General features: G+C 36.6%; 8 protein-coding genes and 2 long non-coding RNA genes across 20 annotated transcripts; 3 read left to right on the top strand and 7 right to left on the bottom strand.

Moving 5' to 3' along the window:
• Positions 1-30,602: 30,602 nt before the first annotated feature.
• On the bottom strand, positions 30,603-31,436 carry LOC123714414. The gene has a single exon (XM_045668654.1). It carries the CDS (start codon positions 31,434-31,436, stop codon positions 30,603-30,605), a length of 834 nt encoding a protein of 277 aa, XP_045524610.1.
• A 5,137-nt stretch (positions 31,437-36,573) lies between these two features.
• LOC123714692 lies at positions 36,574-37,985 on the bottom strand. 2 transcript variants are annotated; one of them, XR_006754346.1, is made up of 5 exons: positions 37,872-37,985; positions 37,531-37,696; positions 37,278-37,432; positions 37,081-37,194; positions 36,574-36,990 (listed from the first exon to the last, which is right to left on the bottom strand). It is a non-coding gene; the product is annotated as an uncharacterized LOC123714692 (long non-coding RNA). The 2 variants fall into 2 exon arrangements; XR_006754347.1 differs by having other exon boundaries at positions 36,574-36,850.
• Positions 37,986-42,335: 4,350 nt separating this feature from the next.
• Positions 42,336-44,679, top strand: LOC123714587 (DNA repair protein complementing XP-A cells homolog). Of its 6 annotated transcripts, none has more exons than XM_045668911.1 (5): positions 42,336-42,526; positions 42,899-42,961; positions 43,401-43,678; positions 43,756-43,941; positions 44,181-44,679. In XM_045668911.1, exons 3-5 carry the CDS (start codon positions 43,485-43,487, stop codon positions 44,611-44,613), a joined length of 813 nt encoding a protein of 270 aa, XP_045524867.1. In that variant the 5' UTR covers positions 42,336-42,526; positions 42,899-42,961; positions 43,401-43,484; the 3' UTR covers positions 44,614-44,679. The 6 variants fall into 6 exon arrangements, with proteins under 6 accessions (XP_045524867.1, XP_045524864.1, XP_045524865.1 ...); XM_045668908.1 differs by having other exon boundaries at positions 42,787-42,961; XM_045668909.1 differs by having other exon boundaries at positions 42,708-42,961; positions 43,474-43,678.
• On the bottom strand, positions 44,627-46,032 carry LOC123714588 (zinc finger protein 706-like). Its single transcript, XM_045668914.1, has 3 exons — positions 45,703-46,032; positions 45,153-45,297; positions 44,627-44,896 (listed from the first exon to the last, which is right to left on the bottom strand). Exons 2-3 carry the CDS (start codon positions 45,294-45,296, stop codon positions 44,807-44,809), a joined length of 234 nt encoding a protein of 77 aa, XP_045524870.1. The 5' UTR covers position 45,297; positions 45,703-46,032; the 3' UTR covers positions 44,627-44,806.
• Positions 46,033-46,218: 186 nt separating this feature from the next.
• LOC123714585 (probable malonyl-CoA-acyl carrier protein transacylase, mitochondrial) lies at positions 46,219-48,814 on the top strand. Of its 2 annotated transcripts, none has more exons than XM_045668905.1 (4): positions 46,219-46,459; positions 46,706-47,073; positions 47,708-48,134; positions 48,363-48,814. In XM_045668905.1, exons 2-4 carry the CDS (start codon positions 46,730-46,732, stop codon positions 48,756-48,758), a joined length of 1,167 nt encoding a protein of 388 aa, XP_045524861.1. In that variant the 5' UTR covers positions 46,219-46,459; positions 46,706-46,729; the 3' UTR covers positions 48,759-48,814. The 2 variants fall into 2 exon arrangements, with proteins under 2 accessions (XP_045524861.1, XP_045524862.1); XM_045668906.1 differs by having other exon boundaries at positions 46,219-46,502.
• On the bottom strand, positions 48,311-51,801 carry LOC123714584 (very long-chain specific acyl-CoA dehydrogenase, mitochondrial). 2 transcript variants are annotated; one of them, XM_045668903.1, is made up of 5 exons: positions 51,364-51,801; positions 50,703-50,904; positions 50,245-50,582; positions 49,630-50,179; positions 48,311-49,556 (listed from the first exon to the last, which is right to left on the bottom strand). In XM_045668903.1, exons 1-5 carry the CDS (start codon positions 51,429-51,431, stop codon positions 48,837-48,839), a joined length of 1,878 nt encoding a protein of 625 aa, XP_045524859.1. In that variant the 5' UTR covers positions 51,432-51,801; the 3' UTR covers positions 48,311-48,836. The 2 variants fall into 2 exon arrangements, with proteins under 2 accessions (XP_045524859.1, XP_045524860.1); XM_045668904.1 differs by having other exon boundaries at positions 50,703-50,901; positions 51,364-51,787.
• A 5,312-nt stretch (positions 51,802-57,113) lies between these two features.
• On the bottom strand, positions 57,114-60,836 carry LOC123714135. The gene is made up of 3 exons (XR_006754277.1): positions 60,274-60,836; positions 59,609-59,784; positions 57,114-59,531 (listed from the first exon to the last, which is right to left on the bottom strand). It is a non-coding gene; the product is annotated as an uncharacterized LOC123714135 (long non-coding RNA).
• A 4,576-nt stretch (positions 60,837-65,412) lies between these two features.
• On the top strand, positions 65,413-67,856 carry LOC123714149 (leucine carboxyl methyltransferase 1). Its single transcript, XM_045668314.1, has 3 exons — positions 65,413-66,105; positions 66,625-66,808; positions 66,883-67,856. The coding sequence occupies exons 1-3, from the start codon at positions 65,890-65,892 to the stop codon at positions 67,434-67,436; spliced, it is 954 nt and encodes a 317-aa protein (XP_045524270.1). The 5' UTR covers positions 65,413-65,889; the 3' UTR covers positions 67,437-67,856.
• A 499-nt stretch (positions 67,857-68,355) lies between these two features.
• Positions 68,356-71,155, bottom strand: LOC123714148 (integrator complex subunit 9). The gene is made up of 5 exons (XM_045668312.1): positions 70,884-71,155; positions 70,622-70,813; positions 70,054-70,256; positions 69,116-69,984; positions 68,356-69,044 (listed from the first exon to the last, which is right to left on the bottom strand). Exons 1-5 carry the CDS (start codon positions 70,890-70,892, stop codon positions 68,389-68,391), a joined length of 1,929 nt encoding a protein of 642 aa, XP_045524268.1. The 5' UTR covers positions 70,893-71,155; the 3' UTR covers positions 68,356-68,388.
• Positions 71,156-75,844: 4,689 nt separating this feature from the next.
• On the bottom strand, positions 75,845-233,608 carry LOC123714657 (zwei Ig domain protein zig-8-like). 3 transcript variants are annotated; one of them, XM_045669017.1, is made up of 8 exons: positions 233,466-233,608; positions 208,118-208,228; positions 178,725-178,891; positions 106,953-107,163; positions 105,679-105,714; positions 79,073-79,215; positions 78,395-78,566; positions 75,845-77,714 (listed from the first exon to the last, which is right to left on the bottom strand). In XM_045669017.1, the coding sequence occupies exons 2-8, from the start codon at positions 208,179-208,181 to the stop codon at positions 77,590-77,592; spliced, it is 918 nt and encodes a 305-aa protein (XP_045524973.1). In that variant the 5' UTR covers positions 208,182-208,228; positions 233,466-233,608; the 3' UTR covers positions 75,845-77,589. The 3 variants fall into 3 exon arrangements, with proteins under 3 accessions (XP_045524973.1, XP_045524974.1, XP_045524975.1); XM_045669018.1 differs by lacking the exon at positions 105,679-105,714; XM_045669019.1 differs by lacking the exon at positions 105,679-105,714 and having other exon boundaries at positions 78,395-78,563; positions 79,088-79,215.
• Between the last annotated feature and the right edge of the window lie 221 nt (positions 233,609-233,829).

The raw sequence follows: 233,829 nt of genomic DNA, 5'->3' as shown, positions 1-233,829 counted from the left end.
GCTCCTTACAGCCCTGGAGATGTGGTGCTTCATGGTAAGACTCCGGTCTATGGTGACCCCTAGATAGGTGACCGGCGATTTCCACGGCACGTCTCGATCCAGGAAGCGTAAGGGTGGTGGCAACCTACCCCGGCCGAAGGCACTCTCCACTTGTCCAGCCACTCTGGCAGGAGGTCCAGAGCCCGTTGGAGTTTTCGGGCAGCGTGCGAGGCCCCCAGCGATGTCGCCACATACGCCGTGTCATCGGCGTAGAGGGCGAGTGTGCACCCCTCGGGGCACGGAACGTCGTCGGTGTATGTGGTGTACAGCAGGGGCGATAACACGCTGCCTTGCGGGACTCCCGCCGTGATGGGTCGCGGTCTCGACGCTGCCTCTCCCGTCGCAACGAAAAACGTGCGCTCGGTGAGAAAGGCGCGGAGCACGGCGACCATTCGGCGGGGTAGTGGAGACTCGATGAGCTTCAGCACGAGGCCGTCGTGCCAGACACGGTCAAAGGCCTTCGCCATGTCCAGCATAACGGCGGCGGCCCCCTCCTTTTTGTTGAGGGCCGAGGCTGCAGTGTAGAGCACCTTCGTCAGCTGCAGCGTCGTGCTGTGCTCGCCGCGGAAGCCGAACTGTTCGGGCCTCGGCTGCAGGTACTGTTCGATCCTCTGCAGCAACAGCCACTCGAACAGTTTCGACTGCGTCGAGAGCAAGGTGATGGGTCGATAGCTCTCGGGTCCTCGGGAGTCCTTCCCGGGCTTCGATATTAAGATCACCTTGCCCTCTTTCCATGATCTGGGGAAGTGCGTATACCGGAGGATACCCGTGAAGAGGCGCGACAGCGCGACTATCCACCTCATGGGCAGATGGCGCAGCGCCTCGTGGGTGATGCCGTCCGGTCCCGGCGCCTTCCTGGGTCGCAGTCGTGAGATCCTCTTCCGCACTTGTGACGGCGAGAAGAAGATCTGGGCTTCATCGGTAGAGATCGGGCACGTCAGCCACTCCTCGACAGCGTTCACCACCTCTGCCACGCGCGTAGGGGACGTCGCGGGGTTCGGCGAGAACTGACGCTGGAGGTGTTCGGCGAATATTTCGGCCCGATCTGTGTCATCGTAAGTGATGGCGCCGTTGCTGTCGCGAAGGGGACGCTTCGGCTCTGGAGTCCTGTAGAGACGGCGGCAAAGTTGGTAGAGGCGGGTAGGCTCTGTGGTGGCCTCTCCCAGTGTGCACTCCCATGTGCGCCGTTCGTGTGAGGCCAGCTCGGCCTTGACACGTTCGGCGAGGCGATTCAGCTGCGTTTTGAGCGCGGGGCAGCGGTTGCGCTGCCATTGCCTCCTGAGCGCGCGCTTGCGCTGAATCAGCCTTTGCACATAGGGTGCAAGGTCCTGGCAGGTGATCTCCGGCGTGCGCATTGAGGTCGCTGCCGCCAGAGCTGCCTGGAGTTGCCGCGTCATGGACTCCGCCATGTCGTCAACGGCGCCTGTCGAATCCGGTGGGCCGGGCGCAGGGGTGTCTTCCATGATGGACTCAAAGGTGTTCCAGTCGGTGACCTTCCGGGTGCGTGCGGGCGGGATGGAGCCCCCGCGATGAGGCACAGCACCGGCTGGTGGTCCGACTGGTATTCGTCCATCAGGACCTCCTGCGCTAGGTGGAGGTCAGGCCGGTTGTGCACCACCAGATCGATGGTGTCCGGCCTGTGGGCGGCTATCCTAGGAAAGTGGGTGGCGGAGTCAGGTCCGCACACCAGGTAGCCGCGCTCTTCGGCGTGATGCAGAAGCGCCTCGCGCGTTCGTGACTTGGGAATGCCAGTTGACGTGTTTGGCATTCCAGTCACCCGCGATGATCGTCGGCTTCGCGCTGAGAGCTGCCTCCAGCTCGGCTTCAATGAAATTTGCGCCGGGGGGAGCGTAGGCGGCCAACACGTCTGTGGGCTGACCGCCCAGTTCCAGCTCTACCCCCAGCGTCAGGATGCCAGTCAGGTTGACGGCCTGGATAGCGCGGTGAGGAATACTCCTTCTAACCAGCACTGCCAGGCCGCGCATGGGCGCCCCGTTGATCGCCTGATGCTCTTCGCGATAGACGAAGTAGCCCGCAGCACTCAGGCGGTCGGTGGGGCGCAGGTGTGTCTCTGAAATGAGCGCAACATCTACTTTGTGTGTACGCAGAATGTTGCGCAGGTAGGGGCCTTTCCCCTTAAGGCCCTCGGCGTTCCAGTGTAGGAGGCGTAAGATCATTGTTGTTGGTATGTGTGTCTTACGCCTCGACTGCGCGGCCGGCGTCCTCCATGGGTCGGGGCAGGCGGAGTCGGGTAGAGGGCGCTCAACAATGAGTTGACCGCCCTGTCGACCGCCTCAGCAATCGCCGCCTCGCTGAGGAACATCTGGCCCCTCAGAGGGCCCCCGCTGCGGGGGCGTGCGGCGCGCTGTCCGGCGGTCCTGGAGGCTCCAGCGGCTGGAGCGGAGTCAGGAGCGGCCCTACTGGGGCCCTCCGCGAAGCAGTTGCAGTTGGCGCATTTCGGCGTGGCCCCCTTTGGTAGGGGGCAGTCGGCGGAGTGGTGTTCCTCCCCGCACCGCACACAGGCTAAGGCCCGGTGGCATTGGTGCGAGGAGTGCCTAAATCCTTGGCAGCGGTGGCACTGAGCGGGGCCCCTTTTGCCCCGCCAAGATTCAATGGTGACCCCCGGTATACACAACACCTCCTTTATGTTGTATATAGCGGGGGTGAGGTCGGGGGTGCGGCGCAGGATGGCACGTATGGGCTGAGCGTGCTCCGGCTCGAACCCTAAGTCGCGCAGCTCCGACAAGATGGCCTCGGGCTCCGTGTCCGCCGGAATGCCTCGTAGCGCCACCTTCAGCTGCCGCTCCGCTGGTAGGGAGTATGAGAAGTAGACGACTTTTACGCCGCTACTCTCTAACTCCCCTAGGTACCGCTGCACCAAACGGTACTCCTCCTCGTCTTGGGGTAAGATTTTTAACCCCTGCCCGAATGCGCGCGCATTAATTGTGCGCCCAAGCCGCCGCTTCATCTCCCTGACGTGCGTTGTCCAGTCAGGGAGAGACTCGATGACAAACGGCGGATACTTGGGCTTTGGAGGCGCGGGGGGCAGGGGTGCAAGGGGGGGCCGGCGGGCTACTGCCGGCGAGGCGGTCGTTGCGGCGTAAGAGGCCGCTGCGTTATCGTTGTTATTGTTCGCCGCATCTTGCGGCGTCGGAAGAGCCGTCGCAAGGGCCGCGCGGGGCGCGGGGGGTGCGGGGGGCGCCGCGGTAGGCGCCGTGTCCGTGGGCATGTCCGTTAGGCGCCGGCGGCGCGGGCCTGTGTTATAGGTGTCATAAATTTGACACCAGGTGGCGTCGTCTGCGCACAGACACGCTTGGGTGCCGACCCGGCGGCGTCCTCATCGGAGTCGCGCGGCGGCGGGCGGCGTAATTGTACGCGTCTTGCCTCGGCAAGCGCGTCATGTTCGTCACTCGACAGTGGCGAAGTCATTAGGCCTTCACTTAGAAGGCGCCTGCGGGTCTGCGCTAGGTACTCGCACATAGCGCGTGCGAGCCCGTCTGTAGCGAACCGGCCTATGATTGTTTGCGCAACAAAAAGCGCATCCAACTCATAGCCGGCGCGAGGTGAGACGGGCTGCGATGGCCGCAGGTCGCCTTCCAAATAGGCCAACAGCTCTTCAGGGTCATGCCCATGAGCGTGGCAATCGCCTTTGGCACGATGAAAATCAACACCGGTACTCACATTTGTTGTTAGGTGCATTCCTAAGTCCGGTGGCGCCATCGATGTCGAGGGGTGAGGTCGGTGCGGGGTAGCCGTATAGGTACTCTCATCGTCTGTATACCGCGACGAGAGCTGCGACTGTTCAACGGCACTTTTAGCTTGAACACAAACACTTTCACTGTAACTTTCACTGTGTACCGCGAGGGGGGCTCGAGCGCCAGCCGGGCGCGAGTCACCAGAGACCTCGGGGTCTGCGTGAGTTAGTGATGAATTGTCTGAAAGGTCCGCTGTAGTAAACACTGCGGGGGAGGGGTTGTGGGGGGCCGGTTCGACAGGGTGTCGAACGGCAGTATACCGCGACGAGAGCTGTTCACTAAAAACGACTTTTTCGCCCGGTTTTTCGTCTCCGGGTCCCGGGGCTCGATCGCTACGCGAGCGAGAGCCACTCAAGGACCGGTTGCGCGACGAACTTGATTTCGGCGGCGACGACGACGGCGGCGGCGGTAACGCGGCTCGACCGCGAGAGCGGGAGCGTACGTTGGCACGCGGGCCGGACGCATCGCGACGCGGTTTTCGCTCCATAGCTGGAGCCGGAGTCTGCCAGGCACAGCCTGAACACCTCAGCTCGGTCCGCACATGCGCATCCTCCGGTGAGACCCGCTGGTGGGAGGCCGGACTAGGCGCAGCGCTTTCTCTGCTTCGGCGTCGGCGTAAGTGGGTGCAAGGCGGATCCTCAACGGCGATTGCTTAAGTTTTTACTAATAAAAACTACGGCAATACAGTACTTAGAGAGGCTCGAGTGCACTGTAAAGGCAGAAGACCGTACTAAAGTGACTAGTCGCGTTTTTACTCGCTTATATATCCCTCGGAATAATCTTGTACACTATTCGAGAACTCTCTAGGCGGGATAGCTACTGAGTAGCGGTTGCACAATTCTAGAAAATCCGCACTCTTTGTCTCTTTCGCACATTGCTCCGTCCTTGTCGTACGGCGTTCTAGAGTGCTCGGTCTAGCTTCGAGAAGGTTCCAATCTTCTCTCTCTCTCTCGTATCATTTCGTCCTTGTCCTACACCTAGAAAGTTCGGTCTAGAATATTCCGTCATCAAAGGGGTATAACTAGGCCTGAAAACGGCACCACTCGACTAGGGTTGTTCTGAAACTGTCTAAAAAACTGTTTCAGCTTCCTAAAACCTAGTTATGGAAATTACAATTTTCTAATATGTGATTGACCCTCTCCTGAAACGATCAGAAATCATATTTCAGCCTGCTGAAAAGTTATCTAAGTAGTGGAAAAATCTAGAAACATTGACGAATTTAGGGGGCCTACCGTGAGCTTGTATCGTATCGCAGATACGCACTAAAATGTACATAATTGAAATAAGAGAAAACCTTTCATGAATATAAGGTTTTAATAAGCTAAAATTAACAGTAAAATATGTTTTGGGTAAATTTGATACATTGACACAGACACTAACAAAACAGATTGACAATGTCATCAACTTATGGCTGATAGTTTCAAGCAAGAAGTTTACATCATTCTCCCGCACTATTTTAAAACATAATCTTTTAAAAATTCTGGTGTTTTACGAACGCGGTCTGATCTGAATGAACTAAGAAGGCATGCTGAATATCATAAACAAGTTGTTATTTGATTGCTTGAAATCTTGTTTTAAGCTGGCGCCACGCAGCATGCGCGAGCTGGGAAATGGGTTTAGGCCTACTGGCTATTACCACGACCCGGCTCTATTCGCGCTACGGATTAGGCCCTGGTGGTTTTAGTGGGTATGGTCACCGCATTTTACGACCTTGACCCCCACACTCTCCGCGCCATTCACAATTTCTCAGACACGGGGTCCCGTGAGCGGGTTTCCCAGGTAAAAAGGATAGGTTGAGTCGCGTCGAGCCTTTGTAGCGATAGCAGCGTTTTCTTTCGCTCCGCGCCTGAAAACTCCCATGGTGGGTTTTTAGTGTCGGACAACTTTGTGAGTGGTATCAAAAGACTCAGAAAGGACAGGGGAAATTATTTAAAAAAAAATAATAGACCACTAAATAGAGTGATAAATGACAAATATATCATCATCATCATCAATCATGAAGATTGTTCAATAATTGACTGAAATATGAGCGGTTGAAAAGCAAGAAACCGTCTAACGCGTCTATATCTATATCAATTTCTCAAAAACTAGCAAATAGATTTTGAAAAAAATAGACCACATGATAGACTAATAAATGACGAATTCAAAAATATATAATATTTGAAGAGTGTTCAATTATTGACTGAAATATGAGCTGTTGAAAAGCAAGAAATCGTCTGCCGCGTCTATATCTACACCAATTTCTCTTCTTCTCATGCTAGTTTGATGCCGCCCGCGCCGGCAAACTGAATTTTTATCATTTTGTATGTATCTATGTATGTATGTATAATTTATTAATAACATTATATAATAATATATCGTGTTGTGTATGTGTTTTAAGATTATTCCGATACAATCTCAGAGGAAAATATTTCTCCTACAGGAGCGACCGACCGCTCGGCAGTTTCGCGCCGAATGTTTCTCGTACAAGATCGCCACAATAAGATACCGTTCAACGGCACGATATCTACAACTGTCGATAGATTTGTTAAGTATGTTAATTAAAAATTAAACTCTTCTAGTAACCAAAACTATATACGGTTTAATAGAGTTAGTATATGTCGTCGTAACGACTGCCAACAAACAAACCCAACTTGAACAATATTAATAATAATATTATTATTAATATTAATAATAATAATATTATTAATATTAATATTAATAATAATAATAATAAAATTATAATATTATTATTATTAATAATAATATTATTATTAATAATGATATTAATAATATTATTTTTATTATTATTGATGGTTATCTTTGTCTTGTGCTATTTAGTTGTTTTATGTGCGGCGGCCGCCGGGTGTCTCTGGTGACACAATGGATGATATATTTTATATTATAGAATATTATAGCGCCGTCAACCGCAACGAGAGGGGCCCTTGGTTTCGGAACCTGGACCCGCAAATTATTCGGTATCGCGCGCCTAATCTTACCTAAACCTACTTGCCGCCTGGACAATCACGCCCGCATTTCCTATCTTACGCACTTGCGCAATTCCGACGCCTAAGGTCTGGGGGTCCAACGCCTGTTTTAGCGCCGCCTTTGTATGCTCCGCGGTTTTGAACTCCACAGCTTTCTCCGCCGCTGGGTAGAATGTCAGCACCGTTCCCGCTGATGCCGGCTTCGGTGCCGGACCTCGCCCCGTATTCAGGGCGTTTGCGTAATTGCGGGCTGACTCTTTTGGAGTCGCGCCCTCCTCCTATATGCCGCTGCGCGCACTGTGCTCCGGCGCGCATATATTTAGGCGCTCTTCGCCCAGGTGCGCCGACAAGAGGGCAATGATGCCGGTTAATTTCTGCACCTGCTTGGGCCTATTTGGGCTATCTCATTTTTGTTCAGCTTCGACGTTGATGCCGATGTCGCCGCCTGACCGGCCGAGTTAGCCTCCGCGACATAACAAAAATAGAGTTAACGTATGCAGGACACACGTACGTATGCAGAACGCAACACGGCCAAGGGATGTGTACAGGGGTCGATCGGTGGACCCACATTGTGGAACCTCCAACTAGACCCACTCCTTAGAGAGATACAGGTGGCGGGAGTGCACGTCCAGGCGTTTGCGGACGATGTTCTCCTAATAGCTGAAGGGGAAACAGGGCAGGAAATCCAAACTAAACTAAATAGGGTGCTAGCTCGTGTATATGAGTGGGGAGCCCAGAACAAGCTCCGCTTTGCGCCCCACAAAACAAAAGCAATGGTGGTGACGCGGAAATTGAGGTATGATGATCCGATCCTAAGTATGAATGGTGAAGCGATTAAGATGGAAAAAATTATCAGAACACTGGGAGTGGAGGTGGACTCGGCTCTCACTTTCAACGCGCACGTCAACCAAGTATGCAAAAAAGCGATAGGGATATATAAGCAAGTTTGTAGGGCGGCGAAAGTAGAATGGGGCCTAAACCAGGAAATAAGAGCGACCATTTATACAGCAGAGGTGGAACCAATAATTATGTACGCTTCCGCGGTTTGGGCCAGGGAGGCAAGTAAGGTTTGTCTCCGCAAAAAACTAGAAAATGTTCAGAGAAGTTTTGCTCAAAAACTAGCAAGATGCTACAAAACTGTCTCATGCGGAGCTGCAACCGTCTTAGCTGGAATTCTGCCCATCGATCTGAGAATTAAAGAAGCGGCACCGCTGTACGAGACACGCACACACCGGAGTGTGGACTCAGATGAACAAACCGCGCTATTCACCAACGGAAGCAAAACTCCGAACGGAGTGGGTGCGGCCTGGGTATACATACGGGATGGGGTAGACGTGTAAAGACAAAGAAATGAAACTAGCACCATACTGCACGGTGTACCTGGCGGAACTGGCAGTCCTACGAAGCGCCACAAAGCATGCTGGTACTCTAAAAATAGAAAATATAGACATATACGGCGATTCCAAGGCTTTCCTAGAAGCTATCACCCACAGCCGCTCTTGCAACCCCCGGGTCGTCAAGATGCACCAAGACATTGGAGAAGCGGAAAAAAGAGGCCAAAAAATAAACCTTCATTTGCTGAAGGCGCACATTGGCACGTCAGTGAACGAAAGAGCGGATGAGCTGGCTAAAGAAGCGGCTAAAAACTCAAAATAAAACCCGAATATAAGAAACGGCCGCTCTCTGATGTGAAAAGACACATAAGGAAAAACACCTTGGAAGCCTGGCAGAGATACGCAGAAACTCAGACGGGAGCAGTAACTAAAAAATTCCTACCAGAAATAAAGGCAGCCTACAGAATCATTAAAGATAAGATGTTTAAAGAAAACACGGAACAGGTTCTCACTGACCATGGGGCATTCGCAGAATACCTACATATATTTAAATTAAAGGACGACGCGACATGCCCCTGCGACGATACAACGCCGCAAAGTGCCACTCATATGCTTACAGAGTGCCCAATATTGGGAATATCAAGATACTACCTTGAGTCTTAGATAGGCAAAGCGATATTCATTGCAGAGATGCCATCCAACCTAAAAGACTCGAGACTGCAATTTGAGAGATTCTGCCAAGAAATAATAACAAAGAACCAGACAAATGAACGGAGGTGTAGGCGGGGGTCGAGGTGTCGTGCGACCAACCGTAGCTCGCCCATGAATATTGTTAGAATATTAAAGGAGAAGCTCGGCCGCGGGCCGACAACGACAGACACCCTCAACTCCAACTCCCAATCAAAGCATCCTGTACGAGCCAAAGCTGTACATTTTGCTCACTCAGGCTATCTTAAAATTATAAGCGTAGTGATCCCTTTGTACGTGCCAAGGTTCGTACATTTTTGCTCTTTTACAATCATGACATATTCCTATGTTTGTACGTGCCATAGATGTACATTTCGATCACTTATAAGCGTGACGATTTCCCAAATTGTCGGAGTTACGTCCCGAGAGTATAGCCCGACGCAGGCACTCTCTTCTACATACAGTTATTCATTTCATAGAGATTAACTAAATCATGGAAGTTACACCCCGAGAGCATAGCCAGACGTAGGACTCTCTTTGACTGTTAAAATTGTATTCATTCGGTACATAGCAATTAGCACGTCATTATTTCGCTCATATTCTATTGTAACATGCCAGTGGTAATATAGAGTATATAGAGTAATATAGAGTACACGAAACAGAGTCGCTCCGCAATAAAAAAAATCGCAATAAATAGTTTTTTGTCGCGAATTACAAAGTGTTATATATCATTTGGTGCGTCTTGCGACGACAAATCTAAATATATAAAGTGTGTTTAACAAATTAACGAAAGTGTAAAAAACCTAAAAACAGTGAAAAATTAGTGATAAAACTGACTGCGACGCGCGATCTAGATCGGTGACCCTACCTTATCTGCGCACCGCTAGATGCGCCTTTGGAACCTGCGGAAAAAATTGTAAACGATAAAAACAAAAATAACCTTACAAAAAACTCTTTAATATATATGAAAACTTAGAAATTAAAGCCGTGACCCCCATATTAATCTACAAAATCATAATAAGAGAGAGCTTAAAAAGCCGCGTCTTTCAAGGGGTCGCAAGAACTTTTGGGACCAAAAACGAAAGAGTTATCAAGAAAAAACCTTAAAACCACGTGGCACGTGGTCGGAGTTCCCGTGGGATACCAACAACGTACGACACATCAAAAGGAAGCCCTCGTCGAGTTCTGTAAGGAGCCGCAAATAAAAAAGCGGTTCCGAAGAAAAGTCGACGGGAAGATTCTACACACAAAACCTGGAATAACTCGGGAACGGTAGAACGGTTTTTTTTTTAAATTTCAAAATTCGAAAATTATCATAAATCCTGAAAATTTACAAAAAAAATCAGAAACAAGTTTTGCTTCATTAAATTAGTTTTATATAAAAACAAAAAACTCCCGCCCTCGGGGATTTAATTTTGACCCTGACAAGGCCAGACGACGCGCCGTAGGATTAAGAGCATGGAAAACATAATGGCTGCCGTCCTGAGAACGGACCAGTGGGAAATAGGGGTAATTTCTGTGTACTTCGAAGGCGATGAGCCCATTGAACCATGCCTCGAACAGTTAAGAAGCGTCACGAGAAAGCTAAAAACCAAGATGGTACTGATTGGACGGGACGTGAACGCATGGAGTGAGTGGTGGGGGAGCCGAAACAAAGACACACGAGGAAAGGAATTACGAGGGTTCCTTGATGAGGAAGTGCTGAGCATCCTAAATTGTGGCAACACTCCCACCTTCGACACCGTACGAGGGGGCCGTAGATACACGAGTGCAGTAGATATCACAATATGCACAACGGCTCTCCTCAGCAAGGTAACGAAATGGTGGGTTGATATTTCTATAACAAGCTCATACCACAACACAATTTTTATGACCACAGCCCTTCAAAAACCCCAAACGCAAACTCTACCGGACTAAAATCAGGACGGACATGACAAACAAGGGAATATACATAGAAAAGATACAAGAACTGGATACCAAACCAGGGTCAAAAACATAGTAACAAAATATACAGATACAATAATAAAAGCCGCCGAGAAGCATATGCCCAAAATAAAACAGAAAAAGAAATGCTTCAATCCACCCTTGTGGAAGGAAGAAATAGAGGCCCTAAAGAAAGACATGACAAGTAAAAAGAAGTGGATCTCGTACGCAGCTCCAAGGAGGAGAGAGTCCGTAGTTACTGCCTACCTGGAGGCAAAAATGATATACGAAGAAGAGATCGAAAGTGCTCAAAAAGACGGGTGGAAAAATTATACACAAAAGAAGGGGAAAGCTTATGGGACATGATATATAAAATAATAAGGAAGGCGGAAGGGATCAGGGAGGACACCACGCTACTAGAGAAGGGCATTCCGTTGAACTCCGAACAATCGGTGCAGCTGCTGGCACAGAAATTCTTCCCGCCTGACAATTGCGAGATGGATGATGACATCCATCAAAGAATAAGGAAACGGTAGAGGAAATGACTAGCAGCTTGCGGGGAAAAAGCGCTGATGAAGTGCCAATCACAATGGCGGAGCTTGCTAGAAGCTTCAACCCGAGAAAGGCCCCGGGAGCCGACGGACTCACCGCAGATATCTGCTGTGCAGCTATCGCGGCGAACCCGGAGGTTCCATAAATGCCTCGAAGTGGGATGCTTCCCTGATCCATGGAAGGAATGCACGAAGGAGTACTGAGGAAGCCAGGAAAGGAGGTTTACGCGGCGGCCAAATCCTATCGGCCAATAGGGCTGCTGCCAGTCATGGGGAAGATACTGCAAAAGGATATTATAAATAGAATAAGACACAGCCCACTCCCCAGGATGAGCATGAGGCAATATAGATTCATGCCGTGCAAAAGGACGAAGAATGCCCTCTACGATATCCTGACAAAAGCGTGAAGCCACAGAGAAAACAAAGAAATCGTGCTGATGGTGTCGCTAGATATCGAGGGGGCTTTCGATAACGCATGGTGGCCGGTGAATATTACCAACTAGCAGAGAAAGACTGTCCCAAGCAACTAAGGCTGGTAGTGGAAGACTACTTTAAAGGCAGGAGGGTGGTCCGCTACGCAGAGAGCATGTGAGGCAATGCAATGGAGACAAGTAAAACTCATAGCCATTCCTAAAAGAAACTCTGATTCTATAAAATATCGGCCTATAACCCTAATCAACTGTATATGTAAAATTTATAATTTAATGGTTTGTAAACGTCTAGAATTTCATTTTGAAAGTAATAACTATTTTAACAAATGCACAATACGATTTCGTAGGGGCTTTTCATGCCAAGATAATCTATCGCGTTTTCTAATAGATTCAGAGATGGCTCTTTCAAATAATCAATATGTTCTTTGCGCCTTTCTAGATGTCAATAATGCTTATAATAACGTTGATATTTATTCTTTGTCTCAATGCCTTGTAGAATTCGATGTTGACCCTTTTCTTATTAGATATATTACAAAGTTTCTGAAGGAGAGAGTCTTGGTTTACAAGCTACAGAATGGGAAGGTACTTACTAGAATATGCAGACGTGGTGTTGCCCAAGGAGATCCGATGTCTCCGATTCTTTTTAACATTGTTACTACTAATATTTGCAGAAACCTGCCTAACACTGTGAAAATATCTCAATATGCGGATGATTTTGCATTTTACTGTATCAATATTGATTTATATTTTTGTATTCATCAAATTCAGTCTTGTCTTAATATGGTTAATGAATTACTTGAAAATATTGGGTTGGAAATTTCAATAACAAAGACTAAACTCTGTGTATTTACTAGAAGATATCGTATACCTACTGTTAATATAAAAATTAATAATATTGTTTTAGAGTGTGTTAGTACCATTAAATTTTTAGGTATGTGGGTTGATCGCCGCCTTAGCTGGGCAATACATATATCCGAAAGTGTAAAAAAATGTAATTCTTTATATATAAGTATTCTCAGTTCAATCAGTAGCTCTAAATGGGGTGTACATCCCATTCACTTAAGACGACTGTATATAGCTATGATTAGGTCGAGATTAGAATACGGAAGTATGCTGTATAACACTGCAAGTTCTCAAACACTCAAAAAGCTAGAAATTATACAGAATAAATCTCTTCGAATTTGTGGTGGATTTATACGCTCAACACCTGTGTTTGCCATGGAAAGTGAATTCTGTGTCATTCCATTACACTTGAGAAGATCCTTTTTGAGTGATAAGTATTTTTTAAAACTTTCTTCTAGGTTAAATGATCCTCTAATTTAACAATTAATTTACTTTCAAAATTCTCTAAATGATGGTTTACATTATTGGCGTAAAAATAGAACTCCCTTACTTATAGAAAGTTTTAGGAAGTACTCCCATTTGAATATGGTTAAATCAGAAATTTGGCCCGAATTCGAACAACCTTTCCAAATTTCATCTTTTTCATGGAACTTAATTTTTATCACAGATATTAAAACTATTACTAAATCTAAAGCTAACTTAACTAATCAAAAATTAAAGTCTTTAACTGAAATTTGGGTAAGTGAACAATATTCCGACTACTGTCACATATATACTGATGGTTCCAAAACAGCCGAGAAATATAGTTGTGAATTTTATGATGATAGTTTGAAATTTGAAGCCAAGTTTTCAATTGATAACCGATGTGTCCCAATTATGGGTCTGGAACTCATAGCGTTATGTGAAGCATTTCACTATTTGGAATCAACTTCGTATCGTAGGGTGGATATTTTTACTGATTCCAAGTAGCTTGTTTCATTTGTTAGGTTGTGCTAGAGGTAAATTAGGGAGAAAGGAGGCTTATCTTATTATTAAATGTATCTATAACCTGATACGTAGTGGGGTTGAATTCAGTGTGTTCAGTGGGTGCCATCTCATGTTAGTCTTATTGGCAATGAGATGGCTGACAGATTGGCGCTAGAAGCTCAAAACAACGGAGTTCCGATTTCAGTACAGACACATTTCGCTGATCACATACCTTATGTTAAACATAATAGTTATCTCCAATGGAAAAAATATTTTGATGATGATTCGATTATAGATAAAGGCATATGGTATAGGTCATTAGTTAGTGAGCCTCCTCGTGTGCCCTGGTTTACCTCCTTAAAATTAAATAGAAGAGAAATGGTTATTTGTTTTAGACTGAGATCATATCATGTCCCTTTAAATAAATTTAATTTCCTAATGAAAAAAGCCACTAATGATAAATGCCCGGTTTGTGAGAAGGAGGAGGATCTTCTTCATTTGGTACTTGAGTGTAAAATTAACGAACAAGAAAGGATTTTATTTTTGAAAGACACTCAGTGCCAATTGGGGAATTTAATGTTCCTTTTCCACCGCATTCTCAGTTCTGGCTTTAAAGATGAATATAGTGGCAGATTTCTAAGGTATATTATACAATCGTTAACCCTAAGATACGAAGTCAACCAAACTGTCAATGTTATATCTTAGTATTTAATAAGGTTTTTGTTAAAAAGTATGTTTATGTAAAACAAATTATAGTTTGTTTAGATTTAAGCCGGCTTAATCGTAAGATGAATGGCTTTATATTTATTTACTTTTAAATAAATAAGATTTAAAAAAAAACATACGCACAATGTTAATACTCGGAACAAAAGCAGGCTGCAATTTCCCCGAACTAGACTATCTAATGTTAGTAATTCTTTTTCGGAAAAGGGATGCTCTTCTTAAATAAAATGTCAGAGGCTCTTTAATCTCTGCCTTTTAATAAATTTAAGAAATGTATTAAAGAAACGCAGTTTAAAAAGGCTTACTACAAAGTGAACGTTTATCTAGTTGATAAAAGGGCTTGGTACTAGTGCTAAAGAGGCTTCTTCTGATTAATTTACGATATTTGTTTTTAAATAAGTGTTGTTTGATGATTTGACATTTGAAGGCCTTGTTCAGTCACGGTTGGAAACACGCGGTTTGAAAATCACACCGGAACCGCGCGGATCTTATATAATCGTCCACACAAAATCGCGCGGTTAGTCCAACTGCGCGGTTACCGCCAGTCAACCGTGAATCGTGAATCGTGCGGCACCCGCGCGGTTCTATAACTATGAAGATCTTACTCAGCGTTCATTTGCGTTGCAGGCACCGCGCCATTAATATGTCACAACATGAGCTCACGGCTCGCTATGGATCGCTTTGACACTGAGTTATTTGAGTTACTACAATATGGAATCTTCAGTGTGCTGATTACAAATTGGCTATGTGTCAGTCGATCCCTTAATATTGGATGAACCCAGTACTGCCTTTTCTTTAGTTTCTGTATCAAACACAGACACGCTAGGTCTTCGACTTCCATCTTGAAACTGATCGCTAACTAACCGCCAATGTTTGAATATCGACATTTTTGCGGTTGAAACCGCACGATCTGACAATCGCGCGGTTTTCACCATGTCTGAACGAGCACTAAAAGAGTACAATAGGTATTTTTCCTAAACAGTTCCAGATTGATTTTTGGCACAGTCAATTTATTCCCCATGTCTATTTCTTATTTCAACTTAAAAATATGTATGTTTCTGTGCACGAACATTTTAAAAATATAAATACAGGGAACAGATAAAATTTTGAGCTTCTTAAATAAAGGTGCGCAACTATCAAGACAGCTTGCTCCACAAAAGCCTAACAAGTCCGAGCAGCAGCTATCAAGCGATCCTCCAAGCAACGGGTAAGGTGGATTACCAGCCCCAATTTTTAGATAAACAAATTTCCGAAACCACTCGAGCTTGGCTCATTCAAACCGGCTTGGCGAGGCCAATCTGATAGAGCATATATTTTATTTATTTCCACATAATTATTCTACCTTAACAGTTACAACTAATTCGATAGAACGTCAAAACAATACGTACACCGATTATCCGACAAAAAAAGGTTTAAAAAATTATATTTATATGCCTAAATCTTATAACTAACAATATAGCAAGCAACTCTTGTGAACTCAGCCAGTGTACAAACAAATAGGTCTACCTCAGTAGAAATTTTGTTGATTACTCGTATTGCTCGCGTGAGTGGCGCTTTTCTAACCAAGTTGTAATGTGCTCGCGGTACATCCAAAGTTTTGCCGGAAGCCTCAGGGTTCTACTTGGTACCCGTAGACCCAGTTTCTCCATAATATCCAGATTATGAACCCGACCCGTAATTATAGAGGCCATTGTAGAGGCAGCGAGAGAATTTATTTTGTACTCGTTCTAAGATGAGACTGTATCATATCATATCATATGCCTCATATGGGGCCATTGCGTTGTACTCCAAGTGATTTCACACTAGTACATTGTATAAAATTTTAATTGCACTGATATTCGTGAAGCCACAGGCTATTCGTAATATGAACCCCAGATTTCTGTAAGCCTTTTTGCATATCTTATCTACATGGTGCGCAAAACCAAGATTCGAATTAAAATATACTTCCAGATCTTTGACCTCTGAGACTCTAGCCAACGTTAGCCCAGTAATGGTATAATTTATCGAGTGAGCAACGTGCCCTCGAGAAAGATATGACTTGCCATTTGGCAAATTAAACTCTATTTTTCCTGCTCCACTCGATCCACCACCACCACTCGATCAATGTCTTCCTGCAGCCGTATACAGTCATCTATACTCTCTATGAGCATGTACAGTTTGGGATCATCAGCGAAGAGCAAGCACTTGACAACTTTCGGAAGGTCATTCAGCAGCGTATTCCACGTATTGCGGTAGATCTTCCATAAAACTGGCCATAAAGCTTGACAATAGCTATCGGCCTATGCTGTTCTACTTTATCATGGCATCCTACTTTTGAACTGGAATTACTCGAATATAGATCCCCCTAGACTATTTCACTCCACCGCTATAAAATCTACCCCTCTTAACCCGAACCCCTCGCGATTCGTATCATTCAACACGCCGCCCCCGGCAAACTCACCGATCGACACAGACACATATTCTAGCTACCCCCTCCCCCCACCATCAGAATCTTACCCAGAACCCCACCCAAAACATCCAATCTCGAATAGCCAACTCGTCCCCCACAGCTGCTGCTCCTCTCTTATTACCTATATCAATATGATTTTAAAATTAAAATATTCACTTGGTAAACAAACACAGAAGCGGACTGTCTAAGTAGAAATTTAATTGTTTTCTTTAATATTTGTTATGTTTCATGTTTGTATGATCTTTTCGTATATGTCATGTTTGCCTATAAGTGCTTGTCACATAAAAATTTTTATATTATGGGTCTTTTACCAATGTATCAGTGCCAAGCTTTGGCAAGCTTAGGCTTTATCAACAAAAAAATCAAAAGGACCGCTTTGCCGCCGCTCGTCATGCCGAGCATTGGGCCGAAGAGGTTCGGTGGTTCTCCGACCATTTCCCGGCTTTTCGCACACCTACGGAATGTGCTCTTACACGGTTTATGAGTGTGGCACCACAGGTCTTACACACGTCAGGTGCCCTGCAGAGACGCACCGCGTGCCTGTAACAATTCCCGCAGTAGGTGGCGTCCGCATTGACACACACAATTTCACGCACCCATTCCACGTACACGCGCTCTTTAGCTTCCAGCTTGTCGCTGTCCACTACTACAACCGTCACTAGAAAGAACCTAGGTTTCGGCACTTAGACCCAAAAAAATCGCGTCATTATCGACCTGCAGATATCGAAAACTGGGTGACAGAAGATCAACTTGGCAATGCCCTAAATGTCAATCTGGTCAGGACAATGAGGCTTTTGAATGTGGGAAACTCCAAAGAACTAATTATTAATTTGTAAGGCCGGGTTGATATTTTAGAAAGTGAAAGGGATACAGCAGAGCAATGGAGTTGGGTAAACAATGTTGAGCTGAAGGGAATACTGCAGACGAGAAATGAAAATCTGCTTGTCCACTAGATCAAGCAGATTTACTACTAATTCAGCATAGGATCTAAAGTAAATTTTGCTGTGACGAAACAGCAGATAATCTTTTGTAACCCACAAACCAATCGTAAGACTCTAATCATACGAAACCGATTATTGCGTGTTTCAACAACAGGGAGAGTGCCCTAACTGCCAACCTGTTAGGATTAAGAGGCTTCACTAAAATATTATTTTTAAAAAGTCAAACCAATTAGCCAAAGAAATTTGGATCAAGCACTGCAAGATTCAAGCGCAAAGAAGTTTTGCCACCAATCAATATCAAGGAAAATAACACAAGGTGGAATTATAGCAATCGTATCGAACTCATACAAAATAATACCTTCCTACCTGACTCCTGAAAGCATAAAGCAAGCATTTCCACATTCTTCCTCTCTCAGTTAGGCGTGAGATGGTAGATGTTACATATTTCATGAATTAAGCTACAGGTAAATGATACTTATCTATCTCTCATATCGACACATAATAACTCTAGATGGTAGCATAGCGTTTATTAAAAAAAGCGAAATACAAAATGTCGATCGCAAGAATAGACCCTCTATACAAGAAGAAGATTTGTATGCATTGTGTAAAGTTTGTAAACGAAGAGGTAATAATATCTTTAAACACATCACCATACAATTTGTACAAACTGCCGGAAGAAAAACAAATAAATCATAGAAATAATTGCATAATGCAGTGCCTTACAAATAATAAGAAACTTAAAAACAACATATAGGCTTTATATAGTGGTTGCACGTCTCATGTGACTTAAAAGTTAAAGGAATAGTTTATTTTGTTTTTTTCGTATGTTCATCATTCAATAATCTTCTATAATAAAATAAATAAAAATACAGGAAACATGGTACGCGGTAAAATAGTTTAGAAAAAATAATTAGCCTTTAAATATGTTTTTTGTAAACGTAGTATCCCCAGTAACCCAGTATCAATAACAGTGAAATAAAAAATATACAATATATCTACCAATATATATGACCAATGTACGAGGTGCAAACAATATGGTTACACTAAAAATAACTGTATGCGTAACCTATATGCGCGCACAAGGTCATAAAGATTGTCCAAAAAATAATAAAAATACAACATCCAGCTAATTATAAAAGTTACCAAGTTTAGTCGTGTTCGAAACATGGCTAACAAATAAGGACTCACTATCGACAGTAATAGCCCAACAGCGTAAATGTAATTTCTATGTATCGCAACAAGGAACATAAATGGCAAACTCAGAGATAAGCAGGAAGACCGTTTTTATATAATAACTGACACTGAAACGCATATGATCGACCAAAGAATAATAAAAATGAAAGGATACAATGTATACTATGCTAATCATCCAGATGGAAGATCTCATGCTAGGGCAGCTGTTATAATAAAGGAAAACATTAGACATCATATCATATCCAGCTGTTATAATAAAGGAAAACATTAGACATCATAGCCATCATCCATTCAAACATGCACACAAACAAGCCGCTATAGCTGTAGATGACTGGCACGGATCTCTCAATGTGGCTGCAGTGTACCATCCACCTAGACACCGGATGATCATATGTATGTAATAAAATGACATTTCATCAATTAGAATTTGACGCGCTTTGCGCTTTTATAAGTTGTCTGTAGATGTTGGTAGGCGAAATGGAGAATGACGTTCTGTTGGAGTTTGAATATGTAAGTAATGGCAAGCTACACTTGTCACATGTGAAGAAAAAGTTTTTGATTTGATGAAGAATTGATTTGAGGAAAGCCCGCAAAAAGAGAATAATTACGAATGTACAACGATTTGCAAGACGAATCCGTTCAAAACTAGTTGTCAACAGCATACGCAGCTGACTCCGCTTCACTCGCTTGCTCCGCTATGCTTTACTCTTTTGCAGTGGAAGTAATTGGATGAAATATAATAAATCTAGTTCAGCTAGTTTCGTACAGAGTCCGTGGGAAACTCGCTCAACCTGCTAATCTCGTATGTGACTCATTCAATAAATCCTCGGTTCGTCTCTAAAGTTACGCGTGTGAAAAGTTTAAAAAGTGGAAAAGTGCAAGTGTCCATTTATCTAAAGCAATACCACTTAATACACGTGAGAGCAATACATATTCAGGAGTTAATCGGAAAAATCCATTCTTAAGAAAAGGAATATATAAATAACTGCAAACAACTCGACCTTATTCAAGTGCCCGTAAATCTACAACAACCATAAATCGATATCAACTCATCTTATCAGCATCGAGAGTGACAATCAACTACAGCAACAACGACAATAAGCTACAGCAATAACCTCGACGGTATGTTTATACTATCCATTCTCAAGACATTAAATATTCTGTAAGTCTTTGGTCATATTATTTTAAATTGTTTTGTTTTCTAGTTACTTTTGTAAGTTCTGTGTATATTTTATTTTGTGTGTAATTTGTAATATATAACATTAAAATGGAAAGCCGAACTCTAAGCCAGGGTGGTACCAAACCCGAAGTCTGCATCACTGATACAGAAGATGAAAATGCTCTTCTTCCCCCTTCTGGACCTATCACCAGATCAAAAAAGAAACCTTCACCTACAATTTTGGAAACTAGAACCGAGTTAGAGTTATCAATTCTACTTAAATTCATTAAACCATTCGACGGTTCTAGAAACAAATTAAATTCATTCCTATCAAACTGTAATAATGCTTACGAATTAGCTTCAGAATATCAAAAAGAATTCTTATTTAAATTCATTCTTTGCCAATTAGAGGGGAAAGCAGAAACAGCTTGTTCAATAAAAGAATTTTCAAATTGGCACAGCAGGTGGAAGTGGAAATTACGCAAAGTTGGATCAAGTGAATGATGAATGATGAATATTCTGTTGGCTATTTTACATGTATAAAGCATATAGAAGGTGCCATAAGTCGTGGATGCGACAGGAGGTGATAAGAAGTGCCCTACGCAGATCCTTTTCCCGGAGGGCTCCAGCTGGGATGGTCTTCAACGTGCCTACGGAAAAAGATTGATATGGTGTGAGTGCGAAAAGTGCTATAAAAGCGTAAGTGGAAATGAAATAGTGAAAAGATGAAGTGAGTATCCTGTATTTCTACGAACTTTATTTCCTATGATCATTTTTATTGTTTCGTAATTATTTTCTTTAGAAGTGTACTCTGTTGCATAATCAATATTATATTAATGCATAATAATATATAGGTAATAAGAAATATTTACTGCAATATTTTAAAATAGCAACATAATGTTTGTTTATTAAAAATATTTACTCAAATAATTTTAGTAATGTAGTTGTTTAATGTTATGGCAGAAATATTAACCACTATATTCGATGATTTAAAAAGTATAAGAACTTATTTGATTAAATTAGGAGCTAAGCGAAGACAAAAAGGATATATGTGCGAAAAAATTAAGTGAAGCTTCTATCATTTATAATGAGTATTTGAACACTTTTCAATACTTAAATAAAGAGATGTCGAGTAGTAAAGTAAAAGAGGAGGATGTGAAATTATATAAAAAGACGTTTAGTGATATAGAATCTATTTTTTGAACAAATTAAGCAGTTATGTACTATTGAATGTTCAGAAAAAAGTGAAAAGCCGGAAAATTTTAAAATGAGTACTTTTGATTTAAAGGAGGCATTAAGCCTTATCCCAATTATGACAAATGATGAAATGAATATTAAACAAATTATAGACAATATTGAATATTATGACAGTTTACTATAAAATAAAGAATGTAAAGCGAATTTGATTAATTTTGTTTTGAAGAGTCGGTTGTCTCAGTCAGCAAAATTAAAATTAAATACGACATATACTTTGGTATCAGAATTGTTAAAGGATATGCGTAAGCACCTATTACCTCAAAAGGGATCGACAGCCCTTCAAATTAAGTTACAAAATTTAAAACAAAACAATTTGACTATAAAAGAATTTGTTGCGGAATTGATGACTGAACTTACAATTTCTCAAGCGAATAACGATACAAAAAATTAAATCCTTAAACGAAAAGATGGCAATAAAGAGATTTTCAGATGGCTTGAGAAATCACAGGCTCAGCACTATCGTTGCGGCTAGAAATTTCGAATATTTAAAAGACGCGGTACAAGCGGCAATTGATGAAGAAGTGTCATCATCAACTTTGACAGGAGAAGTGCTGAATATGAGTTCTAATTGTTCTACAAAAAACAACTCCAGGGTTTGGCGAGGCAACTACTGCAGGCAAAGAGGTAACAATAGAGCGTTTCTGCACCGAGGTCCGAGCACCAGCTATAGCTACGCGAGAGCCGTCATCGTCAACTCGAGGCAGAGGTTCGTCACGAGCCGGCTATCGAGGAGGTACAAGCAGGTACAATAATTATAGACTTAATGGAAATCAAAGGATGGGCAAACATCAAATCCGCGTAGTTACTGAACCAGAAAATATACCTAAAAATTGCGATATAAATTTTTTTTTCGTGACTATTTTAGCCAGCGACAGTAACTGTAACATTTATTTATCATTACATGCGCAAATTTGTCCGTGGCTAATTGACACGGGAGCGTCAATTTCAGCCGTTAAGTATAAACAGTTATTACATTTAAACATTCCTATCCATAAAGATAATGTAATAATAAATGGAATCGGGGGCAAAGTCAAAGTTATAGGATATGTTTATTTAAAAATATACACACGTGGCGTACACTTTGTACACAAGTTTTATGTTTTTGAAAAGTTGCCATGTCACGCTTCAGGTATAATTGGTAAAGACTTTTTAAAGAAATATGAAGCTATAATTGACTTCAAAGATCAAAATTTAAGTTTGAAATCACAAAACAATAAAACTATTATTTTAGATTTACATACAAAAGAAAATAAAATAATTTTACCGCCTAGATGTGAATCTATACATTTTATAGAGACAGATAAAGAACATGAGTCAGTTATATGTGCTTCATAGATAGCGTCTGGTGTTTTTATAGCTAGTTGTATAGTCAAACCTATCAACGGGCTTATACCAATTAAATTATTAAATACTAGAGATCAACCTTTAACATCAAATTTTAGTATTGACGTACATGAATTATCTGAATATAATATTTGTAATTTTATTATAATTATATTATATTATTTATTATAATTATATTTTATTTTTATTATAATTATATAATTATAATTTTAAAGTTGAAAGAAATGTAGACAGAATTAAAACTTTGTTATCTCAATTACAAATCAGTCATTTGAATAACGAATGACCATAGAAAATTTGTGTGCTAAATATAACGATGTATTTTACGTTGAAGGGGACAAATTAACAACTACTGATATTTATTGATATACACATTCAATTAAATTAAAGCCAAACGTAAGTCCAATTTTTGTTAAACCATATAGATTGCCACATTCTCATAAAAAAGATTTAGAAAATGAAATTAATAAATTACTTGCTGAAGGTGTCATTGAACCTTGCAACAGTGAGTGGTCGAGTCCACTACTGTTGATTCCTAAAAAGGCTGATTCCAGTGGTAAGAAAAAGTGGCGAGTTGTTGTAGATTACAGAAAATTGAATAATTTCATCGAAAATGATAAATTTCCCCTTCCGAATATAACGGAAATACTAGATTCACTTGGAGGTTGCATTTATTTTAGTCATCTAGATCTTTATCAAGGATATTATAATGTATCTCTTGATAAAGAATCGAGAAAATACACTGCATTTTTCTCAGGGCAATACCAGATGACCAGGATACCTATGGGCTTAAAAACAAGTCCAGGGTCATTCTCTCGTATGATGACAATAGCTATGGCAGGGTTGAATTACGAAAAATTCTTGATTTATTTAGACGATTTAGTTGTTTTTGGAAGAACATTGGCTTCACACAATAAAAACTTACAACATGTAATCGGCTTAGAAAAGTAAATTTAAAATTAAATCCCTCAAAATGCATTTTTCTAAAAAAAGATGTTTGATGTATTTGGGCCATGTTGTATCAGAAAAAGGAGTACATCCGGATCCAGAAGTAAAAATTGTCAAAGATTACCCTCGTCCACAAAATGTTGACGAGCTAAAACGATTCATTGCATTTGTTAATTATTGTTACACAGAAAATTTGTGCCAAATTTTGCAGAGAAAGCGTATGAACTAAATTATTTATGTCGAAAAATATACCGTTTCTCTGAGGAAAATCAGTTTATACTTTATACAGATGCTTTAAACTTTGCTTTAGGAGCAGTTTTATGTAATAAAGACGGAAGACCAGTGTCATATACAAATAGATCTTTAAATAATGCCGAAAAGAATTACTCAACAATTGAAAAAGAAATGCTGGCAATTGTATGGGCAATAAAGTATTATAGACCTTATTTATATGGCAGATATTTTATAATTAGGACAGACCACCAGACATTATAAAGGTACACCAAAGGTGTACCTTTACGAGCATTTGTAAGTAATTTTATATTAAGGTATGGAATTCCAAGGGAGATCGCCACAGACCAAGGTAAAGAATTTATTTCTTTGTTATTTAAGGAAATGTGCACGCTTCTTCATATAAAACAGATAAATTCGACCGCATACCATCATGAAAGTATTGGTTCTCTTGAAAATTCCCATAAACATCTAAACAGTTTTCTAAGAATTCAAACCGATAACCATCCAGAGGTATGGAGTTCTTGGTTACCATTTTGGTGTTTTTCATATAACACTTCAGTACATTCAGAACATAAATTTACACCATTCGAATTAGTTTTTGGAAGAGTAATTCTTAATGATTTTCATCTTTTACCTACGAGTGGCCACGCGGGTATGAGAAGAATGTACAATAACATTAAGAAATACTATTATTGGCCTAGCATGGAAAATGATATAAAATCGTTTGTACAACGTTGTCATAAATGTCAAACTCAAAAACACTCTTCCAGTAAAGGAACCAATGTCTATTACTACTACAGCCAGTTGGGCATTTGAAAAAATATACCTAGACTTAGTAGGACCTTTAGACCAAGATCAAAATAATTATAGTTATATACTAACACTTCAATGTGAACTGAGAAAGTACGTCGAAACCTATCCTTTAGTTTCTAAAAAATCTGAAGAAGTCGCTCGAGCATTGGTAAGTAATTTTATATTAAGGTATGGAATTCCAAGGGAGATCGCCACAGATTAAGGTAAAGAATTTATTTCTTCGTTATTTAAGGAAATGTGCACGCTTCTTCATATAAAACAGATAAATTCGACCGCATACCATCATGAAAGTATTGGTTCTCTTGAAAATTCCCATAAACATCTAAACAGTTTTCTAAGAATTCAACCCGATAACCATCCAGAGGTATGGAGTTCTTGGTTACCTTTATGGATTTTTTCATATAACACTTCAGTACATTCAGAACATAAATTTACACCATTCGAATTAGTTTTTGGAAGGAAATGCGTTCTTCCGAGCAATTTATCTGGTACTTGCGTAGAACCTTTATACAATCATGACAATTACCCATGCGAACTGAAATACCGTATACAAACTTCTCAAAAAGAGGCTCGAGACAACTTAATCAAAAGCAAATGTAAACGAAAATTAAATTATGACAAAAATGTTAAGACAGTTTCTTATAAACCTAACGATTTGATTGTGTTAAAAAATGAAAATAATAACAAAATCAGTGATGTGTATTCAGGTCCCTTCACTGTAATCAGAGATGTTTCTCCGAATGTTGAAATCTTAAAGGACGGAAAGCCTTATTTAGTTCATAAAAATAGAACTAAAATATATCATAAATGAAAGTGAATTTTATTATTAATTTTTTTGCAATGTAATCAATACAATATTTACTACGTATTTTAGGATTATAATGATTATATTCATTCACCTATAAAAGTGAAGTTACATAAAAAAATAAAAAAATGTAATCTTTGTAGCCATACATTTATTTTCTTTCTAAGGGGGAGATGTAAGAGGTAACATATTATACCTATTGTACTATTCATATTTAATCAATATTATTGCTAATAAACGCGCAGTTCTAATCAAGACTTCGTTCGTTTCATTCGGCTCCACTTCCCAACCTTACATCATAAATCCGATCCTCCCCTCCTACTTCTTCAAACCCGAAATCAATTCATTTCTGCAGATATTGTAAAATTCAGGGCACACTTTAGAAAATTGCAGAAAAAGGGAATATAATAATAAATTCAAATCTCAAAATCCAAGTACACCTCAGCGTGTCCATAACCTTATTCAACAGGACAACTCAAATTCCGACTCAAACGAGGGTTACGACACTGTCGAATACGATTGCGATTCAAAAAACGAGTAAACGTCTCGTCCCGGAGTCGTGCGGGACCTTCAATTCGAAAATCGACACCCTCAATGCCAATCATTAGATGCTCTGTATCCGTGCAGCAGAGTAAAACCTCTGACCTGCCAATTAATAAATCCTCTGTATCTGCACAGGAGTGTATCACTAATCTGCCAAAGCCTACCAGATCCTATGAAATACTCAGCGACCCTTCGAAAACGCTCTTACATCATATCTTTGTTGATTCGTCAATATCTGATATTCCATTATCCCTTTTAGTAAACTCTGGATCATCAATAAGCCTTTTGAAAAACATATCAATTCAGAAACAACCCCGAATCATTAAGGAATCTATTCAAATAAAAGGAATCGATTCTTCAGACGAAGCTATTAATACAACTGGTCATTTTTAGTTAAAATTAAAAATTTCAAATTCCACATTGACTCATAAATTTCACATTGCAAATAATATTAATTTACCATACGATGGTATCATAGGTTCCGTCATGCTTAAGGCCCTCAGCTGTAAAATAGATTACACAAAGGACTTACTCTATACAGGTAAAATTACGACCAAACTATTTTTAATGAGCCTATCTATTTCATTTCGCCAAGAACCAAAGCTATAATCGAATGCTCTATTTCCAATCCTGAATTAAAAGGTTTATTCTTAGATCAAAAGATTTATCCTAACCTATTGGTAGCTAACTGCTTAGTAACTGTAAAAGAAAATAAAAGAATTAATGTATCAGTCCTAAATATTTTAGAAGAACCTATAAACCTGAAATCAAATTTAAACCTTAATTTAACTTCTATAGACACTTACAAACCCGATAATTCAACAATATTTATTAATCATATTAGTACAACCAAATGTACTGTTCAAAGGACCAAGGACGTCTTAAATCAACTACGCATTTCTCACTTAAATAATGAAGAAAGATAAGCTCTTCTCCAACTATGCTCTGATTATTCGGATATATTTCATCTTCCAAACGAAAACCTCACATATACTAACGCCATGAGATTAGAACAACCACCGACGTTCCAATTCATACCAAAACATATCGTTTTCCAGAAATACACAAAGTCGAAGTTCGTAACCAAATCGACAAGATGTTAAAACAACACATAATTGAACCTTCTAATTCCCCATGGTCCTCACCAATTTGGGTGGTACCCAAGAAACTAGATGCTTCTAACGTACAAAAATGGCGTGTTGTTATAGATTATCGTAAGTTAAATGATATTTCAATAGGCGACACGTATCCTATTCCTCAGATTGCAGAAATCCTTGACCAACTTGGGTGTAGCAAATATTTCTCCACGTTAGATCTAGCATCAGGCTTTCACCAAATCCAACTTAAGGATGATGATAAACCCAAAACCGCCTTCACAGTACCTGAAGGTCACTTCCAATTCTGTCGAATGCCATTCGGACTATGGACAAAAATTCCAAATCATTACAGATCATAAACCACTTAAATGGCTATTCAATCATAAAGATCCTTCCAGTAAGCTGCAACGGTGGCGCCTCAAGCTTGAGGAATACGATTATGAAATCATTTATAAAAAAGGAAAAATAAATTCCACCGCCGACGCCTTATCCCGTTATCCCGTAAATGCTATATTACCCACAGAAAATCCTAATAACATTCCAAATCCTCAAGACATCACACTAGATTCGGGCCTAATGGATCTTCTCGTCACTCCACCATCATTTAATCCAGATGACGCTTTCACGTCACCCATTCCAATGGAAACCACGTCACACCCTGAAATCCAAATCGATAACATATCCGATTCTCCCATCGACCCTCAAAAGGTTTTAGATGAATTCCTAAACCTGGAATCACAACCAGATACAGGTATCCCAACTAACTCCGAAACCGAACAATTAACCATTCCTGAATTCCCTGAAATTTCTAACATTGACTCTCCTATTACACAGGATTCAGACCAATCTGAACCTTTAATTCAAGAACTATTCAATGGAAATTATTCACAGTTTTCTAAGTTAACAAAATCCAAAACCTTTGAGTCTAACGCTAAAATTCTAGAATCAAACTCGTCTATCATTAAAAGTTCCGAAAAAGTCATTATCATACCAACTTCAATCGACTTAGATGATAGCAATCCCTATGTCGAAGAAATACTTTCGGAACTAACAAATAAAGAAGAATTCCTAAATAAAGAAAGAACTCTATATTCTTATATCTTGTTAAATATTCGCGATAAAATCATATACTTATTATTTACAAAAGTTCACCATTTTGACAATTCATCTTATGAAGATATTTACATTAGTTTAAAAACTCTACGTGATGAAATAATCTCTAAATCTTATCAACAAATAAGTATTAATAATTTTAAAGATCCTTTCGAATCCCATATATACACAAAACTGTATAATATAATTTTAATTCTATTTCATAATTCCAATATCTTCATTACTATTCATAAAAATTGTCTTATTTTCCGTTCACTTTCCGAAATAAAGAAAAGTCTAAAAGAAAATCACGACATACCTATCGCAGGTCATTTAGGCACTATTTGCATGGTCAAACGCATCCAGGAAAAATATCACTGGAAAGGCATGCGCAGTGATATAGAAAACTATGTAAGATCCTGTAAATCACGTCAAGAAAATAAATCCTTGAGAAAATTAAACAGAGCATCGATGCAAATTACTACTACTTCTTCCTTTCCAACGCATCGCAATGGACATAGTAGGTCCCTTACCTGAATCAGCAACCGCAAAGGTAAAATTCATACTAACTCTACAAGATGATCTCACAAAGTTTTCCGTTGCATATCCAATCCGTTCCACGACCGCCAAAGAAACGAGCGACTGTTTAATACATTTTATCACACTCTTCGGTATACCTAAAAGTATTCTTACGGATCAATGTACAAATTTTACGTCAAACCTCTTCAAGAAAACTTGTGATTTCATGAAAATAAAACAACTTTGGTCAAGCCCTTACCACCCACAGACACAAGGCGCCCTAGAACGTAGTCATTCCACGTTAAAGGAATACCTCAAATCATTTGTTAACCAAGAACAAGATAATTGTCCTCGATATGTATACACGGCTATTATGACCTATAATACATCCGTTCATTGTACTACTAACTACACCCCTTACGAACATTTGTTTGGACAAAAACCCTCTATTCCTGATTCAATATATAATACAAATCCTGATACCACATACCCTGAGTATCTCAAAATGCTAACTCATAGATTAAAATACTCAAAAGAAAAAGCCCTCGAAAATATTACAAAAGCTAAAGAGAGATCAAAACAATATTACGACTCTCATACCAGACCCATAACATATAAAATAGGCGATTATGTCTATGTAAAAAATCATTTAAGACTCCGAGCACTTTCCCCTTTATGGAAAGGCCCTTATAAAATAATAAGGATAAACGATAAAAGTAACCTTACCTTACTTATTAACAGACGTCATGTCACACATTTTGATGAAGGGAAACCCGCTAATGTTTCACATGACTATAACATATTATAATGTTAATAACGTAAGAATCTATTATTAATTTTACTATATTATCTTATTTTATTAACCATATAAATTACATTTATTAAGATAATATTTTCGTTACAGCGTATTGGCCTACGGAGAATTCATATATAGCGAGTGTTTTACGATGCAAATTGGATGTCTCGTGAGTCTTCTGGTCTTTCGAGAAAACCAGAAAATCATCCAAATACGAATAGGTGAAATCCAGACCTCTGAGCATCTCATCCACGAAGCGCTGGAACGTCTGACCGGCATTCCGAAGTCCGAACATCACGTCATGTACGGGAATTCGAAAAGACCGAACGGCGTTGTGATGGCGGTCTTCGGGATATCATCCGGATGCACAGGAATCTGGTTATACGCCTTGACCAGGTCGATCTGGGAGAAGACGGTACAGCCAGACAGGCTGTTCGCGAAGTCCTGGATGTGCCGGATGGGGTAAGAGTCCGGAATAGTACGGGCGATCAGCATTCTGTAGTCTCCACAAGGGCGCCAACCGGCGTCCTTCTTCGGTGCGAGGTGGAGAGGTGAGGACCAGGGTGACTCTGATGGGCTACAGGTGCCAGCTTGCAACATGGCCTCGAATTCAGCCTTGGCAATTTTTAATTTGTCGGGGGCCAACCTACGGGGTGAACCTGATACTGGTGGCCCAGGTGTGGTGCGGATGTGGTGGACAGTATTGTGTTTGGGAGTGCGGTGTGTACCATGAGGACGAGTGATGTCGGGAAATTCGCGTAGTATGTGTGTGTATGCGGAACTACCGAGACTTACTTTTACAGATGAAATGTCATCAGAACGACGGGCAGGCAAAGCCGGGGTGGTGAGGCTAGTGTTATTATCGATGAGGCGTTTGTTCCTGCAATCAACAATTAAATTAAAATAGCACAGAAAATCCACGCCTATTATCGCCTTAGTAACGTCGGCTACAATAAATTGCCAACTGAAGTCGCGGCGTAAGCCTAGGTTTAGCGAGACATTTATTGAACCATATGTTTTTATTGTAGTTCCGTTAGCCGCATACAACTCGTAATCAGTTTTATTTAACCGTCGCGCTATTGCTGATCTGGGATAGACACAGAGGTCGCTACCAGTGTCGACCAGAAACTGCACCTTCGACCGTTGATCGGTGATGAACAGGCGACCCGCACTCGGACAATCATCAGTCGCCATTACTGATTGCCCCGAGCATTTCCCACCTGTGGGTAATCGCACGGCTTCACGCACCGTTTCGCCCGCTCGCCGAAGTTCTGGTGGTACCAGCACTGTGGGTACCGTCGGTGTGCAGATGATGAGCGGGTGGAGCTGGATCGACGGCCGTGACGCGTGCGGCTACGGGAGCGTTCCCGTAGGCGAGACATTCGGTCCACCTTGTCCGCCAGCTTCTCCAACTGCCTGGTGAGGGCGGCGATCTCCGTGCTCGCGGCGCCACCCGACGTACCTGGTGCCGCTGCTGTATATGTAACAGCCGCTGTAGATCCGACCTGGGTACCGACGACGTCGTGGATCCTATCAGCTAACTCGGCCAGCTCAGTCAGATCCGTCTTGGACTGGGATGCGATGATGGCCTGAGTGGAGCTGGGCAGGCGGCTCGTCCAGATGGTCCGCAGGAACTCCTCAGGTACTCCGGGGCCGGCCAGGTTGAGCAGGTGCCGGTAGAATTGTGAAGGCTTTCGGTCTCCGAGCTCTTCGTGCATGAGAAGCTGCTTCACCTTCTTCTCACGTGACGCCGACAGCCTCTTGATGAGCTCAGCTTTAAGCTTGTCGTATTTATCGGCGGGCGGAGGGTAGGAAATTACGTCCTCTACCTCCGCGGCATATTGGGCGTCCAGGTTGCCGACGACGTAAAAGAATTTCGTCTCGTCGGTTCTGATATTGGCCAGGGTGAACTGCGCCTCCATCTGGCTGAACCACAGACCTGGCATCTCTGGGTAGAAGGGTGGAATTCTTACGCCGACTCGGAAGGTCTCCGTTAACGGTGATGTTTCTGTTGTTTCTTGAGCCATCTTCTTGTGTCCTTTTTTTGCGGGGTCACCAATATAGCGAGTGTTTTAAACGATGCAAATTGGATGTAATAAGAAAATCCGAGTGCACAAAAATAGAAAGTTTATTGAACACGTCACAGAAGTATAAACAAGAAGGAGTAAAATAATTTGTAGAAGAATGGCACAGTAAAAGAAATAAAATTAAGCGGAGTGATAAGTCCTCAACGCAAATAATAAAATTACCAAAAATTATATCAACTATCAAATACGGAATGCGAAAGCGGTCTGCTGGTCGCCGCGGGCCGGCTCAGGTAGTCGCGTGCGAATATATAGGCAATAACATGCGATCTCGCTTGCGCGCTACCTGAGCCGGCGCACGACTCAACAGAATTAACTATATACAACAAGTTTCGCCACGTCCGTCCGCTCACTGAAATTAAAAATTTAGTTTTACATTTATCATAGGGCACTACACATACATCCGATCACTCATAGTCCCGCATTGTATTTTGACCCGATTGGGAAACTAAACATAAACACTGGGTATTTAGATATTGTATCACCTCTCGATATATCCCATATAGAACCACACTTAGGAAATATAAATTCAATTTTAGTTACCATTAAATACATATATCGACAACTACAATTGGAAACAATAGACAACCTAGAATGTCAAAACATACAAAGATACCATGACTTAGTTAATGAGTTTTCCTGTATTTCCCATTTAAACGGACTGTCATACACTTATATATTCATTACATCATCAAATAATATTCACAATAGTTTTTGTTTATTATGCTGGCAAAATATTTGACTTTAGACAAGTGCTAAATATATGGTAATCATCTAAGTGAACACGGGCGTTGCTCGTCCCATATGCTGCTCTGCATTCACATCGAGTTGTGGCTTCTCAGTATTCTTTAGCACTCTCCTCCTCTGTTAAATTTATTCCCTCTTTAATGATCGTGTGTGATCGTTAATGGAACGAAACAACGTTCAATTAACGGAGTTAGATTTAAAACTCGCTAAATTTGAAGCTTTGTCTATGAAGGTTGAAGGCGGATTGAATGCGGATCGAATTGAGGAACGCGATAAAATTGAGCAAGATATAATTATGAGAATATAGCAAAGGCCAAAAATTTTGTCGAAAAATTCTCCAAAAAATTTGAATGCAATTCGATTTTGATAAAATGTACACCGATAGACAGATTGATTAATGCCAAAGGTAAAACTATATAATTATTGAAGATTGTACATGTTGAAGAGGAAGAAAAAGTCTGCCACGTCCATATAAACATAATTTACTCAAAAACTAGTTAATTGATATAAACATAATTTACTCAACATATATACATACATACAATATTTAGCGTTTTTGCCGAATATTCCAGGCTAATATATTTTATCGTCGCCGTGCGCCGTTTGCAAGTACATACTTATCCCGTTGGATTACATTGGCCGGCCGCGGCTCCTGCGCCGGCCGGGAGCGAACTGTTGAGCGTGCTGTTATAACTGTTTGTGAATATAGCTTTTTAAAAAAACAAAATTTGAATTTGGAGCAACCGTCTTGAGTAAGGAGTAGGATACAACTAACTGGGGTTAGAGCGGATGTTGGTTTTATAGAAAGCAAAAATGTTTGTGTTGAAAAGAAATAATGAAGTCAGCTCTAAGGCTAACAGAATAAGTGTGTAACATCTCATGGGGTAAGACTAAACTTCGGGGCTGTAATTCGAAGTTTAGGAAAAGATATCCTCTATCGGTGCCTTCTAATGCTAGGTGCTGGGATATTTTTGTTTGATTAATTTCAGGATTAGAGTGATGGCTTTGTATGGATTCCTGAGATATAGAAGAGGTAATAGGGATAGCTTGAGTTACTAGATAAGTCACCAAGTTGTGATTGAGAGGATTTTGCCAGCATAATAAACATAAACTATTGTGAATATTATTGTAATGAATATGTAAGTGTAGTGTTGTGCTTAGGAAATATATTGTTTGAAATACATAATTTCAATTTAATAATTTTTGAAGAGGGTGATCTCAAATATTTTTTATTCTGATATATACTTTTTGTTATTTAGAATTTTATAGTGAGTGTTTAGTGCGTTTTTGAGAACTATCTTAAGGCAAAGTTTTAGCTAATATCAGTCTAATCTCTCTTTGTTCCCAAACTAATAGAATTTCTCCAAATCCTTACGGCTGATAATATAAACGTAGAACGTAGTACGACTACGAATCTGTTACACTTGATGATGTATTTGATGCCTATAGTGGGTGCTGGGGGTCAAGTTGGTTTAGTTTACCTGGATATAAAAAAGACATGGTGGACAATGATATTCTTCTTAGAAAGCTAGCGGAGATCAACTGTACACCAAAACTGCTACATTTCTGGGTATCATATTTGACAGAAAGTAAACAGTATGTAGACTACAAAAACCATGAGTTTGCGCCGTATTTTACTCAATCTGGAGTAAGTGAGGGTTCCCTCATGAGTTTAACCCGCTCTAACGGGCGTATAGTATACAATTACACAATAGGATCGGACTCAATCAAACGAGCGACGCAAGTAAAAGATCTCGGCGTTGCGTTTACGCCGGACTTATTTTATTCATGGTTCTGTGAGCTACAACGAGCTCAGAATATGCCGATAATTCGCGCTTCTGTACTTCATAAAATTGTTGCATGGCAAGGGCAGTAATTTGGCAGCACTTTAGTACCTTAGCTTCAATGTGCCCGATGGGTACGACAGAAGGAGACAGCGTTTGCCGTCACTTCATGAACCCACTAGACTAGACACGTGGCTAGACTAATCTTCTGAAAAGGGCACATATGATTCGCTGTATTACTTTTGTTAAGGAATTTCATTCTTCATTGTCCGTTGAGTCAACTGTCAAAAGTTCCCTAATACCAGGCGGTCTCTGAATACGACCCCGCATGAGTAGTTTCAAAAACAGCTGCGCACCGATCGACATCGATCAGCCACACCGGGTTCACAAAATGTATCATCGGCGAGCTGTACGTTAAACAAATATCCAACTTCAATCTATCAACCATATAGTCAGTAATATGTTTTACGGATAAAGAATTAATGGAATTAAGAAAAAGTACCTCGAGCAGTAACACATTGTGCAATTTGCATTTGGCGGTTTAGCCTACATCAGCGCATTGCAGAACTGGTCGTTAGCGGTTTAGTTCAACTGGGACATATGTGAAAAATGGGAAATGTTATATTTCAACTGATTTAATTTTAGGTAAAACTTCCTTTTTTTATAATTTTGGCCCAATTTGCTGTGATCCATTTTTGTACACTTTGCAAAAGCACAATAATGTCACATTTTATGAGGTGTTCATGTTTCTGAAGAATTCTAATAATCATTTTTAATACCAAATATATCAGGCTGATTAATCTTTATAATTCTGAGTTTTGTTTAACAAAATCCTTAACGTGGTTCATAATTGGCGCACTTACTCTACTCATACTTTTATATTTTAGGATTTCATCTCAGAACAACTAATCGGTAAAATGAAGAAGCAACATATTTAGTTACCGCTTCGTAGAAACAATAGAAAAAGTACAGCGGATTGATAAATAAAGACAAAAGAGAAGATCGATAAATTTGATAAAGTCTAAGGAATTGAAATACAATGAAAATAGAAACAGACCAGTGTGAAAACTCAAATTAATATTTGATTAAAGCTTTGGGTTTGGTTTTGGGCTTGAACATTAACGATGTGAATTGCAGATTTTGACTTCATGTCACCAAATAAGTCTCGTTTTCATTAGTAATTTGCTACTAAACAGTTTGAATTGTCTGTGTTTATATATAAATCCAATTTCAGTTTAAATTAAGTAGTCATTTATAAAAGTTGATTATTTAAAAACCTACTTATTTCTACTTTTAAAAAAGTGACAATTGTTAAACAGCAAGTAGGTACTCAATTAAATGGATAAAAGGTAATAATTAAGAAATTATAAATGGGCCGCGATAAAACTTAGCATTTTGTAAGCTTGCTGTTCTATAAAATAAGATAGTTCAATTCATCAAACCTTTTGTTCGTTAATACATACATGCATTTAAAACATAACGTAGAAACAGCCATCCATTTACTAATATAAAATTACATCATCAATTATACTTCAACTATGTCAAGATGTGAGAATCAAATGAAGAGATTCGATACATTTTAAAATTTTACTACAAAAAAAAATTGCGATGTTTATGGATCTAGTGTAGTGTCTGTGAGAGTAGCACAAATTTGGTTTAAGCTTATTCAATCCGGAAATATTGATGTCAAAGATGCACGTCGCTCTGGTCGCCCTATTACGGATAGCATGGATGCCATTTTTGAAAAATCCGATACTGTTATGATGAACTGGGAATTGACCACAAAACAGTTTTGGCGCAATTGAAAAAAACTGGGTACACAACAAAGCTCGATATTTGGGTACCTCACGAGCTCACTGAAAGAAACCAAATAACCGTTTGTGGTTCTTTATTATAACGTAAAAAATCTAAACCATTTCGTACTGATACGGATCACGTACGACAGGAACGTGCGAAAAAGGTGGCGTGGTCAAAGGACGGTCCGGCTTCAGACTGTGGCGAAACTCGGATTAACTCGCAACAAGAGTGTGCTGTGTGTGTGTGGTGGGATTGGAATGGCATTATTCATTATGACTTGTTACCACCAGGCAGGATCATCGTCATCATCGATTCTGAACTCTACTGCGAACAACTGATGAGATTAAAGCAAGAAGTCGAGGGAAAGCGGTCGGAATTAATCAACAGAAGGGGTTTTTCATCATGATAACACTAGACCTCGCACATCTTTAGCCACTCAGCAAAAATTAAGAGAGATTTGCTGTGAGGCGTTAATGCATCCGCCGTATAGTCTTGACCTTGCATCTTTAGATTTCCACTTGTTTCGGTCTCTTTAATTTAATTCTAAGTCAATTTAATTCTTTAGGCAGTGTCAGGTTAACATCACGAGAGAACTGCCAAAACCAATAGTCGCGGTATTTTGATCAAAGCCCCAAAATGTCTATAGCAATGGGATTATGTCCCTACCTACAAAATGGCGAATGTTATCGAACAAAATGGTACCTAATGGTAGATACTTTTAACAAATGTAAATAAACTATATTAAAAAATGTTGTGAATTTTCTTAGAAACTTTTTCCCCAACCCAATATGATGGCTCAAAAACAGGGTGTGACTCCGACGCTGGCATATTCTCTCTCGATCTCAACAATCCAATATCCCTATCTAGGCACAACTCGATTGTTCAATGTCAATGTGTCACTCTAAGCAACAGAGTAGAAAGAGACACAGTGGATCTCGGCAAAGATGCTGCCGACGAACTTGCGACGAGAGGCTTCGGAATGATGCCTGCTGTCCCTCACGAAAGTGCGTACCTGGATTCGCCTAGGATCTGCGGAACGCCAACATCAATACTTGCTAGTCTTTTCTTTACTTAAGGTTAAGAAAAACTTAACCAAAACAGACTCAACTTGTTACTTTGTATCTTATTGTCAATTAAAGTTTTTAATATCCAAACAATGTCAGTACTTCCTAAAAATTACTTGCATTTAAACTTCTCAGTTATTAACAGTATTATGATATTAACTTAGTAATAAATATTTAAAGAAAATTTTGGCTTACTTCATTCAATACATTTCATATTTCCAAGGTTCATAAAGCATACATAAATCCATTTTATTTAATAAATTTATATTCAGAACTTCTAATTAAGTCCATCTGTGACTGCTTTTGCACCTGAAATATACATGATGGTACATTTTACCTTTTCATTACAAACTTAAATGGTATAAAACTTTTTTAGTTATACACTAAATTACCAAATTAACTTGTGTCTTTAAGCACGATTTCAAAGACTTATATACCATATAAATATCAATAAAAGGGTGCTTCCAATACAATGGCGATAGGTGTAGCCCATTCACCCAAGGACTAGTTGTTCTGGTTGATCTGGTTTTCCATTTTATCCTGAAAACTAAACATTAATAATTTATGTTAGTTGTTATACAGGTGATCCTAGTATCGATAACAAAAGCTTCGGCCTCTATATGGGGTCTATTAAGTTATCCTCACCTTAGCTAATTCTTTAAGCACCCCGTTAAAAATAAACAAAATGAATGCCTTCGACCTCATGTATAAGAACAGGGGACCTACCATGAGCTTGCTTTTAAAGATGCTCTAATGACTTTAGGTAAAGTCAATAGCATTTCTTCCTACCATGACCTCTTAATCCAATAAACTGAAACATATTGGCATTGCAAGACCAAATAATTAACCAATTTCACTCTCAAACTTGCTTCGACAGATATTTGTAATAAAAAATAAAATCTTAAAATTATTAACTAAATATAAATACTGCTATTAGAATATTTTCAAATGGCTTATTATTTATATATTATAAATTTAAAAAATACCTATGTTTATTTAAGGAAACAACAGCAGAGGAGAATAATACAATTCATGAACATAATAGGGAAACATTAAATTATAATAAATACTAGTGATATGGAACTCTTATTTATTGCAAAATTAAGAACCAGGCGGGGTGACTACTTTTTAGTTTTTTTTTTCTTCTTGTTTATGGCTTTTATTTATGCCAACTGGGCACAAGGTACTTCGCCAGTGTCGTGTAGATGGAGAAGACACGAAGGAGATTGATCGGTAAAAATAATAATTAAGCTAATTTTGAATATACACAAAAAAAATAGTTGAAATTGGATTGTTAGTTTTGAGACAGCACAGACAACACAAATATGAGTAAAAGCATTATTAAATACTGTTTACTATTTATGAATAATTTATATATATTACACTTTAATTCTATTACTTTCTATATATTTACATAAAAATCTACAATATGGACTAAACACAAACATTTAACACTTAAAGGACGTGGGACTTTAGGGGGAAGAATGTCATAAAGAGGATAAGTAAGTTTGGGACAATTAAATAGTATGTGAGATACAGTGCCTTCATCCAAGCCACACTCACAGATAGAGTGATCCCTTATCCGGAACTTGGCTAGATGAACAGGGGTGCAAGCATGTCCAAGACGCAGACGCGAGATTGTGGATGTAATCCAGCGATTTGCATTTCGATAATAACAAAACCAGGGTTGTCTTGGTATGTTTGGTTGGATGGAAGCATAAAACTTACCCTTAACCGATTTGGAGTCATTCCAAAATGTCTTCCAGGTTCTGTCCAGATATATCTTTGCAAGAGAACAAAGATCCTGAGCTGAATTTTTAAAATGATCTAGAGAACCTGACTCAACAGCTGCTTTGGCACATGAATCAGCAGTCTCGTTTCCTGGGATACCTGAGTGGCTAGGAATCCAAACTAGTATGATAGACAATCCTTTTTTAATACAAGAGAGCAGAGCCTCCCTGATTTTAGTATAATAGGAAAACGTGATTTGCTACGAAATGGGTTCTCTTTAATGGACATTAAACAACTTAAAGAGTCTGTCAAAATAGCTGTCTGTTGTATGTTATGGGAGTGTGCAAATAGGATTGCTTTCAATAGAGCTGTGGCCTCTCCTGTGAACACTGAAGACTCGGGAGGACATTTAAATTTCAGGATAATTCTATACCGAGGAACCCAACAGGCAGCACAACACAGCCATCTGGAGACAGCTTTGATGCGTCAGTGTAAATAAGAAGATGATTTGACCAATTTTGATTAATATAGCTTTGTAATTTGATGTTGGTATCTGGGGCTCCTTTGATCAGACCAAGGTCTGTGATGATGGGAGGGTTGTATATCAGGATCTTTATAAGGAGTAGAATATAGCGGATTTGTTGGAAAAGATATCATGGGGTTAGGGAGGCTGGTGTACTTTAGATAACTATCGAGCAGATAGGAAGAGGAGTTACGGGTGCAAGGAGCATGTGATAGTCGGGTTAATCGATGCCAAAGAGGGTGGGATGATATCTGTAACATCTTGGTAACAAAGCGGTCAAATACTGCCGGCGAATGTGTAGAGGAGGATTAACACACTCAACCTGCAAAGCATTAGTAGGGGAGGATTTCATTGCACCTAGAATGATTCTTAGGCACCTATACTGAATTTTGTTTAATTTTCCAGCAGCTGATTTGTTAAAGGGATCCAGAACAAACATACAGTAATCCATATGACTACGTACTAAGGCATTATACAATAACTTTAAAGAATAGGGGTGAGCACCCCACCAAAACCCCGCTACTGCTCTTAATACGTTAATACCTTTTTCACATTTTTTATTATGTGTTCAGAGTGGGCAATTCCGTTCAGCCGATTGTCTAAATAAACTAAAATTTCTTACTAAAGCTCTAAGAAAGTTTCCCAATTAGTCGAAAGAGTGCAACGTGGGCACTATCCGAGTTCAGTGGTGGTTTTGTGGGGTTGTTAGGTGAAGGAGTGACTGAGCCATACTTTTTTGAAAAAGGTATCAAAACATCGGCACAAGTGTATCATGATACCATTCTTGAGAAGTTAGTGAAGCCTCATAACACCACCATGTTCAATAACCAAGAATGATCCTTCCAGCAAGACTCGGGGCCGGGTCAAAGCTCGGTCTACGCAGTCTTGGTTGGAAACGAACATTTTGGCCTTCATTAGAGCTAAAGAATGCTGTCGTCTAGTCCCGATCTTAATCAGCTAAAGTAGACCAAGATAGAGATGCTAAATTGGGAGTACAGATACTACAGGTACAATGCGGAGTAAAATGGCACTAATTGCTTCACCGGGCTCTGTGAGACGAGTAGGAGAACCCGAGTTTAAAATGCACAGGTTATACATGTCTAAGAACAGTATTGGCTTAGTGGCTTCAGCGTGCGTCTCTGATCCCTGAGGTTGATCGTCGTAGGTTCGATCCCCGACTGTGCATCAATGGACTTTGTTTCTATGTGCGCTTTGAATATTTTCTCGAACGCTGAAGGAAAACATGACATCGCCTTAGACCCAAAGAGTAGACGGCGTGCATCAGACACAGAAGGCTGATCACCTTCTTACCTATTCGATTAACAAATGATCATGAAACAGATACCTAAAAAAGGTTGTAGTGCCATTGATTTTTTTTATACATGTCTGAGTTTTATCCAATAATTCATACCCATAACTATTAGGAACTGTTCTACCCCAAAATGTGTTATGAGAAATGAAGTCACCCAGAATCATGAAATGCTGAGGAAGAACTGAAATAAGGTTTTTAATTTCATTGAAGATTTGCAAGGAGGAATGAGGGACATAGACAAAACAGAAGAAAAGGTGCTTGAGTTTCTGATGAGTAGGCATACACCACCAAACCTATCAGCCCTGTCTTCACTTCACATCAATAACCAGGGATTTTGAAAACATGATCTGGCTTTAGCCAGGTTTTAGATAGAGAAAAATAAAAAGGTTAAAATATTTATATAGTAATTTCATGCTTTTTGTTTATAATACTGCAGCAGTTCCATTAAACTAACCTGTAAGTAAGAATTAAATTAGCAGCACAGGATGGTATAGATTAATTATTTTGAGAAAGTCTATTATTAATCTGTTGTGAATTAGCATTAGAGGATGATGGTAATGCATGTGCATTAAAAGGCCATGGCATTTTGTAGTCTCTTACACGAGACTGTATTTCCACCAGGAAGAGATTTGGAGAGAGGATACAATATCATCAAATGATGTAGAAATGGGGGTGGAGTAATTATGACGCTTCAACATACGCAACAACAAACAAAGTGGAGCCCAGAATATAAGCAGCAAGAAGCATGGTCTTCCTCCACATCAAAAGTATCTCCTGTGTGGCCCCACACTTGTGCATCTGCATATGGGCTTTGGTGTGCCCAAAGCGGCAACAGTTAAAGCACTAAATAGTCAGGTATATATAAATATAATTTAACAGGCATAAAGTTATAGCACATATGTTAAAGGTTGGGATAAGTCTTCATGTTTGAAGTGACAAAGATGTTAGCGTCTATATAATTATTAAAAGAAACTCTCATTTTATTTCAGCCAATAATAAAAAGGCCGGCAACGCACCATCGCGAGCCCTCTGGCATTGTCAGGCGGCAGTATCACATAACATCAGGTAAGCCTCATGCCCGTTCGACCCCCTGTAAAAAATACATTTCAATCTTCCATTAACTATATTTTTGAATAGATTTTCCTTCGAAAATCTGTGTACTATAATCATCAGCAGACTGTATTTCCTGCACATGTACCACAAACGCGCCGTGGTCATTGGCGTCATAACTACCGACTTGTGTGGGGGATTTAAGAGAACTACAGGAGGAACAGGTATTAAATAATTATCAGTGCAAGGACCAGGTGCAGGCAAATTCGTCTCTAACAGTCTGATTGTATACAAGTTTCAGATTTTTTTTTACGTTTTCTTTTGTTACAATATTTACAAAGTTGGTGGCTGTTCCTTATAGAAGCTAAAAAGCAGTCAGAATCCATTCCGGATTCATTAGAGATCGTGACAAAAGCAACCTCGTGGGGCGCCGTGGCCCCCAGTCTGGTTCATAAAAATACGAAAACCTTACCTCAACTCGAACAATAATAATACAAATTGTAACTATTCTGATCACAAGCGACAATTTGAGAACCTTTAACTTTAGAAGACCATGGTTTACTGGAGATCCTGGGTTGAATTTCAGCATAAAATCTGCATTTGAACTGGCTGTTTCTCACCCAAACATTCCATGTTTACAGTTTGAAGTCGCAACGGTCATTTTTTGGTTCAGCCGAGTGGTCACGGTACGAATTTTCATACAAATTGAATGAACGAAATCTCTAGTAACAACCAGTTAAAACGATCATCATATGCTATGATGATCGTTTTAACTGGTTGTTGTACGTTATTTAGGTATTACCGTAAGTGGCAACACAGAACACTGTTCATAAGTCACAACTCACCATTTCATTCATATTTCATTCTTCGATTTATGTTTGCCACTCTTGTTTACATTTTTTCTCTGAAATCTGAATATTGTAAGTGCATTGTAGCTAAAAGTGGTAATGGTAAAGTGAAGAACTTCGTATTACAAAGAAAAGCGATAAAACTTGGAAATTACAAGAAATAGAAGTAATAAACAGGTTCGTAATTGGTTAAAACTTATTCCCACATAATAAACACCCGAGTTTATTTGAAACTATATACAAATAAAACAAGTAGATACAATATATTTTATTAATAAAAAAGTGAAAAAGGTGCAAATAATGTAAAAAAAATCAAATTAAATTTGTGAAGAGTTAAGCCTGATCTAACTTCTTTCAGATGCTTAAATTTAATAAGGTTTAGGCATTAATGCTATGTAAAAAAGAAACTTTGGCATACTGAAGAATGACTCTTTCAGTCTCAATGGGAAACACTTATTTGAATGTTCTGGTGTTCATTTGGAAACAGTGTGAACATCCTGGTTCTTAATGTTTTAAACCAAAACATTATTTCCAAAAACACATTTTCAGTTGTACTGAAAACTGAAGACCTTACACTGTCAGATCTATCACTTTGCCTGGGTGCACCTTAAGGTAATATGTGATGAAATTATATCTACAAAGAACAATATTTCATAATTGTCTGTCCAATAACTTAGTGCAGACATATAATACCCATTTGGGTAGCTTATCTTTGGCCTATCTCTAAATACAATAGAATTTTAAATATAAATAATACATATTTTTCTTAAAATTTATGTATGAAACTAATAATCTGGAAATGATTATGTACAAAAACAAATATTTTATCATTAGGAATAAAAAATCTGTTTGAAAATATGTATAGCAACAATATATAAAAGGATAATCCTACTACTATATCTTTTTTTATGTTTCCCAATTGGTCAAATAGATTTTGTGATTGTCTAAGCGTCAGATAATTAATAGATAGACAGAATATTAATTATCTAAAATTTGTCTATATTAATAGACTATATGATATTTACGTTTTATTTATTGAACAAATTTTCAGTTTGATCATTATATCTGATAGAGATAGATCTGACATCTTAAAAGCAAATCATACAAGTAAAAATTTTGCACAGAAAGAATAGCTATGTATGAAGGAAGTTCAGAAGAATTAATGAATGAGAAAAAAGAAGAAAAACAAGAGGAATATGAAAGTGTAGGAGGGGGTCTAAGCGATGCCCAAAGAGCGCGCGCCGAACGCAATCGACAGCGAGCGCGCGTCTTGCGCGAAGCACGTCTGGCACCGCCGCCGTCGAAGTCGCGAGCCGTCGTCACCGTCCAGTGAGTGTACACCATGTGATACAGCGTTCACACTCGTGGCGTAGTCCAACAGTGAAGTAATCGGAGTCATTGCCCAGACCGAGCGTGGACTCTGGCGGAGGTTTTCTGCTCGAGGAAAAGGAGACGGAGCCGAAAGCTGTTCAGCCGCCTGCTGCGCCCCTCGTGCATCGGTCGCAGCAACCACACTGCCTCGAATGCCAACGGCCGTTCCCACAGTCCTATCTCTTTGATACCTTTCACTACTGCGTCTGCGACGACTGTAGGTGAGAAGTCCTATGTAACTGGAGCTTTAACTTGAGTAGTTTTTCACAATTTTCTAAAAATAATCATTGAAGATATGTAATTTACTTTAGATGTTTAAAGAAAATAATTTCATGTTTTAAAAACCCTCAGGTTTACAATAAGTAACAACTGTCTATATAATGGTCAGCTAAAATTATATAATGGCATTTGTAGGATAATTATATGAATATATATTTTAAGCAATAAGAGTCGTCAACAGAGACGACGACGAGAAACATGCGTTGATAACGCGGACAGAGGCGAAGGGCGAGTATTCACTGAAGGACTGCGATCTCGACTCCCGGCCGCCGCCGCTGCTATGCGTGCGTCGCCGCAACCCACATCGCGCTCGCTTCGCCGAGATGCGCCTTTACTTGCGCGTGCAGGTGGAGCAGCGAGCTCTCGAGGTGTGGGGATCCCAAGAGGCGTTGCGAGAGGAGCAGGAGTACCGCGCTCGGCGGCGTGAACGGGCCGCCGCGACGCACGAGCGGCGACGCCTTCGAGCCTTACGCATGGACGTGCGCTCCAGTCTGTTCGACCGCACGCGAGACACGCACGAGCACGAGTATGGGCCCGAACGTCACAACCCTGATGACGATGTCTATGAGCGCGCCTGTGAGTGCGGCCATCTGCTCGTCTACGAGAAGATGTAGTCAAACCACCATATACTGTATATCAATGTTTGTAATAAAAAAATAAAGCTTATATTATGGATCTTATATCACTATACTTATAGCACTAGACGTGCAACAATACTAAAATACACTTTATTATTGTAAAAAAACTCTGTTTATTCCGTTCACATTTAAATGCAAAAACAAAAAGAAAGCAGGTGGTAATCTACTTTCAAATTGCCTTTAAATCTTCTGGTAAATCATTTTTGGGATGCTTGTTTTCAAAGTGCTGCTTATAAGTCTTCGGATCCGGCATTTGAGCCTGTCAAATAAAATAATACAAATAAGATAAACTAATCTCTGCTCTTTCTCTCTTGGGTGTGATAATAAGCACTAAGTATAATTTCTATATGACAAAAATTTATAAGATTTTGACTTATTTTAATCAGTTCTTGCTTGTTTGACTGGAATCTCATCCTAAATATCAAATAGTTAATTTAAGCACCTAAACAAATCTTTAACTTTAACTATACTTTAAAAAATTACAACAGTATAATAATCTTAAATTGCCTAATTACCTTGCATACAACACACACATGAACTAAAGCTTTCTGGGCTGCTTTCTTTTGATCAGTAGCACTGTGACCTTGTTGCTTTTTCAATTTTGACAACTTCTCTGCTGCTTTTGCTTGAGATTGAATTTTCTGATGTCCTCGAGCCATCCTAAAAAGATATTGGTCCAAAATTAACATTTACTATTATAACTAGCCTTTATTCCACTAGTAGACAGTAGCAGTTCTTGACCATTTGCTTATGGTAATCAGTATTTTTTTGATGTCCTGCTTATGCTCCAGGTAGTTACACTGACATTGTATATCAGTTGACTATGAATTTACTAATAACTATTATCTTAGTCTCAACTACCTCAGCCTGCCCATTTTCCATGTCACACTGCTTACATATCTATATATTATGTTACATCGCAAATTTCCGCACACATGCTTTGTAACATATTAATTCCTAAAGCACTACTACCTTCTCTTGTGCCATACCCAAATTTTAATTTTTCAAATTTAAACCGATAACTAATAAGCTAGAATATTTAAAAAAAGTAAATTGGTTTCTTACCTTTTTCGGATTTATTATCAAAAATATAAATTCCCAATATTGCTACTAAGAAAATATAAAAACTGACAATGAGTGCTGCCTATCCCATACGAGAGGAGTTTAAAATATTAACTATTCTTGGTCACAACTATTAATGCTGTCAGATTAAAAAAAACAATAATTAACTCAATTATTGCCTTTTATTGGAAAAAAAATCTAGCTACACTGTTTTGCGAAGAAATTAATTTATGGATATGCGGCGAAGTGTGTTTTCAGTTGTGCTAGCACAGATTTAGTAAAGCTACAATTGCTAGTGGCCACAAATATAGACTCTTATTTTCTTCACATACAACTTACTATATTTTCTACTCAGGAGTTCAGTCTAAGTACCTAAGCTACTCATTTAAGATTTACCGCTACGTAATCTGTGGCTCAAAATAAGTGGAAACGTGTCAATTTCGGTGGAATATTTTTAGTCTATGGTTTAAGTATGACAACATGTAAATAAGCAGCGCCCTTAGAACAAAAACTAAAGCATACTAAAATAACAAATAATTCTACTTATAGTTTAAATCATTATAATTTTATATTTTCATTTAAATGTACTTTAAATGTACATACAATATTCGTTAAGGAGCCTTGACTCTGACCCCAATTACGTGACAAACCGTTAACTAATAACAAATTCCTTAGCGGGAGTGGGTCATGCAGCGTTCGTGTCGTAGTCTGTTTAGTATATTTATGTTAAATATTGACTATATATAACAGCCAGTCAAAGGTAAAATTTAGATATCTGTGGGCCTACACGAAAACTTGCTGCTGTTAATATTTGATACAATTTATAAGAAATGTTCTAATCTTTATCTAATACATATATAATATAAAATAATTAAATTATATAACATTTATTAATGAGACAGATTATTATTTGTTATTATTTTATTTCATAACTAAAAATATTCGTATGTAATAATGTTCTTCAATAGTCTCATCAGTAGGTAATAGGTACTAATCACATTTACAGATTCATAGTAGGGTGATAGGTATTATGATGCCGTTTCACTGTGCATTGCGAGCAGTTCGGAGCGGTGCACGAAGGTATGTAAGCGCCGGGCGGGGTACCAACCAGCCTGAAAGCCCACTCCGCCGTCTTGTGCGCGATGCCAGCGCTTTCGGTGAAACAAATGCTCGTGATGGTGACTTGGCCTGGGCTACACAACCTTATGCAGTCAGTGACCCATTACGACCGCCAGCGCCTGAGGCCGCCGACCCTCGTGACTCCACTATTTTGTTGTTTCCTGGCCAAGGCTCTCAGTATGTTGGTATGGGAAAATGTCTGGATACAATTCCCACTGCAATGGAATTGTATGAGCTTGCATCTTCTATAGTGGGGTAATTAACTGATTTGCTTTTAAATACTAAATGTTTTATTGTTAAGGATAATATTGCCCAAAAGTGTTTACTTATTTCATTTATCAAAATCTATATCACATCTGTCCACATTTTTTTTACCTAGAATTCTCTGAAATTGACATATGTAACCAACAAAAACCTTACAATTTCAAAATGCATAGTACTTATTTATTAAAGCAATGTTTAGAAATCAGTCAGACATGGCTATCAAATTTTGAAAACTAGATACAACATAAAACAAGCATTACAATTGAGGCTTAATAAAATCAATAGTTTAACTCAGTCATAAACATAGAAACTCACCTAAGATTAAGTTCAATAAATGCAGTCTAAGAAGAACTGACAAGTATAATGGGTTTTCGTACAGTCATGTATTATACACAATCATCAATTTAGCTTGATGTAGCTATTGTAAAAGATCTTTAAATATATTACTGCCACTAATTAAAGATAAATATTACTCTGGAAGTTTAATAGTAGGCAATAGAATGACAGTTAAATACTATACATCAGTCTTAAATGGTAATGATAAATGTAAGGCACTGTAAATTTGAATAGATTCTGAATTGTGACAAATCCAGAGGCTCGATTTTAATCATGCTCTTGCCAGTAGATGGGACGTTCTGCGAGTCTGCCGAGAGGGGCCCGAAGAGGAGCTGGCGCGACGTTGCCAGACTGCAGTCCTAGTGACGTCGTTGGCCGCCATTGAACTGGCTCGCGAAACACGCCGAGGCGCCCTCGAACGCGTGCGGGCGGTCGCCGGTTTCTCGCTCGGCGAAGTAGCCGCGTTCGTGTTTGCGGGCGTGCTGCCTCTGGAACAGGCACTGAGGCTGACGGAGCTCCGCGCCGAGGCTATGGCTGCGGCGGCGAGGGAGCGTGCCGGCGGAATGCTCACCCTGTGGCTGGCGCCCGACGCGCGACTGCCCGCCCTTCTTCGCTCCGCCCGCGATCGGGCGGTGTCGCCGGCGTTGCCGGATCCCGTGTGTCAAGTCGCCAATTTTCTCTATCCCGGTTGTAAAGTGATAGCTGGAGATGAGCAGGTTCTTTATTTTTCAGATATTAATTTTTTAGCAAATCAAAGTCATTGAATGCTCATACTCCATAAAGTCCCAGGGAGTCGGTGGTGGATTTATTTTGTTCATGTCTCCAATAACGATTTAAATCTTTTCAATCGACTATTTGCAGTTAGAAGAAGAATCAGAAATGAAACGAAAGATACAGAATAATAAATATATTAGCGGTATAATAGATGAAAGACGTGTGCGCAGGCTTTGCGGTGGGTGGAACGCGAGGGCCGAGCCTGGGGCGTGCGCCGAAGCGCCAGAGTGGGCGTGGCCGGCGCTTTCCACACGCCGCTCATGGCGCGCGCCGAGGCCGTCGTGCGCAGCGCACTGGAGCACTGCACAGTAGGCGCGCCTCGCGTAACCGTGGTGTCGGGCGTGGACGGAAAGGCAGTCTCCGGCGGAGCCGCCGCTCGCCGCCGGCTCGAGCGCTTCACGGCCGCGCCCGTGCGCTGGGAGCAGACCCTGCACGCGCTGTACGCGAGGCCGCCCGACACGCCGCAGCCGCTCACTCTGGCATTGGGCCCGGGCCGCGCGCTTCGCGCCACTCTCAAGCAGGTCAACGCGCGCGCCTGGGACGCCTCCGTCCACGTCGACGTGTAGCTACGGTCTACTTCGGATCGCTAATCTCTTAGAATAATAAATCTATGTTATGTACACGACGCTAGTTTGATTTCCACGTCACAGATCCACGGGATTGCGCGTCGGCTGACCCCCGGCGGAGCTGACGGCGCGGCCGATGGCCGTCAGACGCGCGTTGCGCACCAGCGTTCGCGGCGCCAACGCGTCGGGCAGGCGCGCCATGCGCTCGGTGGCCTCTTCGGTCCACGCCTCGGCCAGGCGCAGCTCGTGGTCGGCCGAGGGGAGACCGAGGCGGACGGCGCGAGAGGCGCGCGACAAAACGGCGGCCGATGTGGTGGCGTCGATGGCGGCGGCGGCGAGGCGGTTGAGCACGAGCTGTTCGTCGACCACGTCGCGGCCGTACTTGAGCAGTACGTTCTCGACGCAAGCGCCGAAGTCGAGCGCGCCACGCGCCAGATGCTTGGCCACCGGGCGCAGAGTGGGCGCCACGAGCGCGTCGAGGCCGACGGGCTTCTGCAAACCAACGGCGCGCGTTGCGCGACGACCGGCCTCGCTGAAGATGAGGCCCAGGTTGGCAGCGGGATTCTTGAAAGCGCGCTGCAATTCGCGCAGGTGCGATCCGGCGTACTGGATGCCGGTGAGCGCCACGAACAGGCGCAAGATGTCGTTGGTGCCCTCGAAGATGCGGAAGATGCGCAGATCTCGTAGAACCCGCTCGAGCCCCGCCGAGGTCATGTAGCCCATGCCGCCGAGGATTTGGATGGCCTCGTCCACGGCGGTCCAGGCCGAGTCCGACGCGAACACCTTAGACACCGCGGCCTGTGGACGATAGTAACCGTAAAGCGTGCGGTCGTAAGGGGAAAGGCCGGTCGGGGCGGGTCGCGCGGTTCACCTCGAGCTGGTACTCCTGTTTACCGGCGTCCATGGTGCCGCTGACCAGGTACGCCAGCGACTCGGTGACGTACTGCAGCTGCGCCATGCGCGCCAGCTTCTCCTGTACGCCCGCAAAGTCCGCCAGCCGACGTCCAAACTGCTGGCGCGTGGCGGCGTGCTCGGCGGCCAGGCGCAGTGCCGCTCGCTGAGTGCCGGCAAGAGCCGCCGCCATACCGAAGCGGCCGTTGTTGAGCACCTGCATGGCCACCTTGAAGCCGTCGCCGACGCCGCCGAGCACGTTTCCGACGGGCACGTGCACATCTTCGAAGTACACCTCGGCCGTGTTAGAGCAGCGGATGCCCATCTTGTGCTCGGGTGGGCCGGACGACACTCCACCGAAGCTGCGCTCCACGATGAATCCGGTTACCTTGTCCACCATCTTGCCGTTCTTCTCTACTGGCGTCTGGGCGAACACGGTCATGATGTCCGCGATACCCCCGTTACTGATCCATATCTTGGACCCGTTGAGAATGTAATGCCCGCCGTCGGAAGAGAGCACGGCGCGAGTCCTACGAACGAAAAATCGTGAGAGGACGAGTGGGTGAGACGAGGGGAGAGAGAGAGATGGTGCTACCTTATGGATCCGGCGTCGGAACCAGACGAGGGCTCGGTAAGGCAGAAGGCAGCCAACTCTCCAGCGGTGACGCGAGGCAGATAGCGCGCTTTTTGCTCAGGCGTGCCCACAAGCAGAATGCCTTTGAAGCCGATGGACTGGTGTGCGCCGAGCGTGATGCCGACGCCGAGGTCGTGCGCACCAACCACTTCCACCAAGCGCGCGTACTGAGTGTTGCTAAGACCCAGGCCGCCTAGATCAGTCGGCACCTGTAGACCAAATGCTCCCAGCTCCCACAGCCCGGCCATTGTAGCTGGCTCGACTTGGCTATCAGCATCATTTTTGGCAGGATTATTCACCTAACGCAGAATATAATCACATTTATCAATGCAATAATTAATTATTTTGTAATTAAGTTTATAATATAATTCAAGAATATGTTGATAGGCACTGAAATAAAGTTAACCACAAATACATACTTCCTCAAAAAACTTCTCAACGGGTGGGATGAGCTCGACTAGTGTCTGCCGCTGCTCATCGGTTAAAGGTTCCGGAAAGGGAAATATCTGGCCAGTTTCAAAATGTCCCCGGAACAAGTTCATAGTGAATGAATCACTCTGTCGTGCACCACGCTGAGCTGCGGCGGCTGCAGCTTCCGTTGACATACCGCTGACATTGCTGCTAGTCCATCAAAAGAACCACAAAAGTATTGAGTCCCATTATAACAATAAATAATTAGTGAATTAACAGAAGTTCAATTGTGAGTAATGTAAAGTAGGATATTTGTCTACCTTACTTATTAAATTGATTACAAAGTTGAATGTAAATGAGAATGAATTGAAAATATAACAGATTTTGTGATTAGAGTGCATCTGTTGAAAATATGTTTATTCATTTTTCTACTCATATTTTAAATTAACTTAACTGAATTTTTAATTAACTATAGAAATTTGATGAACATATGGTTATTTTAAACATTCGGTTTCAATTTTAAACTTTAACCTTTGTACTACATGCCATCATGTACATTGAGAGTTGACAGTCTTAAATTAGGTAGATACCAACGTCATTAAGAACCTTCACTGTGGGAACAAAGTCTAAAGTACATTATTAAATTGTCGAACAAGAGTTATAAATTACCTTAAGGTGTTTAAATTTGGCTTACACAAGCACCTCCTTGCACAACTCACGAACTTGGTGGTTTTCATTGCTTTTTCAGGTGCTTTTATACACGTAAATATATTTTAAAAAAAAAATTATACTTTCAAATATTACACATCTCACCGTTGATAACTAATACAATATTTTTGTTGTCTTTAGAGAAATAGTAAACTGAAGCAATCAAGAAACAACGGTATAACAAAAATTATTTCAACAATAATTGTTATATAGTTTTACCATATCACACCCATATGCTAATAAACTGCACTAATAGTTAAAATCCATTAACCATTTACTCTACTTAATCTGTAGCTTTCACCCACTATTTAAACGCTGCGCGACAGAATTACGTTGACGACCCTGCGCGAGCGGCGCACAGATATCTAACTAATACACTAGTCTTTGGGCCGACTGCGGACAATAAACACGAACCTCGTGAAAATTTTAATTTTAAAAATTTACCATGAATGATTTTAAAGAATGTGAATAGTATTGTAAAGATTTCTAAATTATTTACGAAACATTGTTATTTCAATTTTTATTGGATTCAATATTTAACAAATGTTTGAATAAACCTTTAAAAAAATCCTGTTTGATGTCGTTCACGTGGTCTGACGTCGAACAAGTTTATAATTTTATTTATACATATTACATTAACGCCTTTTTCCCGAAGGGGTAACATTGCATGCTCTTCCCATATCATGTTTGACTTGTCACTGTCGCCATCTATATTATTTATTCTGTGAAAGGCACAGAGTAAGTAACGTCACAAATATAATAAAAACTAAATGAAATCGTGTTGTATGTTGTCCACACACACAATTTTTCTGGATTTTTATAGGCAGCGGCACGTAAGTGTAGCGCTGGCCGATACGTGGAGGGGATTGCTGCGCATGTGTACTGTCGCGCACGCAATACATTATATGCCACTTTGAGTAATGATTACCTAAATAACGATATTAAGCTGAACGAAATGTGAAGGATAGCTGCTGCGCATGATTACTGTCGCGCATGTAAGTAATATTACCTATATATAAGATATAATAAGACAGTAAAAAAGTGTCTGTACATAGAACGTATTTCCAAAAAAGACAAGTATATTTTAACAAGTTTATGGGATGTAGAAAAATAAAAACATTATCTTTTAATTTGTAATCTTTTATTAATCTGAATCAAAGAACGGTATCACGCCTTCAATGGTCTCGCGACAAGGCCTTTTGCTTACTGAGGGCCCGGGCTCAGGACTGCTTCGTTCGTCGGCACATCTTTATTGCTATCCTCGGAACTATCTCCATCGACATGAATAATGAATTGTTCTGTTACCAAATCCACGACATGATCACTCTTTGCATATTGCTCTTCTATATCCTTCACCTTTTTACACAACTTTTGCCAATCCCATGTACCCATTAGTACCTTTTCTTGTATTTGGTCTATACATTTACTGACACTCCATTTTATATTTTTCCTGCCTACATATTGCTTAATATCCGACCATGCCATTTCAATCGGATTTAGGTCACGGTGGTATGGTGGTAGTCTCAGTACCTGATGACCTCGTTCCGCTAGGATTCGATCAATCGAAAATGTTTTAAATTTATCTTTGTTGATCTTTATTAAATTACTGAGGTTTCAAATGTGTTTTCTCGTACTGTATACCTTTTTCAGTGAGCCAGGCCTGCATGTCGGCTTTTTTAGAATTAGAGCTTGGTGCGCGATCCCACTTCTTATTATGATAGGACGCGTTGTCGACTACCACGACAGAACTGGGTTGTAGGTTGGGCATTAATTGGGTTCGGAGGCATTTTTCGTAGTTTTCAAAATTCATATTGTCGTGGTAGTCGCCTGATTTGGTACCAGCTTTAAAAGTCAGCAACGCATTAGGTATAAACCCAGTATCAGACCCTGCGTGAACAATGACAACTCGCTGTCCTTTCGAAATAGGTTTCTTAAGTCCCTTAGTAGTACCATCGGTCCAGGCTTTTGAAGAAGAGTGCGATGAATCTACGTAAGATTCGTCTGTATAAACAATAGGCTGTCCCTCTTGGCGATATTGCTTTATTTTCCTTAAATATTCGATACGTTGCAAACGTATATTAGAAGTCTCAATCAGCACTTTCCGGTTGTTTTCGGTGTTTTTCCACCGAAATCCCAAACTCTTAACTATTCGCCGAAGACTTCGTTCTGAACCTTTGAAATTTATGTCATCTTCTAGCTGCTTTTAAGCTTTCCGATGGTAGGAAGTTCATTATTTGTCTTGTGAAAGTTATGAATGGTTCTCTTTATTACTTCTTGGTCAAAGTTATCGATATTTGTGACCGGTTTTGTTCTGGAACGTTTTTTGCCAGGTGTTCTGAACACTGTGATCAAATCAGAACTTTTGGCTTGATTGGAACTGTTTCTTACCGTTGCAATTGACGTTTTTGTTAACTCTGCTGTCCTTTTTTGGATTTTACCTAATTCGCTGAATATACTATTTAATTTTATGTTTAAAAAACAATTCACGTCATAAACCATTTTCCTGGCGTGTCTTTTCAAAACAGTATTTGTTCTAGGCATATTCACTTTAAAGTCACAAACAAACTTAAAAACAAATAACAAACAACAAAACACTAACAAATTCAAACGTAACAAAAAACAACAAAACATAACAACAGTAACAATAATATTAATGACGCGACTGTACACGGGATGTGCGCGGGGCGTCGTATCGGTGCGGGGGACGGAATGCGACTGGAGAGCCAATCGACGCAACGCGCGCCGGCTCTTCATTCCGCTAGCCCCCCTCAGGTACCTTATTTTTTACTTCTGCGGTCAGACTGTCAGCGCTAGAGTTACGTACCGCTACTGCTACTGGATAATGTGTACTCAAGAAACGTTTAGCATTAATAAGTTTACGAGCTTTGGAATGCTCTCGTAAATACTGTATCAAGATTCTTACAGATACGAGTTTTTGCTTTAATACATGTATCGAGTTAGTAAATAGTGCTTTTAAAAAAATATTTATTTTAGAGTTTTATGTTTAGAATGTATGGAGGCGTACAGTGTGGGGAAGTATGGTGAACAGTTCCTCCAACTCTGACGATTAACCCTAAGACCGTAGTTGCTATTTTTTACATTGTTGTTGACATTATTTTATTCTATTATTTATTTATTTCCTTTTTGGTATAAGATACATATAGTTAGCAGGAAATACTTCGTAAGCGCGTTTTAGGGTAAGACGTGATCGCAGGGATATCAGTCATGTCTCTACAAAATTATAAGTATAATGTGCATAATTCCAGCAATATAAAGGATATGTTCACAAAACAGTTAAAGTTCCTAAACATTTTAGAAGACCCAAATGATCCATTAACCGTTTTATTACTTTATATATTATCATACTTCTGGCAACGTTTTATCATCAAGGCTATACTTTCAATATATAAAATTTCTCAATGAAGAGCTAAAAACAGTGCCGAGTCGTAAATCTTTTATAGTCCCATGATTTGTAAACTAATCAATTGATACAATTGATGAAATACGTAATCATGTATTTCATCTTTTTCATTAAATGGATTAAATATTTTTTTTAGCAAATAGAACTGGTTACTTCTACTTTAACATTATACTTTTAATCGCAATCATTTTAGCGAAGCTTTCATTTCATAGTTACTGTTTTTATAAACAAAACACTTAAATTCAAATTAGGATATCATAAAATCTGCTATCATCCTTTCAATCTCTATTGTATAAGCATTACTTGTCCTCAACGTATCCCTTACTTTCGTACTAACTGATCTGAAATAATTATCGTGAATGAAAAGGACACGTGAGTACTTTTCATTGTCTACATATTATATTTTAATTGTTTCGTTTCGTTCCATTAGTTTTGTCTAATCTTATGTAGCTTTGCATATTTAATTTCTTGTCACAACTGCAACGAAGTTTAAATAAATAAATACCACCGCGCGAATATAACCGGCAAATTCTCGTGCACGCTTATATGAATGCAAATATATCCGCGGATATATTTGCATTCATCCAAAACTTATTCTTGGATAAATATTTTACAAAAATCATTCAGAATAAATGAGTGGAGATAATTTATTTTACATTTTATAAATTTGCTTTGAAATGATAAGAAATAAGATTCCGTCAATCTCATTTCGTATAGGTTGCTTCTGACAACATCGATCGTGAAAATAGTACTGATTTAACTTTACTACACTAATATTATAAAAAGGAAAGATTTCTATTGAATATTATTGAAATAGTCCCCGAAAATATTCGATTACAATTAGACAATGTGTAAAAAAGTAAATAATTACTGTTAACGTCATCACAAAATAAGAATAAAAAGACCCCCCTTCACCCTAATAGTGCTTACGTAAAACTTCAACGTTGAAATTAAAATTAAATATCGAAACAGTATTGACAGATTATGGCTCGTACATAGAATTAATAACATTTTACAAATCAACATAATTCGTTTAAACGAATCTTATATATTTGAATACATAATTTGTATTTAAATTTCAGATTACGATAAAAAAAGTAGCGGAGAGTTTATTGCCAGTTCTTTTCTTCCGTTCTACGCCCTTGTTTTGAGAACTAGCAGTAAATGTAAAATTTGAAGCTGTTCATTCATATTATGTTTGTAATTTTAATATGTAGTAATAAAGTAGATTCAACGCGAAGCAGACGTTTCATTGCACAAAATAGTTATACTAATCAAAAAGCAACCTTAGTTATCGCCCCAACAGAAGCATTTAAATTTAATGAATATTATTTCTTATATTGACGTTCATAAGTGTACATTTCGTTACTTATATGAATAAATAATTTTTGACTTTGACTTATGACTGAAACTTAATATCATATCACACCCTCTTGAGTTTAGCCCCTGAACTAAAGTCACTATTTACAAATTTGTAAATTATAAATGATAATATTTTAAAAACAAGTAACATAACCTTAACTGAACTAGCACAGCAAGAATATAGTTGTAACGTTGAAATACTGCGTATTAGTCTGTATCTGTGGCCTAGTCCAAACCAAAGAAATGTTATCGCCGTTTTTGTGATTTTTTTCCCTTATATTTTAACCATGTTCAGAGAATTGTTTAACTTAATTGATCTTAGAAATGAGGTATTGGTTTGCATATCATTAACTGTCTTTTATATTTCATATTACCTGCTGGAAGTCGTCAAGGTAAAATCTATTATTATTTAAGGAATAAGTACGCCACGTAACTGTTTTAATGGAGAGTCATATAGAGTATGCCATCATGCCTATTGCGCTAGAGATTTGTACCAAGATTGAAGCTAGGTGTGAATCGAAACTATTTCTCATAACATCAGTATTATGAACTACATCGAGAAAACGGTTTTACACTGAATATATTATGCTCCACCACTTCATTTGAAATGGGTTACTTTTACACACTTACTGTACACTTCCTCGATACCCCTCTTATTATTCAATGTTCTAAGTAACCTACTATTTTTTCTCAATCACCCAATATGTAGCTTGTTCTAATATTTCAATTACGGTTTAGAAATTATGTTAAAATATATTTTCAAAAATCATATGGAGAATTATATACAGAAATTATTAGTTTAAAAAAAGGTTATGAATAAACAAACAACTAAATAATATCAATTAGACCAAGTTTTGCACTCTGAATTGAAATCAAACATGGCTAATTAAATGAGTAGAAAGTTAAGAGAGATGAATGAGTGAGAGACTAAGAGTTTAAGATTTTTATTTCTCATACAGTACATGACATTTACTTACACAACAAAATACTATAATATATTTAGCTATCTTATAAATTAGGTGAATTACAATTGTTTTATAATATAATAATTTATGTAAATGTTCCAGAAACCATTGCTGATATGTGGTGATGGTGAATTTCGGGACTTGCTGCAGTCGCAAGTTGAAACGCTACGTGAGCCTTTCTGGCCGACACCTTGGTGCGTTGAGGCGCGACTGCAGACAGTGCTGGCATCGCTTCTGCGCACGCGGCTCCTACCGCCGCTCACCACCACCAGGTCGGTGACCTCCAGACCGAGCAAGAACGCCCGGCTGTCGTGTTGTTCGTGACGAACGGAGTTGTTTGCAGACAGATCGTGCGGCTGCCAGACGGCGGACAGGTCGCGCTCGACTGGGTCGAGGAGGAAGGGGCCGGGCTTACGGACGGAGAAGCTCCCGTCGTGGTCGTCGTGCCGGGGTTGACCGGAGGGGCCCACGCCGACTACGTGCGCTGCGTGGCCGCCGCCGCGAGGGGCCTCGGCGCGCGCTGTGCTGTCTTTAACAACCGCGGACTTGGCGGATTGCAGCTCACGGTGAGTGACCGCGGCCGCGTCCAAGCATCTCCGACGTCACACTCAACCTCAACCTCCTTCGCGTTCGCAGACCCCGAAGCTCTACTGCGCGCTGTCGCACGAGGACTTGGCAGCGGCGCTCGTGGCGGCAGAGGAGCGCGCGGGAGGCGGGCCGCTGCTGGCCGTCGGCGTGTCGCTCGGCGGTCTCATACTGGCGCACCATCTCGCCTCGCGCGGAGAGACAACTCGGGTGCGCGCCGCGCTCGTTCTATCTTCGCCGCTGGACGTGGAGCGTGCGGCCGAGTGCCTCGCGCGGCCGGTCAACGCGCCGCTGTCTTGGCACATGACGCGCTGCCTGCGTCGCACGCTGCGGGCGCACGGTGCGCTGGCCGGGCGCTGGTCGGCGGCCGAGACGAGCCGCTCGGTGCGCGAGTTCGATGCGGCGTTCACGGCGCCACACTTCGGGTTCGCGTCGGTTGAGCAATACTACCGCGAGGCCAACCTGCGCGACAAACTGGGGCAGGTGCGGGCGCCGCTGCTGTGCGTGTGCGCGGCCGATGACCCGTTCCAGCCGCTGGCGGCGCTGCCGGCGCGAGAAGCGGGCGCGAGCGCTCGCGTGGCTCTGGCCGTCCCGTGGCGCGGGGGCCACATCGGCTTCCTCGAGCGCTGGTGGCCTTCGAGCGTCGCGCGCGATCACTTCCTGGCTCGGCTGACGCGCCAATACTTTGCCGCGCTGTTGGCCTCGCCGCATCTGCTGCATCGGCCCCCTCCGGGACCCGCTTAGCGTTTGATTTTCGACGCACATTCCGTTTTAAACTATCGATATCGCCGCGTGCCTTTGAGAAACGTTGTGTCGTGACGAGGTTGTGATTCGTACGTAATATTTATTTGTTGCCTGTTGTTGCATCGTGGAGCAAAGCTTAATTATACTTCTGGCCGAAACCTGAATAAGTATGAACGGAACTTTATAATTAAGTTAACGACCACTTCACTGTTTGTTGTGATGGATATATTTATTAATAGATAAGTAAGAAAAATATTTACAATTAAAACTTATTTGCTGTTGGAAGATTAGAATATTTGGTGAGCTGCAGACAGCCCTCGGTTGTCTTGGACACCTGCCATGTAGTTGTAAGCAAAGGTTCAATACCAAATTACGTCCAAAGAGATAATAAACAGTATCTGTGATTTGAGTGACCGCCCAAAGCGCACATTTCAATGTATTTTTTTATATAAAATGTTGAGACAAACTATTGTGATTTACTTTTGTTGGGCACCCAAAGCCATCTTGGCTCAACTAATTGTCCCCCCTATCCTCTCCCGCCTCCTTGCAGAGAAGAGTGGGCTCACAAGACGAGACATAATAAATATTTCCCATCAAGGAGCGCGGGGTCGGAACGTGGACAGAAAGGCCTGCAGCAGCGTCTCCGCTCTCAGCCGCCGCTCGGCGTCGGGCTCGGCACCAAGAGCCCCGCGGGCCTCCCGCGCCGCCCGGACCAGTCCCCACGCCTCCCACTCGCCCCACGCCTCTTCGCCTTCGTCCGCTTCGTCGCCGCTCCCCGAGAGCGAGTCCGGAGGGCGGAAGGTTGCGCCGCGCGAGTCGACTCGCTCGAGGCCGGGCCACAAGTGCGCGTGCAGCGCGGCTCGCGCCCTGTCCGCTCCGCACTCGTCGTCTGACGCGGCGTTGGGCGTCAGGGGCACGAGTTCGAAGCGGCGGCGCAGCCCCCAGGCGACCAGACCGTCGGTCTCAGGCCCCTCGAAGACTGCCAGGCGGATGTGCGGTCGGCCCCCTCCGGTATCCGTAGCCGTCGCACGACTCTCGGCCTCCTCCTCGCCCTGCGCGATAGAGACGGGTTGTATGCGGTCGCTCTTCGTCGATTCAGGAGAAAGTACGCGATCGCGTTTTGTCTTACCTCATCTACAAGCAAGTGGATGACGTGCGCTTCTAAACGGCCACCGAGGTGAGTCGGTGGTGGCTCTCCATCTGGCCAGACAAGCAGACGCACTTCGGCGCGGTAGTACTTATTTTGTATGCGCCACACGCGGCTTTCGTTTGTCTCGATTCCCTCAGTCTGGTCTTCAACTAAATCTGTTGTAGTAAAATAAAAATTCTGAATTTTACTTTTTTAATATCAGTAACTGAAACTGAGACGAATAGTGTTTAAAGTAATTGTCTACAATTATTCTCAATTTATCAATGCAGAGATTGCACATCCCCGGGACTAAAAATCATATATTGTTTGATCCTGTTTCATGTGACTCAGCATAACATAAAATTAATTAAGTGCTTAGATATTTCTTTGATTCTTTTAAAAACAAACATGTGTTCGAGAAGTAAATCTATTATGATTTATGTATGCAGATGCAGTAGGATAGAGCAATATTTTACTTTGAATATATCAACTCTAAAAGACAATCACAACAAAAACTAATATTATTTTAGTCTCATATCTAATTTGTTGAAAGTACATCTCTTCTAAATTGTTAGAAATATATTTCTTAATAATGAAACAAATCTGCAACATGTATTTCTCTATAAATTAAATATATAAGTTTATATATAAAAGGGACAACTTACCAGCTAAAAAATTTTTGACACAGGTTAAATTTCTAGTGCTTATCAACACTAATGGCAAGCACTTATTTTCAGTCATGTTAAAAAGTGGGATAAGATTTGTATGCACTACTGCTAATTTTTCTGCTAGTTGCAACTAAATCTAGATATACTAGATTTAAGATACTACTGAATGCATTATAATTTTAAAGATAAAGTAAGAAATAGGTTTAATGTCCTAACACAAACTATAAAGAATTATTATGATCCTACGAATTTGAATTAATTTAAAATTTTACAAATAAAATGATTGTATGTAAACATTAGTAATATGAAAATTTGCACAGAATACAGATGTCGAGATCGACATGTACATGAACGCTTTTAATTTTTACGTGACTAACTGCTCTTGTCAAAAACGCGTTTTTGCCAGCAAAATAACGGTCTGAGGCAAACGCCTGAACGTTTGTAGATTGTTGAAAAACGAAAGTAAATTTGTGAAAAAATAACAGTTCGTTCCGACTTAATTACGATAGCTTATTTTTTTTAAATCGGCTTCACGCAGTGCGTATTGCCAATGCCACAGACTAAGGTAAGGAATCGGAATAGTAAAGAAAAGGAATTTTACTTCGGATGAAATTGACATCGGATAAGCAGGTTAAAAAACTATATCTAATACAAAAATACTATATATATTATGGAAAGGAACAGTAATTAATAATATATATATACTATTTGTATACATATGTACTTATAATTGTATACTATTAACAGTAAGAAATAAACATAACTTTTTGTATACATTATAAGAGCAAAGATAAAATTCAAATTCAAAAATAATTCGCTTAGATTTCTTTTAAACATTGACCAACTGCTGACACTACTTACGTGTGTTCCAAATTTTAATAGCTGGAGGTGCGCAATACATCAACAGCTCACTTAAATAATATTGTTACGAGCTAGGGGATCGGATAGAAAATGCCATCGAAATGATCGGATGAAAATAGATTTATTCAAGGGTTTATTTCTTGAAAAATCAATGAGGAATTTATGGGCACAAATTAATCGCAGAGATGCACTAATTACACACACAAAAACAATCACTTATGCACACTTCACACAGTACTTTATCACTTGTATTCACTTTATCGCTTCGGTGTTTCTCTCTTGTTATCGCATTCAAAACTAAAGATGACTAGTCGCGTTTCGGCTCGCTTATATATCCCTGGGAATAATTTCCTAACAATACTCGAGAACTCTCTAGGTGGGCTTGCTACTGAGTAGCGATTGCACAATTCTAGAACGTCCGCACTTTGTCTCTTTCGCACGTTACTCCGTCCTTGTCGTACGGCGTTCTAGAGTGCTCAGTCTAGTTTCGAGAAAGTTCTGATCTTCCCTCTCTCTCTCTCGTATCATTTCGTCCTTGTCTCACACCTAGAAAGTTTGGTCTAGAATATTCCTGCATCAAAGGGGTATACCTAGGTCTGAAAACGCCTGAAAACGGGTCTCCTGAAAACTGCACCACTCTACTACACATGTTCTGAAACCGACTGAAAAAAGGTTTCAGCTTCCTGAAAACAAGGGTAACATTATGGAAATTACAAATTTCTAAAATGTGATTGACCCTCTCCTGAAACAGTCAGAAATCATATTACAGCCTGCTGAAAAGTTCTCTAACTAGTGGAAAAATCTAGAAACATTGCAGTCGACCCGTCTTCGTAACAATATTATGTATGTGTGAATAGGTGTAAGTGGTATTTAAGATATTGTCTTTGAACAATAAATCAGATTTGAATATTGCTCTGTCGTATTCATTTCTCGCTTCCTTTCAAAGTGGCGAAGACTACTTCAAGCCCTTAATTATCGTGGTGAGCCTGCCCGATAGCTTTGAGATAATCCCACCACCTCGAACCATTGATCCTACCCGTAGGGCTCCGTCCGTCTGTTACCTTTGGTGTCTTGGTGCAGACATCCCGTACTTATTTATGTATTTATACACTATTTATGTGTTAGGGTACATCTGTAGGTATTAGGGATCCGTAGGGTTGTAGGTTCTTACATTTCACCCTCTCATATATTTAGTTATATTGTGCGGCTTGCTCATACATACATACTCACAGTTATCAACATCAACGTCGACGAAAAGGTTTATTATTATTTTTTTAGGCCTTAAATTATTTCCCGATCCACTAATATCTGGTTATCCTTTGTGTTAGTAAATATTTGTAGAGTTGGTATGTATCAGGAACCCTCTCCGGTAAAGGCCTCTTCCAAGGCTTGCCATCTTTCTCTATCTCGAGCTATTTGCATCCATTGCGGACCCGCGATTTTTTGATGTCATCATCCCATCGAGCCTATGGTCTGCCTCTGTACCGTTTGTCTGGTGAGCCTCTCCATATAGTGACTACTTTCGTCCACCTGTGATCTGTAAGGCGTGCTACATGACCCGCCCACTTCCACTTCAGCTTTAAAAAACTGAAGTGACCAAAGTCTCTGATCACTTCATTTTGTGCCTTATCTTGTCTACCTTTCTAATACTTAGCATGCTCCTTTCCATGCCTCGTTGACATGTATTTATATTGTTTTTTGTTTTATTTGTAAATTTCCATGTTTGACCTGCATATGTCAGACAATATTTGTTTGTTCCCAGTAAATATTTGATATTTGTGACGTCTTCTCTAGTGGGGTTTTCGACCTTCCTGCTAACTAGATTGACCGCTTGTGCGATATCCGGTCTGGGTCAGGTTGATACATACACTAAAATTCCCACTGCTTCCCTATAGGGATATTCCTTCTCCAGGGCAGTTTCCTGTATCGACTTTGAATCGCTACTTGCTAGCGTGTCACAAGGTTTGGCATTTTTCATGTTGTATTTTTTTAGTACGTCATTTATGTAGTATCTTTGAGTAAGAATTATTCATTCTTTTGAATTCTGAAATTTTGATTTCTTTTTTTATTTCCATACCCAGATAAGTACTTGGGTTTTCATTCTTTTTCATTTCAAATTTGGTTTCCAGTTTCTTCAAAATAACTTCGATCTTTTTCTTGTCTTATGATCTCATCTGATTTAGATGCGACAATTGCTTATTAAAGTTTTTATTTCACATTGACTTACTACTGGGCTATAAATTTCTTCAAAATCCAGGTCTCAAGTGATGGATTTCGTAGTTTCACTTTAAATAAAAGGCGATGTGTCATCAACAAACAGTCCTATCTCGTGAAGCTCCTTTATAAGAAATGGTAGGTCATTTATATAGACGAGAAATAAGAAGAGACCGAGTATGGAGCATTGCGGTACATCCATAGTAACAGTCGATCCCCGTGATATCGTTCCATTTATATTGAGCTTTTAAATTCTAACGCTCAAGTATGATTCCACAAGCTTTAGCGCTTTTTTGCCAATGCTATAGTATTGAAGTTTTTTGATTAGGATTTCGTGATGGACACAGTCAAAAACCTTTGATAAATCGCAAAAAACTCCAATGGCATCATGAGAATTTTCCTAAGCATTCAAAATCTCGGAAATTAGTTTAATGCCAGCATCGGCCGTGGAGCTCTTGTAAAACTATATCGCTGACTATGCATAAGTTTATTATTATTGAAGTGTATCAATAATTGATCAAGAATAAGTAAAATTCAAAAATTTTACTCAATGCAGGCATCTGAATGACAATGAGCATCTGTTCTTTTCTGTTCTTCATATCTATGGATCTAATATTTGTGGGATCAGAACGGGCAGCAGCCCGTTTTGAATAACGGTGTGATTTTACTTAGCTTCATCTGGTCTGGAAAGACTCCACAATCTATACATCCATTAAATATTATAGGAAACTGAATTGATAGCATTGATTACTGGTTATAAAATGAATACAGACACACCCCAAAGATCTTTAGTTTTTTTTTAAAATTTTAGTTGTTTAAATGTTTTTATAACATCATGGCTGGTAATGCGGCTAAATATAAACTCGTCATTGCATAAAGGAACATTCTTTTGCAATAATAAAGAAACGTCTGATGGTGATAAATTCAGAACGTTAGTACTTAATGGAATGTAAGTATAAATCTCTTCAAATTCTACTTCGAGGTCGGAACTAATTATTTTGCCGTTATAATTAATTTGCAAAATGGGAACCTTGGCAACCACAGAATGCATCTTCTTCTAGGATAGAGGACTGATGTGTATGTGGAGGTACCACATACATAATGCTTTTACATGACCAAATCTGCAACAATTGTAATACTGTATAGTGGGGTAAATGTAAAGATGGGAGCTACCTTAATTAGCGAAATTTTACTTGCTAAACGCAATTAATTGTCTATCAAATGTAAGATCCACAGTTTCAGTAGGTCTAAATTCACTGCCATCACTAGTAATGATACACCGTCAAATTCTTCTTCCTTTTCAAATTGGCCGGCATCCAACAGCTTCATTAATATTTTCTGTAACTTCTTCATCTGACAACTCAGCAGGTGTGCCTCTTACAACACCCGTACACGGGTAATAGTAAATATTGGGATAAAAACCTTATATTCGACTGATTGCAAAGCAGGGTTGTTTAGGAAAGATTTGGAGATTCTGGTTTTTTATATTGATTGCACGAATAAATTTGCGAATCAATGAACAGGGAAGAAGTAATTTGAGTATTGGTATTATTATTAGAAAGGAAAGCAATCACATTCATTTTGTTTTATTTCCTTGCGCTCATGACGTTTCCAACTTCCTCTCTTTTTGTTACAATGAGAGCAATGTTTATTCACAGTAGCTCTACGTTTTCGAGCTCCACTGCTAGACTTCACAGATCCGTCGGTTTCCATGCCAAACTCCTCAATAGAAATTGTTACAATATAACCAACCCCAGGGTCATCAGGTCAACCTCTTTTAAATAACATTTAAACAAATAAAACTAAGAAATCACAAATATATTTATACAAACTACACTTAACTACTTGTCCAAATCCAATAAACAAAATAAAATTTAGGCGCCATCTAGTGTGCATTAGAAGTACTAGGTTTAGTTGAACCTAATGCTTAACTAACCTAACTTTCTATATTTAAATATCGCATTTTTGCAGTATATATATATATATATATATATATATATATATATATATAGAGAGAGATATATTATATTATGCCCCATGGGGCCTAACCACCACCCTCGCGAGGGAGGGTGTAGCAAAAGCTACAAGAGTAGAACAGTCTAGACCACAGAGTACGTCTAGACTCTTAATTTTAGACTGTATTAAAAAGACGTTAACCAAAATCATAGAATAAATAGTGACAAACCAAAACTATTTTCAATGATCATTGACTTTTGTTATTTGTATTTATATTTATTTTTTGTCACAGATGACTGATATGTAATTGCTTTATAAAATCCTGTTTATCTAACTAGCTAGATCACTGTTTCTAGGGGTCTAAAATATAAATATTTTTGTTCAGTGCTATTGGATGCTTTTTTTAATGTGGTAATCGTAAGAAGCCTGTCATGATCTAATTGAAAAATATATTTTGTTTCTACGTTAATCTTTAATAAGTATATAATAACTCGGCACTTATATTTTTTGGTAGCTTGCTGAATTATTTTTGACAAAACAGTGATGGTTGATTAAGGTTTTCTGTGCTCAATCAAAATAATTATGAATGCCATGTCGTGGAGTGTAGAAGACGAGGCTGTTATAGCGACTAATACCGATGCTACCGAATGTAAAAGATGCGCGGTTGAATTAGGCTACTGGAAAGATGAATACATCACATATTTTGCTAAACACGTCGACAGAAAGGCACCAGAGATTAACCGTGGTTACTATGCTAGAGTGAAAGCAATAGAGATGTTTATACACCAGTTTCTGGAGGTAAGGATCTCTATCATTATTTACTTTATTATTGTTAGAAAAAGTAAAATGTAAGTGATGCTGTTTTTGTGGTAACTTATTCAGAAATGGTGTTTTTGTAAAATTGGAGGGCAATGAGTCTGCATGTCAACCAAAAAAGGTAAAATTGCAGGCCATGATCTTGAATTTTATTGATGATGTTGACTTCTACAGGCCTACAATTGTTTTTTTTTTTAAATAATACACAAAGTACTACAGTTACTATCCTTGTATTAAAGATACTATATAATTTTAACAAGACACATGAGCTAAACATGCTATAATTTGGTTACAGAAAGCATTTTTGGATAAATTCAATATAGAAAAGAATAGAATTTCGAATTTTTTACATCACAAGAGGGTGTGATGTATTTGCTGAGAATTTTACTTATAATATAACATAATAATCCTGTCGGCTGTTATCATATCCTCTAATTTAACTTCTAACACATCTTCCTTACAATATTGCATCAAAGTTAATTAGCCTAACTTTGGTTCTAGCGATGTGGCACAAAGTGCCAGATAATTAATCTGGGCTGTGGATTTGACACCCTGTATTGGCGTCTCAAAGATACCACGCAGGCCGTCAGCAATTTTGTGGAGTTGGACTACCCTTCTGTGATTGGCAAGAAGTGTCAAATCATCAAGCGGAACAAAGCTCTGCTGGAGAAAATCTGTACTGAAGGTTAGAGTATACACATTAGTCCGGTGAGTATCCCTACCGCGGTCCAAAAGTGACATTGTGATATCGTGGCACAGACGGCGAGGTGGTGGTGCGCAGCGGCGACCTGCACGCCGAGGGTTACCATCTAGCGGGCTGCGATCTGGCCAATGTGGCCGAGGTCGCCCGCAAGTTGGCCGGCGCCGGCGTGCGAGGCGATACGCCCGCCTTGCTGCTGGCCGAGTGCGTGCTGGTGTACCTGCGGCCGGTCGCCGCCGACGCTCTGCTGGCGCACCTGGCTGCCGCCTTCCCGCGATGTGTACTGCTGCTGTACGAGCAGTGCAACCTCGCCGATCGCTTTGGCGAGGTGATGCTGCGCAACCTGAGCGCGCGCGGTTGTGCTCTCGCCGGTGAGCGATTCTGCCGCGACCCCGCTGCGCAGGAGCAACGCCTCCTGGCCGCCGGCTTCGAGGCCGCGCGATGTTGGGACATGGAGGCCGTGTGGCGTGCATTTCCCGAGGAGGAGCGTACGCGTGTCGAGGCGCTAGAGATGCTGGACGAGCGCGAGCTGCTGCAGCAGCTGCACTCGCACTACGCGCTGTCGGTGGCCACGCGCGGCGCACTCTTTGCCGACCTCGACCTCAACTGCTAGAAGCTGCTTCGCCGCTGTCCACGCACCTGGCAGGGTCGAGTTACGGCTGCTCTATCTGCTCGTAGATGATTTTCCTTTTTGATCTAGAGATCATTGTCATTGGTAATATTACGAGTTGTTATGGTAAAATATATTCTGTACGCAGAATAAATTAATAAAAAAACCGTTTCGTTGTAATAGCAATGTGTCCAACAATACCTGCAGACTGGCTCATCATTTGTTTATGCATATTCGTACTGTTAATGAGTAAGTCATATCGTTTCAGGAAACTTCTTTTATTTATGAAAAGGTCAATAAATGTTTAATGTTACAAATATATTTTTGTTTAAATAAATGCGCTATTTTAATGTCTAATTATTTATATAATGTGTCCACATTCATTTAGACCACAGAAATAGTTAAAATTAACGCGTGAGAGGGAGACTCGTGTCGGATTTTGGATCAGCTGTTGTGCATAAAGTTGTCGATAGCTTAATCACCTCTAAAATATGTCGAGACACAACAGACTTTTCGAGGTCTCCCGGGCTGACTTTATCGTAAAGCTAGGCTTTCGAAGAGTCGGCGACCCGCTCATTCACGGTTCGCTTAATTTAAATCCCATCGTATTTCTAGGACTTCCTCGAGAGATTTGTCGGATGCCGAGTATACATTTCCAACATCCTATTAAACGACCTAAATAAAGCTGCTTGTCTGCAAAGCACTTCGGTTTTTTGTAGCAAGTACAGTTGAGTTCAAAGTAACAGCGTAACTACGACGATTTCGGAAACCTAAGGTACAAGCTGTTTCAGCCCGTAATTGGGTTACTATTGTGCAAGTAAGTATGTGTAAGTAAACAACTCTGTAATACATTAAGGGCGAGATTGAATATCTTCCATCGAACTTTATCTTCTGAGCGAAAGGCGCTATTGAAACAAACTCGGATTTTGTAAGGTTTTATTTAGAAAAATGGAGTCTACACGTGCGGCAGGCAGGCGGCGAGCGCGCGCCGTAGCGCTTGGCGCACGTCCGGACGTCCCTCGCAGAAGACATGCGTGGCGTGAGGCTCGACGTGCACGAGTGTGTCGTGACGCGGCAGATGCACGATGCTGCCGCCCTCGCCCTCCGCGCCCGCCTCCACCCGCGCCGACCCCACACCCTCGCGAGCCAGCGCACGCACCAGCGCTTCCACGTCCGGGCTGCTCCAGTGCAGAGGTGCCGCACGAGCCGGGGCCGGAGGGGCCACCAGCTCGACTCGCGCGTCGCGCACCCTGAGCTCGGCCGCCAGCGGGGCCGCCCGCAGCCCACCCGAGCCGCCGGCCACCTCGCGCGGCACGGCGCGTGCCGCCAGCGCGCCGCAGAGCGTACCGCGCGCGGCCCGCCTCCGGACCGCAGCTGCCTTGGCCGCGCCGCGCTTCACGACGACCGTCGGCACGTCGGCGCCGACGTGTGGCCGCCCCGCCCCACCGCCCGCCGCGTACTGCTCGGGCAGCGCGAGCTCGCGCGGCCGCAGCTCGCGGACCAACTTGTTCGCCTGCGAGTAGTTGAGCGACGTGTCGATCGGGCAGTGGAAAGCCTTCATGGCGAGCGGCTGGAACGGCGCCAGCGCCTCGACGTACGGAAAGTCCGGCTCTGTGGACAGGGAAGGACGCGGTACAGTCGGTCGGCGGACCGGTCCGGGGCGTGCGACGAGCGGGGCCTACCGGTGAAGATAACGGCGTGCGCCGGGTTCGACGCCCACAGCTCGAGCAGGTGCACGGCGGCGCCGAAGCGCAGGCTGGGGTGTCCGGCGAAGACGACGCAGGGCTGGCGGAAGTCGGGGAGGTGATGGAGCGCCTTGGCGTGGCGCAGGCGGCCGGCGCGAGCGAGCGCCGCATGAGGGAAGGGCTCTTCGGGCAGAGCCACACGTGCCTGCTTGCCGCCCGACACCCACTCGGCCAGGATGTTGCTGTAGGCCAGCGACGCGTCGGCTACCGGCGAGATCACGTAGAGCGGCACGCCTCCGAGCCCGGCGCCCTCGAGGTGCGCCGACAGGCACTCCAGCAGATCGTAGAGCACCCCACTCGGGTACACTGGCAGCAGCACGGAGCCGCCTGCGCGGAGAGTGAGCGCGGCGTGCACGCACAGGTCGCCGAGCATGTGGTCCGGGTTGTGTGCGGGCGTCTGCGTGAGCGCCGCCAGCACGAGCAGGTCTGCGCCGCGCAGCGCCGCCTGGTTGATTGGGCGCGGATGCGTCGTGAGCGTACTCGAACCGCTCACGTAGGCGACCTTCTCGTGCGCCGAGCGCAGCACCCAGTTGGCCGAGCCAAGGCAGAAACCGGAGGAGACGGCGGTCGCGTCGAGCGCCCCGTAAAGGTCGACGCGCTCGTCGTAACCGACCACACGTACGCGAGCCAATGAGCGCGCCAGCGCCGCCGCCGAAAACAGTCGGCGCCAGGCGCGAGGTCGGACCGCCTGCGCCAGTGGCGGAGGAAGGAGGTGCACCAACTCCTTCCAGCGCCGAGCACCAGGTCCGCCTTCGCCCGTAGCGCCGCCCTCGCTAAGCCATTCTGACAGCTCTTCCAAGTAGAACCTGCACAACATTATCTGTAGGAATTCTGTCTTGAACGGAGCTTAAGCCATGCATTAGTTTGAATGTCACCTTCCAATCTGCAAGGTGGGCTCAGTGGCATACACTTGTCCTTTGAATCCCGTCTCCTCAGTGATGAATGGCAGAGCCATCATGCATGTGTAGTTAGAGATTAAGATGACATCTAATTGAGAGAAATCCACCACCTTGTCCAAGGGGGGGCAGAATTCTGGCACGCTGTCCACAAATACGCGTCCACAGCACTCCTTTAATTCCTATATTTTTTAAAATTTGTTTTTAGATTATATTTTAATAAGACCTTATAGTGTTTTTAATTATATACTATTTATTAGTTACTTTGTACAAATCTTAGCAGTGTAATAGGTTGAAATTTTGCCATAATGTAATATATATCTTTATTCATTTTGCCTATATTTATAGCATGGAACACGGCTGTGAGACTATTATCTCAATAGAGATTTGCAAATGAATGAAATAATTTTAATGTATACACGGCTGAAATTGTAAAATGTTATTAGCTATTTTAAAATCTCCTCTTAGCACTGATTGATTGACTAATGAGTTATTATACATGTTTTTAAACTATACTTATAGTAAAATTTTAACAGTAAAGAATTACCCCTTCAAGTAAAGGATCATTTATATGAGGTGGAGTGTAAGTTGGAAGAGATGCCAGACGCGTGCTTGGTACCGGCGGCAGAGGCAGGAAGTTAAGTACTGAGTGCGCCGACAGCCCACAGTCCAACATTATTAGCAGCTCCTTGAAAGACAACACGAAACATGGTTTCGCTGCGTCGCTGCTCAAACAGTACTACGGAGATAATTTTATTATTGTTTCTTATTGAATTCTGTTACATGTCATAAAATTTGAATAATCTTACCAATTTCATCTTTCAATTTATTATATAGCCTATAAATATGATACTTTGCCTATAGATTTTTATATCCTTAGGTTATAGACATTAAACATAAATGTATTTATTGATATTCGTATAAACTCTTTCACCACTTAAACGTTTGATGACATTCATGATATTTATTTTAGTATTTATTAAAAAAAAGGTACACTACTCAAAACTATGTTTATTTTGTTTCTAAATATTGTAACTTGTAAACAGAAACAGACTATCAGACGGCGCAAAATCGACCTTGAGGTTTGACGTATGTGCCACAGAGTACATTATATATAGGATATAGTCAACACTCAACATTGTAGCGCACTAGCGCTACCTAGAGATCATTGTCCTAACTAATATACTACCGAAACGTGCGTAGGCATAGAATTTCAAATTACCATCGATCGTTCTGATAAACTTCGTCAGAGGGAAATTATGAAAGAACATCGTTTCCGTTTTCACTCAATTCGCTAGATTCAGTGATTCTTTTACGTAACCGCCAACAGCGTTCAAACTAGAACTAACTTTTTACCGCGTTAAAGCAAGCTGTCAGAATTCTTGTTTATTATTGCGTCGGTTTTCTACTGGCACAGTCGCAAGTGCAGAATTATCAATGAGAAGTAAATTTAAACTTATGTCGAACTATTATTTTCGTGAAATAAAATTTTACATTTAAAAGTGCTTTAAACGTGTATATATTAAATGTAAATAAACTTTCATATGCGAACTGCACAATGAATTGAATTCAGAAAAAGTAGTCAATACTCTCCTGTTGGTTGTAACAAGGGCCTCACTCACTCACTGATTCACTGTTAAAAAAGAAACCTAAGTAAATGAGGCAATTGAAGAGGCATAATTCTGCTTTCAGTTCCTCACAAGATTTTTGTAAAATCCTTCTCAATAAAATTACGAGAATAGTTGAACCGATCGCTCGTAGAGAACAGACTGGCTTTTGTCAAAACGACTCCTCCATAGAACAGATCAACACACTCCTAATAAATATTGAAGAATGAAAAATAAATATTCGTCATAATGGCAATGATAGATTTATTTGTTTGCATTTTTTGACATTTTTTAAAATGCTTTTGGCAGAGTCAAGTGGATTCAGGAACCCCAACTAGTAAAAAAACTATGTTTTGTGTGTGTTTCTTTTTACTTTACTAACATGTATGTCAAAATGATCACTCCAGATTTTTTATTTTTGTTTGTTTGCTCCTAACAAGTCTTGTACAACGCGTTGTTTTGCCTTTGTATTCGCCTTAGAGAAAACAAACTTTCCTTAAAATTTATATCGCGATGATAAGCGTAGCGAACGTAACCGTTAAATACTCGTAGTAGCGTGGTAGGAGGCTTAAAAATAAATAAATATGAAGGTTAAAATATTTTTATAAGGTTTGTTTCAAAGAATAAATTAGAATTAAGTTGGGAAAGAAAGTCGTCGAAGTCTGGAAATTTACGCATATTATATAAGTTGATGTTATTATTATAATAATATACTTCTTATGGTTAATTACACATTAGATACATTTAAAAGTCAGTTATTAATAAACAAAACGTCGAGGTGTGTCAATAATTACTACATTCACGTTACAACATTATGCTGTACCGAGTATAAATACTTATAAAAGTTTAAAAAATTTCCATGATTAAAGTAGAATTATTATTGGTACTCGAGTCGCGCCATATTTGTTAAACTTCTTTGTCAGTAGGCATTTGGTCAATTAATTTGAATTTTATCAGAAACCTAACAAACAATTATGTTTAGGAACGTTGAATATTTAATTTAATATTCATGAGGGTCAGAACATGACGCAGAAGTTCGATTAGGTAACGTCCACCATTCGAAGGTGAAGTACGAGCGAGTTCACACGTGCAGCCATGGCGAAAATATTCACGCGGAAGCAGGTAAGCGAGCTCGAGAGCAAAGAAAACGCGGCAATCATCATTGATAACGTAGTGTATGACGTGAGCGGTTTTCTGGAAGACCACCCTGGTGGGCCCGAAGTTTTACTGAACAATGCCGGCCAAGACGCATCTCGCTGCTTTCACGAGGTTGGCCATAGTGAAGACGCACGTGCCTGGCGAGAGCGCTTTCGCATCGGGGAGATAGCAGCCGAAGATTGTTGGGAGGTACTCAAGCCACCTCCGGCGTTTGATGTCGCCACAACGAAGTTAACTTGGAGCGGAGCGTTGGACGTACTAGCTCCGCCGCTGCTCTTCGCAGCCGTTGCTGTTCTCGGTTACATTTATTTCTTTTAACTCGTTCTGTGCAAATGTTTTCTGAGATAATGTGGAAATGGGACATTGGTGGAAAATTAAGTTTCGTTTCTAAAAACTTGACAACTGTGTGAACTAATATAATAAAAATATACGTGCTTCCAATATAACTGATTTCACGAGCAAACAAGGATACTAATGAGGTTATGGAAATGAAATGTGATCCGAAGTCCATTTAAACAAAATATGTATTCTAAGATTTTATTATAAGATATTAAATATTTTGTCAATATCTTGTTTAGATTTGAGTGGGTTTTGATGGAACTGTGAATTATGGTCTAATTGTGATATAGTATTTATTAATTTGTAAATAAACTTTAATAAAATTGTTGAGTTATATTTGTTAATTGGATGTTCGGCACTGAAGGCTAACTAGTCCAATAGGACATTCACGTCACGAGGCAAGTTGCGTTCTCTGATTGCTCAAGATTTACAAATACAATACCTATAATAAATATGAAACTAATATACGCAATATTTTTTAATGTCCATTAAAATAAAAATTTCAAGGTGTGAAGAGGCAGTCCTAAATGCATTACGTAGCAAATTTTATATCAGTTATGTTATTATTTACGCTGTCGAGTCGTTCAAGGTCATTTAATTTAAATAAAAAACAGCTACGCTTTATTCTCTATGAGGGCATTCAAGGTGGGTTCAAAACAATAATGTAAGTTTGTGCTGGTATTTTTAGTAAAATATAGTAATATGATATAGTACTACTGCTGATAGACGTTTGCACTTTTATTCATAATTTTTCATTATTATGATGAATATTCATTATTATGGTTGGTCACGAGGTTAAATGAATAAATATTTCTCCTGAAGAATTGACACCAGGAACCTACATAAATAAAATAACGTTGACGTAATACGTGGCACTGTGTAAATACATATGATCTTCTCAATTGGTATAGAGACTAAAATATTAAAATTGGTAGGTAATATGCACGATAAACAATCAAAACATTAATATTTTATGAAACACCTTTAATACAAAATTTCCATTGAAATATTTAGCCACCATAGATCGACATTATTAAATACTAACTTAATTTAAATTTATATTATTTTTCAGTTAATGTTTTCTCTAAATTGAAGTTCAGGAGTGATGACTGGGTTTTAAATTAACGAGCTATAATGTGCGAAGACTATTACGAATTGACTTCGTCAATTATTTGACTGTCTCTTTCTCACACATCCTCAAAGAATGAATGTTCTTTGCTGCATCTGCATCGAATTGTCTTGATATGCGTTACTTACTTTTCAATATATTCAATATATTCGGCATATCGCTCGCTATAAATTATCATAAGAACATAGACACAAATCACTATACTTCGCACAATATTAACTAGGCGTATCACGTTCTGTAACTCGTGCCATAGAAGTCCTTTCTAGAACAGGAGGTAGTAAAGCAGCGTGGCCAGAACGCCTAGAGCTACGGGCAGACGCCAGGCAGCGGATCCAGAGTCAGACGAGAGCGTAGTGGGCGAGTCGGTTTCGTTCCAGGAGCGCTGTGGAGTCTCCGACTCGATGCGATCAGCAGCTACAACCTCGCCCAAACAGTATTTCACCATTAGCTCTTTGGCGTCGAGACTGTGACCAACGTCATGGAACATCTCGCTGGCTTCCTGTCCTGCTACCTGCAAAAACACTTCGTGGCCACCCGGATGATCATCCTGGAACTTAGTCAGGTCGTAGACGCGGTTGTCGATGATTACCAGCAGGTCACTTTTGTTATTCCTCCGAGACACTTCATTTCGCGTAAACTGTTTTTCTGAGCTCATATCTGCTCACATGCAGTTCTTGTGCTGATTATCACAGACGTGCGTTTGTGCCGGGCGTGTAAGCCTTACTGAGTGAGACGCGCGGACTGGTTATGTACTGAGGTCGAGGCTCGCGTCCTCGACTCACAATTTAACACATCATACTCAGATAACAAGCTGATACGAATATCACATATGTACTTTGTATTGTAAAAATTGCCGTCTGATACCTGACGTTAGATAGTATAAAGGTAAGTTTGTATTAGGTGGGTTGGATAGTTTGTAGTCTAACATAGGAAATAATCTTATTTTACAGAATTTAATTTAAATTGTAATTAATCATCTTCAGTTTTCGGTTGTCCAAAATTATTTTGTGGACTTTTTTGATGTTTTCGTTGGTAACAGCCTTTTTGGGGCGTCACCTCCGTGCAACGTCCTCCGTTTAAACTTAGCAAACCACTTCACAGCGGTTTATTTTTCTGGTGCAGAGTCTGAATAATATTTATCAAGCCAAGCCTTGATTTTAATAGTATAACGCCAAAATGCGATGCTATATTAACACACGAAATTTATTTTATCCATTTTTTAAACAAACAAAAATTCCTTCACTCAAAATACTACGTATATGTCACAAACTAATTGTACAGCTGTTAAATTTATACACGTGTCTTAGGTACTAGTATAGTAAACGTGTCAGTCTACAACTTTAATCGTGACAAAGACCGACTATGAGAGTGAAAAGAAATATCTTTATATTAAATATGAGCAACAAATCAAAATTCGGCAAATCCTAAATGAAAATAAATGTGTTTTAGTTAAAACCAAAATAATTAGTTTAAAGTTGAAATGAAATAATTTCAATATTAAATATTTTATTTGAAAACAAACTTATATGATTTATGTATACATATAGTTTTGTTTACATAGTCTTCTTATAGTACATAATATTTAAAAGTGTCTACTTAAATCGAATTTATTGTAAAACCTTGACTATTTTTTTGTTATATTTACACGTACTCTAAACAGACGTCAACGCAACCAACATTTACAATGTATCGTCTGTTATCTAGTACCGTACTGTTTTGTGCGGTGGGCGCTTCGCCAGTTACCACGGCCTCTTCCAGACAGACCTTTCAAACATTCCTTTAGGGCGTGGGGTGTAGGAAGAGAAATTTTACTATTTGTCTCTGTCACCACTCTATTTATTATTGATTAAATAGTATCTAAGTGTAATATTGTGACAGAAGTTTGATTTACAATCAATATATTCCTAGTTCATCAAACTTCGTTATAAATAAATAGGTTGACGTCAGGAGAAGTTGAGAAATAACCAGTATTTCCTCAATCTTCTGTTAGATATTAAAATAAATTCGCTATATTTATAAATATAGTTGTTTTACTGTATTCAGAAATTTATCTCAAAAATCTTTATTTTTGAAATAAATTTCTTCAATCTAGCGGATTCTTTAAACAATTTAGATTGAAGTAATTACCAAATTAATTATCATCTCACTAAGATTTCAATTCCTTGAACACGAAATCATTCAACATAGATAATTAAATTACACTACAATAATTTACAGACTTTATTAATTACATCTGAAAAGAATAACAATGAAACAAGTGTGACTGCCAGAACTATTAAGTATTATGTTGTTACTGTTCCAAAGTCCAAACAAGTACCTATACTCAAGCCTCTCTCGTAGATTACAATAACAATTAGTGGTACTTTTCAAATAATTATTTACACGAACAGCAAAAGATAACGATTTACTCACAATCTGTCCCTCTATAATCTTTGATATAACAATTATTTTTTAAGGTGATTTCTAGTGTGGCACGGCATAAAAATATTACACACACTTTTTTTAAATTTACGAATACTTATGAGTAAACCATTTTTATTAATTAATTTGGAATACTACAGAGTATACAATACATATTTTACAATAGTCTTTCAACAAGATAATTCAATAATAAAGGCATAATCAATCTTAAAAATTACAATGTTACACTGACAAATGTATATTTAATTTGGTCCTACGACTGGTCATCGTATCCTGGACTCTAAAGTAGTTATGACATTCCCGGATAAAAATGATATTTAAAATAAGATTATATACAGTGAATAGTTTAACTCGGAAAACGACGATCGAGTTGTGTGTCTTTAAGACAAAATTCGATACTTTTCGTTCGACTCACGGGATACCAGAACCAGAGGAGTTGTAAGAGTAGGACTGATACTAGAACTGACGGGCACTTACTCGTTTGTGGCACACCTTCTGCCGCGACACTCGCTGTTAAACCGCCCTTACCGCACCGTACGTAGGTGCTCTATTTACAACTGCTAATTCGAGCGAAAATTTACAAAAATCTAATTGTGAGACGTTCCATTTCACTTACTTTATAACAATTATACGTAACGATTCTTTGAGTTTTAATTACACATTTATCCTTTATTCGTAAGTTATTTAATTAAGAAATAAGATTTTCTGTACAAGAGTAGCCGGCACCGGTTCGTCAATCGGTTTCACGAGCACGGCGACGTTGTCTAGGAACGCCTGCGCGGTGAATATGAATCCAGAGGACTCGCAGTTATATTCCGTTCATAAAAAACCTTAGTTTAGACGCGTGTGGTTGGGCGGCGATCAGCTCGCGAGTAGTGCGGAGCGCAGACGAGCGTGCAGTAGCGAGGCAGCCAGCAACAGCGCGATAGCCCGCGAGCTGTCCGACAGACCCGCCGACCCCGTCTGCATCGCCGCCGGTCGTTCCCCTGTCCACACACAGCGCGTGTTAAACACGACAACTAGACTGCAACATTTATCCTTTAAGATGCTAGTGTTCTGGTCCAGAACAACTCACATAAGCGTTAAAACACTTAGTACAGGAGTGTTAGTCAAATTAGAACGAAGAACGAGAGATATCTATTGCAAATAAGATTAGAATGAAAAAATAATTCAAGGATTTCCCCAAATAACCTTTAAAATTACACTAGTTGGAAAATATGCAAATTATATAACAATTTTATTATATCAATAATTTATAAAATTTATACGGCGTGTTTTTATCTGGACTACAAGTTGACCTCTAATGATACTATTAAATCTAAAGTTAAACACTGCGCGCGTTCTGCCCTCTATCTCGAAAATGTTTCAAGATATCAAAAAATGTTTGAAACAAATTTAATATGTTATATTTGCAATATATTTTTTACCTTTGACGTTGTAAAATCTGTAGTCAGCGTTATCTGCGGTTAAGTAGGTTTTGAGACAAGTTTATGGTACCAAAATAATGGCTAATACTAATACTAATTATAGCTGATTATCTCGCTCCGAGGTGAAACCCCTAAATTCCTGGACTAACTGTTGACACGCTTTGGACGTTGAAGAAATTGAATTAGTGTAAAAATAATCTAGAATGTGCAGCCCAGACATAAATCTAAATCCCTCTCACCGTTGAGCACGTGCACTCGCACGGAGGCTAGGTCGGCGTTAGAGGGTGCGCAGGAGTAGCGGCCGGAGTCGGCAGGCGCAGCGTCCTGCACGAGCAGATACGACGTCGTGGCCGCGCCCTTCTCCGTCACCACCGACACGCCGCCGCGCGCCGAATCGTACGAGATCACCTGCTTCACACCCACGCCACCTTCACTACTCTGCTTTACACTTGCGCTTTGGACTCACAACAATTCACTTTTAAATATGAGAATACTGTAATCTCGTGAGAGAATTATTATTTTAAGCAGACTTGAAAACACCGTTGACACGATTTTAATTAAACATGTAACAGTTTACCTACGCGTGCCATCGTCACTTACCGTACCGTACGAAGAAGCAACTCATGAAAGAAGGCTGTCGCTAATGGCCCCGTGTTGATTTCATTTTGTTGTCTAGTTGGATAATTAGATTTAAAGGGTTTCAGATGTGATTTATTAAGAAATCGGTTTTGAGTTAACCGATTTTCAGACGATACGTGCATACGCATCATAAGTGCATATTAAAGATACATTATATAATGGAGCAATGACATTAATCGAGAACTTCTTATAAAAACATTATGTAAATGCGGTGCAAGGCGGGTGTGACAGGCTCTAAGCTTCTAAGATATAACAAAGTAGTAGAAGTGAATAATTACTTTTCGGCCGCTCACCTCGTCCTCGTGGTACCAGAACACATAGGCAGGGGGCTCGGGGCTGAACTGGATGAGGCAGGTCAGATTGATGGTGGATCCCATATCCACATGAAGGTCGGGGCCACCCAGGATACGCGCCGATGGCACTGAAATACCCATCACGCGTAACTTTAATATGTTTTTTATATTCTAATTTTATTAAATATTGTAAAAAATATTTTTTCTTCTGTTTCACCGTCATTGTAACTTATTACTTAAAAAAAATCAAAATAAAACAATTCAATTACACAAATCACGTATAAACGCGGTATTGTAATCTATGATATCTGTAAAGTCACGATGATAATTGTGAAAAGATGGCGAATATATGCTGAGTCACTGCGACTAACATTTTAACATAACGATGCAAATATATATTATTATTGTTATGCCATTTTGATAACAGTCTTCATAAAAGCGACAGAATTACCACCGGAAATAATAAATAAATCACTAGTGTAGGTCACACTCCAAATAGGAATCTATAAATATTTCATTATAACACCGAATAATCTAAGTAAATAATATTTTAATAGTCGTTACGACTCTGGTTAAAGGTCAATTCAAACAAGTTGTGTGAGTAGTGTACCAGTAGAGGATTTATTGATATTTCGAAAATAATGATAAGTCGAGATTAGATATGCATATTACGTATATTTATAATAAGTAAAAATCACCATTACAAACAACAAATGGCTGATTCATTATGATTAGTTAAAATGTTGGTCGGGTAAAACTTATGAAAAAAACATTTAAAAAAAACAAGGAACCGAGCATCTTTTCTCGCATCTTCGCTTAAAGGATCTTTCCTTGGAAGTCACTAAAATGAAGCCCGATGATTATTATACCATTGAGGAACCGCAAGAGGGCCGTTATGATATAATCGTAGAACTAGAGTAAGTCAAAGTCCTTGTACCGGTTATTTGGTAATGCATTTTTAACCTATATCAACAAACACCCTACTAAAAACTGACGAATGCGTGAAAGACTCACTGTTGGTGCAGTCATCGATTCTACTACGAGCAAACTTGTACCTCTTTTGCTGAAATCCATTAATTGGATTAATAACTTGAATAAATCTTGGAGTGTAAAACCGTCTACCCGAGGCTAGCCCAAAGAAACAGATTTTGCTACCGAGCAGCTGCAACAAAGACGCCAGCGATTAAACCAATTGGCCAACGCTGCAGCTGAGTGCTCCACTCGCGATTATTTGAGACCGCACGAGTCGCCATTGAGCTTGGTTTCTTGTTACTCTGACTGCCACGACTGCTATTAGTTCCTCACAGCGCCAAGCTTTTGTCTCTGATTTCAAATATCAACGGTAATAGAGATTACCATTAATAACAAGCGTAAAGATACTTGATTATTATGACCTACTACTTGTCTTTATAATCAAATCAAATTAGTTCAATTTTGTAATATATAAACATTTACATACATGTACAATTAAGGCAATATGAAACTTGAAATCAATAACTAAAACTGCTTACGTTCGCTACGAACAGAATCAATTCATATGTATCAAAGATTCCCGTATTTTTTGCAAATAAAAGTAACTTATTACATATAATTTTAATGGTTGCGTCTAAAAAATTTAATTAGTAAATTAGTCCTTTCTCAATCTAGGTTGGATGAATAATGAGGGCAGGAAAACAGATGAATGAAATAGAGCTACCAGAGAGAACATCTAAAGGTGGAGCCAATACTGTTTTACTGAATGAGAAGCTAGAGCTTAACTATCGTCTAATTAAGGTGTAGACGTTTTTAAGGTGTAACGGATTTTCTAAAAGAAATTGCGTATTCTAAAAGTACTTAAATTAATAATTTAACGTTAGATCGATATGTGCTTAATTCTAGTACTTTGTATTTTGTATCAGTTCGTTGGAGCGTGTTATCGCAAAAAAATCACAGAAGAGTGGCGCTTCGCCTAACATAAAATTCCATCAGGCGAAATGGAATACTTAAGTTTGAACCGCAGCCGAGACCCATAATTTCTTTCGTTTTCAATAACACCCAAACTTTGTCCTTTCATTTTTTACTATCCTGCGTCGACAAAGCCCAACAAAAACACTGCAACTTTCAATTGTTTCCTACGATGTTCTCTTCCGCATTAAAACTGCTTCTTGGACTTATAGCACCTAAAAATAGAGGTTAGGCTTTTATGAAGTCGTCATTTAATTTTGTATTTTTCTATATTGCTGATGCTAATACTACCGATATAGATACGTCCGTAAGTAGGTACTTGTGGTAGATAAGTCCCTGTAATATAATTACTACAGTAAATGAAAATATATTCTTTTATCAATAACACACAAATCAATCATATGTTTATCAGATTAAGGGAAAATTACTGATTAAAATGGCATTTATTTGTGTCTTCTAGACTATACAATATCTCATCTTGAATATACAAATAAATGTAATTTTAAATAACCTAAATGTGATGTTTTGCCTAGTGTTAAACCTAACACTCCTTGTCAATCGAATTCGAAAGAAAAGAAGAAGTAAGAAATTTAGCAAAATATTATATATTTCGTGCTGTTTTTATAAAATAATTATTTTCGCGGCTACTCACTGACAACTAACTAATTGTGATGAATGTCTGTTCATTTATCAATCACAACTTTCTTTATTGTTCAATAGATAGAATACAAACATAAACACACTTTGTTGTTAATTACGAATTCGACAGCCCGGACTCCCAAAAAAAACCAATAATTATATAACTACTTTATTAATTAACTTATAATTAGGTTACAAAAACTACATCCGTTATCGATGCTAGATACGAATATAATGCTAACATATTTTATTGAATTATAATTTATAAAATGCGGTGAATGTTGAAACAGCAGAATGATTCCTCGAAGCCGGCACATTGATCATACACGTGCCGCGACGTCAGCGATCTTCTTTAGGGTACCGTATGTAATTCCTCCATCCTCAGAACAGCAACTATTTGAGCACTTTGAGGGAAAAAGTTGCTGGTACTCCAGGGTTTTCAGAACAATCAGGAACAGCATATATAGGGTTGCTTCTTGGTTCTCCATCTGGTGTAGTAAGGTTCTTTCGTAGGTATCGTCGGAGAATATAGACAAGGAAAATTATAACTATACCAGATACAAGTGCATAGAGAGGCAACGTTGTATGGTATAGTGAAGAATCAAAGCGGGCAAGACGTATGGGATTCTGTAGCATAATTCTATTTTCCAGGTGATGTAATTTATCGAGATTTAAAGAATTTAGAGTAATATGTGGAATCTCATCATTTTGAATTTCAGTGAAATTACTTTGTATCTCGGTAATCTTCAGCGGCTGTCCCTTGACTTCATCTTCACTATTGGTTATCTTAAAGATATCTGTTCGTAGTGAACATTCATGGGGAATGGTTGCTAGGTAGCTGCCAGATAAAGATACATATTCGCGCCGTTCACATCGAAGTTCGACTTTCGTAGGCTTTGGGAAGACAATAGTATAGTGTCTATCATCTAGTTGTTCCATAGCTTGTCTTGTGATGGAGACTTCAGTGGGGCTACATGATTTATCTAAAGATTGATGAATGATGATACTCTGGATACAATCTGCGTGCTCTCGTGGCTGATAATAATTTGAACTTTCCTCACAGAGAAGGTATTCGCCAATCTTCGGGCATTCGGTTTGCAAGTACATGAAAAATTTCCCGTTGGTTGCTATGAAAGGATGTATAGGTATAAAGGTCTGGTGGAATTTATTAGGAACAATGGAAAGCCTAAATAAGTCGTAACTATCTTTAGATATTATAGGAATTCTAAAAATTATAACAATTCTCTTACCTATAAAATAACTACCTGGTTTTATAAGATTATAATATTCTCTCAAATCAATATCTAAAATTTCATTGTTACTATATATTTCTCTTAATCTACTAATCATATATTCTAAGTTATCTATTCTTATCATACTATGATGCGTGCTCGCTGCACGTATAAATCCTAAGATATTCTCTATTCTGATTAACTCTAAATATAAATCATCTGTATTTTCAGTAATAATATCTAATAATTGAGCGAATTTAGCAAACTTAGCTTCCAAAAAATAATGCTTATCCACAACTAATCGCAATGTTTCATTAATTTTAATTTGGTTTTCAGCTAAATTGCTAATAAGTTGCGAATATTGGCTCGTCCAATTTTTTATTAATACTGATATGGTTATTTAACTCCGAAACTAATTTATTTTCATTTGCTTCTAACTATTTGTATTCTTTCTCTCACATTCTCAGTATTCTCACATTCTTGTCTTCTAATTGTATAGCTTTATTAAATCTTTCAGCATCTGCATGATCCAAGTTTCCTGTAAGACCTTTAATTAGTGATCCTAAACCATTAATAAGTCCTCTTTTTACCCTAGAAGGTTCCAAAGTATTTAATTGAGAATCTATTTTTGACAATTTTTTTTTTTTAGTATAAAGATAATCAATCTGAATTTCATATATAGGCAAAGTAGTATTGTCTAGTTGAATTTTAAAATAGTCTAACTGCTTATTTATAGAATTAATACGATTTTCTAGTTCCGAAAGTTCTAAATATTGTATAAAGGTATGATAATGGGATATTAACTTAGCTTGACCAAGTTTAAAAGGTAAAAGTCCAGGTCCATTGTCAAGAGTCTCAAGTTTTATGTCTGCTGCCTTCGTCATTGTCAGTATCAGTATTAGTCGGTACCTGTAACAATTTCGATGACTTTGGTACTCGTTTCAAACGACATTTAGCAACAGGTCCCTTTTTCTTTGAAGTGTAAATGTGTATGGGAAGGTCTGCAAGGACTGTGTCGTGAGTGTATCGCGGTGCTAATTTCTGTCTACTAGCTAGGGGGTTCTTAATAAAAACTTGCTGATCGGGTACATATTCAGTTTCTGGCTCGCGATTTTTATTTCTATTAGTCATTAAATTCGTACGGTCAATATTTGTAGCTTCACTAATTATTTCATATACTGTCTTCATTTGGTCTCTATGCGTTATAATGTACTGTTGCATAAGGTGTTCGGCTAAATTAAGATCTAAAGGGTCTCTAGGATCAAAATGACCTCTAATGATATCGTGTGGTCTACATTTGGTGAAACTATGTACTGAACTGTTATAAGCTAGGATTGCATAAGGTATTTGATTTATTGCAGGCTCGTCTTTATTTTTCAGGTGAAGGATACGAAGGTGTACATTCATTTATGTATTTAGTAATTTCTTCCCTCATTTTAGGCCAGTAATAACGACGTGACAAGGCTAAATAACATTCATTGATGCCTCTATGGTTAGTTTTTCCTTCATGATAGTGTTTAATTATTTCTTGCTGCCGTAAGTACTCCTTAACATCTTCTAGCTCGGTTTTTACTAAAACCAGATGCATAGAATTACATTTAAAGTTATTTTGTAAAATTGGAATTATCGAATACATACCTAATGGTGGAGTTATTTTAATGGCAGTCTTTATTTTAGGATTGATGAATTCTTTTACTGCATTTATAACGTCTTGTTCTAATGAAGATTCTGAAACTTGTATATGTGTACGTGTGTGAGTATCAAAAGGTTTAGTTACATGCGGTCTTCTTTTAATGTCACCTACTATAGTCAAGCAAACCTGTCTATGGAATTTGTTCAGAGGTTCATCTGTGATGGGTATTTCAAGAATAGGATTTTCAGCGGATGTATGTGCTGTTGCAGTAGTAGATCCTGGTGGTTCAGGTCTTACAGACACATCTATACCACATTCTTTGAGAAGTGATTCTATTTCCTCATTATTAATTTGTACACGGGATAAAGCGTCAGCGTTAGTATTAAACTTTCCTTTTTTATAAATCACAGTATAGTCAAATTCACTCAATTTTAGTCGCCATCGTGTCAGTCTCGAGTTCGTTTCCTTCAAATTCATAATCCACTGGAGTGGTTTATGGTCAGTTATAATTTTGAATTTCCTACCAAACAAATAGGGTCTAAAATACTTAGTTGCCCATACTATTGCCAAAAGTTCTTTCTCAATTGTACTGTAATTTGATTCACTATCACTTAATGTTCTAGAAGCATAGCAGATCGGTTTGTCATAGCCTACTGTGCCTTGTGAGAGTACTGCTCCTAAAGCTACGTTGGAGGCGTCTGTTGTCACAATGAACTCTTTATTGAAGTCAGGATATTGTAGTATAGGATCGTTAGTTAATAAGGATTTGCATTTCTCAAAACATTTTATATATTCAGAATCTAAAGTTATTTTGTTAGTCTTTTTAAGACATTTTGTCATTGGTTTCGTCAGTCGTGCAAAATCAGGTATGAATTTCCTATAATAACCTAATAGTCCTAAAAATTGTTTAATTTCTTTTGTTGTTTTAGGTAAAGGATACTTTTCTATGGCTCTAATTTTATCAGGATTCGGTTTAATACTTTCATTACTGATAATATGACCAAGGTAAGCTGTTTCAAGTTTCAAAAATTCAGATTTGTCCATCTGGATCTTGAAATTGGAGTCTCTCAATCTATCAAATACTATTTCTAAATTAATTATGTGTTCTTGCAAAGATGTACTAAAGACTATGATGTCATCAAGATACACTAGACATATCTCATTTTGTAAACCCTTAAGGATGTTATCCATTACACGCTGAAATGTCGAAGGTGAATTCTTAAGTCCCATTGGCATACGTAGAAATTCAAAATGACCGTGTTCTACGTTAAATGCGGTCTTCGATATGTCTTCGGGATTTATTTCGACTTGGTAAAAGCCAGATGCAAGGTCAAGAGTCGTGAAATACTGACATCTACCTAATTTATCTAAAACGTCCGTGATATTTGGTATTGGGTATTTATCGTCAATAGTCTTGTCATTTAACTTTCTAAAGTCCACTACAAGTCGCCATTTCTGTCTACCAGAAGCATCAGCTTTCTTTGGGACTACCCAAATGGGTGAGCTCCAAGCAGAGTCAGAGGGTCGTATGATACCTTGTTCAAGCATTTTACCTATCTGTTCCCTAACTTCTTGACGGTGTACAAAAGGATATCGATAACTTTTGGTGTATACTGGGATTTCGTCATAAGTCCTAATGCTATGTTTGATTTTATTAGTGAAAGTTAGTGGTTCACCTTCAATGTAAAATATGTCAGCGTAGCGCTTGCAAAGAGTTTCTAAATTTACTCGTTCTTCGCTATTCAAATAGTCAGTTCTAAGTCTGTCTAAAACTTGGTTTACTCTGTCTGAGTCTGGTTCACTGTAAGAACTTTCAAAGTTAAATAAGTCAAGTTGTAATGGTCTGTCAATTGGAATAACTGTGTCTCCGTCCGTCATGTTTTCGACTTCTACTATACCAGTCTGATCAGTCACATTAGTAATACATTCATGGATTTACATGGACAATTACTTATTAATTGTTCTGGTATAAATACGTCACCATCGTCATTATGTATCGGAATACCAACTAAACGAGATGATTTTGCTGGTATTATTTGATCTTTGTATTTCTTACATTGATAACGTAATAAAGGAATTTTTGTATTCTCAGTAATTAATACATCATCTCTGAAATCAATTCTACAATTTTCTAACAAATTTAACCCTATTAAACCATCAAAATAATTATGAAATTTATAGATAAATAGTTTAATATTTTTACAATCATTAAATTCAGAAAAACTAGGAATAGATATTGAATGTTCATGAATGCTTGTTACTCTAGAATTAGTTACTTCAAAAGGATTATAAGTTTTCGGAATATTATGAAAATACTTATCCACTGCTTCAGGGCTTATAAATGATTGATTTGCTCCTGTATCAATAAGAAATTTTAATGGTGGATTATTAATTTTAATGTAAGGTAATTCTTTTTTTGACTGTATATTTAACTCTATTCTGGTGCGGATTTTTGTTGGCTCTGTTGAAAATCCTGACCTTTTTTACCATTGGAATGTTTCGGTTGAATATCTCTACTGGTTTTACTAGTACTAGGTATATCATAGCGAACATCCTCTACTGGTGGTAAGTCTCGAAGTTCATAGTACTCATTATAGTCATAGTCACAATTAACGTATTGGTCATTATAGTCATTATAGTCATAATCAGTGTTACAATAATTATAGTCAACATAATTATTATCGTATTCATAGTCATCATAATCATAAAATTCATTAAAATTAATTTCTCTGGACTTAAAGTAATTCGATGGAGGAGGATTGCCAAATTTCTGCCAATCATGACCAGGAATTTTAGGTGGTAATGGTTTTGTCACAAAATGACTCACCCCACTCATAGGCTTAGGGCCAGAATTATTTTGTGAAGGATATCTGTAAGGTATCCTAAAACCACTGTTATGGTTAGGCAACGGTGCTCGGAAAATTTGCTGAGTACGTGTTGGATGCATAGGCATGCGCTGATGATTATTAAATTGAGGATTAAAATTAGGTTTTTGCCAACCTGGTCCTGGTAAAAATTTAGAAGGATTAAAATTATTATTTATAGGAGGAAATCTAGGCTGTGTAAGTTGTTGGTGTGAGTTGTGTGGTGTCAATGATGATGATGGTTTTCTTAGATCTGTTGCTAAATTATTTCGCTGTTGCAAATACATGACATTAAGTTCATCTTGAACAAATTCCAAAGCCTTCTCAACTGTTTCAGGTCTCATACATCTTATACGGGACCCGAGAGGATCTTTTAAACCTCTTACAAATGCTTGTAAAGTTAACTTACGATATAAAACTCTTTTAGCTTCTATAGTTGTCTCTAATGTCTCGTGTAACGATACATAAGACATTATAGTGCTAAAAAGATTTTGGCATTTGTCATAAAATTCCTGCGGAGTCTCGCTAGATTGTGTCGCTAATGCTGAGTCATTGTAAAGAGCGGTCTCATCCCTTTGGTCAGAAAAATTATTAATTAATGTATTCCTAATTCCTAACCAATTTTTAGGAATTCCGTTTGAGTTTATTGTACGAGCTGCTGGACCAGTAATTTTGTTTAAGATGCCATTGATAACACATAAATTCGATAATTCATATCCTAACTCATCTTTCACGCATTGAATTACGATCTGATCACAAATTCTAATAAATCTAGGAAGAATATGTGGGTTCCCATCAAATTCAGGAACTGGGCGAAGGGCCTTATACACTGTATCAGGATCCATTTTATATTTTAAATTACTTAAATTTAACTTTAAACTTTGAGGGCAATTCAAGCTCTCAGGAAAACTATTTAAACCTACTGAAGGGCGATTCGAGCCTTCACTTAATTGACGATTCAAGTCTTCACTTAATTGACGATTCAAGTCTACTAAACTACCCCTACGAATTTTATGCCTGGAGGACACAAGACTATTTTTCATAGGATGGAAAATTGTGACGAGGAGAAAGCAACACTGATGGAAAAATAATTCAATGTACTCACATAACTCGTCGACTTCCCTGGTTTTCTTTGAGTTGCACTGAAGTTTGAGTACGCCCCGGCTGCTTCTTAGAGATCTTTGATGCTTCGGTGAACGCTTGAGAGCGACAGCTAGAACGACCGCGCGCGGTGTCGAATCTAGACCCCGGATCTTCTTTATAACGATCGTAGTAGCCCCGAAACTATCCTACCGACTGCGCCAATTACGAATTCGACAGCCCGGACTCCCAAAAAAAACCAATAATTATATAACTACTTTATTAATTAACTTATAATTAGGTTACAAAAACTACATCCGTTATCGATGCTAGATACGAATATAATGCTAACATATTTTATTGAATTATAATTTATAAAATGCGGTGAATGTTAAAACAGCAGAATGATTCCTCGAAGCCGGCACATTGATCATACACGTGCCGCGACGTCAGCGATCTTCTTTAGGGTACCGTATATAATTATATAATAATAATATACACACACATATATATAATAATAATATAGCCTTTTATACAGATCGACATAAACATAGATCATTATATTAATCTTGATATTAGAAGGTTAAAAAAGACTCTTCTAATATTTGAAGCTTGCTTTATTTCTGCAGATCTATTTGCTAGTCTGAAAAAGCCTCCTCCAACATTTGTTGCCTTGAGTTTTGTCTTTCATCACCAGCTTATCGTATCGGATGTACGCAATATTTTTTTTTATTTCTTCCTGCTGTTTGACTTTTAGCTCTTTCCTGATATTGATAACATCTTTAGGGTAGTCTTCTATGATATAGATGTTATCAGAAAGGTTCTTGTTACGAGAGTAGCGCTTGCCTGCGCCAGGCAAGGGTGAGTGTGAGTACTATAGGTCGTGTTTTATTGATGACCTTTTTTCCGACACAACTTATTTTCCAATTTTCAGTTCCAATTCTAATGTCATTAATTCCGTTATTAAAGAAAGAAATAAGTAATTTCTTTAAAAGAAACTGACGGAGCGTGAGTATGTTCAAATTCCGTGGATTTACGATATGAGTTTCAGCTTTAACACTTCTACTGCTTTATTACGTACCTCTTCGCCTCACTTTTCTACTTTTAAATTAGATTGAATCCATATTTATATTTTTAAAACGCCCACAAACAAGGCCTAACTTGAGTTCTGACCGTGCCAACCCTCAAATCCAAAGATATACATAGTACAATTGTGTACCAAGTTTTACTGCAAGTGGTCTTGTTAATTTAATTAAAAGAATGTATGTAAATTGAATTCTGGACCAAAGGTCTGACGAATGTATAATATGAGATTTCTCTTTAAATTAAAGAATTCACAACTTAGATCGACTTAAATACTTAAATTGCGTGTCCGTGTAACAGATGGCGACCAGGACACACATATTCTGATTGTGCTTTAGAATAAAGTTTGGATGTAGTTGTTCTAGTTCCGTTTAGTTTTGCGAGAATAGGTGCGTACCTCGTAGATAGTAGATGTTATTTAAATTATGTAACTTAACAAATATCTCAAAATCAAAATACGTTTATTCAGTTTAGATTATTACGCATCTAAATGTGCATGCTTATGAATGTTAAAAACGTTTACAAAATTTCCGAAAACGCAAGACTACGTCTCAAAGGGCACATGTTAAGATATATCTAACATTTTTCTCTTTTGATGACATGTAGGTGATAAACAAACCTAGATCTAATATAAATGATACCAATGAAATTATGATTGGAGTTCTATTCGAGTAGGTGAATTTTTTTACCGAGCGGTGACCGAGTGAGTTCCCCGTTAAAACGTCGCATGGGGTGAGATGATACTCTTTGACAATATGCTGCAAATTTTGACTATTATCTTACTCAAGTTGCGGATTAATCATGAAATATAACAATACGTTTTTCTATTTCTATTAAGTAAATAAATATATTGAGATGTGCCTCGCTCAGAATACGACGCGAAGCGCGAGTGAATCGAAAAACAAGACAAACAGATTGCGGCATTGTTTCGCCATAAACCCTTCAGGAGCAAAGAAACTAAAAGTTGTCATCTGTCAGGACATAATTGATTCACTCGCTTGATATCGAAATGCTAATTAAAGTTTGCGGACTTTTATTAAACTTTATTGTAAATTATTTAGGTGAAAAAAGTAGTTTATAGGATAGTGCGAGTTTAATAACTATTGTTATGGGTGTTTTTTATAAGAAAGGTAAGTTTTTGATTTATTAGATGCTTAATGTAATTTGCTAATTAAATTAAATAAAATGCACGAATAAGTGTGATTGAAGATGAGACATCGAGACCGAGAACTTAAAATAAGCCGAGTGATTATTATATTAGTAATCTTTAAAACAACTCATTAATACTATAATATTATTATAGACTTGTTTTGTTGATTATTTTGCCACTAATCCCATGACAACTCTAAGATAGACGAAAGGTAAAGGGTTTAATTCAATATAAAGTCACAATGTTTCCTTTTACACATTTTCCAAGTGCAAAAGCACAAAGGAATTCACGGCTTTCTGTCAGACAAGACGCATTTACTGCGTCGATTGGCATAATTAATATTTATCTTAAGTGACCTTCGCTATATTTTAATGTATAAGTTTAATATACAATGGTAGTTAGCTGTACTATAGATGCGAAGGGTAAACCTCTTAAAGGATTACATTACCATAATTTCTTCCCCAGTAATTTTGCGCACACGCCCCTATTTACATAAAAAATATTTTAATGCGCAAAAAAGATCTATTACTTCTTCTACATTGTTATTATAACTATGTATGCTGTATGTAAACATCAAATATTTCATATGTTAAATTTCATTTTTGTTTTATAACTAATTTACTATAGATAAAAACTTCGTTATTTACTTAGAATCTAAAAGTTATTATATTAGGCCTTAAATCCGGTCGTAAACTCCTTATAATCCATGTTTACTCGAGTAAAAGAACAAAATGACACTTTACTACCTTGACAGGGTTATAATTTGGTTCCAGGTTGAGAATCAGGGTGGAAGGGGCGTGGTGCGGCCGACGTTAACGTTCGCGCGAGATTTACTCCAGCGACACGCTGCCATCGCATTATACTAACTGGCATCTACTGTTTGTTGCTTGCGGATAAAGCGTTTGAATATCTGTACATTTTGGAGTGCGTGAGGCAACCTTATGCAAATCAATTAAAGAAGTATTTGCTAGATTATGTATTTAAGACAACTGTTTTCGTTAAGTCTCCACAATACACTACACATATGTCGCAAACTTAATAAGAATGTGTATTTCATAAAATTTCAAACAAAGGAAAGACGGCGTAAGGCTTAACTTCAACTTCGCAATTCAGCCACTTGCCGGTCCCAATGGACAGTAATGAAACATTCGGAACTTCCCGAAGGTAGCAATGATGTATATACAATTACCTAGGGACCTGGATGGGGAACTATGGTCTCCTTTGCGATTTATGGACTTATGGCCGGGTTCGTAAGAAAAAATATACACGAGTGTTTAAATATTCGGTATATCCATGGTTGTTATTTAAATGTATTATTCGGTATCATTATAAACTAACAGCTATGGCGCTCATTCGGATCCCACTCTGAGATGCTAAATTTGTATGTAAACTAGAAGGTGGGAATATCTAAGGCGAGCTACTTAACAAGTTGGAAGCAGAAAGGCTTAGAGCTTTGCAAAGTGTGGGAAACAACAAGAATGTCGATAACTTTCGTCGTGTTTCGAGGATTCTCTGCGTAAAGACACTAAGCGTTAAGTTGCGAACATATCAGTAAAAGCGAAATTAAAAGTTGCGTAGTACAAAACACAAAACGGAGTTAAACAAATTGAAAGATCCCAGAGTATTATTAATAATATACGACGAAGAATTTATGTGATGATAGCAGAACGTTGATTAAGAAGAATGCAAACTTTGCCCTTATATCAATATTTTTCTCTAAGAAAATTACACATTTTAAGATTCAGAAAACAATAATCTCTATGTAAATCACGTTTCAGGCAAACTGCCTTAAAAGGAAACTCTAAATTAAAACGCTGTGTAAGCGCTACATGAAGTTCTACGACAATTGTTCCGACGCCTCCCCTCCCCCCGCTCTGGCCATGCTAGAGAGAGATTGAAATCGAACAAGTATTTATTCAGTGTACATTCCATTTACAGACGACGACGAGAGAATTACTTTACAACCAATTTAATTAATTTAACTATTCCTCACGCTTTGATATATCAATGTAATCAATTACTGCTCAGTGCAACTGTATCAAGCTATTGAAGTGTTTTTAAAGATATGTCTAAAGTACGCCATTAATATGGTTTTAAGAAGGCGTAGATAACAAGTTCACAAGACGAAGGAAGACGAGGCAGGCTGTAAAACGTGCTCGAGGACGAGGTCGTTGTGTTGTGAGCACATTAAACACGATCCGCTCTGCATTGTTCCCGCCAGGGCTTTTAGCGTTTAAAAACTTTCGCAAATGTAATTCAAGCGAAAAATAGCGGTTTCCCGATGCAATCACCACGTTATTTTAAATTTTGCTTAAACGATGTTTCTCGACACAATGAGAGCCGAGTTAAAATACGGCTTATGATTGTTGAAGCTGGCTAAATCTCATTCGCTTGTTTGTCGAGCACTCGTCCGCTGAAGCGATCAAAAATAACGGCGAGCGAGTGCGGCGCCGAGCGCTATTGTAGCACTCAATGAGTGAAATGAAAAAGCTGCATAAACGCACCACTCGCTTTACCGCGCTTGTGTTTCATTCTGTTAATATGAGAGCGATCAACGCCACTCACGACTTACACTGCCGCACCGTGCTTTCTTTTCATACCTAGATTATCATTTGTAAATATACCTCAGCCGCTGTGCAGATCAACTAACTTATATTCAAAACGCCAGTTAACACTAATTACGCCTAAATATAAAGTACTTGTTTTATTTTTAGATGTACTTAGCGTCGTAAAAGTAGCAGCCAGCAGTATTAGCAGAGTGAGGGCCACTCGACTCGCCTGCGAGACAATGCTCATTCAGGCCACTGAGCTGAAAACTGAAGAGAATAAGTGAAACTTCGTTACTTCTTCCTTGCTCACCCCAAAAGATATTTTTCGAACAAAAGACAACTTTATGTTTAGCCTATCCACACATTAATATTATTAGTTATACACAGATAGTTTTTTTTTTTATAAATTATAATCATACCACTTACGTTTTGCATTATCCATGGATGTTTCGTGGTATCTTTACCGTTTTTTTCTTTTTGCTTTTATGAAGTGTCCACTACTTCTGCTATCTCAATGCGGTATTATTTTACAGACAAAGCAAATGATCCTACTTCCGCACAGAGTAGCGAGTGAAGCCTTTTTTAGAATCGAAGCGTCATAAACATAAAGAATTCTTTGTGTCTGTATAATGTTTGAATGAGCTGCAGACTCCTATGAATAATTCAATTACCAAGCATCTTGTCAGTTTCTTTACATGGAAACTGGCAACAGCTCACGTCAGTGCAACTGCTAAGCGAGTGATGGACACATCGCGCTTGGACGATAATATGAAAGATAAATGACAGATACTACGCTCTGAAGCTCCACAATAATGTCTAGAACTTGCTTTGCATGATCGAGGACCGTCGTCGGCTTTCATGTAATCATCATCAAATCATTGGAAATGTAATATAATATTACAAGGCAGTGCGAATAGCCTGTCACCCAATTAGCCGACAACGAGCAATTTTGTTCGCCATTGCCTATAAAAAAAGAAACCTGGGATCGTGTTAATTGACACGTAATTACATGAATTGTAATATTTACATAAAACTTTATGATTGAATGATTTCATACTGTGTTATGTGAAAAATAAAAAAGTAAAATAAGTTCTTGGAAAAAAATGCACCAGTTTTCTCTACAAAATTTATAATATTACAAGTTTTTAAAAGTATTTTTATTCATTAAACACGAAACTAAGACATTCAACGTTAAAATAAAATATCAATGCCGCCACAACTTTTTCGGTCTGGGCCACAGACTGAATATGTTTCATGATCTGGTCAATCTAATAGACAAGTTGGTCATCAGCCTACCGTGCCTGACACACGTCGACTTTTTGGATAACCGTTTTTTTTATTATTTTGTAAATTTAACTTCGAAATGTATCAAGACAAATTGATTTTTTAACGAAACGTAAAATTATTTTATTCAATTTTTATATTTTAATCAATTTTATTTAAAAAAATACGATTCCTGGGATGCTTAAAATAATGGACACTAATGTTATCACTTACGTTTCACATAATAAAAAACATATGCTGATTAACTGAGAACTATTATTGCCAAATGAAATGTCAATCTCTCTATAGAGCATTAATTATAATGAAATGCCATTATAATTAATGCTCTATAGAGGGCATGCGTTAGCTTTACTCTCGTGGCGTAGCTCTGACGATTTAGATTTTAGGTAAGCGCCACGCTTGTAAAGGTAAACCGTAAGGTATATCTAAAGTGACAAAGGTAATACCTGTCTTTATCCAAGTTTATATAATCTTTAAAAATATATAATCATAAATACAGCCCTAACTCATTCTACCGACTATATATTATAAATAAATTGGTATTTAAATTACTCAATTAATAAAAGTTAAGATTATTTTTTATTAAATTCATTACTTCGAAAGTAAGAAGTTCAAGTAGAAAGTAGAAAAACGAAAAGTACATACGATAGAAGAGACATAAATATGTATGTCTGTTTGTCTGACCCAATCCTAGATTTTCTTTGAGAAATTTCATGCAGGTAACAAAATAACACGATAATAATAACAGATAATTAAAATATCACGCTAATTAACGTTACGAGACAATTCCAACATTAATTAATTTAAGTTTGACGGATGTTCCATGAGCTCGTATAAAAATAGCTTTATATTTATATGCTTATTGTTACTAATTTTGAGTGCAGGGAGCGCGCGAATATAAACTCTTATTCAGTTAGAACTTATTTACCTTGTGTATGAAATTAAAGGGTTTATTAATATAATATCAGCTCAGTAGGTATTATAGTAGTGAATTTTTTTTCACTATACCTCTATTGGTGACAATTGCTATGCAATCATATCAGGCACATTGTAATTTATACAACGAATTTTTTCGATATCGATTCCCAATCGTTTTTTTTTCAAATACGAGTATATATAACGTAGACACAACAAGAATTTGACGTGAAAAAGTGATAAGATGTCTATCTCCCGTCCCTCGTTGTGTTTTTCTAAAGACAACGAGGGACGTGAATGAGGTCTCTGTGTGTGTGTTTGATGTTATGTAAACGTGTCTCTGAAGTATAACGTAATGTCAAATGTTAAATGGAGTCAATTATGGGTAGTCACGGCGCGAATGTTGTGTCCTCCTGAACCATGAACCAAAAATACTAAATAAATAGTTTTCCTTTAAAATATTTAGTCTAAAGTCGGAGGCCCTTTAACAAGAATATTCACCCTATAACAAGAATTATTCACCTCATCGAGTGTTTCGTGGTATGACTTCACTTTTCTTTTCTTCAATTTGAAACCAAGTTCATATCACAAGGCTAAATAAATGCTTAGAGAAACGGATTTTAATTACAGAAAATATTATATATAAAATTTAATAACCGACTTGGTGTAAAGTGTATACGTGACTTGCGACAAATCTTGCATTAGCAACTTAATTTAAAATTTGTATATTCGCCTGTTACTTTGCCGTGGTGGCGCAGCGTTCTCGTCGTGGTGCTCAAAAACCTCTACCATATTTTTAATCCTTTTTTAATTTTGTTTTGGTATTTTTTAAATTTTTAATAAAATGCCTCTGGCTCTAATTCATTAAATGCACATCTTGTCTTACGGTGTTCCATTTCTTCTACGCTGTTCTATCTAAATCTAAGTTAAAAAAAATCTTCCGATGAATAAGAATAAGAGTAGAATAATCTTAATTTAAAAAAGTACTCCATGGTAACTCATCATTCAAAAAAATCAAACACACCACTACACACACTACTTGTCGAGCGAGTTTACTTATCTCGCCGAAGTTCAGTAAAATCGCGTACAAATTATTTGAAGAAGTCTATTAAGTATGAGGGTGTGCCATTATTTAGGCAATTACCGTCTAAAATTCGTAATATTAGCGAGTTTAACTAAGTCAAAAAGGCATTAAAGATACAGTGTACCTTGTTTGTATATATTAAGTTTCTCAAATAAATAAAATACTTTTTTGTAATGAGCAATAAAGTTCTTTAAACACTATATTTCGTTTACTTATCAATAGCAAAGTAAGTATCCAAGGTTTGTGATCAAGACCAGGGGTTTCCATGCTACTGGTACACGTAAATTATGTAATAAAGTATCAATGTTGTGTATATGTTTTGTGTTTCCTATGTGGGGACTGGCAACACTGCGCGGGAGACGCTAGTTTTTACCGAGCTTCGTCGCCGGCAGGTCGTACGATCGTACCTACGCCACGTATCGCGACACAAGCTACCGGTAGACTGTTTAAACGATACATTGTATTAATTTATTTAGAGTAAATATACATGTGTGTTTAAGTATATGGGGTTTCATTTCCACCAACCCTACACCCCCATATATTGGTGACACCGACGTGATAGACAATCAAGACGCGCATGACGCTCCCGTGATCAATAGCGTCAGTGTTAAAGTGCCGCCATTTTGGCCCGACGAACCTGTGCTATGGTTCGCACAGATCGAAAGCCAGTTTACGTTGGCGAATATCACGGCGGACACTACTAAGTATAACTATGTAGTGTCAAATTTGGATTACAAGTATGTTTCGGAAATTAAAGACATAATAAAAAACCCGCCCACTACGGACAAGTATATATCTTTGAAGACCGAATTAATATCGAGATTGTCATCATCCCAAGAACAACGGGTGCGACAACTTTTAACACACGAAGACATTGGAGACCGGAAGCCATCCCAATTTTTAAGACACTTACAAAATCTCGTAGGTCCAGAAATTCCAGATGACTTCATTAGGTCCATATGGTCGAGCCGATTACCAACAAATATTCAAGTCATAATTGCGTCACAACCAAAGAGCTCGCTAGACTCCTTGGCGTCGCTAGCGGACGCAGTTACTGACGTCATGTGTCAACCACAAATTAACCACGTGGCGTCCCCGCACAACGAGATAAAAGAACTAAGGAATTGCGTTGCCGAGCTAACCAAGCAAGTCGCAGCCCTTTCTACATCTACATCTCGGCGTCCACGCTCGCGATCGGGACAGCGTGCATACGAGTCGCGACGCCGATCACACAGCCATGGACGTTCACGAGATGTTTCAACGAGTGGCGTGTGTTGGTATCACCGCACATTCAAAGAAAACGCGACAAAGTGTCGTGCGCCATGTTCATATAAGGGAAACGACAACAGCAGTCATTAATGGCGACGAACAATGGCTGCCACAACCACGTGCGTCGTATTTTTGTTGTAGATAAAAACACAAGACTGGATTTTTTAATAGACACTGGTTCGGATTTGTGTGTGTATCCTTGTAAATATGTAAATAATAAGCAGTTAAAAAACTGTGAGTACAAACTTTATGCAGCCAATGGCTCAGTGATTAATACGTATGGAACAATCAATTTAAATTTAAACCTCGGTTTACGCAGAGACTTTCATTGGCGTTTTGTAATAGCAGATGTGACGAAACCTATAATAGGGATAGACTTTTTAGCTTATTATAATCTATTAGTTGATGTGCGTAATCACAAGCTAGTGGATGTAACAACAACTCTTAAAGCAAGTGCTAAGCCAGCTTCAGCTACTGTATACCAAATCAAAACTGTTTCAGGCACCTCACGTTATCACATTCTTCTCACTGAGTTTCCGGAGGTTACGAAACCATCGGGTGAGCCAGAGGTACGTGAGATCAAACACAAGACGCTACACTACATACGGACTACGCCTGGTCCACCTGTGTTTAGCCGACCGCGCAGATTGGCACCGGATCGACTCCGCAGAGCGAAGCGTGAGTTCGAAGACATGGTAAGAACAGGTATTGCACGCCGTTCAGATAGCCCGTGGGCAGCGCCGCTACAGTTGGTGCCTAAGAAAGATGGCACAGACCGCCCATGCGGTGATTATAGAGGTATAAACAGCCGTACAATACCTGATCGATATCCGGTTCGCCACATCGCCGATTTTTCACATAATTTAAATAATTGCATAGTGTTTAGCAAAATTGATTTGGTGCGCGCATACAATTTAATACCTGTCAATCCCAGTGACATACCTAAGACTGCGATTACAACACCGTTCGGTTTATTCAAATTTCCTTACATGGGATTTGGTCTGCGGAATGGCGCCCAGTCATTTCAAAGATTCATGGACGAAATATTAAGAGATCTGGATTTTGCTTTTCCTTATATTGATGATGTTCTCATTGCCTCACGTAGCCATGATGAGCATGAGATACACCTACGTCAAGTACTTGGACGTCTACGAGATCACGGAGCTGTTTTGAACACTTCTAAGAGCATATTCGGTGTTTCAGAGATCGAGTTTCTTGGATATCTTATCACTGCAGAAGGCACACTTCCTACTCCAGAGAAAGTCATCGCAATCCAGAACTTTACGCAGCCGAAGAATTTAAGAGAACTCAGACGATTCCTTGGCATGATAAACTTTTACAGACGTTATTTACCAAATGCTGCTCAGATGCAAGCACCACTCCATGATCTTCTTTCTGGTAATGACAATAAAGCAACGACGCCCATATGTTGGACGCATGAGCTCGAGGAGGCCTTCAAGTTGTGCAAAGAGAACCTTGTGGGTGCCACTCTCCTAGCTCACCCAAATCCAACGGCGAATTTAATGTTAGTAACAGATGCATCGGATATAGCGATAGGTGCAGTACTACAACAAAAGATTAATGACGTATGTCAACCGCTTGCATTCTTTTCGAAAAAGTTAACATCAGCTCAGCGGAAATATAGCCCATTTGACAGAGAATTGCTTGCAATCTACGAGGCAGTGAAATACTTCCGGTTTATGGTCGAGTTAAGACCTTTCACGATTTGGACCGACCATAAACCTATTGTCGCAGGATTTCGCAAGGCATCGGACAAATGTTCGCCACGGCAATTCCGGTATTATGATTTTGTCTCGCAATTTACGACTGACGTGAGACATATCTCCGGTGATGATAATGTCGTAGCGGACGCACTGTCAAGAATCGAAGCTATATCGGACATAGACTTAGACCAGCTGGCTGCAGCACAAGATAGAGACGCGGAATTGAACGATATATTAAACAGTAATTCTTCGTTAAATTTAAAGAAAATTTACATCTCTAATTCCAGCAAAGTGTACTGCGACATCTCCAGCCCTTCGCCACGTCTGTACCTCACACCTGATTTTCGGAAACAAGCGTTCAACTCCATCCACGGGTTGAGTCATCCTGGTGCTAAGCCTACGATTCGACTTATGACAGAGAGGTATGTTTGGCCGAATATAAAAAAAGATTGTAGGGCATGGACGAAAGCCTGTATAGCGTGCCAACGCTCAAAAGTTGGAAGACATACTCGAGCCCCTATACACGTTTTTTCACAACCATCTTCACGTTTCGCCCATGTTCATGTAGATCTTATTGGACCGCTGACTATTTCACACGGCTACCGTTATTGCTTAACTGCTGTCGACCGATTCACGAGATGGCCTGAAGTTATTCCGTTAACAGATATAACGGCTGAAAGTGTGGCTTATGGTTTTGTTAACGAGTGGATCGCACGATTTGGTTGTCCGCTTAAAATTACAACTGATAGAGGAAGGCAGTTCGAATCGCATCTCTTTAAAGAACTTGCAAGGCTTACTGGTTCCGAGCATATCTCAACTACTGCATATCATCCTAGCTAGCTATAGCATAGCTAACGGCCTGGTGGAGAGATTCCATCGACAATTAAAAGCGGCTATAATGTGTCATGATAACGAGAATTGGCATGAGGTGCTTTCTTTAGTTCTTTTAGGCATACGTAGCGCATGGAAGGAGGATATATCGTCCAGCTCTGCTGAGCTGTTATACGGTGAAGGTCTTAGATTACCTGGAGACTTATTCATATCGTCGGGTACTGAAATCACCGACCACAGTGATTTCTTGTCGCGTCTACGGCAGCATATCAGCCAGTTAAAGCCAACGCCTGTTATGCGACATGGTAAGGCCAAAACATTCGTGCATAAGGATCTAAAACAGGCAACGTCGGTATTCTTAAGGCAGGATGCCGTACGTAAATCTTTAAAACCACCATACTCTGGTCCGTACAAAGTCCTTGACCGGACAGACAAGACCATGAGAATAGAAATGGACGGCAAGACAACAACGGTGTCTATAGATCGAGTGAAACCGGCACACATATTGACTGAGGAGGAGCCTATCAATATCACCATTGCAGTTCCCAGTATGCCCCCTGCGAAGAAGCCTGATTATGTAACTCGTTCAGGCAGAAGAGTTCGATTTCCGCGCCACTTGTACGACCTATAGGTCTCCGGGGGGGCTGATGTGGGGACTGGCAACACTGCGCGGGAGACGCTAGTTTTTACCGAGCTTCGTCGCCGGCAGGTCGTACGATCGTACCTACGCCACGTATCGCGACACAAGCTACCGGTAGACTGTTTAAACGATACATTGTATTAATTTATTTAGAGTAAATATACATGTGTGTTTAAGTATATGGGGTTTCATTTCCACCAACCCTACACCCCCATATATTGGTGACACCGACGTGATAGACAATCAAGACGCGCATGACGCTCCCGTGATCAATAGCGTCAGTGTTAAAGTGCCGCCATTTTGGCCCGACGAACCTGTGCTATGGTTCGCACAGATCGAAAGCCAGTTTACGTTGGCGAATATCACGGCGGACACTACTAAGTATAACTATGTAGTGTCAAATTTGGATTACAAGTATGTTTCGGAAATTAAAGACATAATAAAAAACCCGCCCACTACGGACAAGTATATATCTTTGAAGACCGAATTAATATCGAGATTGTCATCATCCCAAGAACAACGGGTGCGACAACTTTTAACACACGAAGACATTGGAGACCGGAAGCCATCCCAATTTTTAAGACACTTACAAAATCTCGTAGGTCCAGAAATTCCAGATGACTTCATTAGGTCCATATGGTCGAGCCGATTACCAACAAATATTCAAGTCATAATTGCGTCACAACCAAAGAGCTCGCTAGACTCCTTGGCGTCGCTAGCGGACGCAGTTACTGACGTCATGTGTCAACCACAAATTAACCACGTGGCGTCCCCGCACAACGAGATAAAAGAACTAAGGAATTGCGTTGCCGAGCTAACCAAGCAAGTCGCAGCCCTTTCTACATCTACATCTCGGCGTCCACGCTCGCGATCGGGACAGCGTGCATACGAGTCGCGACGCCGATCACACAGCCATGGACGTTCACGAGATGTTTCAACGAGTGGCGTGTGTTGGTATCACCGCACATTCAAAGAAAACGCGACAAAGTGTCGTGCGCCATGTTCATATAAGGGAAACGACAACAGCAGTCATTAATGGCGACGAACAATGGCTGCCACAACCACGTGCGTCGTATTTTTGTTGTAGATAAAAACACAAGACTGGATTTTTTAATAGACACTGGTTCGGATTTGTGTGTGTATCCTTGTAAATATGTAAATAATAAGCAGTTAAAAAACTGTGAGTACAAACTTTATGCAGCCAATGGCTCAGTGATTAATACGTATGGAACAATCAATTTAAATTTAAACCTCGGTTTACGCAGAGACTTTCATTGGCGTTTTGTAATAGCAGATGTGACGAAACCTATAATAGGGATAGACTTTTTAGCTTATTATAATCTATTAGTTGATGTGCGTAATCACAAGCTAGTGGATGTAACAACAACTCTTAAAGCAAGTGCTAAGCCAGCTTCAGCTACTGTATACCAAATCAAAACTGTTTCAGGCACCTCACGTTATCACATTCTTCTCACTGAGTTTCCGGAGGTTACGAAACCATCGGGTGAGCCAGAGGTACGTGAGATCAAACACAAGACGCTACACTACATACGGACTACGCCTGGTCCACCTGTGTTTAGCCGACCGCGCAGATTGGCACCGGATCGACTCCGCAGAGCGAAGCGTGAGTTCGAAGACATGGTAAGAACAGGTATTGCACGCCGTTCAGATAGCCCGTGGGCAGCGCCGCTACAGTTGGTGCCTAAGAAAGATGGCACAGACCGCCCATGCGGTGATTATAGAGGTATAAACAGCCGTACAATACCTGATCGATATCCGGTTCGCCACATCGCCGATTTTTCACATAATTTAAATAATTGCATAGTGTTTAGCAAAATTGATTTGGTGCGCGCATACAATTTAATACCTGTCAATCCCAGTGACATACCTAAGACTGCGATTACAACACCGTTCGGTTTATTCAAATTTCCTTACATGGGATTTGGTCTGCGGAATGGCGCCCAGTCATTTCAAAGATTCATGGACGAAATATTAAGAGATCTGGATTTTGCTTTTCCTTATATTGATGATGTTCTCATTGCCTCACGTAGCCATGATGAGCATGAGATACACCTACGTCAAGTACTTGGACGTCTACGAGATCACGGAGCTGTTTTGAACACTTCTAAGAGCATATTCGGTGTTTCAGAGATCGAGTTTCTTGGATATCTTATCACTGCAGAAGGCACACTTCCTACTCCAGAGAAAGTCATCGCAATCCAGAACTTTACGCAGCCGAAGAATTTAAGAGAACTCAGACGATTCCTTGGCATGATAAACTTTTACAGACGTTATTTACCAAATGCTGCTCAGATGCAAGCACCACTCCATGATCTTCTTTCTGGTAATGACAATAAAGCAACGACGCCCATATGTTGGACGCATGAGCTCGAGGAGGCCTTCAAGTTGTGCAAAGAGAACCTTGTGGGTGCCACTCTCCTAGCTCACCCAAATCCAACGGCGAATTTAATGTTAGTAACAGATGCATCGGATATAGCGATAGGTGCAGTACTACAACAAAAGATTAATGACGTATGTCAACCGCTTGCATTCTTTTCGAAAAAGTTAACATCAGCTCAGCGGAAATATAGCCCATTTGACAGAGAATTGCTTGCAATCTACGAGGCAGTGAAATACTTCCGGTTTATGGTCGAGTTAAGACCTTTCACGATTTGGACCGACCATAAACCTATTGTCGCAGGATTTCGCAAGGCATCGGACAAATGTTCGCCACGGCAATTCCGGTATTATGATTTTGTCTCGCAATTTACGACTGACGTGAGACATATCTCCGGTGATGATAATGTCGTAGCGGACGCACTGTCAAGAATCGAAGCTATATCGGACATAGACTTAGACCAGCTGGCTGCAGCACAAGATAGAGACGCGGAATTGAACGATATATTAAACAGTAATTCTTCGTTAAATTTAAAGAAAATTTACATCTCTAATTCCAGCAAAGTGTACTGCGACATCTCCAGCCCTTCGCCACGTCTGTACCTCACACCTGATTTTCGGAAACAAGCGTTCAACTCCATCCACGGGTTGAGTCATCCTGGTGCTAAGCCTACGATTCGACTTATGACAGAGAGGTATGTTTGGCCGAATATAAAAAAAGATTGTAGGGCATGGACGAAAGCCTGTATAGCGTGCCAACGCTCAAAAGTTGGAAGACATACTCGAGCCCCTATACACGTTTTTTCACAACCATCTTCACGTTTCGCCCATGTTCATGTAGATCTTATTGGACCGCTGACTATTTCACACGGCTACCGTTATTGCTTAACTGCTGTCGACCGATTCACGAGATGGCCTGAAGTTATTCCGTTAACAGATATAACGGCTGAAAGTGTGGCTTATGGTTTTGTTAACGAGTGGATCGCACGATTTGGTTGTCCGCTTAAAATTACAACTGATAGAGGAAGGCAGTTCGAATCGCATCTCTTTAAAGAACTTGCAAGGCTTACTGGTTCCGAGCATATCTCAACTACTGCATATCATCCTAGCTAGCTATAGCATAGCTAACGGCCTGGTGGAGAGATTCCATCGACAATTAAAAGCGGCTATAATGTGTCATGATAACGAGAATTGGCATGAGGTGCTTTCTTTAGTTCTTTTAGGCATACGTAGCGCATGGAAGGAGGATATATCGTCCAGCTCTGCTGAGCTGTTATACGGTGAAGGTCTTAGATTACCTGGAGACTTATTCATATCGTCGGGTACTGAAATCACCGACCACAGTGATTTCTTGTCGCGTCTACGGCAGCATATCAGCCAGTTAAAGCCAACGCCTGTTATGCGACATGGTAAGGCCAAAACATTCGTGCATAAGGATCTAAAACAGGCAACGTCGGTATTCTTAAGGCAGGATGCCGTACGTAAATCTTTAAAACCACCATACTCTGGTCCGTACAAAGTCCTTGACCGGACAGACAAGACCATGAGAATAGAAATGGACGGCAAGACAACAACGGTGTCTATAGATCGAGTGAAACCGGCACACATATTGACTGAGGAGGAGCCTATCAATATCACCATTGCAGTTCCCAGTATGCCCCCTGCGAAGAAGCCTGATTATGTAACTCGTTCAGGCAGAAGAGTTCGATTTCCGCGCCACTTGTACGACCTATAGGTCTCCGGGGGGGCTGATGTGGGGACTGGCAACACTGCGCGGGAGACGCTAGTTTTTACCGAGCTTCGTCGCCGGCAGGTCGTACGATCGTACCTACGCCACGTATCGCGACACAAGCTACCGGTAGACTGTTTAAACGATACATTGTATTAATTTATTTAGAGTAAATATACATGTGTGTTTAAGTATATGGGGTTTCATTTCCACCAACCCTACACCCCCATACCTATATAGTAATATTTGTTATTGCAATTTAATAATGACAAGACGTAGTATTATAATATTATCGCCTTTCTCCAATAATAAATGATAAAAGTCTAGTTCAGCTCGCAGCAACCTTAAGTACAATCTGGTTTCTGAATGTCTGAACTCCGTGCTCATGAGCTAATTTCAAAACTAGTTTCAAAAGTAAATTTTATCATTTATACACACCATGCCTTTTTAGCTTATAACTACTGCAAGTAGTTGAAACGTATCTCAAATCTGTTAGCAACTGATTGCGCACACGGTATTAGCACAATAACACACAAACACACACCTGCGTCTGAGAACATCCGTTGGTAGATTTCATTATCTGTGAAAAGTATTTTATATAAAATTTACTATTTTAATCAGTCAGTTATATGTCATCATTAAAATTATCATGATAGCCCTTTCTAATCTAAAAGGATTGACGAGATTTCGGTAATCCATAATTAAAAATAAATAGCGCGGTAATTCGCTGCAGGAATCCTTATTGTGCGACGTATCGGAATTTCAGTTAGTTACACATTCTTACCTGACACGTGTCGCGTGAAGGGGTGCGAGGCTCCTCTTCACCGATTAACGGTACTAACATAACTAGTAATACTTAATGATTAAAGAGAGACTTAGGTAAGGTTAATTAAAGATAGTAGGAACTGTGTATTCGACAAAAAGTGAGACAACAATAGGCATTATTAGAGGCCTTTATCGGATTTACAACAAATAGGTGTTTCAGGCGCGATCCGGCCGATTAATTCCGATCACGCAGCTCCCCAATAAATATGTTAAACCGTTCTGTGACAATGGCTACTTTACCCCACCCCCTTCTTCCCTCCACGCCTTAACCCATAAGCAATAACCACGCTTGAGACGGCTTTCATCACAACATATATTTCATTTAAACTGATAGACTGACATGATCTATGTTAGGATCATCGAATCTAAGGATCATCGCATGAAACCGCCGAATCCATAGACTTTCATATGGCAAATGTCATTTACAGGACGTTTTTTTATTTTTAATTGGTAGTTTTATGTTTTTAGATATTGGATTCTCGTAAGAATATCTCTTATAATAATTACAGCGTAGTGTCACTGGGCCAGGAGTGCAAGGAACGAGAAAGGGAGGATGAGGCACGCGCGCCGCACATTCATTTCCTCACGATATCCCAATAGTTTACGTGCCTATATCTCCAACCTAACCCCTCAGCTCAATGCTCACATATTTTAAGTTATCCTAGGCATTCCTTTGTTGTTCATATTGATGGAAAATATTATGATAGATAATACGACTTATAAGATACATGCGTCTATTATCTTATTGAACCTACCTATGTAGGTATATAAAGTCTAGTCTGGTAAGTCGTGAAGTGAAATAGAGTACGATGCAATTTACCTGTTATGGGAGTAAAGATATAATGAAATCTAAATAGAAGATGCAGAAACTAATACTATTTTTAGTACGATTAAAATCTAAAAAAAACTTGTATATCTTATTTAACGATTTTGTGCTTAAATTAAAGCTCAACAAGTTTGATGACTATGGTTTAAAATTAAAACGAAACTTACCAACGACATGTAATGTGACGAAGAATGAGCGTACGGGCTGCGTGGAGACCTGGCACTCGTAGACGCCGGCGTCGCGTTGCTGGGCCCACTTGATTTGCAGCGTCCAGTCGTCGGTGTGCGGCGAGTGCGACGCCTGGAATCGCTGGTCTGATGTGTACGTATAACCGCCAACCGTCAAGATGTGTAGATCGCGGTGCCGAATCCATGACACCTGGAATGCACGACCCGCATGCTGTTAATCTGTATAAATTTAAATGGAGATATTTCATTATTTAGAGTTCCTTAAACAGTTTCTGCGACCGCATTCAGGTTTAGTAAAACGTTTGTAGTTAAATAGTCTACAGAGATTTCGGTGAAAATGAGGTAGTGTTTTTAATAATGGTGACAACAATGGTCTGGCACATTAAAAAAAATATAATCTTTGATTTTGTTGAGTGTCCATAATGAATTAACTAATATCTAACTACTTTTAAGTTTAAACTTTTGCGATGAACCTACAGTGAATCTTGTGTGTTTCTCATCCATTACGGGTGATTTATGATCGAGAGGGATAAATGTTTTATGTGCATTCCTCATGTATCGGGCCCATCAATTATACGGCTTGTAATTTATAAATTGGATTACCAAAACAGGTTTAAAAATAAAATAATAATTAACTCTTTAAGGCAATTGATCCATACTCTGGATAAATTATGAAGCTAGGATTTTTTTAATTAGATGGATGGTTCATTTTGTGTTAACAATTAAACATATTCTGGTAAATAAGTGAATATTTATTTACGGAATGGCATGTATTATGCATGGTTTATGAGTTGATAATAATTAGTAGATAGATAATAATAGGTTGGGAAAAAAGGAATCCATATTTTTTTTGGTAGAAGGCTGTAGTGATCGATATCTCGTAAAGTACGAGTAGATCAATCGATAACAGATTTATGCTCGTGGTTTAGGTGACACTTGACACTAAAAAGATTTTTTTTGCAATTTTTTGTTTGATTTATTGCATTTTGATTCTGTTCTATGAAGGGTATAAACATAGAAGTCGACAAAGAGTAAATACGGTAACTTTTTACAACCTATTATTAAATGGAACCTAAAGCTTAAAATACAATTTGGTTCGGACTCATCCACGGACATCCACGGAATCCTCCTAAATGCGTTTATTTTATTATTACGTGGCAATAACTTGTAAATTTTAGTAGTAAACTTCACATGACATAAAGCTTCAACATATTTTGTTTTGTTTCCACTCGGAACATATCTCTTTTGAGTTTATTATTTTATACTCTATTTAGACATATAAATTTATCGATATATGTATTTTGAATGTTGCTACAATCCAAAACATGCAAGTCTTGGCGTAAGTTGGAAACAAACAAGACAACAGGCTGCGCAACAACCGATACACAATCGAGTGATATTGTTGCGAACTATTCCTATTGTACGACATGGCAATACATGAAACTATCCGCTCGCTATTTAAGGCAAATTTTCATTAAGGCAGCGTTGGAACGTGCCTCCCATACCTGTCATAACTTAACCTATTTACTTCACATTCTCGATATTACTGCTTCCTTAATGATATAGATATATTTGTGATATTGCTGTATCGATATTACTGCTTGTTTTTGCTAAGAATGATTATTAAGAAACGTCTTTTTGTGCCAAAAAACACTGGAGCACCACCGATTATCAATTCACTATGAAGGCTGCACTGGGCTCCTGAATCATATTTTCCAATTTACAAATAATTTCTAAACTTCTGATGATAGGTACCTCATAATATATTTTTGGAAATATAGTTTCTATATATGTAAAGGTTTTAACGTCACCATACAATATAATATAGAATTATGAAGGTATTAATCAAGAGATCACCAATACCACAGGTTCACTAAATGCTGATTAACTGGGCAAAAAGTTACACGCCCTATTTCCAATATTAAATTACACATGTGTCCAAGCTAAGCCAAATACTGCACTTTGCAAATAGTAGATTACAAGCTGTCTTTGGTAGTCCTGGCAAAATGAAACACACTGAAAGTCTTTATAATATTGAAAAAAGTAATTTAGTTTAAAGAAAATTTTTATGTAAGCCATGGCGCGTGTTACAATCGGCACGCGACTTGAGCCTGTCAACTGTGCTCTTTTCACACTTTTCGTATAGTTCAACATTAAATTGTTCACACGGCCAATAAACCTCGCCGAGTACCTGCTTTATGTTCGCTTCATGCCGTATTTGCACTTATTTACACGAGGAGCTCTAGTTAAAGGGAATTCACGGGATAAAATAGTAGTTAAGGTAGGTGCGGAATCTGCTGTACGTTGGATATATACCAACATTTAACTTGCTTTGATGTTATGCTTGCTTTTCAAGTTTGGTATAAAACTTGCAGTTAACTACAAAAGATGGAAAAATTCATAGACTACATTGGATAATTTAGATAAAGGAGTCGGTATACTATTGATTGTTTTGTACAAATTGGCAATTAGTTACTTCTCATAACACATTAGTTTTCATGGCATTAGCAGGCTGCTAAGACTAAGGCAAACTTTCTCCTGTGGCTTATTCAGTTTCCTCTGAAATTAACTTCGTATTAGCTAAGCTTATACTTCAGTTGTTATTGATTAAATGTTATTACGGTAAACTTTCTTCTTAAAGTTCCTGTAATCTGAAACTTTCGAAGTGAAGTATTTACTGAAATACTTTTCTTTAGTAAAAAGATGCTTTATGATTTAGATTTAGACAAACATGCATGGTTGCTGACATAAAATAAAACATTACGACATATTTTTGAGCTATTAGTGCAAATATACCTTTTTTAATTTTAAATATCTGTGTTGGTTAATGAAACAAACCTACATAAATAGAACTCACATACTCACGCCAGCTACTGCCAGCTGCGGATGTGGTTTCGAGCAAATTAATATCGTTAATTACGTCCCCATTTGTACCGCCACCGCTTCACCACAACTACTTCACTCTCACCCGACTCATATTACCGATTGATTATTCTTACAGGCACTATTTTTTGACAACTGAACAAATATTAGAAAAACTATCGCACAAATGAGGTACAGTAAAAAAACATTAATTATCAGCCTTGAATCGCACGCGTCGATTTGGGCCACATCGACTTCCTCACGATTCATTCACCGTAGATATTCACTAAAGTAAAAAAAAATGGGTTTTAAAGTTACAAGATCAGCCCCAAGGCACTCTTGGGTGTCAAAAAGGGTTCATACATTTTCTTATGAAATTTATATCAGCAATTCCTAAGTGTGATATTGGTTCACGATGCGCGTGTGCAACAGATGTTGTCACTCAAGCAGCTTACGTTGTGACAAGGGTACGGCGGCGAACAGACACTCACAACGCTTGCTCTATTCGTAGTTCAGCCGTAGATTATTCAAATTTTTGTTTCAGTAACTTGTCTTGAATTTAGGTTTAAAGAAGTTTATTCTCATTAAAAAAACATATATGTATGGCACTTAACTGAGTTTTTTTAAATTATAAACATGAAAAGTAAAATATAACACACCACCGTCATACGCTGCGTTGAAGTCCATCTACCAAAAACTTCGAAGGCGTATTCGAAACGGTTCTACTGCTACTATTTCCCGTCTCCAAGCTGTTGTAAAGACTCGCTCCGAAATAATTTATAACTATATTTTTGCAACCGTGCACGGTTCTGGTTTTAGGTAGATTTATGCCATGTATTGATTGAATTTAAATTCAATCAATTCATGGCATTTAAACTAAAAATGCTCGTTATGTATATTTATGCAACTATTTAATGTTTATTAATTTGACACTTTACGTTGCTAAAGGTAAATGATGTTTTTCGAATTATCTTAAAATTCACTACTAGTTCACTATTTAAAGTATGTTTCAACAAAAAAAAATTATATAGAAGTATGTCCAACGTTTCGTTCACCGTTTTATTATGGCAATGCGGGAAGAGATCGTGCAGAGACTGAGCCGTGCTGTGGTCCGTAAGGTCACGTACAGTCATGAGTATTTAATGAGTTTCATTGAATTTGTGGCATTGTAGTAAATTGCGCGAGTGTGGTCTCGCCTTTGCTCTCTCCGCGCCTGTACCTACTGGACGGCAATAAATTCACCAATTTAGTCAGTCGAGTTTACGAGCGGACGACGCAGTAAAGCCTTATCGCGAATATTGCATTATTTTATAAATTCATCAGAATGGATATCATGCTTCACTCTATCATAAGAGCAGATAATAACATATAATATATATATAAAAAAATAGACTAATTAACTACCACTGCTATACTAAATATGGGAATAAAATCCTATAGAAAAACTAGCTGCCCCCGTGAACTTTGTTTCTCCTTGTTTTAGTTAGCCTTAATACCGTGACACGAAAGAATAATTTCACTGTATTATCGTCACAATATTTTGAATTTGATTTACACTTCGGTCTAAGTAAAACGTGGTTGGCTATGCTAACACCAAAAATTAAAAAAAAGAAATAATGGAATTTCACGGTATTTCGTTTACTACAAAATAAATTTAATTTATACTTTAGCCTCAATAACACGTGGTAATCATGATATTGAATTGTAGCTTATATGACACGTTTGTCGGTTTACCAGAGCAGTGCCATCTATTGATTACTCACTCAATCCAGTCGAAAAGTATCGACATCTGTTAGAATCTTTTGGAGTTAACAGATAATTGTGACTGTCAATTAATAATAGACAAATAATTTGCAATAAAAATAAAATTGCGAATATAATTAAAGATCTAAGCTATCCTATCTCTTAAGTTGGACCAGACTGCTCACGGTGTGCCAATTTAATTTAAAATCGGTTAAGTAGTTTAGGAGTCCATCGCGGACAAACATTGTGACAGGAGATTTATATATATTAAGATATGTACTCACGATTATCAGTTTGTGCTCAAGTAAAATATTAAATATTTTTTATCTTGTAAACGCAATATGCAAATTCTTGAATTGTATTAAATATTTACAAACATCTAATGTTTTTGTTAAGTTTCCATTTTTAATGGCACGGTTAAAATTTAAGTCAACATAAAACAATTTAACATAATATAACAAAATTGACTCATATAGTCACACCGAAGCAGCCTTTAAAAGTCTATTCTGGACGCGTCTCAGCTGGGTGCATTTGGGAAGGTAGTTTTAATGGATGAATCGGTTATTTTTCGGCTGACATGTATGCATAATATGCACATGTACACTCGTGATTCCATAAGTTTCAAGTATATTATACAGACGTATAATATAAGTAAACAGACAAATGTAAGTAAAGTAATAAAAAAATACTTTACGTGACATTCAGTCGTATCTTAACGCTAATATCCGCATTATATGTGTAAGATACCCGCGTAGCCGAGTAACGAGGTCAGATATGCGCCGAGAGGCGTGTCAAGGATTGCTACAGGAGATATCGCGAGTTCGAATCGCGGTCTCGGCACGTTCATCTGCGGACGGATCATAACATTTATATTCAGATAAAACTGGTAAGGTTATCTGATTTCTATAACATCTACTTCAACAAGTATCATTAATAAGACGCTTGGAAGGTAAATAATGCTTTTCATAGTTTAATTTTTCAGTTATTTAATTTGTAGTAATTTATGCTACAAATATAATCATTTAGGCTGCAATATAGCCTTAGAAATAAATATAATAATTTTTACGTCGATTAATATTTTTAATGGAATTTTCCTGCAAGAAATAAAAAAACAGTTATTAAAAGTGACACAAGCAGAGCTGGCTGTCAGTGCGCGTTCTCGTCGGAAGTGACGTAATTGATAGATAGTGTTGACGTCACTGAGCGTATTAATTAGACGTCATACTCATAATAAATTCGACGTACGAGAACCATTGTTTTATGTGAAAAAGTTGTTTGCAGGTTGCTAGCGAGAGGACTGTGAAATCTGTGTTTAATCTTTATATGTATTGAATGTCAGGAGTATCTGTATAGTATATGTAATGTATGTATGAGCAGGCTGCACTAGATAACTAAATATATGAGATCATGAGATATAAGAACCTACTAACCCTAAGCCCTACAGATGTACCCTAACACATAAATAGTGAATATATAAATAAGTACGGGATATTTGCACCAAGAGACATAAGGTAACAGACGGAGCCCTACTGGTAGGATCAAAGGTTCGAGGTGGTGGGCAGGCTCTCCATGATAATTATGGGCTTGAAATAGTCTTCGCCACTTTGAGAGGAAGCGAATGAATACGACAGAGCAATATTCAAATCTGATTTATTGTTCAAAGACAATATCTTAAATACTACTTACACCTATTCACAGATACATAATATTATTTAAGTGAGCTGTTAGTGTATTGCGCACCTTCAGCTATTAACATTTTGGAACACACGTGAGTCGTGTCCGCAATTGATCAATATTCGAATAAAATTTAATTCAAAATTACTCTTCAGCTAATAATATTTGGAACTGGTGAGCCGTGTCAGCAGTTCGTCAATGTTCAAATGAAATCTGAACAGCAGGTAATGGCCGATTAATAAGATAAGTCAAGGATATTAGACGTACTGAACTTGATCAAGAGTTGCCTATGTCAATACAAATGCGATAGAAAATAGATAACTTTATTTTAAAATACAGAGGCGAATGTACTCGAGGAAATATTAACTGCCGTGAGGGGCAAAGGAGTGGGTCGGATACTTGATATTTTTGCTTCGTCTTCGAGTGTTCTCTGCTAATTAACCGGAAACTTTATTTATTTCCTCTCTTGTTTCAGTTTTTATAAAAGTAAATATTGAATCATAGCAAAATGATACATAAGATATACAATCTCTTGAAATTAATACTGATATTCGCACATATAATATAATGGGTAGACTTTGTTTGATTAGAGATGCGTTCCTAACTATATTTTGTAGGTCATAAGCGTCGCGTATTTCACTATTTATGATTAGAAAAAAAGTATGATGGTAAATAGTTAACTCAACTTTAGCAATAAAATAATTTAGTTTTTCGGTTTAATTTAATAGTTGTGGCTTTAGTTAATACAAAATTGTGAAATGGTTATTTAATTAAACAAACTGAAACTAACTTATTATCTCAATCGACAGCGCATATATCAACTAATACCTAGTACACTACTAGTGTATAAAACAATTAAAAATTACTTTTGTCGTAAGTGAATCACGCCTTAAATCGATGCAACACTGCCAGGCTTTGGACTTGTGCCAGCCAGACTACTGCCATATTCTACTTAAGTGACAGTGGGGAATAAAATGTAAGAAATATATGAATATGTTTTGATTTTGATATTTTGACACAACCACATACCACGTAAGTTATAATAGTCACCTTGTAGCAATAACCAGAAAATTACTTTTATAATGAAGAAGCGTAAATAAATATTAAACCATATGCTAATTGTACTGTTTCGACTAATTTCGTGAGTAAACCAAACTGTATCAATTCGAACAAATATCTAGAGGTCGGGAAGGCACTTTGCGTGCCCCCGCAGTGTCCCAGATCGACCTTTTGGGAATTATATCTGAAGGCTCGTATGGCAAATGTATGACAAATCACAACATATGAAAGGCTGACGTATCACAAAACCCCATCATGGGAACCCGTGCCACTTATTTCAATATACATTGATGATTTTCCATATACAACTCTATTCCTAAGATAGTATACTTTCCAATATAATATAAATCTCACTATTTATAAACTCATATTATCTTTAAATTTAAATTATTTAAATTCAATACTCTTTTTCAAGAATTGAAATCTCTCTTGCATGTAATTGGCATCGTAACAGCAACGTCCGCTACGTGTGCCACGACTGCCACGGAACCTAGTGTCGTTACACATATACTAGTTCTGGAGAGAGTCGTGAAACGTTATTGATATTGTTGTTGTGATGACTGCGTTATTTGGTAGCAATGGGTTGTCGAAATAGGAATGCCATTAAAAATATTACGCTGTAATAGAGGTGACGTCAATCGTAATTTACCATTTTCCGAGATATTTTATATTTAGTTCATTTTGAGAGTGGTTTATACAGACTTTTAATGGTTAATTGTATTGCGAACAACAAGTACGGGCGCAACACAAAGAACTCTCTGTCATTAGGGAAGCGGGATTATACCGGCACGCTTAAAGACCACTTACGTAATAGGCAGGTATGTACGGTGCTATGTTTAAATGACAATAGTTGACATGATCATCTGATACAACTGCTATATTTGTGTATTTTATCTATAGTTCAGAATAACTAGTGGTACGTTGGCTTACAAGCAAATCAAATACTAATGTATCTTGATGTTTTCAGCTTAGGGCTTACTCAGAGGAGGGGCATGTAATAACTGCGTCCTTTTGTCGCGATCAGTCTACGAAATTATCCGACAAGTAGTGGGTCGGCGCTAGCGGCCCGTGAAATTACTACTGACGATAAACGTTAGATAAACTTCGAGGAAATGAGATGAAAATTCACGTCAAACATCGTTATAATTTTATTTGATTGATCTATGTATTACAGTAACAGTACATTATGGATTTAAGATCCATATATACGAGGGGTGTTCAATAAATAGTGATAATGCGACACATGTTCTTTAAAAAAAAAACAATTCTTTTTTGTTTTTTAAAAATAGAAGTCGTTTGTTCGCGTCGTATCGGAACGTTTTCTTAAAAATGGATAAAAATTAAGCTCGCGCGTTAACTAAATATCTCTGTTCAAAAAGTAGAAAAGAAGCGAAGGTAAATAAAGACTTGAGTGCTACATCTGAGTTCATGTTCCTCCGTATTCTAGGTTGTACGTTGGTGTGCTAAGTTTAAGCGGGGAAGCTAACTTACTTCCATTGACAACGACCTCCACAAACGACGTCCTATACGTAGTGACTGAAAAAATGAAATTAAAAGCCAAAACATTGTCGTGGCAGAATTTTAGCTGGATTCATAGCTATGGACGTAACATGGCTTCACCATACGACCTGGAAAGTTCATGACTGGGAAGAAATCCTCATCTACAATCCCGATGAAATTTAAGGTGATTCCATCTACTGGTAACATTATGGGTCGCTTTCTGGGACAGCTAAGGGGTGGTTATAATCGAATATCTTTCATGGAGCAAACAAAGTTGCGTGAGGAAATACGCAAGTAACAGTGTGGAAAACTCGAGAATGTTGTTTAGTTTCACTATAATAACGCTACCATAAGATATAATAATAATAGATAAGAAAATGGCTTCGAATTGATAGAACATCCTCCATATTCACGGAATAGCTGGGACTAACTTGACTTATTGTCATACCCATAATTTTTTATTGACCACTGGTGGTGTTATAAAATAAAATAATATTTACTTTTTTGTCACTACTTCGCAATGCTAACACAAAAAAAATCAAAACTAACTTTCACTTAAAGCACTATTTGTTGCTATTTTATTATAATAATTACTATATTTTAATCATACGATTTTTATATATGGTTTTTCCATAAATGTCTAACATTTTATATTCCTACTTAATTGCTATTTATGTATTTACATTGTTTTTTTTGCATTTACAAGGACGCTTGGCGGACCCGTGCGTCTGCTTTAATAGCGAAGAAGTTGCACGGATTTGGTTGCGCTGCGCCTGATATCTTAGGTGCTCATGTTATTTTCAAACATGTATATCTTATTTCTTACATATTTTACAAGTGTGCGGTTGTCCTCGCATGTGTGATATTTGAGAGCTTGAATAAAATAACATACAATTAAATATAGATCTTTGTTGTTTGGAAAGTATAAAGGATTTTCCAAACAATACAATTGATACTAGTCGAATATCTGTTGGATAGCGTAGCGGCATTAAAGTCCTCGTGATATATTAGAAGGCCGCTCACGCTGGGCGCCGCATTATCCCGAAAGCATCTAGTCCCTAAATCCAAGGGTCTCTACATTAAAAATGTAGGTGAATTGTCCGCCCGGGACATCCCAGACGGTCGGGACGAAACTACTCATTCTGAGCGGACACACGCGCACCTGGTACACGTATGTATTTATGCGACGCGTAACTCGCAATCACGCACTTGTCACAAGTTTGTTTGGTTTATATCAGTTAAATTCCAATCAGTTATATTAGGGTGTTTCTATTGCGAAAAGTGCGCTGCATCGGTTAGCCGTCTTTTATACATAATATCTCGTGGACACGCCCAAAATTAGTGGAAAAAGGGTAGATAAGTGTGGCAAGTTGGTCCCGAAAATCAGCGGCAATTGAAACTATTGTACCGAGTCCTTTTGTCTCGAGAGAAATTTATCAACGCCTCCGCTATGATTGCACTTTTTAATTTTCACTTTGCTTTGTACTTTATGATTTCAAAGGAAACTTTTAAACGCTTCTAAAGTATTTGGTTATACTAGTTTGACTGTACCCCTTTTCACTGAAGAGAATGTTTACTGTTTATATCGCCTAAGCGTCGTGTTAATACGACTCAACAACATAATTGCACTTTATAAACTTTCCTCTTATTTAAAGCCAAAGCCGACACGGAACACAATAATACAGCGAAACTAATGAGCGCCACGCCTCCTGTTTACATAATAATATATTTGTATGAGCATTAAGCCGAATTACCGTCATGTGTAACTGTTTAGCTTATTTAATGAACTATGATTTTAAAACATATTAACACAGAGCATAAAGAGCAAATTATTATCGATTTAAACATCTAGAGAATTTTATTTATACCTAGGCGATAGCAATCCAGGAAGAATATGAAAATGTGTTTTGAATTTACTTAATTGATTCATAGGCCGACGATCTAATAAAGGAAAAAGGTAAGGCCGCAATGATTTAACTCTAAACTGACAGCTGTTCCTCACTTCGAACTAATTTCCTTTAACTAACCTAATTTTGCAATTTCCTAAAGGATCTAACTCACGACCTACATTATGCGAGATGAAATTAGTCTAGATTTTTTTCAATATCCACTAAATAATCAAATCTTCTATCTACGTTATGTTTCAGTTTCAGTATTAGGCTTTCAGTTTTATTCGTGAGCACAGCTGGTTGATTGATGACTCGACGAGAAATAGGCAGAACTAGGCGCGTTATGAGCCGAAAGATGACGTGGCACTTACTCTGTTTTACGAGTTACTAATTCTCATTGAAACCGAAAACTTTGCAATAATTCTATCCTAATCTATATAAACTGAACTGGGTCCATATACCGATGACGACCTACACGACATCTACTTGGCCGATTGGCAAGGGGTAGCGTATGATCAGTAAAGGTGGGGTTTTCTAGTTTCAAAGGCCAAGGCTCATTTTATATCTTTACGAACTGTCACGCATTTTTATTAATATTAATAGATATTATTTTACTTTCCTTTTAAAATAATAAAGATTGCTCCAAATATTAAATCGGCTTACTTTAATCGGAGTTCAACTGAATTCTACAGAATTCGAATCTCAGACTAGACTAGACACATCATTAAAATAATATATATGTTAAGTATAGTCAGTTTATATATGATCCCCCTAAACTATGGTTGTATAAAAATCGTTATGCATCAATAAATAAGAATGATTGTTTATTACTTCTGTCAGCAAATTAAAATTGAATACGCGTGTGCTGTGAATACCTTTCAGTGGTCACATTCAAGCCATTTCAACATTTTAATTTGTTCGTAGGGAAAGATCTCAGAGATATAGAAAAAATAAGGTAATTACATTGTGAGTTGTAAGACAATAAAAAAGTATACAAAATCAGCAATAAAATATTTAACTGGCATTGATGAAAATGAGTTTATCCAAAAGGCACTGTTATTAAGAAAATCAGAATAACTGCGCTTGACCTACAACTCGAACAAAATCGAACCAGTTTGTATATAGGCCGTGACCTGCCTCCGATTCTATTGGTTTTGCTGATTTTTCATCTTTTTATAATATTTCAATCAGAAGATATTTATTAACTTTACATAAATATATTTGTTTACCACACCTGTATCCAATATACTGGTGTATATGTACCTTAGTATAATTTATTAATATATTTTTAAGTTTAAAAAAAAATACTATGATCGGAAAGCACCAGAGCTATTTATTAAACTTCATAGAACAATTTAATTGGAAAACTTTGAGAAAAAATCGTGCTTCGCGTGTACATATTGTCAAGAGGACGATAAAATTGTTAAGTTAGTTGAATGCGAAGGCAATGGTCCGAGAGATCGCGAACTTTACATGCACGTCCCGTGGGGTCTCCTGCGATCAACAACTTACTAACAATGGCCTTCTCTGTGTACTATACAACTGTGTGTATCCGAAAGTCGTTATAATAGAATAACAATAGCCCGTGCTCACTTTTATAGTTAATATATATAAGTTGGTATCGCACTTGGCAATTTTCAATTGCTAATATTTTGCAAGGATTTGTATGCACATAGAGTGGCCGAGCAAGCAAGCAAGTTAAATCAGAAAACGTATCTCAAATATTCTTTAAGTTAAGCATTTTGTATAAGTGACTCGATGCGATGCGGAAATATTCGAGAGTCAATAAGTGCTCTTGGCGCTTAACCGTTTAATTTGTCTCGTATACATTTCTCGATTGGTTCTAGTGGGGAGATATGTTTGGGTCAGATAGCAGAAACCTATCGGGAAGCATTGCAATACACGTAAAGTGCAAAGCCATCCCTGTCTATAATTAAACGTTCTGCTCGTTGGCCTACATTGAATGGATTTAAAATTGATCGTAAGGAATTGTTGGAAATACATATTACATTACATTAGGGCATGGGACCTCATATATGTAGACTTCTATCATCATGTTGGAACCGATATTGCATATGATGGGTCACTTGCCATCGCGCTATGTGCGCATATATGTCATATACTTTAATAGCAAAAGATTAGGAAACCATTTGTCACGGGGCATCAAGATCCGCCTCGAGCCTGACTTATGTCGCGGATTATGACGATGTGAGGCAGATGTCACTAAGTGAAATTGGTCACCGGAACTAATGTCTGCTGACAGTATCTCGTATACAGGGGACTATAAATAAATAGTATTGTATCAATTATAACCTAAGTTTAAAAAAAATAAAAGCCTCGTCTCGTATAGATTGCAATAAGGAAATGTCGCCCTAACTGTTTGTGTATTGCTTTAAGATACGATGCAGAAGCACCAATGACTATGTATTTTATAGGAAGCTCTCGGTGCACTTAATATCGTTCGACGTAATCACACGAACGACACTTTCCACAGAAAATACATTGAAATACTTTATATTAAAAAGGAAAAGCTAACAACACCAACATCTTTAACATAAAAAAACACAAAATGCTACGTCAGACTTAGAAGGGAAATGAAATTCAATAGGTTACGATTTAAAATCTTCCATAAGGAGGAAGATTTGTATTGATTATCGAAGTCATAACAAAATATTGTCTTAATGATGAGGTCAACAGTTTATCTTGTGTCGTAATTTCCCTTGAGCCGTCAGTTTGCGACTCTGTGGGGAAGTTACACTAATGTTTATTTGGACACAGCTCTAAGCTCTAATGATAGCTTAAATAGAGAATCTAAGTGAACGATGTAACGTTAACTTAATGCTCCTGTAAACAAAAGTTGTAGATTTAAGGACTGTGTAACTGCTGAAACGATGTATTAATCATTGAAACGAGACGGAGATTTTAAGAAGTGATGTTTTTTAAATTTAAACTAGATAAGGATATAATATAAATCCCGATTGATATAATATTCAAAAAATAAAAAATTAACGAAAAATTCATCGACGAAATGAGTCAACGCAGAGGAATCCGTGGTTATTCACAAGTTAGATAAAAAGCCGAATGTGCATTGGCCTCCACCCAAATTGAGCGTTGGGACAAAAACATCTCGTAGGTACGTGAGAGGGTTAACACGAGCGCGCACTCAGCTCGCCGGCGCAAGTGTTCATATGCCTGTTATTAATGATACGGTCTATAGGTTCCGGCGTGACACATGGAAAAGGGAACTTATTTTTACAGCACGTGCGGGTTAAATGGGCCTTCTCATCACTGATATGTCTTTCGGTGAAGGCGAGGTCACTGTTCCCAGCACAATATGTATTAAATAATAGGTATTCAGTAAATAAGCGAAATGAAATAGACATCGAAAATGCTCTTCAAATATTGACCACAATGTGGTTTGATCCACTGCAGTCACCGCAGCGTTATTGATGCTTAACTTTTGATATTAATTTATTAGATTTGATTGTGAATAAGTCTAAGATAATGTCTACACAATAAATTCTTGTAAAGACGTAGATACTATCATTAAGATGCACAGGAACCGCAAATAGAACTTGACACGTCAAAGGAAAATAGCGGGACAGAGAATCGTTTGACACGTGGTGGCTGCCGGCTGGCGCTAGGTCCCTCAGACCTGATATAGGTTACAAGGTGCACACCGGCTCACATTCTAGCTTCTTATTGATTGTCGCCTCGCGCAGTCGCAGCGCACCTCAACCCTTAACTAGCAATTCGTGTCCATTGAGCTCTTTCTGCTCCACGTTATCTTTTTCTACTGTTTAAATAAGCAATGTATATTTAACTTTTGAATTTTTCGAAAACATTATAAATCAACTTATCAGTTTATATTTAATCTTTACATATTGTTAATACATAATTGTTGTTTACACAAAATCGCGATATATCATATCGAATCCATTATATTGTCTTCTGGCTGTCAGGCGCGCAAATAATATTGTTTCTGAGTAAAATACCGTAAGCTGATAGCTACTGAATATTAATGCCTTACAGACTTTTGTTGATGTTCAGCTTATGAGAAAGGTAATAATCAGTGTGTTTTGTATTATCCCGGCCTATCAGACCACAATTAGTATGTGATTGACCCTCTCGCATCCCACTAATAGGACCAGTTGCTGATTAGCGCTCTCAAATTAATTAGTATTTGTGATTACTGTCCAGTCGCCTGTGACGTTTGTTGTGCGACTGTTAGCCCATTATGATCTTCCATATTGGGGAATATCTATACTGAATTATGATGATAAAACATAAGATAAAATAACATGTATTAAAAGGAATCTAATTGAGAATAAGGTTTCATCGACGCTAAACATAATACAAAAATTTGACATGTCATGTCATGACATGAGATTAACGATAGATTTTGATTGGTACGTCTTTTTGTTCGGTTCATTGGTATATATGTACGTCCATGAATTGAAGTGCTTCCAGTTTACATGATTACTCTTAATAAGGAAATACAGAATTAATAGCAGTAATAGGTATTAAGATTTTTTTTTAATTTTGGAGAAAGTACTAATTACGCTTACACGTTCGCACACAAATTTAAAAATGTGAAGAGGAACCCCGTGTATAGACTTTATGAAATCCGTTGGTATTGTGTCCGCCCGCAGTGCACATGTGGCTCTTTGGGCAGTTTTAATTAAGCGTAGCCACCTCTTCCACCTCATACCACCATAGTAATTTCACTTGAATTATGATTCATAAAACTTTTACATGATAACTAATAGAAACTAACCCCAATTATAAATTTACGACATGGCAAACCGATATACATCGTCCTGAATATTTTAAATTGACAAAAATAATTTGCCATACAATTTTTTTAGGAATTTCTGATTCAAAACATTTGAAAGCGATTCCGTTCCCAATAGGGTTTCCGGTTTAAAAATTAAGTATAAACCGTATCGATCTGGGCAAGTGGCGTACGGAAGTTAATTTATAAGGCAATACAAATTGCAATTTCCGAAGCTGAGCAACTCTTTGAAACTCTCAAGTCGCGCCCAAATTATTGCTTTGGAATCTCGCAGAAATGTTCGCACAAGGTGCCTTCCTTCGGACTCGTAACTACACGCTACTTGCCACTCGACCACGATAACTGAATGTGTAAAAAATATACCTCCGATGACATGCATAACTAGGTGTAATTATGCCTTAAAACCGACGAAAACGTACCCCTTTTTAAAAAATAAAATGCCGCTGTCTTTTCAACTAATACAGAGGATTGAGGAACTAAATATTTTCACTTTCTCGAGTCACGTGGTCAAGTGAAGTTATGCCTCGGAGGCGGAGAGCGGAGCATCGAGCAAACTTGTTGTTGAAAGGATCTCTTAAAATTCCTCGCAAAGAGCAAGCAAAATTAAATTCGCAAATGGACTGGCAGCGGAGCGTGCGAGAGAAATATTTCCTTTTCAGATATTTTAAGCGCGAAATCGTCGCGCTCATTTATAGCCTTCTAATTGAGTTGCCGAAATGGGAATTCGAAACAAATTAAAGCTTTCTAATTTGAACAAATGAGAACTCCCACCACCGCTCCACTTTCACGCACTTTCCTCCTCGACGCCGAACCGTTACCGACTCATAAACAATATATTGCGCTACTTGTTACTTAAGCCACTTTTTATACACACACTCCAGGAGTTTGTCAAAGTTTATTTGTTGCACATAAAGTTACAAATTATTATAGCATTCAAATTTTTTGCTATATATGAATACCGAGGAAAAGAGTACCGAGAGTTTTCTACGCCGGCTTTTTCTCTCGGCCTACACCCTCTGTCTTATTTGCCGATGAGTAGGGATGTCTGCGATACAAATTTAATGACGTGGAATAAGTGATTCCTATATCTTATAATTATTAATTAAATAATTATAATAAACATATTTTATTTTATTAAAAATGAAGCAAAACTCAGAGATGACTTGATCAAGTAGAGTATTTAAAAAATATATATATTCCTTAAACTCTGACGAAGATTTAAATGTATAGAAAAATTGGACTTAAAAAATTCACATTAAGGCGAAACGAATTTTAGTCAATTCTGTAGTAAAACAGTGATGAGATTGCTTTAAACAAATATGCTGAAAATGTCAATAACTTCTTTTATTAAAAGTAGTGTACCCGGGTGAGTTATACTGAGATCCTCTCATTGCATGTTCGTGAGCCCAGCAATAAATTTGATGAATGCGCGCTCAAAATTGATTCGAATGTTGAATGTGTTTCTATTTTGTAATATTCAATAAAAATGTCGAGCGGGACGAACAGTCAAAATTGTTTGATGAAATACATATAATAGAAAGCGGTCGTGATACAATGCGACATGCTTGAATTGAATCGACAAATGGAATTGAAACAATTGCCGTTAACGAAGCTGTTTTGCCACAATTTATTTGCATCAGCCACCGATTGCAGCGTATTGATTGGTGTTTTGTTGTCGACCGCAAGTGCGTAGGGGCGCACTTTACTACCAATCTATGTACACATACGATTTCTCACCTAATATGATGTTATAATCATTAGGAAGTTTTTTTAAGAGAAACGCTCGTCGAAAAACAAAAAGCAATGTAAGCGAGAGTTTGATAGGCAATTTGTCGAATTGAGGTGTTTTACGGCAGCACTCAAGGCGGCGTTCCTCTTACACCTAATCTTTATGAAGCATAAAACGTAACACTAAATGTTCATGTTGAATAAACGTTGGGCGGGTCCGATGGGCGGGGGTTAAAATCGTATTGTTATGCAGGGGATGTGAATCTCGGACAGGTACAAATTTGACACTTATATGAAAGGTTATGTATCGGATTAAATGCGTTAGTTGCCTTAAGCATCGTATTATGGAAATAATTAACACGCAAAATGTTGTCGAAGTCTGAAATAACATCCATGTTTTATCATTAAAAATATTTTGTGTACAATAAAGTCCATGCGATATATTTTCACATGAACGGAGTCATGGGCAACAGATAGTTTAATAAATTGATAATAAATCAATTTCCAATGAGGTAAACATTGAAAGTAGGTAATTTGGTTCACTTCACGTATTTATTTGTCGTCCAATCGATGTATAAATAATGAACGACATTTTCTCTCTCATTTCCCAATGTGACGCATCAATTTGCATTAACATTTTGTTAATTTTATATATTCGAGTCTCATTATACCCAGAAAAGAAGCATCATTAATCTGAAGCTTTAAACGAAAATATATTAAATATTAAGTACTTAGTCATTTCTACATTTGAATTTACTAAGATAAGAATTTAAAAATACAAACATGACAGTTCCAACTTTTTTGTCACAATTAAGTTTTATAATATTGGTAAATTATTGTTTAACTTCATTTGCGAATATTGTGCTGGTATCAGTGAAATTATGACTTTGTAATGAATCAGCTGAACAAGCAACATACTTTCCTAATACTTGTTGCAGTTCGTGCGCAGGCTATAGTGAGGGCCTGAATAGGGGGAAAATTTTGTGTATCGTCAACTTTCCTACTTTCAAGCAACTAAATTTTGCATTAACTTTTATGACTACGATATTGAGACTGGCCGGGCGTGCTTGCGTCGATTGGTGCTTTATTATAATATTTTTATTTATATTACATTGACAGATAGAATACTACGGTAGGATATAGAATTGTGGCCAAAACAGAGGAAAGAAAATCTAAATTACAATAATAAAAACGTTGCGAAATGGAGTGAAAATTCGGCGAGATTAATAGCACGTACGGTGGCACAAAAACGATCCTTAGTGTAAAGGGATAAGGGCTCCGAGGGTTGCGTTTAATTTGGTTTTGTGAGGGGTGTAATGGCGAGCGCCGTCCGCAATTCTTTCCACATTAAGCGAAAGGTTTTATATGTTATATTTACCGTGCTAGGTTCAGCTGACTACCTTACAGACCTCACACACCACTGATGATTATTATTTTTTACATCAAAATAAGAACTCTGTTATTTACCCTCTACTTATAAACAATAAATTGTGTTTAAGGACTACAAATATAATTGAAGGGCTTCGCGTTACATCAAAAAAAATTAAAGCACAAACAAGAATTAATTGGCCGTAAATAGTCCAGGAACAAGCACAACTCTCACGACACAGAACAATAAGTTAGGGCGCGGAAATGTAAGTATTTTTAATAGTTCATTGTATACGTTTTGTGGAGCATGCAATTGTTCCAGTGAATTGTTGACGTAATTAAAGAAATACTTAAGCAAATTATCAGGCATCCCCATCTCTGGTTTAAACAACAGGGTCCGTACTGTTATATAGATCAAAGCCCGCTGGAATACAAATCCGGATTTATATCTTTTTACAGAATACTCGACATGACCTTTATCCAAAATAATTTTTGTGTCGGCAACAGTGACTCCGGTGCGAACCTAAACATTAGTACAACTAGTCAGTTAATAGAATAAAATCTTTGTCGTTTATGTAATCAGATTTTATATATTTGGAATAATTACTAAATGGTACTTTTATAAATTGTAATTAATCAATAATTATCAATGCAATTAATATTTACCTATCCCTTAAAATATCTGTAATATCTGAATAAAATATAAATATTTTTATTATTATTGCGTTATAATCACGTTCACGACATAATCATTTGAAATTGCCATAATAAATTATAAAATTTAAATGTGTACAAGTAAATCATACTTAATTTTTTTTATGACAAAGTCGCGTGAAGCGCGCGAGAGTACTCCCGGAGGAGTTTTCTAGCAAAAATGTTCAATTTACCGTCCTCACATCTCCACCGAACGTCCAGACCTATTATAAATCTTGCGGAAACAAAAATACAAGCAGCGCTACATTTTTATAATATTAATATTGCACCGGGTATCTCAACAATTTCTCGGCGACGGGCTTTTTATTACGCATGCTTGTCACGTTTGAAACTTTTATAATGCTGCACTACTTTAAATGACGAAAAACCTTTCAACAAACTATGATCGACCCTCACGAGATCGTTATATTTCTATCATAGACAGATAAACATCTAATACTATTGTACGAGTACTTGAGTAATAAGTGGGCGAGAAAATGGACTCGAATAACCGATGAATGGAGGCAAAAACCGGGCTCAATAGCGATTGTTATTGCCAGAAATGAGGAGCATGATATCGGAATTGGGAGATAATTTGTCAGACCGCAAATTAATACTTTCATGCCAAAAATTGGACGTCCGCCTCGGTTTGTGGAGAGCTCGCGGAATTATAAGTTTATGTATTTTTGGATACACCTGGGTAACATCATACCCTTCATAACATCAGATGAGAGAATCGATTTGCAAATACAGTCGCCGTTGCTGAAAAAGTTCATAAGATGTTACCAACATAATTACTCTATACAAACTAAGGACTGAAATAAGAAGAAAGGCAAAGTAATTAGAGTACGTTGAAGTGTGTTTAGCCAAAATCATGATTATTGTGTGAGAAGTGTGAAAGTTGTTTGCGCAGAGCGGTATGGGCTGTGACGAACTTCCAAAGTTCCTTCAATTTTAATTAATTCGTCCTATCTGAGGCTTAATTAGTGAGGTGTGCGGAGAGGAGATAAGCCGCTGCGTGTTGTTTGTTACCGACATAATACGATTACCTAAGAATTCACTCTAGAGATATTTATTTAACTTTAATCTATAAATTGAATTCAATTGAATGAATATAAAATTTAAGGATATTTTCTTTAAATGTGCATTCCCATTAACCAAAGACAAGACCAAGAAATATTGTTCCTCTTCTGTTTTAGTCTGTACGTAAACACTAACCGCGTATAGAGCAGTATCGTGTATACAGGTTGTATGCTAATGAAAGTTTAGCGGTGGCCAGGTTGGCAAAAGGCGGCATTGGCCGGTGGGCGGTCGTTTACTCAGTGCGAGCGCAGAGGCCGCTGTTTGCGCGGGAAATGAAACGCAAACAGATCGCTAGCCTTTTTAACGCAATAAACTTTTATTATTTACGTAAGGTCACCGTAGCCGACCCTTATTTCGTGACTCGACATTTTGACATTATGCTAATTCTTTTTTACCAAATGAAAATATGATCTTTTCGAAGTTACACGAACTTATTTCATTTACGTTGAAAAATGAAATATATTTTGCTGCGTTTATTTAGATTCAATAATAACATTTTGGTTAACTGTGCTATCATTTGTCGTTTTAAAGATTTCCATTTATGTATCCTATTTATTCTGAATGTCAGACCTTTTACGCCTAATTTTCGACTGGCCGCATCACAGGAGAGTTGACATATCTCCGCTTGTTTAACATTGTACAGTAACATTAACTAGCGAATGGGAAAGTAGATTTCTTTCCTTGTACTCTGGATTATTTTTCGTAAAACTTTATGAAAAATTACCTGATATGTCCCCATATCAATTCTTAAAAATGTAGTTGAATATTTTATTAGATATATCAGTAATTATTAGCTAGTTAAAAGCCAGAAACTGTATTGTAAAATCTTGTTTTTTCGATATTTTTATTCCATTTCGTCATCATTAGTCCTTGTTATTAAATTTCATGTCATTTCTCTTGTTAAACTGAAATAATTGACGATCGGACTCAAATTATTACCAATAAGCAAATATTTTTTTCTTATAGGAAATGATATTCGTTTAAGGTATTTTTTTATAAAACAAAAACGCGTAATTTCCAATTAGTAACTACTTTAATTTCTACCACTTTCATTGTTCGAACCATAATTTTGTCATAGATTAAAAAATCGAGGAAATAAATTAAGATTAACAAATGTTGAATTTTTTTTTATGTAGAATGAATAATTCAAGAAGCAACTTACAAAACCTAATAGAGTGCGATATGAAAAGGCTAAAGACTAAAATAATTGGCCTCTTTACGTGACGAAACATAATGTTTTCTCTGAAAAGAAATGGATTGTTGCTTTAATAGAGTAAGCCGGCTGATACCAACGTTGTTACAGCCAATTGTTAACTGTCACATCAATTATTCATCAAATTGATCACAATGTGGTTGGGCACCTGTGTTTTTGTTCAGTTTTATGTGGAAAAGGTCGAGCAACGTTCAAATTAAAGCCGTGTCTGAGTTGATACAATAATAACAACCTTTTAGGTATGGGCCTCCGATTTCTCTGATTTCTGTATCCGTTCCGTGATCAAGTATCAACTATCTGTGCCTGACAAACACCCACGATTTTTGCAGTTTAAGGTTTGCCGGTTTCCTCACAATGGTTTTCTTTACCATTCAAGCGCGTGTTAAATGCGCAGAGACAGAAAGTTTTTTGGTGCACAGCCGGGGATCGAACCTACGATTCCGGGGATTAGAGTCGCACGTTGAAACCCTTAGGCCAAAACTGATACAATAACACGTATTTAAAATATTGTGCATGCTATATATCACACTTCTTCTTTAAAGAAAATGGATTCGATGAGCAAACATGTTTGTCCTTTATGGCTTAAATGAAGCAAATAGTCCAATTTAAAATGGTCCATTAGCACAGGCCTCTATCTATTTAACATATAAATAGTTCACTGTTGGGACTCGCATCAAAATGTTAATATTCTAAGACAAGAGACGAAAGCACGCCTTTAGTTATTCAAATTCAACACCACAAGTAGAATTAGTCTGTCTAACTTCCAGCTTTTGAATCCTTAATGTTACTATATATTAATTATGTAAATATCCAATGGCGATAAACTATTCCTGATTTATAAAAACAAATATGTGCTGTGCCCTAATGTTATATGTAGTTAAGCTGTTCCACTAAGTTTGTTTATTAAAAAAAATATGCAATAATTTCAATTTAATTTTTTTATCACAATTATATTTAAAAGAAACCTAATCACTATGACCCGCTAAAACGTCAAACAATGTTTGAATGATCCAACGGGAAATATGAAAGCCTAAGTGATGACTAACAGTATTTAAATAAAATGTAGAACATATATGTATATTTTTTAATTACGGCTTCGATGAAATAATTTCATTTTTATGAATTGGTTTATTGGCAATATAATGATAAAGGGCGAAGATTTAAAACAAAACATCCACATCATTAAAAAGGGATAAAAGTGATATTTAAAAAAAAATATACAGTTTACAATTGCGCTGAAGTGCTTTCAACTAAATCTAAACAATTGTTTGCAGTTTGGAATCTTGTTTGGCAAACATTTGATATTAATGTGCCAATAATAATAATTCATTCAACGAGCGACCTTTAGCCACGTCGACGAAACAATTTCCAATATAAAAGATAGTTTGGGACATAGTAGGTTTTGTTAAACACGTCGGGTATACATTTACAAAGCTGTACGTCAGTGCTACGGCGTAGAGAGGTAGAGGTGTACTTACGACTTACGGAATTACGTATATAGACTTAATAGAATAATTTATTTTAAATTAGATCATATCCTTTTTTTAAACTTTGTAATAATGAGAAACAAATTATTCAGCGTTACCCCTTCTCCGAATCTGTGAGATGCTCCGGTCCCAGTCTCATATCAACTAACGTTTGCGAGATCTAACAAATAACCGTAAAAGCTGGCGATTTCTATCTGCTCTGGCTATTAGACATATACAAATATTCTTGAATCGTGCAGCTGTGAAATTGAATTGAATTTTAAAGTTTTGCTATAAAAATATGTTTTTATGTTATAGTTAAAGCACGAATAAGATTGCTCATATTTAAATCTAAATTAGACGATAGGTTACTACGTATACATATTATATTTAAAATAATAATAATATATTTGTGATTCGAGCCATAAAATACTGATATTAGTTAGATGTACCAATATTTGCAGCACAAGAAATTCCTGAAAAATGCTTTACATCAAAATTAGTTTCTTTTTAAATAGCAGAATTTAATTAAATAATATTCTTAATTTTATACAATTAATATATTTTTCAAACTTGATCATGGAAATGGAACGGACATACAAAATCTTACTCATTACTTCTCTTACAGTACTTATATCTTACTCTTTCAGACTGTTCGCACAGTTGAAATTTGTCTTTTTAATATATGTATTAATTAGTTGGAGGAATAACCATATACTGTCTTCAAACATAAATGTCTCAGTAAAAGCTCACATAAAAAAAAACCCCTCACATAATTATACAGAGTCAGATCTCCTATTAAATCAACTCCTTTGGTAGAAAATAGAACAAGTACTTAAATATAATTTTAAGCCTATTTTAATTGTTAGGTTAGGTTAATTAAGTGATTGAGGTGCATATTAAAATGTTTATAATAAACATTTCAAGCGTAAAACGAGCCAGCTCACACATAATGCAATTGATTTTATTACATTGTAAAAAGAATTATCGTGTAATAAATGGAATTAATTCCCAATTTCGTAACAGTTGAAATACGCAACTATATTGAGTAAAACATCTGTTCACGAATAAAAGCGAGCACAACAATACAATCCAATACTGAATATAAATGAAAATACCGTTTGAAGCACTCAATTATAATTCTGCAAATAATTTAATTTTTAAACAAAAGCTTTACAAATTGGAGAGTCGCTATAAAGCCGACTTATCCTTGTCTTTTGCATCTATTTTTCCACCGTAATCCCTCGTAATGAAGCGGCGTTTTCACTAAAACCTTACTTAGGGACTTGCCTTATGAGAGCTTCTTATCCAATGATATTAGAATAAAGCTGATAGATAGGCTAATATCTAAATAAATACATTACTACGACTAAGAACATCTCTTTCGGAAAATACAAAGTACCAACAACTTAACAAACTTAATGTTAGGATTTCAATACTTGATTACTTCAAGGATAACATTTATTGGATTGTTATAATAATCAAATTGTGGCTTCAAAAAGCGTAGCAATTATAAGATAAGTATATTTAAATAATACTTTGATAAATTGTCCATACACACCAAACTACAAATAGATACATCAATTTATAGAGACAGACATTGGGATAATAATTTTTCGTAAATAAGTAGCGTGTTAACCCCGCGTGATTGCGGTCGGCTTGTGTTTGGGGATCATAGGATCATATTACTGATACTCCGGGTCAAGGGGTCCCAAATAAAATGTTCCTTTGTTCATCCGAAGACCTATGACTTCAAAATATACAGGATTCATACTATACTATTTGTATAGACGAATGTGCCAGAAAGTTAAACTAGAACTGCTTTTACGCGAACCATAACAATATGTCATAGTATAATCTTTTAAGATTTAAAACTACGAAAGATATAGAGGCTGACAAAGTAATGTAGGCAATAAAACAGCGACAAAGCAAATGGAAGCACGAAGCAGAAAAGTGTTCTCGCGTCTCTCAGCCCGCACTCACTCACTCAACTTATTTAACTCAAAGAGGCCGAACCCACTGTGTTTACTCTCAACATCTTTTCGATATTCATAAAGATAACAGAGCTCGTAATTGTTTAAGCGATGATATTACATTACGGGATTTACATAGAAATTAGGAAATGTAAAGAAATACGTTTTATTCATAAAGGAAACAGTTGCTTTTCTTACTTAAGGTTTACTATTTCAATTATTATACTATTCGTGTTCTAGCTTGTTGAAAAAACCTTAAAATTAAAAAGTAAGCTAAAGAAAGGATAGAATGAGAGATATGTTTGTGTGTCATCCGTATTGTAAACGAGTAATAACATTTACTTACTACGGTAACATCCACTACTACTAGTTCAGTTCTAACCGCGGCCTTTATTGGTTCGGCGAAAATATTTAATTATCTTTTTAATTCAGAGGCAGGCCTGTACTCAGTGTCACTCACTGAATAAAACATCACAACAACGATCAAAGTATTTTAGTTGTATTTTCAAGCTTCGTGCACTGATAATCAAAATGGTTAGCTCTATTTTGGGTGAAAGAGGTCTTATACTTCAACAATATCCCAAAAGCGATGATAGTTTCTAGAAATTAAGATTAAGGTAAAGGATGTTAGCGATATGATGGCGTTATTACTGAGTAGTACACAGTACTAGCAGTAATCACAAACTATTTACGTAATGTAAGTGAAACAGAATAAAATATTGACTAAAAGCTAACTCAAACTCAAGAGAGATTATTCTAGCAGATGTCGATATAACCGCTTCGGTTGGTATTTTGGGACAGATGGTAGGCTCGGAGTTATCGTGATTCTCTTAATCTGGGGCAGCTAGCGGGGATTTGTATCGGTCCAAAATACCGACCCATATATCTGGACTTAACGCATTCGCACCCATCTCCTATTAGTAAAAAAATATACACATAAATAAAGTTACAAAAAGTATTGTTAGAGTTAATGTCTTTAAATAATATTCGAATTATAAAGGCAAAAGGTGGATAGTTCTACTGCAAATTATAACGTAAAATATATCAACGACAATTACATATATTGTAAGATGGCGCAACATTCAGTAGCCAATTACAGATAGCAATTGGAGATACAAGTTAGAAGCAGCATCACTGTGTGGACTGTCCGTTGTGTCGGGCATCGTTTTATTTGTAAAATTGAGCTCCGTCGAGTATTGGGCTATTGGCAGTATCGTGAGTATTGTGAGCCCACTCGGCGGCTCCCTTTGAAAGCCCTGTCTGCAATTTGCTCACAAATCGATCTCCTGATACAATACTCAGCTCGGAGCTACTTGTGGCATACGGGCTGAATTTCTAAATAAACCGTCTGAACTGATTACTTGACACTACTAATGTACTCATAAACGGAATCAAATATTAACGAACGTAAATGCTCTTTTGCTAATTTTTTCTTACGTATATAGTATATAACAAGACCCAAGAAATGTCGCCAATAGGTTATTTTAGATCAAAACCTGTTGTTACAAAGAGACAACCATGTGTCGAAGGTAAGTCACGTATACCCAATCAATTACGTCCAAGCCCCACTCCCCGTGAAGTATGTCCCCAATTTCCTGCTGTCAGGCGTTACCCCTTGCCCCGGCACATACATCAAACGAAATTCAATCGGAATGAATCATTTTGGCAATTTTTCGAGAAATGTAGTTTGTTTCGCTGATTTTTCACTGAGTAATGAGAAAATCGTTTATTTGTCCAATCGTCGAAATTGAAAATAACACAAACGATGTTTTGTACTTGGTAAGGCGCCGAGTATGTCTAAAACTTCAGTTACTTTATTCGATTCTAAAGGTTAAAGAGCTCAGTGGCTCCGACGAGCAGAGTCGTAGAGGTGCTACGTGACTCTCGATAACCTCATCGCGTACTTCAACCGGTTTAAGATCTTTCTTTCATTGTGAAGTAGCGTTGTAAATCGCACAATATTATTAAATTGATATTGAGATTTTGAAAGATGTAATTTTATCGACGGGCAAAATTAAAAAAAAAAACATAATCTGGTAAAGATTGAGGCAGAAATTCCCAAATATTATATGAATGCAGAATTACATTTTTTAATATTGAAAACAGAAGTAGGTTGACAGTACATCTATGACCATTAATTTGGACTCAATCATTGAATTAAAAGTAATAAAAACTAACTTAAAAGTAACTGTTATGCAGAATTGCCCCTAATTAGGTGTTGGAGTCGCAAAAAGCATCAAGAAAGGGACAAGAAGCAGCAAAACATGGCGTAAATTAACCCGACCGCCCCACTGCCCTAATTGGACTTCTGATTATATTGTCATACTACTAACGACTTTTGACGGTATTACCTCAGCTTGTAGTATCTATAACTTATGATTCTTTAAGGAGGAGGATTCGTTTACATCCCCTAAATCTATCTTACATTACTTTAGCTTAACTATAATAATATAAATTTCAAAGACTTTTAAGCGTTCTATTATGTCATAATGCCTAAATAAAGATAACATTAATTGTCATACTTCTACATATTAAGTTTATTAAACAACTTCCGCCCTTCGCTCGCATGTGGCCCAAGGCGGCGCCAACGCAAAGCGCGCTCATTATTTTGGTTAATAGCTACATTTCCGAGTGAGATGAATTTTTGGCTACATATATACACTTTTTCGTGATATTATTCATTCTAACCCTCCTTAACACTTTATATTACAGGTACATATAATGTAATAAAAAACTTTTATACAATACAATAAACTAATATAACTCAGAGAAAATATTTTTAAAAAGCAACCAAAAGTGGTTTTAAAATATTTGTAAACTTAATTTGGAATAAAAGGATTATTTTTTTAACTCACATAGTGGTAAAATACCATATTTTAAATGTGTACTACCGCTAGGCTTTACGAATAGAAGTTATGTGATATTTTTCTATGCATTTTTTAACCTACAATCGGCTTTCGCTTTGAATTATGTTTAATGTGAAAAACTTTTCATCAGATTGCAATAAAACAATTCCTAAATTGCTTTGTTCTAAATAGCGTGTACATTTAACCAAAAGATTTTTGTTAAAGATCTAGTACTTGTTTCTATTCGCCTACAATCCATTTTTGGGTATCATATGATAAAGTTTTAGATCGTATTCAAATATGTTTTCAAAAGAACCCAACGTCACAACTAAAATAACTCCAAGGAGGTTTATGTGCCAAAAAATAATTTGACAATAGAAGGCACGCGACTCTATAAAGATAAGTACGAAAATGAAAAGCTAACACGAACATCGTCTAGATAGAGGCGATACTGACCACGGCACGCGCTCGACAATAATGCAAGCCCGCAATTAAGATGTAGATAGTCCACAGAGCTTGTTAAATTTTAAAAGAAACTCTTGGCATTAATCACTCGTAACCCAAATGTTACATGTGAAGTATTCATTATTGTAATAAAAATGAAATGAGGTACAGAAAACATAATTTGTTGTAAAACTTTGAATAAACATTTATCAAACCTTCAACCTCTCCAATATGAGTATTAATTTAGGTTACGACAAGTATTAGGTAAAAGTTTGGAAACATTGAAGCTTGTTATAAAAGTGTTTTGAGGTGAGCAATGCTCCATAGATGAGACGAAAGAGCCATTATCCTTTTTAGGAAACTTGATACGGTTTTAAGATGCCCACTGACACTCTCTGAACGGCTGTCCCACACGTATTAATACAATATATGTGGGACATTGGATAATTTTTAAGATTAAACAAACATAGGCTTTGTTTTTAAAATACTTTTAGGGAAATCTGACAATCTTATGCTTAGCGCTTAAGAAAATCATTTTTAACTATTTTCAAAAATTTAGAGCGATATCATATCATAACATGCCCGAACACTGCGTGCGCCCAGCCGTGCGTAGCCCAGCGAAAGGGAGTAGGGCTCTAGGCAGTAGTAGCTGTTGCAGCAAAACGTATTATTCCGCCTAAACGTCATTGGCCCCTAGTGACCGAGCAGGGTACGTAGATTAGCATTCATATACCTATAGCTTTTTACAAATTTTGAGTTACACTCAAACAAAACAACGTTTAAAATACTAAAAAAACAATATTTGAATATTTTTTGTGAATTAATTCATCTTGAAATGTAATAATAACCGTATCTATACAACAAGAGCTATATTGCGAAACTACCGATTATATTTTTCTACAAACAAAACGAAAATTCGCTAAATCCTAGTTAAAAGTTTAGAAATGATATATCATTCGAAACACAATTTATAGTCGCTAAAACACAGCCACTGTTGTTGACTACGGTTAAAATATTTCGTTGGAGCTCGGCCAAACAAACACCTCTATAAAACAATTTCATTTTCGCCAATGATTTATATAATTTATTGTTAAAGTTTTTATTAAAAATTTAGATAACTTTTTGCACTCTACCGGTGTGCGTGGTATGGACGCTAACAAAGCATCAAAGATTAATCCTATACATAACAACCATTTTCTAGGTCAAGTCAGATTTAAAAAACTACTTTAGCCGGTAAACATCAGTAATAGTGCGAGACAGATAAGCAAAGTGTGTGAAGTCATGCGAGCTTCCGTGCCTGTGCTCGTACTGACACAGCCCACTATCAGCTATGTGTCATTACCGCCCGTTCTGCGTTGACCTTACCTGAGTCTTGCGTACCTTACATATATTTAAATTGTAATTTTCATGAACAACATTTCGGTTTAATCACAAGTTTATTGACCTTGAGCCTGAAGACAATTGTAAAGTGAAATGAAGCAAGTATTCGCAAACAATAGCTGGTGTATAATTCAGTTAAGTGTTCCGTAAGCGGTCGAAACTCACAAGAGAACTATCATCTCGCGTGGAGTATGAATAATTCATGTCCGATATTAAATCAACTCGCTTAATTACACTTACACATGAATTAATGATATTTTGTCGCTGTGCGTGTGGGAGCTGTAATTGTTATAAAATGTTAATGTAGCTTGAAGAGCTCACTGTAAAACTGATTTTATGCTATCTGATATACTCCTTTGACGGAATTTATTTAAATATACACATACCGAATACCCTCTAGTAATTTTTAAAGTGTTACTTAATATTAGACTATTAGAGCATGAGAGCGCCATAATAGTGTAGGTGAGCCTGGGATTACAGCGCAAGAGTAAGTGTCGGAGTTGTAGAGCGGGCGGGAGGCAGGGAGACGGGCGCGGCGCCAACTCGGTCGCGGCTGCATTAGCGTTTGTACTGATACAATTGAACACAGGCGCATCTCCATACAGTCCCTACAACATACAGTTAATTCCTACTCTAGAAGAAACAAAACGTTGACGGTTTTTGCATTAAATATTAAAATTAAAGAAGCAGATAATCATCTCTAGCCGCTACAAGAAAATCAATATACTATGAATATAGATACATTTTTAATAAGTGCTATTAGCATTGTGCTATTAAAGTATCTTTTTGTGTACCTCATATAGCCTATATATGGCGGTTTTAGAATATTAGTTAATAAAATCGAAGGTTTAACTGCATTATCATAAAATTGTCAGATTATGGTATTTGTTTAAACATTATATTATCTATATTAAATTTATTTATTAGAATACTAAACGAATAAACAGCGAGATGATAAAATATTGTAATCAAGGGTGGCGTGGTGTTACTCGAGTAAATAAAGCAGAGCGCCCCCTGCCGGCGTGGCGCACTGACGGTTAACATTAAAACCCGGTGGCTGCGGCGCTGTGTAATCACCTACTTCAAATTTAACCAACTATTCATACGACGCTACTCTCCCGAGTAAAATGCGATCTAAATTTGACGTGCGCTATATCTACAAAATTGTATAGTAAGTAAGTATTTATGTTTCGACAGTTATAAAATACATACAATCATTTCGCTCCTTTAAAATTTTCTCGCCATGTAATGTATTTTTTTAATACATACACATAAAGTAATTTGTCTATAAGCGCGCAGCATGCGCGCGCATTGAGCGCAGATCCAGAATCTGATAGTGACTGAAATAAATTGACTTCCAGCACTAGAGATATTTCTACACCAACTATTTCCCCACACCAATATTAATAGCCAGGTATCCATCAATCTGTCCTGTCAGCATGTCACGTCACGTCACGTCAACTGTCGTGAAGAGTCGTCGCCGCATGCCCAATCGACACTGTTAATTTTTAAAGATGCTCTTTAGTGCTTAAATGTCATTTTGAATTAATTTGGAATTCATGCACTATTACTATGCGTTGTGATGCCTCATTATTGACGATAATAATGTTTTGATATATTGAGACTTGCTTACTTGGCATGTCACAAGGGATATAATTGTACATTCTCGATTCTATTATTCTTATACTATGAGAGGAATGTCCGATACGACAGCGGTATTAGAAGAGTAGGCATAGGACCTATACTAACAGTTTTACTTCCTAATTCCGAGGTACTGTACAGGTGCGGTGTTCAAACACCACAAACTTTGACTTTTAGTAAAAAAATAATAATAATAGGTCCACCAGGTTAGTAGCTACCAGTAGGTTACTTTCGACGCAGTCGTTGTTTCGGTCTTTTGCGTTGCAGGTGTGGATACTAATTTTAACATTAAATTGACTAATATATTTTTAAAAGGATGTTCAACACCAGTTATATTCAGGTAAATTCAAACACTACCAGCAAGGCGTGAGAAAGTGAACTAATGAAAAAGTATATCGGTCCGTGCAGAAAAGTAAACATGAATCACGAGAATTCATTTGGCTTATCCAATATGTAGAGCGCAGAGGGAAATTTAGGAACGCGAGCGAAACGGGCCAGAGTTGGAATTGCTAGAAAGGGGTAAAGTGCTCATAATGTATGTACGAATCTGACTTTTATCTTAATTCCACTTTCCACACGAGGACTGCCGTCACACCCGGTCAAATGTGTGCATTGTTCATGTCCGCACTTTTCACTAAAGTAAGTTGTTTATTTTACTAAAATTTTCCCAAAAATAACAAAAGCAAGATATAGCTGGGCGTCTTATACTTGAAATCCTGCACTGACGCGTTGAGTGGTTACTTGTTAGTATAATTGTTATTATTTAATTACTACAGTAAGAGGTCATATGATGCTCAGGATTGCTACGAGAGATTTCTAGCGTCGATAACTGGTTCCAACTTAAGCAGGCTAGTCTTACTCCAATTGCCTTTGATCGTAGCATGGTTAAGTTTGTGGTAGCTTCTTTTAACTTATAATATGCATACCGGCGTCTTATTATATATCTTTGTGATAATATGATTATGTAATTTCTCAGAAATGATCTACTAACTTAAGATAGTAGGGTTAATATCTATATCACAAAGTCGCTGCTTAATCTGTACCATAATTCCATTCATAAACTGATGAGAAATAATAATCAATAACAATATAACAACTATGTATTAAACAATGTGTATTTTGATTGACATTGCTGCATAAATTATTTGTTGAATAATTCAACTGTTGTTATTTTATTTACGAAGTCGTTAGTTACATTCTTTTGTAAATCAACAATATTAATGCTGTCATTGCGATAAAAAAATATATCACTAAAACTTGGTGAGTTTTAATTCTTACTGAAAAATCGTAAATGAGTGAATGTGTTTCGCTGAAAGGCCATTCTTTGCGAGTTAATATTACTAGCATTTCGTTATTGCGAGCCATAAAATAAGTCGGTCGGCTCCGGCGCCGAGTGAGGTGTCGACAGTCACGCCCGCCTTATCACTAAAACGTAGAATGCCGCAGGAAATAGCAACGTTTTGATAAATTGGCCCAATGACTAACTTCGCACACGCAATGTGTATGTGCATATCATTGACAACAAGTCACAAACTGAAATTATTATATATAAATGTTTATTAAATACTTAACGTTACTTGTTAGATAAACATTTTTAATAGAAGATGCTATACATATTGCTTAAAAATAGTAAATAATATAAACATCTGGTCAAGAGAAGATATGGTTTTCATCTCTTTTCAAAGAAGCTTTTAATGTAGCCTTTTAAAGCCGATACAAGTTCATTTAGGGTGTATAGAGTCCCGCAGCGAGCGGAAGCGGCGTCAATAGGGTTGTTACGGGACCGGAAGCGTGTCGGACACGAGAATGTGCTCTTAATACTCTGCAGTAAATTACACCAGGCCAGCGTCGTTTACGCACTCGTACAGTATATCAAGTGACGATTTTAATTCACTTAATAATCATATATTTAATATTTTTGACAGGGGTGGAATTCGTTACGTTTAGGTAGGTTTATTATTTCCATAATGACTGACGGTTAATAGCTGCGATATTCTTTGTAAACATTAGTATATCGCTAGGATAGAGGATCAAGCTATACTAATGAAGATAGAGAAGAACTCAAAAGTCTACAGTGTTATTTGATAGTTGATTATAAGAACTAATTCAAGTTCTTTTTCTTGAGCGGCATTTTGTAGCCCGGTGGAATTTTAAAAACCTCACGACTCCCGCTGTTCGGGAGCAACATAACTCGTTAAGCCAAATAAGGGAAGCGGCAAATTGTATTTATTCGGCGACGCTTGTTAGTGGATTCTTTCTCGTTTCAGATGTCTCGCGGACTAATGAAGCCGCCTTTGTTGTGCAGCGGCGGGGTCAGGCGGCCACGACCTCCCGCACCCCACGACTTCTTAAACAATCACTCTCTCTCATTACACGGCATAAGTATTTAATATACTGTCTTAAGTATAAGTCGCTGTATACATCTCGTATATTTTCCGTGGAAAACATTCACGTTTAATATTGCCAAGACGAGGCATAAGGTTATCACGTTGAGATCTGATCTACACGAATATAAAGTCTACCCTAGCTTCACAAACTCTACGTTTTAGTTTTAATATATGGCTAATACATATATACTTATATTTTATTAATATTATATGCATGTGAGTTGAACGAAACCGACCCAACAACCTTCAATTTTCGATTTGACCCAAGAAATTGCAAGCGCCGATAGAAAAATTTAAGACGATTATATCTCGCCTAATACGATTAAGATTCGGTAACCCCAAAATCCAAATATAATCCCATAACAGAATGTAATTGCGAGAGGATGAAGGGTTTGCGAGCGTGACCAATATTCGTGATAAACCAGGACAAATCGCCTAGTTCATCCTGCACGTATTGTATTGTAACCTACTTTTTAGATATGTCTTTTTGATCATCCGTATTCTACGATGAACCCAACCTAACTTATACCAGAATTTATTTATCAATTTCTATGGAAAAGGAAGTTTAATATTCACACCTAAAATCACAAACCGATGGCTTTTTTGAATGCGAAAAAAGTTTCCTCGCTTAGCAACAAAAGCTGATTACTGCACAAAAGAAACATTTCCAAGACGCTTACGATGTAAAGAAAACGTTTCAAAGAGCAAACTTAGAAACACGGATATAACGTGATCTATAAAGGCAGGGCGCATCGGTGATAAGGAAATACGACTCCGTGTTTTATAGGAGTTGGCTGAAGTTGCTCATAAGTGGTTCGCAATATCACTCTGCGGTGATTTGCCTGATATTTAATTGTCACTTCAACAGTGTCGTGAAAAGTTAAATGTATGAAATAATTTTAATAGGCCAAATGATTATATTATCATTTTATTACGAGTGTTGTTTTAAGAAGTACAGTTAGATAATTAATTATTTGACTGCTCATGTATAAGCGCTTATGGCTGTCAGGTATTCTCAAAATTGAAAAGAATTGAATACAATACATTGTTGCCAACAAAGAATGAAACTGCATAACAAGACAAACTTTACAGTTTACATTTAAGTCTCAGGAATAGATAAATACCGGTCGGTGATGCTATGAATTTGCAAGTAGTAAGGATTTCGACACATAAAATAAAAATAAAGTCGATGCTATGAAACTTGAACTGAATTCAGCGACAAACAACATAAAGTATAGCGTGCATCGTTCCGTCAGTAAAGTATTGTTATTTGATAGCTGTTAGCAGCACGGTGCTTAATTTTAGTTACTGTTCAACATTCAAATGCATCATAACATAAATTCTAACTCACAGACAACCTGTTACGATAGTGTTTGGTTATTTGTTCGCGTTCCTCTATTATATTATAAAAATACCATATAAATCACTCTTTATTTTTAGATATACTACTGAAAAAACTAAATGAAATTAATGCGGTTCCATATATTTCTGTAAGAGAAGTATTTCTTTTAAGTATGCTCAATGACGTTGTCTGCAGATTATTCGTTTTAACCGAGCTCCTGGAATAAGACATGAGGTAGAAGCGTATGTTTGTATTATGTGAGATAATATTTATGATCCCCTAAACTCACAAAGTGTGGTCTTCGTTCCGACCCAACCTCGCTTCGCGATGTTTGTACAATTTCAGTAACTCCGATAACATCCAACTAAATTGTTACGGGATAAGGCTTTATATTATTACGGACGGAGTATTTAATTTCATGTAATTGAATTTTGAAGCTGTCTTTAAAGCGTAGTTGAAGGAAATACATGGAGCGTTCAGTTTTATATACGTTATGTACCGAAGGGCATTAATTATATTTTCGTTGTTGAAGACTTACACACATTCAGTTTGTATTAGCAGGTCCTGCGACTAGTGAGGCGAATTTAAATTTTGATAAGTTGTTACAAATCATTGATTATGCAATTAGATGTTAAAATGAGTGATGAATAATGATAATCGAATACAACATTAATCAATTCGAATCGCTAACATTATAGAGATAAAGTAATATTTCTATTTACATTGATTGCTAGCCATTATTAAAAAATGATATGTCTCAGTATGTCCCAGAAGCTTCATTATTTATTCGGTTTATTTACATTGAGCATACAAATGCATAAAAGTTGTCGATTGAAAGGTTGCCAACATGAACTTTTATATAAATTAAAAAAAGAAATCATTTTCATTTGATTTATATATTTGAATGTTTTATATAACTCAGGATACAGATAAATATAAAATAATATAATAAAATAGAAAAAATCTAAGTGATATCATCCTTTCCATAAATATTTTTTGAAGCCATTATTAATCTATTTATTATGGTAAAAAGATCATGTACATTCGTTTAAACTAAAAATCATTCCTGTATTTTAACTATGATCGACGAATGGAATATCAACTTCATTTTTCATTTAAATTAATATTATATGTGTAAAGTTCTAACTGTCGATAAATACTCTTGATGTGGTGTATGCTGTGGCTACATCATTTCAACTAGACATAACGCCTTCAGCTTACAACTTACTTAAGTCGTTGGAATTATTGTCGTGTAGGACCAAAACGAAATCTTAATTCGGAATAATGTATTTTCGTCCAAAAGATCATATTTTCTACAAACTAAAGCTTGCCGTCAATGTTCTGAGAAATGATAAAAAATGAGAGTTTTTCCGCGAAGAGGAGGCCGTTGGTGCGGTTACATTCGACCTCTTTTTATTTTCACCCTAACATTTTATTACATCATGCTCGTTTTTTATACGTATTTGTGGCGCGCGTGCCCGCTGATAACGCCCTGTACGCCGTTATAAGCTCCGTGAGACGTGACGCGGCGTCACCAACTTTTTATGCCTTTGGGAATTTGTGCAGTGCACTTCGTGTGAATTTAACTCGAAACGGAAACTTTTAAATGAATTTTTGTTCGAATTTGGCATTACAAACTCTAATTGCACTAGCGGTTATAAATTACAAATTATTTCAAGCTCAGCTCGAATTCAAATGCTCGTATTTTTAGTTTAATTTTGACGAGTCAGCAGATACGATGAATTCTTAATTAGCTCCAGTGAAAAGTAATTCTCATGAAAGGGTAAATCGCGAATCTAGGCAATGTTTTTATTCCAGTCGCTAGCGGATGAAAGCCATTATTTTTCAATTTCAAAATCGTAAATGTCTTCTTCAAAGCAATAATATTTTAGTAATAATAAATATGTCACATTTAATCGAATACTTTAATTTAGAAATCATTCCGAGCGACTGGAAACAGAAATAAAAATAAAAACTATAAAAGAGAAAATATAACGTTGTATTGGAAAGTCGGAAAGGCGCGTAAGAGACATTTTTATCGTGTTAAATCTCGTGGAAAATGCTCCAGCGGGGATTCTATTACAATGGGGCTCACATCGCTCGGCCGTGTCCTCTGCTGTCGACTGCTTCTACCTTCCTTCTAATACCTAACAAAGATAAATATTATAGTACTGAATTTCTATTCATGAATATTGCAGCGAGATTAAACTTTAATATTATGAAGTTACATAGTAATAAATAAAAGTTAAGAATAACTTTATAATGAAGAGAATGATTAAATAATAGTTAAATTTAGTTCGAAAAAATACTAAGAATAATTTAGGAGGACACAAATTAATAAGTTTTATTAAAATACATTTTATTCTTTTTTAATTTTTATACGGTTTTGGATTTCATCTAATCAGCGGTTTTGGGAGCGGACTCGCTAAAAGTTCATTGCGACTACACAATATTCCACAGACCGAGCCTTTGCCGTGCTAAATTAATGATATCCATGAGTCTGGCCAATTTAATTGACATAATAACAACATACTCAAATTTACATTTATTTTGACCAGGACAAATGGGGACAGAATTAACTGTTATCATTAACCATACAGTTACTAGAACCATATATTCGTATGTAATATTAAAAAACCCGGACACAAATAAATTTGATATAGTCAAACAAATTCATCCACATATTAAAAGTAGAACCAGAAACAGTGGGAAATTGTTTAAGTTGCATTTTCCTAACTAATTAGGTTCCGGAGGTCGCGACCGACGCGGACATTCCGCCACTTCCAACTTACTGTTTGCTGCTTTATTCGATTATATTTTATTTATACGGAAGTTATTCAATACTTTAAAAAAAATACCCCACAAGGGATATTGAATTCCGAAATGCAACTTAATTATGTTCTTCATTGTATGCAGCAATTCAACGATGGATACAATTTCTAATTAAATTTAGTTAATCATATTCATGATTAACGATTTTACAAGGAAAATTTTAATAAAAGTGTAAAGTGGCGCTCCTTGAGAGGAAAAAATTCTTGAATATCTTAGAGTCAGTTAAAAATTCACAGACCATTAAAGTAATGAAACTGTAACTTTTTCTATAAAACCCGATTAGTGGGCGAGTTTCATTTTTTCCAATCAGAGGTTCTTTGCTGTTAACACTTTACTAGTAAGATATCAATTCCATTTATTTTTATTGTGATGTTGCTCTTAAATAAATATCAGTAAAAATGGAAATAATGGTAGGATAGAATTAACATCGAAGAAAAACCTTGTATAATTTGCTTTTAACCTAACCTAGTTTTTACAGACGTAAAACAGTGATTTATAAAATCAATTCCCAACGTATCTACGTTGGGAATAAATCTTTGGCGGACAAATCAGTAGTGTGAGGGGAGCAGGGAAGCAAATTAGTTAACAAGTCGCTCTGGAATTGCACTGGCAATGAATCGTCGGAAAAACAACCGCGAATAAATCGCAGAGCGCTGCCCTATAACGAACGAGCTTTAGACATTTTATCAGAATATCAGTCGGATATGATCGTGGTACTTTAACTAAATAACTAGCCAGTTCATTTTAGCTGTCGTCATCGTTACACAATGAAAATTATTGATAAAAATATATACATAATAATACTACACCCACCATGTATATAGACAGATATTTGTCCAGTTTATCCCTCAGCTGTCTCAGCGACAGAGGAGACATGTTTGCAGATTAAACACGCCATGCGGAGGTCAAGCTAGACAACACTACGTCTTGTAGCTGCTTGTTCCCAATTGTTTACCTCACTATCAATCTATCCTTTCAGATCACTCTTTGTTATATTATTAATTATCGCGCTAAACAATATATTTGAAAGATTCCAAATGTCCTGTCATAGTAGTTGTGGAAAAATGCCATATTTTCCAAAGTTAATCAAAGTTTACCTTTCTATTCAAGTATCGGTTCTTAAACATTTGCCCTTCATATCATTATCGGAAGCTCAACATTATGCATTTAGTATTGATGTAATGCACTTCATAGGGATCAGAGGTAGGCAGGTTAAAGTATCAATTATAGCAAGTGGTATGGCATTAAGGCTGTAAAAGGTGTACAACTAGGCATTAGACATCATAAACCTGCGCTCGCTCGGCGCACCTTCATGCTTCTCTTAATTAATTTTAATCTAACGTTATTTTTATATTGCGTGCCTGCAGAATCAACAAGCCTGATTGCTAACGTTTTACTTAAGGGCTAAAATGAGACAAATTTTATTAGTTACGCTAAAACCTGTATAAGGAAAAAAAAGTACTAAAAGTGAATACAAAATGGCACATGTTGAGACAAGAAAGTGACGGTAAAAGACATGTAAACTAATTGTGGAAGGCATCGATAGCCCTGTATGACCTGTTGTTGAATTCCCGTTATCAATAAAACATTCCCGAAGAGACCCTAAACAAGATTGCATGTCGCACCTGCTTGAACGCTAAAATTAATTATTAATGAGTCGCAGCATGCAAACCTCCCACTTAGCATAAAGATGACTTAACAGAGAATTTTCAAGGCGTGACACTAATTACTGATTTCTATCAGGCGTATTAATTATAAGTAAATTTTTACTTTTGACTATAACAAGTTTATGGCACGTTATATGTGTTTTTCACATTTTTACTATTAATCTGATGACGACGAATGATTGAAAAATCTATGGAATTATATATTAACAATCATTTACCTTATTTTTATGTTTAAGTAATCACAGGGCAAAGAAAATATTTTTTATAAATTATTTATCATAACAAATTTTTTGTGCTATAGTGACCGTTATGGTTCACCTCTCGGCAATCAATTAACTATCATTTAAAAAAAAATATGATATATACTTTCCTTAACAAACAAAAATCTTCCACATTAAAAGATGAAAACATTTTAGTATGAAAGTGACCGTGACCCCTTGTTGTTTATTTCTTTATTTCGTTGAACCAAATCCAGCTCAATTCTATTCAAAGCGAAGAGTATTCATGCAGAGGTTGTCGTTTTCGTGTTAATTAAACGAAACGCCGCAGTTTATTTAATATTTACTAGCTTTTGAAACCCTCGCGCTCTTTTATACAATTAATTAATTCGGACAAATTAAAACGCTCGTGATAACAGAATTTCAATTCGCTTACTTAGTTTTAGCGCCGCTTAAACAGCATTGCTATACTTCTATGCGCCTCACAGCGGTTTCATTTTAATAAGAACACTTTCACTGTTTGCTCAATTACCGATGAGTTATCTTTAATCAGTAAATTATTCGATAGAATGTGAATAACATATTTTACACTTTGTAGTTAACTAAATAAGTGATATTAAAGCGAGACATGATAGTTTTCCATTCAAATACGGGATTAGTCGGATTCATTTGCATTTACTCGCAAACAGGACATCGAGATACAAAGTGTTTATTGTCGTGATTTAAGTGTTAGCGGCACGTCACAAAGTGTACAGTCATCCGGGCCGCTTCACGAGCTGAAGCCCAGTTCTGAGTTGCGACTAGTTTGTCATATTGGATTAGTGTTTCAGCGCCATTTTAACAAAAGTCTCTTATAATAGTACTGCTGTATCCATTGCATCTGTAAACTTCTATATTAATTTATATTGTATGGCATAAATTATATTATATTTATAATAATTTATGCCATCAAAAACATAACTTGTAAAAAAAAGCAAGTCTCGCAACACAGTTCTTCTACCGTAAAAAGTAACCAGACTGTTAGAAATAAATCGGCCATCGCATGCAAACATGTGTATCTCACAAGTAAAACATGTTATATTAAATAAGGAAGATTTACTCGTGTATTTGTTTTACAAAAACCATGATTCATTATTTCATTTTCCCGTTTTAATTTTTTTGTTTCTTCTCTATTTGAAAATTTACGAGTACGAGTTCCACCGTAGCACCAGTGCTGCATAAACGGCTCGAAGGTTAATTATGTGTAGGGCGGCGGTGTCGCAAATGTCGCGTTTTTGATTCCAACATTTTCGTTCTGGAAATTTCGACCTGTAGAACAATGCCCATGGGCGGCTGGAGACCAAAGTTGATAACGAAGAATTGAAGGCTATTGAGGAAGCGGATCCATCGCAAACTTCGTCTGAGGAAGCTGCAGGCTGCGGTGTTAATGATAGAACTGTAATTAACCACTTGAAGCAAATTCGAAAGGTGAAAAGGTTAAAACATGGGTACCTCACGAATGGTGAAGCTAATCGACAAACGCGCGTCGACTCTTGCGTTATATTACTCAACCGGCACATAAAAGGTGGCCAAGCCACAGTATAACACTAAGTGGCGTGGTGAAAGAAAGCCTTGGGGATTCGATTTAAACTTTCTGAAATTCTATTCAACCTTTTTCAGAGATTCAAAGCATACACATACATTTTCACAAAAACTCTATTATCGTGTATGGTCAAATTATGTTAAATAAAATCCTCTAGTTTACTCCACTTTTGTCTGCCACCTTCCACTTCTTTCGACACTCTTCAGTTCGCATTGGTCTAATGTTGTGTACTTGACTGTTGGATAGATTGTCATTTAGAGCCCTATAAATATTAGTAAAAAATACATAGAGGAGGAGGAGGAGGTAAAAGTTGATGAACGCGTTAAGGCTAAATTGCATGGCCATTAGCCAAAGTCTTTTAGGAAATAATATTTGAATACGCATCCACTGTCAAAAAGTTTCACATTGCCCGCAAAAACGGGTCAATCGTTCAACACTCAGAATCTGGCTACAAACTGCGGACTACGAGCTACGGCGTAGCAACTAGCTACGAACATTTTAACTGTAGTCTTATTTTACCTCGTAAAATTTATTGCAAGTGAAAAATACGCGAAAAGAATTGCAAGTAAGTGAATTTAAATCGTGAATGTCGCCGTGTAGTTAGTGCCACCACGTTGAATAGAGTAATAATAGGATTATTTTTAAGCTTTACAAAGCACCGTAAATATTCAAATATTTATTGCTTAAATTTGTTGTAAATATTAAAATGAGACTATATACATATTAAAAACGCCAGGTCATCGGAAGAAACATCGATGACTCTGTATGTTACACAAATTGTTGAAGGGGGTCAGAAGCTACATGGAACGGGATTTGGCTAATTCGACGAGTGGATTGGTTCAATCATGATGGCTGGTTTATCTGAAAAATACATGCCCATTAAAATGGATTTCCCATCGAACATTCAGGGATGAAAATTACACCCGACGCTATTAATGGGAAGTTGGTGCACATCGAACCGGAAGATAGTGATGTCAATAATTATCCTGACAATGTTAAAGGATACACTATATACAATTATTCTACACAATCGATTACAAGTTGAAATGTTATCATTATTGAAGAAAACAACTCCTGTAAACAAGAGAATATGGTTAAAATAGAAGTGATAAATGACAAACCAAAAGAAAAGAGTTGGTTTTAGTCTTCAGTGGGAGATTATCATACACCAGCAAAAGGGATTAATTTGTTTCCAAGAAAACTGTCAATGACAGTTCAGTTCATGAGATGAGACCTATGTTCCAGATGAGGAGTTGATGACATCGGAAGAGGAGTCGGAACCAGATTTCCTTATGAATCATTACCTAAAAGGCAGAGGAAAGAAACTGACAGAAATGGATGTGTGTAGAAGGCATTGAATCTCTTAGTGACAAATTGTCATTAGAAGAAGCACTGCCGGGACCAGAAGAAGCATTAGGAACAGGCTACCAAAAAGGAGCTTAAAAGTTGGATTTGTTGTCAAACTTTGGGATGTTGCTGATATTCCTGTTAGTGGTAACATAGTAAAGGCACAAATATTAATAATAACATAAATGATAGGAGATCATATTTAGAATTTTGTTATACATTGTCTGGATGTATTATATCTTGGAGTTGTAGTAAGTAAAAATGTATTGCGCTTTCTAGCACAATGATGAATATGTATCAATTTTAGAGGCAAACAAAGACTGTATTTAAGAAACTTGCATTATGAAGTTACCAATAACTTTTATAAGATTATCATTTATAGTGACAGTATGAGTGCGCAAAAAATATTACTGAATCCTGTTTTTCATAATAAAACTAAGCGTATTATTATTATATTATTTTTAAGCAGTGTCTATTTTGAGTGGGAGTGTTGTAACTATCAAAATGTGACTATATGCATACAAGCGCTACCTGTCTCGTTCTACTAATTGTCATGTGTCTATGCTATAATAAAAGTCACTTGCTTCTGTTACTAAGTGAAGTCACACAAGTTTCATTTTATTATAAAGTTATTTAAATAAAGAGCAAATTTAATTTTCAACCAGTCATTTAGTTTATGACAATAATATTTACACAACGACGTATAGGAACATTAGAAAGAGTGAAATATTTCATTAGTGAACTTACTTTACTAAATACTTTCACATTTGTAACTAGATTTCTAATTAAATACATAATAATAAACAAACTATGTTAGTTAAATAGTTGTGTGCATAAATAAAATACGCAAATTATAATAGAAAACCCATACGCTATTTCAACGCGGCATGACGATAAATTTGTATAAAGTAGAAATAAATCAAGGTAAAACAAAAAGTGCATTATGCTACAGTTTTCAGTTAAAAATAGTCGCGGCACAGAATGTCGGGCGTAGCGTGTCGGCCCTCATAATGTGGAGGCATGAGGCGGATTTATTATCGAGATATGGAGTAATGGCGAAAAATTGCGAACAATTCATATTTTACTGTCAGCATAAGTAAAAAAGAAGCATGTTTTTAATACAATTTACAAAATAAAACTAAATGTCACAAGAGATACACCGTGAAAGTTCATTATTATATGTAGTATGTGGAATGATAGGTCACGTCCTTGTCCATTCTTTAGCGATGTCGCGTCACGCGCAAGGAGAACATTAAACGCGCTATAAAGTTTACCGGCGGTTTATACAGCTATGAGTGGCGTAAAACGACGCGTGAGTAAACTTACAGAACATTTGAAATAATCGTACTGAATTCAATAAAATAATTTTTAATACAATTCAATTCAAATAAATTATGCACCAACTTTACAGGAATGGCATCACCACTATCACATAAAATATAAACTATTATAAACGATAAAAAGCCAACAGTTAACCTTAAGTCATAGCATGGTTAAGTAGTAGTAGAGTTTTCAATAATTTCGTTATGGAAATGTTAAAAGATTACAAGAGAAAATAATTTTAAAAACAAGCATAGGCAAAGACTTCAGTTGCTTCTAGAACAATAATTGTGGGTGACCTACAAATCATAAGGCAATATTTGGCAGTAGAAAGCATTGTACGAAACCGCGCTTCATCCTCGCCAAACCGGATATACGTTTTAATTAATATTATTCCTGCCCCTGAACCGAGCTTTTGTTAATACTTATACCTTTAAAGTATGCCGTAATTGTACTATATAATAAACAGCATTATTAAACATAGCAATGACTGAGACCATCTATATATAAAACATCTTTAACTTCAATTTTTTTTTGTATTTGTTCTTCTTAGGAAACAGATCAGAGCAGCATGCAACGCTCATCCCTGAGGTCGTAGGTTCAATCCCCGGCAGTGCACCAATGGATTTTCTTTCTATGTGCGCATTTAACATTATCTCGAACGGCGAAGGAAAACATCGTGACGAAACCGACTTGCCTTAGACCCAAAAATCGACGGCGTGCGTCAGGCACAGAAGGCTGATCACCTACGTGTCTATTCAATTTAGAAATGTTCATGAAACGGTTGTAGCGCCATTGATTTTTTTTTAGGAAACATATACATATCGTCATAGACTCTAATGATAATAATGTAATGTATGTGAGTATAGTACGAGAATAATATATAATAAATATTTATAATCATAGTATATTTATCTTTGTCTAAGTTTGAACTTTATTTTTTCTTAAAATATAACAATGCATCATCTGTTGTTACGTAACACATTTGTAAAAACACCTACAAAAATTAATCTTAGATTAAAACTTAGCACACTAACATTGAGGAAAGTTAAAGGTCGCGAACACGGAAATCAGTGTGGGGTGAATGTTTTAATTAAAGTTAAGTGAGAGTCGGGAAGAGCGAGTTGAAGCCACTTCACTACAGGATCTTAGTGAGATCGCTTCTGCAGCCATTATCTCCAAGACATTACTTAATTAGATTTCACTATTCCGGTGACATGGATCTTTGCCTAAACATTTTCTTACTTACATTTTTATATACATTACATGTTTTCGTCAGAGCACGTCAGATATTGCGTTAAAATGCTATCGGCTGGCGTTTATCAATGAGAGTCTGATATCTAAGATCTATCCTCTTAAGTCGTGGTCTTAACTCGCTTAAAGGTTACTTGCGATTATGCTAATCCTCGTATCTCACATCAATATTGTCTAGACGGAGCTTAGCCGATTTAATAAAGCTGTAATTATTCTGAGCTTAGAGATCTCAAACGTGTTCGTTATTTAGATATGCATAGTCGCTTGTTGACATTGCATGTTTGTAGCTGAAAACTAAGTGGTCGCGTAAGCAATTCATGACTTTATTGCCTATAGCTTTGTAAGACAACTGATTTTCTGGGTTTTCGTAATAATATGTGATATATGACGCAGGCTCTCACAATGGCTATGCTATTATGTATTATTTACTCCACCTATTCCTCCATAAAATTAGGGATGTGTTAGCGTTTATGATAACGCAAATTGAAGCCATCTTCAACGAATTGTTTTCAATAAGATCGCCAATGGGTCAAGTGCTCGTGTGTTGAATAAGCGATGCTTATTAAGCTTTTATTTTTATAAAGGCTTCTCGGTCGCTAGCAGTCTGTGCGTAACTCGTGACCTATTTCAGCGTCTTGCGTTAATATTGCGTATTCATTAAAACTTATGCACATTACCACTTGTATGGCTAAGTATTTATAGCGCATATGTTATCAGTTATACTTCTATAGATGTGAGAATAATTAGGAATAACAATAATTAAATTGTAAAACATTTGTCAATTAAACGTTAAATGCAGTTCCAGAATTATCATGTTTATATGAGTTTTCTTACACGGCACATACCTGATTAAAATCAGAAACAAAATAAGTAATTATCAAATCGCTACCAAGTCGGTTCTCTAGCTAGCTAAATATTGAAGATTCTCTTTCAGCTTAATTTAACGTTATAAATTACTTATTGTTATCGTGCGTCAGTTGAAAAATAGACGGGCTTTATATTTTCTCTTCAAGAGGATAGAACAACAAACAGCTTTTTTCTAGATATTTGTTGTATGTTAATTGTAATGTATCGCAAGCTTTTCCAGTCAATCATTAGGGGTGTACCAATAAATTTGGCTTCAATCTACTATATCTCTATACTATACTAATTAAATGGTAAATTGTGTGTAAGTTAACGGGTATAGTCTCTTGACTGACATTTGTGTTATATAAATAATTATGTTATTTTAAAATTAATTTGGCGAGATATAGAGAAAAAAATATATGAGGTCTGATAAATTAGTTATGAGAAAAAAGCATTATGTTTTATTTTATTGTGTCTTTTTATATTATTTTAGACGGTACTTTTTACAATTCTCAAAAACTGCGGGATGTATAAAAGAAATTCCGACTTGTGCACAAATTGTACTGGCTTATACTGCTCTTAGACTAAGACTGTTTGCAATAAAACTTTACAAAACTTACCATTTTTTATGTATTCATTTCGAGTTCGAGTTTCTTCTTTATTTGTGATCACTGCTTTAATATTATGTTAAAAATGATGACATGTTATCTGATCGGGCAAGTCTAGTTAGCATCTTATAAAAGTGTATCATATACTGTTTGTAACAATATGTAGCATGTGAACTTATTCGCAATATCCGAGCACACAGTGGCTGTAAACAAAGGAAAATTGAAGCTGCGATAGATATCTTCGAAGCGGGCGCGTTACGGCTTACTAACAGCTTTCATCGTATAAGTAATGGAAAAAGGGTATGAATAATATTTTAGGCAAAAGACTATCCGTCAGAAATCGGTGTCGCTCGTCATCGTCAATAGGCTAAATTTTAGCTTCGCTTTCTTTACAACATATGAAGGTGACATTCTAAGATATAAGACGTTCTTAGGCTTTTAAAGAAATACAAATAAGTATAATATAAAAATTGCTGATATAAGTGAGAGGTTAGTGTTCAATTAGCCCGCTCGCTCGTGTAGAACCGTAAATATGAGAGATGGTCTCACCAGATATCGGAGACATTAATCTTACGACGTTAATCGGTTTGCACTGATCCAGCCATTCCCAGATAATCCTTTACAAGTTTGATTGTCTTGTTTGAAAATGTTGTTTGCGATAGATATTACCTCAACCGATGTTATTGTGAAGTTAAAACATTTCCCGAGCTCAGCAGTTATATTGAACAAATAATAATCCATCTAAAACTTTATACGTTTACACGATTCTCGTCTGTTTAAACCTGATTTTTACTAATTTTAAATGAGTTAATAAAATCATATTTGTATAATGTATAAAGCCTGTCAAAGCGGACGTGTGTGGGCGGCGTGTGGACATCACTTTCGCATTACGGGATTATCACCCGCCATTACCCGCCGATATCTTCACTACGCTCGACATTTGTACAATCTTGACCCGGGAACGTTCGATTACCATTAACATATTGTCCGGGGAACGCTTCTCGGTTCGGATCGGATCTAACGGCTGTTTTAATTGTGTTTATAATCTATTCGATTTCGGATAGAAGTGCCTCTAACTAAGTGCCGGTTTAGTACCAAGTAGATATAATCGAACAATCTTCCACAACTTTTGAAGTGTTTGAGATAACTTAGCTAGCTTGCAAGAATGTGTAGTTTTTTTTAAGAAAAACACTTTTTGAACGGATTAAAGCTATGTATTATTTTTAAAACTTATAGTTATTTACATAATTCTAAATTGACATTTAACACCTTTCGTCTTCAGTCACCGTGACCACACTGAAAAGTACGCGAAACGTCGGAAATTTTTTAAAATTTAGAATTATGTAAATAACTATAAGTTTTTAAAATAATACATAGCTTTTAATCCGTTCAAAAAGTGTTTTTCTTTATGTGAAAAGCTATTTTAACAAAAGACAATACTATGTGCATGTTTTTGTTATGTGTGTGTGTTTTTTTTAATTTTCTAGAGTTTTATTTTATATATAATGAACCTTTTATAAATTAAATAATAAATTTTGTATAAATTTATATCCTGTTTCTGTATTATTATTTGATTTCGCTCGTCGTGTTCATCATGTTATAGGAATAGCTGGTTGTTTAGTTTGTGTAAAACGTCTCTTTTTTGTCAGAAAAAGAATAATATTTTTACTTAAAGAGAAGTGAGTTGACACAGTTACGGCGATCATGTCGATCTGTGCGATGTGAACCCAGCGATTTATGCGGCTGTCATCAAAGGCAGCCTCCGGCAATAGTTGAACTATGAGTTACAGCCGTCTTCCTGATAGTTCTGCTCACTTTACTCCTCTATTGTTCCACTGTACGCAAAATTAAATATTTCAAATTCCGTTCCAACCGTAAACCCCTGAGGTTTAAACTAGGTTAAAAGTATATAAGTTTATTGTTGTCACTGATTTAAGCGAGTTTTGATATGTCAGCTATCGTGGCTAGTGAGAGACTTTGCTGAAAAGCACAAACATCGAGTTATGTAAACAACTGTATAATGTATCTGAGGGGATTGCTAAGGCTGTATGACAGTCACGGATCTTGACGAGTCAAGCTTAAAATATTCGGCTGCTCTTTGGGTGTGAAACGTGGAAGGTCACTAAGGACATCTAGCACTGACTTCGTCATCCGCTCTCTTCGCTGTATTCTGGGTATGTAAAGACTTGGAGCGAGATGAAATACGAGGGTCTAGACCGACAGCGATGGAGACTCATTCTGGACGCCCTCTGCCCCATCTAGGGCTAATAGGACATTAAGTCAAGTGAGGGGATTACAAAATAAACGATATATTATAGTTTAGGGGATTAGAAAAAAACTTTAACCATTGTAAATTAGTAACATTGTAAATATGAAATTTTAATGCTAACAATGACTAAAATTTTAATAATACAAAATACAAAGTATTTACATTTAGTTAGATCCCATTAAGTGTAAAGCTCCATACAGTATCCATTGTAGCGAGTTAATTTGATAAAAACGAATAAAAATAAAAGAAAAAAGGGAACAGAACACGGAAAACTCATTACTCGGTTTGAAAAGGCAAGGAAATAAAGACTCTTTTTGAGACAGAGGTAACGCGATCCGGATTAGAGGAACAAACAAACACACAGACAATAGCCTGACGAGGGTGCCATATCATTTCGCGACCACCAGAGGCACAAGCTACATTTGTTACTTACATTACCGCCTAGAGGTTAACGGTAAACGTGTTATTTTATCAGTATTTTAAATCATATTACTAATGCCTCTTTTCAATCCCTCATACCAAGTTTCCAGGTAAAGTACGTGGAAGAAAATGTGTGGCCGATTAAGATACTCAGGCTTAGCAGAATGGTAGAAAAGGTATGTATTATTAGTTAATGTATGTATATATTCATTCATACGTTGTTCAAAAAACTGTCCTCCTTAGTTTATTAGAAAAGCGCGACCTGTTATCAGAATGTCAGATTAAATGTGAAAAAATGCAGGAGTTGCCACTTGCCAACCGTTTCGCTTAATCGTTTCAATGCTCCGATACCCGTTACTTCTGTTATATAGCGTCAACGTATGATAGTTAATCTTTAAAGGTGAGTGCAGTTAAAGAGTACTTCTTTCGTGATACTTTGGGAATTTTCAGATTATGGTTAAATAAATAAACCTTTACCGAATACGGAAACTTGTGAACTTGATTCTGGAGAGGTAACGCAATTGTTTTTTTTACTTGTTATTTTCTTTAGAGTTCAAGAACACCAGAGCTAACAACACCATATATTATCTGATCTGATGTTTCTTCATAGAATATTAATTAATATACGTAATATAAAAGTTGTGTGTCTGTTTCTTGTAGTTTGAATGAACCTAAGTATAATTTGCGCAGTAGCACAGAGCGATTTTCGTTTCGGAGGTCGAGATACACTGTGCGTCGCAGAACCAGCGGAGTTATTTTGAAGTGAAACTTCTTTATCGGCGTTGGAAACAAATTATTCACTCATCACTTTTTTCGGTTACGCGCCATCTTTTTCTTGTCCCTTCCACGGTTGATTCGAAGAGAGTTGATTAATAACAAAAATATATAATAACGATAACAATGATAGTAATATTTCTATTACAATTAATTAAATTCTGTAATAATCTTAGTAGTAATGAGGTAAAATGAAATAATTGTATTATTTGTATTCATGTCTATGATAATAAAAGCCTTTTGTTAAAGTTTATCTAATTTAACTTTATTTAACCAATTTATGTTAAGCTGCATACAGTAGTTCTTTTTCCGAAAAATAAGATGATAAAGAAGTTTCACTTCTTACGTGTGTAGTACACGCACTCATTTTTTAATTGATAAAAGTTTGCCAACACTCAACACTGATACATTGGTAAAATAACCGCAATATAATTTTTTTTAAGTAACACTTATATGCAAAAATGTCATACATGAAGAGATAATATAAACAAAACAATTAAAATTACTAAAACTAAACGAAAATCGATTTTAAAGGGGAGCAAGTATGGTTATCCAGAATTAGCTTCTTTATCAGAATGCTCAATCTGGATATGAGTGAGCTTTTACCAAAAGGAATGATGGGATGCCTGGGGTCTCCAGAGGTATGTATTTTATCGACAACACTATTATTGCATGAATGAACGCGAGGGATTTATCTTTGACCTAAAAATAAACCTCGAATCACTCGTCGAGTTAAAAACTAAAGCGCATGAACGATAAGATTATTCAAATAGCGGTCGGCGGTTTTCGTAATATAAAATATGAATATATAGGAGCTGATAGCTCAACGGATTATGATAATAATGAATTGCTCTCACAGGATTATCACTGTTATATTTTTCGGGTAGGAATATTAACTTTCAATATTCAATCAATGTAAGAAAAATAGTTAAATTATGATTCATATCAAAGTAATTAAGTCCGCGACCTCTGTACCACTAGTCGTACTTTACGATCGTCATGAATTTGAAATAAAAATACATTAATGCACCACACAATTTTTCGTTTATAACATAAAATATAAATAGTTAGTAGACAATAATGTTCGTAGCTCATTATTATCATAAGTGCTATAATGTATACATGAGTCTTATAATTAGTCTGTTTAGTTTGTTAATATGAATGGCCACGGGTCGCAATTGCCTGTCAAAGCTAAAAGGCAACTTGCAATGTGTACGTTGACTACAAATTAGTTGGTAACTATCGAACACTTTGCGTCCCGTACCAGACTTCAATTTAATACGCGGTTTTAAGTAAAATCAAATTACATTTAGTGAATAACATCCAAATTTGAAATTTTAGTAATATCATAAGCACTTTGATTTTTGGTATTTCAAAAGAGGTTTTTCATATTTGATATTCCCGTAGAGAGGTAGTGCGTGACCTGCACGCGGTGAAACTGTGTCAAAGCCGAGCCGAGTTGCGAGTTGTTGTCGAGTTAGCGACAAATTACCTACTTTGATAGTTATACCGCTTAATGTGACAAACTTTTCAAACCAATTATAGTTACATTAAGCATTTATTAGTCAAATTATATATTTTAACACCTAATACGAAATAGTAGTATAAAAATACAATATAACCCCTTTATGTGTGGAGCACATGATAATGTATTGCATGCCACAAACACTGGGATATTTCTACAATAAATGAATTCCATCACAAATCGCTTCTCTGAGCCGGAAATAAGGTCTTTGTGTCCCTTGTATGCTGGTCCCTGTGTTGTTCGTCCCCTGGGGCTCGAACCGAAACTCATTCCGTTTAGACTTAGGCCTTTGAAAAATTGCACCGCTCACTCACGTCTCGTACGTAAGTACGTGTATTGTCTATATACAAACTTATATGAAGTTCAATTAATCATATTCATTGATAGTTTTCAAATAGATATAAATCAAATGAAAATTCATTTTGTTATAGCAGATTAATAAAAACGGCACACGTTCTGCAATTTTCGAAATAAATAAAACCAATTAATTGATAAATAAATTGGCCAAATATCACCAGGTCACGAGCGTGTCCGGGTGAGAACTGGGAGAGATTTTGTGCAAACACAACGCTATTCCGGTAATTGCTTTAGGATTTAGCTTCCACTCATAATTCAATTAGAAGCGAGTTCGGAGCACTTAACATCTGGGAAGGTGCCAGCCTGGCCTGACTGATGTCTTCGCGGTATGTATTGTTCCTGTCTGTATGCTTCTTGGTCTTTTATCGAGCGTATTTTATGCATTAAATGAATTACTACGTTCACGTTTTATTGGAGCAACAGGGTGTAACACTACGCCAAAATACGCAAACAAGACGGTATTTTTTATTTCATGATAATCGTGCCTAGCTAGTTAATTTGTTTTGAATGTGATACTTATCATAAATTTTTAAATTGATAACACTCATTACGCTATTATTTAAAAGCAGCTTTTATTAAAAAATAATAGGTCAAAAGCGAGGAAAATTTAAGAGACATTACCGAAATTGGAAAATCGTTTGCCGTGAAAATTGGTAATTTAAGTGAGGTAATATTTCCAATTTTTAATCGAACAATTAAACGTAACTTTAAACTTTAATCACGCACATAAACCAACGGCCGGTCTCGGTTTACTCCACCGCAGCTTAACCCTACTTTACGCGTTCATTTAACATGCTTCTGAGGCTAATTTATTATTTAAGAGTGCGAAAAATATTGAGCTTTTTTATGATTTACAAGCATTAAAATCATTCGTATTTGTAAATAGCATCATAATCCGGTTTTCATTTCCGAATACAAAATTAATCAGTTCCATATTATTAAAAGCTTCGAAGATTTCACTGAACTATTCTTCAAGAAACTATTAAAAGTGAGTAAACACTTCGTTATGTAGTAGAGCGTCCGCAGTGCAATTTATCACGAGCCAGTGTCGGCGGGCGGGCGGTGCAATCCACTTGATCGAGCCACGAATTAGCATAAGTTTAGTTTAGCTCCACGTCCGCCTTCGTTACCACCTAGGGTGTAGTACAGTAAAAACAGTAGAAATTTCAAGATAAAGGACAACACTTTACATGGTTATAGATCTTATATTTTATTATTTATTAGTTATGCTAGACTCCTGTTTGAATAAGAGCGATGTAGATATTTTCTGAACTTATGTTGTAATATGTTAACTTTTTTAATCCATGAATTCTTTTTAATCTCTCTAAATATTTTGATAAAATTTTTGTTACATAGCATAAAACTTGTTGAGACGAGCGCTGGGAATAGTTTCTCAAGTGTTTATGGGTGTTTTGCTTACATTGCGGCAGGGAACAGACTCAGTTGGCTTAGTGAGCTTTCATTCACAAAAGAAGGGCCACTCAGGGTTGAACTTCAAGTTTTCAATCAGCGTATTTGCGCTTCTATAATATTTATCAAAATTACAGAACGATAAATGGACAGTTGAATTCTGCGGATTCTGTATTTCATATGACCTTTTTTATATTTGCTTCTTTGAGCACAAGCATAAGACGTTGGCATTGTTTAGTGCGGCTACATCTCATTACGCCAAGTGACGGGAGATATATCCTAGCGGTAATCTCGTAAATCTACGAACAAAACCAACTCGCCTTTTTGTGATATAAATCTTTGCGAGAGAACCTTAGACGTTTGTATTATACCATTGGATTCAGTCACACGCCACTTTAGTCTTATAAGTTCCTGCTATTCGTAGGTTTAGTATACAACATTATTTTCATTCAATTACTTTAGTCTATTGCTCTGACCAACCGATCACACTCTTTATAGATATGACTTTACTTGATATTCTTAATTCTGAGTTGAATATAAATGTACATCTTAGTATTCTCAACATAATATTGTCCATATGTTAAACCTGTTTGAACGTTGGAGTACTTTACCTAAGCTGATGTCGAAGTGAGTTTGATTGCAAATAAATACAAATCATTCTTACAATATCAAGTGTTGGAACTCGGTCAGGGCCGTATCTAGTATTGCTTTAGGGTTGTCTACATTGACAACAAATAGAATTTCTAATATATCAAAAATATACTTACTACGAAAGTACTACGTTCCAATTTTGCGCCACTTTATTGGCATTCGTGATAAAAATATGCTATTATAAACTATATATAATAAATAGTACTATAAACTCGTTAAAGTTATAGGTCATAGCCTATTGATTAACTATTTTTTCGTTGGTCTCGTGAAAGTATCAATTCTAGAATTCCAGCGACAACGCTGAGAGGTATACAGTACAAAGACGCCGTCCCAGATCAGTGGGAGATCGTCTATTGCCGCTAATTTATTTATTTCATCTACTAGTCTAGTCTGCTATTATTATTCTTATACTAATATAAAGGCTTACAAAAGCATCATATTAAAAGCACAGAGCTGATCTATTTTCATTTAATGAATCGCATTCGTTGTATTAAAACGCAGAAATGTTCTTCTATTCATATGCCAAAAGTTACATTACTTTAATAATACGACAGTTCTAGAATTTCATATACTCAATTTTCCTAATGTTAATAAATGTATTTGAGTTAAAATAAGTAAGGTTTATTTAAATAACAGTGAATTTAAATTGAACCATATTTATTGTGTACTCTAGCCTCAATCGTGTCAGCAATTTGTTTGTGCGATACGTAATTTATAATTATAAAATTTAATTTAATTCATTTGGTTTCACTGCGGTTTTATTAAGTGAGCTATGTTTTAGCTTGTGCTAAATTTATGATTTCACTTCACAATTTTCACGCACAAAGATTAAATAAATGATCGTTATATTGTACGCATTTTGTTCTATTTCCAGTGATTGTTAGTTGCTTATACGTATATATATTAGGTCCTTACGTATGAAATTGTCGTTTTGTCTTACTGGCCACTTTGATCTCAAATATCTCCTCTTTGGTTAGAAAGTCCAAACAGCTCTTACAGCTATTTACTCGGGCATTTGTTTTTCGAAAACCATGATTCATTTCATTTTCGCATTTTATTTTTTGTTTTTTGCGTCACTCCATTTATAAATTGTAAAACATGAAGTATCGCGTTATTTACGAGTACGAGTTCCACCGACCTATAGAAATAGCTCGAAGGATGAATGACGTGTATGACGGCAGTGTCGCAAAAGAAAACACAGTGCGTTTTTGGTTTCAACGTTTTCGTTCTGGAAATTATTACCTGCAGAACAAGCTCCGAGGACGCCTCGAGACCAAAGTTGATAACTAAGAATTTAAGGATATTGTGGAAGTGGATCCATCGCAAACTTCGTCCGAGTTACCTTCAGGCTGCGGTGTTAGTAATAAAACTGTATGAATCCACTTAAAGCAGATTGGGAAGGTGAAAAAGGTTACAAAATACCTCACGAATTGAGTAAAACAATTCGACAAACTCGCGTCGACTCTTGCGTTATATTACTCAACCGGCACAATAATGAAGGGATTTAAAATCGAATCATTACCTGTGATGAAAATTGGATCTTGTACAATAATCGGAAGAGCTCATCGCAATGGCTGAACCAGCCAAATCGTGCCCCAATTTAAAATTTACTCCGAAAAAGTTACTTGTGAGCGCTTGGTGAACTAGTGTCGGGGTCGTTCACTACAACTATTTTTAATCTGGCGAGTCGATTACGACAGATGTCTATTGCCAGTAGCTGCCAACCATGATGGAAAAGCTAGCTGCTAAACAACCAAGGCTGGTCAATCGCTCTAGGCCACTGCTGTTTCACGACAACGCTAGACCAAATTGGAAAAGCTTCAATTGTATTGTCTAAGACATCCACCGTACTACCCAGATCTCGGTCCAACATATTACTTATAAATACTGTAGGTATATTTGATTTTACTGATAAATATATAACTAGTCTGACCATAAATACAGTTACACAAATCCTGCAATATGGAATGGGGTGTTAAAGAAAATAGGATTGCCGTGATCGCCTTGGACAAAGTGGGTATGGAGCCGTCGTCGGTCATATTCCAGACACCTCAAAAGCTTGTTATCAGCCGTATGTTCGTATATCATACAATCAACAGATTAAACAACACTTACGTCTGTCGAAGACCAGAATAGATCAGGGCGTCCGTGTGCTGTTAGAACTACTTATACAAAGGCTGAAAATTATGAAAAACATACAGGATTTAATTTTTTTTGAATTTGAATAAGAATTAGTAAAAAAAGTCAATTTTCTTATGAAAATGCAAAATAAATTATACTCTGCAGTGGTTGAGCTTAAGGACCTCCCGTATAACAATTTCTTGCAGCTCATGACTCCATCTAACCTCTAGTTGCGTTTGATACACGACTTTTTAGACATTAAAAAGGACAATTTTAGAAACTATGGAAATTGTCTATACTGCCATTGGGAAATGATCAGATATCAAAATAAAAGCGGCATTAGATATTTCAAAAGACCGAAAACGGAGTGGAAGAGTGAAATAGTTTTCCAATGATAATAAACTAAAATCCGTTACTTGCCAAGTTTTTTGGCAGCGCTTTTCAATTTCCTACGGATCTGTAAAGATATAGAATCGCCAAAACGCTATCGTAGAACAATCGGTTCGTAAATCTAATATAATTTGTGCTCGACTTAAATTGGGCACCTTTATTCGACTTGGCTAAGTCTACATTCATTATGATTACACTTTGTTGATCAAACTATGAAATTGTTCAGCAACTTTTATTAGATTTGTTTGGAAGTTAAACGAAGATTCACTGAAAATTATATTTCATAAAAATTTAAATTGAATCATTTTCTATTACACCTTTTTTCAACTTTATTGCGAATTTTATCAGCTATTGAAATTTAATTAAAGGCAGCTTCATTTTATTATTTGTAAGTTATACTTAATTATCAAAGATGTAAATTATATGTGGTATCCGGTAAATATTTTACGTATGAGAATGACAATTTCGCGAAAAAATAAATCTCATGTGAGATGGTAATTGTCGATAATGAAATAAAAAAGGTATCTTGACCCGACGCGGCATTATGTAATGAAACAAACGGCATGAAAGCATTCATTTTCGAGATAAAAAGCATTGAATGTAATTTTAGCGCGAACGATAAAAATTTACGGAGAGAGCTAAATGAGATTCGGAGCAAATATTTCGCGAGTGCCATTCCGCTTGTGTGTAAATTTTTATGTCACTGCTCATATGTATTGGGAACTGCTATGTATTAACGAAATATTCAGGTCGTTTGCGACTAGATCTTTTAAAGGTTTCAACTTTGTCTTCATGAAGCTCATGTGTGCTCGTGTAACAAGTGTTTTTGTTCTGAGGACACACACAACTTTTTTATGTCGGTTTAACATAAAGTAAAACTGTAAAGACTGAATACTGACTAAATATGTTTATTAGTCTCGTTAAATGAAATATTATTTCGGTTTCAGAAAATAAATAAGAATTGAAAATCTTTTAAACATATACGTTTTAAACATATACTTTGAGAAGTCGTCTTCATTTGTTTCAGATGTTTGTAAAATATTTTAACTACTTTTCCGAAAAACGTTATAAATAGTAAATGTAAACTGAGAGTTACCAACATTCATATTTTTTGCCTTCAAAAAGTTGGACGAAATTAAAATAATAAACCTCAATTAAGATTTTAATTAATTGTTAGCTTGCTTACATAAACACTGTCAACACCTAACTGACTGTAAAGATTCAAAACTCTTTTTTTCTATGACATAGTAATGACGATGGTTTAATTTAGATGTATTGTATTGTTTTGTAACATAATTTAGTTAAAAATCGCATTATATAAATATAGATGATATGAAAACATAAACAATAATAACGTCAGATTGTAACTGGGTAACAGTAACAGTAATTATTTTATCCCTGGATACTGTTATTATGTCTATGATACATGAATATATTTACTATTTGGCAAACAAATGAAATAACTTTTATACATAGTGGAATACTTATTATGTAACTATATTACCTTAGAAAAAGTTGTTATAAAAACTAGAACAAAACTGTATTTGAAATATAACCAGTAGGTATTATCTGAAAATACTATGCAAATTTGTAGGAGTAAATCTCGTTAGCTTTCACCGAGTTAAAGTAAACTTTAAATTCAACTATTAAAGTTTAAATTGCAACAAAGCTCTCCGGAAGCTGTGCAATACATTCATTGTTATGTATGGGAAAACTTTAAGAATTCGTTTCAAGAAACCAATACTTTGATATGTGCTAAAGGTGGATGTTTTTTTATATAATATATGTATTATTAGAACATAAATCAAACTGAACTCAGAGCAGAGGTTGTTCTGCACCTACTAATCTTTCATCCACAACAGCTTGTACTATTTCCAGCCTTAATTAGTATTGCAATGAAAACTTTTGAATATATAATTTAGGTAAAGAAATCGTCTAGAGGTGATGAAAGCAATGTAGTCATTATAAAACACGAAACGGTAATCGTTAATTCAACAAATGCCGTATTTGTTTCGTTGTCGCGCTTTCCGTCGCGGTGTAATGGAGGTAATATCTCATCGGTTCCGGATTACCTCTCGTGTTTCAGTTTAATTCTACTTCCACCCCCTCTCCCCCTGCCGTCCAACCCCCCACTTAGCTTGATTGATGACAGACAATCTGTTGTATAAGGATCTAGCGATCATGCTGCGACCTATCGATTGTGAAGTCCTTTATTCTACTTCCTTCCCGTCTCTACTCTCTGTACAATTATTTTATTCTGTAAATGCAACATTTTGCAGAAATAAAATTACTAAGCATTACCTAAGAAATGTGAATGTGTGTGAAGACATTTGTGAGTTGTTTTCATCTTGGCCATTATGAACTTGTACCTGTATTCTGTATCAAAATAATTCTATTTAGTAGAAAACACACTTAAAAAAATACTGAAAATTTATTAAATAAAGGATTACCCAACTTCTGATGATGAATGATTTCAAATATATATATTTAACGATAGATTTTGTAGTAGATATCACGCTACTGCTATAATCTAAATCTAATTTGATTTATAACAATCAGAGTTTAATTACCGTTTAATTTTACTACGAAAATAAAATTATCGTAGTAAAATTAAAAAACTTTTTTATGAAAATTGTTTTTTTATAGAAAACACATTTTTTAAATATTAGATTAACATGGTCTCTTTGTATAATGTGTGCATAGATCGCAAATTTTTCATATGTAAAACTGCGTATTTGGTAGTTAGTCTGCATATTTCCGTTATACAAGTGTAAAACCAATCACACCTCATAATCGAAATTATTATGACAGCATTTGTGAAATTACAATCTATAAATTTACGGCTATCGTGACGATAATAAGCACTGTACTAATTGCAATAATTCTCTCATTTCCCGATCCCAATACTATTTTGTCACACTGATATAACTAGTTCATATAACACTACGGATTAGAACACCCGCAGTGTGATATTATTTCGTACTAATACCGTGCAATAACAAGTACATATATCGTTTTTAACATTAGTTTAGTACAAAACAAAAAAATAAAATATTGTAGGAGCATGTAATGATCACATACTAGTAGTAAGCAATATACTCGTATAAGTATATGCATTGTTACAGAAGCTGGTATTGCATGAATTTTTGCTGTCAAGACATCAAGCTTAGCGACAAATAACTTTAATAGCCGGGCGCTGTACATAAATAGTGAAAAGGAGGTCAGAATAAACCTGGAGGTAACAAGAGGCACTCCGGGCGAGAGGTCGCGGCCTCAGAGTTTACATAATTAATTAAAGGAAATCTTCCAAAGTGCAGTAAAAGATGTTTTACGTGCAATCACCTCGCTGTTGGTAATTTTATTGGCATTTATAATATTCATAACCGGCCCGGTTCATGTTTATTATCCGGCTTGAGTTAGTTTTATGGTTCTGTCGGGGTTTCGCAGGGAAACGATCCGAGGATCGCCGGCAATGCCAGTATTTGTGTTTCTTTTTTCTATGTTTTAAGTAATTAAATATGATTATATACGTCAATTAATTGAAATTCTATGCCGCATTGTTACTCTATGTTACACAGAGAAGACGTCTCTAAGCGAGATTTTTCAGCTTTAATGGGATGTTGTTCGCTTGTTCCGCAACGGATCAATGAATTGGCTTTATCAATAACTCTGCCTATATTATATTATAGACGCGTTTTAAAATCTGATCGATTGTGATTATTTTTAAGCATGAAAAGATCTGGTCTTCGGTTATATGACAAAGGTAAGTTTTATAAAATGTGTTGTCATAGAATTAAAGATGTACTTTGTACAGGTGTTGTATTTGTATAGAACTATTCATAAGAAAGTAGAAGTCGCTATGATAGTATTTCGTCTGAGTGTATTTTAACCAACAATATATCCAGGATGCTGAAGAGTATAAGAATCATAATACAGGTTAAGCATACTTCTGTAGATTTTCTTTATTTAGCTGATTACTATTTTAATTAATGTTATAAACATTCTTGACACGTTTTTGTTTACTAATGAACCGATGAGTATTCAATCGTAAATGAGGAAGTTCAATGAACGTAATAATGAGGTCATAGCTAAGCATTGAGATGGAATGCAGCAAGACATGTCACGGCACCAGGCGGTCGATGGATTCCGACCCGATTGTGGTTTAATTACAGCGGCCGGTCCTCTCGACCCCTCGCACTGTTTGCTCGCAATATAATTGGACTTTTCAAGGTTCGAAATGAATAGATACTCAAACGTTTTTTAAGTATTAAAGCAATAAAAGGAGATCTGTACGTAAAAGGTAAAATCCAAGAAAATCTGAGAAAAGATAAATTATATTTGCGGAAAAATTATGAAAAAGAGAGTTAAAGGAATCTTAGATCTACGAATATTGGTGTTTCGTAATGGTTTCAAGGGAATATTTATCGAACGCACAAACCGGTCAAGCGAGACAATGAGTCTACAGCTTGCGTTCATTCAATTCTATACTCAATGGCTCCAAACATAAAATGTTTTGACACCATTCTTTGTTTGAACTCTTTGTTTGAAACTGGGTAGCTTCACCAACTGACTTTCATCATCATCAACAATTATACAGCCGCTTGAAGACTTTAGCCTCCTAATGTACTTCGCAATCTATCCAGTGCTTCCCGCGTCCAATTGCAAACCCCTATTATTTCGAGGTCCTTGGCAATTCCATCCCATCAAAGCAGCCTCGGTCTACCGGGTTGTGAGTTCAGTAAGGACCTTAGAGTTCTGTCATTCGCTATTCGGTACACATGTCTCAGCCACTTGAGCCTGTTGTACTTTATGAATTGGTTATTAGAAAGTTCTTCATTGTAGCGAATATGCCAAACACCGTCGTCGCAAACAGGACCAAAGATTCATCGAAGAATCTTCAACTCGAAAATAAGGCAAGGGCATCTGCTTGATAAGGGCCAGGTTTCAGAACCATAAGTGAACACTGGTCACAGGAGAGTTATGTACAGAAAAAGCTTGGTATTCTCTCTGAGAAGTCGTGATCGAAAATATGTACGAAGGCCAAAGTAGCAGCGATTTGCTCGCATGATGCGTTGACTGATCTGCCGGCTGGAATTATTATCACTAGTACTGACTGTAATGGTTATAAATATGAGCTTATAACTAACACAAACAAACACAAACAGCTATCAAAAACAAACATGGCTTATCTAAGAGTTCATAAATCCTAATGACACATATACTAGAAAAAGTAAAGGGCTCATATTGGCTTCAACTATGCGATGATTGCTTACATCTGTTTACGCTTCTAATTTTGAACTAAAATATATAGATGTAACTTAAGTAATGTTGGGTTACGTAACTCAAGATTTATACAAAAACATTCTTAATGGATTTTGATCTTCTTAGGGATGATTAATTGTCATTACGTAATTTATTGAAGGTGACAGCTTTAAATTCTTTGTGTGAGAGAGCTTTTATGACTACTTTCAGAGTTCTTTTGAGACCGTTTTTTCATGTTTAAAGTTATGCAATTTTGTCGATATAAAATGTAGAACGAAGTGACAGCGTTCATCAATCATCCAGTGTCTACGACGTAGCGCAGTGTTTGCTTCGAGCGTGCTACGAACATTGATTAAATACCGGACTAACTGTACCTCGAATATCGCTGGTATTATAAAAACAACTTAATTAAATAAATGTCATGGCCCATCGCTAGCTGCAAGGAGCATGCGTTTCTAAGCACCATTTCTGTTAAATAAAATCGTGCTGTACAGTATATTGACCCTTAATACATTTCATTTTATAAAATATATTTCCAGTTTCTATCTCCACAAAATCGTCCATCAGAGTTCAAGAAATACATTAAAAACACTTGACCAGTCGTCTTCAAGAAATAAAGATTTCTTTTTAATTTAAGTACAATGCCTTTAATGAATCTAATAAAGTTATCTACGTGAAATGTAGCCGAAGTCATAGAGTTGAAGAATAAGGAAATCAAATAACACCAGTTCAATAAAAACGAGCTCAGTTAATCCCGTGATAATGAAGCAGAAATCTCGAAAATACTTTTATTTGTAAATCTCTTAATCCAGTCATTTAAACTTGGCTGCGTTTTCATCTTGCGCTTTTAACACGTTTTTACATTTTGTAATAATTTGGATCTCTTTAAAAATAAAAGATTACTCGGAAATTGAAGACAACACCATGATAATGTAATTAAATTCATAAATTGAATAGTCGACTTCAGATGGCAAATTAAACGTAGCGAGATTCTTCAGCAAGTTAACAACATCAAAGCAATATCAAGCAACAAATTAGTTACAAGTATTATTCAAATAATTGTTTTGAAAGAACCCTGCTTGTATCGAGACCCGTGATTTTGCCAAATTTGGGCCAAAAATGTTCAAAATAAACTAAGTTATTTGGCGGTGCTTTCGAGCGAGTTGAAAAGTGGATCAGAGCCTTCTCGACGAGGGATAAATAAAACATTCACATAAAGAAGTACAATTTGTGGAAACAGAAGGGCACGCGTTACGCCCGTATTTTCCAAATGGACAGCTGTATACGATTGGGCCTCGCCATAGACGCGAAATTGTAAAGATTCTATGATAAAAAGGCTGAGAATAGCAGTTGGAAAATTGTAAACACCATGTGCGTATATCATTACTTAGCATGATTTTATTTATCATTTGTGTTACATAATATAAAATTAACTCATATTTACAACCAAGTTATGATCGTGAATTATTACTTATTTAATCTAATCAGCTTTAAAAAAGAATAAAAAACTAATTTTAGTTCAAATGAAATTTAACCCGTACCGCCATACTGTTGGAATTAATCTGTGGCCGCGATACTCGTGTACGGCTCATTATCGGTTAAAACGTGAGTTGAATCTGCAAAGATTCGATGGGAATATTTTTTAACAAATGAAACAAAGAGATGAAAGGAACAATGGTGAGCCGCTATCTTCCGAACGCCGACTCTCAATTGAAAGGGTTTGTTTTGTTTCATTATCGGCTAATGGAAAACAACGCTTTGTGATATTATTAATTGTACGATAAATGAGACTACGATGTAGAAATGGTGTCGGCTAATATGGCCAACACCATTTCTACAGAGATTTAGAGAAAGATATTGACATGGTACCTATATCTCTTATTGTGATAAAATTGCTAAAAGATTCATTTATAAGAAAAATATAATAAAAACACTGAATGCTCTCGATGTCGAAACTGAGTTAGAGGATTAATGTCGATAATGCCTCCTGGTGCCAACAAAACTTGTAATTGTGAACGACTCCTAAAAGTGCTCTTACAATACGATAAAAATATTTGCACTTTTCGGGTATGGAGTTCTGTAAGAAGCGATTCGAATTGACTAAACGGTTCAAGCAAGTCCGCTAGGATGCGTGGCGTGACGTGGCGAACGGCGAAGGTTTCATCCCTGTCAAATTACGCTTCCATGATACGAAATTCTTGTGTGTTGAAATATTTTTTAGAAACTGTACTAGAGTTTTCCCACTAGAGAGGACCTCCAGTAAAAAGAAACATGATAAGACCACAAAAGCGTGACTACATAGTTGTGGTTTCTGAGGAGAAATGGATGGAGGAAACTTCAGAAGGAGGCCAAAAGGAGTCAATACTGCAGAACACAAAGTAACGTAAATATATAGACTGTCAAAACTAACACCCATTTGGTATGAAATTTTAGACAGTGTGGAATTGAAGTGGCTTTAATTCCAATTCAACTGAATGTAAATGTACAAAATTATTTAATACTAAAGTTAGTGAAAACCTACTTACTTATAATGGACGCATGTTAGGAAATATCTGGAGTATTTCATCAGACTAAAATATTAATTATCTCGTATTTGTAGCATTGTCGGCCATTTATCAGCTGCGGTGGCGCGGTGAAGGGTACATTTGCCGATACGCCGGCAGATTTACGGCGCCTGCCCTTCGCTGCGATGTCTGCTACCTTCATTGATGGAGGTAAAGCCGCGCTAACACACACTGATCTTCGAAGATCCTTCATCTGTATTTAATTTATGCTTTCTCACCATTCCTATTGGAAGTGTTAAGAACATAGCTAATAATAATAGTATATCGTTTTATTTTGATTCTATAATTTAATAAAACATTAAATATGCTTTCGGCAAATAATAAAAAATGTTGACCAGTTAGTTGACGGTTTTCGTTAATAAATGGTTTGTATAGAATAACATAACACTTCAGATTAAAGGTTTTAATGACTACAATAGTTTAGATAAACCTTTATTTTTTTTGGTGCAGGACAAATTGGGATATTTTTAGATATTCGAGCCCTACTGTGTAAACAAGTGAAATACGAGGCCTCGTTACTCAGCAAATTGAATTATAAGAGAGGAAATTCGAGGGAAGGAAAACACTAGTGGTGCGTGTGCTAACACATTGCTAATGAACAAAATAACTAACTATTTACAACGAGATGAGCACACAAATTCGTAGTACTCATTTAAAATCAATCAATTTGTATCTCTTATAAGCAAATATACTGTTAACCACGGTATTACAAAATGAAATCAATGAAGCATTAAGCATATTTACGTGTAAAACGGAAAAGTAATATTTAGTTATCTAAAAATACAATATACCTTTGTTTTCCTCGAAATGAATTCGTAACTATTGTAATTGAATTTTGAGCCGTGTCAGTTTATCCATGCTGGCAACTCTGGTAAAAATCTTTTAATTATAAAACTTCACAAAACTTAATTTTAAAAGTTATTATCTATGATGAATTTAAAGTTTTTAATTAAACTTCCTGAAATTGGATTGAGAGGTACCACAATGAGGGCAGGTGAGTCACTTTGCAAGTTCTTTGCCTTGTGATCTTGAAAAGACAGCCTCAAACTTTTACAATTCAAATTGACAATATTATGTATTTTTTTTATCTATATGATAATAACTGCAAACTTCTGTCATTCAGAAATGTATGACAAAAGAGTAATGAAACAAATAGTCGAATAAAAATGATAATAGTCAATCACGATAGCTTATGAGTCCTCTACTTAGTATACTTAGTATTGTAGATGAACTACATATTATATTTTAATCTGAGAGCTCCTCTTATCACAATAACCTATTCAACTTTGGAAACAGCCTACTAATTATACATGGACGAAATCAAGATCATCCGCTCTTATGACAATTTTAGCGATTTCATCGATTGCAATTGTCAAAGAAGCCAAACATCATATCATTATTTAATCAATGACAAGCCACTTTAAAATACTTCCAAACAAACTTCAATATTTTACGAAAATTCAAAAGAGGAAAAAGTTTGGAAAGGAAAGAAAATTGAATAAAGCATTCCATTAACAAAAATAACACCAAAGGAAAGCGAATTAGAACCCGAGCGTAATAAAGTTGAAATGAAAGCTGTTTGATAAGCCGCTTAGCAGTCTTCGCCGGTCGGCGGTAGCCTATGCCTCGTATGTACAGTCATTGTGGTTTTTCAGCCTTTTTTAAAGGTGAGACGAGAAAGGAATTCGGTAAACATAAAACAAAGATAAAATAGCAGACACAGTCGTATTGAAATACATATGTGAATCAGAACGTATTTTACAAATTACGAGAAGCTTAATGTTAGTCCTTTTCTACTATTGTTTATATCTGCTAGCTACTTATCAATATTAAAAGAACTAATAGGGTTAAAATCTCCATTCTCCATGTAATCACATAAAATACTGCTACTAGCCTGACTCAATGGAATTCTTTTTCAGTTGATATGTCGCGGACAAACGGTCTTTATCTAAAGATAATGACCTTATTTCTTCGACTCGTTGCTTCACAAGGGCGTAACAAGACACTGCTTACATGTTTTACCATTTATCTCGACTTTATGGTGCTAATCTCTTTTCTCAAACATATACGAGTGCCCTTTATCACAAAACGTTTTATTAACATGAAAAATCCGAATATTTTATTCGAAAACGATTGAATTTCTAAAAGGCATCTTACATGTAAATTCCACATAGAGTTGAATCTTTTAACTCGGCAACTCGAAGCGAAAGTATTAAAGAAAACAACAATAAAGTCGAATTCCGCGTGCGCCGATAAATCATCCTCGTCTCAAGTTATTGTAATCTCAGCGCATTCAATAAAACCCATAAACGACTTGTCTGTTTGTCGCACGCAACTTTCGCCTTTATTGACTTAGTTATAAAACTGATGACAGATCGAAACGAATTGCCGCTCGGAAAAATCTCAGTAATTGTGTTTTTATTGAATTAGCATGAATCGAGAATTTTATTTGACTTATATTCGTATTTAAAATGTTTGTTTGACTCTATTTTTGTTGCCGGAAAGATTGGCGATTTCCCTTTTGTTTTCAACAATTTCTTTACGATATTTTATTGCTTGTGTAGGTTTATAGGGCTTAAAGAGGTCTTATATTGTTAATGTTAAAAAAACAAAGCACCGAAGCGACAGCCAGAAGCGTTTGCTGTAAACATTCGCAAACTTTCGCCAAATCGGCTGAAAAGGTTTAGTAAACTTTCAGTGGAATTTTCTACGATGTTTATTTACAATAAACAGCAAAAACGCTATTTTGGAGAGCGGCCAGCTCGCTACTCGTACCGATCGCGTTGCAAACCGAATGAACTGCATTCGATTTACACAAACTCCACCGCCAAACGATTTATCAATGATTTCTGGTCAACCGTGTTGCGAGTCTCTGCCTCTGATATTTACCTATCATATTTATGTAAACGCGTCGTTGGACTATTTTAAATTTTAATAATAAATAACAGCGCAGCGCTTTATGAGTCTTCGCAAAACAGTTGCGCAAGGATCGGTGATATTTTTTTTAATTAGTTTTTTTTAACACAATAGCTATGTTTATGTAATACCTAAAGTTGTGTTCAGTCACAATTCTTTAATATACCGTTACAGATCACAACCGAGGTTTAAACTGGTTAAAGACTTGACCTCTTGAGAAATAATAAAAAGTTGAAAATTTTAGAAATACCGTATTTTAGTTTGATATATTCGTATTTATTTCGTGCAAGAGAATCTTATTTCGACAAATTGACTCTGATCCTAGTTAAAATGTAATAAAAGGTTGACGTAAAGCTGAAAACTGTCGAGCACCCTTCAGCCTACTGCGGAACACGATAGACCAAATTATTTCCCTGCAGTGCTCAATAAAACTTAATTTCCAAACAATACAATGACGGGAGGGGGAAACATAATTCGGAACGGTTATGGTAATGTCATTCCACAACTTTGTTTGCAGAGGCCAATGTAGGATTGCTAGTCAAAAAGCAGTTAAAATAAATTTTTAACTTTATTAAGGCCATTTAAACTTTTTTCATTGTAATCAAAACATTGGCCATTAGTGTGGACAAATGTCGCTTTTTTATTCATAAGATGAGGACCCGACAGATTTCTTTATAAAAACAAAAAAAAATATTGTAAATAATCTGAACCATTCTCGAATACCTTTGAGCACTCATAAAAATCGGTTCAGCCATATAGGAGTTTAATTACAAACAGAGAATACTTATTTATATAAATAAACAACAGACATCAATCATCATTTACATGTGCAGTTTTTTTATTCCAATGAAGGATTCCATAAAAAATGTGTGCGTGTACTAGTGTACACACGTAAGAAGTTAAACTTCTTTATAACCTTATTTATCGAAAAATTATCTATTATAAGCAACTTTACAGAAATTCGTTAAATAATGTTAAACTAGATAACAAAAAGCTTTTTTTTATCATAGACATGAATACAAATAATACAATTATTTCATTTTACCCTATTACTACTAAAATTATTACAAAATTTCATTAATTGTAATATAATTATTAGCCTTAGTATTCTATGTACATTATCACATTATTATTATATATTTTTGTTATTAATGGCTAAGATACTCTTCGAATTCTTCTCTTACAACCATGGTTGGGACAAGACAACGTGTAACGGAAAAATGTGACGAGTAACCGAAAAATGTTACGTTATTTTTTTTTCCAACGCCGATAAAAAAGTTTCACTTCAAAAAGGTTACTGCAAAAAAATTGAATCCACCACACATACAATACGAAGAAAAAACGTAGTAGGTACAATTCGTTTTACCGCAACATCTAACACCTTTGATGCTTTAAAAAGACGAATGAAAATTAACCTTTTGTAATATCATTACTCGGCAGCGCCAGGGTTAACGAGTTAACTTGCGCTGTATAATTAAAAATAATAAATCATCTTAATCACCTGGCTAAGAACACTTTGCCGGCGCCCAAACATACACGGAATCACAATATTATTATGTCCTGTATAAATATAATACTTGTATACTTACTTAACGTTTGAAGACAAAACACAATTTGAAATATATGTAATTTACATTTTCGCTAAAATACTTGTAATATATCAGAGAACCGATGTATAAATTACCACGCATTAATTAAATAATAAAGTTGTATGAGTTTTACAGTAGCTACTTTCATTAATAAGGTCAATCGCAAACAAACACAATAGACTAAAATGTAAAAAAATCCATTAGAGCATAAGAACAAAGCTCGACACGTTTGTGTGGTGAAACGAAAGCATTAGCCACAAAAGCAGGCTGGTAAACAGGCTCTCATGAATATTCACGGGGTGATTACCATCAACAAATGCCTCCGTGTAAGAACTCCAGTCTCAAATCATTTTACGAGTTTACGTCACAGCGCCCGCGACCTTACCTTCATTTATTTTCACTGCGCTCTGAATCTCAGCTAATCACTTATACAATGCTGGTAAATATTATATAAAGGTTTTATATAGATGTTATGTTATTGGCCTAAAATACAAGAATTCTCCTTTTTACAAATAGGCACTACACTTAGAATTCATTCTCTCAGCTGAACAGTTGATAAATTCGACATTATTTCGGTTCAAGCAGTGTACAAATGTCAATTTGTAGGTCTAACCGACCAGTAAAAGACAATATTTTTCCTTTAGTTGAAAGACTTACTTTAAATTAATATTGATGTACTTAATTGGGCCAAGCGGCATTTTTGAGGTTTGGTGGTTTTAATTATTTTCCTATTTTTAAAGAAATGCTGAGTTTAAATATAAAAATAATAAAACTAAAAGTTTCTGTTTATGTTTCTCTCGTCACATACAAAATTTCCGGATAAAGTTAGTCCGCTTTAAGTTGGAAGGTCTGGTCCGCTCTAAGCCATTAACAGCCAAACTTACTGTTCTTTAATTAAAAAACATAAAGTATTATTCCAGTTGATAACAGAATGTGAAATACTAACCTTATTTAGTCAACGTCTTAACATTGAAATTAAATGAAAAGATATTATATGAAATAACCGTTTATATTGCTGTTTTTATTAAAATCACTAACTGATTGATATTTTATAAATTAGACTATCTAATAAAAATACACTTTGGTTAGCTCTTAACAATACCAAAAAATAAACAGTTTTCCGCGCCAGAGCCAAGCTGCGAACTTGAAGTCGATTCAGCGCGTGTTCAAAGACACAAACGTTAGAGACGAGACACCCTTTGCCATTGCACGCTTGCTGAATCACGTACCACTCCATCAACGCCATTATTTCACGCACAAAACACCCACTACAGCCGTGATGCGTTTAGACATCTCTGCGCTAAGTGCCAGTGTCGGGATTCAAATTACTCCTCGCTATTGTGAATTTACCATAGGGAAGAATGCATTCTCCATTTAAAATAATTATGATACCATTTGTATCAAATCACTGAAGCTTGAAAGACAGTTTTAAATGACGATCATATAAAATTTACTACTTCAATACCTGCGTTTCAAAAAAATATTTTAAAAAAACTTTACCTAGAACAACTTCAATGTTTCTTAGCTCATTAAAGCGTAGACCTATACGCTTCGTTCTTTGAATTTTTATTTTCTGTACGTTGGGCCGCACTGAGTTTCTCATGTGGAAAATAGTTTCTTTACTCCACAAATGAGGTGGCGAGCTGAACATACCGCTCTACAAAAATTTTAATAACAAGTTCAAATATTGTGAGCGAGCTTCCTACTGCCTCCACTCGTCACTCCAACCACTCCGCTGCTTTCACAAAAACTGAGATAGAGTTGTTTTGTTTTTTAATTGCGGTGTGTTTGCGAAATTGACACGATTATATTCGCTCGAGTTTTGTTATGTTAACCTACATTTTTTAATCTTGAATGCTTGACATACATTTTATTTTGATAAAAGTTACCCGCTAAAGAAATTTTTAATTACTTGACAATGAATAGCTAAAATTTTCCACGTTTTGTTATGTTATACTGATGTGAACCACGGACTTTACAAATATAAACCTGCAGAACTGGTCAAAGACTAAAACTTGCTCATCTGGCAACTAAAGATTTTATATATTTTTTTAATTATAAATTACAAATACGAAGGAACGACCTACAAGATGCAATGTCGTTAAGCACAGCGAAATCGCAAAAGGGCAATTGGCATGTTATTATCTTAATTCGAGTTCATTTCCAGCATGGTAACATAAACTCTTAATACGACGAAATAACTTACGAGTTCGGAGCTGGCTTGCCAAACTCTTGCTCAAAGTGAGAGGCGAATGCCAATTTTTTTGTGGAAGTGGGTCACCTATTGTTGCAGCGGTTTATTGCATTCCTAGTTTATGGAGCAGCGGTGACTGAAACATATTGCCGTCTATGTCGATTTTATACCTATTGTAAATCATTCGCATTTTTATAGTTTTACGAGGCTTCCCGCATTATAATGAATATTCAAATTTACATGGATATTAATTATAAGAATAGCCAATTTTATTATATTGAGTAGTGTGCCTGCGAAGTATTATGTTTAAACGCATTTTGCGCTTCATATAAGTGCTTTCAACCAAAGTATTACCTACTATTGAAGGAGACTCAACAAAGATCCTTTTCGTCTTCAAAATAGGATTGTATCGGGCTCCCAAAGGGTTTCCTTTTCTCTACAATATGGTATCTGTCAGGTGTATTTGTAGGACCGGGTAGACTGTGTTTCCAGAGGATAATATTTTTTCTCAAATAACTTTTACAAGAAATATTACGTATTAGTACTTACCGTTCTATTCCCAAGATTTCTGACACGGCAGCTGAGGTAGGCGGATTTCCCGACGAGAGCCGTAACGTTCTTCGGCGTGGCAGCGTCAAAAGATGGCGCCAGTCGTGCGCTTCCGGCTGCCGGCAAAGAGTTTACCGACCCCGCACCGCCTGCTACGTCGCACGCTCCTGGAAATTGCCAAATCTACTTAAACCTTCTGTCAGGTTCATATATTTCGAAACGTTTTATCAGGGTACTAGTATCAACGTACTGACCCCGTGTGACATGCTGCAGCAATTTGTTTGCCCCGTGTTTCAGTGTGAGTCTGCCACTCTGAGTCTGAAACACGCTGATGTGACTAGGGTATGTTGCGATTATTCTATAATTGCATATAATTTATTAATTATAAACTAAAATTATCGTTTCATTTCGCATCAAATGCTTGATTAACTCAATATATTATAACGAATTGACTGTTAAGATCAAAACACTTAAGGGTACTAACTTGCTAGGCTTATTTTTCTATCAATTTGACAAACGCTAAATTAATAATAATATATATTTATAGTGATATTCGATCGGTCGATATTGGGATGGAAGGAGCTCTAAACGTTTTTGATTAAAATTTTCCAATCCGTCGATTTAATAGCAACTTATATATCAAAATTTTATTCTACCTTACAATATGGCTGTCTTATCGTTCATCACTTTGCCCCTGACGAAAAAGTTCTACGTGTGCGTAGCTGTGCCTACTGGAATGAAACTATTATGATTTTTCTTAGAATACTGAGGTGATCGAGAAAGTTCGTAGTTAAAAACCTATTCAGGTGTTTCAAGGTTCATTGCTGCAACTGTTAGCTGCCGTAGAGATCTAGTATAAAGTAAGATTAAATATACATTTAATTTATTTTTAAATCCCACTAAATTCACATATAATGAAGTGTGGTAGGGGGAATAGATTAAAGAGCGAGGAGTCACTGAAACGAGGGCAGCACCTAAGTAATGGTACAAGAAGTTCCTCAAGCATTACGCGTGGAGAAAGGATAGTAGAAAGTTAGTGGGAGTAACTGACAAAGAACTATAGGAATTTTGTTCAATTCAACCGAGGGCTGCACCAACCAGTTCCTGTATTTATAGCAATCTGAACATGTGATAAACAAGTTTAGTGACATTTCGTGTACTAGTTTCGAAACCAAACCTGCAACGACTATAGGGTCAAACGGTAGTCATAGGAACGAGTGTCAAAGATTACTTTAATATTGATTGTCTTTAGGTTTCAAAGGTTTAAATTAACTCTATTAATCCTGAAGTTTAATTACTTCAGGCTTTAGGTATTCATAATTAATATCGACCAATGAAAGTACTATTACTACAGACTACCAAACAGTCTGTTAATTTGGAGATCTAGCAACATTGACAAATGAAATAAACCACTAGTATTAAAGGAGCTTAAACTAATTTGACTTTGATGTTATTAAATTGTAATGACAATGGCAGCTGACACTAACGCCTTTGATCCAGCATTAACAATAGTAACTATAAAGTACTACGAAGGAAGTTAAAAGAATTACATATTTTTACTTTCTACAAGTCAATGAGAATATTTTGTATGTGAAGAAAAATATTTAATCTTTGAAAAGAATAGTAGTTTCTATAATTATAGTACTCATAATAAATATAAAATTAGCGCACCAACCATAAGGCGGCATAAAACGAGTAATTTTTTCCAAGGCAATTATAGGTATAGGTGTTGTCAATAAATAAATTCAAATCGTACGTTAAAGTAAAGCTACTGGCTAATATTATAACACAAATGAATATTTAAATGATCCTAGTGCTTGGATATGATTTGCTTCAGTATAAAAAAATAACGCGACTGAATCTCTCGGCTGCATTTCCAGACTCGGGGGCGATGCTCAACATCCACGACTGTTTTAATATAAAGTGGGAGCAAACCGTTGTCCATGTGGTATCAAATTATTTCAGTATAACTAGTATTATTATAATTTTGTTATGTAGCCAAGTTCACATTTCAAGGTTCGTCATGCTTGCATGTCATTGGTTGTGGTGGCGCCCATGCGTCAAGTTGTCTCTCCCTAAAATATGGCGAGAGGGCCTATGGCTGGCCATGCGTCATACTCATGACCGGGTGCTACCTGTGGTGAATGGTCGGACTTGAATTCGTGTATGCGATGATGTTACTTATTTCAACTATGTATTGCCGTGTTGTTTCCACGAGAATGTAAGTAAGTGGTGGTGGAGCATTTATTGCCAGTCCTTCTTGTCCGTTCTACACCGACCTTGATTTGAAAACTGGCAGTAAATGTAAAGTTTAGAAGCATTAAGCATTTAATATCTACTTCTTTATTGACGATCATAAGTGTACATTGTGTTACCTAAATTAATAAATGATTTTGAGTTGGACTCGACTTGACTATTATTACATACTATCAAATATTCTGTTAATAGATCTGATAATAGTCTGTTAATTTTTAAATTTAGCAACATTGACAAATCAAATAAACCAGTAGTATTATTATCAATATTGTTAAACACTAGGTGTCAATATTTAAGATGCAGCAATAATGTATCGTAAATGTGACCATCTAATATGAATAACGTAATAGTCAGGGTATAAGATTCTACGGTAACGATATTGAAAGTCTTATTACCGTTTTTATTATCTTGAGTAGCTAAATGAGTCAGTGAATTTTTAAATTTCATGAGAAAATGATCTTAATTAACGATGCATTAAGATTATGATTTAACCTAAATTTGATTTAAATATGATATTAAAAAGCTAAACCCTCGTAATGTTATTTTGATGATATAATAGACAGCTGGTATGAATTAAATTAAGAGAGTACTAAACATCTCACTATTCCGTGGAAATAATGCTTTATGGTACACATTAAGTCATACATACAGGGAAGTCTAATTTTTATCTGATGTCACTTCTGTTATTTACTTACTTCTTTTTATTGTTAATAAGTTAAATGCCTTAATTATTAGAAGAAACGTGCTAATAAATTTTCTAAATTACCTAAAATAAAAGAAATACTACTACGTCTCGGGATGCTTCTTACTAAGAAAAATAATGACTCACCAAAGACAATTAAAGTAAAATTCAGTTTATGTCTATGTACATTGCGTGTTTTGTCTTGCTTTGGCACGCATACGAAAAACGTTAACAAAGTAACAATCTGATATCTATATATTTTATGAAACCGTGTCTAGTCCAAAGCCTTATTCATAAAAAACTCAATCGGTGTTATTGCACTATTTTAGCTAAAATAGTCCAACGCTTTGATGAAAAGAAAACGAAGAGTGCGTTTTAACCGAGCACAGAAATACGGTGTAAGAAGACTGATCTAGTTTTAATGTATGGTAGTTTATATGTAGCGAGGTGACTATATAAGGTAGGTGAGGTAAATAATTGGTAAATGTGCTATGTGTAAATTTATTTGAAGAGCTTGGCTACGTAGGTATTCATAACAATAGTTATTTATCAAGAGTCCAAAGATGTTAACCACAATAATAAGTCATTACGCGTTGATTATCCGCAATTGTGTGAACATTCAGACGACACTTAAGTCGTACTTAGCATTTACAATTAAGTGCTGGTCTGAGTTGACGCAAGTGACTCTTATCTCGGCCATTTCAAAGCTAATTTAATAAACTGCTCTTTGAGGACATGCATCTTGAATTATTAAGATAGGATCTTAATGTTATGATCACAAATTAGCTTTGTTAAAGCAAAGCCTTAATTAGTAATGATGACGTAGACACGTCACAAAAATCATTTATCTGCAGATTTGTTGTTACAAGAATTGATGCACTACACGAGGAGTTGCATTTAGCTAATTAAAAATAGTGTGATAAATCTATTGCTTTGTTGTAATACATCGGAGCCTCGTTAATTATAGGGTTGAGTGGTTACAACTAAAAGCTAAGACAAATTGGTTTCACTTAGTAAATGCCATCGAAAGTGCGACGCATCGATCATAACTCAATTCAAGGGTTATTTCCATGTCCCCTAAAATAGATACAGAGCTTTCAATTAATAATTCCAAGTTCATGGCTTAAGTGTGTGGCATTAGGTTGTCTAGCGTCAAAGGTAAACTGAAAAACACAAATAGTAAATTTCCTATGTATGTATATCAAAGTTTTTACTCCTTGCATACTTCCTGTATATTTTTTTGGTTTAAGGGTTGCTATTAATTCACGATTTTCAAACAACATATTTGTTTGAGGGTTCGGTGTAAGACATTATAATGTAGTACGGCGATAATCGCGTGTAAATGCCAAACGTTGGCGTCTTAGCGCAGGCGGCGCACACAATGTGCAGCGAGGCAGCGGTAGTGGGCTTAAGCATTAACAATGACAGATGTGCATTGTAAAGTGTAGGAAAGTGCTCATATTAGTCGAGCCATTTGGCTTACTGAAGCGCTAATCCTTATACGTCCCGGGACGTGGAACTTTGCGAATAATTTGTGTTTGAACAGACTTAAGATAATTAAGGATGCTTAAATCGTAGCCAACGAATTCATAATTAGACGTTATTCTTGGTACGTTAGCTCCGCATATAAATGAGGTTATTATTCGCGTTTAGTAAAAGTGAAAAATGTCGTAAATAATGGAGTTTCGTCGAGGAATTCTTGAATTGTCGCAAATTTATTGCAGAAGGGAAACAAAGGCATCAAAATGTAGGGTGCATTACTAATGGTAAGAGTCCAGAGTGGAGAATTACCGTTATGACTTTGTATAACAAAAATGGATGGGAGTTATAGTTCGCATTTTCTTACCTGTACTTATATACATATAATATTTAATTGGCATTAAAATGAAGCCAAACAATAATGTAAAACAATTTATTACTAAAATTCAAACATATCTCGCCAATAACGAATATGTATTGAGATCAGGGTTAGCATGAATAACATTTTTCATTAAAGCCGACTTAAAAATAGTAATATTTTTTTATTGACAGCTCAATTTTATACGTTTGTTAAAAAGCTTCGAATAAAGCGGAAAAATAATTATCAACTATTGACAATTTAAAATACAGTGATCATACGCCGCCATTTTATAAGTACATATTATTTATTTATTTATTCATTAAGGAAACAAAAAAAAACATCTCTATAGAATAAAATAAAAATAAAAACATAAAATTAACACATTGGATATATCCACAAAAAGTTTCCATAGAATGTTATTTAAGTAGACAATACAACACAAAAAATTTAAATCAGGAGAACGAAAAATAGGCTTTATTTATAATCAAGCCTATGGTGCTTATCTAGTGATAATTTGGAGTCAAGAAGGACCCCAAGATCCCTTACAGAGCCCACACGTTCAAGGGATACCATACCATACCAAGGGTGAAGTTGGCCGTGATTATATTATGTGTTTTTCTTGTAAACACGATACGCTGACATTAACCGTATTTTAACAATAATTTGTTAATTTTACAGTAGTCATCTAGTATTGTCTTTTGTTAACATAGCTTTTACATATTAAGAAAAACACTTTTTTTCTTGTCACCGTGACCACGCACACTGAAAAGCACGCGAAACGTCGGAAAAAAATTAAAATTTAGAGTTATGTAAATAGTTATAAGTTTTTAATAATAATACATAGCTTCAATCCGTTCAAAAAGTGTTTTTCTTAGTAGTCACCTAGCCAATCGAGATCTTCCTGAAGTTCCATGTCAGAAAGTGCAACTACCTTTTTATATAACTTAAGTCGTCCGCGTATAACAAGTACTTGCAGTGTAAAAAACATTTAGATATGTCATTAATAAATAAGTAAAAGAGCAACGGTCCAAGGGTTGAGCCCTGGGGGACGGCGGATGTCACTACTATTTGAGAAGAAGTAAACCCATTTATTACCACCGAATTGAACACGATTAGATAGATATGCTGTAAACCATCTTAAGAGATTACCCTTAATACCATTAAAAGACAGCTTTTGTAAAAGCATCATATGGTCAACCTTTCAAAAGCCTTCTTAACATCCACGTAGATGGTGTCTATCTGATGTTTATCATCCCAACTGCTAAAAATATAATTAGTAAAAACAAGGAGGTTAGAGATAGTAGATTTACCAGCTGCGAATCCATGCTGTTGTTCTAACGTATCTTAGGCTGAAATAAATTCGTTGTTTAACTAATCTTTAAAGGACCTTATGGATTGCAGAACGTATTCAAATCGGTCGGTATTTTGCTACATCACTCCTTTCACCAGTCTTAAAGATTATTATTATAGGCGTTATTTAAGATAATTTCCAGCAATCAGGAAAGTGCCACTGGACATATACTTATAGAATATAATCTGTAAAGGGACACTTAATGAACGATATGTATGCTTGAGAAAAACTGGTCTAATTTGATCTGGACCAGGACCTTTACTTGGATCAAGCTATTATAGTTCCTTGCTGATCTCATCTTCATCGAAATAAAAAATATGCACAAGGATCTGAGACTGTGAAGGCTCTCTTCAACTGTGTACACAGCGTCTCCATCCGAGTCAGTTTGAGGTTCAAATACTGACTGAAAATAATTTGAGAACAACTCGACTATTTGTTTGGGATCGTCGTTGAAATGCTGCCATATTTCATTAGTTTAGGGTGTCCTAAATGACTTTGCTTTAGAATAGACGTGTATTTCCAAAAATGTTTGATGTTTGTTTTTAGCGATAGTTCAATCCCTTCTATATGGCGATTTTAACACGCGGTCTTAATAAAGAAAACTCTTGATAATCAAGCAAGCCTTTGTAGATCTTCCAGCGTCACGAGAGTTTCTTCTTACGATTATCAGCCATCTGCTAAACCACACTGGATACTTACGGGATTAAATACACATACATACACAGGGAAACAGCAATAATTGCATTTATTTTTGAGTAAAAGACGGTAACAGTATCTTCAGAATAGGACGAGGCTAGTAGTGTCACCCAATCTACCTTATCAATAGCATTATTTATTAAGTCATAATCTGCATTTAAGTCTTTGTCTAATGTCTTTGATGGAAAATAGTTGATTTCATAACAATTAACCTATTAACAGTACTAAGAATATCTAAAGGCGGGGAATAAATAAGGAACAGGACTAAGCAATGGATCATCGGAGCAATCAACACGCCCGGGAAGTGTTGTTAGGACTAGGTCCAGGAGCCCATTGTTATTGTGGACAACGTTACTTTGTTTTAAATTCATAAAAGATTGGTATGCAACAATTTCATCCAAATCCGGAGCTTCAAACTCTTCTATGAATGGACAGGGAAGAGGAGCTCATGACAGCCGCTGATTCAACTTGAACTACCCTTCCCCATTCCCATGCTCATACGATTTTCTAGGGCACTTATATCGTTCCGGAATGTTCCCGAAACCTCCAAGATAGCAGAGTTAAGATCATCACGCCACTGTTGACTTAACTTTGCAAATTTTGAGTCCATATATCTAGTCAAAGCCTCCGTGTCCACATTCAAGGGCGAACTCGAGGTAAGTGTAGATGAGGTGGTCGTCGAGGGCATAACTTTCTTGTCAGTCTTACATGCAGAAAACTTCGATTTTATTCTGTCCATACGTAAAATTTTCTTTAAGTCTGATTCCGTCAATTCAGCACAATAGAAATGCAACCATGCTAGGCAGGAGGTACATTTGATGCCCTCCGCATCAGGTGCAATTTATAAACAGTTACGGCAATCCATTATTATAGTTTCTACTCAAAACCTAATATAGGAATAATCCAAAGAGTATGTTATAATAATTAGGTCCAAAATCCTTGTATCCAGCAGATGTATAGGTCTACGAGGTATGGCAATAGTGCCACTGTCAGATGTCAGTTGCCAAAAATCAAATTTAACAATGACGTTTACTGACGTGTTTGGATGTTTCTATTTTTATGGACATTTATTTTATTTTAAGAATGATTTATAAAATGTGTCGCATATATTTCTATAGTTTATTCAGTAATTCGGGATGTGTCGGAAGAATCTCCAATATATTAGGTCCTTACATATGAAATTAGCGTTTTGTCGTACTGGCCACTTTGACCTCAAATACCTCATCTTTGGTTAGGAATTTCAAATTCAAATTTGTACAGCTATTTACTCATGTATTTGTGCTTCGATTACCGTCATTCATTTGTTTTTTTTTCTGTTTGCGTCACTCATTTTACAAAATGGAAAACTTAAAGTATCGCATTATTTACGAGTACGAGTTCCACCGTGGCACTAGAGCTGCGGAAACGACTCGAAGGGTGAATGATGTGTATGGCGGTCATGTTGCAAAAGAAAACACAGTTCATTTTTGGTTGGTTGGATCCTGGCCAGCCAGCCAAACCCTGCCCCAAGCGAAAATTAACCCCAAAGAAGTTACTTGTAAGCGTTTGGTGGACTAGTGCCGGTATTGTTCATTGCAGTTTTCTCAAATCTGGCCAGACTATGATGATGGCTGAATATATAGGCTGATGTCTATTGTCAGCAATTGCAAACCATGATGGAAAAGCTAGCGGCTAAACAACCTAGGCTGGTCAATCGCTCCACGCCACTGCTACTTCACGACAATGCTAGACCACACACTGCACAACAGATGGCTACCAAATTAGAAGAGCTTCAATTGGAATGTCTAAGACATCCTCCGTACACCCCGGACCTTGCTCCAACAGAATACCATTTTTTTGAAATTTGGACAACTTCTTGCAAGGGAAAAAATGTAACTCTGATGGGGCAGTCCAAATCACCTTCACAGATTTTATTGATTCCCGTCCGACTGGTTTTTTTAGTAAAGGGATCAATGAACTACCTATGAGATGGCAAAAGTGCATAGAAAACAATGGTTCATACTTTGATTAATTAAATATATTATATTTAAAAATATTCGACTTTTTGTATCTCCCATACAAAACGCCAATTTCATATGTAAGGACCTAATATATGGTTCACAGTACCTTTATAAAGTATTAAATACACTTTGTTGGGATTCACTCGGTGTTTACTAGGTAATTAAACAAAACATCACATACAATGATACCGCTGTCACTATCACATTACACATTATATGCTTATTTCATGTCAAATATTTTTATGTGTATATGTTTAATAATGGACAAATTAGCACTTTAGTTGAAATTGCGCATTTAGACATATCCGTTGAAGACGTTTTATAGTAACGTTAAATTCGTGGTAAAATCACATTATCGCAGTTACAAATTTAAAATATAATTTTAGTTTAATCAAAATGGTAAGTAGGGCCACGACTGCGTGATTTATTCTTAATTGCGCCAACTTGCGATCAGCGATGTTCCCAAAAAATGACAACGTCCTAACTTAATCAATCCCCTATCAGTGGCCAAGCCATGATGGATGTTCTCTTAATTGGCTACGCGATGCTCCAATTTTATCGGTTATCGCAAAAGGGGACTTATTCTATTCTGCACAGAAGCTATTGCGATCTGGATAAAACAAATGAAAGAAAAGACAACGTGTTACACGACAATAGATTTTAGGCACACAGGCTTAAAGTTGCATATGTCGCATTTGTCAACAAAAGAGCACATTGACACGAATGAGAGAACAAGAGTGATAAAGTGAGTATGGGAAGTGACGTTCTTGAGAAAGCCATCGAAAAAACGATTAACCTAGTATACTTCGGCTATAAATTGAAGTAAGGGCATTTCGGCTTGATTTAATTGCATCGAGTGGATATAAAACTAAGGCAAAGCCAAAAGCTAAGGAAAAATCGTATAAGAAGAACACGTATGTTAATTAACCAGTGTCTTTACAGCTCTATATGGACATTGGGCTCGGATTGTATTTCTTTTGGTCATATTTATAAGGACTAGTTCAGGAACAAAAAGGGGCAATTAATAACTTTGATGTATTGTAATTCATATCGCCTTATCAATAAGCGTGGTGCCAAATTAACCATTGTTATATTATAACGATGAGGCAGGAGCCTCATAATGTGATTGTTCAATTAGGTGGACTATTTATGACGCATTGATCAGGTTAGCGCCATTTGATTGGAAATGCATTATTCATTAAATATGTCGTATTCATATAACGTCGTTTTTCAAATTAAAATATTGAATTTACATATTTAGCTAGCAATTTCTATGTACTGAAGATAAATTTTAACAGGTTTCGTGTAGTGCGGGTATTATCATCCAGTTTGTGTTTGGATGGTTGAACAATACCGAACATGGACACGTGTTGTGTATATAGAGTTCACGTTATAAGTCTGTTGTTAATATCAGTCATCTGTCCGTCTGTTTGTTGTCTAATGGTTAGCAGTAAATCTGTCAGCGAGTCTATTGGCGCAAGCGACCCTAGTGAGCTTTCGACGAGTCACAAATCATACTTCTCGTTTTATTTTTCAAAAATGACGGTACAAAACTAGAAAATATTTTTGAGATAGTTATACTTGGTGGTGGTAAAGTTTTAAATTATCATTTACACATCCCATATTTTTGAAAACGTTCATTTAAGCATTGTATATCTCTATCTCTATCTGTGTAATAACACATGCAACAAGATATAATATGATTTAAATTATTCGTCGGATTTTCATCTTCCTATTTTGATTTATTCCAAGTCAGCTCAAATCTATTATATATATACACAAAACAAAGTCGTGTAAGTTATAATATTTATCACTCAAGAACGGCTGAGCCGGTTTGGTTGAAAATTGGTGAGGTAGCTTAGAGTTAGGACACGGATATAGGATACTTTTATATCCTGTATCAGTGAGACGTGAATAAAAAGTGGTATAACAAAATGCAACAAACATAAAAACGTATCGCCTGAAAATAACAAAACAAAATAGTCCTCTATAAGCACACGAGGTGCTCTGGAGTACAACCTACGCACCAAAATCATTAAAATACTTGATTATTGTTAATTTATATTTATTATCCTAATAAATGATTCGACTGAATAAAATACAAAATATGCTCATTTATTGCTTCTAAGGCGGAACAAAGTTTACCGGGTACCAGCTTGTTAAGTATAAAGTAAAAATAATAGGCTATAAACTTCTAAGATTTTTTAAAATATCTTTAGTTTTTGTTAGAATAAACTTGGTATACATTTGGTAACGACGAGTTTTTTGTTGAATCCCTTTTTATTGGGCTTAACAAAACGAAAGAAAACTTTAAAAACTAGGATTAAATTGAGTCTAACAGGAGTTTAGCAAAGGTGTTTCCCAATGTTTTCCCGATGCGAGGAATAAATAAACTGACTTCGTCTAAATAAAACTTTTAAAACAGAAAATACGAAAATTGCTTATTTTACTTCCACATTCGATGCGATGTTGTAGGAAATCAGGCGAATCGCTGCTGTATTCATTTCTCTTTTTCAATACGCTACGAAATAACTGTTAAATTTTATTTATTGGAAAAAACGGAGTTACTTGTTTGAAATACCGGTAGACTCATCAATTTCTCTAAAAATTATTGATTCGCCCTGGTTGATTGATTGATAATAAGCGTACTTGAATATAGTAATAGCGGTAAATAATGTTGCGGCAAATGGGTGGTTCCGTGTAAATGCGAACATAACATTTCAATCAGAGCGCAGGGTGAGGCGTGTCCGCGTAATGGACTATTGTGCACGAATCACGAAATATATTATAATGATGTTTTTATAAAAGATTTTCACTAGTTCATTATCAGTTTATTCATCCTTTGTAAGCCATAGTAAGGTAGAAACTTGGAACATCCCACCCAAGAGTTACAAAGGAAAATAAAAAGCAAAGTTCATTAGAAGCCGCTTTGACAGGCCCAAAGCCGGATTCTAACTTGAGCACGTTTCGAAGTACGAGTGTGTCGTATCGATCTTTAAATTTCAAGAAATATAATTTGAATGTCAGCAACATTTTTAATGTCAATTCCAAATGTAGCAGAAAATTTACATTTATATTTCAGGTTTTCAGAAGTGTTTGTTAGACAGAGCGAAATATTCGAAACGTCGTTCTGCATAATGATGCAAAAAAAGAAATACTTGGTGAAATGTAATTATGAAAAAGTCCGAGTCATATCCACATCAGCAACACGCGGGGTGTAAGGGATTAGTTAACAGGCAATTAAACTTTTATTCCTAGAGATAATGAGCCGCGCTCGCCCACTTGACAATGATGGATGCGTCGCACCCGCCTGAATGCACGGCCCGGCGTTTCAGAAGTATTTTTTACATAACTTCAAAAAAGGGTTTTTAGAATAGCAATGCTTATAACGGGAAGGTCTCCAATTCATGTTATTCCTGGTTAAAGGTTTAAATTTGTATTAATGGGAAGTTGAAATGCGATTGAAGAGCGATTATTTTAAAATGTATTAAAAATGAAATATTCATTAAAAAAATTGTTTTTTTTTTTTAAATATAAGTATGTGTATATTAATTGAATAAAATGACCTTCCATATTATTCCGTTCCTTTTTGATAGAGGGTGAAAAATAATAGAACATTTTTAAAACAAATATCTAGGTTCTAGTGAAAAGCTGTTGCTAATTATTTTGAATAAAAAAGGTTAATTCATTAAAGGGTATTTAAATTCTGTGATAAATTAATTTTGGATCAATAAGATTCGTTAGGATTCGTGCTTTATAATTTGCTTTTTTTGAAAAAGTCTATTCTCACCACTTCGTTTTTTTTTCGGGAGTAATAATATAACTATACAAAATACTACTACACTAAAATAATAACTTATTTAAACAGTAGATTTTCCATTATTTCCTCTGGTTTTCTTTGTTGTTCGTCTGAAATTCATCGCAACACATTTCTTATCACGCTTCATGCGGCTTTGTCAAGGTGAAATGCCAATTAATGATTATACCTCAATTTGCGTCATACGTTATATTTATAGAACAAAACTTGTAAATTTTTCACGCAAATATTTAAATTAAACTAGTTAACACTAAACATAGCATGTGACGGAGTTAAAATTAAAAAATACTGTGCACTAATGACTCGCGATCAGGCGACGTTAGGGAACCTAATTAAAAAACAACGACAGGCTTTAAATTGTAAATATTTCCTTAATTAATTATAGCTTTGCTTTTATTTATTATTGTATTTGCGGCTTAAACATATTTTTTATTCAATACAACGCAATTTCAGGTCTTAGTTATATCCTTAGAGCTGAAAGCATTTGCTTAATAACCAGGTAAACACTAGTGAGATTAATAAATTTTCCATTCAGAGTAATATCCTGCCTCCTCCCTCCGCTTACCTCCTTGTGGAGATAACCCAATACGTGCTGAGATCTACAATCATTGCCGATGCAAATTGTAAGGAAGCTACGTCTGAAGATTATTTAGGACCCTTAATAAAATTCCTCACTTACTCCGCTGTGTGAGCGAGCGAGCCTTGATGTCCGAAACTAGAGAACGAAGTATTATTTTTAATTCTTTATTTGAAACTATACAAAAATAATTTAGGTTTCACTTTGATGTTCTATATTGAAAAACGTACATAAAGCCATAAAAAGTTGAGTAACAGAAAGAACAAACAAAGTTGTCCGCGACCGCAATGCGCGGAGACCTTCCCACAATCTCATACTCATATAACTTGGGCCGTAATTCCTGCGGATTGGCATACGGATGTAAATTTCAATTGCTTTGCGAGCGGAACAAAACAACAAATCATTTCAGACTTTATTAGGATCATGTTAAAGTGCATTTTCATTCGTCGCCGAACACTGCAGGTACTGTTGTCGGAAGGAAATTCAGCAGCGTATTAATGTCTAACTGCAGACAAAAGCGGCTCAGTTGTTGTAATGAGACGGTGTGCGATTATTAAGTTCTTGTGTGAATAAAATTGTTCATACAATTTACTAAGCAGTTTCAGAATAACGCGGTGTTACGCTTCATTGCGACTCACTTTACACCTCAAAGTGAGCTTCGGAGCTCTAACGTTTATTCTTCCCACTTATGCTTTTATATAAGATAATAGTTTTAGTATTAGGTAAGCGTGAACGGCAATTGCCACAAAACTAAGTACTCAGGTGTTTTTTTAAAATACGAGTTTCACAATATTAGACATGAACAGAATGCCGTTAGAGAAACTAAACTACTACTGAAAGTGTAAAGCGGGCGCTGATATTAAGTTATTATAGATGGGGAAACTTCTTCAGGCTGGCCTGGCTTTACTATCTATAAATTAATATGAGATTTACATTATTACTACGTGGCTTAGAAAAATGCGTATTTGGTTTGTCAGCGACTTATCACAAATATGCATTCAGTTGGTTTTGTCGATTTATTCGATTTATATTATCTTTTCATCCTATTTTTAAATGTGAATTTTATATTTATTTTCTTAAATAATCATAATCGATAAATTCATTAACGTTATTTTCGTTCTATTATATTTTTTTGAATAATTTAAATCAGAACAGTGTTGCGGCTGTGTACCAATGGATTTTGCTTTCTTTGTGCAAAATTAGACCTTTCTTGGACGGTTAGGACGGATCGTAACACCGGAAAGTCTTAGACCTAACATTCAATGACAAGTGTCCATCAAACAAGCCTTATTACATTTTTGTTTATAAAAAAGCTTTATTGGTTTTGTAGTTATGCGTAGAAATATATGAAGACATAAATTTTAAACAAGTGGATTTACCTCACTTTAAATATAAGTATGTTCACACTTGTAATAAAAAATCAGTAGCGTTCAATAAACAGTTAAAATCAAAAAGAAATCAGTAATTACAGAAAGTGTTTACATCAAAGAGTGGCTCTCGATGCGGGTAATAAAAGGCTCAAAGGGCCTCATCTACATAGGTAAATTAGAATTCCGGAATTTCTCCTTAACAGCCTTAACTATGTGCTAACTGATTTTAGCCTAAATCTCGTTTCATCCATTGAGTTTGAGGTGACTAACCTTTCAAAGGAATTATTCTCCATACCCAATATTATATTTACATTAACAAGACCAACGTTTCAAATAATATATGCGACTTATGGCTCTTGTTTAGTAGTGTGTGCTATACTTAGAATCAGGAGTGATTGACGGTCGCTTTGTGAGGATTTGTAGTAATCCCTTTAGAGCGGTCACTGGACGTAACTCGTGGTCATATGTCAGATCATTTGTATTATGCTGACTAATTGCTAAAAAATAAAGGTTAGACCCCAAAGCAATGTCCAGGGAACTGGATATAGACCTTTAATATCTAGGCTAAGGAGACAGTCAGGGACTGTCGCGTTCAAACATAGGTAATGTTTTCAAACCAAGACAAGGCGATGAATTACTGCAACGCTTAATACCCATACTACTATATTATAACAAGATTGCAAGTAGGTCCAAGTACTGAATTGCTGACGGCGCTATTGTCTCTTTGATATATGTGTGCACCTCTGCAGTTAATCTCACATTTGTATTCTATGAGAGCATTCTCTGGTCACTAAAAAGAATGTCAATCCTAATGTTGGACTTAAGGATTCATTTTAATACTTTGTTTAGCGGTCAAAATATTTAATCCATATAAAAAGTTTCATCAAGAATCAAAATGTATGTGTTATCCTTAAACGCATATTTATAAAAAAAATATCCTACTTATTTTATTATCCCAATTACGGAAATGATTATGATTATGATTATGAACTTATCATTTGGGAGTTGTAGTCAGTTACGCTACTCGGTATGGAAATAACGAGATAACAGGAAAAATTAGAGTAAACAAAGCGGCATTAATCCCGATTAGGTAGTCGAAGACCGGGGTCCAATTTCAAGTTCGTTTAACTGTCAGAGATGATTTAAGCGAAGACAAAACAAGACAAGAAGCGAATCAGTCATTGCATGATTATATTCAAATATAATTAGGCAATATTCATTACCTGTAATTAATGAATTTATGAAAAATCGTTTGAATGAATCAAATATTTAAATATTTTTACACAATATTTACTTTACAGAAATGTAAAAAATACAAAAAAACAGTGTTGTGTCTAGTGATTGCAGTATGTGACTATCAACAATGATTTAGAGTGTTAATACAACGCATCAATAGATTTTTCTGTTGGTCATTTTTATGGGGTCATATAATAATCACGTTGGGGTAAGCAAAAAGGAATTCGGCATGTATTAGACACAAAAACAACGAGAGACGATCCATCTCAGGCCTAGAGAGAACCTACTTGCGTAAAGATTATCAAAGAAAATATACAATTTAATAGCTAATATATATAAAAGGTCGCATTATTACAATTATTAATAAATACGAAATAAAAACTGATTATTCCTAGCTGTATTACTAGGTGTATTAAATAGATTTCTATGGGTACATAACATAACATTGTATATAAAAATAGATTGTAAATAATACCTTTTCCAACAAACAGTGCCGATGAAATTGTGTCAATTACCAACCAATTAGTTAAGACCCGTGGCTCTGCAGCCGCTTCAGGTGTCCGGGGCTCAAGTGCCACTAGGCATGTGGGTCACAAAGCACAATAACCTCAATTAGACCGAAATATTATATTTTCTTTCGACCTTACTATTGTGCAACATAATATGGACTCTCAGCCTATTTATAGTAGTACTAAAATAAGTTTTTCTTCTCGAGACGAACTGTTGTGAACATTTGTGTTTAAGTACACGGCGACTTAAGAACCAAAAAAAACCAAGCCATTATCACCAAATTCCCTACTAGTGCAGTAAGCTCTACTTAAATAAATAAAGCATAAATTAGTCGCAACAAATGGGAGTAGCATGAGCAGCAAGATGAGCTGTGTTCATATTAGATGACGGATACGGAAGCTCGTGTCTAACTCTCCCGTGGGAACACAACTTAACTCATTGCAAACTCCGCAAGATGATGTTACAGACTAATTATTATTATATGCCATGCTCCGAACAAAATTGCTTTGAATCAAAACGTTTTAAAATACAACTTTTATAAATCTGAGCTAAAAAATATGTGTAAAAGTTACGGCAGAGAACGGCAAAGGAAACAACACAAAACTGAGTTTCAAAAAATATGGTCCTTTGGTTAAAATTAGCTTGCTTTGCTGACATTGCAGAGCATTAGATATTAAAATATATTCGCATGTCCTTTAAGTTTTTTCATTAGACTAGAATATATTATTGAAATACTTTTGATTTCGTTTTTAATTAGTACAAAACGTTATTCTCTAAGCTACCAGCTGAGCTGATAAATGAAATATTGTTCGCTCTTTTGCTTTAGCATCCAACCGCAAATTTAAAAGAGAAACATTGATCAATAGCTGCAACTGATGGTTGTTTGTTGTCAAGGCAAGAAATCAAAGCAAGAGACAAGCAGTGAGCGTGTGCAGTATGCAGTGTCGTCGTGTCCTCACTATTTATGCTGCAATATCTCTCAGAATAACGTCACTCGCACGCGCTACTTGGGAGCACATTGCACAAACTAGTTACGGCATTGGAGATGAGAAAAAGCGTTTCAAAATTTCATTGTTTACTTCTTCTTATTGAATAATTCAATATAACATTTATTAAAACAAAACTGTACAATTTCTCTATTACTTTAACATATATTTTACTTCTTTCATCAGATAGGTAAATTTTAAAGATTGAGAATATTAAAAACTGCGGAGCGATGTTAACAATGAGTTATATATAACTTGTAAAAACGATATAGCTTGCGAAAACGTAATGACAGATAATCAGTTAATACGAACTATATAATTTCTTCGTTTTTGCACTAGCAAATACAATATCCGCTTAAGTCTTTTACTTTGGGCCCATCTTAAAGCGTACTCAGTACCTCTGAGTCTCCCGAAGTTAGCAAGTTGGAAGGGACACAGAAAAATTTCATTTAAAATGCGAATCAAACAAGTTCTAAATAAAGCGAGTGAGCGCAGCTCCTTTTATATTTAGTTAAAAATTTTCTTTTGACTGTTTCAGAAAACAAGATTAGGATACATTTTATCTTTCAAAACTCTCGTGTACTTAGAAGATTCTCGATTCTTTTTCAAAATAATGTACATTTACAGAATCACAATGACATTATGTTACCTGACGGGCAATTCACGTGAATCCAACAATTGAACTCCTTTCTTCTCTTTCGAATTACTTGAAAGAATTGTAGAATATTGAGCTTTTGAACCATTCTAGTTAATCGAATTAAATAACCAACAGGAGGACTGAATTAATCACAAAGTGAACAACACCATAACAAAATAAGTAGCTGTTTAAAAAAATTCAAATATGTATATATTTTTCCAAAAATACAATTTATCTTTTGAATTTCGTACGTTTCAATCACATGAAATACGTAAAGTTTTAGAATATGCATATTGTATTCAAATCAATATCAATAAAAAGCAGCCGCTAGATTTTTTTTTATTTTCAATTTTTTGCGAACCGCTCTCGACAACGTTAATTGAACCTTCACACAAGAACCGCAAACGCAGATATAATTTATTATAAAAAAGCGTTTTTAGCGGTCTACCGAGAAAGGCTCCGGGAGAACTGTGTCTTCTATATATTTCATAGTTCAAAAATAACACGTAAGAACCAGACATCGACTCAAGTAAATTTATCTATTTAAAATGGACGTTTCCTGTACTATCACTATTACGAACCTTCAAGCGGGATTCAATGTGAGTATAACATTGCCGCGGGGATATGAAAGAAATTCCAATATCGTCTAATATTACATGGAAACTACTTGTTATCCCGACTCGCTTCGATATCATAACATTGTTTTGTATTCTAGTCCACTGCGGTCCCATATAAATTCTAAACTAAACAAATTCTTATTCAATTCAAGTATTTGTCCCGAACATTGCACGGGTCGTATATGATCGTCGTATTTTTGTTTTAAATTGAAATATTCAGGTCACGAACATACACATAGTGCGTTACAAACCGAGGTCTATAGTTACAATTTTTATTAGTTACAACCGAACCAAAATCAAAACTAGAATTTCCACAATTAAGGCATTTAATGAGCTGCGACGTCTGATTACGATTTAATGAAGATATTGCCCAATTTCATTGATAAACGAGTGTATATATTACTTGTATGTTTATTTTTAAGGGTGTTTGTTTATCACTAGCTAGCAATAAAACTTTGTTGCGGCTGCAATCCAATTTTATTTACAATTATGTAATACCCCATTTTCTTTGAATACTATCATATTAGCTCATTTTTATAATCGTTAGTTATGTATTTTTTTAAACCAAAACACGTGTAAACCTCGTTAGACATTTTAGTACATCAACATTAATTCAAATTTGTTTGAAGAGGCTGTACACGTAGCGGACTGTAACCGAATTCAGAAAGTTTTTACGTTCAAAGTTGCGAATATTGGTTTGTACAAATGTGTTTATGTCTATCACGGGATTTATTTGTAGGTAAGAAGAGGTCGTCAACTTTCGCTTTGAATAACATACAAACATCGGGTAACCCTAACTTTAACCATAAAAATTAAGTCTTGTTAATTGTAAATGTGTTTCTCAGCCACAAATAATAAAAAAAATTACGACGAGTAAGTATATTTTCTAAAATTTATTCAAGTTCTTCTCAAACATCCTCATAATGTGGTAAAAAGACGTAAGGTTACCGCGCAGATATTATAATTGCCACTTGAAGATGCTAAATGCGCGTTTATCTAGATTCTAGTAGTAACTGTAGTTGTCAGCCATACAAACTAAGACAAAGTGCGATTAAAAACAAAGGTACATGGACACAATTAGAATGAATCTTTGTAAATTTTAGTATTTTGTTCAAGACATCAAATGTAAAATATAAATGTATTGAAGTGTTAAACTATTGAACCAATATAGTGCAATAACGCTCAGTTCTCGAGTTCAAAAGTCAGAATCAAAGTGACATCACAAGTTGAGTGTAATCAGGCATTACTCCAATACACCAAGTTTTGTCCTAAGAGAGTGTAGGAAATAATTCCAGCGGCATAGTTGATAACTTACAGAGGTTTAAATTAATTCCTCCGTCCAATTAGTGACCGCAGATGGTTAAATCAAATAATAACATTTAAAGTGGAAGGTTGTATTTACAGAGGACACTTGTCTTGATTTGTATAATTAGTTTTCAGGCGTGGGCCAACTGTATTCATTGAACTGAAGGGCCAATGGCTGGTCATGCGTCGAACTCGTGAACAGTGTGTGATGAATTATATGGCACGTATATCTGCAGGTGGGTATATTATTATCAATGTCTACCTTGATTCACCTTGATACTACTATTTTTGTATTGTTTTCACGCTAATGTTGCACGCTCTTATTTCACTATAACTTGAGCACATAACGTTTGTTGTAATGGTTGCAGTTGCTTGAGAACATTTAGTTAAAGAAAAATCTTGACTTTCATTAGCCGGTGATTCGTTTGTTGTCTTTTCGCTTTTCAACAGTTACAGCTCTTTTGACTTTGATGAAGAGTACATAGTTTGCTAATATAATAGCTCACTGATAAGGGTTATCTCAGTTATACTCCTGTTTGTTTACTATATACCTGGTCGTATCTGCTGTCTCCGTATATCTGGCAGACATCATGTAAATAAAATGCAGATTTATACTTATTAATTGTGCACTGTTCTATGTTTATGATTTATTACAAATAAATTTATTACTTTCAATTCCCATACTGACATTATTAATAAATAACCAGACAAACCTGTGGCAATTCGTTTTGATGTTAGCAGTATTGTTAAAATTCATACCAAATTGTTTTTTGACTTTAGATAGCGTTAGTCTACAAAATGAGAACTTTCCAATTAATGTTGAAATCATCAACTAAATAAGGGAAATTTATCTGCCGTAGTTGACATGTACTTACATGTAACGTTTTTTTTATATATTTTGGATTTTTGGATATTTTGTAGATATACAAGTTACATAAGCCCAAAATTATGAAATAACCATAAAAATACGAAATAAAGACGTACACGATAAATTTTTGATAAATTAAGTTTAATAGTTAAATAAAACCACACCAAACTTAAACAAACAAACATAAACTAATAGATGCAAGCAGAAGTAGTCCTGTCTTAATTTTATCGGCAAACTTTCTGGTGAAGCGTTACGTACGGGCTTAGGAAGGATTTTGAGGCTTACTCGGACTACGAGTAAGCCTCTCAGAGATTTGCATTCGTATATTGACCAAAAGCTCACTCCACCCTTCAATTTTCTGCAATGATGCAGATATTAAAGATTATCTTCATAACAAAATAAAATTTACTAAAGTCAATATTGCCTTTTATGTTGTTTTATATTTATATTTATTTACAGAATGTTGATACTGAGTTGATAACATTCCAGACCTGATTTACACACGTTAAGTTTGCTATTAAGTGAAAAAAAAGGTTGAAGGTAGCAGGGTCACGGATGTTTTGAACGAACAAGTGAAACTCGTTAATTAAGCCGCCCGCCCTCGGGCCTTGCCGCCCACCCCGCATTCACTGATCTTCTGCCAATAAAAATAAAAGCTCTTTTTGCCTTGCCCATCCTAACTTACAGAAGAACTTATAAAATAAAGGAACCGTGCGATGATAATTCAAAAGAATTAAATAAGTAAAATTAACAAAACAACTCGTTACAACGACTTTTCTTTATTTTTTAAACAGTGTTTTATTAATCACAACCTTAACATTGTATTATTATGAAATTAAATTGGGAAAGAATTTTACAGAAAACTTAAGTTTTATTTACTCACAATGTAAATACTATAGCTAAGTGTAGATTACGATACCGAATACTCAAAAAAGCTCTTAAAGGCGTGCATAAGGAAATAATTAAACAATTTACAAATATACACAAATAAATTAAAGCAAAACTCGACAGAAAGGAGGTGCCGAGATTTATTGCCAACATAAATTATTTGAACCACCGAATAATTGCAGGGCGATGACCGAAAACATTTTCACTGTATTTTGTAATATGTTTATAGACAAATAAATGTAAATCCGCTAGAGGTAACATTCATTATTGAAATTAATTGAAATTATACCGGGACGTAATATGATATTTTGGTAACAATGGGTTCAGAAAATTCATAGTCACTTTGAGATAGTATTCAATCAGTTTTAAATTATTTTATTTTGAATTGTATTTCTCCTATTCAATACCGAAACAGATAAGCAAAATCCACAATTCTAATTAAATACAATTAATTTTTACATAGTTCATTATTTTACACTAATGAGCACGCTGACACGAATCCTCTCAAAAGCAGCCTGAATACAGCATAAATTAGATTTAATTACAGCGGCCCTTACGCCACCCTGTACTCACGCATAAATAAAATTTCTCGACTTATATCACTGGTTAGTTTATAAATATAATTAAAAATCTTACTTTAATTTCGATACAATATTTTTATGTCAATTTATGTGCATTTATTAATAAATTACTACAACAGCGTTTAATTTTCTGCACGGGATTCGCAGTTTTACAAAAAGCTTAAATAAACAAATATGTCATTATAGCCATTTGTAACGCTGTTAATATGAAAATACTGTATGGGTTTCCGGAAGCTATATCCAGGATGCGTATATCGTATATCCGTATCAGTATAATAAAAAAAGGAATCCAATTATCGATCCGACTAGAATAGTTATGAAGATGATTAAAAAAAAAATTGTGCCTAGAAATTCAATAAAGTAATAAAAATGTAGCATAAAATTCTTTTGGTTTTAATATTTTTTTAATAGCGATGATGTTCGGTGCGGCTTATTTTGTCCATGTTCCATTTCAGTAAACTAACGTCACTCCCTTGATTCGTTACGAGTTTATGGCCAACGTCTTTTATGTTTACCTAAATATTTTCTTTATTTTTGTGTATTGTGTATTTTTAGTCTTCTTATCTAAACATTAATTATGGAATTCATTCAAATATTAGGTCCCTACATATGAAATTGGTAAGGAATTACAAATTCAAATTGTATATGTACATATAATATGTATTTGTGCTTCGATGACCGTCATTCATTTGTTTTTTTCTGTTTGCGTCACGCATTTTTCAAAATGGAAAACTTAAAGTATCACTTTATGGACGAGTACGAGTTCCGCCGTGGCACTAGTGCTGCGGAAACGACTCGAAGGGTGAATGATGTGTATGGCGGTCATGTTGCAAAAGAAAACACAGTTTGTTTTTGGTTCCAACGTTTTCGTTCTGGAAATTTCGACCTGCAGAACAAGCCCCGTGGACGGCCTGAGACCCAAGTTGATAATGAAGTATTGAAGGCTATTGTGGAAGCGGATCCATCGCAAACCACGTCCGAGTTAGCTGCAGGCTGCGGTGTTAGTGATAAAACTGTTTTAATTGACTTGAAGCAAATTAGGAAGATTAAAAAGCTTGAAAGGTGGGTACCTCACGAGCTGACTGAAGCAAACCGGCAAACGCGCGTCGATTGCTGTGTTACATTACTTAACCGGCACAATAATGAAGGTATTTTAAACAGAATCATTACCTGTGATGAAAAATGGATTCTTTACGATAATCGGAAGCGCTCAGCGCAATGGTTGGATCTTGGCCAGCCAGCCAAATCCTGCCCCAAGCGAAAATTAACCCCAAAAAAGTTACTTGTAAGCGTTTGGTGCACTAGTGCCGGTATTGTTAATGAACAAGAGCAGATTTCTCAAATCTGGCCAGACAGACTATTACGGCTGATGTCTATTGTCAGCAATTGCAAACCATGATGGAAAAGCTAGCGGCTAAACAACCTAGGCTGGTCAATCGCTCCACGCCACTGCTACTTCACGACAACGCTAGACCACACACTGCACAACAGATGGCTACCAAATTAGAAGAGCTTCAATTGGAATGTCTAAGACATCCTCCGTACTCCCCGGACCTTGCTCCAACAGATTACCATTTTTTACGAAATTTGGACAACTTCTTGCAAGGGAAAAAATTTAACTCTGATGGGGCAGTCCATATCGCCTTCACAGATTTTATTGATTCCCGCCCGACTTGTTTTTTTAGTAAAGGGATCAATGAACTACCTATGAGATGGCAAAAGTGCATAGAAAACAATGGTTCATACTTTGATTAATTTAATATATTATATTTAAAAATATTCGACTTTTTGTTCCTCCCATACAAAACGCCAATTTCGTATGTAAGGACCTAATACATCGTTATTTTTTCAATCAATCATCAATATAAAGGAAGACTTAAGCTTTAAGATTATATCTAAGTAATTATATAATACGTAGGCACATTGGTCAAGCTTTTACCAATAAAAAACAATATCCTCGTAATATTTACAATTAGTTTCCATGTTTTTCGTCTGCTTACTCCCTAGCCAGGCCCCATTAAAAGTAATGTCTACCAACTCCATAAAAAAATCTTATGATCGGATGTCGAAAATTGATATTTTGAAAAACAAGACCAGAATTTGCTTCAGTTTATTAAAAGTGGAAAAATCAAGGCCGCAAATAAAAAGCTATATCCACATCGCAACATGTTTGTGGAGTTTTGATTACATATCTATTTTTGATCGCTACAAAGAGCCGATGGCGTTTATTATTCACAACTGGAATTTGTACTAATATCCAAAAGAATATTATTATATTTTTATAGAAAAATGCTTTTCTATTTAATTAAAACTGTTAATATATATACTTCTTTCAAATTCTAAAAACAAACCATAACCATAACCCAGAGGGAGAGAAGAAAAAGAGGGTTTAACTCGTTTGAATATCAAATTAATTATAAAGGTTCGAATAATTATAATTAAGTTACATGATATAAGTTACACGAAATATCTGAATTTATTAAAAGAAATGCGAAATTGATGCAATTTGATAAACTTAATTGTTCGTGTGAATGCTGAAATAGCATTTTCTACTTAAATGTCGATAAACATAAAACTGCCTCATAAACAAGATTTAGAATAAAACCAAATTAGTTTTATATGGTAGGTACGAATATAAGCCTCGATAACAGTAAAAGAAATAAGCCTGGAAACCTTTTTACGGACGTCAATTCTATTTTGAATAAAAATTACTCTTTTTAGCAAAATGTTTAGTAGTAAGAATATTTTCATTATTGTTATGATAAATGAGTTCCGTTGTGTGTTATGGATAATGAAAATATGATATTACTGGTGCATACATGGTATTAAAAAAGAACCTCCTGAGCTTTTGGGGGCTACTTTCCGTAGAACACTTTTTTTGAAGTTTTCCTTCCAAATTTTTTTCCACGTCACATCACTTTGCGAAATCAGTTGCCACTTGTTAGATATCCGAACTGATACAACTTAGGATATAGTATTGTCTTTTGTTTACATAGCTTTTACACATTAAGAAAACACTTTTTAAACGGATTGAAGCTATGTATTATAATATTAAATAATAATTTTAAATTTAATTTTTTTTCCGACGTTTCGCGTGCTTTTTTTAAATAATAATACATAGCTTCAATCCGTTTAATTGTGTTTTCTTAACTTAGGATATATCAAGAAAACAACGTATCTCTAAAGGCCGTCAACGCATTTTTTACACGTTGCAGGTGTCAAGTTCTTAGAGACCTGGTGGTTTGCATCTCTCATCAAAGTTTAAATTAACTTAAAGATAACATAACAATATTCTGCCTATACCTATAGATAGGTACCTAGCAGTATCTGTGATATGTACACACACAACAGCCACGTTATATAAATAATTAAGTAATAGGAACCTAACAGCTTTTGTAAATCGTGTTTGGGTGAGTGTATGTTTGTTTATCCGTGAATCGTGAATGTGAGGCCGGACGGAATTAGTCGGCGGTTTGACGTGCCTGTTGTCACAAATATCAACACATCGCGTTTGTCTGTCTCATTGTTGCTTGTTGACATTCGCGGTTTCCTTTGAACTTTCAGGACGTTGAAGGTTACCCAAGAATGCTCCGTGTCCGACTACGCCATAAAACTGGTTAAATCGGAAGAATAGTATTCCTCATTGAAGAGATTTGTCACGAAATATATGTTTCGTACGTAAACTATCAATGTACATGCTACGTTTGTATCTGCGAACGTTTTAAAGAAAACGATTACTTCATCGGATTACAGAAGTTGTCCTCATATTTATTTGTGTGAGAGTCAAAATAAATAAATCATTAAAATATGTATATGAATAAGTTAAAAAGGAAAATGTGAAACAACGCCTAGCTACTCAGTCTGAAATTATGGACTATAATAATTTGTACAATACTCTCAAAATTATTTAAAGTGGCTCTTTGATGAAAGGTTTACTTCGTAAGACAATTGTAAAGCTCGTTACACGATCATCTAAATAAAGCTGAAAAATCTTCTACTTTAGATATTTCGCATATTAATTTATTATTTTCATGAAATATTATATTTTTATTGGTATTTCATTATATTATATATATATGTATGGTATATTATATATATGTATGGTATATTATATATATATGTATATATATAATATGGTATATTCATCTTAAGGATTCCATCGCATAAATTCGAAATGAATTTAGGTACTATAAGAGATATGGATATTAATCCATAAAACGAATGCAAAGAGATATAAAAATGTCTTGGAATACTGTGAAGCTCATTTAAAACGTCATACGTTGAAGTAATTCCCGTTCGCATAAAAATGTTATAAAATTTAAGCGACACTAATTCCTGAGCTAGTGAGCTCAAGGTATATTTTTATGTCCGGTATTAAACGCATCTGCCTTCAAAGTGAGTGAACGAAATTACGAGTGGTCGTCAAGAGTAAGTAGACAGAAAATATTAGCTAATATACTACAAGGGATGAGGATTTCGTGAAGTGCTTTTAGGTTCCAGACATAAACTTAACTAGAAAACTTTTTGCGAAGCCTGCTCGTATTTTATTTTGTATACGATTTATGCCTGTATCCCTTTATAATTTGTATTGATTACAGAAAGATTACGACTTATAGGAAGTGAACAAAATGTAGTCTATCTTTTCGGTTTAGTATTTACTTTCTCTCGATAACTGTATGTAAAAATTTATAAGCAAACAAATATCTACAATTATTTCTAAAGCCTTTGTATAATGATAATGATTTTTTTAATATTATGGGCTAGTACATTAACTTACAAACTTATTTAATACTGGACTAATTGTAACCCAAATCAAGTCATTCATTCATGAATCCCTAAAATATGTATAATTGAATGTAATGAGTAATTAGAAGTATGTATTAGAGCATGATGTTCCTTAGAGCGTTGTTTGGTTCGCATCAAAGGACACCCGACTCGGAGTTATCTGATGTCAACCCTCATATGACCTCAGGTTTCAGGGAATTAAAACTTACACCCAGACGACGTATTAACACTTTGTCCAAGACCCGGATAATCCCCACTTTTAGATTATTAAAAGGGCGAGGAGATTATGGTATTAAAAATAAGTTACGTACCTACATTAATTTAACCAACAATTTCAAATGACATTAGTTTTTGCTGTTTTGTTTATATGTATATCCTTTCTTGTATGTCGCTTTATTCTAATACAATTAATAATGTATTAAAATTATTTATACAAATTTTCTTGTATTTTTTTAAAATACATGTTTTCGTTTTTAAATCTTAAAGAAATAGTGAGTAAGAAATAAATTAACATTGAAATACCAAATGTTACAATATTGACGTTTATGGAACGCATGACGTAATCCTTTTAAGTGGTAACGTTTTCAAATCCTTTTCGGTAGACTTGGAAATATTTATAATTGATTTAATTATTGTTTCCAATTAAAATAGCAATTAATTCCGATACAGGGGATCGGAATTGGAATTATTAATTCACAACAATCCCAGCTGTTATTATGTTTGTTTAGCAAATTAAATTATATAACTTTACTTGAGAATTAACGAGTATATCTGTTTGTTTTCGAACGAGCCGGGCTATTTGTGATAAAGTTATAACAAACGAAACTTTTACAATTTATAACTGAGCACTTCACCGCTCAGATTCCATTTGTTATCATATCAAATTTGCCAAAAGCTTTGATCTACGAAAGGAATTTCTATGCAGATTCTTACAAATTCATGATTTTTGATTTGCGATTAACAAGAGAGTCGGAGAGTTTCTTGCCACTTCTTTTACACCTCTGATGAGAATTGGCAGTAAATGTAAATATAGAGTAGTTTTGTAAGTTGTTTAAGTTAATTATGCAAGTAAATTTAATTGTTAACAGGAACACTAATTATTAAGAACTACAATTTACGGATAAAATCAATTCAGTACAATTAAATATAGTACCGTATTATTTCTATCATAAACTCAATTTCAAAGCGACATAATTTGTTTAAAATGTGATTTAGGACTTACTTTGTTTATGGATTATTATATTATTTATAGGACTATTATGTACATGGATTTAGTTTTTAATCAAAAGGTATATATCCTTTGCAGCACTAGTTATGAATGGGCATAGCGATTGGTCTCTTGTATTGCCAAAATATAAAGCTTGCAGTAGAACTAATCCAGCAAAACAATTATTGGAAAAGTCAGTGAAGCGAATTTAAAAGTCCTAAAACAAAACTGACCCCGGCATTTACATAAACAAAGCTTCGGAACGGATTTGTGTGGAAGGTAAGCCCAGGTTTTATGAATGCCTACGTGGCTGCACAGCAATCCCTCCGCCGCCTCGCCGACTCCCGATAGCCGCTTATGCTGAGCCACTCCTAGAATATGCGATACGGCTCCCGCCTCGTTGGCTCCTCGCTGACTGCACTCGAATAGCCACGCACATTTTAGTTTCCAAACCATTTATGGCTAAATCTTCAATTGAATTGTCTTACCAACTAACAATAAAGACTCGACAATACATCGATACGTATTGAATCACAAAAAATCGCGAGGGCATTGAATCTCTCTGACAATAGCCTTCCATAAAATGTTCAACTTCAATGTATAAGCGATAAAGTTATCTGGTTTCAATTTCTTCGCAAAGCCGGACAAAGAAATGAAAAAATCAAACTTTGACGAAAACGATGAAGTCGTATTTAGATTATTTCTTATAAATTACTTTACTAATAATATAAGATATATCTGTCTATAATATATATCTTGTATGTTATATAATATGTATATCTAGAAAAAATACTTTTTTACTATTCACCCAATTTAACATTTTTATTTTATATTTTCTGTGTTAAAATGTTGTTTGATGACAAAAATTATCGCGAGCTACGGATCTCCAACGGCTTCGAGTAAAATTGTAAGTCGAGGGACGATCTTATTGAAATTGAGGGACAAGAAAGGTCCAAATGAATAACTAAACTCCGCTGAATTTTTCGCAATGTTTGAAAGTTAGATGGCGAGCCGTGTTGTGCTCCGACGCGGTACTCGTTACGTATTTATGTAGGTACGATGTGACCACATTCACTTGGCCACCTTTTATTCGCTTTTAGTCATTCATATCTTAATACAAGCTGTATTACTTATATATGCGATGCAAACCGTTACTTATAAGATAACATTGAAGTAGTACATACCAGGCGGCGATAGGTGGGTCAGCCAGAGCAGCAGCAGGTGCGCAAGAGGCTGCGCACGAACCATCGCTCGCTAACGCCGCGTGCGAACGCCGCGCATACCAAACACCACACCTGGAACCGTCCACAACTATTTGTTAGAACATTATTCACTTTCATTTTACATCTTAATACTGAAGTACTGGTTCATCCAGCTATGGAAACAGAAACATCCTAGGAAAACTATTAATTAAAGTTAGCTGGACCCAAAACGATAATTTATTGGCCGTTTAGTAATAAAAACTAAACCTTTCATAATAGTATTAAAAAAAAACATTTTATAAAGTTACTACATTGGCTGTGATGACGTATATAATATTGCACAGGTCATTTGTTTCCCGTGATCTCGCTTTCGATATAAAACGCTGCAAGCTTTATTGTCATTATAATTTACTTTGCAAATTAAAATCGTCAATAACTGCACAAATTAATCCGCAATATGATTACACAAAATTTATTACACCTGAAATTAAAGTCACCATGCTATAAGCACATTATTTTAAAACGTTCCCAATTTCATAGTGGAAATCGCTATTTCCTTAAAACCGCAGATGCATAATATACTGAATGGCTCGGTGTGTTATTAATGTAACGCCATAACCGGTACAAAAACACTGAGCTACAACAATAAAGCCAAACAAACTTGGCATAAATGATAATCTCAAAGCGAAAATGCTCAAAGTATGACATCGCTCCCATTCTTCAGTTTTGGGACAAAGATTAAAAACTTTATTCGTACAGAGAATCGCTTAATCAAAACGTCCTCAGACAAAAGCTGTGAAAACAAGCAAAATATTATTTTAATGCTCTAAGCGAATCTTCAAGCATCTTTCGCTCAATTCTTACATTATAAATTACGCCGACTTAATGCTATTTCAGAATGCTAATTAACCTAGAATCGTGAAATCTTCACATGATTTTCTAAATATGTCTGCGAAAGATAATTAGATGGTCCTTTTTCAAGGTAAGTTTCCTCATTAGAATGTCATGAAAGTGTCTTGACAGCGCGTGTCTATTCCTCTCTCGGCTTTGTCGCGCGAAATGAGGGACCGATCTTTATTTGAATTGAAAACACCTTTTTCTCAACTGAGGTACTTTCATCTTCGACTAGGCCTACTTCGTTAAGTGTTTATTATTTTTAATGTCATATTATAAATATTATAAAATCACTTTCCTGCGAACATGCAGATCACATAGATGCCTGGCATATATTGTGAAAAATACATGTGTTGAATTTCCAAGAATCCTTAACGTACCCCGTAAAATACCTCACTTTTTAAGAAAATTATTATCAATGATAAGACACAGCACTGCACAGAAAATTCATATTTAGATTTTGTTTATATTTAAATTTACTAGATCTAATTTATTTTGGTCATAGGCATTAATAAAGTACCAAAGCCTAAAGTAAAAAATAAAATTAAATATTTTATTTTCTAACTTGAGAGATATGAAGCCACACGGATCGATAGCCGAACTTTCCACTTTCCTAGAGGTTTCCCGTTTCCGAACTCATTACCGCTAAAAATAAACTTTATGAAAGGATTCACTGGCCCCACTTATTTGAGGGACTTTTCAACTCTTCTTCTACACGATACTCGATCTCAAAACTGTGAACTTAACGAGAACTCAGACGGACTTTCATAATTTACTTACTACTGGGAAACAGTTACGAATCATTCACAACGTAAGGATGGTTCTTGACGTTACATCTAGGCTAAAATAAACTTTTGAAATATTTTGTTTACAATTTAGATAACAGGTCTAATATTACTCAACGGTTAAGAAGCCGTTGATGAGATATTGATTATAACTTCACAGTATATGTACACCTTACACAAAAAAGCACTCAAATTTCAGGGATCAGGGAACAAGTGATATTGGAAGAATGGGAAAGATAAAGTCAATCTTTTTATACAAATCTTTTATTCACCTAAACAACTGGACCAATTTTGTTTATAATTATGATTTTTTGTGAGTTCGCCATTATTCAACAATTAGTTTTTTGTTGTATTTAAGACGTACACACGTGTACATGACAACGTCTGTCGGCTCCCCTTGTAATACACTTGCCCTGCCTTGCCTTGCACTTTGCCTTTCGGTAAAAACACACAAAGTTCATAGCAAGCCCAAAAAACCATTAAATATTATTACACTGTCTAGTCAAGCGATACGAAAATGCAAAAGGGACTGTGAAATGAAACGTGGCGATCGGCTTCGTCAATAATTATGCATTATCCTCAACAAATTTATAAACAAAACTTTACGAACAATTAGTACTTGTAACAAACTTAAAAATCGTGAGGCGTAAACCCTTGGGACTGGTTTTGTAAGAGTATTGACTTCAATACACAAGTTAATTAAAAGTGTTTTTAGATTTTACATCTCAAATATCATGTTTATAAATGGAATACATAAGAAATATTAGGATATTATATGTATTTGTGGCTTGAACTTTGTATTACTGGAGTGCCATTGAACGGAATCCAAACATGATGAATGACTCAATATAATATTTCATATATAAAATATATTGCCTAGTGTTTTCCTTAAGCTTTGGTATTTTATAGAGACAAGGAAATATACTTAACGCTTTTGTGAGACGTATTATTTCTGACCCATTTGTTCACGAGACCATTGATCTGCTAACCGTATTATAACAAATTTGCGTTTAAATAATATAGTTAACAGGTATTTTACAATCAATTATTCCTGATAGATGCGACGAAACGTCACTCGATAATCTTACGGCCGGCAACGCACTCGCGAGACCTCTGGTATTGAGAGTGTCCATGGGCGGCGGTATAATTTAACATCTGGTGAGCCTCCTGCCCGTTTGCCGTTTCGTATAAAAAAACCTGTTTGTGGCAAACTGTGTACATTATGAAATGCGAGGTTTTTAGAAAATGTTATTACACCGACACAATTTTCGTTCAGTTGCAACGAGTTGAACAGTAGTGTAGTTGTTTTGTTTCTCTCATTTTGCCGCAGCCTGAGTGATTCTTTGGCAGCGTATATGGGTCAAGGGCACAGCAAACTTTTCAACGGCTACAATCAAAATCGAAAAATCACACGAAACCATTCTTTGAGTCGAATGTTGACTTTTAAACAGAATATTCAGATTAAGGTGAACCTCGGAATCATATAAGTGCGTATATTGTGTAAAACAAATAAAATATCCACCAAAATTAAAGTTTCGTGAACTCATTTAAAGTCGGTACAAAACAAGTACTACTTGTCGATATTAGGATAAGTTATATAAGATGAATATTTTATTTGTAATTCTTAAATTGCTTCAGATGAACGGCGATGTATGGAAGTTTTGAAGCAAACTTTCACCGTATTACCTTGAGACAAAACTGGAGGAGTTACGTTAACCCACGCAATAAATTGTACAAATTCATGTGATTCTGAATGTGCGAGTGAGTGGAAGACGGAAACACGAAGAATGCGAGCTATTTCGTGTTTATTACTCAGTGTTAATGTTTAATTCGCAAACATTATAGCCCATTCGGACAAATTATTTGTTTAACGCACCTATGTTTTATAGGAGAAAAGTAATTTAAGTAACAAACAAATGGTATTCTACCTTCTCGTGCAATTTTCTTACTAAACAATATTAATATAGAACATCAGTCTTAATATTACTTATACAGTTTCATCTTAGGTCTGAAGTATAAATTACTTTTAATAGAGGTGTATCGATACACAAAGCCTCGTCTTTCAGACAAAAGAAAAATTATTGATAACTTCAATAATGAAGATTATCTGTTTCATCAGATACACATTGGCATAGTAACGCGTCGTCTACGCCGTAGAGGTCATGGTGGCGACCGATTCGAATACTTTCACTAAGGAAAATAACATTATTTATATAATTGCGTAGATATTCTGGCATTAAGATTGTACGTAAAAATTGTGCTTACATGTATTTTACAATTAAACAACCAGGTGATGTTAACATAGTAAATATTGGTGGTATAAATACTTTATGTAGCACATGCTCAATTCCCATCTTCCATTGTCTGTATTCAATGAATTAATCATACGAATTTTAATGATTTCATTTTACTGCCGGTTGTACTTTTGTCCTTTAAAAATTAAAAACATTCTCACGCTGATTCGAAGTAACAGTCTTGTAAAACGAAGTTGAACATTTTTTCATAATTTTAATATGATTAAAACTAGTCTGGCTACATATAGTTACATAATAACTTTGCTTTTTTCAACTTATTAAATATTTCGAATTTGGTAAACGTATTATATATATTATTTTTAAAAAATTATTTTGATTTTGCGTCATTTCATATATTTTTTCGTGTTTATTATCAAATTAAAATATGGAATGGGATTTTTAAGAAAATAGGATTACAGTAATCGCCTTGCCCAAAGTGGGTATGGAGCCGTCGGTCATATTCCAGACACTTCAAAAGCTTGGTATCAGCCGTTTGTTCGTATACTACGTACTATCAACAGATACAACAACACATCGTCTGACAAAGACCAGGTAACATCAGGGGGCCGCATGCTGTTAGAACTACAAAGGCTGTTAATGATGATAAGCTAGTATTCGTCGAAACCCAATTAGGCAGCAAAAAATCTTATGCGAGAAATGAAGATTGCCGCTAGGACTCTCTCGTGTACCTAGGTAACACTGAAAATGTTTATAGAATGAAAAACGGATTAATGTAGGAAGGTGCCAATACTTTTATTGTTGTTTGAAGTAATCTCCTTTCCTCTCTACATATCGTCACATTCGATGGAACCACTGAGAAAAGTAGTGGGCCCAGTCTTCCTTAGGGGTCTATTCTATGGCATTTTCGTACGTTTCGACGTATATTATAGTCAAATATTTATCAGTCCGTTTTGCGGAGTGCGCTGAAGAATTATTGTCGTGGTGAAGCAGCCATTGACATAGCAGTCTGCAGTAACTGTCCTTCCATCTTCTAGAACAATTGTCGCGAAATGACCTTTCTGACCAAAGAATGGGAAAATCATATTTTTCCTTTCTTTACCTTAGTTGGCCGATCCTCGAAGGGAAACACCCACTGAGCTGATTGTCTTTTGGTTTCGGTTTCGAAGCAATATATCCAGCTGTCATCACCTGCGACGATATCAAATACAGCTTCTCAGTCACCGCCGTTGAACTTATCTAACATTTGGTGACACCAGTCTATGCGAAGGTGTTTCTGGTCGTCGGTTAAAGAATGGGGAATCCATCTGGTATAAAGCTTCCTGACGACTAAATGTTCGCGTAATATTTTTTGAACTTGACTCATATCAATGCCTATGTTTGCCCGTATCTGCTTAAAGGTTACTCTCTTATCTTCCTCTATTATGCGTCTCACGATGTTATCTTCAATAGTCGTTGTTAAAGAACGTCCCTCACGTGGATCATCATTGAGATCGCTACGTCCACGCTCAAATTCGTTAAACCAATTGTAAATAGTGGCACGAGGTGGAGCTTCATTAAGAAATGCTAATCAAAGCCTATCATAGCTTTGTTGTTGAGTTAGCCCACAAGTCATAATAAATCATTGAGCGAAAATTTTCTCACGTTAGGTTCATTTTCACGTGTAACAAGTGTTTTAGATTTACAAAAACAAAGGATAAATGAATGCAATACTATAAAAAGTTATAAAATTGAAATTCAAAAAATGTTTTCATTTGGTATGTTTCTCACTGGCCAGTTCTAAACATTTTCAGTGTTACCCACGTATTATAAAACGTGGTTATCATCCTGCATCAGTCATGGTTTGGTGGGGCGTGTGACTTATCAATGAGTCATAAAACTAAATTTTGTGAAATTGGAGTGAAATGTTCAGCCAAAGTGTGATTCTCCACCTGGTCACAAGGCACGAACTACCTAAGCCAAATTGAAACCAACGTTTCGTACAATATAAGAGCTGAAGACTGGCCCTCATCTAGCCCAGACTTTAATGCTTTATATTTCTAATTATTATATAAAAATCCTTGGAGCAAGCAGTGGCGAAATTTCCCTCTGAAACACAGCGTAAATCCATAGATTCGTGGCCAATCAGATTAAAGGCCTGTATAAAATTAACTTAAATTTTAATAATATTACATTACTTCATTACTAATACATTTTCATCTGTAACTGAACTTATGGCCGGACTAAGTATATAGCATAGACAATATGAAACGTATCCTAACTTATTGTAATAGTAAATAGATGATAGTAATATTTGGATTAAGTGTCACATTCATTTAATTATTTATCCGTGATAGAGCTGAATGATAAACAAATGCAGCATTTATCTCTGTATAAATGGTCAATTTTTTTTTGTTGAAACCAAGTAGACTTGGACCAAAGAGACTAGTAAAATTTTGCAAAGATATGTTAGTGCTTTTATATATATGTACTACATAATCTTTGCAAAATTTAATATAGTTGCGGCATAATCCATGTACCAGTAATAAATAAATAGTCAACAATGCGACCGGATAAGCGGATCAGTGGATGAGCTACATTTATGATCTATTTATGATCCTTGGATCGCCATCATTCATCTTGTACTTAATTAACTACCCTCGTAACTCGAACAGATTGAGTTCTTGTCTTTATGAATCGATCCGTCAATAAAAAAGGTCCCTTCTGAACCGCGTATGCGATACACAAACTTTATGATGAAATCACGCTTTATAACTTGTAATGAGAGGACAATTTTAACGAGTAAGTGATCCTTTTTGATTTGCTATTGAAAATTTATAAGGAACTTTTGTCTTTTTATAAATTAACCTTAACATCAATGACACGTAAATAGTAGGTAACATTTTATTTAGCGATAGTGAATATTGTTGAGGAAAAATATTGTATCATAAACCGAAGGGTAGATGAATTCATTAACTTGTAGTTCTACCCCCTTGGGTCGGGTTTCTAATATTGATGTGCTCATATTACTCGAAGGATTTTTTTTATATTGCAGATGAAAAATTATTTCATACAAAATCTTTCTATCCTCTCTTCAAATTTACAAATATAAAATTATTAAAAAAATACATTTTGCTCCGCATTTAATACTTTCCTTTAATAATTCCTTACAAGAATTCTAAAGACATTTGAGTTTTAAAATTTCCTTTTAAAGTCCTGAGTATTAATATAACTATTTGAGCGCGTACTTGTTAGTTAAGCTTAACAACGGCAGTTCTCAGCGGCGATGAAAAAATCTTAATAAAATTGTAAGTTTACTGTAAATTAAAGCCTCGGAGGTTTTTCATCCATTGTTCCGAAAGTGGACAATAAAAGTGCTTTGTGTTCACGACGAATAAGTGGTTGGAAAAATGTGAAAGCAAAACATAACTTGACGGTAACTTTGTTTGAGTCGCCTTTGACTTCGTCGACAATGCACTTGCACTTTTGTAAAATTTGTCAATGGATTACGTTTAAAAGCGAAACGAACAGTGCAGTCTCGTCGCACACAACCGGGCCTGTGATACCTTCGTAACATGAAAATTCTGAATTTAACGTGTACATCACATATCATTCCCGTCTAAAATACATTATTGATATAAACTGGCATAGAGTAATAGAAAAGTAATAAATCCGTGCAAGTATGTTACGAGACGTCGGACAGGATTCGAACCTGCGATTGATTGATGGTGCTCGCTTCGAGACTCTTTCCAATATTCGAAGCTATTCTAGAATGTTCCTGACTTTTATCTTTAAACTTGTATTGCACAGGAATACGTAATGTACAATACAGAATATGAAATGTATGATCAAATTCTTCCTGCATATGTGATTTTTATAGTTTATTAAAAATATACATGCTACATGTCTTAATATATTTTTGTCTGTGAAAGACAAAGACGATTTACTTTCGATGTTGACATGTAATTTTGGTATTGGTCAGTGTAGAATGTTTAGTGCAATTCACTTTGTTTATTTAAATAATTTAGAATTTCATAGTAGAACAATTTTCATATGACTCAAACAAACACAACAAACGTACAAAGTGTCATCCATCATACTACTTCAGAGAGCAGACATGGAATTTTGTCAAGATACACTCTCTAACGGAATTGTTAGAGAAAACAACTTTATACTCTTTAATTATATAATCGACATTTGTACTTTGAGGTATCCTAAAAAAATAATAATATCGTAATTAGCGTTATTATAGAACGGGTGAGGTGATATTAATAGGTGTGATAAATTGTCATAAAAAATCATTATTTTTTCTTAATATAGTATAACTACAACTTAGTTCGTGATCAAAAATTATCAAAGTCCCACCAATCGAAGCTAAGAAAATATTTTTACTATTTAGTCAAGTCAGTTTGTTAAGTATCTGCGTGACAAAGCTCGAACTATTCCGTGTTCCGGCTCGTTTACTTAGCATTTGATCTCGTTTCGCAAGCGGAATGAGGGCAGAAAACAAAAAAGCGAAATATTTCCGTAAGACACCCGTCGCGATACTCGTAATGAACTCTATTAATTGACATGATGCTTTATTTACAAAGCATATTTTAAAATTGCTGTTGCTCGGATAGACGCTTAAAAGCTGATTTATTTTAAACAAGTGGCTTTCAAATTGTGCTAATTTTAATCGTGTTCTGTATTAATCGCTTTGATGGTTTGCGAATTGTTGGCCGACTGTAATTTAAGAGAAAGAGAACCACTACAGTTCAAAATTGTTAGGTTCAATAGATACTTAATTTCTGAATAAAATAATAAAATGTAACAGAATTGTACTTAATGTCCTGAAAGGCTCAAGAGCATTCATACTGGCCATTTTTTTTACAAACAGGGGTCAAACGAGCAAGAGGCTCTGGTGGATCTGATGTTAAGTGATACCGCTGCCCATGGATACTCTTAACGCAAGTGCGTTGTCAGCTATTTAAGAATTGGTACGCTCTTTTCTTAAAGGACCCTAAGTCTAATTGGTTCGGAAATACTCAAATTGGCAGCTTCCACATAGTGGTGGAGCCTGGCAAAAAATGACTTAAGAAACGCTCTGTTGTGGAATAATGGACGTCGAGGTGATATGTTCGATGGCCATGTTCACGAGAACGAAGCGCATTACGTGCTCACCGCCAATTATAAGCTACTAATGTTTTTTTTTCTTATATTTTGATTTTCACCCTAACACGGGAATTGAACCAGAGAACTTATAATCTAAAGTTAACCATTCCATCCATATTACCTCTACAATAAGCCAAGGTGTTGTGAAGGCCTCTTATTAAATTAGTGTAATAATTTAACAAAAATTCCTTCGCTCGTAACCGTCCTAATGATAAACATTAATCTTGAATGATGTCATTAACTTTGCCGTACCCAGGTACACTCAGCCAGATAAATGTTTTTACCGAAAGAAATATACATATAATTCTAGAATTTTTCTTTATATGTGAGCTACAAAAAATATGTAACTTAATTTATTTATTACTGTGGTGTATTTGTACCCGGAAGAAAGCAAAGGAGCAGTTGGCTCATTCAAATCTAGGTGCCGGTTTTTAGGCGTGCTGCTTTTTGAAGGCACTCTACTCGTATTAAAAACAATATGATTCTCATATATCACCAAACATTTTGGATAAGGCGATCTAAAATATAATTCGTATAGTCGCATAATCCAAATTAACAAAACTGTTTTAACGAATTCAAGATAAAAATAACCTTCGTTGATGAATGAAGAATATTTTTATAAAGTTATTTTGAGTGCGTGTGTGTTAACATTATAAGTCTAACAGTTTGTTTTAACGGGCTAATCTCTGTAACTACTGGTTATAATTAATCGATATATTTGTCTTGGATAATCTATTTATAAAGCAAAGCCATGATTTTTTAAAAATCCACCATCACATTTCGTAAACCCGGCTACTGTGTGCATAGTGTGAACTTTAAATAATATCAATTTTATTTTTAAACAGAACAGGACAGAAGTTTGGCCACAATCCCATTTGATGTTCAATGAGATGTGGCCTGTGTTGTGGAGGGCACCTCTATCCAGAAGACGGCTGTTGGATCGCGAATTGTTAAGCTTTTCATAAGTTAACATGACTTTCGACGCCACGCATCTGTTAACTATCTCCAACTTAAAAAACTCGAATTGTTATTTTTAACGATAACTGTGCTCACCGGAAGTGTAATGTTTACCTACACAAATAGACCACTGACTCATGACTGTAACACTTAACAATACTATGTAAATTATGATCAACTATAAATTTTGTTTAATGTCGGCCATTGTATTGTCTTAGTTTGCGATTGACGCTCGTAAAATCCGTTACTCCTCTGATATATTGTTTTAAGTTTCAGCTCACGGCCTTTTTAATTTCTTACTTATTGTAAAGCAAAGCGATAGTGAATTATTTCCAGGCGGTTTGGCGTGGAAGTTTACATTAATTATTAATACACATTATAGAAGATAATTTTACACTATGATAGCACGATCGCGGTCGCGAATAAATCTAATGTACGCAGGATAACAATAATAATTAATGATCCCAAAATACGCACGTTTATTTATAAAGCAATTATAGTACGCCGCTTCGTACCGCGGTGCTGCTACATTTATTCCAGCCCTTGTTCCTGTACAATTATTGAAATCGTTAGCATATATAATTTTTTTAATAATGACATAAATATGATCAGTATATATTGTATTAATATAACAAATAATACGTATCACCCAATTGTTTTCTTACTTGTTAGATATGTACCACCAAAGTAAACGAGTAAAAGTTATAATTAAATTGTTATAGTTTATATATATATATATATATATATACACATTAAAAAAAGGTAAACGGTAATTATATTTAATAAAAAATCACCGAGAAATGCTAAATATACACCATTATTTACTCGGCGTTCTATGCATTAGAATTCTTAATTGTGTTTGTCCTGAATTTTTAACCCAATTTAACATGAACAAAGAGGTTTTTCGCTTAAGTATAGGTAGATAAAAACTTTAACACTACTACGACTCTTTTACTACTTTTTAGTAGAATAGTAGTCAAATCAAAATATTTTACCTTCCTTCTAAGTTCGTTGCAAAGTTATATTGCTATTATAACTTTATAATGAGTTGATTATAAGTACAAGTTTAATTTAGACAAGTAACTTTACTCGTTAATCTGTACATAAATTACAATTACATTATACAAGCTAATTATTTGATCTAAGATGCTTATTCCTTAATACTTACTATATTTTACATTATTAGTCCTTCATTTAAAGGGATTTAAAAGTTATTAATTCCATACGAATGAATGATATTTATGCAATGGATTTTATTTAATTCCACTTGGAGTTATTTAATAAAACATGTTTTAATTAAAATTACGTGAAGGCGTATAAAGTGTTGTTTATTAATAAAGTTAAATGATGTATTGAATAAGATTACTTAGAATTTCCTCAACAAAGTGTGAACAGTAAGGGTATGGTGCAAAATATATAAGTTTATGACAGTTCGCGTTTCTTAGAAAGCTCATACGAGTTTTGCGAACTAAGAGCTATTTCGAAGCAGGTATTATTTCTTTGTGGCGAAAATAGACCGGGCCGCAGGAATAGCACAGGATATTGCTCAGAACTATCAACACACATAAAAGTACTAGGGTTCAACGTATTACCTGAATTTCTGTTGAAATTCCGGTACTACGTACGACCCGATTTATTTAAAACTATAATGTATGTCAATAAATCCGAAAAAAACCCAAATGTCTATCAAAATCCACCTATAATATTCTCACCAAAACTTATAAAACACAGAGACCAGATTTCGTTTCAATGTCATCATCATTCATGACATATGTCAACCTTCGAACTTCTCTTTGAGTCGCAATATTAAATATTTATCACACACCTCTTCAAATATAATAAGAAAGTCACAATACGAATTTTATATGTGGCCTCTCTGTAGCTTAAATTTTTCCATTTATTAAACCTTTATAATATTATAATGTACATACAATCCCATGCAGATATGGAAGTCTAATGAGTATTCCTTTGAACCGGCACCGCTAACTTCATTTTATAATAGAAGGCGAACTTAGATGCTCAATAAACAAACATATGTTTATTAATACAGAACCTATAAATTTTTTGGTATTATTATAATGGAAGAAAATAATTTGATTATTACATTTACGACAATCTGAGGAGTAACTTTACAGCGTCTTACATGAATTTATTACTTAACAAGTATAAAAATTTGAAAACATGTTTATTTGAAATATTTTACGCGTCGTAGAAACACCGTAGAATGAGATTGAAACTGCAAGAATTTGTAAGCGCAATCAATAACATTCTTAGAAACATTCCGATGCGCAGTGGCGTTCGATTGCTCCGGTGCCACCCAGGGAAGACGCGTTGTTATCTATGCACTAAGGCATTTCTTCATTTCGCTCACTTCCCACTGACCCAGTCAATGCTTTAGGTAATATACAAAGTATAGTATTTACCTTTTCAATCTATATTCGACCGTGGTATTAAAGTAGCAACGTGTTGGCGGTAAACAAACGCGAAAAGCCTCTACACAAATTCCATCCTACTTTCAATAGAATCTCTCATTTAGCGAGATTCGCAGAGCTATGAATTTCATTGAAAACCCAATATCTGATATTAGCCCGCTTTACCATTAATACGATGCTTTGAATATGGACAGAAAATATCAATAAATTGTATCGATTTTTTATATTTGGTATAACCTTAGGTAAGTAATGTTATCTGTTCATACACTGTTCATTCATTCAATGTGACAGATTTTTCTAAAGAATATTGTACATTATATTGAAATGTACAAAAGCAAAATCGTCGCGATGTAAGCCATCAATTAAAGTACAAAACCATTACCATATAAAAACAATAATAGTATACTTTAAAACCCAGATGTCGGTGTCAAAGCAAGTGATTTAAAATTCCGCTGTGATTAAAGCGATGACAACGCTAAGAGCAAAGAATAACAACGATTAAATCGTATTCGAGCGTCGCTTTCAAACCACTACCGACAATTTATGACTAAACAAATGTTTTAAGCACTTCAGCCCCCAGTGCCTGACAGCGTGAGACTGACACTTTCAACACCAGTAAAACATAATGCATACGGCTGGATACATGTTCATACATATTAATGAAAGCAAAACACGCATTAAGGGGGAACAAAAATGTATTGGGCTTTTTAACCACATGAGATATATATCTGTGTGGGTATATTTTTTAAAGTTTTTGCTTTTCTAAATTTATTTCACCGGACACTTTATGTAGAACGAAATGGTCAGGACTTTGTGCCTGACACGCGAAAAAGATTTCGGACTTAAGAAATACGCACAAATAACATAAAACTCAGCTGTGCATAGTCCCAGTTCGAACTCACGATCCTAAGTTACAACGGGGTGCATTCACGGATACTTCAGTATATACTTACGGTATGGAACGTACGGTCTTAATGCATATCACATTTATACAATCATTAAATCAGATTGCTGCAGTTCTATCAAAGAGCTGTATGACTGTGGGCCACCCACTAACTCCTTACCCAATGTCCTGTTACCTGTTATAACCCAATACGGTCTTCAGAGTGAACTTGCCGAAATCTGCAGCTGAAACAAAGGCTTTGTCCGACATATACGTCTACCAATATATTTCATGTTTATCGCTTAGTACAATAGGAAGCAACAATAAAATATTGAATGTTAAATAATATTACTTTTTGTTAAAGAAATTAAAATTCGACCGTATATTATATTTTAATGCCATTACCATTAATATATAATCAAAAGTATTAAATGCTTTATCATATTTGAAATTGTTATGATTCATACATACATTAATATTTACTGATTAACAAACTCGATTACAAGCTTGCACTAGAGTAATAAAGAGTCGAATCAAATGTTAAAATTAACAGTATCAGGGATGTGTGTGGAATGCAAATAATAAAACACATACTAAGTCGTCGATTACACTAATCATCATTACTAAACTCTTGCCACTTAAATATATAGTAGATACATTAGTATAACATACCTCAACATACATATCACCATATAACCTATCAAATCAGCCCGTCTTTGTCACTAATTGACTGGAAACACTGCATCTGTTTAGCTTAAAATATTTCTTTAAGGGCGAATTGGTGACTTACATTTTACTTTTCTCAGCGGGTTGTTTTCTACGGTGTTTACCTTGAGTAGCTAGTGTTAAGTGCGCAATATGGGTTAGCAAGCATAGAGTTGAAATTTACGCTACGCTACTATGCTAACCTATTATTATATGGCACTACACGCGAAGCTTTGCTGCATAAAGTGCGAATGGTATAATGATGTAATGATGCGCCGTGCACCGACGGGAGTTGATTATGACGCATGACTACTCAAACGATCGCTAATACGTGCTAGGGCCATTCATTAACCGCTTTGTGTTTGCCGCAAATACACATATTGCTTTTAAATTTTAAGGTTTTTACTGTTTTCCTTCATAGTTGTAAGATTTGATTGAACTTTGTTTATGTGACATAAAAATGATGTTAAGTTGAGTGCAAGTGATCTTTCGTTTTTGAATTTAGTTCGATAATTTAAAGTGCAACCTATTATTGTATAACCGATTATAGTCAATTTAATGAAGCCCGAGTGAAATATATTAATGCAAATGTATTCAATGCAACAATCATAGCGGCACGCCTCTCGAAATTGCTTCGTTAAGCAACATTGAAGCGCCGAATTCATTCCGTATAACGTAGGTGACAAAAACAATAGACAGAATTTAATTTCCTGCTCAGAGAATTATCATTTTTATCCCTCGGATTTTGTGCTTCGAGAGCTGGATTTGAAATATTTCATTATTTCATATTAAACATTAAAATTTGAAAGAAATCGAATTAAATCCTAATATTATTTAGCAATAACGAAATAACGATGCGAATAGAAGAAACATAATACATGGCATATTCACTTTTAATAAACAACTAAATAAACGCTGGTAATGTTTTATGAATAATAATTCTGCAGTTTGTGTCCATTTCGTACCGTATTTTCTTCTTCTTTTCTGCAATGGCGGAGTTTTCACAATCAAGTTTTTATAGAATTTTTAATTTCATTGTTTGGTAGCTCTCGGTCTATCGATGGAATGCAATTTTTATTCCAGTTTTAATGTAAGATTCGTTTAAAGCTGAAAGGGCCGGTTTTTAATCAGGAGCCTATTTCCTTATTGCATTATGGCGGTTTTTATTAAATTTTATCGGTTCTTTTAAACGAATTTTTGAAATATGACTGTTACTTTCTGTCGCATTGAATTTCAAACAATATTATGATGTTAATGCTAAAACAAACGCCTTTTGTCATTACGAGTTTTAAATTGTTATTCAAAGTAATATAAATTTTATTAGCTTCATCGCGCGTGACGCGTGACTTTGTAATTGTTAATATTATAGCTATGAAAAAGTGTTTATTTATACGGTATATAACTTAACAGTGTTCAAACCTATTTTGTAGAAATCTGATACAGCGACTTGCGAGTTTTTTTGTAGTATAGAATTCCGAACCGATTTGTATCAGTTCGAACATTTTAAAGGGTTTTCTATTTATTAGTAGTTACAAATAATTGTGAAGCTTTTATACGTATTCTTTTGACGCTTTTAATACATACATTTTCAAATTACAATAATTCTTGTTTAACTATAGTTAAAGTAATTTGAGTAATAGTAGTTGGTGTAATTACGAGGGTAAGAAGACTTTAAGAGAATTAGGTATTAGGTGCCACAAAAGTTAACAAAGAAAGCGAGGAGACATAAAAGGATAGAGTAGAGGGAGGGAAGTGACCTCTGAGAGTGCTCACGTGAGGATTTATCGTCCGACTGTAACGAGACGCCTACCTTCGAGTTACCATATTATCGTTAAATTCAAATATTCAGTTGAAGGTTACACGAGTTAAGGAAACATTTTGTTGCTTTCCATGATTACTATCGGAATATATATAAATTAGTAGATAATTAATGACTTGCTTTCATACGCTAGTACACAAGAAGGCATTTTTCTGTTTACCAAAACCTATAAACGTATTTAATGTAAGCATAGAATATTTCCATGAAAACATCTTAGTTTTACCCATGGCCCGGTATCTGCTCGGGATCTCTTACCAATTTTATTGTGTATATGTGTTATTATAACATAAATACATGTAACCTGCATTGAAAATCTAATTGAGATATGAAAAGAAGGAATGAAAAATCTTTGTAAAGAGATGGTAATCCGGAGAGCCTACCAACCTGTTATAGTTAATGGTAATGCGCATGATTAATAAAATGGTAAATGTTAGTGAATTTTATATTTTTGGGCACTTAAATGTTATACGTTGCTGCAGTATTTTGTTAATACTTCAAAGGCCTAAGTGCTGCCTTCATTTATTTTTTAACGGGCGTCTCCGAGTCAATAAAGAACACATAAATAAGTCGATGTCGTAAAGTGATATTTACTGCTGGCTATGCGGTTAATTTAATAGTATATAAACGTAACCCGCCTGGGGATTAGAATAGCTTTATATTAAATTATCAAAAAGATATTTAATATTTAAAAAATGTCTTCAGGCCTTCTACGAAACGTCGATGTAAATCTTTTACGGTATTTTTATTGAATTATCACGAAATCGTACCCGTAATTGTTTAAGATCATATCCACAATTAAACAAGAAATTGTACTAGTATATGACTTCTTTTCTATCATATATGTTAGGTAGGTATCAAGGCCTGCAGTTGGGAAGCTTTGATTTTTATCGATATAACTAATACGACAAGACAGGGCCGAGAGGTTATAATTGGGTTTAGAAATCCTAAGACATAGCACAGTTCCACGCTTCCTACGCAATAGCACAGTCTTCCGTTAATAAAGGAACAGAACTTTATACTCGTAAGCTACTTTTGATAGCATAACAAATGTGTAGAGAAAACCTAAAATACGAAACCAACGTTACTCCGTAAAATAATATCCTTCCTTAATATACTTCTGTACCACAAAGAACGGTTCTGTGGCCGCCGGTACACAATATTATACTAGAATAATAAGTCCTGAGTACATACCTCGTTACAATATCTTCTTACCAGGAAGAAAGGCACACAATATTATCAGACGTAAGGATTAGGAGAAATTCTATTAATTTCGGAACAAAGAGAGGTTAGACTGATGCTAATACCTTGCCTCACGATAGTTCTCAAAAACGCACTAAACACTCACTATACAATTCTAAATAGTGGACGTAGCTATTATCAATTATAATTAACAAAAAGATATATCAAAATAAAAATCTGTCTAACGTAGCCCGAGTAAATCTCAACAATGATTCAACTAACAAATGTGACGGTCGGCCGAGAAAAAATATTTGGGATCACCATCAAAAATTATTAAATTTAAATTATGTATTTCGAACAACTTCGATTGACCTATTTTACGAAATAGTGAAGTCATACAATTGAATGATTTATGTATTAATTTAGATAATATTGCGATAAATAGCTAAAAGTTAATTCCTTTGTTCACTTTTTATACATACGGGTAGATAAAAAAAGATGCAATTTTGCACTAAATAACAAATTTCCGTGTATAAAACGCTGTAAAACTTGTCTAATAACACTTAATTTACTCAAATGACGAACGATTTTGAATATTATAACAAAAATAGTACCTACATCTTTAGGTTACAAAAATGAAAAAAAAAATATTTCGCATACCTCGTGGGCGTAAATCCTTTACAACAAGGATATGATACACCGTATCAGTTTCTTCGCTGCATCCCGTTCTTCTGAATTGTTAGCGGTAGTTGATTTAGTTCTTAGGGTAGGAAATTAATTCACTATAATTTACTTCACTGATTTTACGTGCACTGTATAACTTCAAACTTGTACGAAGAAAAGGCCCGTGCGCATGTGTCACAACCTCTTTTGTAATCACAACTCCCTCCTCCGACTCGACCATCCCACTTCGGGAAAATGGTCGAGTCAATTCGTAACAACTCGTAAACAACCTAACGAGTCAAATGAGTAACTATTGCACTTGTAGCAAGATTCTTAAGAATATGTTTCATAAAAATGTTTAGAATTTAATTAAATTAATATCAGAAGCTAACAGTCGGCCTTTCCTGACAATGTTTGCGTCTCGCAAAAAAAAGAATGCTTTGTAACATACAACTCAAATTAGAAACTAAATTTTAACTTTAACTTTTGAATTACATCTATAACTACAGAGAGTTAAATTTAATCCATTGTGACGTTACTAATTATTTATGTTTATTTATTATGGGATATATGAATTTGTCTCGGTAGACATTCCTACTCATCGGCAAAGAAGACACAGGGTGTAGGCCGAGAGAAAAAGCCGGCGTAAAAAACTCTCGGTACTCTTTTAAAATATCAAGTCATCAATTTTATCAATAATTTACAATAGTCTTACTAACTAAATCTATTGTGACCTCTTAATATTCACAATAGTTTTACATAACCAAATCTATTGTGACCTCTTCACATTCACAATAGTGTTACATAACCAAATCTATTGTGACCTCTTCACATTCACAATAGTTTTAAATATCGAAATCTGCTGTAACCTCTTCATATTCACAATAAAGTTTCCATAACTAAATCTATTGTGATCCCTTTATATTCACAAAAGTGCATTTATCATGTAAAATTGATATTCTAGTCTGTGTTCAAAACATAAATTTAACAAAAACTTATCGTAAGCACAACAATTACTTGAAGCACTTTCATTTATCACAAAATACCTAATTATATTAATAACACCAACTACTACTACAACCCTACTTGTTCTTAGTATTATGTTTCAACAACATATTTTAATTCACTCAAAACTTACTTATTATATTCAGCCATCGCTTTTATTAGGATACTATTACTTCTGGATATGACGTAAATTTGACATTACTTTATCAAATAATTAGTCAAATACAAACTCATTGGTAACCGATCAAATTGATACAATAATTTCCTTACATTCAATTTCATTACAATATCTTATCAATTCTGTTGAACGATATTTTTATCATCAGACATAAATAAAAGTATTTCATATCCACTATTAAGATCAATAATAAAAAGAAAACTATTGTTAGTGTAAGTCAAGTATTGATTATGCACAGGGAAAATATATATGTAGAAAAGTCATATGTAATTTTACTATAAACATACTACTTTTAATATAAAAATGAGGCTTAAATATTATTATAAATAAACAAATAAACTGTATGGCGGCATAGACACCATTTATCAATTTGAAATGAACTTACATATTAATATATCAGTACAATGAAACAAACAATGAAACTAAGACAACATAAATTTCCAAACTTTGACTAAACGAAACCTAAGTAACTCCATCCTATACTTTTTAATTAAGGCTTATAATACTTCAAAGAGCATGTCTTACTGCTCAAAAGCTTCCCTTTTAGCCTTACATGAAACTAGACCTTTTGAAAGAGATACATAAATATAATATAACAAAATACACACCATTGTAAAATGTAAAGGTACCTTCAAACAAAGCGCGTTAGGCGGTTGGGTTATTTTAATGCGAAGATTAGTGAATTCGGGCGTACTTATTAAGTAGAGTTAGTCTTGTCCAAGTTGTACCTAATACTTGAAATTGTATTTGAATTAAACCTTATTTTATCTTTGGAATTATCGTTGAATGTGATCAATTGCTGTGGTGAAACAATTGGAACATAGTATTGTCTTTTGTTAACATGGCTTTTACACATTAAGAAAACACTTTTAAACGGATTGAAGCTATGTATTATTATTATAAACTTATAATTATTTACATAATTTTAAATTTAAATTTTTCCAACGTTTCGCGTGCTTTTTAGCGTGCGTGGTCACGGTGACCTTTGGAAGAACAAACAAACACAAATGTTAATTACAATTCGTTCTTTACTTTTAATTACTGATAATATTAGCTATCAAGATCTGGTATATAATAATTACTGTTAATATTTATTCAGCTATTAGAAGTCAGGACAGCGAGGATTAACATTGACTTTAATATTGACATTTTTAAATTATACTTGAAATAAACAAAACATGACGAACAGAAGCCTATGCTGAAAATTCCGTTCGTTTCCGGCGGCTTTATATAATTACGACAACTTAATTCAGTCAACTCAAATAAAATTATTCAATTACTTAACATTTCACCTTTGCTATTAATATTTTGAATGAAGGAAACGCTTATTTCGTCAGTGACTTTTTATGACGAAACCTCACAGCTCCAGTAATTAATTGTTTACTAATAAAGAAAAATAACCATACCTAACTTTACTTTAAGTTAATATAAGTAAGATGATTATGGAAATGTTTTATCATAAAAACGAGACATAATGGTTTTTGGTCGCCGAATGTTGACGATTCGTTCAGGAAGCATACAAAAAAACAACTCAATGGCGCTACAACTTTTTAAGGTTTGGGCCTCAGATTTCTGTATATGTTTCATAATCATTTGTTAATCTAGAAGGCAAGTAGGTGATCAGCCTGCTGTGGCTGACACACTCAGTAAATGTTTTGGGTCTAAGGCAAACCGGTTGCCTCACGATGTTTTCCTACACCATTCGAGCGAATGTTAAATGCGCATATAGCAAAAAGTCTATTGGTGCACAGCCGGGGATCAAACCTACGAGCTCAGGGATGAGTGTCGAACGCTGAAGCCACTAGGCCAACACTGCTCAGGAAGCATGCATAGCACCGAATATCGACTCTTAAGGTCTAATAATACACCGCTAATATGGCCGCGCAAACGGCGCACTCAATTATCCCGGTTGGATGCACCCGCCCTGCCGCCGGGTACACGCCCTATATCCTTTATTTTTATCCTACCATAATTGGATAAACATCATGTATTAATACTCCACTGACTCTAAATAAAGCCTTGCCTGCTTCATCTTTTACATTTCGACACAAGAAATAGGAAACCAATTATGTCCCTTTCACCTATTAGAAAACCAATCGGAGAATGGGGTAAAAGGTGAACAGAAACCGATACCTGCAAAATATATTTTAACCCGATATAGGATAAGCTCAATATAAGAAAATAAAATATTTAAAAAAAGTTTGAACCTCATTACAAGTGAAATATTATCTTATAAATTTCATAATTTTCCTTACTAGGGTTCCCTGAAAGCGATCGCTTGTTGCCGGCCGGCCAAGATCGGCCATTCCTTCCTTAATTTATGTTGTATGAATGTAGTACCTAGGTAACACTGAAAATATTTAGAAATTGAAAAACGTCTTAATGTAGAAAGGTGCCAATACTTTCATTGCTTTTCGAAGTAATCTCCGTTTATTAATTGTATAGAGGATACACATCGTCGCATTCGATGGAACCACTGAGAAATGCAGTGGGCCCATGCTTCCTTAGGGGTCTTTTTTATGTCATTTTCGTACGCTTTCACCGCATCTTCAGGTCTCGTAAAGCGAATACCTCGAATTTTATCTTTAGTTCTTGGATATAAATGAAAGTCACAGGGCGCCAGGTCAGGACTGTATGGCGGATGACTCATTATTTCGACACCTGCCATAGTCAAATATTCACCAGGCCATGCGAAGGTGTTTCTGGTCGTCGGTTAAAGTATAAGGAATAGATCTGGTATAAAGCTTCCTGAAGCCTAAATGTTCATGTAATATTTTTTGAACTTGACTCATACTAATGCCTAGGCTTGCCCATATCTGCTGATAGGTCACTCTCTTATCTTCCTCTGTCATGCGACGCACAGCACTGATGTTGTCTTCGTAGTCGTCGTCGAGGACGGCTCTCACGCGGATCATCATTGAGATTGCTACGTCCACGCTTAAACTCGTCAAACCAATTGTAAATAGTGGCACGAGATGGGGCTTCATTAATAAATGCTAATCGTACCCTATCATAGGTTTGTGAGTAAGGTTTGTTGAGTAAGCCCACAACGAAAGTCATAATAAATTATTGAACGAAAATTTTCTCGAGTTCATTTTCAACTTGTAACTAGAGTTTCATTTCATTTATATATATTATGGCAATAGCTTTAACTTTTTGCCAGTTTCAGTAACTAGAGTTTTAGATTTGCCACCAATTCGAAAAACAAATGACAAATGAATGCAATACTTACTACATTAGATTACCAATGAGTTCTACATTTGAAATTCAAAATAGTTTTCATTAGCAATGTTTTAAACTGGCCAGTTCTAAACATTTTCAGTGTTACCCACGTACCAAAGATGTAATGAAACAAAGTGGTGATACATATAATATTAAAACATCTACCCGGAAATGGTATTGTAATGTCAGCGTGTCCAATTAATGCTGTTGTTGTAATACCTAAACCAAATATCATATAGACCGATATCACTACTACCTGTTATATTTAAAAAATTTCCTCTAAAAAGAGTTGTGCCGGATATTGAATAAAAGACGCTAATTCCAAACCACCAATTTAGATTTAAATAGAAGTAGCTAGCCATCGACCAAGTGCATAGAATAACTAATATAAGAGAACAAGCCATAGAAAGAAAGTCCCAAGTCTATGGGATATCAAGGGAAAGTACCATAAATATCGTAAGTATTACTGAAAGAAGACTTTATTTTATTTTGAAAAGTAAGTAGTAAATGTGAAAAAAACCCTTATTTTTTATATCAATCAAGAGAATGGACTAAAAATAATATTCCTTCTTAAGTAACATAGTATTGTAAAAGAAAGGAACAACGTGAAATTAATCATTTTAATCAAATGAAAAATGTACATGAAACGTACATATTGGTAAAAATTTGCCAGGAAGGGTTATTAGAAAAATTCAAAATACTGCTACGCAATTCACAAATGTACTCGAGTGATATATTTCTAATACAATTGTACGCATTACACAAGGGGAGGTTTCTTTACCTCAAACCTATGATATTCTAGTACTAGAAAAAACATAATTGCTACATTTGTTGAGGTCATGGCTTAAGTAAGAGTTCAAGACAGCCACCAAAGGGCAACTCAAAGTGTGCTACTAATAAGATTTGTGAACGGGTATAAAAATTAAAGATTTAATTAAACGCATCTAAATCAGTATATATCTATTTTACTGATTAAGCCTTAAACTACAATCCTGTTTATGTAAATAAGAAGGTCGTCCCATATTCAAACACAGCAAAGTATATTAGCATCATAATCATCAAGACATCAAAAGCGAGAGAAATTAACATTAATATATAAAGAAATAACTGCCTACTCGGGAGGATCTCTTAATAGTCTACAAATTATTCGTTTTAAGCAAGCTCTGAAACCAATTTGCTTTTACAGTATCCAACTATGGGGTTGCCTCTGCAAAAGGAACGTTGAAATTATACAAATATTCCTGAATAAAGTATTCCGAAACATAGGAAATTCCTGACTTGGTATGCCGGCAATGTCGGCATCCATAGTGGCCAAACACAGAAAGGGTCGATAATGAAATGAAAAATCACGCCAAATCCTACCAACAGAGACTTCTACATCACGTGCATGTCAATTTCACGTCTTTGTACCTAGTGAACACTGTAAACATTAGTGCTAGGTTTATAAACAGATAATAAACACTAGTGGGTACACTTTAAATTAAAAAAACAGTATTTTATATTAGACTCTAACGGTTTATAAGCTCGAATAGGCTAGTTACAGTAGAATTAAAACTAAAAAGAACATTAGAAATAAATGGCTGGCCATGCATCGTGCTGAGGGCTGCTACTTGCGGTGACAAGTTGTGCTACGTTTACTACCTAATATATTTATTAATTTCAACCAGTCCTTTTACTCGTTTATCGTTGACATAGATTATGTTTACGTTTTGTACTCACTATAATGCAAATGCGTCCTCGTATTCCGCCATACCTGCTGCTGATAAGGGTTTGGTCTTTTATTATTGTCTAATTGTTTCAGTATGTCAAGTGGAGCCTGGTTGCCTTTCCCCACAATTAAATAAACCAAATAAACCAAAAGCCATTTAAAAAGGTATAGCTAGCTAATTTCTCGATTTGAGAACTGGTAGTAAATAAAGATGGAGAAACTTCTATTATTTTATCAATATTGACGTTTACAAGTGTACACAGTTATCTATGTTAATAAGTGAGTTATTTTGTATTTACAAGCAACAGAGAGTTTTATATAATACATAATTATTGTATTTATTTATATATGTGTAAAAGACATGAATGTAAAATGGTAATAAATATAATGTTAATACTACAACATACAAAAACTTTACAAGGACTTTACCATTAAATTGCCGAATAGCCAATCTTAAAATTTAATGCAACGATTGAAATATTGCCGAACGTGAGAAATCTCGCGAGCCAATGGCGGCGGGTTCCGGTGGTCACTTGTCAGCGAGGCGTGAAATCGTGTAAGGTGCTTGTGGCAGCTCGAGTGCTTTCCCAATCCCCGGATATGCTTGCGATTGCGATGCGATGCGATTTTTTGCACGAGACATGTATCAAATTGGTTTTAACGTTTTTACATTCGAACAGTGATTTATTTTAAATTTTGTTATATTTTTACTTATACAACCGTACGAATCTCCGACTATGAAGTAGAAATTCCCAATACAATAGTAAGGTATATTTTACGATGCGTAAATCATAGGTGTAAGTTACATATGTATAATTAAATAAATATACATTTATTTAATTATTCCGATACCGGAAACAGAGGACAATCGTTTATTTCCCTAGGGAAATAGCTCGTGTCAGTCCCCGACAGCACCGCTCCGGGCTCTACCATCAGTTAATTTGACCATAAAACATAAAATAATCACGGTTAATGAATGTGCGATTAATGAAATTCATTTTGTTTACTGTGCTGGGTCACGAATTGCCATCTTGCTTTAATACTCTTTAACAAATAAATCATGATAAGTGTATATTTAACTGTTTACAGAGCAAAAAATTTGTAATAAGAAACATAAAGTATTATACACATTTTTACTATTATGATGATTTTCTTTTTTTGTATTTGTACGAATCTTACTAGACCTATTATTTTTTATTTTCATCAACGTAACCTATTGCTCAGCCGTAGCACTGTACGGTCAGACGGCTGTAGATAATTATGTGGCTGTGTGGAAGTGAGAAATGTTAGTGAAAAATGTCTTTGGAGAGAATGCATTTGTATAAATATAATTCGCATGTAAAATAACTAGAAATATATATAAACATAATAAATGACGTATTTTTGTCTCAATTACGCTTACCTTTCATGTGGAATTTTAAATATATTCTCATTTATCATATATGTATAGTTAATATTGTTTACATTTAATAAAATAAGTAGCAATGATTCCCAAAAGTGTCTTAAGATACATACCTACGGTGTTCCCTGAAGTACACACACAAAAGTAACACACTCACATCTCAGTAAAGGCACGATACACTAGACCTAGTCACCAGGTCACCTAGTCACACAGAACTGGTTTCCGATATACAAACGTTCAGGAGACGCGCGCCTTAACGCGACACCGGCTCGGGACTGCCGGAGGTAAGTCCGAGGGACGCATTCTCTACCCTCCCTCTCGCCTCTCTAAAGCTTCGATACTGTTTTAGGACGAACATCATACATAATTTTTCAATGAACTATGAACTGAATTCGCAATTAACCAATTTTTAATGGAGTGTAAAAGGTGTTCGGGAAATGTGTTAACTTTATTAAATGTAAACATTAATAAGCTTCA

The sequence above is a fragment of the Pieris brassicae genome, chromosome 9, assembly GCF_905147105.1.
Source record: "Pieris brassicae chromosome 9, ilPieBrab1.1, whole genome shotgun sequence".
Classification (NCBI taxonomy): Eukaryota; Metazoa; Arthropoda; class Insecta; order Lepidoptera; family Pieridae; genus Pieris; species Pieris brassicae.
The sequence above is the reverse complement of the archived record's forward strand: the minus strand, read 5'-3'. Positions and strand labels throughout refer to the sequence as shown.

What these genes read in the sequence shown, in the direction of transcription:
- LOC123714584 (XM_045668903.1), bottom strand. Translation starts at nt 51,431, where the DNA reads ATGAAAACCACCAAGTTCGTGAGTTGTGCAAGGAGGTGCTTGTGTAAG. An exon ending in TTGAGAAGTTTTTTGAGGAA is followed by an intron (nt 50,583 to 50,702) that starts GTATGTATTTGT and finishes ATTCTGCGTTAG; the next exon opens with GTGAATAATCCTGCCAAAAA. An exon ending in TCCGACGCCGGATCCATAAG is followed by an intron (nt 50,180 to 50,244) that starts GTAGCACCATCT and finishes TTTCGTTCGTAG; the next exon opens with GACTCGCGCCGTGCTCTCTT.
- LOC123714149 (XM_045668314.1), top strand. Translation starts at nt 65,890, where the DNA reads ATGAATGCCATGTCGTGGAGTGTAGAAGACGAGGCTGTTATAGCGACT. An exon ending in TTATACACCAGTTTCTGGAG is followed by an intron (nt 66,106 to 66,624) that starts GTAAGGATCTCT and finishes CTTTGGTTCTAG; the next exon opens with CGATGTGGCACAAAGTGCCA. An exon ending in GGAGAAAATCTGTACTGAAG is followed by an intron (nt 66,809 to 66,882) that starts GTTAGAGTATAC and finishes ATCGTGGCACAG; the next exon opens with ACGGCGAGGTGGTGGTGCGC.
- LOC123714148 (XM_045668312.1), bottom strand. An exon ending in CCCACCTTGCAGATTGGAAG is followed by an intron (nt 69,985 to 70,053) that starts GTGACATTCAAA and finishes AATGTTGTGCAG; the next exon opens with GTTCTACTTGGAAGAGCTGT. An exon ending in GCACGCCGTTATCTTCACCG is followed by an intron (nt 69,045 to 69,115) that starts GTAGGCCCCGCT and finishes CCCTGTCCACAG; the next exon opens with AGCCGGACTTTCCGTACGTC.
- LOC123714414 (XM_045668654.1), bottom strand. Translation starts at nt 31,436, where the DNA reads ATGGCTCAAGAAACAACAGAAACATCACCGTTAACGGAGACCTTCCGA.
- LOC123714587 (XM_045668913.1), top strand. Translation starts at nt 43,485, where the DNA reads ATGTATGAAGGAAGTTCAGAAGAATTAATGAATGAGAAAAAAGAAGAA. An exon ending in CGAGCCGTCGTCACCGTCCA is followed by an intron (nt 43,679 to 43,755) that starts GTGAGTGTACAC and finishes GTCATTGCCCAG; the next exon opens with ACCGAGCGTGGACTCTGGCG. An exon ending in TGCGTCTGCGACGACTGTAG is followed by an intron (nt 43,942 to 44,180) that starts GTGAGAAGTCCT and finishes AGTCGTCAACAG; the next exon opens with AGACGACGACGAGAAACATG.
- LOC123714657 (XM_045669017.1), bottom strand. Translation starts at nt 208,181, where the DNA reads ATGGTTCGTGCGCAGCCTCTTGCGCACCTGCTGCTGCTCTGGCTGACC. An exon ending in GACCCACCTATCGCCGCCTG is followed by an intron (nt 178,892 to 208,117) that starts GTATGTACTACT and finishes GGCAATTTCCAG; the next exon opens with GAGCGTGCGACGTAGCAGGC. An exon ending in GCGAGTGCACGTGCTCAACG is followed by an intron (nt 77,715 to 78,394) that starts GTGAGAGGGATT and finishes GTGTGTGGACAG; the next exon opens with GGGAACGACCGGCGGCGATG.
- LOC123714588 (XM_045668914.1), bottom strand. Translation starts at nt 45,296, where the DNA reads ATGGCTCGAGGACATCAGAAAATTCAATCTCAAGCAAAAGCAGCAGAG. An exon ending in ATGTGTGTGTTGTATGCAAG is followed by an intron (nt 44,897 to 45,152) that starts GTAATTAGGCAA and finishes TTTATTTGACAG; the next exon opens with GCTCAAATGCCGGATCCGAA.
- LOC123714585 (XM_045668905.1), top strand. Translation starts at nt 46,730, where the DNA reads ATGATGCCGTTTCACTGTGCATTGCGAGCAGTTCGGAGCGGTGCACGA. An exon ending in CTTGCATCTTCTATAGTGGG is followed by an intron (nt 47,074 to 47,707) that starts GTAATTAACTGA and finishes TCTTGCCAGTAG; the next exon opens with ATGGGACGTTCTGCGAGTCT. An exon ending in TGATAGCTGGAGATGAGCAG is followed by an intron (nt 48,135 to 48,362) that starts GTTCTTTATTTT and finishes ACGTGTGCGCAG; the next exon opens with GCTTTGCGGTGGGTGGAACG.